The sequence below is a fragment of the Rhinolophus sinicus genome, chromosome 6 (assembly GCF_057876585.1).
Source record: "Rhinolophus sinicus isolate RSI-liver-muscle chromosome 6, RSI-T2T, whole genome shotgun sequence".
Lineage (NCBI taxonomy): Eukaryota > Metazoa > Chordata > Mammalia > Chiroptera > Rhinolophidae > Rhinolophus > Rhinolophus sinicus.
This window is the reverse complement of record NC_142506.1, coordinates 51,158,936-51,402,411: the sequence shown is the minus strand read 5'-3', so window position 1 is coordinate 51,402,411 and position 243,476 is coordinate 51,158,936. Positions and strand designations below refer to the sequence as shown.

At 37.7% G+C, this 243,476-nt stretch overlaps 5 protein-coding genes and 1 pseudogene across 7 annotated transcripts; 3 read left to right on the top strand and 3 right to left on the bottom strand.

Moving 5' to 3' along the window:
- Window positions 1-22,104: 22,104 nt before the first annotated feature.
- On the bottom strand, window positions 22,105-109,549 carry WDR64 (WD repeat domain 64). Its single transcript, XM_074316790.2, has 28 exons — window positions 109,405-109,549; window positions 104,226-104,356; window positions 100,884-100,986; window positions 98,236-98,339; window positions 95,426-95,455; window positions 94,184-94,294; window positions 92,280-92,494; window positions 89,498-89,632; window positions 82,301-82,380; window positions 77,085-77,224; window positions 71,471-71,597; window positions 68,620-68,768; window positions 66,095-66,218; window positions 63,956-64,128; window positions 60,293-60,469; window positions 56,782-56,912; window positions 54,077-54,178; window positions 52,971-53,040; window positions 51,991-52,027; window positions 51,285-51,424; window positions 49,875-49,980; window positions 45,855-45,913; window positions 42,749-42,858; window positions 38,939-39,127; window positions 36,283-36,388; window positions 33,094-33,174; window positions 32,163-32,270; window positions 22,105-27,060 (listed from the first exon to the last, which is right to left on the bottom strand). The coding sequence occupies exons 1-28, from the start codon at window positions 109,547-109,549 to the stop codon at window positions 26,977-26,979; spliced, it is 3,267 nt and encodes a 1,088-aa protein (XP_074172891.2). The 3' UTR covers window positions 22,105-26,976.
- A 6,348-nt stretch (window positions 109,550-115,897) lies between these two features.
- On the top strand, window positions 115,898-147,448 carry OPN3 (opsin 3). 2 transcript variants are annotated; one of them, XM_019746832.3, is made up of 4 exons: window positions 115,898-116,436; window positions 137,285-137,604; window positions 144,141-144,392; window positions 147,142-147,448. In XM_019746832.3, exons 1-4 carry the CDS (start codon window positions 116,064-116,066, stop codon window positions 147,406-147,408), a joined length of 1,212 nt encoding a protein of 403 aa, XP_019602391.3. In that variant the 5' UTR covers window positions 115,898-116,063; the 3' UTR covers window positions 147,409-147,448. The 2 variants fall into 2 exon arrangements, with proteins under 2 accessions (XP_019602391.3, XP_074172890.1); XM_074316789.2 differs by lacking the exons at window positions 137,285-137,604; window positions 144,141-144,392; window positions 147,142-147,448 and adding an exon at window positions 120,235-127,471 and having other exon boundaries at window positions 115,911-116,436.
- Window positions 120,579-127,471, top strand: CHML (CHM like Rab escort protein). Its single transcript, XM_074316788.2, has one exon. The coding sequence runs from the start codon at window positions 120,579-120,581 to the stop codon at window positions 122,499-122,501; it is 1,923 nt and encodes a 640-aa protein (XP_074172889.2). The 3' UTR covers window positions 122,502-127,471.
- Window positions 147,449-151,005: 3,557 nt separating the features above from the next.
- Window positions 151,006-192,346, bottom strand: KMO (kynurenine 3-monooxygenase). The gene is made up of 15 exons (XM_019746830.3): window positions 191,990-192,346; window positions 177,316-177,385; window positions 176,927-177,024; window positions 175,616-175,705; window positions 171,525-171,573; window positions 168,022-168,109; window positions 166,024-166,189; window positions 162,635-162,706; window positions 161,645-161,766; window positions 160,002-160,149; window positions 158,143-158,200; window positions 156,131-156,213; window positions 154,243-154,344; window positions 154,093-154,152; window positions 151,006-151,348 (listed from the first exon to the last, which is right to left on the bottom strand). Exons 1-15 carry the CDS (start codon window positions 192,041-192,043, stop codon window positions 151,175-151,177), a joined length of 1,434 nt encoding a protein of 477 aa, XP_019602389.2. The 5' UTR covers window positions 192,044-192,346; the 3' UTR covers window positions 151,006-151,174.
- Window positions 192,347-200,927: 8,581 nt separating this feature from the next.
- On the bottom strand, window positions 200,928-202,366 carry LOC141567809 (junctional adhesion molecule C pseudogene; annotated as a pseudogene).
- Window positions 202,367-202,642: 276 nt separating this feature from the next.
- On the top strand, window positions 202,643-233,853 carry FH (fumarate hydratase). 2 transcript variants are annotated; one of them, XM_019746844.3, is made up of 10 exons: window positions 202,643-202,812; window positions 208,140-208,274; window positions 212,413-212,523; window positions 214,026-214,202; window positions 216,504-216,686; window positions 218,864-219,029; window positions 227,147-227,350; window positions 228,884-229,011; window positions 231,179-231,332; window positions 233,634-233,853. In XM_019746844.3, exons 1-10 carry the CDS (start codon window positions 202,684-202,686, stop codon window positions 233,774-233,776), a joined length of 1,530 nt encoding a protein of 509 aa, XP_019602403.1. In that variant the 5' UTR covers window positions 202,643-202,683; the 3' UTR covers window positions 233,777-233,853. The 2 variants fall into 2 exon arrangements, with proteins under 2 accessions (XP_019602403.1, XP_088655228.1); XM_088799102.1 differs by lacking the exon at window positions 202,643-202,812 and adding an exon at window positions 202,935-203,300.
- The last annotated feature ends 9,623 nt before the right edge of the window (window positions 233,854-243,476 follow it).

Sequence of the window (243,476 nt, the reverse complement as noted above, 5' to 3'; positions counted from 1 at the left end):
GATGATTAGAAGAGCGGATGTTCAGTGATAATAAGTGTGTCTGGCCCCGTAGATAGGTTAAAGAGGTTAGCTCTGATCATCTCCTATTACGGGCAAGGCCCCTGATTCTAATTCATCTAGGTAGTTGGTAAGGGGGTGGGGCAATAGGAAGAATTCCCTCCTGATTTTGGTAATTTTTCACTTCCCTGACTCTACTGAGCCCCCATTTACCCCCTCCCCACCCCCTCGTTCTCCCTTTAAACCACCCAGCCATCTTTGCACAAATTAAGTTGAGTTCAGTCCACCCTGGACTCTTCCTGTTGCAATAGAATTACTGATTAAAATCTGTCCTCACCACTTTACCTAGTGTCCAGCTTTGTTCATCTTTGACATAAATCAGGGGAAACTTTACAACTAAACGATCATGAAAATGGTTCTTATGTGCATAGACTTTGAAGGCATTTTGGACTTTGGTGGCCACTTGGGACCACGCTTCCAGTCCTCATAACACTCTAGACCTGGTTGCTGTCCTCTTTTCTTAGGTGTATTGTGGTTTGAAAAAAAAAAAGAAATGAGAAGAAACTTAGGCCAAGATGAGCAGGAATAATTATTAAGACTCAATGTAAGGAGTTGAAAGGGATGAAATGAGCATATGTTTTTTTAAATGCTCCTCTTTTGAGTATCTTCTTTGCACATTTCTCTTATATTAAATCTTTCCACGATGGGTTTAACATCTGTCATGCCAACATATTACCTCAGAAATTGTTGAAAAGGTGCCACTTTGGAGGAATGTGCTCAGTGGGAGCAGGGCTGCCTCCTCCCCTGTTCTGGTCTTTAGAGCTGAGGCTGAGAGGAGTTTAGAAAAATCATCTTCCTTTGCACTTCCAACAACTATGGTAAATCTCACCCTGGACCAGCTTGAATCTGACTGTAGGGGAAGACAGGGGGCAGTTCCACACTGTAGTATGTTAAAGAGGAACTTAAATGTGAGTGGGGTGTGTTTGTAGAGAAGTGTTCTTACAGTCATTGGACTACCTAGCTATAGTAATTGCTTCAGTGCATTGGATCCAACCAAGAATATGCCACACATAGGGGTGTTAAGAAGGAACCAAACCATCAAAAAGGTGCCCGTTCCAGCCACACTGAATCCATCATGAAACTAATATCCCAGGGCTGCATTACAATTTGACTCCCAGGGTTCCAGACTGCATTACTCTTTGGGAGGACAAAACCATTCGAATCAATTCATGCAGTCATTTACTACATATCTTAACTACAGTGTCTGTCAGTACTAGGTGGTGTGGGGAACACAAAGAAATCGTCCCTGTCTTCAAGCAACTTAGGATCTAGTTCTGCAGACAAAACATGTATTCATCAAAAAGTTAAATCACAAATCATGACGGTGTGTTATTAAATGCTGAAATGAGTGGTACAGCCCATATATTGTCAGCTTACGACTCATTTCCGGAGTTATGGCCCCTGGAAGTCTTCCCTGACAAGTACCCAAGCATGCTGTGACGACCTTGGCCCTGACACTTCTCATATTCTCTATTTTAATTGACTTTGTCCATTATCATTAGCAAATAATAATACAGGCCCAGTTAAATTTGCATTGCAGATAAACAGATACATTTTAGTGTATGTCTAATGTGATATTTGGGAACTGAAAAAAAATTCATGTTTATCTGAAATTCAAATATAACTGGGCACTTTCAGTTGGCAGCATGGGAAGGCTTTTTTTTCAGAGACCAATTTTGGATGAACTCAAGTGCTGGGTCAGTCAGCATCCTTTTGTCATAGGGTGGTGAGGACTGTGTTCATTTAGTTCCTCTGTTGCACTCAATATGAACATATTAAAAATGGGATGCTTACAGTATAAAAGTGAAGATGATGATAGAAAGGTGAGCAGTAGTGGTGATTGTTATATAGACATGGAACAGAATGGTCTTTTTCTCTGACCATTGACAGTTTTCTCTCGTTTTCTCATTGAGGAACTTATTTTTAGGTATTCAGCTTTAGCTCAGTTAATTTTTATTTACATTTAATTTAAATTATTTTAATGGAATGACTTTTGTTTTCATTGTATTTTTACAGTTACTTCCGTTATGGCAAGCATTATCTATAGTATTAATATGAAATTTGCTTTTTAAATAAGTTAAAAAGGAGGCAATTTAAAGAAAACCTATTGAGGAAATAGTAGGACAGGTGTTTCTCCTTTATAGCAAATATGACTAAGTGAAGTTTCCCAGTCATTTCTCCCGTCTTTAAAATAACCTTTTGGCTATTGTCCTATTCCTCAGCAACTCCGATGGTAAAAGTTCTTGAATGAATTGTCTGTCCTTGCTATCTTAAATTCTCCCATTGACTGTTGTATATTTTTTTCTTTTTGAAAACTGATGTATAACATATGTACAGAAAGGTGCACAAATACTAAGTGAATTATCACAAAATAAATGCACCATATTACCTCCTCTTGGCTGTCCCACAAGACCTTGAACCCCCTTTCTAATAACAAATATCTCTTTCCTCCTCAAAGTAACTATAATCTGTCTTCTAACTGCAAAACTGTATTAGTTTTTGCCTTATTTGTAAAGTATATATAAATGGAATCTTGCAGTTTTTATTATTTAACTTTTGGCCTCTGTTACCTAACATTGTTTGTAAGATTCACGCATATTACTGAGAGAAGTTATGGTCTTTCTTCTTTTCTGTGTCTATGTAGAATTGTATATATATTATAATTTATCTGTTCTGCTACTGATAGATAAATTGTTGTTTTCGGGTTTTGGCTGTAGTTAATAATGCTTCTATGGAAGTGCTTGTGACTGCCTGTGCATGTTATTTCAAACTGCTTCTACTCTGCTCTTGTTTACTCCACTTTAGCCCCAGTGTCTTCCTTGAACAGTCCACGTACACGCCCACCCCGAGGCCTTTGCATGTGTGGTTCCTTCTTCCTAGAATGCTTTTCCACTCGATATGCACGACTCACTCCTCTCCTTCACTTCTCTCCGGCCTTTGCTGGTAAGTGTTGTTTCAGCGAGCTTTGAGTAATACAGCTATTTGCAAAGTTGTTTCGCAGTCAAATTAAATAAAAAGTTATCAACATGAGTATTATTTGAACAATCTAGGACATAGGTTGCAGAAAGAATAAATGTTGGGTCTCATTCCCTACTATAAAGGACATATAATTTTTAAAAAGCCTCTTTCTTTCCTTTGGGGGAAAAAAAACTATGTAATCCATTTACATAAAATTATAATTCCAAAAAATGATATAGCTAATCTCAGGATATACGTTTTAGAGAAATTGGCAAAGGTGTTTGGCAAAACTCTCTTTTACAGGATGCGTCTATGAGGATAAACTTTCACTCTCTATCTAAATAATAAATTTTACTATGAGAGCCCTGAGTTGTAACACTTACGAAGCACTTAGTATGTTTCAGGTTTGTCATATATGTTTTACCTACCTAACTTGTTTAACACTCATAACAACACTATGAGGTTGGTAAATTTATTATTTCCATTTTACATATGAGACAACTGTACTACAAAGGGATCTGAACCAAGTTAGTTTGGTTCTAGCGTCGGTGCTTTTAACCACCACCTTTGATGGCCACTGTATGTATTTATCCATAGAGAGATACCATGCTAACATTTTCAAAGTTATCAATTTACTGATCCCCTTTAGGGTTACTTGTTTCTTTTTTGACATGAATTGGGAAGAAGAAAGGAACAACTTTTATTTAGAATTATTGTGTTTTGCATGTGTTCTCATTTAATCCTCAAAATAGCTCTGGAAGATAACTATTATTGTCCCATTTACAGAAGAGAAAACTGAAGCACAGAGAAGTAGATAAGCTTATCATAGCCTAAGGCTACTTACTACATGATGTGAAACAAATGTGATTCAAACCTAAGACTTCCTCACTCCAAAAACACGAGTTTTCATGATGACACAGAAGGAGGAAAACTGGTGTTATCCAGTGAACAGTGGAGATCCAGGAGAGGAGGGGCGATACACAGTTCCAGCTGGGAGCAGGCTGTAATGGGGCTGTGGAATCAGGAAGGCAGTGGACACAATTCCAATGAGAATTTCTGGGCCCATGGATGTCTTTTTTTGACCCTGGCCCTCAAAGCTACACTCCCAGGAGAGTGCTAGGTGAATGAGTGGGACAGGCCCTCTGGGATCACAGCTGGGCTAACTCCTCACCCTCGTATGAGATCTTTAATACATCACACGTCCTGGGCCCAGGGGTTCAGACTGAGGAAGCCCCTCCTCCTCCTTTTGGATCAGCCATCGCCTTTCTAACGATTCTGTGTTACCACAATTTTTTTCAGGGCCCAAGATTGTTCCCCCATCTCAATACTTCAACTCTTTGGTTTTGTTTTGTTTTGAAAAAAAAAAAAAAAAGATAAAAAATACAGAAAGTTCACAGAGTGCTATCCACTTTCCTGGTGAGCGTGGGATGTCATACTATAGGCACAAAATGGATATTGCTTTTTTTTTACTTTAGTGGGAAGGTGTGACTTGCAGTAGGATATAAGAATAATAGTTCCAAGGTGGTAAGCAGGTAGAGGACATTCATTCACCAGATAGCTAGAAGGGACACTTCTATTGAAAACGTCAGTGAAATATAACCTGAAACAATGAAACAGACATCAATATATCAGTAGCGTGAGGAAAAACAACCAGTAACAGATTGCTTAGTGAGGAGAAACACGAGATGGAGAGACTCAGCTTGAAAAAGGAGTCACATTGATTAAAAGAGTGGTCCTTATGTGTGAGAGCCAGATTGTGCGTGGAGCAGCTGCTCTCACAATGAAAGAGTAATGAATTCCTGTCCACTTATTGGTCTTTCAGCCTCTAGGGGACTTACTCAGCCAGCAGTTCTATTTTCAGAAGCAGAGGACAAACACATGCTTTAATCTCACCACTTAAGATCTAATAAATATTTTTATCAAACATCTGCGACCGATTTTTTCATTGTTTTTTTGTAGATCTGTATGCATATCTACATCTCTGTAGAGGTCTCCTGTGCGCCCTGCATACTACCTCACTTAGTTAAGAGCTTAAGCTCTGCACATGCGTTACTTGGATTCAAATCCGGACTACAACTTATTAAGTGCTAATTAGCTGACTTTTGGAAAAAATTTTAGTGTCTTTATTTTTTAGTTTCTTTATCTGAAAACTGGGATGAATAATAGGTAGGTCTAACTGAATGGCTTCATGGGATTGTGAAGAGTAAATAAAATAGTGTATGTAAAGTGTGTACAGTATCTCAGTATCAGTTAAGTGGAGAGAAATCTACACTGTGTAGTTGTGTGTAGCGATCTATGGTTTGTGCATAGTGATCAAGAGCTTTCATGCACATTTCTCATTTGGTTTTCACAATACCTCCCAAAATGGTCTAGTTTGGGCCCTTTTATAAGGAAGGTGGCCTCCAGCTCTGTTCAGGAGGTCACCCAATATCACAGAGCAAGTGGTGAAGTCCGAATATTTTATCCAAAAAGATATTTTAATCCTTAGATTAATGTCCTTTTCACAGCTTCATGCGGTTTCCCTTTAAAATGAAATTGCTTTTCTTTTTGTAGTTGTTTTGGCCAATTTCATTCATAATAGAAGTTGAACCCAGTTCTCCTCCTGCCCTACCTCATCCCCAGCCTCTGGTTTCACGCTAGAACTGCGCTGATGCAGCTGAAATAGTTAAGTAAAAACTGTATGTATGTATATTTATCACCCGTTTCTGTAAACCTGCTGGTACTTAAAAGACTATTTAGTTACCTAAGGGCAAGACATTGAAATTTCCTGAGCAGAAGAAGTTTTTTGGTTGTAAATGACAGAAAGTCAACTCAAGTTAGCTCTTGTAAAAAGGGAATTTATTCCCTCTGTTATAGGTTGAATTATGTCCCCTTCAAAAAAGATATGTTGAAGCCTTAACCCTGTAGGACCCAGAATGTGACCTTATTGGGAGATAGAACTATTACGAAGTAATCAATCTACAACAAGGTCATTATGGTGCCCCAATCCAGTGTGACTGGTGTTCTTATGAAAAGGGGAAATTTGGACACAGATATGTAGAGGGAAGACCATGTGAAGAGAAACAGGGAGAGGTGGCCGTCAACAAGCCTGGGAGAGGGGCCTGGAACAGACCCTTCTCTCAGAGCCCTCAGGAGCAACCAACCCTGCCGACATCTTGATTTTGGACCTCTCTCCTTCAGAACTATGAGACAATAAATTTCTATTGTTTAGGCCACTTGATTTGTGGTACTTAGTTACAGCAGCCCTAGCAAAATAACACACCCTCTTGTACCTGAAAAGTTCAGGAGTAGCTTAAGGATTTGGGCAAGGCATCAAATGATATCATTAAGACTTGGTGTATCTTTTCCTCTCTTGTTCCTCAAATTGTTCCAGCAAATTCCCTAGGACAAATGTTCATTGGCTCTAATTGGCCTGACGTTGGTTATGACTAAGCCTAGAGAGCAGGGTTCAGGGAAGAGGCTGGTAGAGACAGCTCCACTGAAATAGCATGACCTGAGAGTAGTAAAGGGGTGATTTCCAGAGCGTTTGTTTATAATCTTGGGAGTTCCCCGGGTAAAACCCGACTGGCCCCCATCCGTGGAGAGCAAGAAGAGACCAAAGAAAGAGGCAGACCACTTCAGATTGGCAGGTGGCAGGTTTAATAAACAAGGGAACATATATATGTGGCTTGTCTTGGGACCAAAGTTGAGTAGACCTCTGAATCTACCCACCCAAAGTTTATGCAGATGCCTTTGCTGGGTTCAGTCACATATTCAGTCCAGATAGTCTCACCAACTCATCACTCTCCCAAGTCTGCACCCCTGAAACGGCTGCTAGTGTGGGAATTGTAGGTGGAACATATATTCCAAGGGCAGGAGAAGGGGTAGGAGCCTTTGATTGCCCTGGTCCAGTTTGTAGGTCAATCAGTGATCACTTCCTCTCAATTTCCCCCTCCAACAAAAGGGAAACTAAGTGCTGTTACCAGGAGAAAGACGGCTGAATGCTCAGAAGGCCTGTGTCACCATAAGTACTCCCGCATTACTCTTGCTTAATGGCCCTGCCCATTTCTCTAATCAGGAAACCGAGGCTCACCAAGTCATAGGCCTGTGTAAAGGTTTGGCTTCTAAGGAATGACAACTACAAAAATGCTCCTGGTAATTACTTTGACATCGGTGAGCCTCAGTTTGTTAAAATTTTCCTTTCTCTGTCTTGTCTTTTCTGATAGTGATCCTCAGCTATAGAGATTTGGGTTAGTGATACTTCTCTTCTCGTGAACATTATCAGCATTGCTCCCTTTTATCCTGATTCCGTTCCCATTTTACTGTCTCACATGCACAGGCAACCTTCGTGTTCAATCACTATCATTGATGGGAGTTGTAAAATGTGTATTATTTTAAGCACGTATTTTACATTTACATAAACCAAATGGTATCATGTATTACATTTAGTTCTGCCTCTTAGTTTTACTTAGCACCACTTTGAAAATCCACCTATGTTGCTCTGTATGTATCTAATACATTACTTCTAACTGCTGGGAAGTACCCCCTGGTGGGTGCTTTCACCACATTTTTCCCAGGAGCTTCTCCTGGGGGTCACCCTGATGCCTCCCAGATTTCCTCTCCTCCTGTGCCACTGTAAACAATGCTGCAATAAGCACCGTCCTACATATCCCTTTGAAGCTTGTGAGAAGTGTTTTGGACTACACACACACACACACACACACACAAACACACACACGAGTGGAATTACTAGGTTATACTTAATTTGACTAAGCTGCCAATTGCTCTTCAGATAGCTATTCCAGTATAAATCCCCCCTGGCAGTGCATAAGAGTTCCTAAATCCCTACATTTTCTGTACTTCCTGGCCACTATCTCATGTAGGAGTGATAAGTTATCATTGTTTTAATCTGTATTTCTCTGATTGCTAATGACTTTGAGTATTGCTTTTTTTTGTTTTGTTTTGTTTTTAAAGATTTTATTGGGGAACAGTGTGTACTTCCAGGCCTTTTTTTTCCAAGTCAAGTTGTTGTCCTTTCAATCTTAGTTGTGGAGGGTGCCATTCAGTTTCGAGTTGTTGTCCTTTCAGTCTTAGTTGTGGAGGGCGCAGCTCAGCTGCAGGTCCAGTTGCTGTTTTCTAGTTGCAGGGGGCACAGACCACCATCCCTTGCGGGAGTCGAACGGGCAACCTTGTGGTTGAGAGCCCACTGGCCCATGTGGGAATCGAACCTGCAGCCTTCGGAGTTAGGAGCATGGAGCTCTAACCGCCTGAGCCACCAGGCCGGCCCCTGAGTATTGCTTTTTAGGTTTTCTCATGTGTATATTGCCTAATCATAGCCTTTTCCCATTTTTCTATGTGTTTCTATTTTTTTCTTACAGACTTCCAAGTCTCTTGTACACGTTGCTCTATTTGTATGCCATGTTTGTTAGAAGTGTTTCTCCAGTTTATTTACTTCTAGTTTTATGATGTTTTATACGTTTCTAAATTTTAAATTTATTAGGTAGTCAATTCTACTAGTGTTATTATGTGATTTCATCCGAGCATTTATGATATTTGGTAAAATAAATTGTCTTTTTCTTTGTTTTCTTCTGCATTAGCAATCTATCTACTTTACTGCTTTCCTAGTTGTTCAAAAAGTGTGTTGTCACTTACGATCCACTAGAGGCCAACGCTTGCTTAAAAGAAGCTGCTGTCCCTTCCTAAAACTCATCCTTTTCTCGGAAAGGGAGGACACTGGCTGAAATAAGCCTTACAGAAAATAAGTAATTTCCATTTCAATTAAACAACCTGAAATTATTTAGAAGAGTCCAGACAAAATGGAAAGGCTATTTTTAAAGATAATAAGTTATATAATGATTCAAAGTTGTTTTTTCGTGAAAAAAAAAAAAAAAAAAAAAAGAGAGCAAAAGATACAAATAAAGCAGTTAAAATATTTTCTAATTGAATTATGAGAAAATTTTAGTTTTACAATAAAAATAAAAATGGTCCAGCTTCTACTCAAAATCTATATGAAGCATCAGCACATACGAGGTGGGATAATGGCTTTTCTCCTGTTTCTCCTTTTCTGCTCCGAAAGGCCAGGAGGTGGGGCTAACTTGCCTCCCACGCTCTGTAGGGCTCCCATACAGGTAACTGAGTGGAAAACAGTTCTCAAACTAAACACAAAACAAAATAAACAAAACCCCCCAAAACAGTTGTTTTAGTTCAAATGAGGCGATCTGTGAGAAAGCTCCATGCCGAAGGGGCATGCTGACCCAAAGCTGTCATTGAAATGACTTCCTCTGTGAGTCCCATTAATGTTCTTAAAATCATCTTTATCACAAAAAGCAGATAATTCCACAAAGGGAGGAAGAGAAGGAGGAAGGAAGGAAGCGAAGGAGGGAGGGAGGAAGAGAGGGAGGAAATGTCAAATTATAAGACTGAAATTATAGTCTATGAAAAGACAAAAGGACAGCTAAAAGCAGTTCATTACATACAGATAAGTGCTTATATTTACACCTGGATAAAACAATCAAGATCAAAAGATAACGCATGCAACACACTATAAAAAGCAAGGTACTGTTATCATTACAAAGATGTATATGCCAGTTTGGCACTTGTGTTGGCAAAGATGTGGAAAAACTAGAACCCTTATATACTGCTGGTGGAGATGTATAATAGTGTAGCCACTATGGAAAATGGTATGGAGGCTCCTCAAAAATTAAAAATTGAATTACCTATGACCCAGCAATCCCACTTCTAGATATATGTCCAAAAGAATGGAAATCAAGATCTCAAAGAGATACTTGCATCCCTATGTCTATTGTAACCTCATTCACAGTAGCCAACCAAGGTTGGGAAACAACCCAAATGTCCATCAGCAGATGAATGGATGAAGACACTGGCATATACATACAATGGAATATTATTCAGCCTTAAAAAAGAAGGGTGTCGTATCATTTGCAGCAACATGGATGAACGTTATGCTAAGTGAAATACGCTAGTCACAGAAGGACAAATACCGCGTGATTCCACTTATGTATGAGGCACCCAGAGTATTCAAATTCGTAGAAAAAGAAAGTCGAGTTGTGGTTGCCAGGGGCTGAGGGAAGAGGGAAATGGAGAATGATTTGTCAATGGGAATAGAGTTTCTGTTATATAAGATGAGTAAGTGCCAGAGATCTGCAACACAACGTAATACTTACAGTTCCCAAGGTGACATTGTGCACTTTAAAATGTATGATGAGCACAGATCTCATATTAAGTGTTCTTATATTAAAAATACCCTCAAAGAGCCAAAACCCCACAGAAGAACACAAGGAAACTTTGGGAGGTGATGAATAGCATTAGTATTTTGGTTGTGGTGATGGTATCACAGGTGTAGACATATGTCCAAACTTTTCAAGATGTATACATGAAGTGTGTGCAACTTTCAATATATCAATTATACTTCACAAAAGCTCAAAAAGTCTTGAAGGGCTAGTCTCCTCTTTTTTTAGAATTTTTTCCCCTGAAACATAAAGATCTTTATTTTCCTCTATGAATGTTGGAAGTTTGCTTTTAAGAAGTTTACTTTTATTCATCATTTAAAGTTTAACTAGTTTCGGGGAGATTTTCATCACTGTAATACTTAGACTTCTGAGCCATAACAAATTCTGTTCTATTTAAGTGTTTTATAATACCTGTTTAAAATTTAAAAAATTATAATACAAGGTTAAAATTGTTCACTACAGATCTTACATGTTTGTTGTTAAATTTATTCCTAAGCAGGTAACATTTTAGTTATCTTTTCTTCCTTTATGTCTATATCGGGAGTGCCAAAAAAAATGTGAATATGTGGACACTTTGGTCAATGTTGCTCAAGCAGTAGTTCGCCGTCATCAGAAGTGTCTGGACGCTGATGGGAACCACTTTGAGCCCCTCTTGTAATTGCAGAAGTCAAACGTGACTTGTATTCATCTTTTGTTATCGGTATATATTGAGTATTACAATTTTGATACAGTTTTCCTTTCTTAAAATGCGTATACATTTTTTTGGCACCCTCTGTATTTAATTGTTATTTGTATATTGGGGAGCTACCCATTTTTTTTGTTGTAATTCATACACAGCTAACTTACTGAATTTTCTTCTTGTTTTGAGTTAATTCTCTTAGGGTTTCCAGCTATACAGACGTATCATGTGAAAATAACACCATTTAAAACTTTTCTATCTTCATTTTTAAGGAGCAAAATAAGAATAAGTGGCATAACTTATAAAAAACATCTCGGACACAGAGTAAAGGTTAGTATATTTTAAAATAATCAGGGAGAAAGAGAGGTTTTTAAAAGATGGTGAGCTCTTGGCAGTCATTTAGAAAATTAGAAAACCTAGTCACTAGCCAAATACATATAACGAACAGAAACATTATGGACAGTAACATTTGTTAAATCTTTTATATTATGGCCCCTACATTGAACTTTAGGCTAAATTCTCTCTAAAATTGTGACTGACACAGCCAAGTTATGTGGCAAATCCTTTAAGCCCGTGGTGGCAGCAGGAAAGGACCTTTGTCCCTTTTTCTGCCAGCAAAAGATTACTACTGGTCCGTAAACCTGATCATCCCGACCTGCTTCTTATTTTTCCTCAGCCAGAGATGAAAGAATTCTTACTGACTCCTAATAAAAGGCAGGGAGAGAAAAGGGGTATTAGAGCAGCACTGGATTCAACTGACTATGACGCAGTAATGCACTGACTGTTAGCAGAAGGTGACAGCCCTTTTGCTATTGTCAGGACAGGGAGCTCTGAGTATCTATGTCATCATCAATCTCTAGAAGAGTCACCTCACCTCACAGGCCGGTGCCTGTGGTTTGCTTCACTCATTCAGAGGCGCTTCCTTGCTTGGCTGGCATTGTTGCCTTAGCAGGCGGACTGCTCCCTCCCTGCCAAAAAATTATTTTGGATTCAATTCACATTTTGCTTCCAAATTTATTTTTACATTGAAAAGAATTGGATACTAAATCTGTCTATTTGCGTGCTAAGTAAGTTTTATGTGCATTTAATCATTTCTTTTAGGCTGTCCAATGTATTCTCCAGACCTCTTTTTTTAAAGACATAAAGATAACCTACTAGATAGAAGGAAGAAAGACAGACAGATACTTCTTAGGGAGTTTTAGGCACATAAAGGGGCTCATATGTTCAGACTTGCCCTTTTCACTTTAATGATCCATTTTGTCTTTTGATGTCAGTACATGTAAATGTAACTCACTCTTTTAATGACTTACAATTACCCTGTGTGAATGTGCTCTACTTTAATTACTCGGTCCCTTATTGATGGAAATTTGGGTTCTAGGGGGAAAATCATTGCATTATATTTATTACATTAATCTATGGCAACTAGCATTGTGATTAGGACAGTAGGTGTTTGGATCTGACCACATCATTTCATCACAAAATATGTGCGGTGCCATATTTTCTACACTTTATCCCGAGAAGACAAGAAACCTGAGACAGAGCTGAGCCAAGCTATTGTGCTTGGGTCCTTCCAGCCTAAATCTCTCCAGGAAGGGTTAGAGAAGAAGTGAAAATAAACCATCCCATGGGAGAACAGTCTGTTTTTAAGAGAATGGATTTGGTCCTCTCAGGGTAAAAGGGGAAAACCTCACTAATCTAGAAACTTCGTGTTTTCTTCCCCTCTTCTCCCTACTTTTATTCTATGCCATTTTCCTTGGGATCTCTGCCTAACTCTCCACCCTCACCCTCAGCCCCACTCAAATTCCCTGAGAGACTTCTGGAAATTGATTGGGCCTAAACTGGCTCCGGGGGAAATGAAAAACTATAAGGAAAAATAAAATGCTCAGCCTCACTAGTAATTTAGGAAATTAGAATTAATACAACCCATGTTCTGAACAGGTTTTAAAAGGGAAGTGTGTCATCAGAATGCTTTCTGGTCAAGTCACCAGGGTGGGGTACCAAGCTGATAATTAGAAGAAACCCATGAAATGGGGTTGGGTAGCTTGGCTTAGTGGAAAAGGCCTGCATTTGAAGTCAGAAGACCTAGGCTCAGAGTCCTGACTCTTTCTTGTACATTTAAGGCTTATTAATAATCCTAAATCATTATTACTTATTAAGGCTGTCAGGTTTTGGACAAGTTCTTCTACCTCATTGGGCCTTAGTTTCTTTATCAATTAATACAATTTGCATAGTAGCACTGCTGTGCCTCTTCCACAGAGCTGCCTGTAAGGTAATAGAAATAAAATATTGGTAACAAAAGCTGCAAAAATAAGATCTGAGGCTCTAAGGGTAGAATTGTCCTTTGTTAAAAAATTTTGATGTTAAGAAAGAAACCACATCATTTCATCTTGTTCTGAAACTCTGCATGAAGGGGGCTCCTCTCCTGAATCCCTCTTTCTTCAATGTGCTCCTATACTTATCTAGATGTAAATTTAGAGGATGTTTTGAATTACAGGATGAGAAGCTTCCTTCCTCATTAACAGTATCGTCATTAACAATATCAGCAGGTACTTCTCATGAATATCATACCATGTGTAACTTTCAGGAATTGTCATCTCCATTCAGAAGAAAGTATCGTAAATGAAAAAAGATCTTTTTGTAACTGTACTATTTATATTTTAGGACCAGTTTTGTTTCATCTGTACACAGTGAATCCCCCTCCCATGATTTGGAAGCAAACCCCAGATCCAAAGGCCATTCAAATTAAACATCAAATACAGGCCCTTTGTACTTGATGTTTAATTTGAACGGCCTTTGATTCCTGGGTATCTGTGGGCTTCACATTTTGTGGCTGATCTATTCTTTAAGCTTCATTGGGCACAGAAATTTGGGTTGGTTTGTGGGGACAGAGCCAGGAGTGCAGTTTCCAGGCTCTCAGCCTCACGTGGAAAGGTGCTGGCTCAGGTAGTAAATGGCCATCAACTGTGACTGGATGGCCATCAGCTGTGGCTAGTTGGCCATCAGCTGTAACCAGTGAGCCATTGCCCACTAATAAAACTGCTGTGGCTACGCTAGCAGCAAATGGGGGCTAGCAAGAAGATGGTGGCTGAACTAGCAAGAGCGGATTGCAGCTAGCAAGTGAGGTCGGTTGGCAGAGAGAAGTGGATGGCAGGTTGCGGATAGTGTGGCTCCTGCTGCCTGTATCTCCAACCCAGCTGCCAGCGAGAATATAGTGGTATGACTCTCCTATCTATGGCTCCGTGGGTGTTCCTTTTTGGCCTTACCATGTCCTGTGTTCTTATGTGGGGTTCGGGACCAGAGACTCCGCATGCCACCCGGCATGACAGGGTTCCTTGGCATGGAAAGGGAGCTTGGCTACTTCCTGTCAATCACAGGTGATATGCCCTCATTGTTTGGTCCTACCTTGTTTCTGCTCTCTCACCCTATCTTTGAATTCTGGCTCCACTGGAGCTTTGCGCCCCTTGCTGGTATTTGTCTCCCCTAACTTGGGTTCTCACTTTCTTTATGAGACAGTGGCTTGGAATTTGCTTCCTCAGGTAGTTTACACCTTGGTTCCAGTCCCTCAAATCCCATCCCTGGCAGCACTGGTTCACTGCAGCCCCAGTAAGGAGGAGGAAAGGACATGCAAATGTGTGGCTGCTTTCTCTCATGTTGTGGCATTGCTTATCCTTCCCCTGGACCCTGGAAGTATCTTCTGATGGCACTCTTCCAGGCAGAATTAGCCAGTCCAGATTCTCATGTTCAAGTCATAATAATTGCTGGGAAGACGATGGTTAAGTATTTGTTACTGAACCAAACAAGGGTCTGCCCGCCCGATGTGCAGCAAAGCCAAACACTGAACATTGAGGTTTGCAATGGAGAAATTAAAGCTGTTTTATTAAAGCCAAGCAAGGAGAGTGGGAAGCTGTCACTTAAAACCCAAACTCCCTGATGGCTTAATCAAGGGTTTTTAAAGGCAAAGACTGAGGGTTAGGAGTTAAGGGGAATAGGCTGGTATGTTAAAGCACTGGCTGTGCAGGTTTTCATAAGAGAGCTTTGGAACTTGGCCACTTGTGGTAAGATATGGTAAGGGCCTTCAGCACTGAGCCTTCATGCACAGCAGACCCTTTGCTTCTGAAAGGTTTTGGTGTTCAAGTTCTGATCATGTCTCAGTTCTTTGGTTCCGAGTGGGGAGTGAAACTTTGGTTCTGGGTGCAGCTGGGGGGTCAAAGTTCTCTCCTCTGCATGTTTTGGCTGCATGACTAGTGGTTTTGGTTTGTTGACTCAGAAAGGCAAGTCAGTATCTTGTTAGAACCCAGTCATTGGAACACTGTTAATTTTGGGGGCCTTATATCCCAGTTTTCTATAGCATTTTTAGGTCAGCAGCTCTTTCTCTTGATTTATACGATTATGATTCTGATTCTAATTCGAGTATGTGAGTTTTCCAACACCACCAAGCAATTCTCTTACACCAGCTGGGTGTCTTACATTTCAACTCAATTCTGCCACTATCCACCTGAAGATATCGTCATATCCCACAGGTTAAGGGCTCAGTCCCACAAGACTTTCCCCCTCTTTCAGGTGCCAATCGCAGGTCCAGGTTGTTTCTCCTGCTTCTGACCAACTGGCTATAAATCAGAGGTGCCCACAAATTCCTCCTTGGGTTCCGTTATCTTGTTAGAGTGGCTCATAAGACTTAGAAACATTGTCTTTATTAGATTACTAGTTTATTATACAAATATATAATTCAGGAGCAGCTAAACAGAAAAGAGGCATAGGGCAAGGTATAGGGAAAGAACGCAGAGCTTCCCTGCCCTAAGTGTGCCACTCTCCCCAGATTTCCACGTGTTCACCAATTGAAGCTCTCTGAAACCCAGCCTTTTGGGTTTTCATGGAGGTTTTCTTACATACGTAGGTTGATTAAATCATTGGCCATTGGTGATTGATCTAAATCTCCAGTCCCTATTCCCTCTCCAGAGGTCAGGGATGGGACTGAGAATTTCAACCCTCTAATCAGGTTGGTCCCTCTCTGGTGACCAGTCCCATCTTTATGTGACCTAGGGGCTTTCCCAAATTCACTTCATTGACATAATAAAAGACACTTTTATGGCTCTCATCCTTTAAGAAATTCCAAGAGCTTTAGGACTTCAGTGTCAGGAACAGTGATGAAGACCAAATATGTATGTTTTAGAATCCATGCAGCCTCCTTTACCCAGCAACCCTAAGGAGGAACCCAGGGAACAAACTCCCTGGAGGTTGGTGGGAGGACAATGTGAGTAACACTGGCTGTGCAGCATTCACACCCATCCCTCATGAAAATTTCCGTCTGTTTCTAGAATGCCCTGGATCCTCTTCCATCTTGGTGAGTGTTTTCCTGATGTGTACACTATGCTGGCAGGATGATGGGCTCTTACTTCCCAACTGCCCTGAAGGCTATTTCTTGGTTTTTATCTAACAATTAGCCCCAAATATTCACTCTTCATCTTATCCTTGAGGAGAGGCCTATAGGGGGAAAAAAAGGCCAGCAGGCCCACCCCCTACTTAAAACACCACATTTTAGGTTCTGCCCTGATAGGGATCTTCATCTCTACTGTGGTCTTTGGTGATGCATGAAATGGTTACAGTGAAAATCAGGTAGACTGAACACAACAACGTTAGGCTGCCTTTTCTATGTTTCCATTCAGCTTAGTGACGATTGTTCTCATCTCTTCATCTCTGACACAGAAGTGTTGATTATTTCCTAGGGAGGTGTTGGAATATATACATGCATAAACTTTCTGTGTGTGACTCTTCCCCTTCCCTCTCCCAATCCCATGTTTACACACTCTTCTAAGGAACTTTCTAGCCTATTCTATTTTGGCTTAGAGTTATATTTGCCTTTGAACTAAATCAGTATTCATGGGAGTGAGGATTTTTCTCTCCAAGCAGACAGCTTTGTAGGTTTGTTTTTGTTTTATGAAAACACATCTGAGGCTGCTCCTACCAGATGACCTGGAGTCTCGGAATTCTAACTGGTGATGGGAAAAGCACATTATCAAAAGCCCAAGCTTTTTATTTTCCTTTTTGTTTTTATTGCAAGCAATGGGGGAAATGTCAGAAGAATTATAAAATGGAGAAAATATTGATGGTTGCTAGGATGTGAGGTTTGTTTTTCCCTCTTCTGGTTAGGTTACTTGTGTTTATTTGGCAAAGGGCAGCATAGAATGGAGAACAAGGATGGGGGAAATGTCAAAAAATATTTTGTATATAACATTTGCAAGATAAGAACAAAGTGGGGTGAATGCCTAGATGAAAAGCTAAAATAACAAATGCACACGTAAATACAGAGGGTGCCAAAAAATGTATACACATTTTAAGAAGGAAAAACTGTATTAAAATTATAATACTCAATATATACTGATAACCGAATACAGAAGTCACATTTGACTTCTGCAATTACAAGAGGGAATCTCACAGTGATTCCCATCAGCGTCCAGACACTTCTGGCGAACTACTGCTTGAGCAACATTGACCAAAGTGTCCACTCGTATACATTTTTTTGGCTCCCCCGGTATGTATACCTATACATCTATATATGCAGAGCATACATTAAATAAACATATATGTATAGTATATATTTTGCTAAGTAACTTTACATGCCTATTTAATCTTCATAATCACAATTTTCATTTTGTAGATGAATGGACTTGCACGTAGAGAACTTAAAGAACTTGCCCCAAACCATGTTTGTGTGGAGCCAGGATTTGAACTTAGGGAGGGTAATTCCAGAATCTATGTTCTTTACCACAAAGATAAATCTCATTTAGCTCTGTGAATTGTGAAGAGTGAGAGTTTAGGGAGTTTCTTTAAGGATTCACTACCACTCAGGATAACTGTAGGCAGCTAGTGTGATCTTCAAAGTAGAGTAGATCTAGATGGTCAGTTCCCTCTAAAAGAACCTCTGGAACAACCAGAGACAGTCCTGGAACCCGACATCTAGAACATATTCTGGGTCTGGACTGAATTGGCCTGGCAATTTGAAGAGAAGAAGAGGGATTCTATTTACTGGAATATTTTATAAACAGCACACGATTGTCACATGGTACAGGTGAATTTGAAGTGTTTTTTTCCTATTGATCTGACTTCTGATCCAGTTTTTCAAATAACTGCATGCAATATTGCTTACCATTCTGCTATTATCTTCAGAAGTACATAAATAGTAAAATTAACGAAATCCTTTATCTTCACTGTTTCAGCATATAATTTTCCCCATACACAGCCAGCTATCTATCTATAAGACTGTTGTAATAAAAAATCTTTTATTCTGTGTAGCAGAAACCTTTTATTTTTGTTCTCTTCTGAATATGTTAATCACTTTCTATCCATGAATGATTGTCAGAATGGCACACAATATTTCCAGACAGTGAACAGAAATGCTTTTAAAGGGATGTGCATTTCCTATAAAAATTGGAGAATGGTTTTCATTCAGCTCAAAAAATACGGTAAATATTTCTTCCTTTATGGGCCCTACAAAGATGATGCCTGGAAATGGCAAGAGATGGTGTTCATTTGTCAGAATTGAAGTTTCCCGTCTGTGTGGTATGACTGTCATCTTAGCACATCTAGCACGTTGGTGCCCGTATCTGATCCCGTGTTTCATTCAGCTCTTAGGTGATGAGTATCTTAAGGGCAGAAATAATTTCTATGTTTCCTGGGTATCTCTAGTTTTTTTCACACAATATTCGTTGAGCAAATTAATGTCCAGTTCCATCCTTTATCTAGTTACTTATACATCCATTAAATACTAGTGTTTCTAAGAAAAACATAAACATAGGCATCCCATAAATAGGTAAATTAACATTTGGGGCACCTACAGTATGATAATATCTGAACTAGGTATTTAATGGAGGAAGAGAGGAAGTACTAGATGTGGTCTCTTTCTTTAAACTACCTCTAGAGTAATGGAAGGAGAGGGTACAAAAACACACACAAAAATGTACAAGCATCTATTAGCAGAATGAATACAGTCATCCTGTACACATACAAATACTAGCTACATAAATACAGACCAATTAATTAGTGGTTGAGTATGCAGTACTTGTTTCATGCATTACCCTGGAGATATTTTGAATCCTAGCTACATTTCCCATTGCCATCTCTCATGCACCTGGCCATTTTCCCCAACTATCCAGCTGTAATATATATTTGTTGGATGGCAAATCTCTTCAGTGTTAACCTATCACATAATTCAGAAGATATGTCTGCTGCAAAAATATCGTAATATGAATTTCACTACAATCTCGACTCATTTGCTTCTCTACCCTCTTTCCCCTTTGCCTTGCTCAGTATCCTCCCCATCTCCCAGCCCCCAAACCAGTTGGCTGTGCTGTACTTGGTAATATTATAATACCTTTATAATACCTTATAATACATCCTTATCACTTGATGTATTATAATTATTTATTTATGCATCTGTTTCTTTGATCAGCTATTGAAAGAGCTTATCTTTAATGCTTATAATAGTTTCTTCCATTTTTAGCATAGTTTTTGGCTGAAAGTAGAGGCTTAGTCAATGTTGAGTAAATGACTAAGGCTGCAGATTGCTTTTACTAGCTCAGTTGAATCATTCTGCCACAAATCTGGAAGCACAATAATGAAAACCATCTTTACACCTCAATTTTCTGTGATTCGTACAGATAGCCTGAATTCCTGAGATGAAAATATGGGACATTTTTGTTGAATATTCTAAGTATGTCACTGAAGAACACTCCCCAGTTCTTGGCAAGAGTTAGTATCTCATCTCAGTGTAAAGAGTTACATAATCTTAGTTTTGACTACGACGACTTCATACCAAAACCCACCAGAACATGGTAGAACATTCTAATTCAGATCCATCAGTTCAGTCCCAGTGCCCAAATACACTGACCACCAGGCTGCACTGCAGAAGCATCAACTCCTGCCTTGCCACTCCTGCCACCTTCCTTTTCTCTTCTCAGCTTTCAGTACATGCTCATAATTATCCTCCATAGATTTGACCCAGTCTATATGGCATCCCTTTGGCAAATTAATAAGCTCTTAAGGCTTTAGGGGCAGCTCTAAAAAGTTATATAGACCAAATATTTCTTTAAAATCTTGTTTCTCAAATAAAAGTATAAAACTATTATAGAGATGTTTTTCTTAGTCTTATCCAGAATAAAACTGAATTGGGTAAGATATGATTGACTGTAGTCAATTAGCATTGATTAAGCTCTTTGAGTGAGGAAGGCATTGTATTAGAGTGGGTAATGAAGAAAAAAATGTGGTTCCTGTTTTTAAAGATGTCTGTATGTTGACTTGTTTAGAAATTGATCACAAGTATTATTTAATGACTTGAGTCAGTCTTAACAATTTAAACCTGTCTGTACATCACAATCACTTTGGTATCTTTAAAATAAGAAGGATGTCTCCATCCGATACCAAACACAGCTGAGTCAGTATTTTTAGAGGATTGAGCCTGGGAATCTGTGTTGTATTAAAGAAACTTCTGAGCAGATTCTGATGCTGCTATTAGACTAGCTTTTGGAAATCTCTAGTCTATATTTTACCTAAGTAAAACTCAATTGAGATGTTTGGATATGGAAATAACTATAAGAGTCATGTTAGTCTTGCTCTCCATTTTTAGTGACACAATTTTTAGAAATTAAGGAAAATTTTTAGTTTAATAATTTTTTAAAGTGAAAACTCAGGGAAAAGAAAACTGTAAGTACATTTCTTTTACCCAAAATGAAATGTCTGCATTTTTTTTCTTATGTGACTTATATAAAATTTACTTGTTATGCTGGAGTGGTTCATGATTTAGCTTTGCTAACGAGTGCTAATAGGAAGAACATCTGGCACATTGGAATAGAATTAGTTTTGGAAATCATGAAATTCAAATTAACCAGCAAATATTATCAAGTGCCTGCTACGTACCAGGCATAGTGTGCAAATAACCAAAAATATAAAAATGAAGAAATGAGCTACTAAGGAAAACCCGACTGTGGGAAAATAGTAAGTAATAGTGATTTATAAGTAGTAGCATAATATCAGGGGTGTTGTCACAATAATTCCTCTGAGTCAATCAAGGGCAAATTGAATTAAATCCTGTATTGTTAGAATTAACACCATTGAAGTTGGTGTTATCATTTTATATTTTTAATATTCATCAAAAAGGACTTCAAAGAGCTCATATTACATGCATTCAACAGGTTATTTATTACTTTCCAATACTCAGAAAAGGTCAATGTACTAATTTTTAAGGCAGCTAAAAGAATATAGAGGGTGGAACAGTAAAATAATTGGAAGAGAGTATCGCAGATATCCTGCTCCATGACAGTTAACCCAGAAGCAAAAATTAAATTACTCCTTTGGCAGAGGACGAGGTGTGGGAGAGGGGAAGAGAAAGAAGAGTAATAAATGAGGCTGGTTGTGGTAGAAGTCAGATTGTAGGAAAGTGGGGGAAGTCGTTAAAGGAAAGTAAAAGAAAGTGATATTTGGAATCCACGGTGGCACGGTGTACTGATGTTCTAGAATCTTGAGAGGATTGTACTCCTTGAAGTAGAGGGAGTGGGGGCGGGTGCACAGGGAGGGAGAGAAGGAGGGATTGGGAAGGGGTCAGCTCAATATCTGGTATTTGAAGGTAGTGTTTGAAGGCAGGTTTAACTTCCTTCCTCTTTAGTACTAATCAAGAGACAGTTTTGGAATTTCAACTGAGAACAATTTAAAAGTTAGGTAACCCTTCCTATATTCCTAAAGAGTAAATTAGTGTATGGTTAGATTTTCAACATAGTACCCTAATTCCTGAAAATTGTTATGTAATAGCAAATAAATCTAAAGGAAATTTTTACCTATGGACATAATGAAAATTTTTTTCTAATGCCATATTTCTTGTAGGTCACTTAAACAGCTTAGTGGTAACATATTCTCCATATTGATTACATATCTTTCAAAACAATTAAGAGGGATTGTATAGACAAAAATGGATGCTTCATCAGATATGACAAATGTAATTCATGCCTAGTTCTGTTTTTGGTGTTGTTTTTCTTATCGTGATTTTAGTAACAGAAAAAAAAGGGTTTTGAATTCTTACTCCATTTTCTCTTACCCTGCATGCCTACTTACGTTGAAAGATCTAAGTTTATTCTCTAAAACTCCAAAGGTTTCAATAGTTCCATCTTCAGTAGCAAATGTAAACATTTGTACTGAAATTTGGGTTTACAAACAGATTGCTTTATTTTGGTTGTGCTGTATGAAAAACAAGTCAGCTTTGAGAGAAGGAACTTATTACTCACCAGAGGAATGTCATAGAAACAAACAAGATCAGTCATGAAAGAGAACTGGAAACTTACAAGAACATTTGAAAACAAATTTTGTGCTTTTTTTATTCTTTAAAATGTGTATATATGTATGTAATCATCCATCCATACCAGACCCCATCCCACAAAAGGGCTAAATTAATGTACAAAAATACATACAAAACAAAGAGTAAAAATAAATTACTTGGGCAGTCTGAGCCAGAGGAATACTTGTGTGAGAATATAAGATGTGGTCATGTTCTGAAACAGTTGGTAAGGGAAGGATATGAATTTAGCTATAAACTTTCTAACCTATCGGATAAAAGAGAACAAACATCCACTTACAGGAATTATGGTGTCCACAAGATCAAAGCAGACTAGTTCTCCAGATAAAGCACAGCCCTTCCTAACCCTGAGCCCTGAGAGTGAGTTCTCTCTTGAGTCTTAGCAAAGGACCCTGTGTGATCTAGGAGTGATGCTGTCATCTCTGTGTCCCTGTAATAACCGCTACAGCGGCTTCTGTTTGGCTGTTTATTACAGTGTCCCTCAGTTTAGATCCAACAAAACCAAAGTACAATTCAGTAAAATCAATTCAGTGAGTTACCAAAATAAGGTAGTTCAAGTATGCAGCTTTGGAACAGAATATGTACAAGGGACAAACATGTATTGAATTGCCTCTCACATATACTGAATTGTTCTGTTAAGGAATAAAATGAGAAAAATCATGTTACATTAGGAAATTTTACAGAAGAAAAACTTAAGAAATGAAAGGAATAATTCTTTTATTCTGTACAAAATGATAGCTTTGTTTTAGTCCTCCTGGTACTGGGCTAATTAATACTTTCCTGAAGGAAAGCAGAAGCTTTTGAGGAGATAGGTTGGAGGGTGTTCTAAATAATAGGGAGCTAGCCATAGGCACCAAACTCCAAAGACCCTCACAAGAGGCCCCAGAATCTCAATACTTGGAGGTTGGCTTCAGGCCACAGCAGAGTACCACCTAATTAGCCCTACAAGTGGCACACCCAAAGGTGGTCTCAACAGGTACCAGAGCCCGCTGGGGCAAATCCCATTCAGTGGGTAAGCCCCCTGCACAGCAGCCTGTAAGCTGTGGGTTTGGCCAAACCCCACAAGTAGTCAGGCTAAGGGTCAATTCCACCCGCTGATGTGCCAATAGCAATCAAGGCTTAATATAACAGGAAGGCTCACACAACCCACACAAGGGACACTATTGGAGCACGCAGAACAGGTGACTAAGGAGACTGTGCCAGAGCCCCACAGGGCTCCTACTACATAAGGCCTCCTGGCCCAAGACTGGGAGACATAGATCTACCTAATACATAGAAACAAACAGAGAGGCAGCCAAAATGAGGAAACAGAGAAATACATCCCAAATGAAAGAATAGGAGAGAACTCCAAAAAAAGAATTAAATGAAATGGAGGCAAGCAACCTACCAGAGACAGAGTTTAAAACAATTGTTATGAGGATGCTCAAGGAATTTAGTGAGAACTTTAACACAGAGATAACAAGCATAAAAAAAGACATAGAAATCATAAAAAAGAGCCAGTCAGAAGTGAAGACTACAATAACTGAAATGAAGAATACACTAGAAGGAATCGCCAGCAGACTAGGTGAAGCAGAGGATCGAATCAGCAATTTGGAAAGCCAGGTAGCAGAAAACACCCAATTGGAACACTAAAAAGAAAAAAGAATCCAAAAAAATGAAAAATGAGGATAGTTTAAGAGACCTCTGGGACAACATCAAGTATTCCAACATTCTCACCATAGGTGTACCAGAAAGAGAAGAGAGAAAGCAAGGGATTGAGAACCTCTTTGAAGAAATAATGACTGAAATCTTTTAACCTGGCAAAGAAAACAGACATACAAGTTCAGGAAGCACAGAGAGCCCCAAACAAGATGAACCCAAACAGGCATGCATCAAGACACATTATAATTAAAATGGCAAAGGTTAAAGACAAAGAGAGAATCCTAAAAGCAGCAAGAGAAAGGCAACTAGTTACTTATAAGGGAGCTCCCATATGACTGTCAGCTGATTTCTCAATAGAAACTTTGCAGGCCAGAACGAAAGGATTGGCACAAAATATCCAATGTGATGAAAGGCAAGGACCTACAACCAAGGGTAATCTACCCAGCAAAGCTATCATTTAGAATCGAAGGAGAGATAAAGAACTTCCCAGACAAGAAAAAGCTGAAGAAGTTCATCACCACCAAACCAGTATTACAAGGAATCTTAGAGGACTTGTTTAAGACGGAAAGAAAAAACAAACAAACAAAAAAACAAGATAAAAATTATGAATAATAAAATGGCAATAGCTACATATCTGTCAACAGTTACTTTCCATGTAAATAGATTAAATGCTCCAACCAAAAGACATAGGTGGGCTGAATAGATAAGAAAAGAAAACGCTTACATATGCTGCCTACAAGAGACTCACTTCAGATTGAAAACACACACAGATGGAAAGTAAAGGGAAGGAAAATGATAATTCATGAAATGGAAACAAACAAACCAAAAAAGGCTGGGGCAGCAGTACTTATACCAGATGAAATAGACTTTAAAACAAAGGCTTTAACAAGAGACAAAGAAGGACCCAGTAATCCCACTTCTGGGTATTTATTTGAAGAAACCCAAAACACTACTTTAGGGGCCGTGTTCATCCATATGTTCATTGCAGCAATGTTTACAAAGGCCAAGATGTAGAGGAAGCCTGGGTGTCCGTCAATTGAAGAATGGATAAAGGGGAGGTGGTACAGATATACAGTGGAATATTTCTCAGCCATGGAAAGGAATGGGATCTTGCCATCTGCAGTGGCATGGATGTACCTGAAGGGTAGTGTACTGAGTGCGGTATGTCAGACAGAGAAAGACAGATGCAATGTGATTTTGCTTATGTGTGGAATCTAAAGAACAAAGTAAACAAACATAACAGAAACAAACTCTTAGATACAGGAAACATTTTGATGCTTGCCAGATGGTAGGAAATTTGAGGGTGTGGATGAGAAAAGGGGAAGGAATTACCAAGTACAAATTGATTGTTACAAAGTAGTTATGGGGATGTAGGTTATAGCATAAGGAATATAGTCAATAGTATTGTAATAACTATTATGGTTTCAGATGGGTACTAGATTTGTTGGGGTGATTGATGGGAGTGGTTGGGGGACAGGGTGAAAAAGGTGAAGGGATTAAGTACAAAGTAACAGTTACAAAATAGTTATGGGGATGTAAAAACATAGGGGATACAGTGAATGATATGGTAATAAATATGTATAGTGCCAGGTGGGTGCTAGACTAGTCAGGGGGATCACTCTTATATAAATGTCTAACCACTATGATGTACACCTGAAATTAATATAAAACAATATTGAATGACAACAGTAGTTGGAAAATTAAAAAGAGGTGGTGGTGAAAGGGAATAAGAGGTCTGAATTTCCAGGTATGAAACAAACATGTCATGGGGGTGTGCAGCGTAAGGAATATAGTCAGTAGTATTGTGATAGTGTGATACAGTGTGAGATGGTTGCTGGACTTGTGGTGATCACTTCTTTAAGTATATAAATGCTCAATAACTATGGTGTACCCCTGAAACTAATATAATTAGCTATATTTTTAATAACAATCTTGAAAAACAAAATACATGAAGAAAAAAGTTAAAAAGAAAGAAAATTAGTAGGAGAAATCACATTCCTGTGAGCAACAAAAATGAGTACATACATAGAAATAAACATAAAAAGAAATGTGTAATTAAAGTTTATATGAATAAAAAAATTTCCTTACTTTTTTAAAGTTGCTGGGATTGTAAGAATTACAGAAGCCTTCCCAGAATGGAAAGGTAGAATTAAATGCTAAGGGACCACAGTTTTTCTTACCAAGTGGCCTGGTTCTTTGGGGAAAGTGGACTGACCCTTGACATGTGAATGCTTTTTATTACTCAGATCTCTAAATCATTTCCCAAAGAGGCCTAGGTCAGGCAACCAGCAGGCTTGAATTATGATACTTTCTTCATACCTTTGACTTATTGAAAATCTCATTTATTATTGACCAAATTTACATGCTTTCATTTTTTACATGAGTTCCCATTGGTAAAATTAATCATTTGATCAAAGTACCGAAATCAAACAAGAAAAGAATGAATAAACAATAAACCCTAGAAAGTTCAGATTACCATCCAAGTTCTATTTATTTGGAGTCATTTCTAGGCTAAATGTAAATAACTTCGGACTTGAAGAAACTCTGAACATTTTCTTTCCTATGAAATTTCCCTAACTGAAGAATGCAAATAGCTAGAAGCTTGACTGGCACATTTTTCTTGTTAATAATAACATTCTTGTATACCACATAGCATGGTACACAAGTAATTTGCCTCTTATTGCATACATTCTGATAATAATTCTGGTTATGAATTAGAGTGAACAATGTGGGGAGGTGGAAAGCTAATCATTTATGACCATATTATTTTAGGTCTACTTATGCTTTTGCCATTTTGGTAACAGTAAACAAGAACATTGCATATTTCTTAAGTGGATTTCAACGTATGAAAGAAGATGGCCACCTGGCTGTTTGCTGCTTTTTGGTTTTCAGAGCTGAGGCCACCTAAGCTCCCCGAGCAATCTTCTCCATCAATAGGATGGCCTGAGGATACAGAGATGGGTGACATTGTCTGGTGGACCCTCATTTTCATCCGGATATAAAGACCGAAGTATCATTCACGTCTTGCCATTTCATGTGCAGCCCAGACCACAGCAGCCACTTCTGATTTTTCTCTCTTATTTGGGGATGACTGGGAAGAAGGAAGAAGCCAGATTTATTTGTGGGAGTAAATGTTTTTTAAGACTTCTCCTCTGTTGTGTCTGTGGAATAAAGGATGTCAGTTAAAAACTGGCATTACATGACAAACACAATTTTCTAGAGTCAAGATACACCATTAATTTTTGCAGAGATTTTAATTCTCCTAGAAAGAAAGTATAATTGTTTATTTAACTATCCTGTGTGCTTCTAGGGTAAAAATGTGTTAGAACAGGGGGTAGGACTCCAGAAGCTTATGGGTAGAAGAGCAGAAGCTATAGAACTACTTAACTGGGCAGTTTTTCATTCTGGGACTCAACTGCCCCATCTGTAAAGGATTTATGAAAACAAAACACAACACAACACAACAAAACAAAACAAAGACACTTGCTAGGTGGTTGTAAGGCACAGCGATATTTTATATTAGTATCATCAGAGTTTATTGATGATAAAATCAAGTGATAATTCTACAAATGAGAAATGAAAACTAGTTTTGAATTGGGTATTTTTGGAAGGCATACATATAAAATGTTAAACTTACTTGGGTTAAAAAGTCAGATTAAGAAGTATCTAATTTTGTCAGTAATGTTCAGCCAATATTTACAGTACATATCAATTTGATTTTTATGGTCTATAATGGGGAAGAAGAAAGAAGAAAAAAAGGAAGAGGAGATGTAAAGTTAAAAGGTAAAGGAAAAGACAGAGTGAAGCCCAAGGTCAAAATTCAACCACCTAAAGATCCCTTAGGTTGGACTCTCACAGGTCACGTGACTGCTCCTCTTTCTTCCTAAGACAAGGTAGGAGACTTAGTTCCCTAGATCCATCTGCTAAACAGCTGAGGCAACTTCCTAAGCTGCAGTGATCTTCCTTTCTTTAATATTGTTTCATTCTTTCCCTCCTCTTCCTTCTCCTCCTCCTTCTTCTAACTCATTCATTCTTTCGTTCAACAAATATTCTTTGAGCATCACGTATGTGTCAATCTGTTCTAAACACTAGAGTTCCAGCAGAGAATTAGTCAAAGTTCCTGACTTTGTGGATCTTATATTTTAGTGGGATAGAATCAATAAAAATAAATGAATTCTTACATAATGTAATCTCAGATAGTGACAGGAGCTATAAAGAAAAATAAACCAGGGTGAGGGGAGAGAGATTGATGGGGAAGGAAATTTCTTCAATGTTCACTACTTGTAAACTCTCATATGGTTATTCTGACCAGAGAGGCCCAGCAGCTTACCTACCTCTGAATTACACTGCATAATGTATTTAAGTGTCCGGTCCCTGAAATCAAACTCCAGCTCTATTATCTACTTCTTTTGGGATTTTAGATAAATTACTTATCCTCTGTATTCAGTTTTCTCAATTGTAAAAAGGGAATGATAATCATAACTACATCACAGTGTTGTGAAGATTAAGTGACAGAGTGCATATCAGATGTTCACTTTTGTCCCTCGTACACTAATTTAAAAATAAATGTTAGCTATTATCATTAGCAATATCACTCAGTTATAGTTTTGTTAACTTAAAAATAAAAGACCAAAATGAGAGCATTTATTTGATATCAAAGAGAATAGCTATTCTGGAAGTACTGATCCAGGCAGAAACCCAATAGTGTTCCAATTGGAAGGTGAGGGCAAGAGGGTATTTATGAGAAAGGAAAGGGGAATAATTACATGAATAGAAGAAAGGAATTTTTTCTGGTGCTAATAAGCCAAGGAAGGAATTTCTATAGGTACAAATAAACTATTCTTTAGCTGTACATTGTGATGCTAATTCTAAAGAATGTTTTCAGTTTTCAGTCCTGTAGTCAGGATTTCGGCTTCCCTGTTAGCTTTAAAAACAGTTGTTTGAAATACAGTGTTTGTTTGTCCCAGTCCAAAAGTGACTTTGCCCCGTTCAGCCATTCCGAAAATTCAAGGAATAAGATGTGCAAGGAAGTTCCTCTGGAATGGCTGCCCTGGCTCTGTTCTAAAGTGGCTGCACTCATATCAACTTTTCACAGTTTATATATTCTTTCCACCTAAAACACAATTGTGAGAGTTTTTCATGTATTTAAATATTCCTTGGAAAAACCATAGAGTATGCTGTCATGTATACTATCTTTCACTTTTGGATGAAAAAGGGCCCCAGTACAAGTTTAGTGACTGAAAGTAACCTCACAGGGTGATCTGATCAGAAATTTCTAACTAGGCAGGTCATGGTGGGTCGTCATACCCGAGGCCTATAACTTCTTTAGTAAAAGGTTTTTAAGCAACCCTGTCCATTGTTCTTATGCATATAGATGAACACACCTTTGAAATGCCAGAAGTAATCCTCTTTTCCAGACCCCTCAAGGAGTAACCACCCTCAAGAGAGCACATAATGCTGTGAACTGTCCTGTACTTTGTTTTTGCCCACCTTCACGTAATCTGCCCTAAGTTCCCTCCTTATTTCCAAATGTATAAAAGAAACTACAAAACTCATTCTCTGGAGCATTTGAGATCTTGCTTCCTGGCACTGTCATCAGTTTGGCTCAAGTAAAAATTCTCTGCAGGTCTAGATGTTCTGACATAGACAACTTAATCATTTTCTATTATTGGATATGTTTCTACAATTTTGAAAGTGCATTATATGTCACAAAGTTCACCTCGCTTTCCTCACATTTAAACTAAAAAGAAACTATAAACTTATGCTATGATTTATGTTTTCCTGTACTATGGTTAATATGTTGTAACTTGTTTAATTCTAAAAAAATTTACAAACAATTTAAATATATTAATACTTGGAATCAGCATTGTTATTATTTAAAAACAATAAGTCAAAGCGATTAAGGTACCTGTTCTTGGACTCTTTGCTCAGAGGAATTACTCCCCTCAATACTGTGAGTTTCTCGATGTAGTAACATTTCAAGGTATTTTGTAAATGTTTGTTTCACACAATTGGAATTTGAACACTAAACTTTCTGAGGTAATTTAATGCCCACCTTCCTGGAAGTGCTTTTTATGAAAATAGGCACGTGATGTGTATTTATTAATTTGATTTCATCCACTATTTTCCACCTTAGCTGTTTGGGGTCCTAAAATTGCAGATAATCAACATAGTGATGCTTTAATCTTTACCAGTTTCTACATATTATTGTCATCTTGCTAAGTGTACAATTTTTTGAAAAGGACTAATTTTATTTGGAAACTAATTTTAGCTCCCTGGCCACACTTAACTCTTTTCTTCATTAAACCAGAAAGAGAATGTTTAATCATGGTTTTGTGGCTCCTTTTCTGTAAGTAAATGGAGATATCTATTCCCTTTGACTTGTGTGATTAATGACCTATCGGAGCAATTAATAGAAAATAAAGCATCTATTAAAACAACAGATATATTAAATATTCTTTTGTTTTTGGACAAATACGTATTGTATTTCATGATCTCTGATAAAATTAATTGTAATACAATCAACTTCTGACTGTCTGAGAGAAGATTATTCATTACGTAGATTAACCATGACTAACATAATTCCATTTTTGTCCTCCTCCTGGTGTTTAAGACATATTTAGCCACTTCCTTTCAGTCCCTTAGTTTGTACTGTTAAGTAACAATATTCTACTGAATAAATTTAAAGATTTAATTGGCTTTACTGAATGATTCATGAATTGGGCAGCATGCCATCTAGTAAATAAAAAGGTGCTCTGAGTAGCTGTACAAAATAGAAGGTTTTTATAGGCAGAAGGAGGGTAAGGCAAGGAGGTTAAAAGAGTGGATTATTTTAGGCAAGTTCACCTCCCTGTCGAGGTAAAAAAGGGGGGGGGGCTCTTACCAGGCAGATTACCTCACTAGTGTTGATCAGGAAATTCCAGACTGACTGATTTAAAATTCCACTCCTGGGAGAGACTGAACTGAAATTAGATTAGTTGTTAAGTCTTGGTGGAACTTTGCACAAGTGACTCCATTTTGGGTCTGTTGTTTCTTTTACTTAGAAAATCTAAAGTATATTTGATATCCGATGAGGCAAAACAAATAATGCAAATATGGGGCATAAAATATATAAACTATAAAATCCAAAATAGATAGTCTTTTGATTACCTGTTAGTTTTGGATTATTTATACCACTGTGTTTTATCCATTACTCAAAAAAATTAAAAGTAAATGATATTATTTTTATAAAAAACTATTGCCAAAAATTCTTATTCAAATAATTGGTAGAATTGATGAACAAGAATCATTTATATTCTTATTAAGTGCACAAGCTAACAAAATTATGGTCAAGTTTTCTATATTAATTAAATAAAACAGCTTTTGTCATCATAGTTGTATTTGTTATGTTGTTCAATTTGGTGCAGACAGTAAGAACCATCTTTCTGTCTGAGTGAAGATTATTCATTATGTAGATTAACCATGACTAACATAATTCCATTTTTGTCTTCCATTTCTGACTTCGTGCAATGGCTTATAAAAGTTACCATATGTTAGATCTTCCTCTTAATGTTTGGTCTATTTTAATGACTAGATAAATGTCCAGAGGTTAAGTTAGGCCCATATAAGCTTTCTAGAACTAGTAGAAAAGTGATAGGGCTTGTATGTTTCAATAGAATAAACATGAAATTGAGAATCAGCTTATAACTTAATTCTTATTGTCATCTTTGGCAAGTCACTTAATTTCCCTTTAGGCTCCATTTTCCCCAGTTCTAAGATGATTATAATATTTTGTTTGGAATTATTGTGAAAATCAAAGGAATAGTTTATAAAAACACTATGTAAACTGTAAAATACTGTATATTTGTTATTTATATTAATACATGGGGGGAAATTCTTGACTTGTCTGGTGAGCCAGAAACTGACCGATGTCCTCGTCCCATTCTGTAGGTACAATAAGATTAAGAAGCGAGGATGATTACACCGCCCTCAGGTAAGTTACGTCATATCACCTGACCTTTAAAACTAATCAGTGAACAACCTAAGCCTTAAATCGGCTCTAGAAAAGTTTCATTTGTCAGGCTCAGAGGTCCTATTTGATTTTCCTCTCTGTCCAGTAAGTTCATGATTTGCAGCTCACTGAGCTAAAACACACGCATCCCAGAATATACATAAAAAGAGTATGAACTGAGATAATTTTAGGCCCAGAGTGTTTTTGGGAATAGAATGATGAAGAATCCAAGCAGAAATGGGATGTACCATGGAATTCTAAGTACCAGCTTACTTTTTCGTGTTGAACATGACCTTTCTTTCCTGGAATGCCATCTGAAGACTGTCTTTGTACCTCTGAACCGATGAGTGGGAGGTATCTTAGACTAGCGGGGCTTGGTACCTAGAAGAAATAAAGAGTTGGTAACACATACTAAACTGGTTACTTCTGTAATGTGAATTCAGGGGTAGGCGGTAGGGAGTGAGAAGTTCCAACTGCTTTAAAATACACTTCCCTTCTCAGTTGCCCGTTATTAATTCTTAATATTAATACTTCACCCTTAGCATCATCTGTAAGTTAAGTGTTTGATACCTATTACAATGAACATGTTTTTGGGAAGGAGAAGTAACATTTTAAGAAATAATAAGTTAACATTAAGTTGAAATATTTCATCTTCAGTTTATTATTCATGGTTAATTAATTAGTTCTTAAAACAGACGTTATCTGGAGTGGAGACTTGAAGGATAAGTAAGGATTTGGAAGGAAACGGGTGGGTGAATTCTGGGCAGATAATGCAGAACAAAGTCACAGAAGAGGGGAGAATAGTGATGCTTCAGGGATAGCAAGCAATTTGGCATAGCTGGAGTACATGGTAAAATGTGGTAGAAATGAGGTGACACAGTTCAGGCAGAGGCCAGATCATGCAAGGTTTGTATGCCAGGCTAAAAGCATTTGGATTTTATGCTGTAGGTGATGAGCAGCTAGGATGCAGGTGGAAGTAGTTTCCTGTGGTGCGGTTCAGTGTGGAATGTCAGAGACAGATGATCAAGGCCGTTGACACACACAACGGAGGACCTCTGTGATCGGACACAGCATGTTTATGGAAGCATCAGTCAGCTTCGTGTGTCATTTTCTCCAACCGTGCTTAGTAGCCCAGTGTCAGCAATGAGACGTCAGGTGCCCTATTGTTCTGTAACCACTCTGGTCCACGAAACATTCAACTCACCCTGTATATAGGCAGAGAACCAAAAACAATCCCTGCCTCTTTGTTTTCAGTCCTGAAACTTTCCAAGGCATGTCTTCGGATCTGTGAAACAGAGGAGTGAATATTTAATGAAAAGGACACATTTCATAAGTGGCAAAATTCCTGGGTTCAAATTTTGACTCTACACTTAGCTGCATGACTTTGGCAAATTTTTGCCCTGTTGACTATTCATAACAGTCAAATGAGATTATGTATACAGTAAAGTGCTACTCAAATGTAATTTACTACCTTTGTGTTATTACTGATAACCTGTCAAAAAGAAATTAGCAGAAGTGAGTAGAAAATATTACATAATTGAGAATGCAAAGGAATGGGCAAAACAAGATTGCTGGTAAAATCAGAGATTCCTAAGTGAAAGGTATTTTAACTCAATGTTAGTATAAACCTTTGTTATTTTACCAAGTAATTGAGAATTTGAAGGTGTGATAAGAAGAAGGCAAGTGTTTTAATATTTGCTGTATTCAGTTGTTTCAAGAGCTTTAAAACCTTTCTGGAGTTTTTCCCAAATTTATTTGTTTCAGTTAAATTACTTTAAAAAATATTCATCTTCAAATTGAAAGAGAATATTAAAAGTGAATACCAATTCTTACTTTTGGGTTTTGCTATTTCAATCGTATTAAACAAAACAAGATGCTATGCATGTATCTTTGCCCATGAGGAGTTTATGATTTCGTGGTGGCGGGTGGGATGTAAAGGTCAGTCTACAAATAATTCCAATTCAGTGTAGAGCATGGTAAGTGAATGTATTTGAGGCACAAAGCAGGGAGAGATTGGGGCCTTTGGAGAAAGTGGAATTAACATTTACATTTGGTATACATTTTCTCATTTACTTCTCACAACAACTCTTTGAGAAGGAAAGAGATAAAATAACTTATCTGGGCCAGTCTGGTGGCTCAGGTGGTTGGAGCACCGTGCTCCTAACACCCAGGTCACTGGTTTGATTCCCCCATGTGCCATGTGAACTGCACCCTGTACAGCTAAGATTGTGAATAACAGCTCTCCCTGGAGCTGGGCTGCTGTGAGAAGCTGGAGGTTGGTGTGAGCTGCCGTGAGCTGCTGTGAGCAGCCGACTGATGACCTGAGACCGACCGCCTCAGCCGGGGGAGCTCAAGGCTCCTAATACCAGCATGGGCCAGGGAGCTGCGTCCTACACAACTAGACTGAGAAACAACGGCTTGAACCGGAGTGGGGGGGGTGGGGGGTGGAAGAAGGGAAAAAAATAAATAAATAACTTATCTAAGATTAAACCTAATTCTGTTACATTCCACATCCACTGTCTCTCCTGCTTGTCACCCTGCTTCTGGGAGAAGCTATCTGAATTCCATTGGGACAGAAAGGTTTGGAAATTGCTTCATTTCAAAAGTGTTAAATATTTATTAAATATGAAGTTGACACAGTAAAAGAATTATGACATAATGAATATTCATGGACCTGCTGCTCTGCTTTATAAATTGGAACAGTACTCTCAACTTTGAGGTTCTCAGTGTACTATTCTCTGGCCTCAGTTTTTTTTCACCAGCCCTCAGATGTAATGACTATCCTGAATTTTGTGCTTTTATTTCTCTTGCTTTTAGCTATATAGTTTTGCTGTATATGCTTTTTGCCAAAACAATATTTTATTTAATTTTGGCCCTTCTTGACTTTTATATAAATGAAATCATTATATGTATTTTCTTATGCAAAACTTTTCTCATTCCATAATATGTTTCAAACATTCATTTATGTAGGTGAGTGTTATTCTAGTTCATGTATTTTCACCGTTCCATAGTATTCCAATTTATAAATGTGCCATAATTTATTTACCGGTTATAGTGTTGACAAGCGTTTAGGCTGCTTTCATGTTTTTACTATTACAAATGATACTGCCCTGAGCATTCTTGTACCTGCCTCCTAAGCACCTGTTCAAGAGCTTCTCAGGGTTTATACTTAGTAGGGCATGCCTATTTTCAACTTTACTGGATAATGCCACATTGTTTTCCAAAGTGGTTCTACCAACTTCCATGATTTCCACCAGCAGATTACTGTTCTGATTGTGCTAAATGCACACTGACCCTTGATATTGTCAGACTTTTTGATATTTGTCATTCAGGTGGGTATAAAGTGGTATTTTATAACATTATTGATGTGAATTTCCATGTTTACTAATACGGTTGAGGATGTTTTCATGTGTTTATTAGATTGTTTTCTTTTGTAAAGTATCTATTCAAGTATTGGACCTTTCTTAAAATTGGACTGTCTTTTAGTCTTACCTCTGTTTAGGATACTAATCCTTTGTCAGTTACAAAGGTAGGACGGATTTGGACAGATAGAGAAGAGTCATGGAGAGAACAAGGATAGCCCAGGTGAACTGTAGGGACAGAAGGCTGAGAGGAAGGCTTAGGGAAACATCTATTCTGATTTGTAGCGGGTAGTGCAAATGTAGGTTAGTGATGGGAGGTAAATTTAGAAAGGTAAGTTTGGTTTAGTTTGTGTAAAATCTGGAGGAAATCAATTTTAATTAATGTCAGACCTTAGCCTAAAGACTCATGCTATCCTCTTTCTTCGGAAGTGTTAGGAACAAAATGAATAACAGTATACTTTTCTCTCCTAATTCTGCACTGAAGAAAAGTGTGTCTGTCTGTGATGAGCGGAATAATGGCAACCAAAGATGTCCACACCCTATTCCCCTTACACCCAACATGTGAACATATTGCTTCACTTGGCAGAAGGGGCTTTGCAGATGTGATGAAGGTTAAGAACTTTGAGGTGGATTATCCAGGTGGGCCCAAGCTAATCGTAGGAATCCTTAAAAGCAGAGAACCTTTCCTGTTGTGTCCAAGTCATGTGACCACAGATGACCAGTCAGAGAGATGCAACATTTCTGGCTTTGAAGATGAAGGAAGTGGGGCATAAACTAAGGAATATGAGATTCTCCCCTGGAGGCTTCAGAAACAGAGCACAGCTCTGGCAGCACCTTAATTTTAGCTCAGTGAGACCCAGGTCAGATTTTCAACCTACAGAACAGTAAAATAATTGATTTGCATTGTTTAAGCCACTAAGTTTGTAGTAATTTGTAATAGCAACAATAGAAAACGAATACACGGTGCATATCTAAATTCAGGAAACAAAAACAAAATGTGTTTGCTTGTTTGTTTGTTTGTTTAAAGCTACCTTGGGAGAAGAAAGAGACTTGAAAAACTTAAAATCATGTTCCACTTCATAGGCTTTGGGAGGTACACGTTTGAAAAGCAAAGACATTGAGCTCATTTTCTTCCATCTGCATATAAAGGTACAAGAAAAACTGTTAAGTACACACGCACACACACACACATACACACTCGTACCCCTTTTATTCTCTTCCTACTAAATAAGTACCCATTACATCCTTTATTTTTTGGGTCCCCAAATTTTCTGGCTCCCATCGCACTAGCCCTGATGATACTACCTTTTCATTTAAGTCTTACTCCACTTGGCTTCCCAGATTTCCCTCTAGGGAAACCAAAGAAATTTCTACTAAGCCTGAACATTCCATGTGGTAAAATTCATTAATAGCCATTGGAAAAAACTGTATAGTAGGGACTGGGTACAAAACCAATGCCTGATATTTGTGGGACTCAGGGCATCTTCCACTGTAGTTAAAACTTATTTGTGCATGTATTTAAAAAGTCATAATTAAAGATTAAAAACATTTAAAAATAATAAATAGTATGTCCTGAGATGGAGTACTTCTATAGAAGAAGGCCCATTGTTCTACACACAAGACATAATTATTTATAATGTGAACACATCTGACATTTAAGCTATCCCAAATACATCATACTGTTCCATACTTCTGTATCTACTATTTACATCTGTTGCCTCTGTTTGTGATGTTCTCCACTAGTCATTTTTTATTTGTTTGGCAAATATATTTTGAGTGCCTACTGTGTGCTAAGCACTGAACTAAGAACTGGAGAAATAAAGATATGTGAAATGCATTCCTTGTACTCAGCAAACTCATAAAATAGTAAAGATGCAAATTAACAAATTATAATATATTATTTCAAGTATATGGATGTTCAAGATTCAGCAATTACCCAAAGGAGATTGATCAACTTTGCTTGGTGAATCTTAGCATATCTTGATGAGTTTCGGCTCTAGTGCACCCCCTCTTACGTTTTAGCCAGACTTCTCCAGTGCCCCTTACTCAATAGCCAGGGCAAGTCTTGAACTCTTCCGTGGGGTTTGGGCAGTCACCTGGAACCTCGAATTGCTTCTGTTTTGATATGAATTCTGTGTGGCTTCTGACGCAGCCTGGCAATTCCTGTTAACAACCATTCTATCGACTTTTGGACTAGATGATGGCATTGGGTCTCTCCAGCTTTGACTTACTTAGGATTTCCCTGAAAGGACTTTATCTTAGACAAACCTTTCTGTTTCTTCCCTCTTTGGACTTACTTAGTCAGCTCCCCCAGTTTTGGTCTGTTGGATGTTACCAGTCTATGCAGGTCTGGTCCCCTGAAGGCTAGACATTTAGACATCCATCATCTAGGGTTGAGCTTTGCGAATGTTGAGAGCTCAAATGAGCACCAATCTCTTTCATTATGACAAGGATCCGACCACAGTCAAAACCAGGACTGAGCTTTCCAAAAGCACAAAACAATGTTTCACCAACATTCTATTCCCCGTTGGGGGACTGTCCTTTCTCCCCTGAACCTTTAAGCATGCTCAGACCTCCCCCACAAACAAGTAAATCCATGAAACGAACTCTTCTTAAACCTCAGAGCTATTTGACTTCCTTAGAAAGTAATCTATACTATAATCACCTCAATCTCCTATTTATTTTTCAACCATTGCGATGATGGTTATCCATCACTCCATTGAAATCACTCTCTCTAAATTCGTCAATGACCCTTCAACTGACAAACTTGCCAAATCCAATGTTTACTTTTCTATTGTCCTATGAGGCTTCACTGCCATGTTTTACAAATGAGTCCTCTCTACCACTTTACTTACAACTCTCCTTCCTTGATTTCCATATACCACTTATTTGTGGTTTTCCTTTCAGTATCTTGGCTTTTCCTTCATAATATTTTTCATTTGTCTCTCTTCCTTGGTCTGCTCTTTAGAGGCTATTGTTTATTGTTTTTTTTTGCCCCCTTCATTTTCTGTTTTTCTCACTCTACACATAAGACCTAAGGGACTTATCCACAATGAGAATATCACTGTACTGATGACTTCAAAATCTTTATCTATAGCTTTGACCTCTTTGGAGAGCTCCAGACAGGTCTAGCTCAGTGCTCATTAAATATTCCCACAAGCATCTCAGACTTCAACCTGTCCAAAATCAAACTCACTGTCTTTTCCCTCAGACCTGCTTTTTCTCTTGTGTTATTGTGTCACAGTGATTTCAGTAAAGTTTAAGATCTTTATATTGGCCCCTAAAAAAAGCTTATTTTGCTTTAGCCCCTGTAGAATTTTCTTGCTTTATCTTCTCCATGTGCTCCCTACTTGCTCCCTGAATTCCAATCCTTGAAAGCTTATGTGATAGTCTTTATTTTGTGCCTTTGCTTAGGCAATTGCCTCTGTGGTATTGTTTGTTTGTTTGTTTGTTTGTTTGTTTGTTTGTTTAAATCCTGTTTGCCCCTCTGTGCTTATCTTAAGAATTGCTGTTCTTGGCAGTGCTATTATATCGAATTATAGATTTTTGTGCATCCTTCCACTGGATTGTGAACTTAATGAAAATTTTGGTCTTTTCACCTCTGAATTGTCCATGTCCAACATGGTGTTACAGCATCATTATAGTTTAATTATTGTCTGGCATTTAAAGTAATTCTAATGGTCTTACCTTTTCTGGTCAAATACCAGAGGATATTCATATTTTTGTTTCTTCTCTGTGAACTTGTTTTCTTCTTTTATTTCTATGGGATATTCATTAACATCACAAGGCAAAATGAAATCACCTATCTGTGATAAGTTGAAGAGCCTTCTCTGTCCAAAATATCCAAGGTAATGACCGTTGGCAGCATGCCAGAGCCTGAGGAAAGGCAGACGTAGGGGGAATAAAGTAACAGAAATTCAGTGGGAGTTCTATTATTGATCTAGATTTTCACTGGTCCATCAGGGATTTTAAACTTGAGTCCAGGACTCTTCCTTTTAAATATATGAGTCTAATCATAACATAAACATTTTTATCGTTAGAATTCTAATCTACAACAATTTTGGGAAATGTCAGTTTGAATCTGTGCTTATGAATCTGTACTTCCATTCATTAAAGCCAGAAAATAAGGAACAGATTTTTCTCCAACTAACACTGCTCATTCAAGCTAATCAGAACCCATGAGGACTGAATGTGGAACGGGCTATATCTCAGCTGTCTACTTTTTGCATCAATAGAACTTTTGGTAGGAGATACCTAGTGATTCTTTTACTATTACTAAAATCCTCTCGACATCCATCCATGATTCCTACTATTGTGGAAACATCATACTGATGTTTACAACTGAGGTCTGAAATAGGATGGCAAAAAGAAGTGGCTCCTCATCCGTATGTATTATTTCACCATCAGTTCATTCCAGGAGGCCACTCTAATTAGCCCACGTGGTTTAAAGTAATACAGAATGTAATTAGCAGGAGTGTGTCCCTATGTCTTATAGAAAGATAAAATAATATTTGGAAGATCTTCCTTTTATGTCTTGATTTCACCTTTAGGGTAACAAATGATGGAAACAATCATCATGTTTCTGCTGCAATGACCCAGGAGGAAGATAAGCTAAATGAACTCAGAGAAGATTCCACAAAGTCTAAGTGGTATTCCAGACCCAAGCGGTAGGCACTGAAGAGGAGGCAGAGCAGAGGTGTCCAGTCAGGACTCCTCACACCTGACAGTGTTCTGAGAACGTAGCATGATTATCCTACGTCCCTTACGTATTTACATTCCCCAACACTACATAAATGTCATGTCCTTGCCAAAGCCACTACCAAAGTGAAATGGACCAGCCCTGTCCACACAGAAGTTAGAGGGGTGAGGGGCTAACTTCAGGAGAACTCTAAATTCATTCTACTCTAAGTAAGTAACTTTTGGCTTCCTTGTTTTGTGGCATTTCCTGTTCCAGGTAGTCTGATCCCACCTCTTAGCCTGATATCCTGGGTCTCAGATATGAATCCTTAGTCCCTTTTGTTTTCTGCCCCAGAGCTAAGCTTTTATGTTTTTTCCTGTTATAAAGTTATTATCTTTTTGACAAATTTAGAGTATTAAAATTGCCTACCCCTTTAGAAAATGGCAGCTAGTATTAGCAAAAGGACGTGGCTTACGTATGAAGAAAAGGGTATTCTGAGATAGATATTAATAGAGCTAGAATTTTCTGAACTGAGCATCTGGGACTATCGTCACTTGAAGGAATCATGAAAGTAATTTCTTCAAGTCAAGGGTAACTGGTTTGAGCAGGGACTGCTTGTAACAACAGAGAATGTGCACACAGGTGATGTGTGTGTATGGTTTTGGCACAGTTGGTGCCAATACACAGTCTCTTTGAAGCACTGACCTGGGCCCAGCAGTTATTTCTCTTTTTTTTTTTTTTTTTTTTTTAAGATTTTATTGGGGAAGGGGAACAGGACTTTTATTGGGGAACAGTGTGTACTTCCAGGACTTTTTTCCAAGTCAAGTTGTTGTCCTTTCAATCTTAGTTGTGGAGGGCGCAGCTCAGCTCCAGGTCCAGTTGCCGTTGCTAGTTGCAGGGGGCACAGCCCACCATCCCTTACAGGAGTTGAACCGGCAACCTTGTGGTTGAGAGGACGCACTCCAACCAACTGAGCCATCCGGGAGGCAGCTCAGCTCAAGGTGCCCTGTTCAATTTTAGTTGCAGGGGGCGCTGCCCACCATCCCTTGCGGGACTCGAGGAATTGAACTGGCAACCTTGTGGTTGAGAGCCCACTGGCCCATGTGGGAATTGAACCAGCAGCCTTCGGAGTTAGGAGCACGGAGCTCCAACTGCCTGAGCCATGGGGCCGGCCTCTAATTATTTTTTGACATTTTATATTAATTTCAGATGTACAGCACAGTGGTTAGACATTTATATAATGTAAGAAGTGACCCAATTAACACTTCTGATGACAGGTAGCTGAAATAAGCTGGACAGAGACCCCAGAGACAGAGTAGTGAAAAACATCCATAATAATAAAATGTCATATTATTGATTTTTCCCACTCATAAAATAGCAGCTCCATTTGCCCCCAAATAGAACCTTATCACCACAGATTCACCTTGAACTCAACATTTCTAGAAGTTCTCCTTCATCCATCCACATGCTAAATATTTTTCTCTCTTAGTGCCTCCTCCTCAATGAATGACACCAATGTTCACCTAGTTGTATATGACAAGAGTCATTCTTTTTTAAAATAATTTTTTCTTTTTCAATTACACCTCACATACACTATTCTGTTAATTTCAGGTATACAACATAGTGAGTAACCCCAATAAATCTAGTACCCATCTGACACCACACATAGTCATTATAATATTAATGACTATATTCTCTATGCTGTACTTTACATCTCCATGACTGTTCTGTAACTACCAATTTGTACTTCTTAATCTCTTCACCTTTTTCACCCATCCTCTAACCCCCCTCCCGTCTGGCAACCATCAAAATGTTCTCCGTATCTATGAGTTTGTCTCTGTTTTATTTGCTGGTTTATTTTGTTTTCTAGATTCCACATATAAATGAGAACGTATGGTGTTTTTCTCTCTGAGTTGTTTCACCCTCAAGGTCCATCCAGGTTGTTGCAGATGGCAAGATTTCATTCTTTTTATGGCTGAGTAATATCTCATTGTATATATGTACCACTTATTCTTTATACATTCATTTATTGATGGACATTTAGGTTGCTTCCATATCTTGGCTATTGTAAATAATGCTGCAATGAACATGTGGATGTTCTTTTCAAAGTAGTGTTTTGGGTTTCTTTGGATAAATACCCAGAAGTGGATTTACTGGGTCCTTCTTTGTCTCTTGTTATATCCTTGGTTTTAACATCTATTTTGTCTGGTATAAGTATTGCTACCCCAGATTTTCTGTTTGTTTGTTTCCATTCTCTGTGGAGAATACAATCAACCACAGTCCTCATGTAAATCATGTCAGTTGGCTTCCATTGCAGTGCTATGCTAACCCCTCTGAATCAGGTGAGGCAGCCAAGGAATAAAGAAATAAAAAGTACATTTTACAAAAACAATCACAGTGTCATTGAAATAATTAGCTCACCCTAACTTTTCTCAATATTTTTCTTTTCTATGACTTTTTAATGATTTCTGATCTGGTGTTTCTTTCTGTGGTTTTCCCTGGGTTTGGGCCTATCTCTCTGAGCTGTCCATCCTGCTTAATTCTTTGGAATAAGTCTACAAAATCACTTTCATTGAAAGTATTTATTATACCATCTAACACAGATGCACATTGCATCTCATTTCCTTGTGCATGGAAAAGAATTCCAAATCACTGGCCATCTTCTCAAAGCAACTTTTGTGCTTCTTTTGTTTGTTTGTTTGTTTGTTTATTTTAATCAGCTAATCAACATCGCATTTAGTGTATAGACTTAAACTTGAGCTTAACGTTCTTTCCTCTCATACTCAAACACTGAATTCACAATATGAAAGGCCACGCACCTTACTGAGCCATCGATGGAGGCAGTAAGCACCACTTGTTTGTCTTCTGCATAGACAACTTGAATAATTTCTAAAGAATGAGCATGCCAGGCAAGCAGCTGCTTGAATTTCTAGATGGCAAAAATAAAGCATATACATTGGAGTAAGTTTGCGTGCTGGTCAAAATTCAATCTTGAGCAAAACCATAAATCATTAAAGGCCCCATATTATGAGTGAACATCTGTGGAAGATGATAAAGTCTCTACCCCAATTAGCACTGTTCTTGCTTCTTAAATTACCCAAAATTCCATTTTTGGATATTTGTTAATCTACATGTATCCCTGGGAGAGGACAAGACAAATCTTGCGTCTTTAGCAATTTATCATTTATTTGATGATTAGCAATTCATTTAGTTGAGATTACTAGATGACTAGATGAAAGACTAGCCTTAGGATAAAGGATGTGTGTGTGGGCGGGGACCAAGAGGGAATACAATCAGTAGTAGAAGGAAACAGACTTGAAAGGTGGAGACTAAAGGAGAGATTGGCAAAAAGACTTTTGCTATTTTCAAATTTTATCCAGATATAACCCTGGCTATTTTGGGGGATGGTAGGGGCAGTGGTATATGATAACTGTATACCACAAGGAATTAACAAAAGAAATGGGCCCAGCTAATTCTCTTTCAAAGGCATGATTGGTATGCTACTTCAGGATATGGCCTATTCTCATGTGTAGAGCCCCTAAATAGGCCTTAGAAGATATTTCTAAATTGTGTGAACTAGAGTTGTCAACCGGGGAGCTGGCTCTGCGGTCACATCCCCTGAGAGTATGTTCCCTCTCTTATTGATGGATACATACTATATGACCTTACTTCTTCCTGGGTCATCTACCTAGGAGCATTTGTGGCTAGATTTCTAGCAGCTTCGAGTTCTATGAAGCTCCTGTTTATTTACACTGTAACAAATATTAGGCATAATTCCTTCTAAATTCTTGGCCTTCTGGTTCAATTCCCTGTGATTCTTCTTAAAAGAGAGCCAGGGTGACATCTTCTGCATTCTCCTACTTCTTACTGTCTCTAAGCTGTTCTAGAACATCTGGTCATCCAAGGGCTCTTTCTCTGCCTTGGTGGGGATTCTTGAAAGTGAGTGTTTCTCTAACTTGAACCGTATCTATAGTAAAAAGTACATTTTACTTCATGACCCAGTACACACATACAATACCTGTACATGCACCTAAAATGAGCTTCAGTATCCTTCACAAAAGAACCTTAACCTTACTATATGCCAAGCACACTGATATTGTCTATTCTAGTCTTTTGCATTTAATTCCACTCCATTCTTTTCTACTTTTATGAAAATACTGCTTGCCACTCATTAAATTGATTTTGGAACCCCACAGTGGATTATAAACTGTAATTAGGAAAACAGTGTTCTAAGACTTTTTTTTTCCTGTATGCATGTGTACGCAATCATACGTATGACTTTTCTTTCTGTGGACAGGTTTTGACTATCCTATCTCTTAAAATATCTGTACTCCATGAAGTGCCTTCTTAACAGTAATGTTGCAAGAGAACCAAACTAACCTCTGATTTATAGACTGACATATTAGGTTTTCATCATAGTTGTAATTTATAATTGAATCTGGCTGAATACATGGTATATATTAGTCTATGTAATAATGAGATCTTATAACCAGATTCTGCTGTATATTTATAAACAGGCAGCCATGTACAAATTGGAAAATCACATTGTCCAAATACAGAAAAGGCTGAATGGGGAAAATTTAAATAAGTTATTAAAAAGGTTCTTTTCTTTTAAACTGGTGAAAATGCTTTAAAATCAATTCCACTATTATTCCATTTTAATATAATTACATAACTTTGTTTTAAATATTTTCTCTATTTTGAAAGGTCTTGGTTGCCAGTTTATAGAAAGTCCATTTGCAAAAAGTCATATTTTTATCTGTTAAAATTAATATAATATTGAGAATCATCCATCACAAGTAGGAGATAATCTAAAACAGTTAGATAATCCTCTACCTATACATGACTCAATTATATGATTGTTTTTGTTCACCTCACAGAATGCCTTAATTTTAGGACATTTATAGTTGTGGATAAATGTTGTGCTTCATAAGTTGAACCGTATTGTCTGCCATTTGATAGCAGTGCGTGTTATATATGGAAAGAGCACTAGAGGAGAGGACGAGAAATCTGGTTCTGATCCTGACTTCATCATAACTGTCTGTGTGATTGTAGGCAAGCCTGTGTCTGATTTCCCCTCTGTAAAGTGAAGAGAAGCATACTCAAGCTAAATAGCTGAACTTTATAAAAACTATAATGGATTCTGGGAAACAAAAAGAAAACTCCATAGATAAAATGAAATAATATCTGAAACAATAACCGTTCTAAAACACTCTGCAAGGAATCCAGTCCTAATCCATGTATCCATCTGTTAACACTTATAATCCAAATATAAGACATTACCATGTAAGCTAATATTTACCTTTGGGATTTGAAGTATTAATTTAAAAGGAAATAAGCCTATAATAAAATAGTGCTTTCCTGCTGTGCTCTTTAATTAGTATTGAGTCTTTATAATATATGTATATATTTGTATATCCACAAAACACAAGAAATATGGTTTATAACTATATTTAAATGGTTATAAAGTAAGGAGATTGTGACATTTACGTTGCATGTAAGGAGGATTTAGACTACATGGGAGAAAGGGTTTCTTGACAATAATAATGTTTGGGTACAAGGTTAGGCTTGCAAGGAAAGGTGATGGAATTTTCTTTTATGAAGATGTATAAGTTTAGAAACTGACTGTGGACTAGATGATGTGTGAACTCTTTTAAGCTCTGGGTTTTTGCACAGATTCTCTCAAATAAGTCAAAACATGAAGTAGGTGCAAAGGGACCAGGGCTGGCTCACCACTCACTCATTCATTCCCTCCTCCCACCAGTACACCATTTTTATTTGTCAGATAGCTTAAGTTTCAATAGTAGTACGTATGACTTGAGAGTAGGGAGTTTGGTATTTCTACCTTTTTGTGGTGTCTAGTACAGAGAAATGCTGGCTAAATATGTGCTGATTCACTAATTAAACTAAAACTAAAATTCATACCTTTTCATCATGAGGTGGATCCAGGAAGGAACCAATACTGAAAAGGATAACGTGTCCTTCTGTATAAAATTTAAACATTGGAATCTTTCATTAGATATTCTATTGTCTAAGTAAATACTATCCAGACTGCCAAGTTATTTTGGCTCAGGCATTTATATTGATAAATAAAACAGAATCTCAGAAACCAGAAATGAAAGAAGACATTTCATACCAATTTTTACATGTATCAATTCTTTTTTTGTTTCTGGCTTAATAAATCATGATGAGGTTGCCTTACACACTCAAAGTTCTTCTACATATCAGGGAAGGTGAAATAGAAATGAGCACACAGTGACCAAATGGAGCCCAAACTGTTAGGGAGATAATCATGTTATAATCCAAATGATAGTTACAAATACATTTTAAAAAGCAACAGTAACTACTTTGTAACTACCAATTTGCATTAGTCATGGGGATGGAAAGTACAGCATAGACAATATAATCAATAATGTTGCAACAACTATGTATAGTGCCAGGTGGGTACAAGACTAATCGGGGGATCACTGCCTAAATTATATAAATGTCTAATCACTATGCTGCACACCTGAAACTAATATAAAACAATATTGAATATCAACTTTAACTGAAAAAAAAATAATTTAAAAAGGCAACAATGACTACACCTCGGCATATTATATTCAAACTGCAGAAAATCAAAGATAAGCCACGGAGGGGGGGAAATCACCTTACATATAGAAGAGCAAAGATAAGAATTGCATTTGACATCTCCTCAGGAACCATGCAAGCAAGAAGAGAATGGAGTGAAATATTTAGTGTTGAGGGAAAAACCTACCAACCTAAAATTCTGTATCCTTAGAAATTATCCTCCAAAAGTGAATTAGAAATAAAGACTTTCTCAAACAAAATCTGAGAGAACTTGTTGCTAGTAGACCTACCTTGCAAGAAATGTTTTAAAAAGTTGTTAAGAAGGAAATGGTATAGGCCAGATACTCAGATTTACATAATGAAGGAAAGAGCATTAAGAGAAAGAATGAGTGAAAACAAAATAAAAATGAACAGATAATAGTTTATTCAAAATAATAACAGCAACAATGTATTTGATTATTATAATTTACGAACACTTGAAATGAATGACAACAATGACATAAAGGATGGGAGGGAGGTATTAGGAATACTTTGTTATTATAAGGTTTTTGAATTACCTGTGAAGTGGTGTAGTGTTATTTGAAAGTTGACATGAATTAGATGTAAATACATATAGCAAACTGGGGAAACCACTAAAAGAAGTTAATCAAAAAAGAAATATAATTGATATTCTAAGAAAGGAGAGAAAATGGAATCATATAAAATGCTCACTTAAAACCACAAAAGACAGAAAAAGGGTGGAAGACAAAAACAAACAAAAAACAAGGTCAACAAATAGAAAACAGTAAGAAATACGGTAGATATTAATTCAACTATCTCAGTAATCACCTTAGAGGTCAACAGTCTCAATAAACCAATTAAAAGACAGAGACTGTCGGAATGGATTAAAAAACAATACCCAACACTAGTGGATTTCTACAAGAAATCCACTTTCAATATAATGACACATACGGATTAAAAGTAAAGGGATAGAGAAAGATTTACATGTAAACACTAATCAAAAGAAAGCAAGAATAGCAATGTTAATTTCAAATAGAGAAGATTTCAGAGCAAGGAAAATTATCAGAGATCGGCTTTATAACATAATGTTACAGAGGTCAATTCTCCAAGTAGATGTAACAACCCTTAACATGTGTGTGCCTATCAGAGCCTCAAAATACTGGAGGAAAAAACTTCAAGGAGAAATAGATGAATCTACTTTTATACTTGGAGACTTCAATACCTACTGAGACTGTTAGAAATGGACAGATCCAGCAGGAAGAAAATCAGTAAGGACACAATTGAAATCAACAGTACCCCATCAATCAACAGAATATAATTGACATCTATAGACTACTTCATCCAACAACAGTGGAATACACAGTTTTTTCAAGTTCTCATGGAATGTTCACCAAGATAGACCACATTCTGGGCCATAAATCACACCTTAACAAATTTAAAATAATATAAATCATAAAATGTATGTTTTCAGTGAATAAAAAGGCCCAATGGAATTAAATTAGAAACCAGTAGCAAAAACTTAGCTTGAAAATCCCCAAATACTTGGAGATTAAGCAACATACTTCTAAATAACAGGTCAAAGAAAAAAATCTCAACAGAAATTTAAAATATTCTGAACTGAATGAAAATGAAAATACAATTTCTCAAAATTTGTGGGAAACAGTGAAAGCAATGCTTACAGGAAAATTTAAAAAAGAAGAAAAGATCTTAACTTAATAATCTAAGTTCCACCTTAGTAGACTAGAAAAAGAAGAGTAAATTAAATCTAAAGTAAGCAAAAGAGAAATCATAAAAAAATTAGAGCAGAAATCAATGAAAGAAGGAAATCAATATAGAAAATCAATGAAACCAAAAGTTGGTTCTTTGTAAAGATCAATAAAATTGATAAACAACTAGCCAAGCTAACTAAGAAAAAAGAGAGCAAATACAAATTACTAATATCATAAATTAAGAAAAGACATCACTTCAGGTTTCATGGGCACTAAAAGGATAATAAAGGAATATTATGAATTTTATGTGTATAAATTTAATAACCTAGGTAAAATGGACCGATTCCTTGACAGACACAGTCTGCCAAAACTCACATAAGAAGATAGACAATTTGCATAGGCCTATATAATTAAAGAAATTGAATCAGTAATTGAGAATCTTCCAAGCAGGAAGCATCAGGTTAAGATTGATTTAATTGTGAATTCTACCACAAAATTTGCCTGATCTCAGATTTCTCTGCTATTCTGCTATAAACAGAAACAATGTTAATAGAAACCATGGAGACTGACAGATCAATAAAAGAAAGAAGCTAAGAGTATCAATAGAAAAGGACTGGTGGTAGGTAGTAAAACCAGATAAAATAAAGATAACCTTAAATTAAATGTAAATCCAATGATAATACTGAACGCAAATAGAAATGATTATTTTTCTACCATCTTTGGAAGACTCAAATAATTGTTGGTGCAAAGTGGTTTGTTGTGACTTTTATAACAAACTTTTGAAATAAAAAAAGTTCCTAAAAGAGAAGATGTAAAATTTAAGTATTAATATAACAATATCCAGATGCAGATCTCAAGATTACTTTAGCAAACAATAAGTGAAGGGGTGGGTGTAGAAAAAAGAGAATGATAAAGTGGGCTAAGCTTTCTGTTTAATTGAAAAGATGCTGTTTCCATCTACCTTCTAACAAATTGGTTAATTTTTTTTTTTTGCAAAACAAAGGTAAACGCTAGTAAAATTAAAAACCACATTTCCACATACATGTTCATTCACACACACATAATCTTTCAAAGTATAAGAGAGATGGAAAGAGAGAAATTTAGGATTAATTCAAAAGATAGAAGAAAGGAGACATCAGAAAAAGAATAGTGTTATACGAAAGAATTAAGCCCAACTATATTAGTTATAACAATAAATATAAAATATTTTATATTTAAAATTTTAAATATAAATATGAATTTTAAATATAAATATATTTTTATATTTTAAATATAAAATATTAAATATAAATATAAAATAAGTCAAGAATAAATAATCCTTTTCCTCTCTATTTCATCCCACTACTCCTTATAATAATGAAGATTAATGTCACAACCCCTTCAAGATTGAAAACTTTACATTCTTCCCAATATATAAGGTAAGGGGATGGGTAGTCCTATACCCAATTTAAAGATGGAAGAAATAAAATGTCTTGCTCTAAGGAAAGAGCTAGGAATGAAATACGTTCTTCTGACATTCATTCATTGTTCTACTTATTCAGCAAGCTACTCATGAGCATCCCTCTTATTGTTTTGTATCAAATAAATGCCACATATTTTCCTGCTCCCTTTTTATATCATGTAGGTTAAGATACCTGTGGCTGACTACATAAGGGTAATGACTTACCCACATTTCCAGTCAGTAGTATCCTGGTACAGGAATCAACATACAGGGATGTCAGAGAGATGGCAGCATGTTTTGTAAAAGGTAGCATATTTTTCAGTAGTCTTCCCTGAATAAATTATGATAATAAATTCTATAAAATATTCATATTGGAGTTGAGTTTCTCTATAAATAATCTATGTAAAGAATTATCTCTACTACTAAAACATGATTCTCTGTAATGAAAATAATTTGAAACTATCAATAAGACTCATTTTCTTGAAATTAAATATTCATTAAGGTATAGACACTATTAATTATAAGCATCTAGACTCTGATTATTACAAATCATCTCTGCACTTTGGTTCATTTTTTTTTCCCCCCTTCTTTTCTCCCTCCTTTTTGGGGATTGTTTTTTTCTACTTCTCATGACCTTTTCATGCAATTCCCAGACCTCTTTTCCAGTTACACAGTCTCTTTTTAAACAAACATTCTTTTCAGGTTTGAGTGTATCTCACTTGTTTTAAACAATAACACTGTATTTGATTTTTGACTTTTTGGAAATACCTATTTTTAAATATTAGTGCAAGATTTAGAGATTAAAGAGATTCAACAGCAGATTGCTTTTCAGCACTTAATGTGTCAGCATTGGGAAGGATTTCCACATTCATTGCCTAGAGAATTAACATCCAAGCTTGAGAAGAAAGAATTTGAATCTGCTGCTCATTTCCTGAGATTTACTTCCATATAATCTTTTTCCCCTCGTATTTCTCTCACTCTTTTATTTCTCTATCAGAGAAAAGGCATTGCTCCAGTGCTATAAGATCATCTCAGGGAGAGTTATTGCTACAATATTTTATATTTTCAAACCAGGAGTTTCCCCTAACAAGCTAGGATTCTATGACAGACTTGGAGGTTTCGCCCAGCATACAGCCATGCTGTGTTATTGGATCCCACTATCTGCTGGTTTCTGGGTTTCCCTCTGGGAAGGTACCACCTCCCTTGCCTCTCTAAGGATTTGATTGCCATTGTCACCAGTCTACTCAAGATCCTTTCTTCCATCATCTTCTGTCCTCTCAATTCAAACTTGGCCCATCCTCCATCCCAACTCATTAAAAGTTATTTTTTCATTGTAAAATGTTTAAGGACACTCAATGCAATGTAATAACTTCTCCTAATAGTTTGACTCACTAAAAATTTATGTATACTCAACATTTCAGTGTTCTTATATTATTTTACTACAATGCATCATTAATACCCTTTAATATTTAAATAACCAATGAAATATTTAGTGTCAGGTACTCATAGCTCAATATAAAGAAAAGAAAAAAATGCTACAGTTGGATGCTAGATGGAACCTTAGAAAGCTAAGTTTCGTGTAATAACTCTTTTAATCTTCCTTTGCTATTCCAAGTAAATAACGGGGCTCATCACCTCTATAGTCCACAAGCGGAGGTGTCCGTCCTCGTGTGCCGTGACGAGGATAGGTGGCTGGGCATCTGCCACGTTGGTGTGTTCAGGATGTTTTTTGTCCACTAGCTGTTGCTCTCCCGCCATGACATCTATTTGCTCACCTACTGAAAAATTAATGAGCTACTGTGGTGTTTGCAATACTTGGAATTCAAAATTTTATAGAATGCAAAAGGGGAGGCAGGTAGGATAGTAGCAAAAACAGCCCATTGTTTTTTCCTAGAATTGTTTCTTTAACCCCAGAGAATTTCAGTAAGGGCAGAGAATAAAACAATCATTAACAATGGAATCCCAGATCATGAGAAAAACCTAAAGAACTTATTTTTGATCCCATTGCAAAACTGATGCACTGTACATAACAGCTAAAACTATATATACAGCCAGGTTAAGTCTTGTATGTACAGAATGGCTTATGAATCTAGTGTAAATTTTAGGAAAATGGACTGGAGAGTAAGAAGCTCAGTCATAGTTTGGATTTTTAAAATCTAGAATTAGTATTAAAAGGACATCATCATAATGGAAATTCTGCCTCTTCCACTACTGAATCCTAAAGCACCTCAACATTCAGTCACAAAAATAACGTATGTTCATTAAGAGTATTCTATTGCCTGAGCGCCTTATTGCAAAGGAATTGCTTTATTATTAAGAAGAGAGGGGATTTCATACTGACCTTTAGCCTCACTGTCATGTATGCTCTGTTTGCTTCCCTGAATTAAGGGAGAAAAAGAGAAAATAATTCTATGACATTGTAAGGAAATGAGATATACTGGGTCAGTAGATTCTTCAGATAGTTACATTTACATTTCTAAATTAGTTTTAAAGTTATTTTTGAATTAATTCTTTGAAAAATGTATTGCAGAGATTTTCACATGCATAGAGCATCTGTAATATGTTTTCCTAGTGGCTCAGGTGTCACACAATGAGAGTAATTAAATGCCTAATACATGCCATGTTCTTGGTGTACATTATTTTGAATTGTTAACAATCATGCATGTTAGGCTTATTATTTACTTTTTATTGATAAAGAAACAGAAACTCAGAGATTAAGCACTGTCCCTAAAGCTAATCAGATAATACGTAAATGGAACTGTTGGTCTCAAGTTCAAGTCTGAACCTTACATCTTTATAAGTTTATTCTTTTAATTAAACTAGTGGTTTTAGAATAATTTTTGCAGTGAAAATCTCCATTTAAACAAAATCCTAACTAGAAATGTAATGTGTAAAAATAAATAAAATTGGAACTGAGAACACAATTTGAAAATCATTGCATGACATTTGGTGTTGTCTCTTCCCCCGTGAAAAATGTGTAATACTTTTTAGCAAAAGAGGTAGTCTAAAATTACTAAAAAAAAAAAAAAAAAAATGCTTTCTTACTTTATGAATGTAAAAGCAGCATATGTAATTTATGTTATTTATGATTATGTATTGATTGTTTGCAGATGTGAAAACCTTCAAAAGCAGGGAAAAAGGGATGAAAACAGTTTAGACTTTGCATTTTAGGGAAAACAAAAGTGTTTCATACACACATACCCACAGAGGATTTTTTCACCATTACTTTTATCAAAGGAGGGGCTCAAATGCAACAAATCATTATTTCTGAACCAACATTGAGTGTAACAGGAAGACATACTCTCCCTATTTCTTGCTTACCTTGCTGCTCTGTGGACCCTTACTAGAATCACACTGGGATGAAGAACATATGGAATCCTGACTTGAGCGCCTATAAGAAGAGGGAGAAAGCGCAAAGAGGAAAAGTTAAGATATTGTATCAGACTCAAAGGGTAATTACTTCTTTTGTCATCTGTAGATACAGAACCATGCACTTATAAAACAAAGCACACCTTATATCTTGTGTAACAAATGTTTATCTGTCTGGTGTTGGAGTTGGAGACTGCTGGGGCACCTTAGGAATAAAGATTGATTGCTGCCTGGGTTTGGGAAATGATCTGCCTGTCCCACTGCTAAGACTAGACTTAGTCCCAGAGGCTCTCACACGGCAGTGGTGGGTGTGGGGGTCCTGAGTAGCCTGGCTCTCTTCTGCTCTGCATTTTCCAATTCTGTCCTGGTCCTGACTCTGGAGTGCGCTGCTGTAATGGGCTGAAAAGTACCTTAGGGTTCTGGAGCAAGCATATATGGAGTCCTCAAAATATTATCAGAATAAGGGAATTTCAAGTCAAGGGGTAGAGAAGGTGTTATATTCTGGCTTACCTCTGGGTGACCCAAAGCTAGCACAGACGCTTTCGATTTCTCTCTAGAGATGTATTTACCATGGCCTATTGACTGAAAATCAGAGCTCTCAAGCAAATACAAAGAGAAAAATAGTTTTTCTTAAATATTTAAACAACCATCTCCTGCTCTCTCAGAAATGGATGAAGACTCCTCAGTTTTGGTGGATGTTGTATGGAAACTGCTACCACGTGATCTTTCGTGTTAGCCCTGCAGAGCCTTTCCTCTGCTTCACATCAGTGCTCATAGGGATTGATTCTGTCTACAGGTGTGGTCAAGTGAGCATTTTTCATCTCTGCCTCTGTTGGAAAGGCAGCTGTGAGACTGACAGAGTAAGGGAAATTAGATCCCTGGGGACCACATACCTACAAATGACAGGGACAGGGTAAGGCTGAAGCCAAGGAGTCGACCCAACTTACGCCTTCCCTCAGTGGTACTTTTCTTCATGCTGGGGTGAGGAGAACTGTTTTTATATCACCCACGGTGATAAGTCCCGGACAGTATTTCTTGATCAATAAGTACTGAGTTACCTTGCACATTCAGGGGTACGAAAGAGGAACAGTATGTCATTAATTCTAAAACGCTTGGGATCCAAGTCAGGGTCTACAGTGAAGCAATCTTCAGGTCTGTACCTGGAAAGAAGCACACATTTCCAGGAGAAACATTTACAAATGAGGTGACTCACGTGACTTATGTATCCCATGCAGAGCTAATCAACTCCTACAAAGTTGGTATCATTGAACATGAAGAGAAAACCCAGAAGTATCGCGTTGGAGCACATCTTCCTTAATAAGGCTCACGTATTCCTTAAGGAGCACATCTGCCTTAATAAGGTATAACAACATGACCATTTCGTGTTTAAAAGTCTTTTTAATTCAACAAGCTGGTCTAGTTTTCCTACTGATAGGTCAGAGAATGGGTCATTTAGCCTCCTATAAGTTTCATACAGTTTAAAGAATAGAATTCTACTCCAAAAAGGAGTGGCAAATTTGAATAAAATATGGCTCCTGCCATTAAGGAACTTAGAATTGAGTGGAGAAGATAAGCAGGAAATTCAGTGATTACACTATTCCTGTTGTTCCAGTCTCCCACTGACCCGGATTCCAAAGTACCACACAGCTTCTAGGCAGTGTCCTGGGTGCACAGCGATAATGCCAGCTGCCTGCGCTGGCACTTCATGCTTGGCTCTTAAAGCCACACTTCACACTCCTCAGAGCACATAGACCGTGTAGCAAGATGTTCCTCTTCCTTTAGTGGAAATTTCCTCTGCTAATTTGGACTGATGAGCCATGAAGGAACCTCCTGGGAGTGGGGCTGGGGGTCAGGGTGGGGGGTGGTGAACCAAGCTCAAAAGAGGAGCCTGTGGGCCTGGTAACTTGTTGAGCTCAAACTTTTTAGATATTTCTGCCTGCAGATGAGCTGGATGGTGAAATGGATTATTCATTAGCAAGAATATTTTCTAGTTTGGGCCCAAAAAACTTTGAACAGAAACAGAAGGCCTATTTCTCATGACTGGTGAAGGGATCTGTGGCAAGTTTAAGGCAGATCTAGACACGGCCTCCACCATGAATATGGAAACCATCTTTCACATTAGAGACTTGAAATTGGGCCTAAATTACATTGGACTGTTCTGTGATGAATTACATGTTCTGCAAAATACTCCAGTGATTCTAAATCAATTGTTTTTATGTAATCATCTTATAAAAAGGGGACACTATGTATGATCCGCTATGGTCAGTTATTTCTCTCTGATGGGATGTTGAATTTGCATGCATTCCTTGGGCATGCAGCATGCCTAGCACTTCAACAGGGAGGATCTCCACCTTTACGTTAGAAATATTCTCAGGGTAGCTTCCTCCTGTTTAGGCTGTGGCATCAGGATGATGGTCTTTGACTTTTTCGTTTACCTGATTTCCCTTAGTAGTGAATCATGTACAAACTGTATGGTACATATAGATATAGGTATCAAATGACAAGTACATAGTCTGTGAGAAAAACCTAAGGGCAGGGTTAAAGAGAAGGAAGAGAAGGATGACAGGAATTCTAGGGCCAGGGACCAAGAAAACATGGGCTGACGTACAGAGGGAGGGGTCTGCAGAATAGCTTAGTTCAACTAGAGGTCCAAAGGAGACTAAATACAGGGCCTAAATAAGAAAGGGACATGTCCTCTGAAAAGTTGGTTAAAAGACAAGACTCAGACTTAGATTGGAAAGCGGCATGGAGTCCAGGTAGACCAGTAGTATGTAAGGCAGTGTAAAGAGAGAGGCAGTGATTTCTTTTGCATTTTCGTCTTCTTTTTCCTTGTTCTCTCCCACTCTCTTCTCCCCTCCTTTATATTTCTTCCCTTTCTCCAAATGCTTAGAGAGATTTGATTTGTTATCCATCAATCAAGGTTCTTAACCACCTTGTACTTCAAAATACAATATTACAAACTCCTTTGACATACGGTGTTCACACATGGCCCTTGCTTTCTAGCCCAGTTGTGCAACTGTGGAGAGCTCATTCTTTGCAACCCATCCATAGCAAACAATACAGTGTTACATTAGTTCCTTTACAACCAATGGTAAGAACATTTGAAAATGGATGGCAGGGGGAAGGTAACATTTTTGGCCACGGTGTGGAGAATATCTAACTGGCTGAGATTTAGAATTGCATATGCCATGCCCTTGCTAGCATCGACCTATAATAAATTAGGTGTGTTGTGGTGGTGAATGAGAAGGAAAACCCATTGGGACTGCCTCTAACCATTTGACTTTGGTAACTGAGTACATGGTGGTGTCACTGGGAATCCAGGAAGAGATTTGGGGGGAGGGGTGGGTTGGGACAAAGTTTTGGGCATGTGGGGTTTTAAGGGTCTCAGTGGCATTCCAGATAATAATTGCCAGATCTATATGTTTGAAGCTCTGGGGAGATTAGAGTTTTAAATTATGTATTTTAAGTATTTGTTGAGGTTATGAATTTGGATAAGATCACACATGAAAGCATGTGCTAGACTGAGAAGTGTAAAAGTCAAAGCACTTGAGAATACAAATACTTAAGGCTCACCTTACTCATATTATTCTGGGATTTAGACACTTAGAACACAGTCTTCTCGTGATCACAACGTTCAGGAAAGCCTTCCTTGAGAATTATTCCTGCTTTTATTTATTGCTTTTGTTTGTTTGTTTAACATTGAATATTACTTTGGCTTTTCTGCAATACAACTTATATTGTTTAAGGAAAAGATGCAACTTACACTTCTTTGACAGTAAATGTTACAAAATTCCATAGGATGATCACACCATGTAAGGTTCCAGCAGCTATCAAATTATATCCTTCTACTTGTAGTAAATCAATGCAGTTCACTTCTGTACTAATGGCAGGATTCTACGGAGGAAGGAGACAGACTCACTAACCATCATGAACACGGTGTCTTACCACAGTGCAAATGCTATGTGGACACTTTGTTCTTCTATCATTAACTTAAAATGTTTTATGATTTAAACAAAAATTATTAAAGTAGAGTTGGCTAACAATATTATATTTATTTCAGGTGTACAACATAGTGATTTGACATCCATATACCTTACGACGTGATTACCATAAGTCTGAAAACAAAATGTCACCATGCAAAAATAATTATGGTATTATTGACTATATTCCCTATGCTGTACATTTCATCCCTGTGACTTCTTTATTTTATAACTGGAAGTTTGTATCTCTCATTTCCCTTCACCTTTTTCACCCATTCCTCCACCCGCTCTCCTCCGGCAAACATCAGTTTGTTCTCTGCATCTATGACTCTGTTTCTGTTCTGTTTTGTTTGTTCATTTGTTTATTTTTTTTAGATTCCACATATAAGTGAAATCATGGGGCATTTGTCTTTCTCTGTCTGGCTTATTTCACTTAGTACTCCCATTTTACTCTGTTTGAAATAAGTCAGACAGGATGGACCTCTAGGTCCATCCATGTTGTTGCAAATTGCAAGATTTCATTCTTCTTTATGGCTTAGTAATATTTACTCATATATACACACATTTACATATATTTATATAATAGTTCCTCTTCTAGGAATCTATCCCAATGATAGATTAAAAAATTGAAATGACATATGCATAGCCTATTTGTTAAAGCACTATTTGTAATTGGAAAAGATTAAAAACCACCCAAATGTTCACCCACAGGAGACTAGTTGAATAAACTATAGTACAACTGTACAAATGAAATACGTACTATAGAACTTTGAGCAAGAAAGCTGGAATATCTGTAAATCCACATTCATGGCCACAATAGCCAAAAGGTAGAAGCAACCCAGTGACCATTGGCAAATAAACAATATGTGGTCTATACATACGATGAATATTATTCCTTAAAAAAGGACAGAAATTCTGACACATGCTACAACATAAATGAACCTTGAGACATTATGCTAAGTGAAACCAGCCAGTCACAAAAAGACAAATACCATCTAATTCTGCTTAAATGAGGTGTCTAGAGTGGTCAAATTCATAGAGATAGAAAGTAGAATGGTGGTGGCCAGGGGCTGGGAGAGGTTTTGCAAAGTGAAAAGAGTTCTGTGGGTGGTGAGGGTTGTAGTCACAATAATGTGAATATATTTAGTACCACTGAACTATATACCTGAAAATGGCTAACATGGTAAAATATGTTAGCTGTTTTTTTACCAAAATTTTAAAAAAGATGAAATATCTTACAGTGATCTCCAGAATGTATTATTAAAATAAGCAAGGAATATAAAAATGGGTGTATGTCCTTCCATTTGCTTAAGAAGGGGTGAGGGGATACAAATATGGAAAAGTATTTGAATATATATTTTAAAATATAACACTGGAAATATAAATCAAAAGTTGAAAACGAAAGGTTAACTATAGGTTAGGGAGGGAACAAGGTGGAAGGGACAAGAATAGACGTTAGAACAGACCTGTTTTTTATATTTGATTTTGGAACTATTTAAATGTTTTACATACTAATTAGACAAAATTAAAATTTTAAAAAAGCAATAAATTAAAAAATAAACTTAGCAGTGTATAGAGATGTTGGCACAAGGATTGCAAGTAGCTTTAAAGCATAGTAATTTGACTGCATGTTCCAAATGGTATATACTCTAAGGACAACAAGAACTGCAAAGAAAACAAGATGTTGAACTGCTTCAACGATTGTATTTCTAGTAATTTTAATGTTTTTCTGAAAATATAATGCTTCAGAATATACAATATAATATACAAATATACAATATAATATACAATATATAATATATAGACTATAATACATATACTACAATATGGCATCAAATCCTTTGTATTATATAGGATATATATATAATAGGATAAAGCAAATAAGTAATTATATTGGTCTGGTTTGGAACAAGGATTTTCTGTGAGAGAAAAAGATATAAAATAAAACTAGTAAAAGTCATGTTATCTTAAATTTGAATGGGAATATCAATATGAACTAACAAGGTATTTTGTCTTAAATTGTTTTCCTGGCTCTGTTCATTGTAAAGCTCTAACACGAAGGATCGTCCTAGTGGCTATGGGCATCTCTAAAACTCAGATTGCACTTTCTTAACACTATTTCCCACTAAAAGGGACTAGGGTTTCTTGGAGAAATGGTGGATACTAAATCTAGCACAAGAAATGTGCAAGGTGAGTCTGGAACACCTTGTCATACCTGGAAACTATTCAGGACCATTGGAGTCATGTCAAAGGAACTGAGGAGCCTGAGAAGGGTCCAACTAGCTTGAGATGGGACAATTTGAGCATCAATCAATATTAATAACAAATGCAGTTGACTTAAACACATCAAGAAAATTTAAATTTGTGAGCTCATAATGATACTAAAGAAAACAATAAAATTCACTGACCACCTTTGGAGGATGCTAAAGAATCTATTCCTTATTTTGAAAACTGATAAACTGATAGGGAAAGAATCAATCAGTTATTTCTCTATATGATCTATACTTCAGTGTAACCAAATAGTTGATAATAGTTTTTCCTTAAGGACACATTCCAGCTAATAAATGAATCAGAATGGTAGAATGATAACTCTGAATGAAATAATAGACATAGGTGGTAATCATTGATGATTCCAAAAAAGACAATCAGTCATTATGTGAATCTTGATGGAAGTACCTGACACCGTATACTATGGTGACCTCCAGGGACGATGGAGTCTTATTAAAAAAAATATGAAACATACATGCAATTAAGCCACCGGATATAACCACTAGATTAAAAGAAGTAAAGAAAAACTTAAATTACACCATGAGGGTGCAATCAGCAAAATCCAAAACATGGAAAAGTATGACAACTGTCTAGAATCTTCAATAAATAAATTGCAAGAGAAAAAAAGAGAGACAGAAATATATTTATAGATTTAAAAAGATTTAAGAGATTTATCAATCAAATGCAACAAATGAACCTTACTTGGATCCTGGTTGAAACAAACTGTAAAAAAAAATTAGGAGTAAATATGGAAAATTTGATTATTAAGGACTTGTTATAAATTATTTTAGGAAATATTTGAGAAAATAATGGTATCATTTTCATTTTTGAGTCATTATTGTTTAGAGATACATACCAAATTATTTAGGGATGAAATGACAAAATGTCTGGCATTTGCTCAAAATAATCTGTTGGTGGTTGAAGCTAAGTGATAGTACACTGAAGTTCAATGTATTATTTTCTCTACTTTTGTGTTTGTAACGTTCCATAATACAAAAGAAAAAAAAATCAAGGAATGAAACTTACATTAACAGGTTGAGGAACGTTTTTCTCAACTATCAACTTGACATCTGGGAACGGACTAGCCATGCTCCGATCTTTAGTAGACACCTTCAGATGCACAATATGATTCCTACCTTGTAGGACAGGTACAACATCAGGCAGTTCCCATATCACCACGAGACAGATATCGTCTTCCTTACCCTTTAAGAGAAATCCAGTGAGTATGTGAAAAACTCAATTAACTATTTTAAGTCCTATCTATCCGTCCCTAATATAATTCCTCTTTCTTCTTCCCTCTTCAGAAATAACTAGTAATCTGAATCTGGTTTTAGTTATATAAGTATTTGTTTTTAAAGATTTTATTGGGAAAGGGGAACAGGACTTTATTGGGGAACAGTGTGTACTTCTAGGAATTTTTTCCAAGTCAAGTTGTTGTCCCTTCAATCTTAGTTGTGGAGGTTGCCGTTCAGCTTCAAGTTGTTGTCCTTTCAGTCTTAGTTGTGGAGGGTGCAGCTCAGCTCCAGGTCCAGTTGCCGTTTTCTAGTTGCAGGGGGCACAACCCACCATCCCTTGTGGGAGTCGAACCGGCAACGTTGTGGTTGACAGGACGCATTCCAACCAATCTGGGAGCTCAGTGGCAGCTCAGCTCAAGGTGCTGTGTTCAATCTTAGTTGCAGGGGGCGCTGCCCACCATCCCTTGTGGGACTCGAGGAATTGAACTGGCAACCTTGTGGTTGAGAGCCCGTGCTCCAACCAACTGAGCCATCTGGGCCGGCCTAGTTATATAAGTTTTAAAACTTTCTACATAAACATATACATATATTCCAATACACATATATTATATATTATATGTACATATATACACGTACATATGTAGTGATACTGCTCTCAGGTTTTTAACCTATTTATAAATGTTATAAAACTATGTGGGTTCTTCTTCAACTTTATTGTTTTACTTAAAATTACATTTTTGAGATTTATACAAATTATTACATGGAGCTATAGTTCATTGTTTTTGACTTTATAGTATTGCATGAATATGCTACAATATATTTATCCATTCTCTTACTGATGGATATTCAGGTTGTTGTCCATTTTTTGCTGCTTGTTTTTATGGACGATTGCTATAGTTTCTAGAGCATATGCCTGGGGTAGAATTACCAAGTTGTAAGAAATGCACATTATCAACTTTACTAGATGTTGTCAAATGACTCTTCAAGGTAGTGTTATCCATTTATACTCCCACCAGGAGAGGATAAGATTCCTCCTTTCTTCACATTCTTGCCAAAAATTTTAGTTGATTAATTTTCTGGACCATCTGATGGGCTTGAAATTGGACATTTAAAAAATTAATTTAAAAATATATTAATTATATTAAGCACATTTTCCAAATTAGTCAGTTGGGAAAAGATATATAAATATATATGTTTGTGAGCCATTTGGCATTTGGTTTTCCTTATCTGTTCTTTGTCATTTTTCTCTTGGGTTGTTGGTTTTAATTCTGGATTTGTGGAATTTCTTTAATTATTCTGGTTTCCAATCTTTTCTCAGTTACCTGGGGTACAGCAGTCTTTTCACAGTATGTGATTTGTCTTTTCACTTTTTAAATACAAGTGTTTATTTTTAATTTGAATGTAGTAAAGATATCTGTGTTATCCCATCTGTGAAAATGTCCTATCTCCCCATATTTTCAGATTTTTTTAATGTCCTTAAATTATTTTTCCATAGAACTCCTGCATATTTTTTGTTGAATTTATTTTAGGTACTTTATATTTTTATTTGCTATTGTAATACGGTCATTTACTTTACTATCTCGTTGGTTAGTTTTGATGACATGCTGTTAATTTTGAATTTTCAATTTTTACATGGGAATAAAAGCCACATTTTTAAGGTCGATTATTTTGCTAGGAAAGCGGGGCTTTTTAAGGTTAAAAGCAACTGTGGTAAAGTGGAGAGGATATTGGTCTAAGTGTGAAGACAACACATTTCTAGTCTTAGTTCTGGTGAGAGATTGAACAAAGTATGTGTCATCTTTCCTCCTTATTTTCCTTACTTGTAAAATGAGGACTTTGGCTAGTTGATGGATAAAATTCCTTTCATTTTTTAAAGCTTTATGTTTCTAGACGATCTAAGGTCTCTGTTATCTCATATTTATGCCAATTTAAATGGGCCAATGGTACTCCTACTTACAGTTGATTTTTTGGTTAGAGTTTGTGCCATTATGGGACAAGGAGCAATCTCAGCTATGTCCCAACCGTGAGCAGGCGTTAATGTCTAACAGCTTAGTTAGATTACTGTGCCCCCTTGATGGTTTGAGTTGACTACAGGGGCTTTCATAGGTTTTGCTGAACCACTTAGGACAGTAACTCTCAGACTTCCTGAACTTCTTGAGCAGTCAAATTTGTAAAACATTTGGAATATTGACTTAAGAGTTACTAACATTGAATTTGACCAAGAGAGGACACAGGAAAGACGGGAACTGGAAATTCTATTATTATCATGTTATGAAAAGAAAGGCTATATTTTAATACAAAAAAAGTAGGAAAGATAGAATCTTGAATTTTAAAAAGTAAAATTAGCTTTATGAAAAAGCATCCGTGTTTTCTTCATTTCCCTCCTAATCGGTGAACCTTGTATATCTGACTGGTATTGGCAGATAAGCCTTTAGGAATTGGTGCGTTAGGAAAATAGCAGTGAGCATAATGCTAAAAGCATGTGTTGCATTAATTGTTATATTAATTGTTTTGCTTTAAGGGACTTACAAATAGGGCTTTAGGAGTAAGCTCGTAAGTAATGTAGCTAGAAGGAAGGGTAAATAAGGAGAAGTAAGTGGATGTTTTACAGTGTATTACCAAGAAATTCCTTTCTGCGGTGCTGACTTACTTAGATTGTTCAGACAGCATGGGAAGAGCACATTGAATCGGGGAAGTGTTTCTCTCCTGTTTTCTAGCAGTGGGGCTGTCAGTCATCTCTATCAGTGCTGGTACCCTAAGTCAAGATTTATTTTTCTGATCTTAGCTTTCAGAAGGGGGATAATATATTTCAGAAGGGGCATAATAATAATAATAGTAATAGTAATAATAATAAAATTCTTTGAGTTCTAGGCAGGGAAGGATCCACTCAGTAGGCAGGATAAATGACCCAGCCTTCATTTTAAATATAAGAAGGCATTAGCATTCTAATTACCTAGGTGGTAGTAGACTCACAGGAAAACCTCCCAACACAGCCCTGAGCAGACTGCATCATTAAAGCAAACAAAGCAATTTTGGTGACAGACTGAAAAAGTGAGTTGAGTATCCCTGAATGCATTTTGGGTTATAAGGGACAGAGAGTAATCATTGCTTCCTCTTACAGAGCCTGCTGGGGGGCAGCTCTGCCTGTGAACTATCCCCAGATGAGGGTATAACACTGTCAGAAGTGGCAGCGGTGTGTGAATTTAACCAGAGGACCTGACTCATCCTTCAGCAAATGAGGGGTGGGCGGGATGCTGTGGCTGAGCAGCCGTTCTGTTCTGCTCTTTGCTTGGACCTGGGCAAGGTGAATTAGGGCCATCCTAGAAAGGTGGGTGGACAGATACCATCCTCAGCTGGCTGGCAGGAGAGGAGTGAAATGGGAACTGTCCACAGACTCAGCTGAGGTTCCCGAGAAGAGCAGGTAGAGGGCAAATATAAAAATGGGATCGCAAACCTGGATCATTTTGATCTTCCCATTGCGCTCCAAGGCAAGGATCAGGTGCCGTTTCTCCTGCGCTTTCAGGAAAATCAGGCGTTTCAGCCAATGCTCCTCCTCCTTCCAGTCCTTCCCTTCCGGCAGCACTTTCATCTCCTGCCCGCTGCCAAAGTCCCAGATTTTAACTGTTCCTGTGCACACAGAGGAAAGTCTTTGTGGGTAAAAATAATCGCTAGAAAGCTTGGCTTTTGCCTCAGAGAAAATTGATCTAATTGAAAGCTTTCTGCCAACAAGGCATCCTATATTTATTTCCTACTGACATGTGAGTCGCCCTAGCCTTGAGGTGCACAAAATGTATTTCTGTTTACGTTGATTTGTCACAGGCTGATGCAAAACTGATGGAACAGGACTAGCCAACGTCTTGAAATTTGGGACAGTTTTCATTGAAACTCTCAGACTCTCTGACCTCAGCTTTCTGTCTTCAGTGGCTCTTTTCTGCCTTTATTTTCCCAATGCTTTGCTAAATAAGCCCCTATATCTGTCTCTATATCTAATATCATGCCACAGTTATTAATAGTAAAAGATCATTGTAATAATGTCACAGTTCTGAAGGTACTGACATGTTTTAGGACTTTAGCTCTCTGACACTGGGTAATAAAAAGTTTCAGAGAATCCCAGCAGATAGGAAACTATCAAGTTTTGAGGGGTTTTTTTGTTTTGTTTTGTTTTTGTTTGTTTGTTTATTTTTTTGGTTACATGAGGAAAAATACACAAGAAGTATTGACTTTCATTTTGCATTTGAAATCATAATTATTTTTAAATTAACTTCATTTAATTTAGAGGATGTTGATGAAAGGGCCAGGAGCAGTGATAAACAGTGTGGTTGTGGAATGCTTATTTCTAAGTAAAAACTCAGTGTAGAGAATTATCTTCCAACAGGGGTTCTTATGGAGGTCACCTCAAGGTCAGATCTAGTGGACTGCCCTGCACAGCACTTGGCCTTCCATCTCTTATCTGACAATATTTAAAAGAACTCTAGACTCTAGCACTTACAAAATAAAGTATCACTTGCTTGCATGGACATAATACCATCTCAGTCATACTGAACCTCTTCATGCTTATGTCTGATAATGGTTGTGTACATTGCTCAGAATTTCTATTATGACTAATTTTCACATTTGCAGGGAGTGCTTCTAGAGCAGTGGGATTGCTTTCTTAACAACTGTCCCATGTGAGGAGCAGCTGCATTTATTCACACACCATCAACTCAGCAGTTAACGATTTCATTTCAGGTGTATTATCTGCTCACACTTTCAAAAATCACACTTTTGCATCAGGATATTCACTCAATCCATCAATTTGGCCAGAGTTTATTTAGTAAACATGTCCCTAGAATAAATGTGCTCTGCTAGTGCATGCATGTTGCACTACAGTAAAGCAGTTCTTCCCTGGGAGTTCAGAACAAGATGAGGTGAGAGAGGAGGCAGGCTGAGCTCCCGAGTTCTAGGGATTTCCATGCAATGCTCCACAGCATGATGAGCATCGAACAACATGGCACAACCTGAGCCTGGTATCCTCTTGGGTGCACATGGCACATGCCCACAAAGAGCTCACACGTATAAACAAGTCCAATGGAGAATTCTAGGTGTTATACGACCAAGTTGGCTGGATATTTTGTCTGGCTCCCCAAATGTACTGTCAATAAAAATATCATCAGCAATCACTGAAAATCCAATGTCTATCTCTTAGCTGATAGTACCCAACGTAGAAAGATACAATGAGTCAGTGCAACACAGATCAGTCCCACCAAAGATGGAATGAGACTGTATATGCGAAACTTATGCAAACTGTATAAGTATTAGGTTGGTGCAAAAGTAATTGTGGTTTAAAAGGTTAAAATAACTGCAAAAACTTTTGCACCAACCTAATATAATGTAAGAAACTGATTACTTTGAACATCACTGTCAGGACATTAATGATAGTGATTAATTAGAGAAAAGTTTATCACTCTTCAGTCAGGCACTGCAGTCTCACTGGCATGGTTACATATCCCAGCCTGACTCATTCTCTCCCTGTAACCCAAACAACTAACGAGTTCCTAAAACAAGTTCTCAGAACACTAAAACAGGGAGGCTATATTCTGGATATTAGTCTGACCATTATATGCTCCTGTAGCAAAAAGAAATCCACTTTCATCAATAGCTGCTGAAGTCAATTCCACATTGAAGCCATGAGGGTCTAAAATCTGGTATATTTGGAGGCCAGTCTCAAGTTCCCACACCTATAGGTAAGAATAAAAAAATCAAATATGCATATGCCTTCATTGTGTAGTAACTCTCATGATCTCTAATAATGTTTATTATCTTAAATTTACTTATCTAATATTAGTAACTATTAGTCACCTTAATTTGTTTAGTTATTTTCTAATTATTCTCTGTGCTTGAATTTTAAGAGTGTTTCTTGTAAATAATATTTACTGGATTTTGTTTGTTTCTGTAATATGATAGTCTCTATCTTTTTTTTTTTTTTTCAAATTTATTATTTTTTTTAATTAGTTTCAGGTGCACAAGACAAAGCAAAACTTAGACGTTTATCATTTATATCCCTCACACTGTGTGAACCCCCCGCCCCCCATGATAGACTCTATCTTTTAACTCATAAAAAATTTTACAATATTTAAGACAGCATCAAAATTGATACTATGCACATCTAACACCTTTCCCAACATTCTGCCATGAATGTTGATTTGATCAAAGAAAGTTCTAGAAGATGCAGTGATACCTAATAGTTACTGTGCTGTCCTGGAGCATGTTTGTTGCATAGATAGGTGGCTGAGACAGGCACTGACTCTATTCCAGGAAACCCCTGGCTGTGGAGGAAGTAGTCAATTGCCACTGTAAGCATGAAGCAAGATAGAAATATAACAGCGATGAGTTCAGCAAAAAATCAAACTGCGTTTTTTTTCTCTGTTGACACTCATCCAAATTAACTAGGGGTCACTGGACGGGATCTGTGGTTAACAGCCTGGAATCTGAGAGAACCCTGAGGAAGGAGCTCACTAACTTTTCCAAGGAATATTCTGATTAGGGAAACGGGCCCAGCTCCTGAGACTGAGAGAGTGAGAGGGAGAGTTAGGGGGAGATGGGAGGAGCGGAGGCTGAGACTTCAGAGAAGCCCGTGTGTGTAATTAGGCTGAGTGTGACGAGAAAATCCAGAGCATGTCAAGGCTCATCATTATCTCGCTTTAGAAACACAGTAAGGACTTTAGTCATGCAGCCCCTCAGAGTCTGAATCTCTCCCTCTTCATGGAGCTGCCAAGTTCATATGTAAATGACACTGCCAGCGAGTAATAAAAGTAAAGTGGCAACACAGGATGACTTTGGTTTCACTCAAGTTATTTGGAGGCAGGGGCAGCATAAGCATAGGGCCCGACGTGGGAAGGTGCATGTTCTTCTGGGAACTGAAAAATGCTGTTGCAGCTGGGATGAAAGATGGAACTGATGAAATAGTAAGCTAGATAACAGAAGGCCACCCACTGGGAAGTGGTGGAGCCTATCTGAATAGAGCCAGTCTGGCCCCAGCGGCCATGCTCTTAACTTCTGTGCGCCCCTAGGTATAGGACAGAGTCCTTACGGGAGAAAGAGGAATGTGTGTCACTGCACAGATAGGTTTCAGAGGTCACTCATTTCCTGGCCTGATGTATGGTCCCTCTCCAACCAGTCAGGTATGGAAACTCACCTAGATGTCTTCCTCTCACCTTGCACTACGGGGAAGACGTTTTCCCCTTAAGAGGTCGTATTGCATGAAAGCAGGACAGGTTTGTTTTAAGTTCCCTCTACTAACTCTGTAGGCATTACCAAAAATAGTGACAACTGCGCTCAGGAGATTTGGCCTGAGAAAATCTCCAGCAGATATGCAGAGATCAACGATTAAAGGGGATTAGGGGGTTTGCAGAGGAGTGCTCTCTACTGCTCCCTGTCTCCTTTTGGAGGGCATGTGTAGAATAAAAGGACGGACACCAGAAGCAAACACCTTGAGCCATCACTGCTACATGACTGCAGTGGTCGTAATTACACATGCCCTTAGGACGGTCAAGTACCGTGGCCTCTGGGGAACAGTCATGGCAGGGCCAGAGGAATGCAGAGGGAAGGACGTGGGGATTCACATCAGACAAACCTGGGTTCATATCCCAGTCCTGACGCTTACTAGTTGTGTGAGCTGGGGCAAGTTGCTTGATCTTTCTGAGCCCTAGTTTGTTCACCTTCAGAATGGAACTCTGTCCACAGAGAACGATTGTGAGGATTAAATAAGGTCATGGGTGAAGGCACTTGGCAGATATCCCACACCTCTGGGGGTTATAGGAAACATCTATCAATTCCCTTCTTAACATACCCTCTTTCCATAGCTCAGTTAAAAAAAAACAACATACATGTATATGTACTAGTTCTCTTTCTTTGACATATTTTCTTAAAAATTCCTATTTTAATAGTAACAACTAGCTTTATTTATTTAATGAGCATGTGACTTAATACCAAGCAGTCAGAGCTGGCTTCAAATACTTGTTTTCATGTGTTCATGAAAGCTTAAAAATAGGGTCTCATCAGACTCAAAGACTTATCAGTAAGAAGAGAAAATTCTATCTGCTTTGCCTTTTTCTTTCTGAAGAGTCAATATGTACTTACCTTAATTATGGATTCAGAGCAGATAGTAAGTACTTGGTGAAAGTATTTGTTGTAAAGCATGACATTGATTTCTCGTTCATGAGTGTGAGGAACCTGTTTTGTGTCTTGTATGATTCGAGTCAAAGGATACATGTCGATAACATTAGATCCTGGAATAGAAATAACAATCTCATAAATACCCAATGTTAGAAGTTTTGAATCATAAAGAATTTTATCCAACCACTTGTGTTTAGAAACAGCCAACCAGTGAGATTAGTAATATCAATGCCTGGGAAGTCTAATGATGTGAAAATACATTCATTTACTCCAAAACAATTTTGATAAATAAAGCAAATGTGGTTCTGCCAGAGAAAAGCATTCATTTTGGGCTTCATTAATTTTCAAGTGCAGGCCATTTGGATTTTGTTGCTAACCTCTTTGCAGTGACCCCATTTTCCTATTTTTTTTATAGTCTACTTTTTTCCTCTTTAGCGTGCCTACCGCACACCTCTCCATCTGGTGAAGAGTAATAATGGAGACAGCTTTCTGCTGAAGGTAAACTGCCACTTAGTGATTGCAATTTATTGTTAGAAAGCCCTTTTCAACCAAAGCATGCTGAATCACACTGTAAACATGGTCTTATTAAATGTAACCAATGAGAATGATTGCAAGCCAGTTCTTGCAACATTAATATTAAATAAGATTATTTTCCAAATCATCATAGTAAAACAGATGGAGGGTAGGTATTCCTTACCTGCATTCTTCTAAGGTTTGGCTTTATAGTAATACAGCAATCTGTGAGTATGATTAAACTTTCAAAATCTTGGTTAATTGTAATGTCTGGAAATATAAATAAGAATTCCAGTGCATCCCGTAGTTCAAACAAAAATTAAATTTCTTCCCAATTTTTGATGTGGATAGTTTTTCCTTTGCATCGAGTTTCTCTAGTTTCTCCAAAGAAATCTCAGCTTTAGGAAAAGTTTCAGCAGGAGTTACTAAACACTTTCCTAAGGTGTTTAAATTTTAATATAAAACCTGTTCAAGTGTAGAGAAGGCCTACGATGCCTCTCTTGAGAATATTTTTCAGTTCCAATACCTCAATATGCAAATATGAGGAATATCATAACCAGCTAATCAAACAACACTTGCAGCTTCTTGGTCGACCCTCTAACGTTATATTGACTGTGACTAACTTTATACAGAACTGACATCAACAAATCTCAACGTGCTTATGAAAGATGGCAATCCTCTACATTTTTGGCACTTTGTATTACAGCTGTGGAAATAACGCAGTACCGAGAAAGAATGTGGAGTCAGGAATCAGAAGCTGTGGGACCGAATCCCAGCTCTACCTTTCAGCCTTGAGTGCTTCTACTAGTCAGTTGAACTGTTTGAGATTCAGTTTTGTCTTTTATAAAATAGGATAAATAATAATTCTTACCTCGCGTAGTGATGGTGGAGATCAAATAAAATGAAGTACATGAAAGCACTTCGTAAAACAACTATACAAATGGTCGCTGTCTTATTAAGAGCACTAACAGTAACAACACCAGTGACAGTGACACAGCACATTCTACAAGTATTTCCAGAATGTAGTGCTGCTGTCATTGGAGTTAAGAAGATCACTATGGCCGCTTCATTTGAATCAAAGCATGAATTAAAATCTGAGAGGGAAGCTTCATGTAATTCTGATGTCAAGTTGACAGCTGTAGTCAATATATGCGATTTTAGAGATGAAGCAATATGCAGAGCTCTGTATTTTTGTCAGCAAAATACTATCACAATTACATACAATTAGGAAGAAATCTTGATTTTTCTGTCCCCCCCCGCCCCTTTTTTTTTGTCTTGATGCTTGAGTCCTTAGTTACTGTGATGATAAATGGGATGGAAACGATGAGCCCAGTAATAAAACATGCAAGTTGGGGCACTGAGAGAGAAAATTTGCTTGCAGTCGCTAGTATGTGGTTTTTAGGGCCGCTTACAACTAGAATTAAGTTCTGTTTAACAAGATGTAAAATTATGTATCAAACATGAAGTGCTAATTCACTCCTAATCCAGAAGAAACGGAAAAGTTCAAAATAATTGTATTTTCCAACAGCAAAGATGGCACCAACCACTTCCCTGCCCTAATTTATCCCAGAGGAAGTCAGATCAGGTAGTCACTTAGGAGATGCGTTCTGGGTTGGTGTTCCAGAAGGAAGAGTATTATTAATATGGTCCTTCTTTCTTCTAAAGCCTGAGGGTATGCATATAAACAGTGTTCAACCTGAATGCGTAACAGGGTCCTTTGTCTCTTTAGTAAGCATGTGTTTCTAAGTAAGAGGCAGCAAGAAAGGGAGGCCACAAATCCATTGGCATCAGCACTGGGGATCTGTCATTCAGCGCTATCCTCTCTCTCCTCTGTTCTTTGTGTAGAAGCACCCTTCTTACTGAGTAATTACTGTCTCAGTATCAGAATGCCTGGGGCCAAATTGCCTCTCTCAAGAAAACAGGTGCAGCCGCTCCAAAGTAGACCATATTTCTGCACCCAAGAGTAAAAACAGACCTGAATTTGCCCTATATTAGCAACAGGTTACATCCCACTTTTCTGCTTAACCCACACCACATCTTCCTAGATTCAAGAACTTAGAGCACTGACATGGCATTTTCAGAGAAGTCCAGCTGCACATTTAACCCACCAGCCATGGAAATACGAGGAGGAGAGGAATTGAATTAAAATGTACTGTGATGAATCAAGGTTTATAAATTCCCCTTCTAGTTTTTTTGTTTTTCTCCAGGTTTGTACTCAAGGGCTAGTTAAAAAGAGGTGAAACGTCAAGAGATGAGCTTTTGCCATTAATCGAGTACACTTACCTGTGATAAGTACACTTACCTGTGATAAGCATGCTGTGATTGGAATCATATATCATGGAGTAAATCTGCATGTCTCCTGGTCTTCCCTGGCTGTCATGGAAGACTTGTAGTAGAGAAAGAGTCTGTATATCCCACACCCTGAAAACCTGGGGGAATAAAGCATACAGCTCACCTTTACCTTCTCCACTCAAAGCTATTTACCTGATGCATTTCCAGTCTGTAATATGCTCTTAAAAACTTGCAGCAAAGTATGATTTATATAATGAGCTCATATCTGTTAAACTCTAATTTGGTTCGTAGTTCAATTATTGTTCATTAATATCAGAGAAAATAGCAGCAGTGATTAAAAGTTTGCTTAAAACAACTGGAGTTTCTATCATTACAGAAGGGAAGGGAAAACATAGTATTTATTATTCTTTAACAATTTGGAGAAATAATAAAAGACCAATTACGATTTATAGTTCAATTGAAAGCACATTTCTCTTTACATTATGGATTAGAAAATAGAGGGAAGACATATTTTAGGTGGGGGGTTTCAAATTGCTTTTTCATGGCTTAAGAAGATGGGAACATCTTACTAAATGAGTTTTCTAGAAATGTAGATGAGGTTTCTAAGAACAACCCCCTCCTCCTGCCCAGGGATGTAAGAATTAAAGAAAGCAGTTTTGAGGGATATATAAATATAGTAATAGTATGAGGAAATAGGTTATTAAAGCTCTCCTTTGAGAAAGGGAACTATAATTACTCAGCTAGAACTTGGGATGATAAAAGAGAATAGAGAGAACAAATCCAGCAAAACTAGGTCAAGTTTACCCTTTGTCACTTGAAATTACTGGTCTTACTCTTCATTTTCTCTTTTTTTAACAAGTGATAGTGTGATTAAATTTCAGGAAAAAAGTGTGATTTCTTCAAGGATTATATTTCCTAGCATGCATCAGCCTTAAATAATATTTTCATATTAAAATAGTTATCATTAAACTATTAAATTAAAATATTTGTTGAATAATTGGAGAAGAATAGATGTTAAGTCTTCTTTGAATGTTTGGTAAAATTCACCTGTGAAGCCATCCGGTCCAGGACTTTTGTTTCTTGGGAATTTTTTGATTACTGATTCAATTTTGTTACTAGCAATTGGTCAGTTCAGATTATCTGTTTCTTCTTGATTCAGTCTTGGAAGATTGTATGTTTCTAGGAATTTCTCCATTTTTTCCAGATTGTCCAATTTGTTGGCATATAATTGCTCATAGTATTTTTTATAATCTTTTGTATTTCTGTGGCATCCATTATCACTTCTCCTATTTCATTTCTGACTTTATTTATTTGGGTGCTCTCTGTTTTTCTCTTTGTTAGTCTTGTTAAAGGTTTATCAATTTTGTTTATCTTTTCAAAGAACCAGCTCTTGGTTTCATTGATCTTTAGTATTTTTTTTTTTAGACTCTATTTCATTTATTTCCTCTCTGATCTTTATTATTTCCTTCCTTCTACTTTGGGCTTTGTTTGCTGTTCTTTTTCTAGTTCCTTTGATTGTATTAGATTGTTTACATGAGATTTTTCTTGTTTCTTGAGGTAGGCCTGTATTGCTATGATTTTCCCTTTTAGGGCCGCTTTCATTATATCCCATAGATTTTGGGTAGTTTTGTTTTCATTTTCGTTTATCTCAAGGTACCTGTTGATTTCTTCCTTGAACTCATTGTTAACCCCCTCATTGTTTCAAAGCATTTTATTTAGCCTCCATGTGTTTGTGTGTTTTTCAATTTTCTACTTGTAATTGATTTCTAGTTTCATACCATTATGATCTGAAAAGACACTTGACATCATTTCAATCTTCTTAAATTTATTGAGACTTGTTTTGTGGCCTAACATGTAGTCTATCTTGGAAAGCCCTCCCTGTGTACTTGAAAAAAATGTATATTCTGCTGCTCTGTTGTGGAATGCTCTAAAATAATCACTTAAATCCATCTGGGTTAGTGTGTCATTTAAGGCCACTGTTTCCTTGTAGGTTTTCTGTCTGATGGCTCTGTCCATTGGTGTCAATGTGGTGTTAAAGTCCCCTGTTATGACTGTGTTACTGTCCATCTCTCCTTTTATGTCACTCAATATTTGCTTTATATATTTAGGTGCTCCTATGTTGGGTGCATAGATGTTTACCAGGATTATATCCTCTTGTTGGATTGATCCCTTTATCATTAGGTAATGTCCTTTTTTGTCTCTTATTACAGTCTTTGTCTTAAAGTCTATTTTCTCTGATGTAAGTATTGCTATCCCAGCTTTTTTTTTTCATTTCCATCTGCATAAAATATATTTTTCCATCCTTTTACTTTCAGCCTGTGTGTGTTTTTCGATCTGAGGCAGGTCTCTTGTAGGCAGCATATGCATGGGTCTTGTTTTCTTATCCATCCAGCTACTCTATGTCTTTTGATTGGAACATTTAGTCTATTTACATTTAAAGTGATTATTGGTAGGTACATAGTTATTGCCATTCTATTATTTATATTTATGTTTTTCCTCCCTTCTTAAAGAAGTCCTTTTAGCAATTCTTGTAATACTGGCTTTGTGGTGATGAACTCCTTTAGCTTTTTCTTGTCTGGGAAGCTCTTTATCTCTTCTTCAATTGTAAATGATAGCCTTGCTGGGTAAAGTAGTTTCAGGTGTAGGTCCTTGCTTTACATCACTGTGAGTATTTTATGCCAATCCCTTCCTTCCTGCAAAGCTTCTGTTGAGAAACCAGAAATCGTATGGGAGCTCCATTGTAAGTAACTGGTTGCCTTTCTCTTGTTGCTCTTAGGATTCTCTTTTTGTCTTTAACCTTTTCCATTTTAATTATGTTGTGTCTTGTTGTGGGTCATCTTGTTTGGGACTCTGTGCTTCCTGGACTGTATGTCTATTTCCTTTATCAGTTTAAAGAAGTTTTCAGCTATTATTTCTTCAAATACGTTCTCGATCCTTTACTCTGTCTCTTCTCTTCCTGTTAGCTCTACATATGATGTTGTCCCAGGGGTTTCTTAAAATATTTTCATTTTTCAAAACTCTTTTTCTTTTTGTTGTTCCAATTGGGTGTTTTGTGCTACCTTGTCTTCCAAATCACTGATTCAATCCTCTGCTTCATCTACTCTGCTATTGATTCCTTCTTCATTACAGGTATTATATTTTTTATTTCTTACTGGTTCTTTTTATGGTTTTTATGTCTTTTAAAAAAATTTTAATGTTTATTATCTCTTTGTTGAAGTTCTCACTAAGTTCCTTGAGCATCCTTAAAACAAGTGTTTTGAACTCAATCTCTGGTTTATTGCTTGCCTCCTTTTCATTTACTTTTTCTGGAGTTTTCTCCTGTTCGTTCATTTGGGACATGTTTCTTTGTTTCCTCACTTTGGCTGCCTCTCTGTGTTCATTTCTATGTATTAAGTAGATATGCTATGTCTCTCAGTCTTCACCTAGTGGCCTTATGTAGAATGTGTCCTGTATGGCCGAGAGGTGCAGTCTCCCTGATCACCTGAGCTGTGAGCTCCCAGAGTGTACCTTGTAGGTGTTGTGTGTGCCCTCTTGTAGTTGAGACCTGATTGCTTTGGGCACATCAGTGGGTGGGAGTGAGTCTCAGGCTGACTGGCTGTGAGGATTTCCAAGCCCATAGTGTAGGAAGTGCAGTATGGCAGCAATAGTGCAAAGAACACTATTTTATATAGATCTTTGGCCACTTATCTGATTATTTTATTAGAATAAAGACCCAAAACTTTTTTCCAGCTTTATCCCCAACAGCACTGTATAAACATGTCCATGTTTTCTGCCCTCCCCTTCCCCCTTTTTTCCCCTACCAATTTGTTAAAAATTTTCATTTGTTGTTTTAAGAATATTATTTAAGATCAGGAGAATCACTTCTCGAGTTATATAAATATCTAACCATTTTACTGTACACCTAAAACTAATATAATATTAAACGTCAACTGTAATTGAAAAAATATTTTTTAAAAAAGATATTATTCTAGTTTCTGTCACTTTTGTTGCATTTTTGCCCCCCACTCCCCCCATGCTGTCTGTCTTTAACCTTTTTTATGTGTATAAGGAGGCTGTCTGGGGTGGGGACAGATAATGGGATCAGCTATAGTTAGCTACTAGGTAGCTATGTGACTTTGTACAAAATATTTAGGTCTCATTTTTCTTTACATGTGCAAGTATATATGATAAATACTTTATAGGGTTCTTATTAGCATCAAATGAGTTGTGTATGCAAAATACTAAGCATAGTGCCAGGCACTTAGTAAGCATTTGATAAATGATGGCTATTATTATAGTTTACAGTAAGTTTAAATGTTTATGTAGTCACATTAATTTTTCCTTTAGTCATAGGTGTTATGCTTAGAAATTGCGCTAAAGGCTATGTGCATATTTGCCTGTATTTTCGTCAGGAAAATTCTAGGACTTCTATGGTTTTGTGTTTTACATTTAACATCTTTAACCCATATGGAATGTATTTTACTCTTTATTATGATGATCTGATTACATATTTGCCCCTCAAATAGTTAATCAGTTTTCCCAACACTCAATGAACAAAACCACCCTTTGCTCACAGATTTGAAATGCTGCTTTTATCATCTATAGAATTCCCATACACACATGAACTAATTCTTGCATTTTCTATTTTGTTTCATAGATATATCTAACTATTCCTGCATTAACTACTGCCCCTGTTTTATTTATTGTGGCTTTATAATATGTTTTAACGAACATCTGACAGGGAAAGTGACATTTGATAATTATATTTTCCAATGTTTCTAGGATATTCTTGTATATCGATATTTTTACATTAACTTTAAACTTGGAAAACTGATATTTAAATAATCCTGAATTGCATTAAATATATAGCTTAATTTGATTGAGAACATCTTACAACAGAATGTTCCCATGTAGGAACATAGAATGTCCCTTTATTCATGTTCTTAAATGAAAATACCTCAGAAAAATTTCATAGTTATCTTATACACATAATGAATATTGCATCTTAAGGTTATTTTTTAGATATTTCATAATTTTTACCCTGGTATCCCTTTGACCATATTTTTCTTAACTGATTACTACTCTTACATAGAAATTTATTTTTATAAATTGCTATTATAACTGGCCACCTTATTAAACTGATCTATTCTAAAATTTTACGCTGATTTTATCAAAATTTTCAAGCAATCACAATAATTTAGCCTTCTCATTTCTAACATTCATAACTTTTATTACATTGGTTAGAATGTTTTGAATACTATTTAGTGACAGCAGCCTAATAGAAACCCTTAGTTTTTCTGTATTTAATAATGTTCCTGTCTGCAATGGGGAGACCTCTTGGATTTTACTAGTGAGGATAGCATTGGCTCTCTTCCCTATGTTGTATTCTTGTTATTCCTGTCTTTAAAAATGTCCTTTCTCAAAAAAAAAACAAAAACCTCAACAACAACAACAAAAAAGTCCTTTCTCACGCTGTAATCAACAGAAACAGAACAGTGGCTCATCATTTCCTTTTCCACTTTAATGTTTTTCTCAGTGACTATCAGCTATTTCAATCAAAAATTGTATGTATTCCAGATTTTTCAATAATTGATTTTAAGGGAAAAAAGAGTTTTGTTTCATTTTTGTTGTTTTCTTTTTGTTACCTTTGCAGAGGAAAGGCTGATGACGAGTTGATCTTTCTCATTTGTTACGATCTCGGTGATACTGAACATGTGCCCCACAAGTTTCCCCACTGGCTTGGTGCTGATATTGGGGTGCCACAACCGGAGCACTTTATCGTCTCCTGAAAAGGAGATGGAACAGTTACTCATTTTCTCAGGGATAGAGGTGGTCACAGTTTAAAGAGCCTGTCTCTTACGCAGTGATATCCTTATCTTTCTTCTAATAGCAAATCACAGTCTGTTTCTTCCAGGATGCAGTCTGATTGCTTTGCTAAGAGGCTAGCCTTCTTTGGGATCTGCTTCTTCTTGTCAAGGCTGTTTTGTTATAATTGTATTTACACATACAAATGTGAATTCTCATAAATGTTTCATGAGTCCTTTTCTTGATTTAATACTTTCCTACTCATTAGTGTATTATTTATACTTTATTTACTTCCCAAAAGTATTCAAGGCAGCTGTTCTTTGTTTTCATTCTTAAATTATGCAAATATTATAATAAAAAAGAAAGCAAAAGGAGGAAAGTTGCACGTAATCTATACCATTATAACAAATCAATTGTTTTTGTTTTCCATCTTCCTTTCTAGCATATATATATGCAAATATATATTTGCATATATATATTTGTATATATATATATATGTCTATATATATATATGCTTGTATATATCCATAAACATATAATTTATATGTAGTTACTATCATTGCATAGATACTATTGTTTAATTGTTAAAATCATGCAGGTACATGGTAAAAGTATTTATACAATATAGAAGGGTACAATTTTTATTTAAAAATTTTCTTTCCCCCATAATCTTTAGTCCACTTCCAATAGAAAATTATTGTTGAATTTTTTTTCTGTCTTACAAATATACTTTTTATTTTCAGAGTTTAGAATAACACTTTTCCATTCATATTTAAATACTTACATTATTTTCAGGAAGTACTGAGGAAGATTACTGTTTCTCAACAACTAAAAATCACTGTCACTAATTTTTATCTTTGATAAACACATAAAATGTTATAAATGTTGACAAAATACAAAAATCACTGTTTAACATGTATTTTTAACAGGAAATTACAACATGCAATATTGAATGCACAGAGAGACAGACCAAATTAAAATTTGTAGATTGGGTTTGCCATTTTGTTATTATATGTAGATTGAAAGGAAAGTTGCTTTCTTTTTCTTTCCATCTTTATTGAGATGTAACTCATATACAACATTGTGTAAGTTTATGGTGTGCAGTGTGATTATTTGATATTTGTATACTATATTGTGAGGTGATTACCATGATAAGGTTAGTTAACACATCCATCACTTACCATAGCTACCATTTTTTTGTGATGAGAACTTTTAAGATTTACTCTTTGCAACTTTTAATTACACAATACAGTGTTGTTAACTAATCACCATGTTGTATATTAGATCCTCAGAACTTATTCACCTTATAACTGAACAATGTGTGCCCTTTTAAAAATATAAATCTTATATATTTAACATAATTAAAATTAGAAAACATAATTAACATAATATATACCTACTATATTTTTTTACATTTATGGAAGTCCACAGATTCATGTCTTCGTAACTATCATTTTAGTTGCTACATTACAATGTCTTAACCATTTCCTATTGATAAATGGTTCTGCTAATTCTAGTTTTTCACTTTATTCGGCAACCCTGTAATAGTTATTTTATTTATGTGGTCTTTTTCTTCTTTTGGATTATTTACTGAGGATGAATTTCCAAGTGTGGGATCACTATGTGAAGGGCTATCAATATTTTTATGGCTTTAAAACATATTGTTAGCTTACTTTCCAAAATGGCTGTACTAAATTCCAAGGCCATAAACTATATATGAACATACCAGTTTCATCAAACCCTGGCTAGCACATGGATATTATCATGATTTAAAATATATGCAATTTTTATAGATTTAAAATGATAGTTTAATTAAATTATATAATAGCTAATGCTAAATATTTTCTCCCATGTGTATCTGCTAATTGTACCTCCTCCTGTGAATTATTTGACCATATCCTTTAACTTACCCATGATCTCTTAGAATTCTGATATTAATAATTGAAAGTTAATAAAAATTTAATTATTACACACACACACACACACACACACACACACACAGTTTTACCATAAAGACTGGCTAACTGCTCACCAAACTCATAGTCTCTTACTGGATACACAGCTAGACTACGTTTTCCAGATTCCCTTGCAGTTAGGTGTGGTCAGATTACTGACTTTAAGCCAGTGAACTATGAGAACTGACTTTAGATTTTACATGACTGAAAAGAAATACATTTCCATTGTATTTCATTCATTATACATTTGGGGCCTTCGTTGTCATGGCAGCTAGTGTTACCTGAACTAGTGCATAGTTGTTATTGAATTGTTTTTTGAAGTAATCTAAACCATGTATAATAGTTTACAAAATATTCTTAAAATAGAATATTCTTAAGATATGGTATATTTTATTTCACAAATAATTAAATGTCTTCTTGGAACTAGAGTCATAAAAATATCAAAAGATTTCAAGTTAGGACCCTAGAAGTTAAATAATCCAACTCTCATATCTCACAACAGACAGAAACTAACTCCTAAAGATTAAGTGATTTTAATTAAATGATTTAATTTAATGATTTAAATGTAATTTGTCTAGAATCACATATCAGAAAATGGTATCACATTAAGAATATTATGATGCATTCTTAAACACTTTATTTATTATGAAAGACCCTAGGAAAAAAAGATGTATAATAGCATTGTTACCTGTTACAATTTATATATAAGCTAAATTATAAAGAGTCACAATTTACATATAAAATACCTGAAATTCAGCATGGTCATTTTAGTTAATCAGGTAGCATATATTTTGCCACCCACAGGATGAATTTGCTGATGTATGTTGAATTTTTTTATGTAAATATATTTATCCAGAACCAGTCAGGTATGGAGGAGAATTAGGTGACTTGATAGTCAGATATTGAGAAGCCAGGCAAATGTGATAGACACAAATGCTTCCGTAATTCTGTGATTATTTTCTTGGGCCCATGTAAAAGGAATGTACTATTTTCTGTACCTTTTTCTTTTTCTCCTTTGAGTATTTCAATCTATCCTTAAAATCTCAGCATAGTTGTCCTTCCAAGAATATTTCAGAATAGACATTCTGAAATATTCATAGTCTTCAAAACATACAGTCTTTTTATTAATAGTCATTCTTCATAGTCTTCAAAACAGAGTGCCCTGCTTGTATGGCCCTACTCCTGTCATCTTTTGTAATTGAGTATTTATTTGTCTGGACCATTCTTGTTTATTCTGGTATCTCTAGTGTAGAAGCTACAGTAAGAGTTCAACAAGTATTTATTGAACCACTTCCATAACTTCAGCGTTGCGTTGATGTATCTTAGCTCAGAGGTTTAACTATCAGTTGGCAAAACAGTAGGAAAACATGTATCTGAACAAAAAATAAATTTGTGTTGAATGTTCACCTGACTTCTTTGATAAGGTCAGCTGTTTTATTTCAGAGGTTCTTAGGTCCTGGAGTGTTATTATAGGCAGGCTGAAAAAACTCAGGGCACAGGTGACTCTTAGTTTCTATTTCTCAGGCAATTGCTATGGATTGAATTACGCACCTCCCCTACCCCTCCAAATTAATATGTTGAATCCTTAACCCCCAGTGTGATGGTATTTGGAGATGGAGCCTTTGAGAGATAATTGGCTGAAATGAGGTCACGAGACGGAGGCCCTGATGATGAAATCAGTGCCCTTTATAAGAAGAGGCATCAAGGTCCTTGCTCTCTCTCTATCTGCCATGTGACACGATAGTGAGCAAACGGCCATGTGAAAGCCAGAAAGAGAGCCCTTACTAGAAATCGACCTTGCTGGCATCTTGATCTTGAACTTCTATTCTAGAACTTATTAAGCCCCAATATCATTCTGTCTCCAGGTTTTATGAATAATTTATTTCCCATGCCTTTGAGACTGGCTCTTTTCTTTTTTCAGGGCACCTCCAATAATTCAGACCCTCACCATCTCACTCCTGAGTTCTGTAGCAACCTCCTAAATGGAATCTCAGATTTCATTTTATTTCAACAATACCTCCAGATATCTGTCAAAGTAATTTTGCATATGTGTTATAAATGGATTGAATTAGTATTTATTGAGAACCTACTATGTACCAGGCATACATTATCTCAATCTAAACACAACCATAGGAGGTAGGTGTTTGTTTTTTTGTATTAGTACTATTATTAGCAGTTGTTTGTTGAGCACTTATTATGTGGAAGACACTGTGCTAAGTACTTTATTTGAATTTGTTTAATTCTTATAATAACCTTATAAGTAGGTATTATTATCAGCTCCACTTTACAGATGAGAGTGAGCTTAGAAGAGTTAAATAACCAGCCCAAGGTCATACAACTTGCTAGTAAGAGGGCCAGGATTTGTATCTAGATGGTATGACCCCAGAGCCCAGGCTCAAAGCCATCGTTCTGTAGTAGAACCCCAGTAGAACAAATGAGAAATCTGAGGCTCAAAGAATATTCCAGTCCTCCACTTTTCCCCAGCTTCTTATAGCATCATCTTCCCCTTACTCTCATCAGATGACCTGGTTTCCTATCTACTAGCCAACTTAGCCCTTAAATGTTGGTATTTTTCAAGGCTCTATCCTTGACCCTCTTCTCTATTAACTCTAAACCATGGGCTATTGACTTTTTCGGTCATGGACCCCTTCGACGATTTGATAGAATTTTGGACTTTGTCTCCAGAAAAGTGCACATAAACACACAAGTATCATTCAGCTTCAGGGAGGTATGTGACTCCTCTAAAGGCCGCGCATGGGTCCCAGGTGAGGAACACATGCCCTCACACATTGAAATGAGTTCTAGATAAAGATCTAAAGGTAAAATATAAAACAAAACCATAGAAAACAATAGTAAAATACAGAAGAATTTGTTTCACATATTCTTGGGCTAGGGAAGGCCTTTCTAAGTGTGCCATCAAATCCAGAAGTCACAAAGAAAAAGGCTGACAGATTTGACTTAATATAAGCTTTTAAATTCTCTAAAAGGTTTATCCAGTGGTGAAGTTCTATAACTTTATGAATATTCTATGACTATGTTAATTAAGGAGAGCACTGTTTGCGAAGTAGAAAATCTCTGTGCAACATAAACTGTTCTCTTACCTCCAGTGACAATCACATTTGCTTTTATACAGTAACAAAAAGTGTTTGCTCCTCGTGGCATGGAAAATTCTCTGACAGGCCTGGGAAACACAAATTTGAAGTAAACCTTATATATTTTTCTTTATGAAGCTAATTACAATTTATAAATACATTATATTCAATAGGCTCATTTCTCATTGGTTATAAATCCATTTACCCACAGAAAATATAAGTGATTATTAAATCCTCACTGACCTGCAGAATCCATATTATTTACTCCATATTGTGGTGATATTAGCACAGTACTTTGTATTGTTTCTACTTAAGAAAAAAATTCCAGGCTCCACCTTTGTTTTGCGCTTGTGCTGGGACTAAGGATGGGCGGAGATACATCATGTTTTAATCCAGAAAGGACACTGGGTGGCTAAGTGAGTCCATTTGGTAGCACATATGCCAGGAACACATTTGGACACTTCCTCCTCTCTCACCACCCACATCCAGCTTTCTATCAAGTCCTGTTGATTTTGCCTCTAAAAAATACCTGAACTCTCACTTCTTCCCATTCCCACCTCAGTATCTTGGTTCAACCCTCCATCCTCTCTCGCCAGAACAACTGTAATAAACTGCTAACTTCTCAGTTCCCACTATAGCCCATTCTTTCCCCTTTCCTACCCAAGTCATGCTACAGTCAGCGTGATCTGTGTAAAATGTGAGTTAGATCCTGTCACTCTCGCCAGTGGCTTCCCGAAGCTCTAAGATGAGCCAGGTTCCTCCATCTGGCTGACCTGACCCAGGCCATCCTTGTCACCTTGCTGGGCTCAGCGCTTTCCCCCCTCGTCCCCCACTTCATGATCCAGCCACGCTGCTCTCAGCAGCCTCCTCTCTGGCTGCACGTTGCTCTTTCCTCCTCAAGAGCTTCTGCAGGAGCCAAAGATGTTCTTCTCCCAGAGCCTAACCACATAAACACCCGTTTTCCTACAGCTGTCAGCTTAATATTACTCTCTCATTAAAAGGCCTTTGCTGAATTCCACCCCCCCACACACACAACAACTAAAAATGTCTTTTGTATTATTTTTATCTCCTAGTACCATGTTATTTTCTCTTAAGGAATAAAGCATATCTATTGTAAAATTTTAGTACATATGTTGGCCCATGTCGTCTATTCTGTAATAAAATGTAGATACCATGGGACTTTGACTATAGAAGGCTCCCAATAAATATTTGAACACCCTGAAGGGACAAATACCTAGTTGACAATACCATTTTCCAGAGTCACACAGATCAGAAATGTATTGATTCTTGGAAGTTACTTCTGGATTTCTTCCCTGGGACTCTTGATATAATAGCACTTTTGAAAAAGAAACATTTTAAAATAATTTCTTCAAACTATGAAAAAAAAACCCCAAACAAACAAACAAAAACACTTTACTGTCAAAAGACCCTGCCTGAAGTACAGCAGACTTCATCTCAGTTTTCTTTCCTGTTGTTAAACACGTGCAAGCTCTCATCCAGAGAGGGAAGCCGGGTCATCAGATGGAAGGTCAAGAGGGGACTCCATGGGGACACAAGTTACATGATTGGGGTTGTGAAGGCATTCCAGGGGGAACGTGTGCTTGCTAAAGAACAAGGGCCATTGAGCAAGCAGTGTGTCCTTGTGTCTTTTCTCCCCTTGGTCCTGGAGGGAGTTGTTGGGAGTGAGATCAGCGGACAAGGAAGAAAGCATTTTTAGTTTCTCCTTGATGATGTGAAGTAAGATATTTCAGGGTACCTCAGGTAAAGGCATCTTTTTCAAAGTGGTCCTCCCTCTGTATTATCAGGTGTCATTCCAAAAGAGCAATAGAGAATGCCATGGAAAACTCTAGGTTAGGAGTTGGCAAACCTTTGCTTTAAGGAACCAGATAATAAATATTTTAGACTTTCCCATCCAGTGTCTGTTGTCACAGTCACTCAGCTCTGTTGTTGTAGCATGAAAACAGCTGTAAATAATACATAAATGAGAAAGCATGGCTGTGTTCCCATACTACTTTATGAGCAAAAAATTGGAATTTCATATACTTTTTATAGGTCATGATATGTTATTTTTCTTTTGATTTTTTTCAACCATTTAAAAATGTAAAAGCTATTCTTAGTTTGCAGATGTTACAAAAACAGATGGCCTGCTGGATTTGGCTGCTGGGGTTTTCTGTCTCCTGTTCCAGATGCAGAAACACGAAGCCCAAAGCAATACAGGCCTATAGTTGCTCCACTGTTGTCCTCAATATTCAAATTGTATTTTTCTTTAAAATGCTTTTCAGTATCTTCATTAAGGAAACAAAAAGAGGCACTTACATTTATTGAGCACTCTGTGCCCGAAATTAAGTCAGGCACTTTCTGTGCATTAACTTAGGTCAATTTCAGAAGACTACAAGGTTCCCTCCCACTTAAAGACGATAAAATTGAGGCTGAGAAGCGCTAAATGCTAATATGTTCAATGGTCATAAAACTAGTGCTAGGACAAAACCCAGTTCTGTCTGGATCCAGAACAGCCCTACTGAGCGGCACTATACCCTTTCCGATATAATAATCTGCCTCTGAGTTGGGAAACCGATAAAAAGCAATGCCCAGTAGTTATCAGCTCATTTCTTCAAAATTGTCAAGCTCTCGAAGGGTTCAAGGTTCAAACAGGCCAACAGGCTTTACGTGGCATAATTAATTGCGGGTGCTCGTTTTCTTGCTGGTACAAAACTCTGTGTGTGCAATTATCATACAAAATGATAACCAGAATAATCATCATTTTTGAAATAGAAATTTTCAGAGATAAGTATTTTTTCCAGCCTTTTCAGGAGCTGTGCTGGCTCCCATTTTAACAGCTGGCTGGTTACATATTACTATAAACGAAGTTTCATCTGGTTCAGCTGCAGACTCATTCTAGGAAATGAACTAGGAATATGCTGAATCTAGGGATGGAGTGGACCCGACTCGCCTCCTACTCAGATAATTCTCCAATGGCACTGGTGGTTCAGGAAAACATGATCACACTGAATCACTGAGAACTCACTTTAGCTTCTAGATTTACAAGGACATTGGCCCAAGGAAGTGGTTGAAAAGCTTAGTCAGAATCTGACTGAATAGATCAATGACCACCCTTTGCTGAGGCGGCCTGAGTGTTTTTATTTTACAGTTTCCTGACTCCCTTGGACTGAATGTATCATCAGCCAAATTCCAGGAGATATGGAAGCTCAAAATTGGGCTCAAAGACAAACTCCTGACAATTGCAGAACCGATGCTTTTCAGAGCCAAGCAGAAAGTCCGGGCTAGTTGAAAAAATAAATCCTTCTAAATAATCGAAGTGTTCACAACTACTAAGTACCAAATCTATGGAACACTATGGAGAGTAGGAATTTAAATTCCCTGCATACTATTACATAAATTAAAAATACACACAAGCATATATTTTGAAGGAAACATATGAACAAAAGGATATATTAAACCCAATACAATGCTTGCCTGTAAGTGTGTGTGTGTGTGTGTGTGAAAATGGAATGGGATACAAGGGTTAAAAGGATTAAAATAAGAGTGTGAGAGAGTAACGAATGCATTCTGCTCCTGAAGTTACTCCACCAAAATACAAACAAACAAACAAACAAACAAAAACATTAGATTTGCCTAGAATCATGATAGTTGAAGGGCATATTTTCCCTGACAAAAAGGTTATCCAATCTGAATGAGATACAAAAGATTACTACCTCACTTAAAACCACTTAATTAGCAGATCCTAATGTTTGGAAAAAGGTATATTGGCCCTACAACTTGTTCCCAAAGGAAAAGATTCGTGCCTTTCCTTTTCTCCAGTATTGGAGTATTTATTATGACTATGAATTTTGACAGCATATGGAAATCAAAGTACTTTAAAAATCCATTCTTTATGAAAGAACTTAAATGTCTATAATAAATAATCATACTTTCAGTTGTTACAGCGTTCTACAATTTTCAAACACTTTCACCCATCTCAGCTGATTTGAGCAGCACAAAAATCCTGTGAGTTAAGAAAGTTGGTATTATATTATTTCCCATTCATAAATGAGATTATTTTGGTTCAGATAAGGAACTTGCCCAAAACCACTTGGATGATAAATAGGAGGCTGAAATGACTCATTTGCTCCCTCACACACTTATTCCTTCACTTATATTCCCTCTGTCTTCGTAAATAGCACAGCCATGCAAACGGGCCTCAACCAGAAACCAGGCACCTCGTCCTGCTCTAACGCTTCCCCTAGACATTTGCGTGATTTGTTCTTCACCTCATCAGACCTCAGCTCAAATGTTACCTCCTTAGAGCAGAATCTTGTGACTGTCCCATCAGAGCTACTGCCTCGCATCACTCTCCGTCCCATAACTTGACTGCACTTCCATGGCATACTTATATTGTGTGTTTGATTATTTGTTTATTATATGTCTCTCCTACTAGAATATGAGCTCCAGGAGAGGAGAGAGTTAATCTCTTTTATATATAACCTTGTAACACTTCTTAGAACACGTTTTGGTCTATAATAGGCACACAATAAATAGTGTTGAGAACGAAAAATGAAACTTAGATTCCTCTTTCCTTTATTGCTCTCATCCAGTAGGTCACCAGTTCTTCTAAATTATATAAGCATCTGTTCTCTCTCCATCCTTACTTCCACTGGTTAAGCTAAAACTTCCAACACTTCTTTTCTAAACGAGTACCATATATTCCCAAGTGGTCTCCCTCTCTTCAGTTTACCTTTTCCCTCTTCATTCGACACCTGGCTGCTAAGGTGATCTGTCAAAGCACATACTTTACCACTCTCCTATCTAAAGCATTCAAAGGCTTACTGTAGCTTGCAGCTGAAAATGTGAACGCTTTAGTGTGGCATGCAGGCCTTTGCATGTTCGGTGCATCCAGCCTCATCTTTCCCAGCTCTTCTCCCTTTCTGTACTCCAATCACATGGCCCCACTTACAGTTTCTAGTACTCACTATCTTCTTTTCCACTTCCTTCCCTTTGTAAATGCCATTTCTTTAATGTGACTATTTATCCACTCCACTCCCACTCAGTTACGTTTTTCCTATGCTGTAGTGTGATGGTACATGATTAACATTCAGCCGGGGCCAGGGAAGTGGGGGTGCGAAGTGTCACTGGCTTATAGCATTTGCTGTTTTCCATGGTGCATATAGTCCTACCATGGCTGATCTCAAACTAGCAATGTGACATCTCTGAACACGTAGTTGGGAAGAGACATACAGTTGCACATCTTTATATAGTATTTCTATGTTCTCGAGGACATAAAACCCTCAAACACATAGGTAATAGTAAAATGTAGTAAAATAAATAGGAAGTGACGAGTTTTAAGTATTTATTGCCTTTGTTTTTAATGTAATTGAATTGTGAGCTTATGTAATTTACTTTTTAATGATGGCAGTGTTTAAACAAGTTTGACAAATTCCTGAAATCTTAGCAGTCAGCTCTCATGAGCTGACAGGAGCTGGCTCCAGCATTCTACTGATTTTCTGTTTGTATTTCTTGTCTTCCACTTAGATCTTAAACACTTGAAGACAAGGGTCATAACTTAAACATATTTGTATCATCCCCAGTGCTTAACACATAGTGAGTTAGTAAGTATTTGTTGAATAATTGATACACTTCTGGATTAAAGGCTGAACTACATGACCTGTATAGCTTTCTGGTTGCCATATTGACTGTTAGAATTACCCTGGTAAGTGTACTGGAAATAGTTGTGCTGCTAAAAATATGATTGTACATTTTTGCATCCTGGAGATGACAATCCTTTTTCTGGCTGTTGAGTAGAATATATATCTTCTATAGGACCACAAGGGCATATTATATTTGCATATGCTTTCTCAGTGTTTCTTTATGGTTATAAATGTAATAAAAATATAAATCATGAATTGCCAACATCGTCTAAGATCAAATTAAAAGTAAAGTTGCATCTATTTCTTAGTTAAATATTTCAGAAATGCACTTTAAAGGGCCAGACTGTAATTACTAGCAGTTAATTATTTTACAGAAACTAAGTGAAACTGCAATTAATTATGCCATACAAATGATATTTGTGAAATCAGATCTGGTGTTAAGAAATGAAATTGTTTTTAAATTGCCATAAAAAAGTTTTTAATTCATTTCTTAGTGCAATTTGTTACACGCTAAGAGAAACGTTTTCATCTTTTTCTAAATAAGGGAAAAATATGTGTCCATTGTTAGGACTGAGTGCTGACTTCCAAATGCTTTACATGCCAAACTGGAAACTGGAAGTCTCAAGCATTTTTAAAAGACAGCTTTATTGAGGTATAATTTATAGACAATAAAATTCACTCATTTGCAAGTATGTAATTCGATTATTTTTAGTAAACTTACAGGGTTGGATAGCAATCACCCCAATTAGCTTTAGAACATTTTCATCACTCCAGAAAGTTCCCTTTGCCCACTGGGTCCCCTGCTCCCACCAGCACTCCTAGGCATCCACTGATCTACTTTCTGTCTCTATGAATTTGCCTTTTCTGGACTTTTTAGACAAATGGAATCATTCAATATGCAGTCTTTGGTGTCTGGCTTCTGCCACTTAGCATAAGGTTTTTGAGGTTTACCCACATCTGTGACATATATCTTAATGAATTTTTAAAACTGAAAATTAAAATATAATAGCTGTTTAATAGTTACTATATATTAATATACTATCACCACATAGTAAGATAACTATTAACATGTAGTTGCTATATATTAATAGTTATTAATTAATGTTTAACCATGCTATTCAAAGTCAGCTGTCTATAAGAAAGCCCAGCTTGTGTAGTTCTTACACATGGAACGTGATGAATGTACTGCAGACACTCAGCACAGTTGACCTGTAAGAATGGTTTTTAAAGTATATAGATTTAAAAAGTATATAGTTTTACCAACAGAACTATATTTGGAAAATATAGCTATAGATATACCTGTATTGATTTATTCCAATAGATTATATTATATAGCCACAAACAAATGAGCAAAATTGCCACTAGAAGGACCCATCATGCTAAGATTTGCACAAATAACTTCAAGTTCCTTCCGAAAATCTAATTAATTTGTCCAATAAATGGAATAATTAACATCTGATTTTTCTAAAAACCAGTTTGAATGCTTTGAGGCTGCCATGGGCTTATCAATTATAAAAAGCCTGAAAGTCACAGAATATTCATGGATATAAACTATTGTACTTACAAATTATCCTCAAGTCTCTTCAAAGAGTCCAAAACTAGTGAATGAACACTGTCTAAGGAGCAGGATCCAAAGCAATTTAGGGCTGAAATATATCTAATTTTCATAACCCAGTCATTATGTAGTTTCCTTTTAATACTAGGAATTAAAGAAAAAAGAGGGGGTTATATTAGACATACAAACACATCATGTTGAGTGTCAATTTGGCATTTCATTTTGACTTTAACAAATTGCAACCAAACTGGGGTAAAGCCTGCATATATAATACCATCCTATACATTATACCCAGTTTAACTGTGTAATTAACTCTTCATGACCTAGCTTATTTAGAAAAAATAAAAGATTGTCATCAAATTTTGAGCTATAATTTCAGAATTAAAGAATAATATCGAAGAATCTCAGTCCAATATTGGCACTGTTTTCCTCTCTTTACTGGAAAAAACTTCTGGTCATCCAAATGAAGGACCATTTCATATTGTTTTATATCTTTTACGATATTGTATTTTATTATGATATTATATTTCTGTGAATTCTTTCAAAATTGAAGGACCGGGAGATTTATAATCCCAGATCACTGTTGAAGCTGGATCTAGGACAGCTGTCATATTCCCTGTCACAGGCTTGTTCATCAGTAAACAGGACATTTGAGGGAGAGGCTTGGCTTTAGAGGCCAAAACTTCTGCTGTAAAAATTCCTGTGTTAACCTGGAAAAAACCGTCTTCATGATGTTATATCCTCATTGTGTGTTTGTATCCTCGTTAACAACCATTTATTGAGCACTTATTGTATCCCAGATACCAAGGAAATAAAGATGATTAAGGTAAAAATATTGTCTCAAAGTTCCTTAGAGTCTAGCTGAGGAATAGACATGTTTATTCTCAAGGCAGCAAAGTTTGACAATATGGTATTGAACACAGCAGAAAGGGAGATTTCTTTTTACATGCCAGCCTGTGTTACATTTTGAACTCTGGACGCCGGCTATGTCTTTCTTTCATTTGTACAGTGTTTTGCATACCAGTGTTTGCTACCCACACTCCCACCCCCGCCCATTCAATATGAATGAATTGTGTGGATATCAACTGCAGGAAAACTTTAATGATGGCTCCAGAATTTAATGATCGCTTTGGCCTTAATACTTTTCATTCTATTTGGCTTGAAGATCTCTTGGTGTAACAAAATGCCTCAACACTCTACCTATATATACGCTTCAATACTGAACAATTAAATCACATACATGGTCATCCACATGATTAAATCATGTACATGCAAAGAATCACCCAAAAGAACCAATGTGAATTAGTACTCATTTAACTGGACTCAGATTCCTCAAATTCCTCGGATCCTCCATCCTATTTCTAACATATTTAATCAAAACAGGGATGGAAAACAGGCCCTGACATTCTGACAGGTTTTCTGACATATCAGTAAAGAGAAGATTCATGTCTCAGAGTCTATTCTAAGAACCTATCATAACTGGAATGAAATGCTTGATAGTATATAGAGCAGTTCCCCACCAGAGTCTAATGCTATGGTGGAACTAAATAATAGTGCTCATGTATAAATGGTGGAAAATGGAGCCAGATACTTAATTACTGTGTTGTTCTTCGGGTTCCAGCGGTGGGCTGGTTCCATTGTAGTAACAGTTGTAATGAGCTTTTACTTGCATATTCTAACTCTGAGATGAAACATTTGCCACATTAATAACAAAGTATAATCCCGAATTTTGAAGCTTTTATTTTCTTACCTTTGGGATAGTATGTGTTATATTAATAACAAAGTACAATCCTATATATTTGTTTTTTCTTATCTTAAAATTTTCATTTTAAAAATTTAGAAAGTAGAAAAACATAAAGAAGAAAATAAAAATCATCTCTTTGATGTCCCATGGAGAATCATTGTTAATATTTTGGGATATATACATTTAATATTTTTCTAAGTAGAAATACACATACACACACGTATACATCTATGTGTTTTTCTACAAAAATGGATTCATACATACATAAAAAATTAAAAGTTGTTTTACTTAACACTATACATGAACATTGTCCATATTACTAAATATTTTCCAAAACATAATTTCATGGGGGTGCATGGCATTCTCTAATTCTATGGTTTATTGAATGCCTTTGATACCTTAAATATCTTTTAGCTATATTATAAAATATGTGTGTATGTTTTACATATAAATGTATTATACATATGGACATTTATAAAATACGTAAATATATATTTACATTACATTACATTTTATTATAGTCTACATTTATATAATATCTAAATTATTTAAATTATTAATCATTTAAATTAATAATTCCCCTATTATTGGACACTAGATATTAATATTTTACTCTTAGAAATAACCCCATGAGAGATTTCCGGTCAAGATGGCAAGGTAGGTAAATGCTGTGCTGGTCTCCTCTCGTGACCACATCAAAATCACAACTAAACTACAGAACAACCATCACTGAGAATCACCTGAAATCTAGCTGAGCCAAAGCCCTACAACTATGGACATAAAGCAGTCACCTCAAGACTAGTAGGAGGGGTGGGATGCGGAAAATAGATTTTTATTGTCAGCAGCACTTAAAATAGGAATTTCAGTTGCTAATTTTCCTGTCTGTCTTCCCTATTATATTGGAAGTTCCCTGATGTAAGAGATATTTCTTGTTCAGTTTTGTGTTTCAAATCTTTATCATGGGGTCTGGCACATTGTTTTCACTATATAAAAACTTGAAAAAATGTCTGTATTAAAACAATTGAACTGCCCATGTCATACTCTTACCTTTTGAAGTTCTTTGACTCTAAGACCTGACTTTGTGATTTTCTTTTGGATTTTGCCTGCCTCAGGCCAAAGTCATCACTATTTACTGTGTATTTGTTCACAAAACCGCCGTCATCCCCCAAGAGGATGTCATCTCGGCAGAACTGGTTGGACAGGGACACGACACACACACACAGGAGGCAGTGATCCATAGGCTTTATGACAAAATAGTTTTCCTAGAAATGGAACAATGCTTTTAGTACATTATTATTACATTGCTCTATTATTACATTGCTCTAAATGTGAAATTATATATGTTCCCTGTTACTTAATTAAAGTTTTACTTCTGATGTTTCTCATTTTAGAGACTCCCACAGTGTTAAAGGGGCTTGGAAAGAAAACAAAGTTAACCAAGTAAATGTTAGTGAACACTCACTGTGAGCCCAGCATTGTGTTTTGGGGTATTTTGTGGGGAAAAGGGTGAGGTCCCTCCCTCCCTCTGGCTCAGTAGTGATGCGATTTTCTGACATAATACTGTGAGTGTCTCCGTCTTGGATTTGTAAGGCAGTATTAACAGGAAGCAGAATTAAAAGAGGGCAAGCCTCAGAGACTCAGCTTTCTCAGGAAAATAGGGACAAGTTCATCAGCGGAAAAGGAAAGGGCCAGAAAGAATAATGGAATTTTGGAATACATGTCAGGAATGGGCAGTGAGTTGACAAGCATAAGAAAGAGATTGACAGAAGCCACTGAGCACTCAGGTCCGTCTGCAGACCTTGAATTTAGAGCAATGCCAAGCAGTGTGGCTTTGTGTGTTCCCCTCAGGGCTCAGCCTCTGTGCAGGAGCACAGAATGGGGCTATAGCATCGATCAGGATGAGAGTTTGGAAGGTAGAGATACAGGGTGAGGAAGATTTCTGCCCAGATGACCATCCTGAGTGGGTGCAGGTGGGAAAGGAAAGAGAGAAGAGGGATGGGGACTCAAGTGTGGAAGAGGATGCTTTCAAGGAACTAGAGGCTTCCATGGGATTGAAAGAAAGTGAAAACAGGAGAGAGCTGAAATAAGAAGAAATTGCAATCAAATGACAGGACATGAGACAGGGACACATCATATAATAAAGTACATTAAGCAACCAGCTGCCTTTTTAAAAATCATCGTGCCATCCCTACTTGGTTACAACATTGTGGATAAGCATTAGAAGCTGTTTTTCACCATGACTACGGGCAAGTGTGGCACGAAGGAAGGTTATAGTATTTCTTAATCCTCCGTGTCCTTCAAATCAGCCTGCTTCCTGCGGGCATTTTTTTTTTTATAACCTCCCCCCTCCTTGAGCCCCTATTGCACTTGTTCCATTTTACCGTATAATTTACTGCACTGTTACATTTTTTCATGAGATCCTTCAAGACTGAATGGTTTGCACGTAGGGAACATGTTCATTACTTCTATGTATCTGCAAATGCTCAGTAAATATTGTGAACCGGTTAAGTGGCAACATTTCAGCCACCAAAAGGGTTAACATTCACATCTGCCCCACTAGATTTCTTTTTACCAGAATTAGGCATTTGATTTTAGTAATTTTCTTACCAAAAGAAGGAGGAGTGGATAGAAAAGCTTTGAACGTGATAGCATGAGTGTAAGTAGAATGTTAATACTTGGATTTAGAGAAAACTATCAAAGAACGGAATTAGCCTCTCTCTCAAAAACAAAACAAAACAAAACAAAACCAAAACCTAAACAATACCCTCAAATTAAATACACAGCAAATGGAAAGAATGTTCCCTTTTTACTACACTCATAGAATGCTAATGCAGAACTTGATTATTTAAACACTCTCATTTCACCTGTAATAGAGAAAGGGCATTGCTAGTATCCTACCCGTATGGAAAAGACAATCTCACTTCTTTAAGTATTTCTCTTGGCACAGTTACCTGGCTGCTCCCTTGAGCTTTATAATCCCAGACAATAATGGTCCTTTCCGTAGTGGCAACAATTCGTTTCAGCTGTGAGAGGTAATCACATCCTGTAATCCAGGAGGTATCCTGATAGAAAAGCACAGAATTGGGGGCGGGGGACGGCATTTATTGTGTTTATTTCATCAATGGTGACCGAGGCTAAAGAGTAGGTTAGTTACATTAAAAGCCCCATTTGCCCCCTTGTTGGCAGAGGAGCCTGGCAATGTCTCTTCTTTTATGTCTTGTGGGGAGCCTCTTATCTTTGCCCCTTGCACCCTTACCCTGAGTTGCTGGGCACCATCAGTTGGAGAACAACACCACTAGAGCGTGGCACAGCTCTGGAAGCCGCAGCAGCTGGCACAGCAGCCAGGCATCTCTGTGCACTATTATTCACTCAAGTGAGAACACTTCTTCACAGGGACACACACGGAGATTAGATTCATCAAGTTCTCTGGCCCTGTCTCCATGCTTAAAATTTTTTAGCTAGAAAAGACCTCAGTGGTCATCTGGCCAATGATCAAGTTGAGGCCAACGGGTTTGTCTTATGTCACCCAGTTGGCACGGGGAGGATCCGCAATATCAAGGACAACACACTACTGATGAAGAACAACAGCTCGCCCTTCTGAGCGCCCACTGTGCTGGGGACTGCTTGAGTGTAAAACCCATTCAGAATGGCAGAGTGTGTGTTTGTGTATGTGTGTGTGTGTGTCAAGTGTTTCCCCGACTCTCAGAAAACCTCGCGGGATTTCACCATAGCTTTGCGTCTGCGGCAAGCTGCCTTTCCCAGTTAGCAATGTGGATTAAATAAATTGCAGAATTGCACTCGAATTTTATACTGTTTTCAAGTTTAAAGTAAAGTGTATTAATTTGTATTTTTCCATTGGCTATTTCCTTGTTGTTCTCACAACTTGGGATGTCCCCATTGTTTACATTCCTTGGCAGTGGGTGCTTGGAAGAATTTAGGTGAAGCTTTTAAATGGAAGCTTCCAGGAGTAATCAGTTTCCAAGCAATTCTCTGCCGTCAGTTTAATTCCAGAGAGCAAGATCTGGGTCCCCTTGGCTGTTGCTCAAAGTTTAAAGTCAATAAACCTAAATGTACAATCAATGAAAAGACCTTATTATCTGAGAACCTCATTGAGATTCTGATTAGTTATGGAGGAGCCATCATCATCCTAGCCCTAAATTTGACTTAGTTAGAAATTTTAAAAGTGGACTTACTGTAACATTGGTGCTGGTCTGCACTTTCATCTAAAAAAAAAAAAAAAAAAGGAACACAATAATGAAATCTAGTTGACGCTACAATTAAAGGTGAGAATGCTGACTCTTAAACAACACAGTGTCTCCTTAGTTTAATCTCACTTGTCATTCCACCTCTCATGAGTCTCCTCCGTTTCTCCTTCCTCTGAAGACCCTAGCTCTGTGGAATAAAGCTCTCTTTGCTTTGGGCAGGGTTTCTGCTTCTCTGGCTTGTCTTTAAGCTTGGTGACTGTACTCTTAAGAGTCCTATGCTTGACTATTTCTTTTATTTCTTCTATTTGCAAACTGCCTCACATTCTTTAGTTATTCAGAGCCACATTTGTTATCGAAACTTAGGAATGCAAAATAATACTGACAGCAATGGCAACAGTAGTTTAAAGAATGCTAAACAGCTCAACTTGAGTATGGAGTGATGTGGGGGGACAACAGTTCTTTATTTGAAAGTTATCTCTCAAGTTATTGAGAGAATTAATAACATTCAATCCAGTGGGCTCTTCTTTTATTCAGTAAGTGTCTGTTGAATGAATGTCATGCCCTGGGCACTATGGTGGTTGAGGATCGTAGATTTGTTCCCTGCAGAGTTAGTTGGGAGCAGCCTCTTATATCCTTAAGGCATGTTAATTGTTTAGTTGAAGGATCTTAATGACCTGATTTCTTTTTTTCAGAGGCCTAGGAAATGGCTGCCCAGAAGGAATGGATTATGTGAAAAAGAAAATCTGGGCGATTACTAAAAACTGTTAGTGGTGGTCATTGCAATCTGTCTTTCATCTGAAGAGTTCAAAAGGTTTTCCCACCAGGGACTTATTTCTAAATGGAAAAAAGAAAAAGTGTTGTAAGGAAATTGGTGAGCAGAGAACAGAACAGTGTGGTTACTCTTCAATTTCTTGACTTCCATCTTTAGTGGCAGTCACTAACGTTCTCTTATCTTTAAAAGTTTCGCAATCCTTATAGATATCTTTTGAATTTTTAAAATGTAGCCTTTTCTGCAGGAATTTTTATTAATGACATTTACACTCTGGATTACCACACCCGCCAGAGAACACCAAGAAAATTCTTAAATGTATTTATTCAACTTCAGATAGATCCTAAATTATGGATTAACCTGTTATAAGATATTTTGAATTATTAATGACTACCTTTTAATAAATTATTCCTGTGACCTACCCTACCAAATTACTTTTCCCATAAAATGTGTCATCCTATTTTTAAGGCATGCAAATTCAAAATACTGTTTATTCCTGGTGTATCCAATCTTAAAATAATTGTTCAAGCAATCTTTTCTCTCCAGTTACATCATCTTATAAGAAACAGATGTGAGTGCCTGTGTGCTTGTGCGTATACATGTGTTATCTGAAAACATGTGTAAGTGAGTTAGTGTGTTTGTATGTGTGTGAGAGAGACACAACTCTGGAAGTAGGATAATGCCACCTCACTTATTTCCCATAATCCTGAACCATTTCATTATAAGGATCGTTATTTTCCTTCTCACATTTTTCTTTAGATACCATCGTAATTCTATTTTTGAGAAAATAAAAGTAAAAAAAAAAATGAGAAGGGAAATAACGCACTGAAAAAAAGAGACTGAGGAAGACATTCTCATTTTGTTTTCACGTCATTTGCTCATAATCCCAACTGCCAACATTGTCTGAGCGTTCACAGTGATGCTACGCACTTTAAGTGTATTAATTCATTTAATCAGCACAAGTAAGTACCAAGGGCGGGAAATTCTCTGGCTCTGAATGAAGAGGCAATGAATAATATGGAGGTAAATAGCACATCTGGGCGGGGGCCCAGGCTCCACACCCACACCCAGAATCTCCCACCGCTCCACCGCCAGGGGCAGGCGGCCCTTCCCTGATAGAATCCAGCTGCCTGGAATGGAGACCACTGAAGGGCTGAAAACTATTGTTGAACTTTTAGTCATGTGATGATTATTTTCATATTTTACTTGTGCAAAGCTTGCCTCTCGTTGCGAACCAACTAAGAATTGGAATTACTTTTTGATATTTAGCACCAAACATTCGCCTTCGATTTTCGTAGTGAAATACAACGTAGACGTTATCATCATACATTCCATTAAACTCTCTCTTATTTAAAAAATAGAAGCCCAAAACTTATAAATCCAGAAAGAGATGACATGAATAAGAGCAATGCCTTCCATTTATATGGGAATTTATTGTTCACACGGTGCTTCTGCTTTCATGACCTCATTTGACCTTCACTGCAGTCCTGTGAGGGAGAGAGGACTGTCCTACTGTCCTCATTTTACAGATGTAAAAAAAGAAACGTGAAAAGATATCAGTTGGCTGATTCAGTTCCCTACTTAACATCATAGCTGGCAAAATAAAGGGGCTAGAATTTGAGCCCTTTTTTTACTCCAAGTCCAAAGTTCTTGTGTGGAACTTTTATTACTCGGGAGGATTATGACAAAATTGCTTGGCTTGTGAGTTTTTCTGATTTTATCTGAGAAATTGTCCAGGATTATCCTTTAATTGTGCTGATGTCACATGGGTCAATATGACACCCCGAGGAACAATGCCAAACGCAGCTACCAAAAGTCTCAAAAATTTCTCTGGGGCTCAGCAGTCTCCTCATTGTAGCCATATTTGGTTTTATTTTGTTAGAATAACTCCAAAGTATGGTTTATGGTTTCTGCTGCACCTGATACGTAATACATAATGTATAGACAAAACAAAAGAGAGGAAGAAAGGAGTTGGGAGGGAGGAAGGGAAGAAGTGGAGGAGAGGGAGGAATCCAAGATTTCAAATTACCTGGCTATTAAACACTGTTATTAATCCTTTCTGAGAAGCCGCTATTAGTAAATCCAACTGAGGAATCTTGACAATGCACTTTATCACGTCCCGTCTTCTACTACCTGTCAAAGGTATAATATTCAGTTCGGCTCCTAGCAGTAAAGATCCTAAAAGTCATTTGTCAGTTTTGTTTAAAAAAAAAAAAAAAAAGTAAAGAAAAAGAAAACAGCCAACTTTTGCTAGAAAACCCTAGTTGCTTAAAAATTAATGTAGACTAAAACCATAAAAATGAGTAAATGTTGCTTTTTAATTATCCCTAGAGATACTATAGCACTTTCCAACTAAATGTGGTGTATGAATTCCCATGAAAACACGAGATACACACCCTCCCCCACACACAGGTGCACGTTTCAGAGGATGAGTTTTCCAAACATCTTTTACAATCATTTTTTGAGATTCCCGCCCCCCCATCTCAGGAATCCTTTCTTTGAACTGTCACCATTATGGTTTACACAGAACAAAAACCTAATACTATTTCAGGCTTTCCAGTATAAAAGATGAGACTCCCTTAACACTGTTACTAAGCTTTTTTAGGTATTATTTTGTGCATTTTGGAAAAAGCACTAGACACTTTCATGTTTCTTTGCCTGTGTGCTGAATTATAAAGTCACACATATTGGTCCTCTTCACAGGGTGATTTGGTTTTTATCATTGTAAACTCTTAGAGAGGAACAGCAAGTGAATGATTTCATACTCTAGTTATATCACCCTAATCCATGCACCCTCAACAGAGAAAATGCTGCCCCCAAGAAGGTACAAATTGGTTCTTGGGAGTGTGTGAATGTCTCACTCTATTTGTCTATCATATATATGATGTCATATATATGATATATATGTATGTGTGTCTGTGTGTGTGTGTGTGTGTGTGTGTGTGTGTGTGTGGTACAAAACAGATACACAGTATATCAGAGGTAGTAAAATATCATGGGTTGGGGGAATGGGACTGGGAAGGGTTTTGGGATAAGAGGGGCCCAGAATTACAAAAAATATCTGAAAGGTTCCTTAGGGGATCAGTAATGAAAGCCAGGCCGAGAACACTATCCTGTTCCAAGCCACCTCCGTTCTCTCTGCCTCCACTCCTTCCCCACTTTAGACTGTTTCCAACACAGGATACAGAACAAACATTTAAAGTACAACTCAGACCATGCCTCCCCTCTGTCTGCAGCCTTCTTGTAGCTTTCTGTGTCACTCCAAAGTCTTTAGCATGGCCATGGCCCTGGATGTCTGCCCCCACACCCACTGGTGCCTCTGTAACCTCGTCTTCTACTGGTGTCCCCCACTCCACTCCTGTCCGAAGTGTGTGGTTTGCCCTCTCATCAACTCCTGGTCTTTTATCACCTCCCCAGTGTGGTTTTCTCTGCCCCCTGTGTGTAAAGTCTCAACACCATGTTCCCATCTCCAAACCAACTTCTTCTTCCACAACCTGCTTGCGTCATTTTTGTCTGTACCACTTAATACCATCTGACATCTTACATATTTCACTTGTTTGATGTTTTTCATTGTCTGTCTGCCTGTCCCTACTGGAATGTAAATTCCAAGAGGTCAGGGACCATTTGTTCACTGTTGTGTCCCTAGCACTTAGAAAGCTACCTCACCCACTTGGTAGACCTTAACCAATGTTTGTTGAGTGAATAAATGAATGACAGAACCCAACTGCTACCTAGAAAGATGCTTTCAAAGTTCTAACTCGGGATGCCAGCAACCTGTGTGCCCTGCTCACTGGTCTCTGCTCAGCTCAGTGGTGGTAGCAGCAGGGACAGCCCTCTTGCTTATGCTCTGTGATGAGTTCCCACGGCCAGAGGTTGGGCTCTGGTGAGGCCTAGGTTAGGCTAAGGAAGGGCTGAAGACAAAGGTGGGTTTGGTTCACAAATGACTGAAGTAAGTTCAGGTGCTTTTCTAAGGAAGACCAGGTTCAACCTAAGCTGGGCCCTTTACTTCTGGGAGGAGATGCGGGAGAACAGAGGAAGGTCCTAGGGCTGCCTTTCCTTTTCCTGGACCTCTCTCTTCCTAGAGGGAGACAAGGAAAGAAAAGTTGCAGTGTCAACAGTGGACAGGGATGGGGGTTCCTGGGTCCCAGGCTCAAATTTTAAAACAACTGACATGTAAACTGGAGACTTCCTAAACTGAGCTAACACTCCTATGTGATTGGCCCCAAATGCACAGTTTAACATATAGGGTTAAACCTCCATGAGATAATTGAAGATGAGCGTGTGGGAAGGTGGTCTAGTTAGTGAAAACTTGAAAATTCAATTCTAAGAATATTTTAAAAGAAATGTGATTCCATTTGGGATTAGAGCACGCATTATTGAGGTGACAATGCAGAGAGCTTTAACTCGCGAGCTGAATCTCCCCAGTGCAATGTGATATTTCCATCACGTTGCCTAGTGAATACCCTTCAGGGCAATGAGAATATTTCAAACTCAACTACAGGAACAGTTTTTTCCGATATTGCATATGAAACCGTCACTCCCTCCCTTCCCCTTACAACATATTTAGCAAGTACATAAAACAAGAAGTGATTCTATGGACATGTTATGTCCTCAATATTTATTTTTGAGAAAATATTAAAACCCATATTCATTTGGAAGGTAAATTAACAATATCACCTGAAATTACAACTCGCTGTTTTCTAGAAACGAGGAAAACCAAATTTTCTTCATCCATCTGGGCAGCAAGAGAATCCTCATCAGAGGTGAAATATCCAAAGATCTAAAATCCCAAACAATACACAAAAACATGTACAATATCTCAGAATTGACTGTGAAGTAACAGATTTGATGTTGGTTGGATTTAAAGTCTTGGGTTAATAATGGTCAACACCGGCAACTTATTTTTTAACCTACCCTGGAGCATTCCTTTAACATTTTTGAAGTTAGCAAATACAGTTTTAGATTTATAATAATTCACTTGAAATTCATTTTTGGGGCACACAGTTATAGGCATCCATATAGTGTTCTACAAGGTCTGACAATTAAGTCCAAGAAATTGTTGCAACGATGTTGCTAACCTTTTTTGCTATCAGAGGGATTATTTGTTATGAATTTCTACCAATTGGACAAACAGTTAACTAAGTTTACTATTTGGAAGTGCTGAAAAGGCTGCGTGAAAAAGTTAGATGAAATGAACTTTTTGCCAGTAATTCATGGCTCTTGCATCACAACAATGCACCAGCTCTCACAGCACTGTCTGTGAGGGAGTTTTTATCCAGTAAACAAATAACTGTATTGGAACACCCTCCCTACTCACCTGATCTGGCCCCCAATGACTTCTTTCTTTACCCGAAGAGAAAGGAAATATTGAAAGGAAGACATTTTGATGACATTCAGGACATCAAGGGTAATACGATGACAACTCTGATGGCCAGTCCAGAAAAAGAGTTCCAAAATAGCTTTGAAGGGTGGACTAGGTGCTAGCATCGGTACATAGCTTCCCAAGGGGAGTACTTTGAGGGTGACCATAGTGATATTCCCCAGTGAGGTATGTAGAATTTTTTTTTAGGATGAGTTCATGAATTTAATTGTCAGAACTCATATGCCTCTTCTTTGAATTCATTGAGTGTGGTTATGAATTTTCCACTGGAAACATAAACTAACATGGTACTGTAGGAAAAGTAGATTGTATCTGTACCAGAATCTTCCACTAACTAGCTTTATAAATTTAACACACTCACATTCTTTTTGGATGTCTTCACATCTAATTTTTCTCATTATAAATTTAAGGGGCAAGCCTAGATGATAATTTAGTTGAGTTTTAAGGTTTCATGAGTCTGTAAATGTCAATTTTCCCCAGTGCATTTGCATCCAAAACCTAAAAAAAGAAAGTGTACTTTTTTGTGGCATTGCTGCAATAATTTTTAGATTTATATTCAGATCCAGGTTTGTTCCTTTGTGGCTTTTAAAAGAGTAAACCTAGTTCTTATTACTGATAAGACTAACATTGGCTGATAAAAAGCAGGTAGTGTATACTGCAATGAAGTCAGTCTTCCAGCATTGCATTTCCGTTTTATAGATGATGGCTCTGAAGCCCAGAAAGGTTAGGTCACATGGATTGAAATAGAAATGCCTCTTAGGAGCATTGGCACAGATAGTTTGTGAGGAAAATGGCAGAACAATAAAAGAGAAATCTTCCTGCACCGTTTTTTTTTCAAAACTCAAGTTTTCTTCAAATGTATACAGTGTCTCAGATGCAGGTCACAAGTTTTTAAGTTTTTTTTTTTTTTTCTTTTACTAAACTTGCATATGATTTATAGGAACCCAAAGGACATAACAGGATAATGTCATGAAATTGCTGAATAGACAGGGAGAAAATCTCAGCTCCAATTTTCTGGGTGGTTTTCGGTAAGTCAGTTACCCTTTCTGTGCTTCACTTTCTTCATCTCTGTTACTGCAATAACATGATCTTCCCTAATCTATATTCTGGGGCTGCTGTAAAGATTAAATGAGAACATGAAAGGGGGTTATCTGGAAAAAAAAATGATTATGTCTTAACTGGAAAGTGAAAGAGAAGGAGAAAAAGAGAAAGTAGGTGAGGGAAAGAATGAGTCTCAATTTCCTAATCTATACAATAAAAACCTATTTATATTAGTATCTTTTTTTTTCTTTTTTGGCAAGGACAAGTGTGGGGACTATCCCAGAGAGCAGTTTCCAGGCTCTCGGCCTGACACGGAAAGGTGCTGGATCGGGTAGTAGATGGCCATCAGCTGTAACTAGTTGGCCATCAGCTGTAACCAGTTAGCCATTGGCCACTGATATAACTGCCATGGCTGAGCTAGCAAGCATGCATTGCAGCTAGCAAGTGAGGTGGGTTGGCAGAGAGAAGTGGACGGCAGGTTGCGGATCATGTGGCTCCTGCTTCCTGTGTCTCCAACCCAGCTGCCAGGGAGAATATAGTGGTATGACTCCCCTATCTATGGCTTCGTGGGTGTTCCTTTTTGGCCTCATCATATCCGGTTCTTATGCGGGAAGCGGGACCAGAGACCCCCATGGCACCCTGCATGACAACAGGGAAGTGTTTTCTTTACTTACAATAAAAACGTTTGTAACATAGTTCTCCCTCTTCAAAACAGACAACTCTATAAAAATCCACAGAGGCCCACTTCTCAGTTAACATAGAATTCCATGTAAATGGATTTATCACAGCGTAATAACAAGAAATAGTAATTGTGTGACATGATGAAAGTGTTAGCTACCCCTATGGTTGTAATCATTTTGACACATGTGTATCAAATCAATGTTGGATACCTCAAGTTGCTAAAAGTAGTAATTTATTACAGCAGGTGCAGAAAATGATCACAGTCCTTTTTATAGAGTTCAGGGAATTTTTTAATTATTTCTGTTCTGCTAAGATTTTTTTCTTTAAATTTGTATCAAATATTTTTATTTTATTTTATACAGAGTGTCACCTTCTGTGAGTTTAAACAAAGGTCAGAGGCATTTCTGATACTGTTTCCATAGTTTGTAGCTCACTTAACAACCAAACACACTCCTATGTGTTCTTACAAGAACCAAACTGTGCCAATCAGAAAGTGACTCAGGAAATGCAAGAGATGGTCAATCCTAGCCTTCTCTTCTCTTATACTAAGAATTTTTATACACTGGAATGTGTATACACTGACACCACTGAAAAGGAATATTTCATTTAGAATGTAAAGAAGGCCATGAAAATCTTGGTTGTTGTTAATGGCATGTATAGTTCTTCAAATCGACAACTTGGTCTGAAGTATTGAAAAGTTACTCATTGATAACACAGTTAAACATCAGTCTGGTTGACCTATTTTCAATTATGGGCAGTGGCACATCGTGTCTCCATGGGTGCAGGCATTTAAACATGCCACCACATTGTGGGTTTACCCGTGTCAGAATAACACTTTGATTTAAATATTTATTCAAAATGAAAATAATATTTGCATTTCATATTATAAACATGAAACATATTATAAACATGATTACCTCACACCAGTCTACAGGTGCATCTGGGTTGTTGCAGAGTTTCCTGTAAAAGCATTTCACATCTTGATTCTTCACTTCTGGACCAAAGAGCTCCTGTACTGCTGCATAAAACTTGTCATAATCAATTGTATCTGCATTGTAACAAAGTGCAAGAGCATTGTCATAAAATTCTAAGAACTATATCACCTTTTTCAGCTACTTTTTCTATTTGCTACTCTATTTCATTATTTCAGCATATAAAAAACAAATTCTTCTGCATTTTAAAGATCTTTTTCATTGGAAATATAACTAGGGACTTGGCTAAAATATTACTTAGTCAGAAGAAAATATTTCATTTTGGTGCTTAGTACCTTCTCCGTAGCTTTCATTGCAACTATTTTAGGAGTTTTGTTCAGGAATACAAAGATAAGAAAGTGAAGCACTTCTGTCCTAGTGTGAAAAGTCACCAATTAGGAGCCATTGCTAGAGTTCATCTTGAGTGAGCAAAGCACAATTCTCGATTGGTTCTTTGACACTATGTAAACACACACACACACACACACACACACACACACACACACACCACTTCTTGAATATTGATTTTGCCCAATTGGTGATTCACTGGCGTGTGACTAGTGAGCCTAAGGACAAGACACAAAAATATATTGGGCATCTGGTATGTGTCAGAATTGAGCTAGACACTGGACTTAGAATGGAAAATAGATCGAGAAGATCCCTCCTTCAAGGCATTTACCTTCTAGTGAGAAAAACAGAAAATTAACAAGGGAACAATCAAATAAATATGTACGGATTGTGACAGGATGACTAATTACTAGTGATAGACATTAGGTTAGTGGCTATCTGTTGACAAGGACATGAGGGAACTTTCTGGGATGCAAGAAATGTTCTTTGTCTTGATCTGATTTGTAGCTACAGGTTTGTTTACCAATGTCCACACTTTTTGACTAATATACTTCAGATTACTGCACTTTATGGGCTTCACTATACGTATGTCCTGCCTTAGTAACAAAGTAAAATCATTACGTATAGTGTGAGAGAAATGCTAGAAAGGACACCAGTAGGGATCTGTGATATATAGCCGTAGTGGGTGGGGTGGGCCTCAGGGAAGCCATCCCTAAGGACAGGGGGAAAAATTAAGCTAAGATCTGAGAAACAAAAAGGAGGCAGCCACGTGTAAAGCGAGACAAGAGCATTTAGGCAGAGGCTGACAAACACGAAGACACAGAAGCTGGGAAAGCCTGGCATGTTCCGGGAGGTCAGTGAGTATGGAGTATAGTGAACACAGGGGAGAGCGCCATAAGGTGAGATCAGAGAAGGAGGAGGCCAGAGCTTGAGTTAGAAGTTTGTCTTCTATTCTAAGTATGATGGTAAGCTATTGCTGCAGGGTTTTATTCAGGGAAGTGACATGACTTGACTCAAAAATTTTTCAAAGCACAATGGCTGCTGTGAGGAGATAATAGTGAAAGCTCTCAAATAAGCGAGGGGCTAGTTTATTAATTGGGGTTTCAGACGATGGAGGTTTGAGCCTGGGTGATACAGAGGGTGATGCTGCATCCTGGTCTGCCACGGAAAGTCTCATTTATGCCTATTGTCTCAACTTAATTATTAATAGCAACCCCTTCCACTCTTGAAAGTGCCCTGGATTGGATAAGTGATAAGACACCTAAGAGATGGCACAGCCAGTGGTGAGATGTGGTTGGTAATGGATTGGAAGTTGTTGGGAGCAGACATGGTGAGTAAAGGAAAGGCAGGAATCTGGAGCCATGGTCCTCATGCAGGGGAGATTTTGCCCTCCTTCTTCCACAGAGACATTTGGCAATGTCCACAGACATTTTTGATTGTTAAAACGAGGGATGGGGTATTACTGGCATCTAGGGGGTATAGGTGGCACTTTTAAATGTCTACACCATAAGGCAGAGATGCTGCTAAACATCCTACAATGCATGGGACAGTGCCCTCCCCACCCCACCCCCCACACATACCCATATACAGAACAAAGATACCCATATCCAGCTCCAAATGTCAGTAACGGTAAGGTTGACAAACCCTGTTCTAGAATGACACAGGTTTCTGGTTTTAAAACTCGGCAGATGCTGGTATGATTTACCAAAACAGAGGAAAGGCCATGGGTTTTGGGGCAAATAAACATTCCATCTTGATCATATTAAGTTTAAACTTCCTATGAGATATTCAGATCGCTTGCTGTTTTAAATTCACACCGACTATACAAGATATGTGTCTCATTATAAGTGCTACCATGTGAGGATGATGAGACTTTCCTTTCCTGGGATGATTTTAATTCTATCAAGACAAGGAGATTTAAGAGCAATATTGCTTGGATGAATTCCTGCAGTGTACTTGATATCATTTTTGAGGTAGACGTTGTTTCATTAAAATCATTCTCTACAGTTCTTAGCTTCTTGCCTGTAATGAGAGGCAGACCCTACATTCCAGTATTAAAAATGAATGTGAATGTATGCCAGTATTAGCAGTCTGCTGAAAGTTAAGATTACATTTCTCCCTTCCGAGTCTTTCAGATCAGTCTGTCTGTCACAGAAAGACATTTGTCTACAGTACTTAGTCTTTATCAAATCTATACTATATATAAAAAATATACTGTATACTACAATATGGTATAATACTGTATAAAATATATCTATGTATCTATAACATATTCTCTCTATGTATATATATATATACAATATATATGTATATATATATAATAAAGGAAGGAGATGTTTTCAGTGTGGCTTTGTGATCGCAAACTTCTAAATGAAAGCAAGGTTAACGTGTTCATTTAGCACACATTTAAGGAATACCGTATTTCCTGGACACCAGACTCCTGTCTAGCCCTGGGTTACAAAGACTTCAACGCACTCACAGTTCAGTGGTGAAGGAGAAGGGGCAGGAACACACACACATCCACTGTAGCAGTTAAGTGCAGCAGGTAAATTCCTTGAGGTGGCAGTAAAGTTTATTAAGTGCTAAAGATGGCTTCGCTTGGGCAAAGTTTGGAAGTTCTAAATAGAGATGATATTCGAATTAGGTCTCCAAAGATGAACAAGAGTTAGACGTACAAAAAAAGGAGGAAAGGTACTCCCTATGGGGGGAGTGACACATGCAAAATCAGAGTCATGAAGTGTATGACGTGCTTGGAGATGCTGAAAATGTCACGTTAGAGCAGAAGGTGCATGAAGAGAAGTGCCAGGAGCTGAGGCTGGAAAGGTAGATTGGGGCATGGCTGGATAGCCCTGGATGCCGCTTATTATAATGTACATGGATTTTAGAGGTGAGCTAGTACGCCAGGAATGGGGTCATTTAAAACAGTTTTTTAAAAGGAAATACTCTCAGCAGAAATATAGAGGAAGGAAGTAACTCTTGGCAAGCAGACTATTCTATGAAGAGGCTATTGTAATAACCCAAATGAGATACCATGAAATAGTCAAAGGTTTTACCAAGATACCTGATTTAGGAGACAAGGTAGTTGGTGTCTATGCTACGAGACAGAGAGAACACAGGCAAAGCGCAGAAAAAAGAGGCAAAGAAAGATGGAGAAAAGGGGCAAAATAAGAGAGTGGCATCTTGACACACACAGAAGGAGAAAGTTTCTGGAAGCAGAGGCAATTCACTGTTAATGCAGTGAAATAGCCAGTAAGGGGGAAAATGGAAACAATTTATGGAATTTGTCAGCCCTATTAGGGAATCAAATACTGTGGTAAGAGCATTTTTAGCAAACTGATAAGGGAAGCCAGACTTGAGTAGATGGAAAACTAAGTGGTGACACTGTGGGGAAATTGGTGGAGAAGCAAAGGAAAGACATACAGTGGAAGTCTAAAGGGAAGAGAAAGTCAAGGTCAGGACAGCTGGGTATATTTTTAGTTTGAGACGACAAAGCCAGTGAAAAAGGAGATTTTGACATCGTTGCAACAAAGTGATAGCCGTGCACAGGAGGAGGGGTGGAAGAAAGGACAGGCGCTGCTTTGGGTAGTTTGGAAGTGGAGGAAAGGGAGTTTGAGAGAATTCTCGTCTTTTGGCCTTGCTGTCTCTTATGATCTGGAAGCTTGGCTGAGAGGAGCTGAGATCCTGTGGAGGATTCAGGAAAAGTTGTAAGCGTTTGAAAGACCAATTACAGAGAGAGGTAAAACAAACTGACAAGGAAAATGAAAGTGTTGAACGGTTTAAAAAGTTCAGTCAAGTTCATAGTCATCTAAAGAGTATATTTAGAAGGCCAGAATCTTCATTCTAACACTTAGAATTGGGCAGATGATTTGTCTGTACCTCTCTTTTTTTTAAAACAAATAAAATTGGGATAATAGCAATAATGGTAATATTTGTCTATTAGAATTGTCACGAGAATCAATTATATTTATTAAAGTGACTTATACATTCTTCAAGATACTATTCAAATAATACCAGTGTTGGTTCAAACACCCAAAGTCAACCTTTTCACTCAGTTATGACTATACAGGTTGACACAATGAGGGGCCGGCCATGCTGACCCCTTCGCAGTCAGATGGGCCCTGCTCCTTTCCTGGCCATAGCAGGGTTTGTACTGTTAGTCTGGTTCTCGGCCACTAAATCTTCCTGTCCCTGCTTCCTCAGCGCCCTGAAGCTGCGCACAGCACCACTGCCCTGGAACCCTGACCATGGGACATGCTTCAGTTCTGTGTTGGTATCGCTGCTGCTATTAGTCCTGGCAGACCACGGTCCGCCACATTCCCCTTCTTTGGCACGCTCAAAATCATTCCAGCCTAGAGACATGGAGAGAGGCCCAGACAGTGAATCCAAGTTTCAAAGGAAACTTTGCCGTGCTTATGAAAATCTTTATGGTCTCATGTCACACACCCTTCAGTAAAGAGATGGCAGGGGCCTCACGTGTGCTCCTTCCTGGTTCCCAGATCAATCAGTGAGCCATCAAGTGGTAGATCCCACAGAAGAACCCTTAGATGTCATTTAATCCAACCCCTTAATTTTCTGTTTGAGACAATTAAGGTTCAGACAAGTGAAAAAAACCATCCCCAAGACCACGTAGTTATTCAGACACAGAGTCAGAACTATGACTCAGGCCCCCCATTCAGTGTCTTTGTTCTTAAGCTGTGTTGCTTCTCTCTGATGGCTTAAAACACTTCCTAGTTCTAATCAACCGACAACCGAGCTGCCCTGTAACCACTGATCTTACCTTCTTTTTGGATAAACAAGCCTGCTCTTTCATCTTTTTTCTGCGCTGCTACACGTTCAACCAATTTTTCAAACCCATTCAGGGCTGTCTTGAAATTTTCAATCTGAAGTGCGAGGCTGACATGCTTTTTGTTCCTGATATCCATAGGGACTCAGGGAATCTTTTAGTGTAGAAAAAAAATTTTCCAACTTGGGAAACCTTCCAGTTGTTACAATGCCTTCCTGCTGTCTCAATATTTGCCCTAGGTCTCATTCCTTTGACCTCAAAATCCCATTCTGGGGGCAGAAGAGCTGCCGCTAGGGTGTAGTGGAGTGAAGTGCTCACTTCGGTCTATTGCATTTCACATGGGCCAACATTTCAGTACAATCCTGACCTCACAATGCTACCAGTACGCTTCATGTGGCTCCCATTACATCATAATATCTCTGTAACATCTGCCTTCCTTCATACGGAGGAGCTTGAGTTTTATTTTCCCACAAGCGGTGTATGTATATGTGTGTGCACATATGTGTACACCGCCAGAGAGGGAAGAATGGTGGGTAAAGACCAAAAAAGGGAGCTGGGCATTACCTTCTCCCCCCCGCCACATCTCCTCTCACCTCAAACCTTTAGCTTTCTTCAAGACCCTGTGGAGAGTAACATTTACATTCATTGATGCAGCGATACTGGATATGAAAACCTGAACTTGTAAAGATGGAAATGTATTTCAGCATTTGTCATTTCTGTCCCAAATGAAGCTATTTTTAGAGGTCATAAAGAATAAAAATGCCTCTTATTCCCCTATGCATTGTCCTTCAGCTAAACTAGTAAAGTGAGCCAGGAATGGGGAAGGGTTAGTTCCTGAATGAGAGGTAAGTTCTTCAAGCTGTCGTTCATGGAAGGAGAAGAGACTTTTCTGCATATTTCTTTTCCTCTCATTGCAATTTCCAACACGCTAATACCATTTAGTCCAATTTCTATTGGATCAAGTTTCCCGATCTTTAACACTCTCCATTCTCTAAGGAAAGGTTGTCTAATGTTTTACCAATAATGAGTTCATATCCTATGGTTTGGGTGACATAGGTGAAGTCCATCTTTAAAAATACCTGCAAGACCTTGCACTCAGGGGTGAAGCAGATGGCATTGCTGGGTACCTCCGTTATACACATGTCCCTTGGTGCCCCCTTCTGACTACTATTAGGAGAGCCAAGTAAGATTTTTATATATATAGAAAAATCCCCTAACTTCTTTTGTTCCTTTTCTTTTCCCTTTAAAGCTTTCAAAGTACTGAGTACTGACATCTGAAGGACCATCTTTCCTATAATTCTAATGCGCACATTCTTATACTTACCCATTCATTCATTCAGCAAATATTTATTAAAAACCTGATTCATGTTAAGTGCTGTTTCAGGCACTGAGGTTACAAAGGGAACAAAATAACGTCTTGAGTTGGCAATCTAATGGGAAAAAACAAACAAATAGCAAATTATGTGTCGGACGGTAATAAGTGCATAAAGAAAAAGGAGTAACAGTGTGGGTTGGAGGATAAATAAAAGTAAAGGGGTTAGGGAGCTAAGAGAAGTTCTCATTAACACAGACATTTGGACACAAACCAGAGGGAAGGGAGGTAACAAGCCATGAGTGTAAATGGTAGAAGACTGTTCAGGGAACAACAGGTGTGTAAATCTGAGATCAAAGTGTGCTTGACCCATCTGAGAAGCAACAGAGGCTGCGTGACTGGGGAGAGGCAGGGAGATAAGGTCAGAGGTCAGGGGGGTGGGTCAGGTCCTGGAGAACCTTAGATGCAGTTGGAAGGACTTCGGCTTTTCCCCTGAGTAAGATGGGAAATTTTTGAATAGAACAGTGATACATTCTGACTTACATTTGGAAAGGACTGCTCCAGCTCCTTTGTGGAAAATCAACTGAAGGGGAGTAAGGGTAGGAGCAGGGACACCAACTAGATGGTAGCAGTTTAGATTCAGGTACTAGTGATGGAGGTAGGGCTAAGTGATCGGATTGTGTGAAGGTAGATGTGACAGGATTTGCTAACGGGGGATTAGATGGGAGTGTGCGAACAAGAGAAGGATCCAGGATAACCACGATTCCGGCCTCCAGAAACTGAAAGGCTAGAGTGGTCATTTACTTTGGGGGAGGAAGTCTGTTGGAGGAGCAGATTTTGAGGGGGAATGAAGAATTCAATTCGGGGTCTGTTAAGTTTGAGACGTCAGTTAGAGAAGCAGTTGTGGATGTTGAATAACCAGATGTAAGAGTGTAGAGTTCAGGAAGAGCCTGAGAATCACCAGCATTTAGGTGGTACTCGTATGTAAAGCTATTGGACTAGATGACATCACCTAGATGAAGAAGGAAAAAAGCTGAGGACCAAACCTGAACGTGCCAGCGCTAGGTCAGAGTGATGAGGAAGAACCACTGACAGAAACTAAGAGGAGTGGCCGTGAGGTAAGAGGAGAGCCACGAGAAAGGCATGTCTCAGCAGCTAAGAGAAGAAAGGGGTTTGAAAAGGAAGGTGATATTGGGTGAACAATTCAGCTGATTCAATAAAGAAATTGCATAGGAAGAAAAAAGAAAGAGGGGGACATATAGATTAAAAAGAGGTTTAAAAATGTGGTGTGTGGACAGTTAGATCCTGACTCAACCAAACTGAGAAATAATTACATTTATGAGACATTTGGAAATTGGAACACCAACGAGATATCTGCTGATATTGAGAAATTGCTGTTTATTATTTTGGATGTGATAATTATAATTTATGTTACATTGTTGTTTATGTAATGTTATATTTTGGAGCTACAAGCTGAAATATTTACAGATAAGCATTAAAATACAAAGGAGTGATAAACTGCGCAATACTGCTGAGCGACATGAGGTGAGGACTGAAGATTAGCCATTGGATTATGGTGACTGAGAAAAGCTCTCAGTGGAATGATGGACTAAAGAGGGAGTGGGAAGAGGGAATGTGGAGGCAGTAGGTATAAATGCATGTTAACTGAAAGTTACCAGAAAGCCTTTGAGGCCTGACAAAATGTTGTCCATGGACAGTACAGAACAAGTGGAAAGAAGACCTTTGAAATGAGTAGTGGGAGAGTAAAGTAACTTTTTGCTTGAATGTACTTTTCTTTATGGTGAAATACACATAATGTAAAATTTATCTTTATAAACCATTTTTCTGTGTACAATTCACTGACATTAAATACATTCACAATCCTGTGCAACCATCACCACTATTTATTTCCAGAACTTTTGCATCATCCCAAACTGAAGCTCTGTGCCTCATAAGCCACCATCTCTCATTCCTCCTTTCCCCTCAGCCCTTGGTAACTACTATCCTACTTTCTGGATCTCTGAATTTGCCTATTATAGGTAGCTCACATAAGTGGAATGATGCAATATTTATCCTTATGTGTTTGTTTTATTTCACATAACAGTGTTTTCAAGGTTCATTCATGATGTAGCATGTACTAGAATTTCGTTCCTTTCTAGGACTGAATAATATTCTATTGTATGTATATATACCACATTTTGTTTATCCACTTATCTGTTGGTGGATATTTGAGTTATTTGCTTCTTTTGGCTATTGTGAAAAATGCTGCTATGAACATTGGTGTACAAATATCTGTTTGAGTCTATGCTTTCAATTCTTTTGGTTATATACTCAGGAGCAGAATTGCTGGATCATATGAAAATTCCATGCTTAACTTTTTGAGAAACTGCTAAACTGTTTTCCAGCAGTACACCAGGGCTCTAATTTCTCCACCTCCTCGTCAACACTTGCTATTTTTCTTTTTTTGTTTTTGTTTGTAATTTTTTTGATAATAGCCATCCTAGTAGGTGTGAAGTAGTATTTAATTCTGGTTTTCATTTGCATTTCCCTAATGACTAAGATAGTGAATGTCTTTTAATTTGCTTATTGGCCATTTGTATATGTTTATAGAAATGTTTATTCAAGTCCTTTACCTATTTTTGAATTGGATTGTTTGTGTTGTTGTTGGGTTTTAGAAATGATTTATGTATTCTGGATATTAATGTCTTACCAGATATATGGTTTGAAAATATTTTCTCCCATTTTATGAGTTGTCTTTTCACTGTCTGATAGTGTCTTTTGGTGCACAAAAGTTTTTAATTTTTACGAAATTCAATTTATTTAGTTTTTTCTTCTGGTGTCTCTGTCTTTGGTGTCATATACAAGAAATCATTGCCAAATCCAATGCCATGAAGAATTTTCCTCTATGTTTAGAAAACATAGAGTTCTAGAGTTCTAGAGTTTAAGTTTAGCTCTTGGATCCTTTTGCAGTTAATTTGTGTATACGATGTAAGATAAAGGTCCAACTTTATTCTTTTGCATGTGGATATTCAGTTTTCTTGGCACCATTTGTTGAAAAGACTACCCTTCCCCATTGAATGGTCTTCACTTCCTTCTTGAAAATCAATTGACCATACCTGTGAAGGTTTATATCTTGACTCTCTGTTCAATTCCATTGGTCTATACGTCTGTCCTTATGCCAGGGCTGCACTTGCTTTTCAGGTTGTAGTATTTTATCATTGTCCTATCATTAATGTAATTCTGAAAATAAATAAAAATATGTCTCATTATTGACATGAAAAAATAAATCATATTTGTGGTAACATTGCCTATTTCTGTCAAGTATAATAAATATACTTAACAATTAATGGTATTGTAAAAGTGACTGTATCAAAATTTGTACATATTTGCCAAAAGCATCTTATTCCTCTTTTTCTTCACTGCTATTATTACTCTCATGTAGGTGTTGCCTTGGACTTTGAGTAAAAGTCTATTCCTTTTATTAAAATAGCAAGGCCCTGAATGATCTGGCCAATCACTAATCACCCACCTCTCTGACCTCATTTCTTAATTCTCACTCCACCTACGTTAGTTTCCTTGTTTTCCCTCCAACATGCTAAGTGCAGTCCCACCCCATGGTCCCACCCTGTGCCTGCCGGTACTCGTGACCACCTTGTACAAAATAACAACCTCTTCCCTCCCTCCCCTATACTGTTTCTCTGCTTTATTTTTCTTTGCAGAACATATCTGCATCTGACATACTACGTAAGTATTTATTTGGTTATTGGCTGCTCTCCCAACACCACCAGAATGTAAGCTTTAAGAGGGCAGGGCCTCAGCACCAAAGAATGAATGAATGAGTTAATGAACGAATACTTTAGGAAAAAATGTAGCATGTCTTCATTCATTCATTCAACTAGTATTTATTGTGAACTTACTGTAGACTAGGCACTATGTTGAAAAAGCAGTGGACATTAAACATACAGAGCTTATTGAATGGTTGCATAAACCTAATATATACAATTAAATGAGTTTTTTAAAGAGTGTGTGGTGTGCTAGTCTCATAAATGACAAGTCCACATTGGAAGGCTTAGAGACAAATCAAGGTTTTGAGGGCAGAGCTCACTGCTTCTCAGTTATTGTTCAAGGCACCAGGGTGGAGCGCTGACCCTGATCTGAAGACAAGATTCCATCACCAGGGGATGTGGAATGGATTGGGATTTGGATTTGGAATAGCTTCATTGAAGCTAGTCATTCTTTCCTGGTCTTCTAAACAGAGATGAGAGGGATAAACGCCCTCACGGAGGGCAATTCCTTTGCTCTTCCACCCACTGTGCTAGTCACCAGTGCCCAGGACAGCTTGCAGGTCTGGCTCAGGGCTGTGGTCCTTCTGCGGGGCCTTGTTTAGGGGCTGATTGTGCAGAGCCAGAGGTGCAGCTCTTGCAGAGAGTGATGACGTTCACAACCTATATTTGACTTGTACTATATTTTCATTGCTACTGGGGAAAAGCGTGCTGTTCTAAATATAGGATCTACCTCTGCTAGATTTAGGCTGAAGCTCTGAGGGCACCGCCTGGGCAGTCACTGCCAGCCGGGGCTGTGGCAGGCCTCGGTAACAGGATGTGTCTACAGCTACTTCAGAGCAGGACAGGAAGGACAACGTTGGCAGCCCTCGGGGTCCAGCCGGGGGCTTCCGCTGTGTGTGAGATGGGAGTGGCGTTGTGGGCTGGCTTCCTGGGAGGGAGAGAAGCCTATGGTGGGAGTCCCTTATCCAGTCACCACGTTAGCACAGGGCAGGCCCAGGCACTCATGAATGTGTATGAATGAGCCAATACATAAGTGAGTGAATGGACGTGATGCTTTCAACTTGGGTGAGGGAGAGACAGGGTGTGAGAAGCCGCTGCGGTTGATTCGCCTCCCGGCTTTGTCCGCCCGGGCGCACGCAGGGGCAGGAGCGGATGGGACCTGGCGACGTGAGGCGGGAAAAGCCGCGCAAGTACGCGACCACGTGGCTACGAGGGCGCGCTGGGGGGTGTGGCGGCGGGGGGCGGCGGGGGGCGCGGCTACGAGGGCGCGCTGGGGGGCATGGCTACGAGGGCGCGCTGGGGGGTGTGGCGACGAGGGGCGGCGGGGGGCGCGGCTACGAGGGCGCGCTGCGGGCCGGAGGGGGTGGAGCGGCGGGAACGCGCCCACGGGGAGGAGGCGTGGCTCCGAGGCCGCGCCGGGCGGAAGGGGTGGTGGCGAGGGCGGTCCCAGCGCGCACCGTGGCCAGAGCAGGCGGCAGAGCCCGCGCCCCACCCAGTGCACGGCACGCCCCGGGCCAAACCGAACGCTGAGCGCCTCCCGCCGAGCGCGCGGGGCCATGTTCTCGGGGAGCTGCGACGGCTGCCAGGGCTTGTGGGAGGGCGGCCGGCCCGCGGGCGCCGAGGGGCCAGCGCTGGCGGGGACGCTGAGCCCCGGCCCGCTATTCAGCCCGGGCACCTACGAGCGCCTGGCGCTGCTGCTCGGCTCCATCGGGCTGCTGGGCGTCGGCAACAACCTGCTGGTGCTCGTCCTCTACTACAAGTTCCAGCAGCTCCGCACTCCCACCCACCTCTTCCTGGTCAACATCAGTCTCAGCGACCTGCTGGTGTCCCTCTTCGGGGTCACCTTTACCTTCGTGTCCTGCCTGAGGAACGGCTGGGTCTGGGACTCCGTGGGCTGCGTGTGGGACGGGTTTAGCAGCAGCCTCTTCGGTGAGTTGAGACGGAAGAAGAAAGCACCCCTCTCCTCTGCCGATTTCCCATTCCCTGCATTGCCATCGTCTGTCTCTGTGCTTCCTCCTGCCACCCAGCCCAACCTCACCTCACCCCCGCTACCGCCCTGCACCGGCTGCGCCTCCCCTCCTGCTCCTAGACCCCAAGCTGCACGGCGTTGCTTCTTCCTTCAGTTCTAACTGCCCCACGCTGACCTCGACTCCGCCCCTATGGTCACTGATCCACACCCACGCGGACCCTACACCTCAGCCCACCTGTCATCAGCCCCAGCTCCTTCATAACTCTGTCCAGCCTCTGTCCCTCTTGTCTCATTTATGTTTTCATCCCTGTAATTCAACAGGGCTTTTACACTTTGGGGAATGAAACGAGGGACTATAGAGTCATAAATTCAAGAACAAAAGTGATGAACTCCTGAAAGTTGTAGAGGGTGATGAGAAGAGATATTATATGCTGTTTGTTTCCTAAAACGAGAGGGTAGAAACCTAACAGTAGCAGCGATGTGTAATTCGCTCATTAGCAGCTGTACACTTTTGAATACTTCCTAGGAATTGAGATCATTCGGGTCGTCTGTATGCAGATTGACATGAGCCTGATAAGCGGTTTTGCTGTATTTTCCTTCATACAGGTGCCAGCACAACAAAATCTAAGGTGAGATTACAAATAGCTCAGGGAATCTCAACTCAGATGAACAAAAAATTAGCTGTACAGCCAGTAGATTTCATTGAAGTAGAACTTGATTTTTAATTGAAGATTTATTTCAGCAGTATTCCTAATCCTTACCAAAGGTTTAAGTCTCACTGAGACTTGAAAGATGGATCCATCAGCATATCAATGAAGATGTGATTTTCTAAGCTTAGGAAAGAAATTATCTTTTTATGTGTGCTCCAGAATTTAATTTTTACAAAGATTTGAAATAGAAATGTGTGTTTCTCAGGTGTTAAAGCTTCCTTTTTTTAAAATCCTGAAATCCTGATACTTTTTTCACTGCTTTTGGCAGGTTTTTGAGAACAAAATCTTTGTAACGTTATCAAAATTTCCTTGTTTACCAACCTCATATGTTATGACAAACTGAAAGATTAAATTTATAATGATTCATTTTTTTATATTTTGAAGGAAACAAAAAAGTCATAGATACCATGATTTCATTTGTTTGATTTCCTCAATCATTCTAATACTACCTTTCCCCTCCCCAATAAGCATTAATCTGAGAATTTCATTTGTATGAAGATTTGAAACTTGGTAGAGGGCTGTAAGTATATGTAAGCAGTGATATAGATGGTTATGTGATTACACTGTATATTAATTTAAAATACCTATCAGGCAATTTTTTTTTAGGCAGGGCTGAGCTTTAAAGAGCGTGATTCAAGCTCAAGCCTAAAGTGTCATCAATAATGCTCCCCAGGATGAGCAAGAGGTGTTTGGTCACAGACGTGAAAGTTCTTATTTCTAAGAAGTGCTCTTTCTGTGCTGGGGAATTCTATTTCTATCCTAACTCTGCATGGGAGTTTGAAAACGAGGGTATATCTTGAGTTCTTTATTAGTAGCAACTTTCAGTCTCTTCCTCATCTCTTCCATCTGTGACCCCACTTTGTTGTGTCTTCTTGTCTCTTCCACACTTTTTCCTTCCATCATCCCTACTCAGATCTCATCCCAATCAGAAGGGATAATCTAAGACTACTAGAAATATTCACCACTTGGTATTTTCCCTGACAACTGCTCTGTTTATCTGGACATTTAGTTAATGTTTTCAACCATGACTATCTCTGCATTTTAATTAGAAATGGAAACGCTGGGGTATGAGATCAAGAGACTTGTTTAAACCCTGAGAGACAAGTCAATAGTGGGATTAGGATGGTTTAAAACATTCTCAGTGAAGATTAAGAATTTCTTTGAAGTTAATTCTAAGGATTGTGCTTTTAGAGAAAAGTTAAAGATGAAGAAAGAGGGGGTGCTTTCCCCTTTGTCATCCTTGAGCAAGATCTAATCAACCATGAGAGGAAATAAAAATGCCAAAAGTGGCTGCTTGCTCCAGAGGCCTCTGGAGAGGCTGCCCTATCACGTGGAAAGACCACTGGCCTGATGGCAGGAGAGTGGGTCCTACTCTTGATCTTGTGGCTAAAACCATTGTGTGGACTCCCCCATCACTTAAGCCCTTCAGCCATCATAATATCTCTATTATGGGATAATTGAGTAAATCATTTTTAAGGTTGCCTTGCCTACTTGCTGTGTATTTTGAGGATTTCTTTGATAGTTGTAGTTTAAAAGGTTCCTAGTTTTAGCGCTTATGGCTTGTATTCTCTTCTCTTACTCCCATCCCCAGCTCTATCCCTTTTGTAAGCCAAGAAAAAGCACATACTGTGGTTACACCTCATATTCCTTCATGGGTTCTGTCTTCCTCTGCACACCCTCCTGGAAGAAGGCAGAATAAGTAATTCAGACACACTTACATACGTACATGAGTAGGCCAGGCATCCACTTCATTCTGTTCAATTCCTGGTTTCCCAGGGAATGCTGAAAACAAGTGGAATCCCAGATATTCTTGAGGCAGAGGCTTTGACTAGATAGGACTGTTAAGATAGCCATGTCACTTAAATTGACCAGTCACTTCATTGAACTAGTCAATTTAATCTAAGTTTTGATGGAATGGCTTGTTTTACAAATGTCCAAGATAATTAGTCATCTTAGCCTAGGCAGGCCCAGTTTGTAATGGTCTAGATTTCAGTAAATTTAATAGTGGGGACAATCAGAGCTCAAAGAACTCTCTTACTTTGCAGTGATGGATAATAGCAGGAGGGCCCCCTAGCGTGTGGTGTGTGTAGTGCTTTAACCTACAGACTTCCAGGTGAGTGTGCCTTTCACCCCCTTATCTGTTCCACCTCTGGCCACACCTAGCACCACACAGATGTTCTGCACATGGAACATAAGCAGTGATAGGCCTTTCTTAAGTACCACCTCCTACCCCTTCAAAAACAAGAACAGCAAACATGTTAATCTTGGCAGAGGATGTTTAGACAGATCTTTATATTGGGACACAGAGATTTACGGTTGCAGAGTGAGTCTGGCAAAATGCAAGTCACCCTATTCAAATGTTAGGTGTTATTTATGTTAAGATATTTTAACATTTGAACTTAGAATTTTTATACCTAAAAATACACATCTGTGCGTATGTATACTCACGTAAAGATTTATTATAAATACATTTTCCCTTCAGTAGACTTATTCTTTTACTGAATTAATCCTTTTGTAATAAACTGAAGGTTAATTCAGTTGAAATAGCCCCATGTTGCCACCACGAGATCCTAATGGTGAGTGAGGTGTGGGAAAGTCTTCTATTCATCTGTTTTGCAGTCACTTACAGATGGTACTGGGCACAAAACATTCCTCATCATAACAGCATGCACATCGTACAAAGTCTGTTTCCATAAACACGGCAGAGCCACACATTTCTATAGTCTAAGCTCACGGTTGGGTATAGTTTTATTCACATATTAGTTTTCTTAAAAGCAAAAGTTATAGAATTGCATTATGTTCTTTGTTTTGGTGGGACATTATTATATCCTTCTTTATTGAATTGCCTGATTTTGGGGGAGATATCTCTATTGTTAATTTTGAAGAAATTAGAAAATATGTGAGAAAGCATTTAATGACTTGCTTTAGTAGTAGCTTATGTCCTAATAACAAGTCAGGCTTCAGTGGATTGTAAGGGCTGTTGCATGAAATTATGTTTCTCTTAATCTTGTTTACAACTGTATTATTTCTTGAATTTTCTTCTTTCAGAGAAGAGTTCCAGTCACAAATGCATATGTAATGCATTTTGACATTTACTGCTAAGATGAAATGCAGAAGTGAAAACCACACATCCGCTTTAGTATTCTCAAATGTGATTAGATGTACTTTATCATGTTTTTGTGCTACTGATCTATAAGGAATAAAACAAAAACAAAACACTAAAAAGGGTAACAGTACAGCTAGGACCTGCAACCTCGATACTTCTGGGATGAACTGGAACATCACAAAGAGAGATTTTATTCCAGCATATTCACACCTTTTCTGAGCCCTCAGCCTAGATTCATGCACATTTCTTTCATCGGCAGTCACCACGAGACATTTTACCTCTCAGGATGGCAGACAGTCTCCCTACAGAGTTTGATGTGGTTATTATAGGGACAGGTTTGCCTGAATCCATCCTTGCAGCTGCATGTTCAAGAAGTGGTCAGAGGGTTCTGCATATTGATTCAAGAAGTTATTATGGAGGAAACTGGGCTAGCTTCACCTTTTCAGGATTGCTCTCCTGGTTGAAGGAGTATCAGCAAAACAGCGACATTGGGGACAAAAGTACTACTACATGGCAAGACCTGATTCATGAAACAGAAGAAGCCATCGCTCTTCATAGGAAGGATGAAACCATTCAACACACAGAAGTGTTTTGTTATGCCAGTCAGGACATGGATGACAATATTGAAGAGTTTGATGGTCTGCAGAAAAATCCTTCCTTGGTAGCATCTGGTACCCTTACTAAACCTCTGGATTCTGCGTGCTTGTCTGAAGAAACACACTCATTATATGGTACAAGCTATGGAATGTCTGTCAAAGACACTCCAAAAACTGATGGAGAGATTTTACTAGAAGTAACTGGTATAGAGGAAACTCAGGTGAAAGAAAAATATTGTGGAGATAAAACTTGTATACACACCATTGCAGGTGGAGATAAAGATGAAAACAAACCTGTAGTGGAAGACAACACTGATCGACCAAAGAGAAATAGGATTACTTACTCTCAAATAGTTAAAGAAGGCAGAAAGTTTAATATTGACTTAGTATCAAAGCTGCTATATTCTCAAGGACTGTTAATTGATCTTTTAATCAAATCAAATGTTAGTCGTTATGCTGAATTTAAAAATGTCACTAGGATTCTTACATTTCGAGAAGGAAAAGTAGAACAGGTGCCTTGTTCCAGAGCAGATGTGTTTAATAGCAAAGAACTCACTATGGTTGAAAAGAGGATGCTAATGAAGTTTCTTACATTTTGTTTAGACTATGAACAGCATCCCGATGAATACCAAGATTTCATACAGTGTTCATTTTCAGAGTACTTAAAAACTAAAAAATTAACCCCCAACCTTCAGCATTTTGTACTACACTCAATTGCAATGACAGAGCCATCCTGTACTACAATAGATGGCCTTAGAGCAACAAAAAACTTTCTTCAGTGTCTTGGACGGTTTGGCAACACTCCATTTTTATTTCCATTGTATGGCCAAGGGGAAATTCCCCAGTGTTTCTGCAGGATGTGTGCAGTTTTTGGTGGAATCTATTGTCTTCGCCATAAAGTACAATGCCTTGTAGTTGACAAAGAATCTGGCAGATGCAAAGCAATTATAGATCACTTTGGTCAAAGAATAAATGCTAAGTATTTTATTGTGGAGGATAGTTACCTTTCTGAGGAAACATGCTCAAATGTGCAGTACAAGCAGATCTCCAGGGCAGTGCTCATTACAGATCAGTCTGTACTAAAGACAGATTCAGACCAGCAGATTTCCATTTTGATAGTGCCTCCAGTAGAACCCGGCATGTGTGCTGTTCGGGTCACTGAGTTATGTTCTTCAACCATGACGTGTATGAAAGACACCTATCTGATACATCTGACCTGTTCGTCTTCTAGAACAGCAAGAGAAGACTTAGAATCAGTGGTAAACAAATTATTCACCCCGTATGCTGAAACCGAAATAGATAAGGAAGAACTTACAAAGCCAAGAGTCTTGTGGGCTCTCTATTTTAATATGAGAGATTCCTCAGGAATCAGCAGAAGCTCATATAGTGGCTTACCTTCCAATGTGTATGTCTGCTCTGGGCCTGACTGTGGACTAGGAAATGAGCATGCAGTCAAGCAAGCTGAAACACTTTTCCAGGAGATCTTTCCAGGTGAAGATTTCTGCCCCCCACCTCCAAATCCAGAAGACATTGTCTTTGATGGTGATGATAAGCAACCAGAGGCTCCTGGAACCAATAATATAATAATGGCCAAACTAGAATCCGCTGAATGAAGCAAAAACCTAGAAAGCCCAGGGAAGCACCTTTAACATTAGAAAAAAGCAAATTGGAAATGCTACTTTGGGTCTCCATCCTAGAATCAGAATATTCTCATTGAAACGACAGTTTCTTATATGATTAATTAGAAGTGGTTATATGATGAGTGCTATGCAGATGTTGTTTTTAATTCTGTTTGAGACATTCAGTCATGGATGTCTTTGTTAACCTATCAGTAAGTGATTTATTGTTATTGGACTTTGTTTGTTTCAGAACGTACTCCATAATCCAGAATCTTAAACAGGTTAGCTTTATTTTAGTATTGATATATATGTGAGGATTCCACATTAGCAACTGTGCTTAAAGGAAGGTAATATTGTGTCTGCTAGTGACCTTCAGATTTTATTGTGACAATGACAATATCTAAGGAATATTTTACTTTGCAGTTGTTATAGTTGCTACCACCTCTGAGTAAAACACAGAGTAAATTATGTGGGCCTTTTTTATATAATATAAACATATATATGCTAGCAATAGCAATTAATGCAAATGCCAATACGATAAAATACATTTGTCTAATTAAAAGTTTAGCTTTACATGATCCTTTATTTGTGAAGGTCTGATGTTTACAATAAGTCTTGTGGTTTAATTCTCCTGCTTCACCTTTGTAACCGATGAGGCAATGTCACCACACAATCTTCAATTAGTTGTTGAAGAGCTCCTTCTTTGGAGGTTCAGTCCAAAAAAAGTCTAGGGAATAACATTAGTTCTGATTTAATACTTCAGAAAATTTTTACAGAACCCAGCTCTGTCACCTGAAAGAAAAGAATTTCCTACAAGTAACTCAGGACAAGAGAAAAAAATAACTTGCTCCAGGAAACAGATACTTCAGACTGACTCTTCTGAAATTTCAAGGAGAAACTAAGTGAGTCGTTTTTAACCTGGGATTGTTTGCCCGAGGTTTCTCAGTGAGAATGAACATTCCACCTTGAGAATGAACATTCCACTTGTTGGCTCTACCTGTGTAATTAGCAGCACTAACTACAATTGATGGGAATGAATCAGAGGAGGCTTTATCATGTCCCTTCGGTTGTGTCCCGCCCCACAAATAGTGAGGTAACCACCTCCATAATTTCTTCTGCCTCTTGGCTGTTACCTAGAGGATAGAAATACTTGTTTTTCACAAAACCACCAGAAGTCATAAAGCTGTTGTTAGTTACTCCAGTGTTGAAAGCCTGTGGAGCTGTCAGAGGGGGCAAACTCCCTTCCCTTTCAGTCCCCTGTTTCCATTTCTCAAAGAATAGTAATCTTGTAGGAAAAGAGCCCTTCAGTGACAGTGTTTGTTCTGGAACAGAGCATTTACTTACTACATGCGAGGCACTCACTGTGCTGTCTCATTACAGATTCTCAACAACCCTATGAGGCAGATGTTGTTGAACACATTTTCAAAGAGGTAATAAAGACAGTAATTTGCTCAGAGTCTGATATGTGGAAGGGACAACATTGGAATCCAGGCTTTCATGATTTCAAAATCTTTCCACTAACATTAACTGTTAGAAGAGTGTAGGTACTAGAGGAGGAAAAATGCTCGTGAAAACCAGTCTAGTGTTGAAGGTGAAGAAAAGTATACAGAAATCGGTCTCTCACTTTATTGAATCAGAGATATGTTAAGATTAAGAGTAATTGAAAATAAATAATAGCTATTAGGTCTTAGATCTCATGCAGCAGAATTTGGCTAACTTCTCACAAAATAATGCTTTTTAGCAATGTAGCCTTTGATGTGAACATCGTGTTATAAAAATACAGATGTTACTAGAGCAAAATATACTTTGAATAATCTTTTATTGCTCTTCCATATGTGAGGAAAAGGAAACAAGAAAGATTTAAGTAATTTACACCTTACTAAAAATAGAGAAGCCGTGAATTGGGGTGTGTGTTTGTGTGTGTGTATTTGGTACATATACTGTATAATTTTTTTCAATATAGCAAAGTGGTATTGAGTAGATACTAAGGTTTAAATCCAGCAAAAATGCCTGAAATAGACCTGAAAATTAGTCATTAAAATGAAAAAGGATTTAAGATGATAAAGAAAGTGGAGGTGAAAGTAATCCAGACCTATTGAAAAAACTTCAATTTCAATACACTAGTCATAAGAATTTAAGAAAAGGAACAAAGAGTAGTTGCAAAAGATGGGAGAGACAAACATAATGGAAACAGGAAAAATATGTTAAACTTAGCCAAATATAAGGGTGGTTTTAAAAACTAACCAAATGAATATATTACTTTCTTAACTTGAATGCAAAATAAATTGGAAATGAGAAAAGTGATAACCAATAAAAAGCACTAAGAATATTATGGGAGAAGCTTCCTGTGAGAATGGCAGAGGAGGTGAATGCTGTTCTCGCCTCCTCCATGACCACATCACAGTCACAACTAAACTACAGAACAACCATCACAGAATCTCCTGAAGTCTAGCTGAACCAAAGCCCTACAACTAAGGACATACAGAAGAAGCCACGTGGAGACTCGTAGGAGGAGCATAAGCACGGAATAGGCTCGTCCCACATCTACATGTGGCAGTTAAGAATGGGGTGGGATATCTCAGCTGTGGAGGTCCGCTCTGGGGAGGGAGGCATCACAGCCCCACACCAGGGTTCCAGTGCCAGGGAGAAAATTCCGCATAACTTCTGACTGTGAAACCCAGTGGAGATTGTGGCTGAGTGAGATGGAGGGCAGCTGGTGTCCCAGGAGTTCCTCTTAAAGGGCCCACACATGGACTTACTGCTGATGGACTTTTTCCTCTCTGAGCTTCAGTGCTGGGGCAGCAGCTCAAAAGGCTCCAGGGACATATGAGGTGGAACTGAATTGTCTGGCGAGGGCTGGAGGGGCAGCTCCTTCCAGACAAAAATGCTGGCAGAAGCCATTGTTCCTTGGTTGTGACCTCTCCCCAACTAGCCTGGAGGCAAAGGTGGGCACCATATCTGAGTCTCCATCAACCTGGCTAACACCATTTGCCCCACCCTGGTGATTCCCTGCGACCCCTTGCCCCAACTTGTGGGGCCACCCAGGCCACTTCCAGTTGCTTTTCCATACAAACGTCCTGTCTTGGCTCATGCTTCAGATTTTCCTAAAATCTCTCAAAAGTTCACAAACTCCAAACAAGCAGCATCTGACCTTGGCATGCTTTGTACTTCTTTATAAGCAGCCCTAAGCCCAGCACTAGCAGCATCCAGCCTCAGTTTGCAATTTAGCCTCTTCCAGGTACTGCTAAGCACAGCACAAGCAGCAACCACGTGCAGATCCCGTTATAGCTCATACCAAGTGGCCCTGGGCAGGGCACAGACCGTGGATGACCTTGGCCTGTATGCACTGACAATAAAAGGTTAATTCAGGAAGTTGCAGGATATACAATTTTTAAAATCAGTCTTATTTCTAGATTCCAATGGTGACAATTTAAAAAGTGTTTGAGTATTAATATATATGAGCATTCAAAGAAACTTATGCAACTATATTGGGATAAATTAAGAAAGATATGGGAGCAGACTGAAGGAACTACATCCTAGTGTAATGGGAAAAAAGTAAATAGGGAATCTGAAAACCAAAATTATAGTTCTTCATTACTTACCAGTTGTATAATCTTGGGAAAGCTCCTAGCTTTTATTTCATCATCTATAAAATAGAAATAACACTTCACTGAATTATTCTGAGGATTAAATTAATGTATATGAAAGCATGTCCAAAAGAATATCAATAGGTGATGTATGTAGATTTACTATACTTCCACTTAACATTGCAGCTGGATGCTTTAGATGTTTTGACAGAATTGTGATAAATTATTTAGGAAAATAAGCAAGCAAAACTGTCTTTTTAACTTAGGGGAAAAAATGGTAGTCTTGCACTTCACATCCTTAAAACATTGCTATTAAGCAGCCTTTCTAAATATACTATGGTACTGAGTAAGAACTGTAGTTAAGACTAATAAGCCTGTTGCAAAGAAATAAGTATATAATTGTCGATGGAAAGACCAGCTGGAGGTCAGTACGAAAAGAGAAATTAGATCTACCTTATATGTGATACAGTTTATTCCAGATCAGTTAAAATGTTAAGTATAAAGGTAAAAATTAAAACTACAATTCCAATAATGGTACAAAAGAAACTTTATGGCAGTGAAAAACTGACAAGGTAGATGAGATTAACAAAAAGAAAAATGAAAAGAATATACTGAATAGGAAGAACACAAAAGAAGAAGAGATGGGATTTTAAAAACTACTTTACACCTGGATAAAATGCTTACTGTTTTTTTAAAAGGTAGATGCAAGTCCATAAAATTTTCTATTCTTTGCTAGGCAAATTTATAAAGGATTGGTATAAATGAGAAAATACAAATGAAAGCAAATTCTTACAATGATACTTAGATTTCCTAATGTTAAAAATGCCAATTGTAACAACTTTGACCTAGTCCATGCTATTAGCAAAAATGTTTCAATTGTATGTGTCCTCATAACCAGTAGCATTGCTATATTAGTAGTTTTTTAAAGAATTATTTAGAAAAATATAGTAAGAACTATAACCAATCTATCGTTTGATAGATTTAATTCACTTTGAGTAGTATATGCCCAGGAAAATATTGAAAAGAAAACTACTTGTACAAAGATATTTCTAATAGTTCCTTCTATTCAAGTTAAAAAATAAAACGCCCAATAATAGGGAAATGGATAAGTAAATTTTGTATATTGCTATTGCTATCGTAGACTTATGTAGGCATTGAATAATACTTATATGTGTAAAATTGTATGGAAAATGTATAAATGTGATTCAAAGTGGAACATAAATTATTGTATTTGCTGATTATATTTATGTACACTGAAAAGGTCAGAAGAAAATGTAATTAATTGGAGTTTAACATTAAGGCATTCTTTATTTTTTTTCTGTAAAATACTGATGTGCAATGAAAAATAAAAGATTAATGGTATAATGGTTTGCCGAATTGGTGAGAAAATTATTGATTCCTTGGAAACTTGTAAAATTCTCCTTTAAATTAAAATATATATACATATATATTTAAATGTTAAATTCAAAAGCTAATCTCCAAAAATGTTGCTAGAAAGTTTTACAGTTTTTGGTGGGAGACATTCTTGGTCAGAATGGATTTTGTGTCTTTTCTCAATTACCCAGCATTAAGAAATAAGGTATATTGTGAAGCCTTTTTTTTTTTTTTTTTTTAATATAGAAACCTCAGAGCCAGAGGTGGGAATGATAGACATAGTATTAATGCATTCCAGGACATTAGCATGAAGACATTGCATACTAGTTAAACATGGCCCCAAATTCAAGAATACACTTCATTTGTGAGTCTTGGATGCAGGTTGGATTTGGATTCCTAGAAGTGGCCAAGCTTGGGTCTGAGGAGCGTTTTCAGGGAGGACCCATGCTGAGGACAGTTCTCAGGGAACTGAGGATGCTGCTGACCTTTCTTCTTGTCAGCCTGAGAGATCCAAATCAAGGTGATTGAATTCAACAAACATCAGGTGAACATCAACTGTGCACAGGTTATGAACTGGCATTGTTTTATGGATTAAATAGAAAAACGAGTAAGACAGGTCCTCTGTACCTGAGAACCGTCCTGTTGGATGACATACATACCTTTTACCTTAATGAGAATTAAGACATTTTCTATTCACCATGCTCCCCATTGTAACTACCACCACCTCCCCTCAAAAGAAAAACAGAATCTGATTTGTGATGCATGGCATTCCTTTAAAGGGGTGCCAAAACCTTTTATGCCACAGTTGGAAACAAGTGGCTTAAATGTTAAATGGTAGATCAGTTAATACTTTCTGAAATTTATTTCAGCTAACATTCAGTTAATTAAGAAGTTTCTGTCATTAACCAGAACCTCTCTGCCTTGCCTGGGGGAAGGAATGAAGAGAGTATACAAGAGACTGGGTCCCAGAAACCCCAGGCAGTGAGAGCTGGGGAGTAGAAAGTAGAAAGAAATCCTAAGGAGAAATGCAAGTTTCAAGACCAAGACATTATGGTTACAATTACTTTTATTTACCTTCCTCTTGGCCGGACAAACAGAAGTCATGCTCTTACCTCATTGAGGTAGTTGCTTCCTCTGAAGAATAAAAAAAAACTTTTGGTATTTTTACCTTCATTAGAATGAGGCATTGTTTCCAGTATCCTCCTTACCCTTTTAACAACACCCAAATGTATTCACATTTCAACAGCAGGAGACACAATACCTCCAGCTTTCTGTAAGGCATGAACAAGGAAGCTGAATGATTCAGTGGAAAGAATCTGACTCCAACATGAATATTATGACAGCAATTCTGCTACAGCATTTGTAGGAATACCGCTTTTTCTCCTTACAACTATATGAACCTCAGGACAACTGTGTAAGGTAAGAAAGGGCAGGTATTTACATATATCCATTTTATAGATAAGGCTTGGAATAATTAAGTGACTTGCTTGGCCTGTCCGAGTAAGCATTCAGATCCATTAATTAGACTTGAAAGATAACAGCTCGGCCTTGCCTCCATCTCGATAGTTACTTATTGCATATAAGACTGCATAACACATAAATCACTATTTTAAAAGTGGTGGCTTCTAGAATTTTAGAGTGCATTTATTTTTCAACAACAAAAAAAAAAAACAAAAAAAGTCCTGTAAATTAAAATTTGTATAAAGTGGGCCAACTTATGTTGGAAGAGAGTAAAAGCAGTTGATTACTTAAACTCATACCTAAATTCAAAGCAAACTTTCTTTATCCCGGTTTTTATGTCAAGAGCTTCATTTCTTTGTATATAGTATCTTTATTCCTGCTGATGTCCTATAATTTTGGCATTTGCTTGTTGATATATATATATATATATATATATATATATATATATATACACACACACACACACACATATATATATATATATATTCCTTAATACACTCGATATGAATAACTAATACACTCTACACAACTAATATGAATAAATGGCTTCACACTGAGGAAAGGAATGACTTTGGGATTCAGCGCTGCAGGGTGGACAAAGTGTATTAGGAAGATAAATACCCGATTGTAGTCCAGTCAGCAGGAAATACATCCTTAGGCATTTTATAGTTTTAAAGAAATAGGAATCCTTGGGGGCAGTGCAGTGAGTGGGGTTTATGCCAGTTCTTTTTATTGCACGTCATATAACTAAAGCCCCAGAGCACCCCATTTCTGTTGTATGAGACTTATTCCTGTATTTATTCATCCCTATTCTTAAAAATAAGAACAGAAATGTTACTAATCTAGTATAGGGAAGTATTTTTACATCATAGGTTAATTTCATTATATGTGTAAGTTTAATTTCTGTTCAAGTTTTTGTATTAATGTCAGTATTTTTATTGCCCATTATAAAGAAGAAATTTGGGGGAATGTATTGCTGAGGAAGAGCAGAGAATCTTGTTTTTCAGCAAGTAATTTAGTTGTTAATTGCCTAAAGTAATTTATGTGAAACAGGATAGAGAAGTGAGCTGTGTGTCCTGTTCCCTTAGCAGTCCCGTTTTACGACAGCATAACATTATTTGTAACGCCCCCTGTTGTTGAAACATAAATAACAACCAGGTGTTTATCAACAGGAAAAAGCAAAAGATAAGAAGTGCACCGGAAACCTTGTCATGAGACTGCAGCCTCCTTGCACAAGTGTGTGCTGCAGCTCCGTCCTGCGCTGCCAGCCACTTCCCGGCATCTCTTCTCTTCCTTGTTGTCCCTGTACCTCCATCTCCTCCTAGGTTCCAACCTGGGCCAGTCCCAGAGAAAATGTATCAGAACCTTAGTCCTGGGTCCTCATATTATTAGTGGATAAGCCTGGGCGAGTCAATAACACTACTTAAAAATAGGGAACGTTTCAGTAATCTATGAGATGGTCCATCTAATAATTTTACTAACTTTCTTCCATCAAGGCAGTGATTCTCAAACCAGGGTGATTTTGCCCTGCAGGGGACATTTGACAATGTTTGGAGGCATCTTTCGTTGTCAAAACTGGGAAGGGGAGCTACTGGTATCTAGTGGGTAGAGGGCAGGAGTTCAGCTAATTCCTACAATGCACAAGACAGCCTCCCCACAAGAAAGAATTATCCCATCCAGAATGTCAATAGTGCCAAGTTTGAGGAAATTACATTAGAGAAAAAGTTCTGAATATTTCTGATGAATCTTCTTTCTTTTATGCTCCCCATTTTTACCTTTTCTCCTCAACACCTCTGACTCCCTAAGTGTTTCTTCAGCAGCGTCATTATTGGTAGAACTGCTATCTGCTGCTCCCTTGTAATCCGCACCCCCCATCTTCCTTGGTATAGGATTGAAATGGAAGGAGGCAGACCCAGCCCTCCTGGTTTCTTGTGTTTCTCCTTGGGTGATGGAGCCTGTGGAGGAAAACCTGGGAAATGAGCAAATGGCCACAGAGATGAAGGAGATGTGATTTTAATCTAGACCAACCTTTCCTAAAGTTGGTGGGAATCGTCAGGGTAGCCTGTTGACCATACAGGTTCTCAGGTGACGTCCAGGCCTTCAAGGGCCGAGCTTGGAATGGACACTAAGCAAACTCCCCAGGAGATTCATCATTTTTAGCTATTTCAAGAGCTGACATTTCTAATCACTGTTCCTACCAAGGGAGAGAGCCTTGCTGCTCAGGTCTAGAGGGTTTTAGCTTGAACATCAAGGGTGAGAGTTAAATCTATAGGAAACCCAATTAGACAATGTGGGGGAGGAGCTTGAAAGAGTGGACTGTGAATGGATCTGGCAACCAGCCTGCTTTAATACCAACTAGCTTTGCTTTGTGTTAGACAAAATACTTCCTATTTGTAAACTTTCCCTTCCCCACCTCCAATTTTTCCTTAGCTCTTCTTAGTTTGACATTCTTGGCTCTGGATAACTAAGACTTTCGAGGAAATGATATTTTCATGCCAATCTGAACTGCCCCACACTAGTCACTGAGATGGGGTTTATATGCTGCCACCTCACAAATGTGTATTTTAAACTTAAGCATTTTGTCCCATTATGCACTGCCCAGGATATAGCAATTACCTTTTTCCTTAACACAGTCTAACATGCTGCTTCTCTTCTTTCTTAATTCTCCTTTTGTTGTCCTGAGGTATCTCATGTCATAGTTTTTAGCGGACTAGTTACTTACAGACACACACAATTACAGCTGAATGTGTTGTATGTATTCTTGCAAGAAAAGTGACTGGTCCTCTGGCTGTGTTTCAAAACTCTGCTTTAGTCAACAGCATGGTAATAGAATGGAACTTGAAATGGAACCAATGTTACCACCTGCTGTAAAACCTAAAGTCTGAGCTCCTTTGAGAGCTTTATAAATGATAAATGACTATATTCAGATTTAATTCGGTCCCTTGAGATTCCCTCATATTTTTAATTTGCTCTTCTCGGCTGTCTCAACTTTTCTTTACTCGGGGTCAGGTTAGTAATCCAGGAAAGAACACTGAGGAACTAGAATTGTTATTGCAGGTGTGGAGTCACATGGCTATCCCATAATTTATTCATGTATTGAATTTTTTCATAGAATTAAAAAGACCTCAAGCTTCTCCATCAATCACAACCAACTCACTTTATTGGATGTTTCTAGAGAGAATCCACAGAGAGTTCTAGACAAGCAGAAGATCTGGGTTCTCCTCAAAGCAAAACCTCACTAATCTTGTGACTTTAGGTTAGTCGTGAATCTCAGCCCCTTGTACCACACTCTTAAATGGAGATAAGGAGCCTTTCTTGCCTCACATGTCTGCGAAGATCTGAGAAAAATACATGGGACAGGACTTTGAAAATTATAAACTACCATATGAAATACTAAGGTTTTCAATTTATTATTGTGATTGGAGAACAAGAGACGACAAATCTAATAGGAATACTATTAGACTTGCTATCACCCATAAAATGAACACTTTATAGGGTTTATTTAATAGTCAAAAATTATTAAGTGATGACTGTCAAGTAATGTTTTAAGTTGAAAAAGGAATCCCTTAGAAAAAAGTGCAGGAAGTTGGTCTTGCTTTATGTTCTTCTAAACTATATTTGCTACTTTCCATTAGGGACATTTTTTCTTTTTATTGAAATCTGACTGGGACAATTTCTAAGCATCATTTCACCTTAGTGTTTGGTTAATTACAGGGGTGACCATGTTTACTCCAAGATTTTTATTCTTTATTTGAGAAGAAATATGGTCACGTGTACATAGCATTATAATCAAAAACATTTCAATTGGCTCCTCAAAGTCCTTGAGATACATTCCAAGCTCTTTGCCTGGCAGGTAAGGGCCTTCTTGGGAGAGTCCCTAGCCTTTTACTTTCCTCTTACTAGAACTCTCTGCTTCTACCATATTGAATTATTTGCAGGAATCCAAATGGTGCACGCTCTGTCAGGTCTCCATGTGTTTACATAAGCTGTTTCCTCTCCGGAACAGAGCTGACAGCCCTTTCTCCCTACCCCTCTTTATTTGCCTGGTTAAAATGTGCGTAAGATTCAAGAGTGATCAGGTGGTGCCTGCTTCCCAGAGAGTCTTTTCCCAATTGGATATTCTTTCTCCTACAGTCAGACTTGGACTTTCTCCTTATACCCCTTCTCTGGGGTGTGAGCTCCTTGAGGGCATGGACCTTGTGATATTAACTGTTAAATCTAACGCTAGGGATTAACAGATCGGGGGCATGATCCAAGCAGTACCGGTTCTAAGCACTTGTTCCGTTTGCTGTAAACTTAGCCAGTTTAGACCATTGAACTGTAAGTTAGCTATTCAATGCGGACATCTAGTGGCCAAAGGGGGAAAATGACTTTGTTCTGGAGCATTTGTACCTATTAATAGACTCAGACATTCAAGCTCCGGAGCTCAACCCCCTCCTGTGCCTTCTGCCAACTTTCCACCACTTACAGGAATGTTGCTCCCAGATACTTAACTATTCAATAATAATAATAATACCGTCTATATTACCATTTTACTAAATACATTCATATGACCCTTTTACCTAATACAGTCACTTAACACACACACACACACACAGCATTTTGGTACAATTATTCCTGTTTTACTGGTGGGAAAATTGAGGTTCAGAAATGTTCATTAATTTTTCCAGAGTTGTGGTAATTATGTGTAGAAATTGGAATTGAATCCAAGATTTTGGCCCCCCCAAACAACCCTCTATTATAAAATTAATCACTTTGTTTCATAATTATTTATTTCTTTGTTTATAATTCATCTGATGAGTTGTTCTTCTGGGGCGTTTTTAGTGAACACTTTTCTTATTTAGGTACCCTTTTTATTTTAACAATTCAGCAGGTTGATGATTAGAGGTTTTTCTTTTGTTTTCCAGTAGATGGTGCTATAGTGAAAGTTTTTGTTTTCTCTTGCGGTACTTATGCCTCCAGGGTGGCTGTGGGGAGGTGTCACCCCCTGGGTGGTGGGTGCCCTTGCTGTGTCCAAGTCACCAGGGTCTCAGGGCACCACCGCCGTGGCGGGGGATGTGGTGGGCGGGTGGGAGCCGGGTTCATAAGCCTCCGATGCTGCTGCCTGGTTCCCGATGGCCGCTGGTGCCACTGGAGGCGGGAGATGCATCTCCACTGCTGCTGCCTGGGTCTGCTGCAGTTGGGGGAGGGAGCCGGACTCTCCTGTGCTGACACGTCCACTGTCCCTCTGACCCTCCGCCAGATGTGGAAGCCTCACCGGGACTCCTTCAATACTATTGCATTATCTGCAGCCTTGGGCTCAGCGTCAGCAGCTAGGTAACCATGTCTGCAGGCACCGCCCCGTCCATCGCCCCTACCATTCTGATATGCCCACCTTCAGATATACTGATGTGCAGATCTTTCAGGCAGAGCAGAGGAAACTTCGTAGGGTTCTAGATGTCCGACTAGCTGTGGAGTTCTGGGGAGATACATGATGCTCTGTGTTTAATTAGAAGTATTTCTGCTGCCCACTGCACTGTACGTTCCATGAGGCACTTGTTTCACTCACCTCTTTATACCTCTTTTCTAGCATAGTGATCGACACATGTAGATAAGCAATAAATATTGAATGAATGAATGAAAGTTAAAATTATATCAGCTTATTGCTTTAATCATAAGAACTCATTTATTCATCAGTAAGGTACACTGAAATTTGCTAACCTACAACATAGTGCAATTATTTGCAGCAAGTTTTCTTACCTTTGAAGGACCAAATCATATTCAAGGTAAATTAACTAAAAGTTGAGGGCCAAACTGTATTTCAACATTTAAAGGCAACTATATATCATTAAATATTATATTTAATAAGAAAGTTTGTAAACTATACAAAACAGTATTTTGTTAGAGTGAACTTACTATGTCACTATCTTTAGCTTTCTAGATTTTCTTCTAGAAATATACTCAGTTAAAAGATGATAAATAACGTTTAGGGAAAAATTTAATAAGGTGGAAATAGATTCTTATTTTTGAAGACAACACATCAAACTTGATATTTCTCTTGTCCCCAGAATTACCTATGAATTTAAGTTTATTCTTTGCTATTTTATCACTGCTTTCTGGAGTATTTCCTATATCATATTCCAAAACCCAGTCTTTTCTTTCAGTCACTTAAGTATTTACTGAACATTCACTCCTTTATTCAATGAGCACTTATTGATAGCCACATGTAACAGACACTGGGAATAATACTGCCCTTCCCCCCAAAAAAAACCCCAAACCTGTCGTGGTATAAATGAATATTAACTATGTTCTGTCAACTGCTTTCTAGGTGTAGGATCTCTTCATTTGATACTTTTATAATTGTAAAATCACAAAATTTTGTAATGTGAAGGGATTTGCAATTTTATGAAAACAAAAATAAAACTAAAGTTTGAAGAGACTGCATGAATTGCCAAAGTCACAGAACCACCTAGTGGGGAGCTAGGACCCACTCCCAGGCCTCTTGAAAACCTGCTCTCCACACCCCTACTCTACTTCTCATGATACCAGTCTTGTTTTCATTCTCCATTAGAACAATTTTTCTACAACCTGTTTTGACCCACTCATTTTATGCTGATGTATTCTAGGGAACTCACAGTTTCATTTTCTCCTCTGTAGTTTTATCATATACCTTGTGGTTTTACCTCTATTAATGTAATCACTCTGCTCTCATCATATAGGTTGGAAATCTCCAAGTTATTCCTTTAAAAAATTTTATTAAAAAAAATTTTGTTTTTAGTTTTCAATTATAGTCGACACATAATCTTGTATTAGCTTCAGGTGTACAACACAGTGTTTAGGTATTCATATAACTTATGAAGTGGTCACCCCAACAAGTCTAGTACACATCTGATACCATACATAGTTGTCACAATATTATTGACTATATTCCCTATCATGTATTTTAAAGTTATTCTCAACTTTTCTCCTTCCCTCAACTCTTCACATTCCATAAACCGATGGATTCTGTTGATACTAATTGCTCAATGTCTCTAGAATCCAGACTTCGTTCATACCTTTAAAGGTACCCGGCTTCAGACCCCATAATGTCTTGCCAGGACTATTGCAACTGCCTGCAAGCTGGTCTCCACGCATGGGGCAGTGTTTCAAGTTCTGTACTACTGCTAGAATGAGTATCCTTTCAGAGAAAAATGGGGGAAGAAGAATGGAGAACTTAACCATTGTCACTTTCATGCTTAAAAACATGACAGGAACAGACTCATAATTTACTCTTGTATATAGGAAAAGTTGTGGGGTTTTTTTTGTTTTCCCAAAGATCAAAAAGAAACAAAAAACCTTAGCAAGAAATTAAAAGTCTTTCTCGGTATAGCCTCATCTGCTCTTTCTAAGTTTATCTCCCTGTCATGTCCTCTGAACCCTGGCATCTGAATTCTCTCGTCGTTTTAGACTCGGTAATGGCCTTGATGCTCCGGTACATAATTCTTCATTCTTCCCGGAATGTGCTTCTCCTGCCTTGTTCACAAAGGCCCCATTTTCTTTGATTCCCACAATGCATTGTATCAGAAATGAATGAGATACAATGTATCAGGATTGTATAGTATTTACACCTTGTACAGTATTACAGGTGTTTACACATGCATTCCCTCCAGTCAGCTAGAGCTCTGAGTTTCTGTTATTATGGAACCTCCAGTGTCAGCACAGTACCCGGCACACATAGGTGGTCACTAGGAGCTTGTGAAGTGACTGAATCATTCTGGGGAGAGGCAGGGAAATAAACAAGTAGTATTGTTAAGGTGTATTTACTGTAAAATAGAGGTATAAATGAAGACTGTGGGAGTGCAGAAGACTTCACTCCCTTGCCAGCAATCCTTGCATGTGAACTGTCCATCAGCTGCCGTCTGCTAGCAGGTAGGTTACGGCAGCTCCCTGTGTAATTTTTCCATTTCTTTGGTCGGTTCACATTTGTGGAACCCATTTTGACTTTATCTCTAATAGCTGAGTCAGACACAGCTGTAAGAAGGAAAAAGCAAAGAGACGCTCACTTTACTGTTTCTCCCTGATTTGCTCGAGTTTCTCTCTACAGAAAACATAACACAACAGCTGCATCATGGGGGCAGGTGGGTTTTAAGGCTTTTATTTTTGTCCTGCTGCAACCCACACACCATTTTCTATTCCACATTTTCTTTTATGGGTAAATATATTTCCATTCGAATTTCCTGGGGACTGTGAGGCATGATTCCTCTCAGATATTTCAGCTTTTAGAGCACTATGTTGGTTCCAGACACACTGTCAGGAGTCTCCAGTGGAGAACGTAGCCTCTGTGACATCTGTGTTCCCTGGTGCCATGCTACACTGTCACACTCTCTCTTCCCGCAGGCACTGTTTCCATGACCACCCTCACTGTGCTGGCCTATGAACGTTACATTCGCGTGGTCCGTGCCAGAGTGATCGATTTCTCCTGGGCCTGGAGGGCCATTACCTATATCTGGCTGTACTCACTGGCGTGGTCAGGGGCCCCTCTCCTAGGCTGGAACAGGTATATCCTGGATGCACATGGACTAGGCTGCACTGTGGACTGGAAATCCAAGGATGCCAACGATTCCTCCTTCGTGCTTCTCTTATTCCTTGGCTGCCTGGTGGTGCCGGTGGGTGTCACAGCCCATTGCTATGGCCATATTCTGTATTCCATTCGAATGGTGAGTTGAAGACTACAAATGCCCCTCCCCCAAACCGTGTCCAGGGTAGAAAATTTTGTGTAGAGGAGAATCAAACTTCCTCCATGATGAGTATTTGCCCACAGCTGGAGCAGCTGGAGGGGACTTCCCGTTTTATAGAATTTTGCACTATGAGTCACTCTCTGGAAAGACCAATGAGGAATAACAGTTTTTCTCTCTACACCATCATTCTCTAACAGAATAGGGAAGGAAAGGCATTCTAGACAGAAAAAAAAAAAAAAACCAAAAAAAAAAAAAAAAAAAAACCAAAAAAAAACACCTCACACACAGAAAAACCTATGTCTCCAGCACTCTTAGAATTTAAGAACTCTAACAAAAGGAACTCCACAGGTCCCATAATCTTATTCATTCAAAGGTCACATAAAACCATTAAATAATAATACAGATATTTTGTTGGCAAATCATTTTTGAGTCATAAAGGCCAGCACTGACCACTAACAGGTTTCCTGTTGGGTGCAGCAAGAAGGACATCTGATGTAACAGAATGTGGGGCACACTCCATATTCCAGTGTTTAACTTCAACCGTATATGTTTTTTTGCTCACTTGATGCTTCTTCCTACTCTTCTTTCACTTCTTTCATCAAACCTCTTGCCCACTCTGCCAAACCCCTCTAGCTTTCACCTCTATCTCTTTTTAAATCAAAGTTAGTCACATGTATCATTTAAAATCATGACCCACTGTCCTGAACTTCCATGATCCAACTTTCTTCACACACATCTATTTTGTTAAAAAAAGAAATCTTTGGGTCAATGCAATTACCTGTTTTCCGCATGCTTGTAGTCAAATTAGAGAGGAGCTGGAGAAAAACGACACCAGATTTCCAGTGTCCATACTCAGATGTCCTCTCAGCAGTGTCTAGCAATCCTTTCATAATAAGATGCTCCACTCTTTCTACACAATTGCTACTACAAATTCTCAATTCTCATTTTAATTTCTTGCTCTACTTCCCCCCATTCTATCAAATAATCATGCTTCTTATTAATCGGGTAAAATAAAGATATCATCAAGAAACTCCTCAACTCCCTGCCTCCCTTTATACAAACCTCTATGTTTATATTTATTCTTAGACCCCTCCCTTTAGTTACAGGGCAATGGGAAAGAGGTCTATTAGGACCAAACTGATCCTGTATTCTGGTTATTCCCCCTACGCCATTCTCTGTCCCAGGGACCTCTGTCAAGTAATAATTTCTCTTTCACTTATACCTTCTATCTCTCCCTTCTACTGGCTCTTTTTAATACAAAAGCAAAATATACTCTTATCTCCCTCTAGTTATCACTTTATTTCTCTCCTCATCACTGCTAACTCAAAGAGTCATTGGTGGCTTTTGGTGATACATCATCACTCAATAAGCATTCATTTGACCAATATTTACTCAGCATCCAAAATGAAACAATTACGGACTGAATGTCTGTGTCCTCTCCCAAAATTCACGTGGAAGCCTTAACCCCCAGTGTGATGGTATTGAGACATGTGGTCTTTGGGGCTCTTACAATAGGATTAGTGCCCTTATAACAGGAAGCAAGACCAGATCTCTCTCTCTCTCTCTCTCTCTCTCTCCCCCCCCCCCCCCCCCATATAAGAACACAGAGAGAAGGTGGTCATCTCCAAGTCAAGAAAAGTGGCTTCAGAATGAAACCTGCCTTGCTGGCACCTTCATCTGAGACTTCTCAGCCTCCAGATCTGTGAGAAATAAATTTCATCCAATCAGTCTATGGTACTTTGTTATGGAAACACAAGACATTTTCTAAGCTTTGAGGATACAATGAATAAGGTATAGTCCCTGCCTCAAAGAGTTTGTGGTTTAGTAAATTCACCTAGAATTTATTTCTCAACCCGTTGCAGATCAGCACCTTCTTCCTCTAGCACACTGTCCTAGAAACCGCTCTCATTAAGGTCACGGATGGCCTCCCAAATGTTACATCCAGTGGACACATTTCTATTTTTTCTGGCATCTGTGGTATTTGAGACTTCTGGAATTATTGACAACTTCCACTTTGCATTTCTTCTCCCATTTTTCTAGGACCCCATTCTCTCCTGTCTTTATTGCTGATTCACTGGCCCATCTTCTTAAGTCTCTTTCAAGGGCTTCTTTTGCATGGGACTTGCCAGCAGTCTGTTCTTGGCTCTCATCTCATGTCACACACTAGCCTTGGACAATCTCATATACTGCCAGGGTTTCTCCTTCTAACAATAGCTTGGCGGCTTTGAAATCTCTGTTGCTGATCAGGTTGTTCTTCTGACCTGTATCAGATGCTCACAGTCACTTGCCTATTAAGTACTTCTAGTTGGATGGTCCATAGACTCGTCAAATTCAACATATGTGAAGATGAATTGGTCACCTTTCACCACAAATCTGCTACTGCTCTATTCGCTTTCTCAGTGAACGGTCACCACTCCTAGCTACCTAACCCAGAAATTAGGGACTAGTCTTTGACTACTCTCCATCCTTCTTTCCCCCCTACCCAACTAATGGTCACTTTTTAATCTATTCAACCTCAAGCATTTTTCCATATGCCCTTTCCCCTCTCTCCCACGGCCACACACTCAATTCAAAAACACCTTAGTTTTTTTTTTCTTTTATTCTTGCTTTCCTCTAGTCCATTTTCTCCACATTGCCACCAGAGGCATTGTTCTCAAATGTAGATATTCTCATGCCACTGCCTAGCTTAAAATTTTTTAGGGGTTCCATTGCCTTCATGATTAAAAACAAAGTCCCTGAGTGTGACGTCCAGGTCCTGAATGACCATCTCTTGTCTGCCTGTCCAGCATCACTTCTTAACATTCCCTCCTCTCTTGCCACCTCAGGATCCAGCCAACTGCAGTATTTCTTGTTCCCAGTATTTGACATGTGCTCTTCTACCTTTTTGTGTTAACATGCTGCCTTTCCCTGGAACATTCTTCTGTCTTTTCTCCTTTCGTGGCTAACTCCCACTCACCTCAGAAGGCTAAGTTCAGGATCTTTCTGCTCTGACCCACCTCTGGATTGATTACCCATCCTGTGTACTCCCTTCGCCTCCCTGCCTCCTCATGGCATGTATCACTCATGGAAGCAGTCTGTATGTGTGCTTGTCACCCTCACCCAATAGTGAGTTAATTCCTCAAGACAAGTGACACAGTCTTATTTATTTTTTTCACTTACAGCTGGAATAATACCTGCATATAATAGGTAATCAGTGACTATTTTTGGAGTGAGAAACAGAGCATAGGAAAGGGAAGTGGTGAAAGAACAAAGAGACTTGACTAGACTGTGCAATGAGTAAAACACAGACCCTGTGCAAGCAATTGACTCTATTTCCTTATCCAGAGGGGTGTCTCATAGCAGCAATGGAGACACTGGTACGCACGTGAGAATGAGGACACGTGAAGTAGGAAAACCTACAGACGTGTGAATCAACAAGCACTGGGCACCTGCCGTTTATGTCGGCACAGGACACCTAGAGGGGCTTGCGGGAAATTTGTCTCAAGTGGTTCATCCTTAGAACAAATCTGACAGCGGTGCCTATGCTCTTGCTCCATCCACAGCAATTTTAAAAAATACCCTCAAATGATTGAATACAGAGGGTGAGACATGACATAGAGCTCTTTATTCAGAAAATGTTGAATGAGCAAAGTGAAAGAATAGACAGGGATGAAATAAAGAGGACAAGAGATAAATGAAAACTCATCACGGAAACTTCACATATACCAGCCCCCATAATCTGAAACATTAGTCAGGACCTTCTCCTTACACCAGAGAGGAACTGGGGAAGTATAGACCAGTATTTTCTTAAGTTAACTTCTCCAGCATGCACGCAATTCCAAAGCGAGAAATGAGCACTTTGCTTTGATAAATGGTGAGAGATGAGGACTGACTGTCCCAGTACAGATAAAAATGTTGGGCCCTTGACAGTGGGGACTTGGGGGACAGATCACTGGGATGTGGTTATGTCAGTAGTTAACTGAAACGCTGAGGAATCATGATTCCAAATATCCCATAGTGTTATAAAAGTACATAGGACTATTACTCGGCCATAAAAAGAATGGAGCCTTACGTTTGCGACAACATGGACGGACCTACCGGGTGTTATGCTAAGTAAAATGAGTCAGACAGAGAACGACAAATGCCATATGATCTCACTTATAGGTGGAATCTACAAACAAAATAAACGAACAAAACAGAAACAGATTCATAGATACAGGGAAAAAACTGATGGTTGCCAGATGGGTGGGGGGTTGGGGGATAGGATGAAAAGGTGAAGGGATTTATAAGTACAAACTGGTAGTTATAAAATAGTCATGGGGATGTAAAGTACAGCATGGGGAATATAGTCAGTAATATGGTAATAACTATGTATAACTATAATATGGTAATAAATAGACTTACCGAGGGATCACCTTATAAATTATATAAATGTCTAACCACTATGCTGTGCACCCGAAATTGATATAATATTGACTGTCAAGTGTCATTGAAAAAAACTATATACATATATAAGTATACTTGTTTCTAATATAATTCAAATATAAATAAATAATCTTGAAAACAATCCCACAAAGTCATACATGTGGAACTGAGACCCAACTTCTGTTAACACTAATAAGTTATTTGTTTTAACCTCCTTTAGTCTTTATTCTTAGAGAAGGTAATAGAGTAAAACATCACACAGGGAACAAAAGTGGTGAATCTGGGATATGAACCCAGATCTAATTCTAAATCTAGAGCTTTTACTAGAACTCTACAAGCTTCTTAAAAACTCTTGGGAAAAATATCCACCGTCCAGAAAAGTTCGTTTCTGAAAGTAAAATAATTTTACATTTAAAAAATAATTTCTTTTCAAATAGAATTGCACACACAGATAATATTAGTACCAGAAATTTAGCACTGACTTGCACACACACACATTCTCTCTACTCTAAAAAAAATCAAACATTTTAATTATCCATGTTTTCTTCTATTCTTTGTCAATATGTATACATGATTCCAGTAAGAATATAATTTCTTAAATATAATTTTAGATATCAGTAATTTAGATATATCAATTCGAATATACTTAAAATACAATAAGCACATGTTCTAACTGATTTATTTGAAAATTTCCTTAATTTTTTTGATGATAGAAATAAAATGAATATATAGTTTGTTGAAATGCAACAAATTTCCCAGTTAAAAATTATATACTAAGTATCAGCAATATGCTGATACATACTTTTTAAAAATCTATAAAGCATTTTTTTTTTATAGCACAACAGTTGTGGGAACAGAGCCAGGAGTGCAGTTTCCGGGCTCTCGGCCTCACATGGAAAGGTGCTGGCTCAGGTAGTAAATGGCCATCAACTGTGACTGGATGGCCATCAGCTGTGGCTAGTTGGCCGTCAGCTGTAACCAGTGAGCCATTGGCCACTAATATAACTGCCGTGGCTACGCTTGCAGCAACTGGGCACTGGCAAGGGTAGAGAGTGGATTGCGGATTGCAGAGAGGCGATTGCATTTTGCAAGTGACGTCGTTTGGCAGAGAAAAGTGGATGGCGGTTTGCGGATTGTGTGGCTCCTGCTTCCTGTGTCTCCAACCCAGCCGCCAGCGAAACTATAGTGGTATGACCCCCTATCTATGGCTCCATGGGTGTTCTTATGCGGGGAGCGGCACTAGAGACCTCGCCTGACACCCTGCATGACAATGGTCTTAGTATTGTCAGAAATAACCATTTTATTTAAGAACATACTGTTGGTGTAAAGAAATATTTTCCCTCTCATTTTAATAACACATACTAAAAATAGGAGGAACTTCCAAAGAAACTTTCATCTGAGAAACTCAAAGAACTTTACAACTGTAGACCATTACTCCTTAATAACTTTAATGGGGACAAAAGAGGAGTAGATATGCTGATTTTAAAGAAATGGAGGTACCTAGGTTTTACTAAGTGCTCTCTTCTGCAACCAAGGCCCTGATGAAACTAGTAACAAACAAATTACTCATCAAATCCCTTATAGTCATTAGCTGTGAATTGGAAGTCACAGTAGCTTCTAGCAAGAATTCATTTGGGAACTAAGTTCCTCTCAAGACTAGCTGTAGGCTTATCCATGGAGAACTCCTGACATCACAAGCTTGCTTCCTGGTTTGAGAATCTGAGGCTTATGCTCTGGATAAAAGAGTTTCCAGGATCATGAAGAAATTGTTTCCAGTTTATCACGACTCATTCAGGCTGTCTTTTAGTGACATGAAGATCTAGGCAAAATAATCCATTTTATTCTTTAACTCAATTAGAACACATTAAAAATCCACTAAATGATGTAAGAGGCTATGTAGTTCAATGTACTATGTTAAAGGTGAGAAGGCTGAGGCCCAGAGAGATTAAAGGCTGGGCTCAGATGCGGAACCAGCAGTCAGCCTTCCAAGGCCCTGTTCAGTTCCCTCTCCATTAAGGTGGGGCCAAGAACAGTGTCTGAATATCTTTTAGGAAAACCACCAACAAAAGTGATTCTTTCGTTTTTCAGCCCTTTCTTTCTTCTTCCTGCAGCTTCATTGTGTTGAAGATCTTCAGACAATTCAAGTGATCAAGATTTTAAGATATGAAAAGAAAGTAGCCAAAATGTGCTTTTTCATGATAGTCACCTTCCTGACTTTTTGGATGCCTTATATTGTGATCTGTTTCTTGGTGGTTAATGGTTATGGACATGTGGTCACTCCAACAGTGTCTATTGTCTCGTATCTCTTTGCTAAATCGAGCACTGTATATAATCCAGTTATTTATATCTTCATGATCAGAAAGGTAAGCTTTATAATTAACTGATTATTTTCACTCTGGGACATATGATGCTTTTACAGAAATAATTCAGAGTAGCTTCAATGATAAAAGCCAAACTTAAGAATTTTACACTAAAGTAAAGGCTTCAAGAAAAAAAATAGGATATTCCCAAAGAAAATGATAATTTCGAGAACTACCATTGGGAGTCCATGCTTGTTAAGTAAAGTTTTATTAAAATTAATGTTCGAATCATCAGAAAACATTTTATGTTTAGTAACAATAACAGCCACAACGAAACTTAACAATAGAGACATGACTTGGAGATTGTGTGTCTGTTCCAGACCATGGCAAATAAAGCAAGTATGTACATTTAAAATTCTAACTGTACCATGTGGCTTACACCTATTATCTTTACAAAAGTCCATGAAGTAGGCACTAATAGCATTCCTTATTTTATTTCTAGATTATGAAATATGTTTTGAGAAGTTAAATAACTTGCCTGATCCAGGAAGTGTTGGTGCCTGAACTTGAACCTTGTTTTCTTGAATCCCAGAAGCCATGCTTATCCCTCCTCACTTGGGGTTACAGGAACCACTAGCAGTTAGTTGGGTTATTATTCACATGTGTAGCCAATGTGTAGCTTAATTTGGCTACACATATTAAGATTAATTTGGCTCAGGAAACTGCCTCCAGATCTGTTAGGAAGTCTATCATTTATTTCTGTAGTAGAAAGGTTTTGACGTGATGGCTGTCCGTCATGTCTGCTAGAGCCCTCGTTTTGATTGATGTGAAGCTGGCTGAGCCTCTAAGTTACAAAGATTAAAGATCAGAGAATTTAAGTTATGAATAGTGGTTAATTACAATATTGGAATTTTAAAGTAGCAGGTCATATTAATCACACAAAATAACTACTCTGACTTCTAATGCCTAAGGGTTTGGAAGAAGAGGGCACTTGTATATCAACCTGATAATGTTCACCACTAAATCTTCCTCTTTCTTCTTAGACCTTTCCTTTCCCTTGAATGTGGGTTTACTCTCTCCTGAGCTTACTTTCATATGGCTTCAATCTCCTTTCACTGATGCTCTTTCCCTCCTTTTCATGTTGCCTTGAACCTGAAATGTTTAACCTGGAGTTTTTAAGAACCAAAGAATTTCTTAACTCTTAGTAATTGGCTGCAAGAGAGCCTTTGAAACCCCTGAAATTGTTAATAAAACTTTTTGAATATTTGCACATGTGGATTTTTCTAGTGAGATGAATTATAACTTTAATTTATTAAGGAAGTATAAGGCCTCCTTATTTTATGGACTACCACCTCAACAGGCAAGCAAGTACATTTTAAACACGTTAACAAATATTTTTTGTGCCCTTTCTGGGCTAACGGACTGTAAATCATTGCTTTTGGAACTTCAAGGTGCAGAAACCACATCTGGAGATCTTTTAAAAAATGCATAAAAATGTTTGTTCAAAATTCTACATTTTTAGCAAAAGCTCCCACGTGATCCTGATGTTTCTGGTTCCCAAAAACACACTTTGAAAGGAAGTCTAAAAGATGCAATAAACAAATAAACAAAAACAACTAAATAAATAAGTGAAAGACTGATCTTTATCCTCAAGGAGCTTACCATTTATATGGGAAAGCACTTTTCTGGTATACATACCCTACTTAACACTTACAATAATATATCTTTAGCACTTAATCTGACATACCAAACAATAGTTTGGTGAATCCATAAAGTCTCTAACAAGTAAATTTTTTTTCAAATAAATATTTTTAATGTGAGTATAAGTTAATTGTTAAGTTGCCTATCAATGGTCTTCAAAGAAGATAGAAATTAATGTAGCTATTATATTTTTAATTGATATTTTCTGATCTGGGAAAGTCCATGTATGACACTTTTATTTTGCTCTAAACAAAGGAGATAAAAATTAAGTAACTTTTTATGTATATGTTTTATTGGCCATGATAGACTACCTATTGTAACAAAAAAACCCCAACGTGTCCGTAGATTAACAAGGAAAAGCATATTGCTCGCTGAAATCAGAGTCCACGGTCCACTATACATGGTGGAAAGATGGGGTCTGTTCCACACAGTCATTTAGAAATGAGAGTTCCTTCCATGTTGTGATGTGACCATCTTCCGACCTTGACCCCCGAGGTTGTTACAGACAGGGAAGAGCAAGGAAGAGCCCCTGAAAGGGGGCTGAGAAATCGTGTTACACCCAGGACAGAGACAAGAAACATGGGTGTTGGTGAACGTTAGCACTCTCTGTTGCGGTGTTTTTTTTCTCCAACTGATTCGTAATCTTGACAGAAAAAAAAAAATCTTCACCTAACTGAAGGAATATTCATGAGTGTATCAGTCTGTTTTCTCTGCCTTATCTGACCTTGCAGCCCATAATCTCCCCAGATTGTAGCACAGACGCTGTCACGTAGTAGGATGCACAGTGCTCACTGAAGATTTGTGGGGTGAATTTCATTCAAAATCCCTTAGAAAAACAGATCTAGCTGCCCTTATAGAAGGTTCATGCAGCTTGAAGAGTATGAGGTACTGAAATAGTTCTAGGTGGTCTAGTAAATAAGAATTAAAATAAATAAAAGACAAAGCTCCAGAGTTACTTGGGCAGATCTGAGTAACACCTAATCCCACACTCCCATCAGGTAATAGATAGAAGAGAACAACCCAAATTAAATGTAACTAATTTTCTTGAATGTTAATCCAGATTAAGGGCCAAACTTTTCTTACTATTCAGCTTTATTTTCTCTCTGCCCAGTTTCGAAGATTCCTGTTGCAGCTCCTATGTTTCCGACTGCTGAGGTGCCAGAGGCCTGCTACAAACCGACAGGCAGACGGGAGTGAAATACGGCTCAGACCCATTGTGATGTCACAGAAAGACAGGGACAGGCCAAAGAAAAAAGTGACTTTTAACTCTTCTTCCATCATTTTTATCATTACCAGTGATGAATCATTATCAGTTGACGACGGTGACAAAACGAAAAATGGATCTAAAGCTGATGTAATCCAAATACGACCTTTATAAGAATAAATAATTATAATGAAAGATGGGTACTTAAATTGAACACTACTTTTAGACTTCCATTATGAGGTCTGTTTTGAAGTCCCCATTCTATGTAATATCAAAAGAACTTCGGTGAGCCAGCAGGAAATCCGAATTGCCCATGTGCTCTCTAATCTCTGGAAGCAATTGAGCAAAGAAATTATTTTAATTCAATGGGTGCTTTACATAGTGAAAAACCACTGTGGTGTACGAGGAGCATATGGCACCATCAACTTCTAACATGTTGGAAATTTTTCATTTCAAATGTATTTTTTAAATGACTATATATTTCCAAGGCACACAATACATTTTTCTCAAAAATAAGTAGTTATAAAAATAACTGTCTCATACACAGGTGTGAAATAGCTAGAAAAATCTTGAATTTTCTGTAGTGTTGGATTCTATTCACTGTCGTGTCAAATGTTTGACCCATCAAATTTATTACAGACAATTCTAGGGTGAAAAAGAAAATTGATTCCCTAACTTTACTTGAAACAAAAGACTGTTGCTATATGTTAATATGATAAAGAGGCATTTCAGACAAATGTCCTGCTAAGCAAGCTCTAGAAGATACTATCAAAGAGCCACACAGCAAAGAAAATAGGATGGCTAATTTCAAGGTAATCATGGGTATAGGCAATCATACGTTAGTAGAGGGTGTTCATGCTAAAGATTGTGTTGATGGCAGATGGGTATCTCCATCTACATCATTTCAAACATGAATATGGCAGGATGATCTTCTAATAATTTCCCACAATTTTGCCAAGAGTTCAGGATTTGGAAAAGGAGTTCCTACATTTGAAGGGTGATAAAAGTAAATATAGAACTATACTCATAAAATGTATTATTTAATCTTGATTACTCTTCAATCAATCCACTGGATAATTTAATAGTGTTAGTGTAGAGGCCATTTTACCATTGGTCATTGTTTAGACTAAACATGGATTATTAGAACTCAAGGATTTCTTTGACAATATGGAAAAGAAACTGAATTATTTCATTTGGTTGTCTAATTTTTATGTCTTAGAAGACAGTCCTACTAATGTTGCATCTTCATAATGAATCATGTTTAAAGACTTCTAAATGATTCAGTCAGCCTATTGAAGGAGGAACCAAAGAAAACTTTTTTTTAAGTAGGAAACACTTTTATTTTTTAAAAGCAATTAAGAAAAAGAAGTCAAAACTGTACTTGTTGGTAATCACACTGACCATTATCAGAATACCACATGTTATTAGGAAAAAGCAATTTCTTTTTCTCTGAGATGCTCCTCACTGGGTGATCTGAAATGAACATTTAAAGTCAAGTTTATTTCTGGTTCTGCCACAGCATGAAGTTCAAGAATAAGTGAGTAAATTGCTTCTAAGAGTTGGAAATGAAAAAAACATGGCTTCATAGTTCTATGAAAACTGTCTCCCTTTGTTTCCTTTCTACTCTCTTATATATGTAGATATTTAATTTGTAAATGCAGCCCTTCCTTAGTATGGCATTAACAGCCTTTTAAGAAATCTTTGGAAGGTAATACTGGCATTTGAAGAGTAGGAAAAACAATGGATTCATTTTGAACTCTCTAGAAAGCCCTCAAATTTCTCATTTATACTTCTAGTTTTGTCAAGTGAATCTGAGCCCTGTGCTTAGTTATGTTCCATCATCCAGGTGATGAAAAGTGTAGTGAACATGTCAGGCAAATTGTAATATTTAGTCCCACATGTTGAGTCAATCGTATGGTGACCTCTATTTTGTCTTTTAAAGAAAAAGGTGTGTCAGTGTCTTCCTGGAGGACTCTAGGGCCTAACTTTTTCCAAAGTGAGTGAGGTGTTAGTTATTGCACTTCCTTCTATGTTTAGAATGACCTCACTTAACTGCAGTGTTGTGGGGGATGTTGCAACTTAAAGTGATTTTTTTTAAATTATTTTATTTTTATTTTTTATTCCCCTTCACCTCCCCTTTTAATTTTTCAATTACAGTTGACATTCAATATTATTTTGTATTAATTTCAGGTGTACAGTGTAGTGGTTAGACATTTATCTAATTTAAGCATTGGTTCCCCTGACTAGTCTAGTACCTACCTGGCATAATAGTTATTACCATATTAGGTATTATATAATTGATTATATTCCCTATGCCTTATTTTACATCCCCATGACTATTTTGCAACTACCAATTTGTACCCCTAAATCCATTCACCTTTTTCACTATGTCAGCCCAAGCCTCCTCCGATCTATCACCCCAATAAATCTAGTACCCATCTGACACCATACTTAGTTATTACAACATTATTGACTATATTCCTTATGCTATACCCTATATCCCCATGACTACTTCATAACACGAATTTGTACTTCGTAATCCCTTCCCGTTTTTCACCCGTTCCCAACCTCCCTCCCATCTGGCAATCATCGAAATGTTCTCGGTATCTATGGGTTTGTTTCTGTTTTGTTTGTTTTGTTCTTTAAATTCCACATATAAGCAAAATCACATTGCGTCTGTCTTTCTCTGTCTGACATACTTCACTCAATACAATACCCTTCAGGTCCATCCATGTTGCCACAGTTTGCAATAACCAATTCCCTTCCATGGCCAAACAATATTCCATATGAAGGTGCCTTGAGAGGCCAAGTTGCCAACCTAGGCCAGCAGTCACTAGCCAGGCTTAGGGCTGCTCAGCCAGAGGTACAGGACATGCTGAAGCCAGATACTGTTTGTTTAGGTTTTGTGAACCTTTGAGAGATTTTAGGAAAGTCCCCACCATGAGCCAAGGCAGGACGTTTATATAGAAAAGCCACTGGAAGCAGCTTGGATGTGTTGGAAAGTTGGGTAGGGCGGGGTCTCAGAGAATCACTAGGGTGGGCCAGGTGAAAGGTGTTAGTCAGTTTGATGAAGACTCACATATGTCGTCTGCCTGCGTCTTCACGCAGGGAGGGGGAGAGCTCAACAAAAAACAGAAGCAGGAGCTTCTGCCAGCTCCTCCATCCAGGAGCAAACTGCCCCTACAGTCCTCACCCTGAAAGCCAAATAATTCAGTCTCACCCCCACCTGAACCCGTCTGTCCCTGGCACCTTTCAATCTGCTGCCCCAGCCCTGGAGCTCAGCGTGAGTGAGTCTGTCGGTGAGTAAGTTCTTGCACGGGCCCTTTAAGAGGAGCACCTGGGAGTGTGGCCGCATCTGTCTTACTCAGCTACAATCTCCACTGGTTTTCACAGCCAAAAGTTATGGGGACTTCTCTCCTGGGCACTGAAAACCTGGGCTAGGGAGGGGCTGAGACACCTCACTCCTCAGGGTGGGGGGGATCCTCTGCAGCTCTGATATCCCTCCTGATTTTTAACGGTCACATGTGGGTGTAGGACCAGCCTGTTCTGCGTCTCTGCCCCTCCTACCAGTCTCCAGGTGGCTTCTTTTGTATGTCCATAGTTGTAGGGCTTCAGTTCAGCTAGACTTCAGGTGATTCTCAATAATGGTTGTTCTGTGGTTTAGTTGTGATTGACAGTCCTGAGAAAAAGTGAGAACTGTGTTTACCTACTCTGCCATCTTGACTGGAAATCCTCCCCCCCTTTTTAAATAATTACAGTGAACACACAGATAAATTCTACATTTAATTTAATTATTAAGCTGACGAACGTCTTCCATTAGTGAAATAAATATTATGATGTGAAACATGGTTTTGATCCTTTGTTTTGGTTACAGAGAAATCAAGTATATTTGCTACTTCAGGATCTTTCTATCGCTTGCTGATGACATTGAAGATTTATTCTAGTGACTCCATGGAGTTTGCAGGGAAACATATCCTGTATTTTGGAAGTTAGTGACCCAATCCCATGGTCTTCTCAAGTAGTCCAAGGGTCTCAGTGACATGGAGCGTATTAGTAGGTAGGCACTACCGATGGCTATCAGTGTTCCAAAGAAAAAGACTCCTTTGTTTATCACCTGTAAAGACAGCAAAACTCTCTCTCTTATTTGTCCAAAGATTAAAATATTGAAATAGACTTCATTCTTAGATCAAGGGGTATACAATTTCCTTTGTTCTTTAACCTGAAACAGCAATTTAATTTCATGACCCCTAACTAGTCTTGCAATGGCTTGTAGGTGAATAGTTTGGAGCTTCCCTTCTCCTTTTCTCCTTTCTCTCTTTCCAGAAACATCTGAATCCTTGTGTTCTGTATAAGAAATTCTTAGCAGTCAACCTTTGTACAGCCATTAACAAAAATAACCCACAGTGTAGAAAAAGACCTACTAACTCTGTCTTAGAAGAGCATTGTGTTAAAGCCACATACAATTCAGTCACTGCTCAGACCCTGCACAAAATGTCCATGAGAAGAGTGATGGACCTGGTGACCTCTGTGACTCAGGAGCCATATATACCTGAAGGGTTTGAACACAGTGTCTCTGCCACTTGCAGTGTATCAACAACACAAGGCTCATTCTAGACTGGGTTACGTACACTCCCATATCATCCTGGTCTTTTTTACTGCACTTATTGTCCTGCACTCTAACTACCTGTCACTGTCTCTTTCTCCTATTAGACTTTTAACTCCTTGGGGGCAAGGACCCTATTTTATTCATTTTTGAATGAGTAAATCTTGATTCCTTCATTCTCCACACAGCAAAGGAATCTTTCTGAAATCCACACCTGAGTTTATTAGGCTCCTTTAGTTTCACTGTTTCCCTTAAGCTAATATTCAGGTTGTTTATAATTCTAACAGGTGTGAGGTGACATCTTGTTGTGGTTTTGATTTGCATTTCCCTGATGATGAGTGATGTTGAGCACATTTTCATGTACCTGTTGGCCATCTCTATGTCTTCTTTGGAAAAATATCTAAAATATCTATTCAGTCCCTCTGACAATTTTTTAATTGGATTTTTTTTTTTGTTGCTATTGAGTTGAATGAATCTTTTATATATCTTGGATATTAACCCCTTATCAGGTATATGATTTAAAAATATTTTCTTCCATTTCATGGGTTGCCTTTTTGTATTGTTGATGGTTTCCTTTGCTGTGCAGCTTTCTGGTTTGATGTAGTCCTACTTCTTTCCTTTTGCTTTTGGTGTCAAGTCAAAAAAAAAAAATATCACCACCTAAGTGTCCATCAATAGATAAATGAATAAAGAAAATGTGTGTGTGTGTGTGTGTGTGTTCCACACACACACTGGAATATTATTTAGTCATAAAAAGAAGGAAATCATGGATGGACCTTGAGTTTATTCTAAGTGAAATAAGTCTGACAGAGAAAGACAAATACTGTATGATCTCGCTTAGACGTGGAATTAAAAAACAAACAAACAAACATATAGACACAGAGAACAGATTGGTGGTTACCAGAGGCAGGCGGTAGGGTGGGCAAAACAGATGAAGGGGGTCAAAATGTACAAACTTTCAGTTATAAGATAAATAAGTCCTGGGGACGTAATATACAGCATGGTGACTATAGTTAATAACACTGTATTGCATATTTGAAAGTTGCTAAGAGAGTAGATCTCATTAGAAGAAAAAATAATTTTGTAACTATGTATGGTGACGGATGTTAACTAAAGTTATTGTGGTGATCATTTTGCAGTATATACAAATATTGAATCATTTTGTTGTATACCTGAAACTAATATGTTATATGTCAATTATATTTCAATAATTAAAAAAAAGATGTTTAAGGCCCTGCTTACCAGTCCAGCACCACCTCTAGCCATTCTCATATGCATGTGCTATCGTCCAGCTCCACTGAAATAGTTGCCATTCCCATCCTGGACATGTAAGAGGTTCCTTCAGTTTCCAGGCGTCTTGGCCCAGCCCTCCAGGGGCACTCTGTGCCTTTCCACTGCAATTGTCCATCTTCACCCCCACCCTTATCCCACCCCCATTTCTGAAATATGTGAAGGGTAGGGACTACTTCTTATTCATCACTAAATACAGCTATTTGTTGAATTAATGAATTGTAAAATTTCCAATGAGAAAGATCAGGAATCAGAATGTGCATTTCCTGTCTTCTCTGGTTCAACTGCCCAAAATGAATGTGACATAGCATTACATTGGAATTAGATTATGTTTTATAAGTGATTCAATTATGTCCAGTTTCACAAATTAAACCCATAAGAGTACTGCATAAGGCAAAAGCCAATTGCTAAATAAAAGTAAACAGTCACATTGCTGAAATGAAGTAAAAAATTTAGAAACATTAACATCAATTTTTTTAAATAACTTTTCTTCAAAAGCCCTCACTCTCTTTGCCTCTTCTTTATAATTTTCTTCATTAGGCACTCTGCCTTCTGTGTACCCAGGATGTTTTTTATTTGGAAGACAAATATTTCGTATCTGTCACATCATTTCTGTGCTTGCCTGCAGTAAAAAACCATTACACAATAGTGAGAATGCGTTTGCTCAGATGTCACTATGGGAACTCCATTGCACCAAAGGGTTTGTTCAACTGCATCTACAGGTCCTGTGTTAGTCCAAAGTTTTGACTAATTTCTCTCACTTCCTGGTTGGTTTGGAATATTGGTTATAGCAGGAAGGGATCTGTTTAAAGCCATATTTGTCTTGACCTACTCCATATTCAGGACAAATATTGGGTTATAACTGTCTTACTTTTAAAGACACAGGAAAGATATATCAATGAGCCTTTCAATATCTTATAGAACTTTAATATATCCGATTAAAAAAAAAATTTAGTTGTCCTAACCTTTCGTTGCCGATGCCAGCGCAGCACTGCTTCATGGTATCTTATTCTGGAAAATGTGACCTGTAAGAAAGTTTAAAGAGTGTTCTGTGTGTTCCTTAATGGCTAAACAGAAGATTAAAATGAAGAAACATCTTAAATTCAGACCCTTACCATGGTATAGAGAGGGATAAAGGTAGATGGCATAATAGCATGAAGAAATCTCTCTATGTTCTTTTGGAAGATGAACAATGGTGAGTTGACGTGTGATCGCATCTGTAATAATGGAAGAATTTTTAGGAATACCTTGAACAAAGGACCTTTATTTCTTTACCACAACTTACTAATACTCTTTATTCTGATTCATTACCAAGTAATAAAAAAATTCTTATTTCCGTAGTCATTCCCAATCCCTGTTAATAAATGTCAATAGTATAGGACATTACCTTTTCAAGAGCAATTACACAAAACCTTTTCAAGAACGCTATTTGCTCAGGCGTCACTATGGGAACTCTATTGTAGCAAAGGGATTGTTCAGCTGCATCTTCAGGTCCTTTGTTAGTCCAAAGATTTGACTAATTTCTGTCACTTCCTGGTTGGCTTGGAATATTGTTTATGACGGGAAGGAATCTGTTTAAAGCCATGTTGACCTTGACCTACTCCATATGCAGGACAAATATTGGGTTATAGCTGTCTTATTTTTAAAGACACAGGGAAGATACATGAATGAGCTTTTCAGTATCTTATAGAACTTCTTTCACCATATATGAAACCATTCTGCTCAAGTTGAAGTCCACTTTACTACTTTCTGTCTTCCAAAGAGATGGAAAACAGCTACACTCTTTTTAAAATTTATCTTATAAAATATTTTTTCATTTTGGTTGTTTTAAAACTAAAACAACAGCTATTTATGGTGAGACTATTTTTCCTTTTTTAAAATTTTCTTCTCTCTCAAATTTATTATTATTTTCTTTTTTTTATTAGTTTCAGGTGCACATGACAAAGCAATACTTAGACGTTTATCATTTATATCCCTCACACTGAGTGAACTCCCCTACCCCCATCCACTATCCCTTTGACATCGTACAGAGCCATTACATTTCCACTGTCTCTATTCCTAATGCTGTACTCTGCTTCTTGTATGTATATACAACATATATATATATATATATATAAAATTACAGTTGGCATTCATTATTGTTCAGCTTCAGCTTCAGGTGTACAGTGCAGTGATCAGGCATCTACATCATCCCTGAGGTGGTCTCCCAAATGGGACAAGTGTCCATCGGATACCCTACAAAATCTTTACAACATTATTGATTACATTCCCCAAATTAATTTTCAAAACCCTGTGGCCATCTTGTGGTTACTGACTGTTTTCTGATCCCCTCACCTTCCCCCTTACCCCCACCCGCCCTCCCATCTAGCAACCCTCAGTTTTTCCTCTATGTTATGGTGAGATTTTTTCATGTGACTGGCTCAAAATGGAATTGTGTTTTTTTTCAGATTATTAATCTTGTTACCATGAATTTCTTCAGTATTGCATATTTTTTGCAGTGCGTAACGCCCCAAAGGATATTCAATGCTACTCTCTAAGTTTGCAGCTTATAACATTAAGAGTGGAAATGCCATTTAACATTTGTTAGATTTTCCAAATATGTTAACACATATCAAAGTTATATTTTCATTAAAACAGTGTATTACTAATTCTAAATTACTAACTGCCTAAGGTTTGAGCCTGTGAATTATCAGAGATTGAAACCAGATATTCTGTCATCTTTGTTACCTCTAAATGTCACAGCAATGTAGATGGGGATGATGTGTATGGGTCATTGTCACTGTCTACATAGTAACAATCCAGCTACGTGTAAGGAATGCTGTGTGTGTGTGTGTGTGTGTGTGCGTGTGCGCGTGTGTGTGTGCGTGTGTGTGTGTTCTTTTGGCATCTATTCTTTGCAGCATGCATGAGATGGGCCTAGAGCAAAGAAAAATTTTTAAAAAGAACGTTTGTTAGAGTATCAGTAAATGATCTCTTGAAATAGAACCAAACCCTCTCACTCACCTCTATGTAATTGTACATGGATAGGTCTGAAATCGCGTGGTCATCGGGAATTCTAAATCTTGAGAATTCAGGAAGACACATACCTAGAAACCAAGTTAAATAATACATATTTTCCAAAACAGTTGATAAAAATGTGCTTGGCTCTACACAGGTAAAATTAAATAGTATATTCTCTACCAGTGATCTCTCTAACCTTTTAAAACTATAGGTAACCAGGTTGGATGACCAGAAAACTATGAATCCTCAGCAATAACATATAGGTATTTACTATTGTGATTAAATAACAATATGATAAAATGAATATAATATACAGTGGTCAAATATAACATAATATAATATAACATAATAATATAATATAATACAATATTACACTGGTTGTTTCCTTATTTCACAAATGGAAAGCAGTTCATATGTATGACTCCCCTCCAGTCCTGCTTAGAATTTGTTATTCTCCTTCATGTTCTCCCTTGGTACCCCATGCACAGTTATTTCATTGCATCCATCACACCTTATTAGCTTAAACAATAGCTCCCCCACTATTCTGTGATCTCCTGGAGGCAGGGCCCATGTTTTATTCATGTTTGAAATCTTAACCTGGTATGTGGTAAATACAGAATAAATACTGATAAATTAGTTACAAACATAGCTTTCATGTGACTAAACAACTCTAGTTATTAAGGAAGCCATTTCTAAAGGCAAAGAACCTGGGTGAAAGTCCCGGTCTCACCACTGTTTAGCTACATGACTTTGGGGAGGTTCCTTACTCTTATCTAAGCTTCAATTTCCTCAGTTGTAAAATATGGACAAGAATCGTACCTATGCCTCGTGTATTTCATGAGGACCAAATGAGATAATGCATTAAAATCACGAAGATAGGCAACACATATGAAATGTGCAGCGATATTAGTTATGATTATTATTGCCATATTATTATTGTTTTATCTTTGTTCCCTAGTAAACAAAACCAGTACTGACAGTATATTCTGATACACAAACCCTCCATCCACCTCCATCATCATTATCACATGAAACCAATCACACGAGGGCTACGAAGGGAAGAAGCAAAATGCCTCTGGATCTTGAGCTCCTGAGTGAGATGACTGGGGAAAAAAAGGGAGAAAACCAGAAGCAATTTGCCCAGGAATCTGTACTCTCTTCCAATCCAGACACCGATGCTTGAGTCCAGTGACTTCCTATAACATCATCACAAACATTTGCTGTGAACTTACTGTGGGATAGACTTTTTTTTTTTTTTTTAAGGTGTCACACGAATCAGTTTATTTAACCTTCACAACAACTTTCTGAATTGGTATTATTTCCACTTTACAGATGGAAAAAACAAAACAAAACTTGAGACTTGAAAAAACCAGTTCTCTAACTCTGTCCCTTACCTGAAACAGGTTTAAATTCAGAGGTAGGCTTTGAGATCATGTGATGCTGAGAAGCAGTAAGAGTTATCCAGTTCTTAGGCTATTGTTTGCCATTTCTTTTACAGATGAGCCTAACATTTATACACTTATGTATAAACATTTAGTTTACTATAATTTCAGAATTACATATAAAAGTTTAAACTTCAAGATTTATGAAATTAATATATCGGCAGAATCAATTTTAACCAAAAGGCAAATGGAAGTATCAGATGCAATCTTTGATAAGGCAAAAAGCAAGAACGCACTGGGGCTTTTAACAGGGTTTCAGAGGGCAAAGTGCAGGGGATTCAGGCCGGGTGCCTGAAGGGGAGACAAAGGAGCGTATCTTTGGTCTCAGAACTTTTATCTTCGTGTGGATCGCTACATAGACTTCCATGTACAAACCTTAAAAGAAACTATGTTTCCCTCTCTGGGTGCTCCTTGTCTGATATGGGAGACAACAGTGGCAGAGACTCTTAACAGAAATATTTATAATCCTGAACAGGAAGTCTGGACCATGGGTTTGTGGTCATCCAGGATCAGAAGTGGGCCTACATTTCATCAGCAGGGCTAGGCCATATCCGTTCGAGAAATTTTACTTACTAAGATCATTATGGAACTTATCCATTAACTCGTCAAATACCAAGCAGTCTTCAAAGCCCTGAAATAAGAAAAAATGGGGGGAAAAAATTGGAAATAATAAAAGCTTCTTAGAAATTTTGAACAGACCTTCCATTAGTGAGTATAATTCATAGGATGTGTACTCTTAGTCTGAACACAACTGAGTAGTCGCACCTGGCATTGCATTATGACTGTAAAAGGCCATCAATTGCATGCTTGATAGTTTCTCTTTGTCCAATTTATATGTATATATTAAGTATAATGATTTGGAATATTATCAAAATTTTAAGTTACTCGTCATTTTGATGGATTCCATTGCTTCTTCAAGAACTTTGCTCTACCATGAGTATTAGAATTATATTTTAACTATTCAGGTCTTTAAGATTCCTATTTAGAGACATTTAATGACAGGTTAGAACTCTCATGTTAATTTAGTTCCTATAAGCCAAGATTAAAGCAAGTTTTCAATATTAAGAACTCCACAAAATTAGTAAGGTACTACTAAATGTAGTACCTTACTAAATGCAGTGGGAAAGAAGAAAATCAAAAGCTGTGTTTCCTGCTTTCTAGGATTTCAAATCACAGTTTTAGAGACAATATAAAAATATGTAAAAGTTAAAAAATAAAATAATTTTCACATCAGTTATGAAGATTACATCTGAAGCAAATAAATGCAAATTATATAGGCTGTTAATGCTATAGGAATTTAGAGATGAGAGTTGTGTAAGAACATATCCTGGAGTAAGGATTTGAACCCTGGCCTTCTGATGCCAGAGACTGGGCACTTATCTACTATGCTAAAATTAATGTTCTTATGTTTTTATAAAACAAAATGGTTACCACTACTTTGTGGAAAATACAATTGATTAGATTCACAACCTATTTATACTTGGGCAACTATATTCTAACAATCAAAACACAGAAAAATATGATAATAAAGTTGTTAGTTAGTCATTAAACACACACACAATATTTGAACGCTACTTCTTTTCTGAAATATTTTTCTAGCCAGAACGGTAAAATTTCCATGAAAGCAACAGTATTCAACATCTAACCTGTTTTATTTAATGCTGTCAATTGTGTTTTCTTTTCCTTTGGGGAAAAAAAAAATGAAGAAAAATAAAATACAACTTAGGATTTTTTTTCTTTTTTTGAGCCTAACATTTATACACTTACGTATAACCTCTAGAAAAAATATTTTAAGATTTAAGTCTTGAATTACTGATAATTGTTTCCAAATTTCAAGCTATCAACAAATACATTTTCTAACTGCACAGAAAACTCTCTATGATTAATGCTTTTCTCTGAATTAAATTACTGGATCAAGTAATCCAAGACTTGACCCTACTTAGTGATCAATCTAGTTAAACAGCTGGTATGTTGCTGAATTGATTTTCTCAGAGATTATGTGAGGATAGTTTTAGACTTTTTTTTTTTAAATTAGTTTCAGGCGTACAAAACAACAGTGACTAGACATTGATATACCGCACAAAGTGATCATCTCAGTAAGTCTATTACCCATGTACTACCACACAGTTATTGCAATATTATTGACTATATGCCTCTTGCTGTACTTGACATCCCCATGACTATTTTGTAATGACCAATTGGTATTAATCCCTTCACCTTTCTCACTCAGCCCTCCTGCCCACCTCCCATCTAGTAAGTATTCAGTTTGTTTCTGTATCTTTGAATCTGTTTCTGTTTTGTTTATTTTGTTTTTTATATTCCACATATAAATGAGATCATGTAGTATTTGTCTTTCTCAGTCTTGTTTGAGATGTTTTAGTTGAGACTCAGCCAGAAAAATTTCAGTGACTTTCTAAGGTAAAAGAACTTACCGCGTTCATTCCTTGCCCAAAAAAGGGCACAATGGCATGAGCTGCATCTCCCATCAGCACACAGTGTGATTTCAAGTGAAAAGAAGAGCATTTTACAGATATCATGGCCTGGGCAGGCAACAGAAAGAAATCTTGTGCCAGGGCTTGCCTTCAGAGGAAAATAATCAGAATGTAAAGATATTAAGTTGGGTATTAAATATTGCATAATTCTTTCACATTTACTGCTTTTATTACCACAGGATTTTATTGAGAAATACATAAGAATGCCAGGAAGAAAACAGGAAAGGGAAAAATTGAAGTTTCTGCTATCCCCAAATTCCATTGTTCTAATTACCTTCTTGGTTTGCAACAATATTAATCACATCCCAAAAGAACAGATTTGGCAGTATTTCAATAACTCGAAATATGTCTGCATTATATGACATGAAAATTTCATTATCATCCACATGGGTCATGCAATTTTCAACTATGTTGGTGTGTTTTAGATTTCTGTGGAAAAATTGAGATGCTACTATGTATCTGATTAAACTACAACAGATCAAAATAAAAATTAACGTGAATGTATATGTATTTGAAAATAGACAGTTGTAATCAAGTTAGTATTTGTCAAGCATCTACAGAAGTTTTGTGAAAGCTGTAAATAGAGAAATAGTACATATACTCCAGGATCTTAAATATAGTTGGAGAGGCAAAAAAAACAGCCATAGAACATAAGGGCTAAATTTTGGTGTACAGAGCTTTCCTTCAGTGTCAAGTGAAGCAGAGATCAATACAGACTGAATTTGTCCGCAGTAAAGAATGAAAACTGACAATTTTAAAATATCTGTCATAGGCTGCTATCCCTTTTACATGGTTAGTTCATCTTTGTTCATCTAAGTTCAACTACCCTAATAGTTAGGTATCTAGATTGATACCTATTTTAAGGATGAAATATCTGAGATTCAAGGAAGTAAGGGGCAGAAGCAGTATTAAAAATCTTATGCTTTCTGCAGCATTGTGCTGCCTCCACGAAGACATCATTAAAGGTAGAAAATGAGCTGGCTTCCAGGAGGGAGAGACAGTGAGAGCAGAAGCACCGAGTGAGACCAGATGACGAGGCCCACATTGTGGGTGATGCTGACATGGGCCAGGGCAGTCACGGGTCACAAACCAGAAAGCAAACACAATTAGCTGTCAATCTGGGGGAACTTTGTATGTGCCAGGCTCTGTGCTGAATGATTTATAGGTATGGTGTCCTTTAGTCATCACAATAACCCTTTGGGGCAGTACTATTATTACCACCTTTTTAATGTGAGGCTAGCTTACACAGCTAGTACGAGGGAGACTTGAGACTTGAGGCTACAGGCGGTACCTGCCATGCCACAGATTTGCATATCCACCAGGGTTCTGCACAGGATACAGAAAAGCCTCAGGACATTGGGTGACTTTTCTTTCCTAGAGAAACTGGCCATGCTGGGGTTGTTTAGCTTCTGGCTCACAGCCCAGCTTTCCCTCAGACTTTTGCTAACATCGTCTTCTTGTCGAGGTCACTGCACAATCGGTCACATTTAAGCAAAACTGAAATACGGGCATAACTTTTATTTGAATTTCGAATAACTCAAACCAATGAAGCAAAAGGCACAATTGCACATCTTGAAACTTACTCGCCAATTAGAGGAACAGAATCTGGAAAGTACTTATGGAAGAAATCCAGTACATCTCTACTTGTTAGGAGCTTTTCAAACTCTTCAAAGGGCATGAACAAAGTACACGTGAAAGATTTGTTCTGTGAGAAGAGGAAGAACAGTGTGAGAGAGAATTGAGGCCTGTGCTGCCAGCACACAGGTATATCCCTAAATTACAGGCTTCTCGTTGTGGCCGAGGGTCACATGGGGGGACTGTCCAAGCAGACAGAAAAGTTACCCTTGCCTTTCCCCTCATTCCCAAAGAAAAGCTCTGCCAAGTCCCAGGGCTACTCCCCAGCTTCTCGGTTATTAGGAGAATCTCTACACTGTAAATTCCAGGTATTTTCACCAAGAAAACAACACACGGCTTAGATTACTACTAGGTTGGTTGGGTTTAATTTCTCCTTTCTTCTCTATTGTTCCTTTTAAGACAGTAAGAATAGGCATTGGACCCTAGGACTGATAACAAGAGAAAGAAAAAGAAAAAGGCCAACCAGAGAAATACCTATAGCTATATAATAATAATAATAATAATAATAATAATAATAATAAATGTATTTTGTATATTTACACATTTTTTAAAAGTCTCTAGGGTCTAATGAAAGAACAGCTATACTCTTTTTTAGTAACCTATATACCAATGTTCTATAAACCTTAAAGGCTGAAAGTACTTTCTAGTATATAACCTAAATCTCGCTGGCTTTATTTTGGGGCCATCTTTTCCTACATTGTTTTGGGGGAGATAAGCCCCCATTAGTCATCTATGTATGTTAAATCTCCTTTCCAAAGTAAATAATTGGCATTACTACAGGTTTTCCTTCAATAATCTCACAGTCTCAAAGATGTAATCACCAAATAGACTAAATAAGGACAAGATTAATTAGGTATACATATACTCAGCACAAAAGTAAATCATGAACAATATTAATTATGATGCAAAATTATAGTTGACAAAAAATTCTATACTACCGTGTTAGGAAGTGCAATCATCATAAAGGTATTTCTAGGCCAAATGTGCAGATAATTAGGTTCCATGGCATACTGCAGAAAAAAAGTATATATATATATGTTTGATTAGTAATTAAGGCAGCACATCTATAAAACAGACTCTGCTTATGTTATAATTGTGTCCACAGCAATTCAAATCAGCATCATATGCATGGTGCAATGCACATCTATCGTTACATAAAGTAGAATTAGTCTTAGAAAATACTTTGTTCTGTCTTTATAAACTCAACCTTAGGTGGGTTTTTGATATAAGGTATCCAAGATGTGAGAACATGCTATAAGGAGATGTTTTCTTTCTTTCTTTATTTCCATGCACACACACACACACACACACACACACACACACACACATACACACACACACACACACACACACACACACACACACACACAAGGGGGCGCCAAAAAAATGTATACGAGTGGACACTTTGGTCAACATTGCTCAAGCAGTAGTTTGCCGTCATCAGAAGTGTCTGGACGCTGATGGTAACCACTTTGAGTATCTCTTGTAATTGCAGAAGTCAAATGTGACTTGTAGTCATTTTTTGTTATCGGTATATATTGAGTATTACAATTTTAATACAATTTTCCTTTCTTAAAATGTGTATACATTTTTTGGCACCCTCTGTATATACTTATATAAAATATATATACATGCATGAACTATATATGTATGTGTATATATGTGTGTGTAATATATATGTGTGTGTAATTAACTATATATGTATGTGTATATATGTGTGTAACATATATGTTTGTGTAATATTTTCATACTTTATTTTTCATCTTATTTGGGGACTTATTTGTACAGATTTTAAAGTCCTAATTTAAATTTTATGGTCCAAACAAAATTTTACAAACAAAATCCTCTTGTCACTTGTTTCCTACAACATAAATAATAGAGAGTTCTTGTCTCTTTAATGACCCCTCTACAACACAATAGCACCCTGAGTAAGTATTGATTACTTTGGTAGATCAATTGACCCAAAGACCCAATTAACCTAAACCCTTAAGGTTCCCAGGGATAATATATATATATATACATATATATCTATGAATCAATTTTCCAAATATTTCAATTTTGTGTTACTTTTCATAAGTGTTTAGGAAGCACCTACCATGTATATATCTTACATAGTAAGAAGAACACATGAATCAGAGTAGCCTCCTAGCAAACATTTTCACTCTGTAATAGTTATTTGTGTCTTAGGAGAAGAGACTGTTGCTTCCTGGCATTTTTTTTATCCCCAGAGCCTCTAAGAAAGCCCAATACACAGACACAGAAATGAATAAATGCATAACCCTTTGACCTCAAACATCTTACAATGCAGTTGAATAGGCAAGATGTATCCATATGGAAAGCCAAGTAACTTCCCTTTATCGACAATTAAGTGGTAGAGAGACAGTAAGTGATTTGCTGCCAAATTAGAAGGATAGGAGATAAAAACGGCAGGTAAGAAATTTGTGGGGCTGAAGTGGTTAAAAGAAGGGATTTGTAGATTAGATAAGAATTGAAGGACAACGGCTTCTGGGTAGGGGTGAACCTTCTGAGTAAAGCAGTGTTTTAGAGGGGTGATAACGAGACCAGCGTGCGTGAGGCAAACGTCCTTGCTTTTCCCTTTTGCTTTCTTTCAACCACGTCTACAACCTTTTAGAACTCCAAAAGATAAAGAAGAATGGATAAATGGCAGCTGACCAATTTATCATTTATTGCTATAGTAGATGTTTAAACTGCTGATTAAAAGCTGGAAGATAATACATACCTCCTATCTTCATCATAGGAGATTATGGCATAGATTATGGTTTATACATTGTTCTGACGACAAATATGATACCAAGAAAATTTTGGTGTCCATAAGTATTCAAGGACCCTACAAAACAACCCTTTCAACTTTTTAATTACCAATTTATACTCCAATAGCTATCCTTATCCAATAGCAGTCCCAAGGTCAGGCTTGCAGTAATTACCATTGGTCCTCTCACCACAAGTCCCTCTAAACATAATTTCTAAGCAAAAACATTTTGCTTGCTCTCAAAAGCATCTTTAAGATGAGTCTCCCATACATTTCTCCAAAACACCCCTCTTTATTAACTCAATCTCATCACCCACCCAATCTCATCCCCACTCCAATCATCAGAAATTGAGTAAAAGTATCTGCTACATTAAAGAAAGAGAGAGGAGGAAAGGAAGGAAGGAAGGAAGGAAGGAAGGAAGGAAGGAAGGAAGGAAGGAAGGAAGGAAGGAAAAAGGAAGGAAAGAAAGAAGGGAGAGTAATTTTCACGGGATTGTTTTTAGTCCATGTCAAAATATTCCCTTGTCTGGGTAACATGTCAAAACAGTGGAGACTTTTTGTAAACCACGAATTATTACTATTAAATATGAATACCTAGAAAATAAATTACTGTCTTAAATCTACATTAAGAGGCATGATTCTACTCAAATCTGGGACAAATTTTCAACAGAATCCTAATATCCTACAATTCAGAATTATCAGATCCTGGGCCATGAGAATAGGACCTACCAGAAAACCATAAAATAAGCATTGAAGAATTAGTATACACATTTTTGAGAAGAAAGAAATAGACAATGTAATGTTAAAATATGGATCTGACTGGTGGATACAGTTTGGTATACAACTGGTATATAATACCACTATTCCAAATTGACATTTTATAGATATCTGAATTTCAAACAAATAGATTAAATAATTACCTTAAAAGCACAATGTTTTATAAGCAAATCAAGTATTTAACTAATACTCTTTACTTATCCCTACTTATAAGCCAAGATCCTTATTCTTTCTGTTGGTATTTTAATTTTCCTTAGTAAGTTTCTACATTTATTTGCTAGTGACAATTTAAATATAGTTACCACATATCTGCCTCAGGCCACATATGGAACCAGGGAATGAGAAAAACTCAATGGAAATCTCTTTGCAACAACTTGCAGTTCACTTTATTTACTAATTATGACCAATTAAAACATGAGTGTAAGAAGTCAGGATTGTCAGTATACAGAACTGATTCCCGACCCATTTTTTTCTCCCAAGAGAAAATAGAAAAATGATATTATTATATAAGACACATTCCGTGTGTATTTCCCATAAGGTAGTGGTAATTCCTTTCTTTTTTACCAGTCAGGAAAATATATCAAAAGGTAAGGGAAAGTAATATTATTGAAAGGATACCTGTAATCCCCATTTATTATTAATTGCAAAGTACTTGTGACAAACTTCAAAACTGACCAAGACACATGACTGAGAACAACTGCACTAGAATATACTTCTACACTAGTGTGGGGAGGAGGGTTACCGTGTGTGGAAAAGGGATAAGAAAGGGAAGGGACTTACACCACCATTCTTAGGTGGAATAGTCAATTCCATGTACCCATGAGGAATGTATTGCTGACTATAATCAAAGCGTGGTTTCTTCATGAGGTGACTTCTGACAGTTGAATAGGCTCCATCACATCCTACAATGAGGTCACAAGTGACGTCTTTGGGAACTTTGTCAGATCTGGAAAATAAACCATCCAAAAAAAGAAATGGTCTAATGGTGAAAATAATGATGTACCTCTATCTGGGTATAAAAATTAGCGACTCATCGGGGCCACTACTCCCTTTTACATATCTGACTTAGAGCGTTGAGTTGATAGGTATAAAATGTACATACCTGTTATCCCTATCAGGGGTTTTTTTGGGGGGAATGAGAACAGCACACAACCATACTGATTCATAAACACATGGTAAGCCACGGCAGTGTGACCAAGAGTTGAGTTGCCTGCATGAAGGAAGAGAATCTTGAAAAGAAGGTAAAATGTTCCAAGTAGAGGAAATGTATGGAGAACTGCAGGGATGTGACCAGGATTTTTTAGGAGCAAGATGTTTGGCTTGAGCAGAGGGTAGCAGAAGATAAGCTTAAGAAAAGAATACAGTGTGGAGAGGGAAAGGAGGGAGGAGAAGAAGAATATTCTGAATGTTGAGACAAAAGTTTTAAATACATTATCCTGGCAACAAGGAGAAAATTTTTTCCATGGGGGCAATGACGTATGAGAAGCGGCAATTTGAGAAATCTCACTTGCAGTGGACATACTGAAGTGGAGGCAGAAGAGAAGGGAAATGAGAGCAAGGTGACTGCAGCAGCCTCCATGCAGGGATGACAGCTGAGGGCTGTGACACTCAGGAAGAAGGAGACATACTCTGAGGCCCGCAGAACAGTTAGGAGAAAACAGGGAAAGGGGCACAGGAAAAAGGATTCTCATTATCTGGGTAATAGTACGAGGGAAGTCAAGAGTGGGACAGGCTTGGAGAAAAACAGATGGTCAACGTTTTCTATATGTTTGAGATTATGGTAAGAGGTACCTCTGAATGTGTTTCATGAGAAATTCACATGGATTAGGATTGGAATAAGGACGGGGAATGAAGGTAGAGGCCTGGGCTAGTGGTTCATTTTAGAGATGTGAATTTACAAGCAGCTGTTGAATGGACTATGAATCCATGGCATACCCCAAGAGTGGGACATGAGGCTTGGAACTTCGAGGAAATAGAGTCAGCTAAGGAGAAGCAGACAAATAGCCTCCAGAAAGAGGAGAGAAGAAGCAGAACTGTGGAGGGTCCTATGTTAGAAGGGTGGAGAGAAGTTGAAGCAGAGTGTGGTCACCAGTGTGGAATACCATGGGAGTGTGAGCGAGCACGAGGATTGAAACGAGTGGCATTTGTATTCAGAGGACATCTGAGGCCTATTTTCAATCTAAAACTCATTGAAGAGTGCCAGGTGGGTACTAGACTAGTCAGGGGGATCACTTCGTAAATTATATAAATGTCTAACCGCCATGCTGTACACCTGAAATGAATATAAAGTGATATTGATTGTCAACTGTAATTGAAAAATTGAAAAAGAGGGGAAGACAAAGGGGACTAAGAGGTCCAAATTTCCAGGTATAAAACAAATAAGGCATGGGGATGTAATAATGTACAGCATAGGAAATACAGTCAATAATATTGTGACCGTGTGGTACGGTGTCAGATGGTTGCTCGACTTATGGTGATCACCTCTTTAGCATAGGGAATATAATCAATCATGTGGTCATAACTTTGTATAGTGCCACGTGGGGACTGTCGAATAACTATGATGTCTACCTGAAACTAATATAATATTGTATGTTAGCTTTATTTTAATAAAAATATTTTTAAAAATAATAAAATTCATTGACTCTAGAACATAGTTGAATTACCCTTCTGGTAATTACTTAACTCTTTCAAGAGCCAAAGAACAAAGTTTACAGATACAGTTCTCCATCCCAACCCTTCACTGTTCACTGGGAAGTTAACAGGTTGGCTGGTAATTACCCAAGCACTGTGATCACGCCTTCCTCAGGACTGCATTTCAACAGCCTGTGGCCAAAGTGCACCTTCACGTTGGGATATTTCTCAACAGCTGGAAAAACAAAGAAAGAAAGCAAACACAAATAAAATCCCAATTCACTTACTCAAATTGCTATACTAATCCTTTTCTGACAACAGTATGATAGCGCTAGGTATTTCTGCTTAACGTAAAAATGATTAGTTAAAATGATAATATGACAGCTCTTTGGTAAGTGTTCCAGGATAATTTGGTAGTGGAAGACATGAATAAAAATCAACGATCCTCATCTCAAAAAAAAAAAAAAAAAAATTAACTAATTTCAATTTCCATTATTCAAATTCTTACATTGCTGTAATTATTGGCACCGTGGGAAAGAAGCAGGCATTATGTACTTTAAAAGTTGCCTCTATCTTGAGACTTTATTTGTGATTGGAAATATTCAGCCAAACTCCTTTTTTCTATGCCTACTGTAAGTCCTCTAGACTTCTGATTCCAGTTGTCACAAATGTAGATTATTGATACTAATTGTTTTTGTAATCCAACCATGGAACACTTAGAGGGAAAACATGAGTAAAAAGATTTGAAATGCCTCAATAAATAGAATCAGATTATTTTAGTGCTTTTTGTTTGTTTGTTTTTTTGCCTGCTATGAATCTTTGGAATTTAGTGAATCTCATTCTCTTAGCTATTAATCGTGTTCCTGTTATAGTAGTAAAATATGATTTCTTTGTCCCTCAAAATTTTTTCATGGACAGGAGAGCTGTAATTATAGGCTATTTATTGATTTTAAAGCTACAAATTAGGATGTATGTGTTAGTTCAAAACCCTTCAGCTTATTGGAGTAACTGAGATCCTGGAAGGAATGGTAAGATGACAGATGACAGAAAGTACAAAAAAAAATATAGGGACAATATGCCTGTCTGTCCTTAACTCTTTTTTTTTGCCTCAGGTTTTACATTCTTTTGTTCTGTTTTGATTGAGTTTGATTTAGGGTTTGAAGATTTTAAGATTCTTGGATATGGGATTGGAAGTTTTAGAATACCGAAAACTGAGTGACCTTAAATCAAGACTTATTTATGTATAGGAAATCTTTTGGCAAATAATTTTAGAGAAACCAGAGTTTACCTGAACTAGTAAGGGAATGTTTTGGAATCAACTTTATATTTATTTATTCATTCATTCATTCTTAAATGTATTCTAATGCACCCCAAAGAATTTTCTATAGAACAACAGTCCTGGGATATGCTCCCAATAAATGAATGAATGAATGAATGAATGAATGAATAAATAAATAAATAAATAAATAAATAAATCTTCTGTGGTCAAATCCTTTGGAGAAATGCTAACACCCTGACCCTCCTGGCTATACTGTCCTGGTCTCCAGCCACATGTGGCTCTTGAGTGTTTGAAAAATGGCCGGTTTGAATAGAGATGTGTGGCATGCATTGGATTTTCACACCCTGGTACAAAAAGTAAAAAAAAACAAAAAACGTAGAACAAAATTGTCTCACGAATAACTGTCATATTGCTTACACATTGAAATAATAATATTTGGATATATTCAGTTAAAATACATTTTTAAAATTAATTTCATCTGTTTCTTTTTATTTTTTTAATGTGGTTAATATACAATTTAAAATTACACATATGGCTGGCACTTGAGGCTACATATTGGATGGACAGTGCTCTAGAAGCTCTGCAATGCAGACTGGGAGAACAGAGGCTCTGGGAAGTACTGCTAGAGAAAAAACTTTTAAAACTTGTATAATGCAGGACTTGTCAAACAAACTTGACCATATGTCCTCTATTCTGTTTGTTTTGCTTAGCAATTATTAACATCAAACAGAATAGTGAACAGTGAAACAGTCCCACATGAAATGCTGATGCTGGAAAATGTTTGCGTTAAAATGTTTCAGAGGGGAAGCTGTTCAGTTAGGAAGAAATAAGCATTTATAACTGAGTGAATATGTGGAATAGGCAGCTCACACATTTGATGCTGTGTAAAGGAATAAAGAACTTTACATTCCAATCAAAGTTTGGGAGTCAAGAGATTCAGCATTTATTTTATTAATGTATTTATAGCATTAATGAAATTTCATGCTGTGCAGCACAATTCTAATGAAAAAACAGTGAGAGGAGCTTCTGATGTATACAATAAGATTGGATCTTCTCCATATGTTAGCTCCTAAGTGTTAGCAGTTGTTTCAAAAATTATATTGGTCCTTCACCATGTGTACAACTGTGATACAAATAATTCCCACCTCACATAGTTTTCAGGAGGGTTATACAAATCAAAGCATAAAAAGCACTTAACATAGTGCTTGGTGCCTCATGAATGTTTGCTATTATTTTTATCTTAATAAATTGAGACAATACTAGTATCTTTTTAAAAAGTTATTTTGTGAATATTTACTTTCTTAAGGTCAACATGAATATATCTAGCTGTTTAGCCCCACCCCACCCATCTACCCATCCAAAAGACAGTCTTACAAATAAATGAAAAGTTGAAGTAAGCATACCAAATCCTATTTCTTAAGTCCCTGGTGAATCAACTGGAGTGACTTTCCCCATTACTTCTCCTCCCAGTTCAATTGAATTCAATTCAAAACACACATTGCAAATTTGCATTGGGTATGGAAATGTGGAGAAACACAGATAAGTCACGGGGAAACTGCTCTCAAAAGGTCAGCGATTGTTGAACTGCATGAAGACCGTTTGATTTAGAACATAGGAGAAATACTTTAGTGGCATGCTTTGCAGGGAGTGAAATCTGTTTAGTACAAATGCTGAAGAAGAGAAAAAACTGTTATGATCAAGGGCTGCGTGGAATGCGATTGCATTGATTAGCCAAGTTACAAATTTAGTTGGCAAGTCGGGATTTTCCACTAATGTGTAGGCCTTTTAGTTACTCGAATTAGAAACATCAGGGTTATATTTTACACCTTCCTCTTTCCCAACCTCCTCCACCCTCTAGTTATTTGGTCTCCTAAAAATATCATGAATCTATATCCTTCCCTCCAACCACTTTTCTATAGCTTTAGGCCAGGGCCTTGTTTTTGCACCCAAGGATTACGCCAATACTCTAGAGATTGTGGTTCTCTATCAGCCTCCACACTACAGCTTTCTGCTTTTCTGAAATACAAATCTGATCATGTCACTTTGCAAATCATTAGCATATATATGTTGTCCCATTAGACTGAATCTTTCACGGGGAGTGAGTCCTCATTCATTCCAGAGCCTAGAAGACAAGAGGAATTCAATACACGTTGAACAAGTGATTTTCACTTAGGTCGTTGAAAAGATGAAAAAGAGATGCCAGAGGATGTATCACTACTACTTTTCAAGAAGGAATTGGTATTGTACACAGTCTTGCTCTTAAAAACCCATTAAAAGGAATAGTAAACAAGTCTCAGTAAATCCAGTGACAATATTAGTCTCATGTGCTTTATTCAAAATCACAACTGGTAAAATAAAGCATTTGACTTACCATTTAATAGATCCTTGTTTAGATTTTCTCTGCTTATAGAAAGAATATACTGTAAGAAAAATATAGTAGGTACTGTTTTTTTTTTCTGGAGAATAGACAAATATAATTCTATGTTATTCACTGAAAAATATCTATTATTTAGCAGAAAATTACAAGCTTAGTTTTATGACCACTTTGCTAAGTAGTCTTTTAAAAAATAAACACTTTAACCAAACACATACAACGCAATGCTTAAGTTTAAACTTAGGCTTTTTCAAATGTTGATACTATGAAAACCAAACCCTTCTCTTACAGGAAAACCTTATTTTCACTATGATAGTTTCGTTTCAACAACAAATCGTAAATCTTATTTTTATCTCAGATCTCCAAGTTGAGATGTTCAAAAAACTTCAGAAATGATAGGATCTAGTATAAATGTACTTTTTCTCAAAGAGACTGCTTTGAAGGCCTTCGTTTCAATGTGAAAGGTTGTGTGTGTGTGTGTGTGTGTGTGTGTGTGTGTGTGTATGTACGTGTGCATAAGTGGTGGTGGTGGGAGGGTGTTGGTAGGAATAGGATTAACCCTCCCTGACACATGTGTTGGTCATTTCTAACTTTATAGAACAATTCAGTGGGGCCGACTATTCCATGAGAAACGACAGGCACAGTACCTACGGCCCAGCATACTTTTAGGGGTATATGAAAATGGTTTAATTTTAGTTTATTTCAAAATCAGAAAAAAAAAGTAAATATAATGAATATATAAGAATGAATTCAGCCTGGATTATATTAATATCTACACCAATGCTCTCATAAAATCTAACTTTTAATATTTATTCTTTTAGAAAAATGGGCCCACAAAGGCAAGAATGACTACCTAGGCCCATGAAAATCATAATTCAGCCTTGCAATTCAGGGTGAGTCTAGTGCTTTACAAGTTTTAAGCATATAATTTAGAAAATTATGGCATATCACAACATTGAACACAAGTACGCTAAAATGTATAAATCTTCACCTCATCCAAATGCAGACATTTAAAATTAACAACTACATCTATATTTGGTATAAAAATAACTTAGTCATGCTACAGAGGCAATGACTGAGGAAGAGTTTCCTGTGTTTGCTATAAATTAAAACTAACAGGGACTTCTTAATTCTCTGCCTCCTATTTCTGTTTTCTGGTCTTCTAGGTCATTAGTCCCCTCGTTTCAATGGAAACCACACTTGTTATTCAAAGTATATTAGGAAACATTCTAATTATGAAGGTTCATTTACATGGGGAAAATATTCTTTCCATATCAGTAATTAGGCTTGGTTGACATTTGAAAACTGATAGACACATGGGTCTTGCAGGATGACCAGGGAGTGTCCCTGTCTCGTCTACTTAATATCTTTGGGTGATATTGTATCATAACCAAAAGTTAGTCACTCTTGTCAAGTCTCACCTCCAATACCTATTCTCAAAGGTTGATTTTATAAAGAATAAATATACATAAACAAGTCAAGAGCTATAAAGTGTTCCTTGTAACCAAAATAATCATCATCATCATCATCATCTGAAAAACGTTGGATTATCTCCTTGGAGATTTGTAAGACAATAGTTGCAGTGTTGACTTTTTCAAATATATTAGAAAAAAATGTTTACATCCTACACCCTGAATGCCTTCAAACGAGAATGTTTCCTAGTAGGGGGTACCATTTTTCTAGTTTGGGCATGGGAGATTAGAAGTAAGAATTGGAGAGCTCTTACCTGCTCTGTATATTAGAGAATGATTTGATAGTTGCCCAGGCAATTTGGGAGGGAGATGGGAGGAAAAAGTGAGACAGAAAGAGCCTGTACAAAGCAAGGGAGAAAGGGCAGAGAAAACAATAGTCGGAGGAGGGAGGCTCAGAGAAGAGATTCAGAAAGGATTGTGGAGACCCGATTGTGCACATTAGGGATTTCTACGTTGTTTGCTGTTCTGTGCACAGTGTGAGCCCCCCAGGTCCCCCAGGTCTTCAGGGTATTCCTGTGCCTTTTGAGTGAGTGTTGTTTGTAGAAATTGGTGAAAGGGGTGAACTTCATGTCGGGACCATCATGGTACAAAGCCAATAATACTAGGTGAGAGGGAGGGAGTGGACATGGAGAGGCAGTAGAATCCGATAGAAGGTAGGCTCCCTGGGGATCCATAGAAATCCTGGGGTGAGGAGGGAGGGCTTTGGACTTCTACAGGCTGTGGAATTAAGGGATTCAAAACAGTTTTCTGTGGTTCTTAAAGGAGAAGGAGGCCCCATGTTTGACTCAGATATCAAAGTAATGATGCAAACCAAAGAAAGAGCAGTGGCTGTAAATTTAGCATTAACTCAGTTCTTAGGAACTCAGAAACTGCAGAATTGGTGGGGGAGGGGTCATTTCCTCCCTTTTCTAATGTATTGAAGGCCCCCAAATGGAAATTCCTACCAACAGTTCCATCTCCTTGGGGAATCATTGGTGAGGAAGCTGCTTCTCTACCCCTCTGATGGTGTGGGTAGGGAAGCCAATTTTGGTTGCAGGTCCAAGTGAGGAGAGTTCCTCATCTAGCTTTCCTCATATTTTGAATCATATCTTATTCCTTGATCTATTTGTACTTCATTGACTCACTGTCTGTTGAGGGGATGGGTTTTTCAACACACTCCATGTTAATCCAAGAAAAAGGTGGGACGATTATTGAGTCAATCTAATTTTGCAGAAGAAATAGTGTAACTAAGCAGTAGTGCCCAGCACTCCTGTGAGGGCCTTCTGCACTACCTCTACCTGCCATTGTCTGAGAGGAAACCTGCCTCATTTCTCTCTTGATGTTGAGCTCATGAAATCATACAGCCTCTTTCTTCATCTATAAAGCAAGGAGGTTGGAGTCAATGAATCCAAGGTTGCTGATTGCTGTTAAAATTCTGTTATGAGAAAGTGCATTTACAAGTTTTCTCATCCAATACGCACTTGGGTATTTTTTAGAAACCTAATCTCGCCCGACTTCCTCCCATAGATAGACCCTCACTTGATTGGGATGACACTATCTCACCACCAATGTAAGATTTCAACAAAATGTCTATCTCAGATCTCACTTTGTCTGTGAAGTCTTCTCTGAACACTAAAGCTTTCCCCTCTCTCAAACCACACAGCTGAGCACTCCTGCCACCCACCAAGTCCTTGTTCCCATGAGCACGTGTGCTTCGTCTCTTGCTTCTCGAAGTGTGGTCCACGGACCAGCAGTGTGGACACCACCTGGGTGTGTTTGGGTTGCAAAAGCTCAGCCTCCACTCCAGCCTTGCAGAATCACATTGCATTTTAACAAGATACCAGGTGAGTCTAGAACGTTGTTCTACCTGCAATGGGAGCTCTCTTGAGGGTCAAAGACTCAGAAGAATATCAACCTCACTTGGGTTTTGCACTTAAGAAAATGAGGCACCGCTGGATGAAGCAAGTCAGAGTTTTTTCTCTTGTTGATAGATGTTTGGTACATTTATTCTCTCAAAGAAACAAACTTAGAAGGTGTACTTAGATAAAAATTTATACTTTGCCCAACTCTGTATGTTACTATGTAAAATATTAGAAGAAAACACAAAACCAGATAATGGATTTTCTTTGATAAACTACATCACCATCTGGAGTCCTGTTTTACAGATTATACGATACTGAAAGCATTTCTCGTTCAATTCTGTAAATTCTATTGTAATTAAATTTTGGGTGAGTAAGTCAGGGGAAGCAACCTCATAAAACCCTCTAGAGTTGTTCTTGCATATCATGCTTGACAATAAATACATGCTAATTTTCTCTACGTAATTGAAAGGAGATGGGAGGGAAGAGGTGTTCAGTATGAGCAAAGCATAGAGGGAAGACACACGACAACAATAACTATGACAGTAATAGCCACGATAATAGCTAACTTTTATTGGATATTTATTAGGGACTGGACTGTATCTCAAGTATCTCCTATGAATTAACTTGGTATGTCCCCACATTCTAGACCAAGGCAGGCAATGTCAAAGGCAGGGCTAGAGAGGAAGGAAAGGAAGGGCCAAAAAACAAGCAGCACGTTCCAGACATTAGACTCCAGGCATAACCAAACAAGTATCTATTTCCAGGGTTAACATACTTGTGACTTTGTCCCATAGGGAATTGCAGTCTTTTTTCCTGAAAGAGAGTGAATCATTCTTGCTCTCATGGGAATACCTTGGGATACAATCTGAAATAAAACCAGAAATACCAATTTCAATTTCTATCACGTGGAATAATGCAAATCACATAGATATTGATTTTAAAGTGTGATTTTAAATATTTTCAAAAAAAATTAAAAATAATGTAAAAGACAATGGAAGCACAATATGGTGGAAACTTAATCAGTCATGACTGTGTTTCTGAAAATGTTAGGTTTTCCTTTTTTTTAACCTTTAGACTTTGGAATTGACTTCAAGTTTATCGAGTCTAAAGCAAACATTGCACTTGAGGAAAGTGGTTCATTGTCAGAGAGGTTAAAAGTGATTTTTCTCATGATCACAAATGAGAGCAACACGTGGGAAGTAAATCCCAGGACTCCTGAAACCCAGGGACCGTGCGTTCCTATAACATAGACATAAGAAAACTATAAAAATGCAAATGGCACTTACATTGACTTACAATATTATTTCAAGACACATTGTCAGCAAAAACCCTATTAAGAAAAATACATTGCTTCTGTTCACATTTTCTAACTGCATGATCGTCAGTGACCTTGAGGCTGTGTAAGGTTAATCTACTACAGGCCCACAATCCTTTTCCAAAAACCTGGGGCTGATTAGTTTCAGAACTCAGAAGTTTTCACATTTTAGAGAGGTAGGGTAGTGCAAATGTGGATATCACATAGTGCCCAGCAGAGTCTGGGCCACCCCCTCATAATCAAACACAATATTTCTGTAGCAAAACATAGTTGCACCAAATGAGATTTTTTTTTTTTAAGGCCACAAAAAGTCCTGCATCAGGCCAAATTTGCTGCTGAATGGCTAATGAAAAGCTTTCTATTTTCAGAGCTTTTCTGGAGATAGAATTGTGGATAAGAGACTATGGACACATGTAGTCAAAAGAATGGAGTTTGCCTGCCTCCTGTCATCCTAATGCCATCTCAGATCACACCTTCTGAGGTAGAGACCTACCATCCTGTTGAGAGCCCACCTCAGAAGCAGCCATCAGGTGGGGGTGCAGCATCCCCCTGCCCCGTGTCATGCCTCTTGTTCTCGATCCCCCAGGGGCCTCCAATGTCAAATGTCCACCCTTTTGCCAAATTTAGAAATTTGAAAACCTTGCAGAATGAGTCTTCAAACAGAGTTCTTGGCATTCAATAGTGCCTTGAATCGGGATGAAATCAGGACCATGCAATTGTTGAAAAACAGCAGGTATTATTTTCTGTAAGGAAAATGCAAGAACAAAGTACCTGATCTTCTAGGCCAATGGCTTTCAAGGCTTGTCTCCCTCTATAAGAAAGAGCCAAGTTAATGCTTCTTCCCCGTGCAGATTTAGCCACTCGGATATCTAAGACATTGGAAATAGACATCGTGTTACACGCATCTCCTCACGTCCCAGGACAGAATGAGCATATAACACCTCATCAGCTGGTGCAGTCAGGACCAAATTAAAAGTCCTTGCTCACTCTTTTAAAGAAAATACAAACAGTGATACATTTGTATTAAATGAATTTAGATAGTTGAGGTTTAAACAATTATAACAGTTCCTCTTATTTTTTTTAAATGTTTTTTAAAAAATCTAAAGAGAAATATGTCAGAGAATGAGAACCACGTCTCACAGTTTTCAGTATTGTCTTACCTTCCCTAGCTTCATATACGTCAACTTGGAAATTTCTCTTTGCAAGGAAGCATGCGTTTAATGATCCGACCTAGGAATCAAAGCAATTTTTTTCATATTTTTATCTGATTCCACCAGTATAGGGAATTTTCAATTAAACTTGTTGGAGTGACATTGGTTAATAAAATTATATAGATTTCAAGTGTACAATTCTGTAATACATCATCTATACGTTGCATTGTGTGTTTGCCACGCAAAGTGAAATCTTTCATCACCATATATTTGACCCCCTTTATAAGAATTTTTACTGACAAAATGCTGTGTGTGGCTGTACTTTTTTACTAGTCTTGGTTATCACAGTGAGCTAACTCAGTCACTACTAGAAAGCATTATTTGCAAAAATAATGGGATACTTCAAGATTAAATGGTATAGATCACTTTATAAATTATATGTCTAACCACTACACTGTACACCTGAAACTAATATAAAAGTAATATTGAATATTGAAAAAGATTAAATGGTATAATTTTAGAGGCAGAGTTTTTTTTTAAACTTTTTTTATAGTGAGCTATAACTTTCATACAGAAAGATCATAAAACATGTGTACAGTTTACAGACTAATTAGAAAGCAAACACCCACATAACCACCTCTCTGGTCAAAAAGTAGAACAATGTCACCCTCCTAAAGCTGCTCCAATGACAATCCCCAACCTTTTACCAAGAGGTAAACATTATGATGACTTGTTATAACCAATCTTTGCTTCTTTATAGTTTTACCACTTAGGTATATTTCCCCAGGCAATATAGTTTAATTTTGGCTGTTTTTGAATCACACAATTAGAATCGCACTTGTGTATTTTTTTTGCATCTTGCTTCTTTAACGCAACAATATGCTTATGAGATTCATCCATATGGTTGCACATTAACTCCAGGTCACCCATTTTCATTACTGTATGATTTTTCATTGTATGAAACCTCACAGATTATTTAGCCATCCTACTATTGAAGGACATTTGAGTTTTTTTCTGGTTGGGGTATATTATTGACAATGCTGCAAATAATATTTTTGTATATGAATCCTAGTACATATGTGCATGATTTGTCTAGAATTTTATACTTGGGGACCAGAATCCCTGCCCAAAGCTTTATGTTTCTTCACCTTTTTTATGCCAAGTATTTCAAAATTTTGTATTAATGGGTTTCTCAACCAGCAGCTTCTGGGAGTTTATCTTCGCTAACAGTTGATGTTCTCAAACTTTTAAGCATTTTGGTTGGAGGGTAAGATGGGGAGGAGTGTGTTTTAATTTGCATATGACTGGTTACTACGAGGTTGAACACTTTTTCATATATTGATTAACTGTTTAGAGCTCTTCTTTTATAAAGTGTTTATAAAGTCTCTTGCTTATTTCCTATTGGGTTGTCTGTCTTTTTTTTTCCTATTGATCCTTTGAGTTATTTATAGATCTGAGTACAGAGTCTGCCATATTTAAATGGTGCAAATATTTTCTTCCATTTTGTGGCTTCCTTTTTAAACTCCGTAGTATGTTTTAAGGTTGAGAAGCTCTTTGTTTTAATGTAGTCACATTTATCAATATTTTACATTATTGTTAATGCATTTGGTATCTTGTTTAAGAAGTCTTTTCCTACTCTGAGATTAGGAACAGTTTTTTTTTGTCTATTTTCCTCTCAAAGCTTAAAGGGTTGCCCTCCTAATAGCTTTATGTAGGTTGCAGTGCTTTATCTGTTGCCTCATCAGCATAATAAGCATGCATGTGTGGGGACAGAGCCCCAGAAAGCAGTTTCCAGGCTCTCGGCCTCACATAGAAAGGTGCTGGCTCAGGTAGTAAATGGCCGTCAACTGTGATTGGATGGCCATCAGCTGTGGCTAGTTGGCTGTCAGCTGTAACCAGTGAGCCATTGGCCACTAATATAACTGCCGTGGCTACACTAGCAAAAAAATGGGGGCTAGGAAGAAGATGGTGGCTGAGCTAGCAAGAGCAGATTGCAGTTAGTATGGTGGATTGCAGCTAGCAAGTGAGGTTGGTTGGCAGAGAGAAGTAGTTGTGGATAGTGTGGCTCCTGCCTCCTGTGTCTCCAACCCAGCCGCCAGCAAGAATATAGTGGTATGACTGTCCCATCTATGGCTTCGTGGGTGTTCCTGTTTGGCCTCACCATGTCCTGTGTTCTTATGTGGGAAGTGGGACCAGAGACCCCGAATGACACCCCGCATTACACATGTCATACATTGTCCAAACCCATAGAATGTACAACACCAGGAGTGAACCTTAACATAAACTGTGGACTTTGGGTGATATGATGTGTCCATGTAGATTTATCAATTGTAACAAATGCTCCCCTCTGGTGTGGGAGGTTGATAATAAGGCAGGGAGGATATAGGAAATCTCTATACCTTCCCCTCAATTTTACTATGAACCTTAAACTGTTCTAAAAACTAAAGTTGTGATAAACAAACAAGCAAACCATTTTTTCCTATGAGTATGTAGCCAATACTGAAATTATGAATACATTACTCATCAACGTTTGGTGCGTCTGAAGACATCATTTTAAATTGCTTCCCTTTCAATCCCTCAACTGAAATGACTTTAGCTTCTATTGCTGTCATCATTTGCCCAACAGCAATCAAGCTGCTTTAGCTCATAGTATAACTTGGTGCCTGGCGTAGAAAACTGTGTGTTTAGACATTTTTTCCATCACTTTCTTCGCTTCTTTCCAGCGAGGCTCTGGACTCCTTTATGTCTCACTAATTACAGCTCTTGATTTAATTGCAGGGGATTTCCTTCTGTTAAACATAAACCTCTTCTTAAATCTCTTTCTGCCTTCTGTGCTTTCTTCCAATTTATAAAAAGTTGCCTATCTTCCTTTCACTTGTGTGTTACAGAATATCTAGCAAGGGCAATTGTAGTGAATACGATGGTATCAAGGAAAAGAAAACCTATAAGCTTACACTGAAGTTCATACAATAAAATAAATGTCTTCCAAAAGGTGAATTGTTTTATAGCATTTAGAGGGAAAAAAGGATTAAAGGCTAAACAGAGTGGTCTCACTGAGCACTGAGGTGGAAAAGAGAAAGGTTTGTGAATCTCCTCTTTCTTTCAGAGTGTTATAATCACCACTGCCTCCTTTATGGTGGTGGAAAATGGGAAGCGAACAGGATATCAATCAGGAACCAACAGCATCAGGAAAGTTGGAATGAGGCTGGAGGAAGTAATTTAGGAAGGTGTCTTTCCTATTGGGCAAATAGGCTGGGCAGAAATAAGAGTACGGCATACAAGCCACAATCTAAATGGCAAATGATCAGTGAAAACCTAATGTAGGGAAATGATCTACGAGTACAGAGACTGAGGTTCCAAAGCAAGAAGAAGTCTATGTGTCCGTGTCCCGGGAATTCCACGACAGTGGAGTAAAAGAGCTACAACAAGTGACATGCAAACAAGAGTCTCAGTGAATGTGTTCAGGACGGGCTCAGTACTAAGCCAATGGTGGGCTGATGGTTTACTTTTCATGGCTTTGTTATGTTTCTTTTCTTTGACCAAAATTGATCCCAGGTTCTGGGGAGAGGAGGATGCCTCAGGTGGAGATTCTGATTCAGTCCTTTCCAAGGTTCGCAGGTGTTGATCCCTACCTCTCCAACACATAGGTGTTTGCCAATTGAACCTGTATAAATGGTTCCTCATTGAGGGCAGGAAAGAAGGAAGCTCAGGTGGCATGAACACAATAGGAGTAAATATAATCTGGGTTCATGAAAACACCAACGTGCTGGGGAGCATGAGGACCAGTGGGGTCTTATGAGTTGCTTGCAATTATCTTGTCAAGCTGAATATTCATTCACACATCCGATAAACCCCTTTAAGGAATCTACCCAAGAGATACTCCAAGAAACATGTGCCAGAATGCTCAGAGTGGCACTTTTTATAACTAAACAAATAAGCAAAAATACTGGAAACAGCCCAAACAGCCATCACAGACGAATGGACACTAGATTATGTCATATGCACATAATGAAATGCAACAATATGAATATATTAGTAATGCTATATGTGAAAAGAATGAGTCCCAGGTGATTTGGTACTGTATGATACTCTTATAAAATAAAGGCAACTAAAACAGATCCACAGATATATGTATATACATAATTTTTAGAGTATGTGTGTTATTTATGTGTACATTTGTGGTACATATATCATATGTATATAAAACTTTTATATATGTATGTATATGCAAGGGAATGATACACATGAGATTCAGGGCAATGCTTATAATGGGTGGAGGAGAAGTACAGAGGTTGATGTAAGTCTTTAGTAATGCATTAATTCTCGTCTTGGGTGGTGAGTTCAAAGGTACTGCTTCTGTTTGTTAATAAACAAACAAGCCAAAAAGTGAATAAGAATGTCTTCTCCAACACCAGTCATAATAACATGTCCTGAAACAAAGGTTATGGTAATTCCAATTCTGTGTAACTGAGATTCGCGTAAAACCAAAAGAAAAACTGTATATTGGTAGATGTTATAGCTCAGCTAGAAGGATTATTTATGGGGTTAATCAAGTACTTTTTAGACTCTAACTTTCTTTCCCCTTCTCAGTTTCTGTAAAATGTGCAGGAATAACTGTCAGTACTTTCTTTAGTTGTTACACTGGCAAAAAAGCTACTAAGAAATAAAGATATAAATGGAAAGGAAAATGTGTGTACAGTATTCTGAGCCCACCACAAACTCTTGGTGAAGGCACAGCTGGTTTCTGAGAATAAATCGGGGAGAGCATGTTGAGAGAAGTGAAAAAATGGGGCGGGGTTAGACACCTGGATTCAGTCAGTTTTCATGATGCCAGTTCTTGGAGTTAAGCCTTGATAGAGATAGAACAGTTTTATGAAGGACATGGACAATTATGAAAAGTCTCTATATTTTTATTTTGGAGCATCAAAAATCCAGAAGAGAAAACTCTTTTGATCATAAAGTAATTTGTCAAATCGAAGTTTTGTTAACAACTAAACTAGCCTGTTTGTGTGCAAGCAGAGCTCCGAGAAGGTTCCTTGTTTATATAATCATGGATTTACCCAATCTACTGTTCCATTTCTCCACATTTTTTCTGTCTCTTCTTCCTTCTGTACAGGTCATGCGCTATGACCCCACCCTGCCCGTTATGATAATGCCTAAGTTACCAATGAAAAACATTATTTGTAAACTTCTTTCGCAAAAAGGCTGAGATATGCTTCCTGGGTGTTCAAGTGGGTGTGTTTTTATGTAATAGGGTCACTAAGTTTCTGCTGACTCCCATGTGACCTCTCTAGCAATGATTATCCAACTGTCCAATGACCATGAGCAATCAGTAAATTTAAAGTTATAAATGGCGACTCAAATAGGAAATGGCATCGTTATTATTAAAATTCCTTACATTTATACCTCTTTATTGTAATGTGTTTGAAATTAATCTGAAAATGTAATGCTAAACATATGTAAATTACTTTTGACTTAATGAAGCATATAAAACTCTCCCTAAGAATCAAAAGTGTTTCTGAGTTTGTCACCAAAGGGCTTTTAAAAAGCCTGTTTCTATCACCTATTCATGTAACTATAGTCTGGTCTCAAGAATTTGATCTTTGAACGTGTCAGTGTAATGAGAAGAACTAGATTGTCAACTGAACTTTCTATGAAATAAGCCCATAAAAATATCTCCATTCTTTGCTAACAAGTATTACATCTGCTAGAATTGAATATCTTATGCCAAATATTATTTTATTATTTAAACCTTACCCTGAACTCTGACTTGTATCATCTGGATTTGGTCTCTAAGTCCAAGCAGTCGTCTTTCTTGTTTTTCCCCTCCTTTGACGATGATAAGGCAAATATCCCACAAGCTTTCCTGATTCAATCAGGTTAGGAAACCTGATTCGTGATTTTTTTCTCTCTCCTTGATCCTTCTGAGGACCATCTCTGATTACTGACCCCTCTACCTGGGTTCCTTACAGACATCTCCATCTTAACATACCTCAAATTAATCGTATTCTCGTCCCCCAACCTTCAAAACCTTCTCCTTTTATGTTCCATATCTTAGAGAATGGCAACCGTGCCTACTATTTCATCCAGCCAACATACCTTGGGGAACATTTAACACCTCTCTCTACCACCAATACACATTTCATTAGGCAACAAGTTTTATTGATTGTTTCTCATGAATCTTTCTCAACGTAGGTCGCCTACCCATATCCTCCTTATATGGGGCCCTCGTTACCTTTCACCTGGACTACTGCAACAATTTTCTGTAACCCTCCCTTCCCTCAGTCTCTACCCATTGAAGCTAAACTTCTCCCTAGAGCTAGGCGTCTTCCAAAACAGAAATTGGATGATGAAGTTTCTGTTTGAAAGTCCTTTATTAGCTACTCATAAGTCTTCAGGAGAAAGTGCTAAATTTTCAATATGACAAAAGATTTACACACGTGACCCCAGCCCCTCTGTCCAGTCATTTCTTGCTATTCCCATGCGCTATCTGTAAGAAGTGTACCAAAATTATTACTGTATATTTCCTGAATATGCCATGCATTTTTATACTTAACATGCATTTGACTAGAATGTTTCCTTTGTGCAAACCATCCTTTCCTGCCTTGTGTATTTGAAAAATGTTTAGGCTTCCTTCAGGGCTCACGTCCTTAGAGCAATTTTTCTTTCTCTTTTTTCCTTTCTTTTTCTCTCCTCTTCCTTCCTTCCTTCCTTCCTTCTTTCCTCTTTCTTTCCTTCTCTCTCTCTCTCTCTCTCTCTCTCTCTCTCTCTCTCTCTCTCTCTCTCTCTGTCTCTTTCTTAGTGTGTGTGTGTGTGTGTGTGTGTGTGTGTGCATTTGTTTGTTTTTCAATTTCCTTCATTAATTAATGTGTTCTAGTTTTCAATGCACAGGTCTTTTACCTTTTTGATTAAATTTATTCTTACTCATTTTATTCTTTTTGATGCAATTTTAAATGGGATTATTTTCTTAATTTCTTTTTCTGATCATTTGTTATTAGTATATAGAAATGCAACAGATTTTTGGTTATTGATTTCATATCCTGTAACTTTACTGGATTTGTTTATTAGTTCTAACAGTTTTTGATGGAATCTTTAGGGTTTTCTATAGATAATATCATTTCATGTGCAACTAGTAACAGTTTTACTTCTTCCAGTGCAGAATACTTCTTACCTCTCTCCTTAAAAGACTTATTTGCCTTTTCTTCTGTAATTCCATGGATGGATGGATATATATATATATATATATATATATATATATATATATATATATTTATGCTTTAACATCTCTCACAACGAATTGAATTATTTATTTACATTCCTTTCTGACTTCTCCACCAGGCTGTGAGTGCCCAGAGAGTAATGTTAATATTATTTGTATGACTTGTATTTTATCAGTCTTTCTATTTGTGATACAAACCACAATACCTGATACTTAGTAAGAACTCAAGGCTTTTAAATAAAAAATTAGAAAAGACAGATGAGCACAAAGGGAAAAAGTAACCCCCATAATCTCACTACCAGAGAGAACCAATGTTAACATTTTCTATGTATATAAAACACATGATATTTGTTTAAAAAGGGTAGCAGGCTGGATATTTTATTTTATGATTTCCTTAAAAATGAATAGTATACTGTGAGTATATTTCTATGTCAAAAATATTTTAAGTCAAAATATTTAATAGTTGCATTACATTTCATTGTATGCAATGCCTTTATATATGGACATTTATTATTATTATTATTATTATTATTATTATTATTATTTAGTTTTTTAGGATTATAAACAATTGTATGGCACACACTCATTTCTTTGGATAAAATCACAGTAATGAAATGGTCCGCCAATTGGTAAGTTTTAATGAAATGGACCAAATCTGCAGAAACCCCTAAGATCCACACTCTCCTTCTACCTGACCCATTGGCTCTTGGGCCTTAGTATCAGGGAGCACTGGTGTAAAGATGAAAGGGAAATGAGAAAGGAGAGAGAAGAGACAAGGAAGAAAAAGTCTGAAATGACTTGGGGAGAGGATTTTGACTGCTTAGAATGTAGGAGAAGTCTAGCTGCAAAGCACACGAAAGAGATTGAGAGTGAATGGAGCAAGATTATTTTCAGAAGGTTTTGAATATAGCCTAGGTCTGACTTTTTTGAAAGACTCCATTTAATATCTCTTAGGTTGAAGGACAATTGTTTCTCTAAATGTAATGCCATGCTGAGGCCGACTTCAGGTGAGAAATAGCTGGTGCTGCTTTCTGCAATCTCCCCATGTTATTACAAATTATTTTTTTAGTTACAGTTGACATTCAATATTATTTTATATTAGTTTCAGGTGTAATTTCAGGTGTAAAAGATACATGCACCCCTATGTTCATAGCAGCACTATTTGCAAGGGCCAAGATATGGAAGCAACCCAAGTTCCCATCAATAGATGATTGGATAAAGAAGATGTAGTACATACATACAATGAAATTCCCTCATATTTTTAAGACTATCAATATATAATATATATATTTTTCAAATTATCTTCCAGAAAAAAGTACCGTTTTAAATTACCATCAACAGTGTGTGCTCTTTTCTCTTTGAGTGGACAAAAATATATGCAGGTGGATGGATGGATATATATGGACAGACGGACAAACCATCAGAGAGTATTTAGGATAAGTGAAAAGGAAAGAAAAACACATTCTTTGCAGGCAGGTAAAGCTTCCAGCAGTCTAAAGTTAGCAGTTCCATTTCAGATACTGCTCACCAGGCACTAAATAAAGTAAATTCTGAAGGGGATGAATTCTTTGTATTGTGTCATTAGAGCAGGATTCAGGGGGCACCTTAGGAGTCCATCAGGGTAGCGAGAAAAATCTCAAAATGTTAGTCAAGGATGTTAGAGAAATATAGATACATAAGCAAGACAGCTAAAAGAAAACTTGTTTGATGAGAAGAATTGGGGCACAAGCAAAGTGCAAAAGAAACTGAGGAAAGCTAATAGAGTGAGATTAGCATTTGTTCCCAGACGTTGAGCGAATTCAAGATGACTTTTACATCTACTTCTGTTTGAGAAGGTGCTAGATATCAGGGGAGTAATGAAGGGTTTTCATATTTAAGAAGGTTCAGTGCCTGGAGAGTAGAACACAAGAATGAAGTGAAGAAAGTTGTGGGTTTTTTTTAACTTTAGTATTAATAAAATAAGTATAATAATAAAGGCCAATAGTAATTAAGTTCTTTACATGGTTTATAGTATTAATATTTACATAAAATACAAAGTATTAGGTTGGTGCAAAAATTGTGGTTTAAAAGGTTAAAAATAATTGCAAAAAAACACAATTACTTTTACACCAACCTAATATTTACTTGAACCAACCTATGTATAGACCAAGATTATAAGACAGTTTGAATGTGTCTAGAACACTTACTTTGGGGAAAGTAAAAATTCTGGGTGATTTCTGATTTTACAAAGATTAGATTTAGAACAAAACTAGAAAGCTGTGAATGAGGGAGTATGAAAAAGGAGCAGCAGAATTTTAGAATTAAAAGACTTAGTGACTTAGTTTTAGCCCACGAAGAAGAAACCGAGACACAGGAAACTGAGACACCTCGGCTTCTAGCTGATTGCAGACCTTCCTCTGCTCACTCTGTAGAATTTTAGTTAAAAGACTTAGTGACTTAGTTTTAGCCCACGAAGAAGAAACCGAGACACAGGAAACCGAGACACCTCGGCTTCTAGCTGATTGCAGACCTTCCTCTGCTCAGTCTGTAGAATTTTAGTTAAAAGACTTAGTGACTTAGTTTTAGCCCATGAAGAAGAAACCGAGACACAGGAAACCGAGACACCTGGGCTTCTGGCTGATTGCAGACCATCCTCTGCTCAATCGGCTCACTGTCTAACGCTGCTTCTGTCCCGTGAAGCTGCATGAAAAGTGGGTGGTGAAATGTAAAGAACCAAAGGAGATGGCAGAAACACTGTCTAGGGCCAATTTGAACACCGTCTAGGGCCAATTTGGTATCAAGACTATTGCGAGTGTATAAATCCATGATGAAATTTAACATCAATAACTGTGAGACACAAGCTCTCAGTATCAAGGTCAAGCTGCTTCCAAGGCAATTTCATCCGCAGGGGCCACTAACTTGACTACCAGGGACAGGGCATGGTTATCAGTAGTAAGTCACAAAAGACACGAGTCTCCTCCCCCTGAAGGTGAACGACTTTACCCTCTAAATATATTGTAAAGGAGAATATTGATGGGTCAAGTATAGGAAGAATGACTCACACAACACTCTGTAGATGGATTGCTTGTCGGCAGGGGAGACAGAAGAAATGCTTCAACAATACTCTAAAATACACTTGCAGAGTGTGTGACAGAATAGTGGTCACACACCGCAGCAGCGGGCAGCAGCTAAGCCTGGAGTGCTTAATAGAACTTTTAGCCAAAGTTCTATGCTTTGACCAGAAAATAAAGACTTGAGAAGCTGTAGCTGTCACTAAAAGAGTGTTCTTTGGCTCTGATCATGTCCACCATACCTGGAAACACTGAAAATATTCATTAGAAGCAGCATTTCTGAATATGTTCCAAGGACCCGCATAGAGACATAGCTTAAGGATATATGTACAGGTTAGATAGCCTTTCTTTTGATTTGTCTGGTTTGTCACTTTGTAAAGAAAAGAAATATATCACTTGAACACAAAGTAAGGCAGCTTGTATGTCACGATTTTTTTTCCACCTTAGATTGACTTGTTAGAATTGGAAAACTACCTCAACCCCTTCCAGCCTGAAAAGTAGAGATGCTTTTTTCAAATCCTTTTTCATGTTAGTCTTTCAAAGGATTATGTTCCTTATGACACCATTCTGATGAAAAGCATTGTCTTTCTTCTAATGCCCGTAACTTCTAAGAGCATGATTCCCACTTTGTTCTGAAAGCAAACTCGTGCACACAAAATATTTTAGTGTGTTTGACTGTATAAGACATTGGGCTAACCTTTATAAAAGGGAAGGGAGCAAGACCCAAAGACAAGACAATCTTTAGAATCATGAAGCTAAAAACTTTCTATGCGGAATAAACTATGCATAGCCATATTTTTAATAGAATGTAACCTGTGAGAAAGGCAAACAAAGCCATGTGGGCATTTATAGGAAGGAAGAAGGATTTACAGGCTCAACCTCTAGCTTCCAGGAGGTAATATCACTGGCAGGGGCCATCGCTGGGGAGCTACGTTTCACACAAGAAGGAAAAATCAATACAGTGATTTTACTAAACATTCAGAATAATGTCCTTGAAATATTGTTTTAACGTCTTTTACCACTCTTTAATAGTTAAACTTTCACCAGTTTATAATGATGGTTTACTGTTTCTTTCACCTTTAGTTTTTCAGTAAGATTTCCTTCATTGATCTGTTGATGACTTCTGATTTCTTTGACCTGACATGTCTTCAAAGAACAGAAATCAATTGGTTTGTCCTAGGATCAGATGGTCACTACATTCTTAGGGTAACTTTTCACTAGACAAGGCTACCACTGAAAAAACATAAGGATGTTCACGGTAGTCTTTGGATGGCTAAGTAAAGGTTTCAACTCAGTTGCAATTATTTTCCCAGGAGACAGTGAGAGTTTTTAATGTATTGTTAGACAGTGTAAGGTCCTAGGATATGGCCCATGGGGAGGAAGGGAATGGGAGGGGTGAAACAAATACACAAGGAAGAAGATGGGCAAGAAAATAATTTTGTCCTCTATCGATTGAACTTAACCTTCTTGAATTGCTTTATTCTATATTTTTTTTCCTAATTCCTTCAATATTCAAACTTTCATCTGTTACGAAATTTCCTTCACCTTCATATCCTTAAGAAGTGTTTTTTTTATTCCTCTCAGTCATTCATTCATCAACCACTAACTAAATAATACCATTAAGTAATACTCAGCATGGTTCCAGCCACTAGAACACATTGGTAAATAAAAGTTTATATCGTAGTTGGAGTATATATTTAAAAAACAGGCAAAAACACAAAAATAAACAAAGTGCGTAATTTCAGATACTGATGGATAATATAAAAACCATAAAACAGGAAAAGGGTGAGGCCTGACAGATAGACAGGCTCGGTTCAGGTATAGCCTTTGGTAAAGAGTTTGGATTTTATTTTCTGTGTAATGGGAAACCATTGGAAGTTTTAATGCAAGGAATGATAATTATCAGACTTATGTTTTAAAAGGAGGATTCCGGCTGCTGTGTGGAGAACGGACTGTATGTGGATAAGAGTTGGAGCTGGGAGGCCACTTAGGAGGCGGTTGCAGGAAAGTGGATGAGGGATGATGATGGCCTGGACCAGAATTGAAATATATTTTGGGTGTACAGCCACCAAGGCTTACTGGTACAGTAACAGAGGAATGGAGGTTTGCATAAAATGAAAAAAGGAATTAAACGTGATTCCCGCCATGGGCGTGGGCAATAAGGTAGATAGAATTCCTTTGCAGAGGAATTTTTGTTTTTTCTTAATACCTGTGTATTGATTTGTCTTCCGTTTTCTAGCACATGTATGTGTGCCCAGATAATGAAGTTCAAGAGTTATTCAGGGAGAAATCGGTGGCTGGTACCCACATTTGTACACCTTCCAAAAATCATATATCCAATGACATGTTTATTATCTTCCCTTGGATTTCTAAGAGACATTTTAAGGGACATCACTGCTGCCAGCCTTGTCCAACTCCTCTACAAACACAATAGCCTCTGAACTGGTCTATCTCGTCCTCTTCCAATTTTCCCAGTCCTTCCCACAGCCGCCTGAGGAGTCTTTTAAAATCATGACTTCCTTTCCTACCTGAAGTCCTCCAGTGGCTTTCCACTGTGCCTGGAATGAAATTCAGTCATCTTGCCTTGCTTTCTGAGATCCGAGGACCTCTGGCTATCTCATTCTGTCGCTCCAGCCCCAGCAGCTACTCTTCTCCAGCCTCATTCTTTTTGCCTTTCTGTCTGCGCCTTGAACATGTGCAGCTCAATACTGCTTCAGGGTTTCTCTTCTGTTCCCTCTCCCTGGAATGCGCTTTCTGTAGCTCTTCACATGGTTGCTTCTTTCTCATTATTTGGGTCTCTTGTCCTATATCCCATCCTCAGAGAGGCTGTCCGGGACCACACACTAAGCAGACACCCGCCATGACACGCTACAGCAGTACCTTGTTTGCATTTCTTTCCTAGTGCTCTCAGTGAAATGATTTATTTCACCACTGAATCCACAGTATCCAAAACAATGTTGGCACATAGCAGGCACTCAAAAAGATTTTGTTGAATACATAAATTTTCACTGTATGCAAAATGTTGACATCAAAGGCTTGGACTGAAGCCCGGGACAAAGAAATGACAACACGTGCCGCATGCATTGACCAACAAATACAACACGTAATAGTATTACTTAGCATTTTGAAATTTAGAACCAGAAATGTTAGAGGAACTGCCATAATAATTTGGGGAAAAGACAATAAGAAAGACAGAAGAAAAGACAAAATTAGCATATACTATATAAACATATGGGTGGTATTAAATGGACTAATCTATCTATTGCCCAGAACAGTGTCTGGCACATATTAAACCATCAATAAATTTTTGTTGAGTAAATGAATGAATAACTATGATCCAGCAGCCTGCAAATTGTTAGACCAAAGGTGAAAATGAAATGCTTAAATTTTTACTAACGGGGATATTCTGTTGAGAGGGGAAAATATACAGTTTACTTGAGGTAGCCCCATGTTAAACAGAATTGGCTTTGATACGATAGCAATGGAAGTAGAGAGACCCCCTCCTACATCTTGTTACCTGTGGGCCATGTCCCTTTTTAGTCATCCGACCTGCTCAGTCAGAGGGAGGCAACTCATTCCTGCACCCGAGTTGCTCCATTAGACCAGCCAAATACTTCAGACTACCAAATACATACCTTTCCTAATTACTCAGATAACTAACGAACACCCAACATAATTTTACACTAGCTTCATGTTTCTTGACTCTTTTATTTTTATTAGACAGTATAAACTGAGTTATTAACTCAGTTGGCAATTATTATGATACGTGAGGCAATTATTATGATTGAAATGACTATTTGCACTAATAATTGTTTTTTAAAAAACAGCGGATTTAAGGATAAATAAATTAAATTTTCTTTAATTTTCCGTTTTTATTTTTGTTTCTTTTTTAAATTAAAATACAGCTTATGTACAATATTACATTAGTTTCAGGTGCACGTCATAGTTATTCAATAGTACCCACCTAGCTCTATACAGTATTATGACCACATTATTGATTTTATTTCCTATGCTAAAGAAGTGATCACCATGATAAGTCCAGCAACCATCTGACACTGTACCATGCTATCACAATATTACTGATCTTTTTCCCCCTCTTTTTAAATTTTATCCTTGATTATATTCTCTATGCTATACTTTACATCCCCATGACTATTTTGTATTTTATATTTTTAAGAAGTGCTAAATCAAAATGACAAGGGAAAACAGACATCTTTGTGTCTAATGGAAATCAACTACTTTTCATAGAAAAGAGCAAATTAAAAACTAATACCATATTAAAATAGTATTTAAATATCAGAAAAGCTTTCACGAGAAAAGGAACAATTCATACAAGTGACTAATACTAATCATTAAAAGTAATGCTAATTAACATAATACCACTAACAGGAATAATATATAAATAGAAGCTTACCAAGCCACCTCCAATGACAGCTACTCTTTTCCTTTGAATGTCAGATGAATCCATACCCGCAGAGTGTTTTTCTCAGTTGTAGCTCCTGCAGTGCAGAACTCTGTCTCTCCCACAGAAACTTGCCCCAGTCTTTATACTGACCAAGGCCCAGCATTTGTGAGCCAACAGCATTGTTTGAACAGGGCTAATTTCCCTTGAGCTCAGAGGTAGCATTTAACCTGTTAGTAGCCCAAAGTACTATCAGCTCCGCTTTAAGAAAACAAGAAAATTCATTCCATTAACCACAGTTGGAAAAATCCAGCCAAGTGAAGACACTCTCTGTCTTACGTGTAGACACAGAATTTTTTTCAAGCACAGTCTTAGGGCTTTTCTTCTTCTTTTTCTACCACACGTATTCTTACTTTCATTTTCAGTCACGATTAACCATGAATGAAATTCCCCTCCCCTGCTTCATGTGTAAACGGTGGAGCTCAGGGAGATGGTGACTTGTTCTAGGGTTAATAACTTGTGACCTACCAGTCAAATAACGGTTTTAGGAAAACTATAGATAACATCTCAATTCAATGTTTCTGCTTCTTCATAGAAAGGAGTGGTCACAGGACAGTAATTTATAAGTTTACTATGCAGAAAACAATGGAGATGCAAGACCATCCCTGATGTATGTGACCCTCCAATAAGTCTCAGAATCTACTTCTTGAGACCCTACAAAGAGACCTAAGACCACCGGAATTTATCCTAACTTCCCCCTCCTACTCCCCTTTTTCAGTCTAAAAATCCTTAACCTAGTCCAGAGGGTAAGGCGGGTTTGAGGCACTGTTAGGTCTCTCATCTTCTTGGTTGGTGCCTTCTCAATCAATAAACTTTTTCTTACTCCAAACTTTGATGTTTTAAGCTTTGGCCTTTTAAAGTGTTCGACTCATGAACTTGGGTTCTGTAAGAAGTGTGATAAGTTGTAGAGAGAATGAGAGGTGACGAAGTGAAGGTAATAAGCAAATATGTCCTAGAAATGGGGAGGTAGTTGAAGTGGGATGCAAAGTTTGTTTTTAAACATGGCAGACAATACAGCAAGGTTGCAGTACTGCTTCATGGCAATGGTCCAATAAAGAGAAATAAACTGATGATGGAAGAAAAGCGTAGAAAATTAAAGGGGTAATGTCCTTGAGAGGGTATGGTATCCAACAGATTAGTAGAAGGTTGGAGTTTTTTTCTTTATTTTTCTTGGGGAATGGATAGTGAGTTGGCTAGCTTTCTTGTTGCTGTTAATTTTAGTGTTTTTCAAAGGTATTGTACATGCACATAGTTTTAAGAATCAAAAAGTTCTACAAGACATTCAACATAAACAGTAATTGCCCTCTCTACCCCTCTGCCATTTGTCCCTGTACAGAACCATCACTTCCAACTCCAGGGTATATATGTCCATAATCTCTAAATAATATGCCAATATTGTTACTTCTCGATTTTTTTTTTTGGTTTTATTTTATTTTATTTTTTTTAGTTTATGGTTTTAAGTCATGACTTCCTACTATTGAAGATGAGGATAACATTTTTTCATTTCTCCATTCTTTTAATATCATTATATCATAATATTGGTTAGATCAGAATTCAACATTTGGATTATTATAACTATGGCCATTCAAATTTAATGATTTTTCCCTTTCCTGCAAACCACAACTGTTTCTATTTTTCAATGTAATAATTGTCGTTTTTTTATTGCTGAATTTTCTAAGACATCATAAATTCAATCCCCAAACTCTCCCTGTTTCCTAAATCTTTGATGAATACATTCAAAGATTTAGATATTTTGTATTTTTAAAGAAATATTTCCTGGAAGCTCTGATTTGCTTTACACTGGGATGGTTGCTCTGTGTACTAAGTACAAGCTTTCATATCCTCATCTAGGACCATGTCTACGAGTATTGCCTATGGTGGAGACCTTATTTTCTAAAGCCCATGCCTTCCTCTTTCTTGGTTTACTCCCTAGTTTTGGTGAAGCAATTTCTCCAGCGTTTTTTGGGAAAAGGGTAAAAAGAAAATAGAATTTTTAAGACCTTGCCCATGTTAATATATTTCAATTCTATCCTCACACTTGATTTGGACGGGCATAGAATATTAAGTTGGAAATAATTTTCCTTCAACTTGGAACACATCCATCAATTCTGTCCTCCAGTTGGGAAGTCATGAAAATTCCTCATCTTTTGTATGTGACCTACTTATTTTTCTCTCCAGAAGCTCTTCTGTTTGCTGTCAGTGTTCTTTTTTTAAAAAAAAAACAAAAACATTTTTCCCCCTTTCTGCTCCCCCCACCCCCCCAGTTCAAGCCCTTGTTTCTCAGTCTGGTTGTGCTCTCCCCCCTGCTGAGGCAGTGGGTCCTCTGTGGGCGGCTCACAGCAGCACACAGCAGCCCAGGACAGCTCATGACAGCCTAGCTCCAGGAAGAACCATTGTTCACAATCTTAGCTGTAGAGGGCGCAGCTCACCGGCCCACGTGGGAATCGAACTGCGACCTCTGTGTGAGGAGAACAGTGCTCCAGCCACCTGAGCTACCGGGGCGGTCCTCCTCTCAGTGTTCTAACATGTCTTGATGACATGATTTGTTCTGGCTTTTGTTTCCCATTTTTCTGGCACTGTGTGAGCTTTGTTAAATTAATTAAACAAGGAGACCATTAGACTGAGGTGGCACTAATACTTTAGTGACTTAGTAAGCAAACCAAACCCTAAACTTATAAATGCCTCAAGGTGAAGATATAGAAGCCTAAGGACAGCCAATCACGAATATCCAGCGAGGCTTTAAGCCAATCAAATAATTTCCTCTCTTTGTTTCTGCACTTTCTCTGTTAAGGGTTTCTCCTAGCTCCTGACTGCAGAGTGCGCCTAACCACTTCCTGTTTGACATACCTGATTCAAATCAACTTTTGCTCATTCAAATGAACTCTTATAATATTAAGTATGCCTCAGTTTATCTCTTAACAGCTTTTATTCTAAAAAAAAACAACCATATGTGCTAGTTCTAAGATAGTTTCTTGAATTTATTTTAGTGGTTTCTTCTACTTTATTTTCCATCATTATTCAGTTATTGGACATAGTGGACTGTTTCTCTAATTTTAGTAACGTACCTCTTTTTTTTCCTTCTCTTTGAATATTTGCTCTACTTTTTGGGAGACTTTTTCAGCAATCTTCCTAACTTTCTCTTGTGTTTCCTCTAAGAAATCCCCTATCAATCTCCCACACTGGGAAGTATCCTAAATTTGAATCTTCAAAGACTTTATTTAGAGTAATGAGGATATGTGGACTGATAAGAATTGAAATGCACTGTGAGTGTTGTCAACAGGCATTGAGGTTTGGAACAGAGGAAAGAGAAAACCATTGCATTGTTCATGTGGCCCTCATGGCAGGACATCAAGTCCCAGAATGTAAACAGAAAGCAAAGTAAGAGAGAAACATGAACAAACGACACAAAAATCAACAAGAAGAAAGCAGATCAATATGGTTATCAAAGTTCAAGGTAAAAAAATAAAATAAACCCACAAAATAAAAACACTATTTTACACAGATAAAAGGTTGCATGTTAAAGTGAAGATGTATAGTGTCAACTATTAATTTAAAAGCATTTACATTACATTTTTATTATTAAATTAAAAATGATTAGTGAAGACAATTTAGGTGATACAAACAAACCTTGTTTACCACTTCATGAAGTGGACTGTCTCTTTCTGGAGAATTGCAAAATGGAGGAGAAGGCTAGAAGCCGTTGTAGGATAAAGAGTACAGAACAAGGAAGAGAAAAATAGAAAATATCTGATTAACTGGGACCACAGTCAACCTTGTTTGGTGTGAGAAGGTCCCGAGTTGACTTGGAATTTAGAGACTGGATGACTTGAATATATTGCATTTCTGGTCAACTGGAGTGTTTCCTAGGACACAAAAGTTATCTAAGTTTTGGTTTGCTGATGTTACATAACACCCCAGCCAGGAATGGCTTCGTCTTGGGCCTAGAAATTTATGTCAATGTTAATTATTTCATTATTAAGACATTTACATTACATTTTCATTATCAAGTAATGAAAATAAATTAAGTAAGCCGATGTTGCCCAAATTTCAATCATTTGTATAGCTCCTTTACAACTTAGTGTATTGTTTCAAACTGATGTACATTTTATGTAAATAAAAATGGAAACTTATATTGCTGCTGCAGATGGAAAATCAGCTTATTTGAAAAATTAGAAGGGAAGTGTACAAATAAATACTAAATTGTAGCTCAATTCTATACATGTAGATGAAATTTAGCCAAGGTTTTCCCTCTCTTTTTGCAAAAGGATATTAACAGTGTTAGAGAAGGAAAAAACTCTTTTTTACTAAATGGAAAGGACTGGAAGAGAATTGAAAGTGGGATAATGGTCAATATTATTTAATATTGCGTTCCTGAGCCACTTACCAATATTGAGTCATATTGCACCGTTGAAGAGACTCTGAATTAGATTTCAAGTTGGGAATTTGGAAAAAAATACAAAAGAAGCCAAAAGAAAAAAGGAAGAAATTAATAACCAAAAAAGCACGTTCAAAAAACAGAAAGGAGTTGATACATTGAGCCATAATTTGATTTCTAGAAAATACAAATTGTCATAGGCAGATGTGAAATGAATTGGGGTCCTCTCCTGACAAACACTTAGAAATGGCTGTCTTTTCTCTACTTTGAGAAATAGGCTCAACAAAAGTCCCAGGAAATTAAAAAGGCAAGAAAGTCAAGTACAACAGGGCTAGAGCAACGAGTTTCAACTTTTAAAAAATTAATTTTATAAGTTCTGTAAAGCCAGTATGCAATATTCCCAAGGAATGAAGGAAAACAGTAAACAAGGCAGAGATGGTTCATGGGTCTTGGAGACACAGAACGAGGTGGGCTACACAGGAAACAAAGCTGAGTGCCAACATTGTAAGAAGCCATCAGATAGCCCTGGAATAAACTGTGCATAGGGTACCAATTAATAGGGATTTACACGCATCACTCCTTGTGTAAAGAGTAAAGGTAAATTTATCTTGATCTTCCTGATGTAGATGACTTTGAATGGAAATGAAAATGAAGAATAGATTTAAAAGGCTTCTCTCTTAGTGACACAGTACAACTCTAGACCACTTCAGCAACCTTCATTCCAGCCTGAAACTACACTCAGAAAGTCCCCTAAGAGTGGCAAACTCAGCTGAAATTCGAAAAATAGGGCACAAAGCTATGAATGCTGAGGAAAAGATGTAATTTATAATCTAAGTTTTACATCATTCAATATTTCTGTTGCAAAAAGCTAAAAAGGAATACTGAAGAAAAGTACAAGCGCTATCAAAAAGTAGGAAAGCAAGAACTTTTAAACATAATTTGAATATGTATTTGTAACTATGTCCATATAAGTTATATCTACTCTTTAAAAATTTCAGTGAACAACACTGTCAAATTAGAAGCAAATGAAGAATTTTATATGAAAGAAATTTCTTAAAAAGTTGAATTACTATGTTATGTTCAGTACATGCAATATATCTCTAATTTTTAAAAATAATTTTTCAAAGAGAAAATGTTTAAATATAATTAATATTTTAAATATCATTAATAGTACATGGCATTTTAATATTTTATTTAGGTTATCCCATCCCCCTTTGCCAATGATTGGTTTGGGAGGGTCACATGTCTCGATTTGGATCAATGAGACTTTAAGAGAAGTTTGCTAAAGGCTGGGAAAGCTTTCTCATTTTTCTGGGAGAGTGTCTGGAGAGAACTCTTTTCCTTTCTCTTATAGTTATTATGTGCAGATGTGAAGTCTGCCATTGCTGCAGCCATCTTGTCACAAGTGAAGATGAAGCTTTCACAAAGAAAGGGGCAAGACCAAGAGAACAGAAGAGAAATAAAACTACAACAATGAGATTGCCTAGTTTGGAACCCATCCTATCTGTTGGTTTCCAGTTATGTGTTTGTTTCTGTACTTTCCTGTCAAACCAATGACAATACTAACAATACTATCTTCACATTAAACTTTAATGTTTTGTGTGTGTGTGTGTGTGTGTGTGTGTGTGTGTGTTTGTGTGTGTACCTTAAATGGTGGAAAGTGTAAACATGGGATTGGTGGTTCATTGTTTCCTAAAACCATTGCATTATCTTTCACTTCTTAATTTTTTCTCTTTTATTCTGAACATCTAACTTCTAAATAATCCTTGGTTTCACTTCTTCATCAAATATTTTAGTAGTTTCCGAATCATTAGTTAACAAAGGGAGGAGATACTGAGATATAAAGAATTCAGGTGGTTTTCTGGAGTGTTTTGGTTGTAGTTCAGCTATTATGCTCTATCATTTAAATTTTCGTATTTTAAATATAAATGAGCCAAATTCACAAGCGACAAAATAACGAACAGTGTTACTGAGAATTTTGACAGAGACCAATGGTTAAAAGCTTGGCTTTGCAGGTCCTGGACTTTTGACTTTCGGACGTCATCTGATGGTTCTTTTTCTTTATTAACTGTCATCTGGTTCCAAGCAATAGAAGGGAGAAGAGACAAAATGAAATAAAATTGTGGCTCAGATGCAATTTTATATCAGTTCCTGCATTTTTATCACCTATTACATTCAAACATTGTGCTTTTAGTTTGAAAACATATATATTATCAATGCAAAACACCTGGAAAACCTAAATGGAAAATACTAAAAATTCCAAAATCACCTATAACTATGAACATCTTCCACATTACATTTTACTTTATTTTTGATTTTTAAAAGGCTTTCATAATAAGGTTGAACAAACACCAGCTTGTAGGTGTGTTAGTACAAGTCTGTAACATCTATGAATAGCAACAGCCGCACCAACAGCCACAACAGCTTTGTACATGTCTCAGGTTTGGCCACATTCACATCTGAAAACAGGAACATTCCTTTTTCTGTCTACATTTTTATAGCAATAGGGAACTACTTCCCGGACTCCACATTTCACTTGTCTCTCCCCGTTGGACCCAGTTCACGTGGCACTAGGGTAGGAGGATTTAGGGCATAAGAAGGGAGGCAATAAGGCCACTCTAACACTGTGACAACCAAGATGGAGGCTAGAGTGTTGACTTCCAACAATTAGAGAAAGGGGAAGGCACCCCTTTCTACTAAGAGGAGGTGAAGGTGAAGGGATAGTCCTAATTCTAAGCGTTCAAGACACAAATGCAACGGAAGATAGGAGCCATTAAGAAATCATGAAGAGTTGCCAATTACCTCTGCCAAGTACCCCATGGCAAAATATTTCATATAACTTAAAAAAGAAAAGTCAACAGAGGTCTCAAGTTTTTAACTAAAAACCTTGAAGTATAAAAAATTAAGACACTGAAAATTTAATCCCAACTGACCCCGTTCTTCTACACAAAAACCATCCTCTAAGCACACAATGGAATTCAAGGCATTCTTTTGAGATACTCATTGCTTCAAACCACTTCAGGTCTTGAGTTGACACAGCAACATGTCTGCGGCTAAGAACATCTGCTCCTGAACAACAAGGCTTTTGATGATGTTTCCAATGTCCCCCATAAGGGAGCAGTGTCTTGGGTAAATAAAAACTTTAAAGTCAAAATTAGAAAACTGTCTCTGATTCAGGCACTTTCCTCACCATCAGGCTTTTGCCCTAACTGGTAAAGTACTACCTGGTAGTCTTCAAAAGCCTGACCCAGCTGCCATCACATAAGGTTTATTGTGAAGTCAGAGCGAACCTGCAGTGTCCCAGTGTTTTCTTCATGGCAAAGAGGAATAGTGGTATTCATTTGCTTTAAAAAATACTATAGTTGACAGACTTGATTTCAAAACTGCTTTTGGCCATGGACAGTCTTACAAAATACTCAAATAAGAAAAATGAATTGAAAAACCAGTAGCAGTAGCTGCTATGTTTCATGAGCCATCCACAACCCAAAAGAGCTGTGTCCCAAGGAACTCAAAGCCTGGGATGGCCAAACGGAGAAGATCCCCCTTTTCTGAAGTGTCTACCTTACAAGTGCCCTGGGTTGAGCCAAGGACCTGTGGTCCGTGAACAACATATTAAAGCTCACGAGAACACAAAGCCATAGTCAGAGCATTAAAGGTGAAGGTGGACATGCTGGCTAACCTTAGTTAGTAGCTGGTACCCATTCAGACTGGGGAACATGTCTCAATCCTGGGAGTTAACTAATATGGTTTGCACGTGTATGTCTAAGAGCTTCTGGGTGGCCTTTGGTCATAGGAAGTTTTAGTAATTTAAGGAAGAGGAAGTGTTAACCTAAAAGCTCCTTATATTTCTTTTCTGAGAGATGCACATAGATTTTGACATTACTAAACTGGAATTTTTAAAGGTTTCCTAAGCAACAATGGTCTGATGTATAGATGGCATAAGCAAAAATATAGAATGTAAAATTTTATAAAATAAACACCCATAAAAAAGCAGAATGTTATTTTAGTACCATTTCAGATACAGGTTTTCCTTAAAGACTGAAACCCTCCATGGACAAGCAGGTAAGAAGGCCCCTTCTTCCAACAAGCAATTGCTGACTTTGGCTGTTTTTATAAAATGCTGATCCAAAAAGATTCTCCAAGATAAACAGTACAACCCTGACTGACAAAGCTTTTAAGAATAAATGGTACAGGGCTATCTGTAGGCCACTGTGAGACAAGGTCATTGCATGAAACATCTCTTTTCCGGATTCATTGATTCAAACCCTGCAGCTGCAGGGTTTCATGCTGGGATTCATGTTTCCAAGCCCTGCACTACTAGTGTGACACAGCTACCTGGTCACCCCTCACATGGGGCTCACCCTGGCTGATGACAGCAAGTGGCAAATAAACTGTCTTCCCAGGCCCACGGTGCCCAGCCCAGCAGAGTCTGTGAGCAAGAGCTTTAAAATCCCCTTAACACTCAGGTGGGAGGCAGGCCAGAGACGGGGGGGATCAGCCTCAACGAACTCATTCAGTTTCTTTTCCTTGTCGTGACTGTGCCCATCTTGAGGAAAATTCTTTTATTCATGTGGCTTGTTAAAAAGTAAGAAAGGACTAGCTTTCAACTTTGGCCAAAACAAAAAGCTTTTGCACGAGTGTCTAGCTCTGTCCACGTGCACTTTACTCAGGGCTGCTTTTGATAAGTTTATAGTAGAGGCATTCAGCCACATCTTCATGTTTCATCACAAATGATGACTTATGTCTGAAGTCACCCTCCTCATCTGTCCTGACCTAGCTGACGCCATCTGGCTTCCCTGGATTCTTGTAACTTTCCCCATTCTGTTTATTGTTGATGAAGAAACCACGTCTGCATGCACAGCGCATGCCCCCTGTTATCAGGGCCAGTACAGCAAGGACAGCCAGAACCCCGCCAATGATTCCACCTGATATTCAGGTCAAACGTCCATCTCTTGCTCCACACACCTGGCAGAGCCTGGTCGTTGGGAGCGATGCCGTAATACCGCCCAGCGTCCTTCTTGTGAACAGTGCTGAAAACCAGAGTGCCTGTTTCAGAGTTTAAGAAAAAAGAGGAATTTCGAAACCTGGGAATGGCTCTGGAATCTGTTGGCAGCGGCACATCATTAAGACACCAGCGTAATGAGGAAGGTGGGGAGAGGGGCGGGGTGGAGGGGAGCCCTCCTTCCGGCAGAGCACGGTTGCCGTCTTGCCTACAACGCAGCCTTTGGTTCTCTGCACACACAGGTACTGGCTTCACTTGCACAGTTAACTCAAAGACAGTCTCGTCCATTTCTTTGTGGTCTTTTCAAGCAACCACCTCACAGCGATAAAGAGCTGAGTCTGTCCAGGTTACATTCCAGATCGTTAGAGAGATTTCCCCCACTACTTCTGCACGACCTGCCGAACCTCCCTGTATTTTGTTGTCGAAAAACACACATGTGGGTTGGGCTTCTTGAAGTTTCTTCCATTCAATCCTGGGGTCATTTGTTTGTGAATCTGTAATGATGCAAGACAGCTCCACACGTTCAAATTCCTGTACCACCGGGTTTCGGATGCTGGATTTGAGATTCACCGTCCCTGACCCAGCAGGTAAGGCCCCGGAAAGCAGCGGAAGAGCTGGAGTCCTCGCTGCGGCGTAAGCGCCAGGTGAGTTAGTGCTGTTACACTACGTCTTAAAAGAGTCCTGAGAGCGCACATTGAGAAAGGAAACTGACAAGTTAAAAGAAATGAGTATTATCTTAAGTGTTGGCATCATGGGTTATTAATATTTCATTCTCTATATTTTGCTGTTTCCCAAAATTTCTATACGGAAGATGTAATCTGAAAGAACCTCCCCCCCAAAAAAAAAAATCAATAGAAAGAACATGCAATGAGTGATTTCCTGAAAAATACATGAACAAATAAATATTTCTTTCTAGGATATCCTACCCACCAAATACTAACTGACGACTCATCAGCTAATACTCTTGCTGTCTAACAGTCACACACAGCAATCAAACCGGCTCAAAGAATAACCTGAACCTCCTTTCCCACAATTCCTTTCTCACTAGTTTCCGGTGAATCCCAGGACTTCAAACATCCTCTCTGCAAGGAAGTTAAGCCCGCCCCCTCACTCTTTACTGGCCATTCATGATTGGTTCCGCCCCACGCAATCAATTTGAGGCTGTTGATTGGATAATAGCGAGTCTGGTGGGCTGGACCGGTTCTGACAGCAGGCGCGGAGGCGTGGCTACCGCCGCTCAAAAAATTCTACCCTGGCTCCTGCTGCACCATGTATCACCGTGCACTCCGACTCCTCGCGCGCTCGCGTCTGCTCGTGCGGGCTCCATCCTCAGCCTCGGCTCCGGGCCTAGGTGGCGAGGTCGCCCTCCCATTCCGGCTTTCGACCGCCGCTCGAATGGTGAGCGCGAGCCTCCCGTCCCCCACCCTCCCCGCGGTGACCTTCAGCCTTCGGCTCGCCGGCCCAGGCGCCCGCGGGCGTCCTGGCCGAGCCCTGCCGTGGGCTGCGCGCGTGCGCGGCGTGGCGGCCTCCTTGGCCCCTGCCACCCTCTCTAGAGCGGGGAAGAAGCTTCTGCCGGGGTTGAGCGCTTGTGCAAGGGAGGCAGGGGCCGGCGTGGGTCCTGCTCCTGGCCCCTCCGGGAGCCCCACGACCGGGATGAGCCTAGGCGCAGGTTTCAGCCGCGCTTCCTGCTGTGTTGCTGCGATGCGCAGGCCCCCCGCCCTGGGTGCTGTCTTCAGGACAAGGAGGAGAGTGGGGACACGGGCAGCTCCCGCCCCTGCCCCTTAGCACGGCCTAGCTGGCCCATCACTGGCGGAGTGTTAATCTAGTCGCCTCTGAACTCTGGCTTCTTGGGTCACCACGCTACAGTGAACTGCTTTCAGGTCCAGGTGGGGTTGAAGGTTCTGAGGAACCTAAAAGAGTTTACTTCTCATGGAATTGCCTATTTAGTTTGTTAGGCTGCATGTGGTTTACCCCACTGAACTTTTGTAAAACCCTGAAGTTTGTAAACGTGGCCCGAGTATCCTGAAGCATGTTAGAGGAGATTGGATAGGACCTAACTATAGCTGAATTAGTATTTTATTCAGAAAGACCACAAAGGAACCTAAAGGCCCCAGTTCAGGTTCTGAGATACTGACTTAAATAGGTCTCTGCTCTGTAGAGTGTCACCTTCTGTATTTCAGGCTTTAACAAGCAATACGTACGTACGTACACATGTATATTGCTGGGGAAAAATGATAGTTTATGAAGAGTTCCAGTTCTTCACTATTCACTGTGCTGTGCTATGAGCTTTGTAATCAAAGCTGTGATTTCTAACCCTACTCTGCTACTCAAGGTTGGGATTTTGGGCCGGTTGTCTCCGTGCCTCAGTTTCTGCATGTAAAATGAAAATCATTACAGCCACTGAACAACACTGCACCTGTGAAAGTACTTTGACCAAGTTTGGCATGTGCTAAGGGCTCATTAAATAAATGCTCCCATCTAGGATATTTCAAAGGCCAAGACATTTTCTAGACTATGAACTTTAAGATAATTTGATGCCATCACTATACCTGAAACTACAAAATCAGGAATGCTTTATACTCTTGGGACACCCCGCTCTAATAATTTTAGTGTACTTTAGAGGTTTTAAATTAATTAATTAATTAATTGTGTTTTTAAAGGGAATAGGAGACTGAAGAACTGAATCTATCCCATTGATGCAAGTATCAAAAAAAAGCACTGCCTTGCCTTTAAGGTTGTAATGTTAGCTAACATCAGATGTGGATTTTTTTTCTCATTATTCTGAATACATCTTTGCCCTCTAATCTCAGCTCCAAAAATCTCTGTGTTGATTTTGATTACAAATTTTTCTTGTTGCTAGTGTTGAGAAATTCACATAACCCTAGATGCCCTAAGTTACCTTTTATCTGAAAGAACACATGAAGGTCATCCAATAGGAAGAAAACATTTGTGAATGCTGCTGTGTATTGGGCCCTGGGAATGAGACAGTTGCTGTGGGCATAGAGTTTAGACTGCTGGGGCAGATTAAAGAAGCAAAGCAGTTAAAGAAGCAAAAAAGTCACACAAAAGTAATTACAGCATGGTAAATGCTACTGAGGAAAAAAAGTACAGTGGAGTGGACTATATAATGGAGACAAGCCATGATATTACCTTGGTAGCATGTGGATACGGAGAACTTCCATTTTTTAGAGTCACTTTTCTTTATTTCTTGAATGATCTTCAGTATGGTCATAAGGTCTGGAAACATAATGTTTTATATTGCAGTGTAATATCAATAAACTATTTATTGTATATTATATATTTGTCAGTATTTCAAGACTTAATGGTCATCCGATATTTTAAGACCAGAAAGACTTTTTTAGAAAGAAACTGAAAACCCAAACACAAGTGAAATTTTGGGGTTTTATCTGGAGAGCCTTTTTGCGTGAGAAATGATTTGGATTTCTTTTGAGCACTGAAATATTCTGCTAAACCACCTTAGACTGAGAATCTGAAAAGCATTTTTCCTTTTCTTTAGGAGATGCTATGGTATAAAAGTTATCTTACACATGTACATGCATGGGGACATCTAATAGGCCCGAGGCCTATATTTTTTTGCTGACTTTTCCAGTTTAAATTGGCATGCAAGTTTTGAGACCATCTCATCAATTACTGAGGTTCCTGGGGTTAGTGGCTGCTAATAGTATTTAGTATTTCTAGGGCTTAATCGTGATCAAACTGCAGTGAACACTGGACACGTTATCCATTCATGCTTCTCCAGGACGGGAAGTGATTGTGAGTGAACACGCAGAGCCCAGGAACCACTGGGAAATCATGCCTCTGGGCCTTCCCCATGCCTAGCTGGTTAAACTTTTTAAGTCATAGTGTTAATCCCAAAAGTGTAAACCACCTTCCCCCAGAAATTCTGCTCTTTGAAGTATGGGGAATGAAGACATGGTTTTAAAAAAAAATAGTGTTTATTTTTTAAACAATGGAATATACTATATGAATGAAAATTTGTATTTAAGAGATGCCATTCATTACTTCAGTTTTCATTAAAAGCACTGCTAATTTTTTTATTAACTTAGGTGAGCATCCCTCTTTTTGCCCAAGCCAATGGGAAAAAGTAATATACAGGATAATGAGGGAAGATTCTGAAAACCACTCAAGTGCTTTCCAAACCTCAGGTGGACTCATTAGTGGATGGTGAGATTTTTTTTGGACAGCATAGACTAGCATAGAATAGGAAATATCAGTGCCTAACACATATTGTTTCATAAAATTTTTGCTTCAGGTTTGTATGTGTATGCACATGTGTTTATGTATGTGCAGAATCACGATATAAAGTTGTTTTCTGTGGGTCATTGTATAGAGCGTTTTGAAGAGATTTGGCTAAGTTACCTGGTTCATCATTCCTCTGTCCATATATACTCGTATATGTTCATCTAATGGATGCCAACCTCACATAGGCATAGCCTGCTGTGACAGTTTTTCTCTAATTCCTGGTGATGTCCAGAGTGTTTTATAGCATTGCTTCATTTTCTGTTCTACAAATTGTGATTTCAGCCACAATTGACTTCTATACTTTTTAAAATGATCGTTGTCAAGATTTTAGAATTTGTTTGAGGCTGTTGTTTCTTGATTTAGAATTAAATTTTTTTTTAAGGTTTAAGCTGAAGAAAATAGCTAAAATTTATTCATCAAGATCTTTCCAAGTAACTTTGAATGAATCTGAGTTTTATCATAGCAACCTGTTATTTAGGGGACAAAGTTATTGCTGTTTTATGGTGAAATTTTAATAATTTTGAACACACAAAGCATAACATAAATTTAAGGAATGGAACCTGATTGCACAAATGGCTTAGGGAAACCAGTCTCCCTCCTTTGTTGCCAGCATCTTGTTGCTGTCTCATAACAAAGTGGTGGGGAAGAAGAGCCTAGTTCATTGTCCCGTGCCACCGCTGTCGTTGCTAGTGTTGGACCAAGTATATTTTGACATACAAGGATATTTACTTAGAACATCTAAAAGAAAGATCATAATGCAAAATATTTTTATTTGTGCATTTGGAAGTTAGAACCCAGCTGCTTTTGGTTTACAGAGTAGGAGGCAGGTTGGTATACAATGGTGTCAGTGTAACCAAGCTCTGTTAGAGAAAAATCTGTACTTTAGCTCTTTTTATCTACAAGGTAGGGGTACAATTCAAGGGCTTGTTGTGGGCTGATTTGGAGTGACTCCCTCTGTTTCTTGGCTTACGGAAGTGATGGTAAAAAAGTGGATCCAAGCAGGTGTGGAATCCAACAGTCCAGTTATGAGTGTTTCAGTCCCCCTTTCTATCTGGGTGATCTGCTGAGATTGTTTAATCGCTCCGAGCCTCAGTGTCTCTTTCTTTAAAATGGGATGGTAATAGTAAAATCTCCTAGGGTGGTTGTGAATGTCAAATAAAGTAATGCTTGTAAAGTGTTGGCCACCTAGCACAGTAAATTCCAGGATATGATTATTTTTATTAGCTTCTCCTTATTGGCTTAGGCCAGCCCTCAGCAGACTTTTAGGCATGGAAAAAAATATGTCTCACCGGTTATATTTCTATATTTCTGCCTAGTTACAATGATATTTTTCTTTTCATGGAATCTAAAAGTCTTTGTAACATATAAAGGGTTTTGTAAATCAAGTCCCATAACTACAGATTAAGTTTTTCCTTGTCAAAGGACTGTTTCCTTAAAAAAGATTACTTGGCCTGGATTTTTAAATCTTTTGAATCATTGACCATGTTTAATTCATAATTAATGTAAGATGAACATTAATTAGAGCTCTGAGTATTTCCCTGAAGTGCATTTGCATTGTATGCTTGTAGTGTAGGCTTAATATAAAGTATCATGTGTAAATTCCAAATTTCTAGTGTTTTACAATAAAAAGTTTTGCAGTGTTATAAAATATTTTTTGAGCAGTTATTGACTTTTTTTTTATTAGTGTTAGTTGATGTTCTTGGTAGAATCCTAGGTTCTGCATAAAAGGGACTTTGGGTTCTTATTCTGGGTGATGGATTGGCTTCAAGATATAAACTCCCTAAAATCATATGTAAGATTTTGCATATGTGTATTTACATTCATGTTTATAGAGAGAGGATCCATAGCTTTCTTCATGTTCCCAAAGGGTTCCATCACCCCAAAAAGGTTAAGAACTGACCTAACCCCCCGCCCCTTATCTGTACATTTACTTTAATTTGTAAATGAGAAAAGCTGACTTGGGGAAGGTGTGACACAGCAAAGTCTGGATATCCATACTGCACTAAGTTAGCTCTCATGCATAGCATTTGTAGACCACAGCTAAGCTTTGTTTAAATATGTAATATTTTTAAATTTTAAAGTATCATTCTTAGGCCATTTTTTAAAGTTCCCAGTAAAATAAGCATTAAGCTAAGTACATTGACTTGGCCAAAGCTTGACCAATAATAGGCAAACTCCTGAATTGGAAAAGATTATTTTTGCTTCAAAGGCTTTCTTTGTATTTACTATCTGTGTAGTGTATGAATTCTGTAATCTGCCTTTAACATCTATATTAATAAATTTGTGACTAAAATTTCTCAAGAAAAGAGCTGGAGGAGGGGAGCAGAATGAGAATCAAAATGGAAGATTTTGTCTTTGTGGGACTTATGAAGGTTTCTTTTCCCTTACAGCTGATAGGATGTTATTGCTTTTGATACTTGATTTCTTTTCAAGCTGTAACAGTGTCTTGTCTTTATCTTTAGGCTAGCCAAAATTCCTTTCGGATAGAATATGATACCTTTGGTGAACTCAAGGTCCCAAACGAAAAGTATTATGGCGCCCAGACTGTGAGATCCACCATGAACTTTAAGATTGGAGGTGTGACGGAACGCATGCCAGTAAGTGGATTTTGTGGGAATATTGGCTTATCTGGATGAACTAGTCTTTGTTTAAATGAGTCACTTCATTTTATAAATAAATACTGGATAGAGTTAAAAGGTAGTTATTAGAGAACTTTGTGAGTAATAAGATGTTTCTCTTTCATTAAAATATCGAAGTTTTTGAAGTTTAGTATACCGTTTTGAGCTGTGCCTTTGAATGTTTTGGGATTTTTATTTGATAGAACTAACTGGTTTGTCTTTTTATTCTTGCTGGGATTTTTCAGCTTTTCACTAGGATTTTACTGTGTGTAAATATTTTTCATTTCAATACTTACATTTTATTTATTTATTTATTTATGTTTTACTGATTTACACTGGTTTTTAAAAATTGATTGAAAAGAAAACAGGTTTTTTTTTATATTATACTTTCTATCTACTTTGGTATCAATTTCCAGAAAAGTATACACAAATACCTAAAACTATTATTCTTTACCATGCCTGGATATAATAGTGTGTGAGTATTTGTTCAATGCTACATGAATAATGTAATGACGAGAATTTTTTCTGTCGTATTTCTTTAAATCTAAGATGACATCAATTAGAGGATGCACCGATATGTACCACTAAGAAAGAAAAGGGCTGCCAGTCGTGAGATGTCATTGTTCGTAAGACGCATCTTGATTTCAGAGATGTTAAAGTGTGAAAAGAATTAATGAAATACATTACATGTCCTACTGGAGCCCAGCTAGAATATGAGAAATAGTCAGTGCAGGACTGCAGGACAGGCTAGGAAACCTAGAAGTAGCCAGGCTTCATCCGGTGAGATATTGTTTAACAGTTACCTTCTAAATACACTTGTTATTTTGCAGTAATGTTGGCTTTCATAGTTTAGCTCATTCCTAAGCCTTCAAGACTGAATCTTGACATGTTCATACAATTTTACAGTTGGCAACTGTATCTTCTTTGAAGAAAATCTCTTTGTTATTGCTACCTTTAGCCAGCTTGGTGGTCAGGTAAACGAACACAGGTTCAGATGACATGGTTGGGTGACAAAGGGTAGCAACTGATCCAAGAACATTCTCATCTAGTTCAACTTGTGGGATTAGGGGGGTCAGTCCTACCCCATATTGGTGCATGTTTTGATTTTTCTGCTTGAACCAGCAAAGTATGTGAGTCTGGGGCTGCGTGATTGCTGCTGCTCCAGGGACAGGAGAGCTGTTCTTTGTCTGAGAAAGATGGGCACGTGGGGTATCAGTATTGTCACATTTGCCTTCATCTGGATTAATTTCCTGAACTTCATTCAATGCTAAACAGGCTATGTGTGCCCGCAGCTGAGTAGTATGAGTATACCCAACCCTTTGTACCTGAGGTTCAAGGGAAAACAAAATTAAAAATGATTATGAACTTCTAATGGGAGTAAATTAAGAAGAATGAGACTTTTTTTTTTTCTCCAGTGATACATTTTACCATTTTATTTTAATAGTGTTCAGTGGAACTCTCTGCTGTGATCTCTTTTCATTTGTAGGAGTCCACAGACGTGGGTCAGTCACTCCCTTCAGGTGGCCAGGGCTGATTGGCATTTGCTTATGACTTTGGCAGTGGTTTAACCCACCACTGCAGTGTTCTGTGAAATTTAAATTCCCATTTGTTTTCATGTTTAAAGTTTTTAAGTTTCTAATCCTATGTGCCATTTGTCTCCATTTCATTTGGGTAAAACACTTACAATGTTTTACTTTTCATTTTTTTAAATGAAAAAAAAAATACATGTTCTGTTTTTATTTCCTTTTCTGTTTGTGCGTTGGTTTATCGTCTCTTTGGCCTAGATTTAATGTCCTATTCCTTACTCTTTTTTGTGTTTCCATTTCATTTCCCTATGAGAACTGCAGCATCTCTTATAAATTCATTACCCTCTTCCTCACCCTTCTCTTCCTCTGCTCTTTTCCCATTCAAACCAGGTATGGGATCTATACCACAATCTGTATTATTCATTTTGACAGGAACACATTATTTAGCTTACAAAAAGTGTGTATCATTTCATTGAAACCTCATCATAAGCTACTCAATTTATCCTTTCAAATTTGGTAAGGAGATTTGGGGTAGGAAGTGAAAAGATCTGCAAACTGAAAGCATTTGAAATCTGGTTATGTATATCAGAAGCTATCATCTTTAGAACTCTAGGTTTAAAAAAAAATTCTTCTGAGAGAAATTTCCAGTGACTTACTGAATATCAAGACTTCACTAACTAGAAAATTGTTTTTTGGCATGATACCCATTCAGTAACTTTATTTCATACTAATTGTCAGATATTTATTTATTTATTTATTTATTTATTTATTTATTTATTGTATAATTGCGATATAACATATTAGTTTAACATGTACAACATAATGATTCAATATTTGTATACATTGTAGAATGATCACCACTATAAGTCTAGTTAATATTCATCACCATACATAATTACAAAAATGTTTTTTTCTGTTTTTGATGACTTAATATCTCAGCAACTTTGAAATGTGCAATACAGTATTATTAACTATAGTCACTATGCTGTACATTACGTCCCCTGATTGTTTATTTTGTAACTGGAAGTTTGTGCATTTGACCCCTTCGTCCATTTTACCCAACTTCCACTCCTTCCCTCAGCAACCACCAATCTGTCTTCTATATCTATGAGCTTGGTTTTTTGTTTGTTACGTGTTTTAGGTTCCCCACGTAAGTGAGATTATACGATGTTTGTCTTTCTCTGTCTGACTTACTTCACTCAGCATAATGCTCTAAGGTGTATCATGTGGCAAATGGCAATATTTCATTCCTTTTTATAGCTGAGTAGTGTTCCATTGTATGTATACACCACATCTTTTTTTATCCATTCATCCATTGATGGACACTTAGGTTGTTTCCATATCTTGGCTATTGTAAATAATGCTACAGTGAACACAGGGTTGTATATATCTTTTCGAATTAATGCTTTTATTTTTTCAGATACCCAGAAGTGGAATTACTGGATTATATGGTTGTTCTATTTTTAATTTTTTGAGGATCCTCCAAACTGTTCTCCGTGGTGGCCACACTAATTTATGCTCCCACCAACAGTGCACAAGGGTTCCCTTTTCTCCACATCCTCGCCAGCACTTGTTATTTCTTGTGTTTTTGATAATAGCCATTCTAACAACTGTGAGGTGTATCTCGTGGTTTTGATTTGTATTTCTCTGATGATTAGTGATGCTGAGTATCTTTATGTGCCTTTTGGCCATTTGTTTGTCTTTTTTGGGAAAATGTCTATTCAGATCATCTCCCCCTTTTTTGGTCAGATTGTTTGTTTTTTGCTCTTGAGTTGTATAAGTTTTTTATTTTTGGATATTAACTCCTTATCAGATACGTGATTTGCAAATTTTTTTTTTTCCATTCAATAGTTTGCTTATTTATTTTGTTGAAGATTTCCTTTCCTGTGTGGAAGCTTTTTTAGTTTGATGGTCTTGCTTGTTTACTTTTGCTTTCGTTGCCTGTGCTTTTGGAGGCCGATCCAAAGAAAAGCATCACCAAGACTGATGTCAAGGAGCTTACCACATACGTTTTCTCCTAGGAGTTTTATGGTTTTAGGTCTTACACTCAAGTTTAATCCATTTTGAGTTAATTTTTGTGTATAGTGTAATATTTTGTGTGTGGCTGTCCAGTTTTCCCAATAGCATTTTGCTACTTTTCTTTTTTGTGTGTGCTATTTTTATTTTTTTAAAGAGAAGGAAAAATTATAATGTAGCATGGGATCCAATGAGGAAAAATAATTGTGATTGCTAGTAAAATGATTGAGCACCATTTGTTTTTGCATATATGAAATAAGCACATATACATTATAATGTATAAAAATAGGATGAGTGGTACATTGTATATGTGTGAATATTTTTGTGTGGCATACACATGTATACATGAAGAATCAATGTGTTTGCTTTTGTTTGGCTTCCTAAACAGATACATGATGAGCCTTGGTTTATTATATACCTATCTATAAATTTTATATCCTAATCATTTTAGGGTTATAGTGTTACTTATATTATTGTTTTATGTATAATTTTTGCGCTAGCATAAAATAGTGATCTTAAACTTTCTTGCTTAACTAAAATTGCAAATCTGAGGTGTTTTTTCTGATTGATTTTAGATCCCAGTTATCAAAGCTTTTGGCATCTTGAAGCGAGCAGCTGCTGAAGTAAACCAGGATTATGGTCTCGATCCAAAGATTGCTAATGCAATAATGAAGGCAGCAGATGAGGTAGGAGGAGGTGATAAGTTTGTTTACTTAATGTCATCAGACCCATGTCATCCACCTGATGATAAGCTCTGGCAGGAGGAAGGGACACCATGAATTCTTGAGTTAATAAATTAAAAGGTAGGGTGGCAGCATTATTGTTTGGGAAGGGTATTAATATGGTACTTACCATATTGTGGCAAAATTTGTGAATGATCTTATTTTTGATTCTCTTCACTTTTATATAGTTTAAAGAAAACTTTTTGAAGAGAGACTGTTTAAATTTATATATTTGATTTATTCTGTGTATAAATGATTCATTTAAAAACTAGTTGGTTATTTCATAATAGGTTGGAGAATGTAATTTCACTAATGCACTAATAACAATCTAAAAGAGGAATTCAGATATAACAGTATAAAAAGTCTATACAAAATGTTGTTCATTGCAGTACTATGATAACAAATTAGGCAGTATCCATAGCACTTGCTTATATGTTATATTATGATGCCATAGAAATTAGTTTTATAAAGAATGTCATAGAACAAGCTTGCCATGTAAGAAGTAGGGTGGGGGAAAGGTAGCAACATATATGTGTTTTATGATCCTAATTTTGTTTAGGAAAAAAATGAACAGAAAATGTGTCTTTTTATATATACATATACACTTCCATTGCTTGGCGTGGAGACTGGAAGGAGATGCCAAAATGCTGGTAGTCATTATTTCTGAGGGACGGAACTGTGATGACTATACTTTACTGAGTTCTCAAAAATTTCTACACTGATCACCTATGTTTAGATAACTAGGAAAAAAGTTTGACTTCAAAGTGAACTAGTTGTTTAAGGCCATAGATTTCTAAAGTGCATGCTGATTTTTTTATAGCTGAAATCATTCCAGAAGATGAAGTTAAGCACCCACTCTTTTAGATAGTTGACAATCCAAAACTAACACATTAACTGAAAGTATAAAAATATGACAAAAATAGGAACAAATCTGGACTGTGTTTGTCTCTGCCTGGCAGTCACTCCTCATTGGACTTCTGTGCATCGAAGTAGCGATTAGTGTACTCACACTTTCAAGTCAGCGGTTCGTTATCATGCTGACTCCAGCTATAACATCTGGTGGACGTTCCTGCTGAACAATAGTAAATGTATCTAAAGACTAAACAGTTTGCCAGCCTTAACAGGTGCCCTATCTGGATGATATTAGAGGAGGCAGTGGGAGAAACAGAACAAAGGTGGCTTTGATTCCGTTTCCATTTGGAATCAGTGACATTGTTATGCCACACACAATGATCTTTCCCTTTTTAATGTAGCGGGTGGAATGAGCGATGCGGCAGAAGCTTAGACTTGCTGGATGGACAACCACGAACTGTGTGGCACCATCACTGTCATTTAGCATATGAAAAAAGTGGACATCTTTAAAACAGTGCTATAAATGAGGCCAGCTCAATCGGAGTTGATTAAAATAGCTAAATGAAAATATTCTTATTTTAAAATTTTCCTTTTTTTAACATTTTGTTCTGCAGGTAGCTGAAGGTAAATTAAACGATCATTTCCCTCTTGTGGTGTGGCAGACTGGATCAGGAACCCAGACAAATATGAATGTAAATGAAGTCATTAGCAATAGAGCAATTGAAATGCTAGGAGGTGAACTTGGTAGCAAGAAACCTGTGCATCCCAACGATCATGTTAATAAAAGCCAGGTCAGTGTTTTATCTCCACTTTTCTTTGTTGTAAATTGAAAAGAACACCTGAGATTTCTCTTGTCAAACAGGTGTTAGCTTTTTGGCAAGGAGGGTTCATTCTGCTTATATTCCTTAATGGAAAGGACTTATATGTTCTTCTTATCTCTTTCAGGAGTCTTGCTTGGGTCTAATGTCTTAAACTTCATATCACTTTTAGGGAAAAAAATCACTTTTAGCACACCTGAACTTAGTACATATGTATATTTTTATTGTTTTATTTTTTTTAACTCTTGGTTTTTAAATAGTTTAAATTTCTTAAAGAATTGCAAGGATACTTTAAAGAGTTCCTGTCCATCCTCCACCCAGCTTCCCTTAATCTTAAACATTTTATGTAACTCTGGGACATTTATCACACTAAGAAATTGACATTGGTACAATATTCATAACTAAATAGACTTTACTAGGATTTCTCTAGTTTTGTACCAAAGTCCTTTTCTCTTCCAGGATCCAGTCGAGACTTCACATTGCATTTAGTCATATCCCTTTAGTCTCCTCCAGTTTGAGACAGTCTGTCTTTTGTCACTTTTGAAGGTAGTGGTCAGGTATTTTGTAGAATGTCCCTCAGTTTGGGTTTGTCTGATTCTTCCTCATGATTAGACTGAAAGTATGGAGTTTTGAGATGACGATTAGAGAAGTGAAGAGCTCTTCTCATTGCATCACATCACGGGTACGTGATTACAACATACGAGTAACTACCAGTACTGGTGACGTTAACTTTAGTCACGTGGTGAAGACGGTGTCTGCCAGGTCTCTCCACCTCCCATTCTCTGTTAGAAGTGAGTCACCAAGACCTGCCTGTACGCCAGGCTCTACACTTAAGCGTCACTTCCTACAGGGAGGAATGTCAAGAAACTTTTGGACATGTGTTAAAATCACCACAGAATTAATAGATAACTTTGAGGTTATACAAATGTCCTCTTTCTCCTTAAACTTTTACCCATGAATTTTAGCATTCGTCAGTGGATCTTGCCTATAAGCAATTCCAATTGTGTTGTAGTAGTGATTTCCTAATTCTCTCATTTCTCCTACATTAATTAAATATTTTCTATAAAGGAGATTTGTCCTCTCCCAACATTTATTCATTCAAGCATTTATATCAGTATGGATTCATGAATATTTTATTCTTGGGATTATAATCCAATACTTTTGTTATTTATGTTGCTGCTCAGAGTTTTCCAGTTTGGGGCGCTCTCTCTTTTGGCTCCTGTGTACTGTGGACATGCTACCATCCTTTTAAAAAAAAGAAAAACAATGTATTTACTTTCTTACACTACATGATACTCCAGGCTCATCGTGTTGTATTTTCTCTGCCCTTGACACCATAATCACCCATTTTTCCAAGGAACTCTTAGAGAATCTTATTAGAAAAATGACATTTAGAAACTAAGATCGGGGTACTAAGTGTAATTTAATATATTTTTAAGTATTAAGGAGGTTTTTTCCCACATAAATTCGTTGTGTGAAGGATTTTTCAAACCCAATGAGCGCTTTTAAAAATGAATTTATCTTTTATACCTACTGAAATCTGTTCAGAGTAATTCAGTGTATGTGGTCGGGTGGAGGAATGAGGTGTATTTATAGATGAAACAAGATTGACTATATGCTGACAATTATTTGAATTTAGGTGAAAGGTAGGCAAATGTTCATTGTATCATTCATCCTACTTTTGTAAGCAGTTTGCCATTTTTCATAATGAAAAGTTGGAAAAACAAATAATGAATATGTGTTTTTAAATAACATTATAATTTAAAAGTACAGAGTTACAACTGGAGTGTAGACTACCTGGTGAGGTCCCAGTTCTGCTAGCCCTGAATATTTTGGCAATTCATATAATTTCTTTGACAGCTTGGTTTTCCTATTTTGAAAGTGGTGACTTACCTCATAGAATTTTCCTCAAGTTTAATAAATCAAGAAATGTTTATGAAAGACTATGCACTGTATAACTGTAAGATGTTTTATTGTTATCCTTACAGGCACTGTTAATTGTACTTCTCTATTTCTTGCTGGATATAGTAATATATATTCGTTGTAGGTGGCATATATATAATATAGTCCTAAGTACATTCCGTAAAGGAAACCAGGTTGCTCTTTCTTTGATGCTAAGTGACCTGTGACTTGCCACACACAAATGTAATTGAGAACTAACCATGCTGATTTGTAAGTAGTCATTTAGTGAGATTTTTAGCTGAGACGTTTCAAGTTTGGTTTTTGTTGCCTCTGATTTAACATTTTATATTTCTTTTGAAAAATTTCCGACAGAGCTCAAATGATACTTTCCCAACCGCAATGCACATTGCCGCTGCCCTGGAAGTTCACAAAGTACTGCTACCTGGACTCCAGAAGCTCCATGATGCTCTCGAGGCAAAATCCAGGGAGTTTGCCCAGATCATCAAAATCGGGCGCACTCACACACAGGACGCTGTGCCACTCACTCTTGGGCAGGTATAGGCGTGGGGTCGGATTTGCCTCAGTCAGGGGCTGGGACAAATGGCCAGTGGATCACCTGCTAAATCATACTAGTTTAAAAGGCCAAGTTTATCCCAGTTAAGTTCAGTGACAGATTGTTCTGCAATAACCAGCCAGTGGTTTGTATTGACATCACGTAGGGAAAGGTCAGAGCATGAGTCTGTGAGCCACAATCCAATCAGCCTGCTCAGGGTCAGGTCTTTGCTTTGCTCCGTACCAGCTGTTGGACCTTAGGAAAACTATTTAGCCTTTCTGTGCCTCAGTTTTCTGAGCTCTCAAATGAGGAACATAATACCTCTTTCATAGGATAGTAGTGAGGTTCAAATAAGGGGATGAATGTAGAGTGCCTGGAACTCCACCTGACACATGGAAGCACATACTGGTGTTAGCTGTCCTCACCATCATCACCGTCATCATCATCTCTTACTCTAAATTAGGAGGTGCTTCAAACATTAATTTGAAAGTGCTTAAACGAAGCGTATCTTACTCTTTAAAGTTGTTTTGGCCACATATGAAAGAGGTGTTACTGTCTTCATAATACCAGAAAGTATTTTAATGTGTTATCAGTCCTTAAAGAATGTCTAATAGTGTGTATCACAGAGGAAAGGTAATGAAATACAAGGAACAGTTTTTGTCTTAGTAAGCTCACTCCAGTTTGAGAGCTAGGACACAGACAAATTATATATCAAGACGTGGTTATATATGCCAAGTATGAATGATAGTTACCAAATGATAGTTTTGTAGTAATTGAGGTGAAGATGAGAGTCTAGCTAATTCTGATTTACTGCCATTTGTAGTCTTGTTCAAATGATAGCAAACACTGAAGAGCTTGATTTAGTTTAATTTTATCACAGAAGGAATGAAGAAAACTTGAAATGATTAAGTGAAATACAGATAATCTGACTAAATTGAGCCCACTAAATTAGGTTACCTCTTTACATTGTGTCTTATTTCTCTTTGTGTCATTGGTTCTTAGTAACATGCATAATTTCTAAGGTGGTGCAGTATATGTCTTTGAAACTGTTCGGTATCCTTCTGGCTTCTAATTATTTTCCTTTTTTTTGTGTGTCACACGTTGGAAAACTGCTATGCTGAAGTCCATTTGGGCCATGACTCTGCCTCCTATGTGAAATCATCATTCTTCCTATTATAACAAAAAGTGATGTTTTTCAGTTTGACTTTATCTTATCAGGAACATTTATATTTGTTTTTATTAGAATTGTCTTTTGAGTTTGTGCAGTTTTTTCCCCCAATGAAAATACACTTATTGAGTGAATCCAGCTGGTATATGTATCAGATGGGTCAGGTCTACCTGAAAGAAGTTGTGTCTTCTAAAATGTTTTCTTTAGAGCAGTATCAAATCCTAATAAGTAATAAAAAATATTCATAGATTTTCAGTGTTTTGAGACAGGAAAAAAGATAGATTGAGTGTAACCACATATCCTGGTCTGCTTAGTTGAGTTTCAGTTTATGTCTTTTGTCCCTGCATAATTCTTAATAGATTATGCCCTTGCTATGTTCAAAACACAATAAATTCTGTGGTTACCTTGTTTAAAGTATGTCATTTTGGGAACCAGTGTGACATTAACAGCAGAATTACAGTGTATCTTGAAGCTGTTGTCTTATTCTACCCCGGTAGCTTCTTGTGCTGTTCAGTGAGTCATTTAGCTTCTTGAATCCCTATAAAATATCCTGAGATTCCCTATCAGGATTTTAAACTGAAATTGGAGAATATGTCTATGTTTGCATTTTTCTTGAGAGGATTCAGGTTTTTTTCTTTCCCAAAGTTGTCTGGGATACACCAAAAAATAAGAAATAACTTGCAAATAAACCAGTAAGTTAATGTAGTAAAGTCATTCTTTTTTGAAGTTTATTTCCTATGTTGTTTTTCTTTGCTTTCTATTAAAAGACTAGATTATAAACAAGCCTGCATGTTATCATCAGTGGCATCGTCCTACCTCATAGGTTTATAAAAACTCATTCTTTCCTACACTTTGCTCATCATATGAACTAAAATAGTGTGAATACCACATGAGTAACATAATTTAGTGCCTGAAATGTATTTTAGGAAAACTTCTACTTAATGCAGTTGGAGTAACTTGTAAGTCATTAGTAAATTATATATTCTCACTTTAATTTCTTTCTCTTTTCAGGAATTTAGTGGTTATGTTCAACAACTGAAATATGCAATGACGAGAATAAAAGCTGCCATGCCAAGAATCTATGAGCTGGCAGCTGGAGGCACTGCTGTCGGAACTGGCTTAAATACTAGAATTGGCTTTGCAGAAAAGGTTGCTGCAAAGGTGGCTACACTCACAGGTCAGTGATAATATGAATTATTATTCATTTTTATCAGTTTATATATTTTCTGGATGTTTCTGCTTTAAATTTTTGCAAATTTAAAGTTACAAATAATATTTTCCCATCAAACATGTTTTATTTTAGGAGTGTTTTTTCTACTTCACGCCATTGTGGTTAGAAAAGATACTTGGTATGATTTCAGTCTTCTTGAGTTTGCTAAGACTTGTTTTGTTGCCTTAAAATAGGGTCTATCAGAAAATATTGCATGTTTACTTGAAAAGAATGTGTATTCTGCTGTTGTTGGATAGAATGTTCTGTATATGTCTGTTAGAGCTATTTGCTCTGCAGTGTTGTTCAAATCTACTGTTCCCTTGTTGATTCTGTCTGGATAATCCATCCATTGTTGAGAGTGGGATATTAAAGTCCTGAAGTATTATAGTAGTGCTGTTTATTTATCTTTTTAGATGTGTTAGATTTTGCTTTATATATTTTGGTACTCCAATGTTGTGTGCATAAGTATTTACAATTGTTATATCTTCTTGATGTATTGGTGCCTATATCATTATATAATGACCTTCTTTGTCTTTTTTTTTCTTAAAATCTATTTTGTCTGATTTAAGTATTGCTTCTTTTGCTTTTTTTCTGATTGTCATTTGAATGAAATGTCTTTTTACATCTCTTCACTCTCAGCCTATTGTGTGTCTTTAAGTCTAAAGTGAGTCTCTTGTAGATACCGTGTTTCCCAGAAAATGAGACCTACCCGGACAATCAGCTCTACTGCGTCTTTTGGAGCAAAAATTAACATGAGACCTGGTATTATATTATATTATATTATATTATATTATATTATATTATATTATATTATATTATATTACATTATATTAGACCCAGTCTTATATTATAGTAAAATAAGACCAAGACATATTAATTTTTGCTCCAAAAGATACATTAGAGCTGATTGCCAGCTAGGTCTTATTCTCGGGGTAACATGGTAGCATATTATTGGATCTTGTTTTTTTTTTTTGTTTTTTTTAAATCCATTCATCCATTCTATGTCTTTAATTGGAGAATTTAATCCATTTACATTTAAAATAATTGTTATAGGTAAGGACTTTATTGTTAATTTTCTGGTTATTTTGTAGATCCATTGTTCCTTACCCTGTTGTCTTTTTTTAATGTTTTGATATCTTTTGTTATCAGTAGCTTTGACTTCTTTATCATGTTCTTTTGTATAATTATTACAGGATTTTTGCTTGTAGTTACCATGAAGCTTACATAAAATATCTTAAACTTATAACACCTCATTTTAAACTGGTAACAACTTAACTTCAATAGAATTTGTAAGCTTTACACTTTTACTTCTCCACCCCCTAACATTTTTATGTTATTTTGTTAAAATTTACATTTTTTAAATATTGTGTAACTAATAACAGAGTATTCTAATTATGCTTATTTTTAAGCACAGTTCATAGATCTCCATTTCTTTATGGTCAGTAATTGGAGCTTTATTAGTTTCCTTTGGCTGTGTCATATTTACCTGATTTTTCATGAATCTTGACTCCTTTCACTGGTATCTGTTCATGGTTTTCCATGCATTTTTAAAAATTACGTTGACATTCAATATTATATTAGTTTCATATGCACAGCTTAGTGCTTAGACATTTATGTAATTTATGAAGTGATTCTCCCTGATAATTCTAGTACCCATTTGGCACCATACATAGTTATTACAATATTATTGACTATATTCCCTATGCTGTACTTTACATCCCCTTGACTATTTTGTAAATACCAATTTGTACTTCCTAATCCCTTCATTTTTCTCACCCAACACCCCAACCCCACTCCCATCTGGCAACCATCAGTTTGTTCTCTGTATTTAAGATTCTGTTTCTCTTTTGTTTGTTCATTTATTTTGTTCTTTAGATAACATATATAAATGAGATCATATGGTATTTGTCTTTCTCTGTCTGACTCATTTTACTTAGCATAATACCCTCTAGGCCCATCCATGTTGTCGCAAATGGTAAGATTTCATTTTTTTAATGTCCAAGTAATATTCTATTGTACATATGTACCACATCTTTATCGAATCATCTATTGATGGGCAGTTTTATGTTGTTTCCACATCTTGGCTATTGTACATAATGCTGCAGTGAACATAAGAATGCATATATCTTTTGGATTAGTGTTTTGGATTTCTTCAGATAAGTAACCAGTAGTTCTATTTTTAAATTTTTGAGTAACTTCCATACTGTTTTCCATAGTAGCTGCACCAATTTGTAATCCCGCCAACAGTGCACCAGAGTTCCCTTTTCTCCACATCCTCACCAATGCTTGTTGTTGGTTGACTTATTGATGATGGCCATTCTGACAGGTGTAAGGTGATATCTCATTGTGGTTTTGGTTTGCATTTCTCTGATGATTAGTGACCTTGAGCATCTTATCATATGTCTGTTGACCATCTCTATGTCCTCTTTGGTGAAATGTCTATTCAGGTCCTCTGCCCATTTTTCAATTGGATTGTTTGGGTTTTTTTGATGTTGAGTTGTATAAATTTTGGATATTAACCCCTTATCAGATGTATCATTGGCGAATATCTTCTCCCATTCAGTAAGTTGTCCTTTAGATTTGTTGATGGTTTCCTTTGCTGAGCAAAAATGTTTCAGTTTGATGTAGTCCCATCATTTTCTTTTTTCTTTTTTTTCTATTACCCACAGAGGTAAATCAGAAAAAAATATTACTAAGAGCAGTGTCAGAGAGTTTACTGCCTATGTTATCATCTAGGAGTTTTGTGGTTTCTGGTCTTACATTTTCTTTAATCCATTTTGAGTTTATTCTTGTATATGGTGTAAGACTGTGGTCTGGTTTCGTTTTTTTTGTATGTGCCTGTCCAATTTTCCCAGCACCATTTATTGAAGAAACAGTCTTTACCCCATTGTTTATTCTTGCCTCCTTTGTCATAACTTAATTGACCATAGGGGTGTGGGTTTATTTCTGGGCTTTCTGTCCCGTTCCATTTATCTATGTATCTGTTTTTAAACCAGTACCATGTTGTTTTGATTACTGTAGCCTTGTAGTATAGTTTGGTATCAGGTCGTGTGATATCTCAGTTTTGTTCTTCTTTCTCAAGATTGCTGTGGTTATTCAGAGTCTTTTGTGGTTCCAAATACATTTTAGGATTTTGTTCTAGTTCTGTGAAAAAGGCCATTGGTATTTTGATAGGAATTACATTGAGACTGTGGATTACTTTGGGTAGTATAGCCATTTTAACAGTGTAAATAATTCCTATCCATGAGCATGTTATATGATTCCATTTATTTGCATCTTCTTCAGTTTCTTCAATGTCTTATAATTTTCTGAGTACAGGTCTTTTACTACCTTGGCTAATTTATTCCTATATATTTTTTTCCATACAATTGTAAATAGGATTGTTCTTTTAATTTCTCTTTCTGATAGTTTATTATTGGTGTATAAAAATGCAACTAATTTCTGAATATTAATTTTCTATCCTGCTGCTATACTGAATTCATTTATCAGTTGTAATAGTTTTTTGTTGCAGTCTTATAATTCTCTGTGTATAGTATCGTGTTATCTGCAAATAATGATGGTTTTACTTCTTCCTTTCCAGTTTGGATGCCTTTTATTTCTTTTTCTTATCTGATTGCTGTGTCTAGGACTTCTACTAATATGTTGAATACAAGTGATGAAAGTGTACATCCTTGTCCTGTTCCATCTTAAGCAAAACACTTTTAGCTTTTCCTTGTTAAGTATGACATTAGCTGTGGGTTTGTTGCATATGGCCTTTATTATACTGAGATATGTTCCCTCTATCACCACTTTTCTGAGAATTTTTATCATAAATGGATGCTGGATTTTGTCAAACACTTTTCTGCATCTATTGATATGATCATATGGTTTATATCCTTCATTTTGTTTATGTGCTATATTATGTTAATTGATCTATGGATATGGAACCAATCTTGCATCCCAGGAATAAATCTTACTTGATCAGGGCATATGATCTTTTTAACATATTGTTGAGTTTGGCTTGCTAACATTTTGTTGAGGATTTTTGCATCTATGTTCATTAAAGCTATTGGTCTTTAATTTTTTTTTTTTAAAATAGTGTCTTTGTCTGGTTTTTGAGTCAGGGTAATGCTGGCCTTGTAAAATGAACTGGGGAACCTTCCCACCTTTTGCATTTTTTGGAATAGTTTGAGAGGAAAGGTGTTAATTCCTGTTTGATGTTTGGTGAAATTCACCTGTGAAGCCAGCCAATCCAGCACTTTTGTTTGCTGGGAGCTTTTTGATTACTGATTCAAAATTTGTTGGTACTAATCAGTATGTTCATATTTTCTGTTTCTTCTTGACTCTGTCTTGGAAGATTGTATGGTTCTAGGAATTTATCCATTTCTTTCATATTGCCCAATTTGTTGGCATGTAATTGTTGGAATTATTTTCTTATGATCCTTTGTATTTCTCTAGTGTCAGTTGTCACTTATCCACTTTCATTTCTGATTTTATTTATTTGGGTTCTCTTTTTTCTTGCTGAGTTTGGTTAAAGTTTTATCAATTTCATATTTTCAAAGAAACAGCTCCTGGTTTCATTGATCTTTTGTATTTTTTTAGACTCTATTTTATTTACTTCCTCTCTGATTTTGATTATTTTCTTCCTTCTGCTCACTTTGGGCTTGGTTTGTTGTTCTTCTTATAGTTCCTTTAGCTATAAGGATAGATGGTTTATTTGAGATTTTTCTTGTTTCTTGTGGTGTTAGGCCTATATTGTTATGAATTTTCCACTTAGGACTACTTTTGCTGTGTACCATAGATTTCGACTTGGATATGTTTTCATTTTTATTTGTTTCAAGGTGTCTTTTTTCTTTGATCTCATTGTCAGCCCATTCATTGTTTAGTAGCATGTTATTTAACCTCCATATGTTTGTGTGTTTTTCAGTTTTGTCCTTGTATTTGATCTCTAGTTTCATACCATTGTCACAGGAGAAGATGCTTGGTATGATTTCAGTCTTTTTATATTTATTGAGACTTGTTTTGTGGCCTGACATATGGTCTGCCCAGGAAAATATGCCATGTGCCTTTGAAAAGTAGGTGTATTCTGTTGCTTTGGGGTGAAGTGTTCTAAAAATATCAATTAAATCCTCTTTTCTACTGTGTCATTTGAGACCTCTGTTTGCTTGTTGATTTTTGTCTGGAAGGTCTATCCATTGATATCAATGGGGTGTTAAAGTCCCCTGCTATGACTATTATGTTCAGACTCTTTCTTTACATCCATCAATATTAGTTTTGAGTGCATAACTTTTGTCTGATATAAGTATTGCTACTCTAGCTTTTTAAAACATTTCTATTTGCATGAAATATCTTTTCCTATCCCTTTACTTTCAGTCTGTGTGTGTCTTTCAATCTGAAGTGTGTCTCTTGTAGACAGCATATGTATGAGTCTTGGTTTTTTTATCCATTCAGCTATTCTTATGTCTTTTGATTGGAGCATTTAATCCATTTTTATATTTTCCCCCCTTGCTTCCACCTCACCCCCACCCACTCCAGTTCAAGCCATTGTTTCTCAGTCTAATTGTGTAGGACACAGCTCCTGGCCCATACTGGTATTATGAGTCTTGCGCTCCCCCCTGGCTGAGGCAGTTGGTCACAAGTCGTGGGTCGGCTGCTCACAGCAGCTCACCGTAGCACTCACCGGCTGCCGGCCACTCATGCTGGCCATCGGCCACTCGTGGCAGTAGTCAGTAGCCCATGGCAGCACACAGCAGCTCATGCTGGCTGCGGGCCACTGACACTGGCTGCTGGCCACTCACGCTGGCTGCTGGCCACTCACCCTGGCCACTGGCCGCTCATGGCGGCACACAGCAGCCTGCAGCAGCACACAGCGGCCCACGGCAGCTCACACCAACCTCCGGCTGCTCACAGCAGCCCAGCTCCAGGGCGAGCTGTTGTTCACAATCTTAGCTGTAGAGGGCGCAGCTCAGTGGCCCATGTGGGAATCAAACCGTTGACCTGGACGTTAGGAGCATGGCGCTCCAATCACCTGAACCACCCGGCCAGCCCTCCATTTGTATTTTTAGTGATTATCAATAGGTACATAGTTATTGCCATTTTGTTATTCATATTTCTGTCCTCCCCACCCCCCCACCCTCCTTTTTCTTCTTAAAGAAGTCCCTTTAACATTCCTTGTAATACTGGTTTGGTGGTGATAAACTCCTTTAGCTTTTTGTGGTCTGGGAAGCTCTTTATTTGTCCTTGGATTCTAAATGATAGCTTACTGGGTAGAGGAATCTTGGTTGTAGGTCCTGACTTTTCCTCACTTTGAATATTTCATGCCTGTCCCTTGTAGCCTGCAAAGTTTCTGTTGTGAAACCAGCTGACAGTTTATGGGAGCTCCTTTGTAGGTAAGGAACTGCTTTTCTCTTGCTGCTTTTAAGATTCTCTCTTTGTTTTTAACCTTTGACATTTTAATTTTGATGTGTCTTGGTGTGGGCCTGCTTGGGTTCATCTTGTTTGGGACTGTCTCTGCTTCCTGAGCTTGTATGTCTACATCCTTCACTAGGGTAAGGAAGTTTTCTGTCATTATTTTTTCAAATTGTTTCTGAATTCCTTGCTCTCTCTTCTCCTCCGGTACCCCAATGATGGGAATGTTGCTACACTTGATGTTATCTCAGAGGTGCCTTAAACTATCCCTATTTTAAAAAATTCTTTCTGCTGTTCCGATTGGGTGTTATTTGCTACCTTTTCTTCAGAATTTCAGGTGTGAACTCAGCCTGCCAAGATCCATGCTGATTGTTGGAAGCCCTTCCCCCCTTCTGCATCACAGATTCCCAGTGGTTGAGCTCCACAGATTCCTCTGCAATCTGCATGGTGGGGCTCCCGCAGAGTGACCCACATGCTTGGGAGGAGGGGCTGGTTGTCCTGTCTGGGTTCTCTTTTCCCGCTGGAAGAACTGGGTGCTCAGGGGAGATCTCACCATGTGGGGAAGATCTCACTATCCAGGGGAAGGGACAGTGTGGCCAATGTGTAGCTACTTGTCTTACCTTTCTAGTGCGGTCTGTCTTGGTCTTCAACCTTCCCCAAGTACTATGATTCTCTTGGTGGTGTCTTGATTTTGAATAGTTGTCAATCCCCCTCTTGTGAGGGGGAGCTAAGTTGGGAATAGCCTATGTCACCATCATGGTGACGTCACTCTCTCTAGCATGCAGTTAAAATCGATCCATGCTAGTGGTGTTACTATCTATTGGTATTTAATTATTTCTCTTTAAAACTGTTTTGAATACTTATTTTCAAAATAGTCAAAACCAACACATGGTTTAGAAAATTCATTTGAATGATAAATATGTTGTAAATATTGACGGACTTAATTTCTTTTTTTTCTATGGCATGCTGTGATATTTCTATGAATTAATGACCTTTTTGAATCCTGTCTTTCCTTTAGTAGAGTCCTATACTCTCGATGATGATAACAATTGTTAGACCCAAGTTATCATGTCCAGAAAACTTACTAAGATGTAGATGTTACCAGAGGATTAGCGTAGAGATAATTATACAATGCTCATTATTGCTTACTCAGAGAGATTTGCTTTTTAATCAAGAAGAATGGTATTATAGGGTTTAGAATATGTAGATCTTTAAAATTTTGAACATAGGAGAGATTGACTGAGATTGTCTAACGCATTTTGGCTCCCTAATCTCTCAGAGGATTTTGTGGGCCCTTGGAGAGAGGAAAGAATAGAATGGCGATGTGGGGGTAGAATTGTATTAGGAAAGGAGTTTGGAATAAAGCAGAGTGAATTTTACCTACTTTTCATCTTTACTCAAGAGTAGGCATCATACACATGTTTGCAGTAGGATAGTGTGTTTTTCTTTCGATGTATTTACAGTACTTGATTTTTCATCCTAAGTGTGCTAGTATTACCAGATTCTTTCTACTTCTTCAGGACTTTTTAAAGAAATGTAGACAAAGGTTTTGTCTTAAACAATTTTTTTCTGAAGTAAAATTTTTATTGTTCTATTTCTGGTTTTCATATACTGCACTTTCTGTTTAACTTGCTGATATTAGAAAATCATTTAATTTTACCTGTTGACTCATACAGGTTATTATTTTTTTTCTTCAGGCTTGCCTTTTGTTACAGCTCCAAATAAATTTGAAGCTCTGGCTGCTCATGACGCTTTGGTAGAGCTCAGTGGAGCCATGAACACTACCGCTTGCAGTCTGATGAAGATCGCAAATGATATTCGTTTTCTGGGTTCTGGTCCTCGCTCTGGTCTGGGGGAACTGATTTTACCTGAAAATGAACCAGGAAGCAGTATCATGCCAGGTAATCACATAGCTGGTAAATGTTGGAGCTGGGACTCGACTAGAACCCAGGGACTCGTATCTACAGAGCGTGTCTCCGTTTTGGGATCCCATGATCCCAAAGATGGGTGGAGACATGTGCGGCACACTAGTTTCAGAAGGTCTTTTTGGGTCCACTTTGATCACGACTTCAGAGAACATCACCCAACAATATAGGAAAAAAAGAATTTTTATGAGTAGCATGCATTTTGATTCCCACATTGGAAAATGTATAATAGGTCTGTCTTTCCCAATCCGCAGCCAAGAGAGTTCTAGAACAGGCTATTAAAGTGATCAGCATGGACTGAATACAAATAAATTCTACTAAACGCTTCTTATTTAATTTTTGGCTTTGGGGAAGTGACACAGACGTTGGATGTCTGGATTCTAGCAAGTCATTTGACAGACGCACATGATGTTCATTGAACCCAGTGAAGTGTGGGCAGTACTGTGAGATGGGTGTCGCTGGGTGCACAGTGACACTGAAGTAGTGACTAATGAGTTGACTTCAGACTGGACGAATATCTTGGTGTCGAGCTGAAGGACTCTGCCCCTTCACCACCTTGCTGGTGACTGAGGGTGACTGTAGAGAATACATGCTAATCAGGTTAGAAGATAACGGAGCTGAGATAGCACTGCGTCAAATAACAGAATTGAGATTCATAAAGGCCTCTGTAGGTTGGACTAAAACTGACAAAGTGACTTCTAATAATGAAAAAGAAAGACCTGAGTAGATTATTTTAAATCTATGCATGTATAGAATGAGGAGATTTGATTTTAAAGTATTTCATGCTGAAAAATGACATGAGTTTAGTTGATTGCAAATTCAAGGTGATTACCTGAGAAAAGAGAAATGCAGAGTTACAGAAAAGGAAATAATCTCCCCCAATGTGTTGCTTTGTATTGGTCAGAGGAGTCTGGGGTGTTTGGTCAAACTTGAGCTTGTCAGAGGAGTGTTACCAGGGGTGGGGTCCTGGAGAGTCATATGATGAATAGGAAAATTCTGGCTTACTGTCGTCCTCTGAGAAGCCTCCCAAGTGCGGGTGAGGGGCCTCTTATAACTGTTCCCACAGTGGCCCGCACTTGTCTCTCTTTGCCCCTGATGTGTTGTAATCGCCAGCACTCTCTCCCTAGCCTCCAAGTTCTGCCAGGGTAGGGGCTGCACCTTTCTTACTTATCATTGTGTATTCAATGCCTGGCTTTATAAACATTTCTAGAATGAATGAAAGCCATGAAGGTAGAACTGCATTTTATGTGTAGTTGCAGGTACTCATTACTTATTACTCAGTAAACTTTGAATGATTCAGTTTGTGGCTACCCATCATCCCCCTTTCTTTGGTTGGTTTGTTTCATGAAATCAGCACTGATTGTTGGGGCCTTGCTTTATTATATGTCTTTATTTAATAAAGTTAGATTTCCTGCTTTTCTTGATTATTTGACATAAGACCTAATCTTAGCTGACACATAAGCCCTGAGTGTGTTTGACATGCAGTCTTTCCCTGTGATTTTCTCGAAGGCAAGGTGAACCCTACCCAGTGTGAAGCGATGACCATGGTTGCAGCCCAAGTCATGGGGAATCACGTCGCTGTCACCGTCGGAGGCAGCAATGGACATTTTGAGTTGAATGTTTTCAAGCCAATGATGGTAAGCTTTACATTTAATTTTTCATGTTTTTGACTGAAGGCTAATTGTCTTGGATTTTGTATTTCATAAAGGTTTCCATAGATTGCACATTAGGTACTTAGATGATATAAGTAGCAGTTGGAAGTCAAGCGTATATTAATGTTAGAGGATTAATCCTGGATATTTAATTAGGTGACTTTTAGTACATGTAATTTGATGGTTTGCTTTTCTTAATAGGAAGAAAAATTCTGGAAGGTAAGGTACAGGTTTCTTCCTTGTCCCTCACCAGTGGGAGTACCAGTGGCTAGAAATAAGTTCATGCCTCCTCAGTTTATTAAAAACAAACAAACAAAAATACCCTGCCTCAGTCCTGTCCCTCATGCTGCTTCTTCTTCCCTCCAAATTCAGTCTTCTAAAACGTGTAACCCACACACTCACTTTAATTCACAGCACAGGTACTACAGTCCGGCGTCAGCCCTACTTGTACTTAAATTGTTCTCGCAGTTGCTTGTGACCTCAGTCCAACAGACATGCCGCAGCTCTCTAACATCTGACCTTGACTCTTCCCTTCTTGAAACCCTCTTTGCCCTTGGTTTCTTCAGCACTTTTTCTCCAGTTTTCTTCCCTTTCTCTTTCAGACTTTCATTGGTTTTACCTCTTCCACATAACTTGAAAAGGTTATTGTGTCCACTAAAACTGTTCTTTTTCCTTCATCTTTATGAAGCTAGAACAAGATGGCATCATCTTTCATCCACTTTTCCAGATTCAGATAACGGAGTTGTCATCATTAAGAGTCCTTTATTTGTGTAAAATGTTATTTCTAAAATATATCAGAGGCTTATTTCCAGTTTGTATTTGGTGTAAAGTCTGATTTTAATTTGATGATAATATGCAAATGACAAAATTAAGTATATTCATTCAGTATATTCATCAAGTATTTATTGAGTACTAGTCTATATCAGGCACTGTATGGGTTGCTAGTAATAGAACAATGGATAAGAGAGATTTTTTTGCCCTTATGGAATGTACATTCTGGTGGAAAATAGGAAGAAGACAGGCCAAAGCAGAACTCAGACCTATAAGCTTTTGCTTTCAGGTCACATTCCAAAAATCAATACCAGCTGCCTGGCAAATATAGGTGCATAACAATAAAATGTCTTGCTAATTTTTAAAACAAAAAATCAGTTTTGTCTATAATAGAAAATAAATCAAGATAGTTAACGTTTGACATCAAATGAATGAATCTTGAAGTCCTGTGACTTCTACTGGAGCCCATTGTTGGGAACATAGTTTTCAGATGTTGGGGTTTTAGACCAAAAGAGATTAGATGTGGATACCGTGTTTCCCTGAAAATAAGACCTAGCCGGACAATCAGCACTAATGCGTCTTTTGGAGTAAAACTTAATATAAGACCTGGTCTTATAGTAAAATAAGACCGGGTCTATAATAATATAATGTAATGTAATGTAATATAATATATGTAATATTAATTTTTGCTCCAAAAGACACATTAGACCTGATTGTCCGACTAGGTCTTATTTTCAGGGAAACAGGGTGTATAACTTAATATATATTGGAAATCTTACCAAAAAAGAAAGAAAATGCTAAAAGAAACTGATTTTATACTGTTTGTAAATATTGTGTGAGAGGTTAATTTAAATTGTCCATGGAATATTTGTTTTGTTAAACATAAAAAATGTGGTGATTGTTAAGAGCTGGGAAGCCCCGACTTCACTGATTTACTCAAACACATGCTGAGCTTTCTAACTGCATCTTTGCTCCTCTTCCTCCTGCACGGAAGATTCTTTCTCCATCTCTGGCTAAATCCTCTCCATGAGATCCTCTCCATCTTTACCAATTCTTTCAACTGGGATGAATTTCTCTTTCTCTGTACTCTCTAACATTTTATACCTGTGCTGTGTAATATCACCTACTATCCTGTATTTTAGTTATATGTACTTACTATTTATTCCTTTTTGCCTCTTAGATTTCTGTGCCCTCAAATGATTACAATATTTGTTTTGCCTTAAAGCTATAGGAGTGCTGTGTGTGTATTGAATTATATATTCACTTATGAACCCGCAAATAATACTGTATGTTACTGGAAAAAAGACAGTTAAGCTTAATAAGTCTCTCTCTCTCTCTCTCTCTCTCTCTCTCTCTCTCTCTCTCTCTCTCTCTTTCTTAGATTAAAAACGTGTTGCACTCAGCCCGACTGCTGGGGGATGCGTCGGTTTCTTTCACTGAGAACTGCGTGGTGGGAATCCAGGCCAACACAGAAAGGATCAACAAGCTAATGAATGAGTCTCTAATGTTGGTGACAGCCCTTAATCCTCATATAGGTAAGGGTTTAAGGAATAATAACGTACATTTGAATACAAAAGAACAAAGCTGCAAATTTTAAAGAGAATACTGGATCAGTGTTTGTAGACAACAGTTTCTTTTCAGTAAAGTTTTATAAAGTATTTGAAATTGTGTTGTAAGACATTATATATAAATTTTATGGTGTCATGGTTCTTTCAGAAACTTAGGCTTCATTTTGTTTGAAGTGTGGTAAATTCAGACTTATTTAATCTTAGTGGAATTCAGATGCTTTATATTCATTCTGTAGACACTGGGGAAGAGCCTCTCAGTTGGTGATCACTAGGTGGCGCTGGCTGCTTAGCAACATGGAATGAATTCTTTTTCTACCTTCTCTAGATGCTCCGCTATGCTTCGTTTTTTATTCTGCTCAATTAAGAAATGGAAAGTTTCCAATTAAAAGAAAAAGGGTTATGTATTCATTGCTTACAGGCAAAAGGGAGAAATGCAAATATGTGTCTAAAACCATAGCTTTTGTATTGCAAGCCTTTTCCAGAATCATAAATATTTAATTTTGTAGATTCAAATGTACAGACTTAGATTGTACACTGATCACAGTGATTCCCATTGAACTGTTTGACTCGTAGGTTTTGCGTCATCATTGCGTTGTGTTATGATGTGTTCAAAGCTTTTTCCCACCTTCTCCTACGGCTGAGCTGAGATTATTAACATATTCTTTGATTCTGTATTTTAGAACAAGTTATGCAGTCATTTGGCCTGTTATGGTTACTGCTTCAATGCATTCTTCTATAATCCTGAAATTTCAGGGCTGATTTTCTATAATTAGCTTCACATCAAGCCAGTAATTTTAGTCTTATAAAGTTAGAGCTCATTTAACTGCTTCTGGAAGCTCTGAGCCCAGTGTGATATCTGTTCTTTGGTGTGGTATTGAGATTGGTAATGATATTTTGATCCTTTTAAAATTATTGCACCTCAGCATTCAACTGGAGAGATACTCAGGGGAACTCAAAGGCTCATGTGAGAAATGTTTTATTGCATCTCTCCTTCAGAACTTGTTCCAAAACACTGAAATTAGAGGTACTCCTAAAGCTGAATGAGTGATAAGTCTTCCTTGGAATCAATCACTGTGAGGTAAAGACCATACAAGGATAGCAAGCAAGCCACACCTCACTGGTGCCCGCACGAGCCTCACAGCCACACTGTGGAGTCTCTTTGTGCTCGTTATGTAACAGGCCGATTGGTAATGGTGTTTTGTGAGACTCGAAGAAGAGAACTGAAAGTGGTCAGCATAATGCTTAGACTTTAATGTCATTATTACCATAAAAGTACAGGGTATCTAATATTGACCCCAAAGGTTTACCGTGAGAATTCTTTCTCAGAGCGATCTGATCGGTAGGTGTTTAGCTTTCACAAATTCAGGTAGCTAGTAAAATTAACTACGCCTGTAATTTGTTGTATAGATGGTTAGTAATTGCGTACTGACACTTACTGCCTTGTGTGGTTGATGAGCAGATGCCTCAGCAGGCTTCTTCTCTTTGGTCATAATCCTCTCACCTTGTTTTTTTTTTTTTTTTCTCCTTTATTGGTTTCATTTTCATTTTTTCTTTTCTTTCTTAGTTTGGCCTTTTCACTTTTGAAAAATTACATTAAGTCACTGTGGAACTGTCGTGCCCCTACTTTCATTCCTTTTAAAAGCAAGTAACTGCTGTAAACAGGACACCTGTGATCTGTTATACATATTTTTGTATATAGTTAAGCCAGAACTTCCCCACTGTATCCTGAATGTCTGGGAAGAGGCCAGGTGTGGAATGCGGAGCAGAGAAGAGCTGCTGGGAGCCGCCCTGAAGGCGTCTCCTGAGCCCTGGCTGCTTCTGTGCCCGTGGCCTCCAGCCTGCTCTGTCCTCACCCAGCAGCGCTATAGCACCTGGCTCGTCAGTGCTTTGTTAGAAAGATAATTATTTTCAGTTAAACATGTTTGAAACACCACTTTTATACTGCTCTGATGTATACTGTTATGTCTTGGTGCGCTATATTTTTCCCCTGTGAAAATATCTGAGTTATTGGGCAATTTCAATTTAGGAACAAATCTCTTGTAGAAATTGAGGTATGTTTATCCGTATTACATAAGAAAGGTAAAGGTTTAATTCTGTAGAAGAAATGACAACTATTAAGGTAATCACTGTTAAATATTTTTAAGGTTAAAAAATGTTACTTAAGAGATGAGTAGCATCAATAGTAACTAAATAATAATGGTTAGGTTTTGCTTTAGAAAACCAAATTTCACTACTAACTGCTATATTGCCTTTTTATTTTTTCTTCAGGGTATGACAAGGCAGCAAAGATTGCTAAGACAGCACACAAAAATGGATCAACCTTAAAGGCAACTGCCATTGAACTCGGCTACCTCACAGCAGAGCAGTTTGATGAGTGGGTGAAGCCTAAGGACATGCTGGGTCCAAAGTGAATTTAAAAAGTCTAAAGTAAAATAATTAAATCGTATAAAATAAAAAAGAAAATAGACTCTTTTCTTATGTAAACTGACTTGTGTATTATAGTTGAGTCTCTCATTTGTGTGTGTGTGTGTTTATCACTTCGTATGTTTTATAAAAAAGCCATATCGATTTTTAAAAATTTAATTTTATTATTACTTTCAGGTGTACAAAACAGCATAATAATTAGACATTTACATCCCTCATAAAGTGATAACCTCAACAAGTCGACTACCCCTCTGACACTGTAGGCAGCTATTACAATACCTTTGACTATATTCCCTATACTGTATTTTACATCATAGCTGACATTCAATATTATTTTATATTAGCTTCAGGTGTACAGCTCAGTGGTTAGGCATTTATATAATCTATGAAGTGATTCCCTTGATAAGTCCAATACCCATCTGATACCCTATAGAGTCTTTACATTATTGGTTATATTTCCCATACTGTAATTCACATCCCCGTGACGGTATTGTGACTACACATTTGTATTTTCTAATCCCTTCACCTCTTTACTTATCCCCCAACCCCCCCTCATCTAGCAACTATCAGGTTGTTCTCTGTATCTATTACCCTATTTCTGTTTTGTTTGCTTGTTTATTCTGTTCTTTAGATTCCACATATAAGTGAGATCATACGGTATTTGTCTTTCTCAGTCTGACTTATTTCACTCAGCATAATACCCTCTAGGTCCATCCATGTTGTTGCAAATCGTAAGATTCCATTTTTTTTATGGCTGAATAATACTCCATTGTATAAATGTACCACAGTTTCTTTATCCAATTGTATATTAATGGGCATTTTGGTTTCCATGTCTTGGCTATTGTGAATAGCACTGCAGTGAACATAGGGGTGCATATATTTTTTCAAATTAGTGTTTTGGATTTCTTTGGATAAATAGGAGTGGAATTGCTGGGTCATAAGGTAGCTCCATTTTTAATTTTTTGAAGAAGCTCCCTACTGTTTTCCATAGTGGCTATACCAATTTGCAATCCCACCACCAGTGTATGAGGGATCCCTTTTCTTCATCTCACCAGCACTTGTTGTTTGTTGATGTATTTATGACAGCCATTCTACCAGGAGTGAGGTGGTATCTCATTGTGGTTTTTATTTGCATTTCTCTGATGATTAGTGGTGAGCATCTTTTCATATGTCTATTGGCCACGTGTATGTTCTCTTTGGAGAAATAGCTATTCCTGTCCTCTGCCCATTTTTCAATTGGATTGTTTGGTTTTTTGGTGTTGAATTGTATGAGTCCTTTATAAATTTTGGATATTAACCCCTTATCAGATGTATCATTGGCAACTATCTTCCCCAGTTCAGTAGGATGTCTTTTTGTTTTGTTGACGGTTTCCTTTGCTGTGAAAAAACTTTTTAGTTTGATGTAGTCCCATTTATTTATTTTTTATTTTGTTTCCCTTGCCCCAGGAGATAGATCAGTGAAAATATTACTAAGGGTAATGTCTGAGAGTTTACTTCCTGTATTTTCTTCTAAGAGTTTTATGGCTTGGGGTCTTACATTTAAGTCTAGACACCAAGAGTGCCCCTGGCAATGCAGCTCTAGGTGGGCTGGTTTCCAGGTAGCTAAGGGATATGTTTGGTGGTTTTTACAAAGTCAGTGCAGTCTCAGCCCCTGCACTGGTGCCGGGCCTATGAACACACCCTCCAAAAAGACCCCAAGAACACCAAGTCCAGCCACTGCTCGTCTCAGGCCCACAAGTTCCTGAGAGCTGCCCAAGAGATGCTGTGGCACAGGTGTTGGGTTAGTGCTCACCAGGCTGTGTGCCCACTGCAAACAGGCTTCCACAGCCTGTGGGACGGGGCCAGCAGCGCAGCATTCAGGAGTCTCCTGGGTGATGTCGCACCAGCTATGCGGGGAGCCGGGTTCCATGCCATCACCAAGGCAGTGCATATGCACAGATTCCACGAGACCAATGCAGTCCCAGATTTGGCCCTTTGGTGAGATCTTAACACTGAAAAGATGGCACCCTCTTTTAGTCTCCACATAGGGACAACAATGGCTCCTGTCCCTCCTGCTCCTGCGCCAAAGCCACACCACTCAGTCCTTCCCCGCCTGTCCCTGGACTTCCGGAGCTGCTACCCTCCACCAGAGACCAGGTAAGTGCCCACAAATGAGTACGTCCACGTGTGGGCTCTATGAGAGGGTGTCTGGGTTTCCAGCTGACCTTTGCCCCACCGGGAAGGGCAAAGTCCTCGCTGGATGCTGTCGGGGCTCCTCTTCCCGGCACAGGCCCCTGGCCTGGGGAGCAGGGCTTGGGGCTGGGACTCCTCCCTGTTCAAAGGGGACCTCTGCCACCGAGGTGTCGTTCTCAGTGTTCAACCACTATCGATGGTTTTGAGGTTAGCTTGTTTCACATGTCTGCCCCTCCTACCAGTCTTGACATGGCCTCTTCTTTATATCCTTAGTTATAGGGGTTCTGTTCAACTAGGCTTCAGATGATTCTGGAGATTGATTGTTTTACAATTTATTTGAATATTGGTGTGATCCTGGGATGCAGTAGGTAGGCATAGTGTTAACCTAATCCTGCCATCTTGGACTTCTCTCCAGCCATATTGATTTTTAAAGAGTTCTACTTTTTTTGGTTAGTGGTGTTTTTAAAAAATTCCCCTAGTACTGAAAAAGTACTTGTCATCTCATCCTCAGACATCTTTTATTTTCCTGCCATTTGGGAGCATAAGCGAACCAAGCATTTGCCCTTCTGAGCGTGGATGTGAGTATGTGTATACGTGTCCATGCGTGGGCATGTGCATGTGTATGATAGATTTTAAAATTTGAGAAATGCAGTGGTACATCAGTTTCCGAATGTCTCTGTTGACAAACATTTTGGTTTATGAATGCCGTAAGTTTTATGGCATTATGGTATCATTAAATAGTAAAATGCATGCTAAATTTGCAGTTTTAGGGGTTGATTTTAAAGGTCTGGAACAGATTAATCAATTTTGCATTACTTTCTATGGGAAAACCATGCCTCAGTTTTCGAACGTTTCAGAACTTGAACGTCTTCCGGAATTACATTCGAAAACGGAGATACCACTGTATGTGCTAATTATAGACACACGCACACCCTCCTTGCCTTATTTAAATTGTCTTGGAAAGACGGTGAGTCAAGAATTATAGGACATGGCTTAGCAAGGATCAGGGAAGGAGGCTCTCGCGTGAAAGAGGGAAGGGTGCCATGGGAGTGAGTCTTGCTCATTCTGTCTCTGCTCCAGTGCCAGTATTTTCCAGCAGTAATTTAATTGAAATAACCTTGGGGTTTTGAATCAGTCCTCACGAGATCCAAGCTAGGCTGATCTAAAGGCCTTATTTAAAATAGATCTAACCTCAATTCCATAGGGAGATGGAACACACAGCCACACCTTGGAGCTATGGCAGGTTCAGTTCCAGACCACCTTAATGTAAGCAAGTATCGCCATAAAGCAAGTTGTGATCTTGCTGGTGGAAGGTTCTACCTTCAGTTTGTAAATATGTGTAACACGTGAAGCTCAATAAAGTGAAGCGCAGTGAAACAAGGTGTATCCTTTCCCCTTCCACATATGTAATAACAGCATCATGAAGAGAGGATTCCCACCAGCTAAAGCATCTCATCCATAAGTAGGGCTCTAGCACGTATATTTTGAAAAAAGGATAGGTATCCATGATATTTATTATTGGAAAATTAGTCATATTAACACCAAATCCCCTGTGATATCGAGAAGGTAGCACGTACAGCATTTAAAAACATAATTAAAAGTCTTTATATAGTATTATATCTCAGTTTAAAAAGTTCTAGAAACATTGTGATGAAAATGTGTTCTTATAACTGATCTCTTAAGCCTGAGTGGGCACCTTTTATTTATTTATTTATTTATTTATTTATTTATTTATTTATTTATTTTTTACTGTTAAAAAGGGGTTCAGTCCTTTTTTATGGAACTGTAGAGCCTATAGTGTCTACTTTTCAACCCATGCAATATTGTTTTTGCTAGTGTTTTCCACATGGTGATGATGTGATGCTTATGCAATTTACTTTAAAACCAAGCATGCTTTCCCTTAGCCTGTTTTATTTTCTAAAAATTCTTTATTGCAAAAATATCATAAAACAATTCAATAGCTTATCAGTGCCTGGAACTCAACAACCTACTGGCAACTGTTCTGTAGTGTAGCTGTGGAACTTAATGAGGTTGGCTGTTTTGCCTTAGCAGACATCCTCAGTCTAAACAGGCTGTCATTTGAGCGCTCAACTAGAGACAACTATTTCTGTAAAAAACATAGCAGGAGTCCCAGTTCCCAGCCTCAGCCTGTACTGCTGTCTACTATATCCTAGCATAGGTAAGCCATCGTTGAATCCTCTTACCCGACAGTCATCTTTGTGTGATGGTAGTAAAGTTAGTCTTTGTACATTGAGAGCAATTTTGTCTCCCAGGGGACATTGATCCCTGCCTAGAGACATGCTTGGCTATGCTAACTGGGGAAGGGGTGCTACTGGCATCTAATGGAGGCCAGAGATGCTGCTGAACATCTTATAATGCACAGGACAGCTTCCAACAACAAAGAATTTTCCAGCTCAAGATGTCAATAGTGCCGAGACTGAGAAACAAACTCAAAAGGTATTCACTCTGGAAATGCTCACCAGTTAGTTAGGCTTTACTACTTGCTTGAGTATATGTGTGCCCTGGAATTGCAGTGGCTTTATTGATGGATACCATGAGGTGCCTTAGCGGTGAGCATGAGCAGGAAAGTGTTAATGAAACATTAACCAACCACAATGCTCATGACTTAGAGTGACCTACTCCCAGCAATGTGTCCAAAGGTTTGTGACTGGTAAACACGATGAGAGTCAAGGACTTGCAAATATGTCAGGTAAACATGTTTAGGATGGAGACAGAAACAATCCATTCATCCTGGTGAGCAAACACGAAGAATGACAAGGGGCCTTTTTGAACAAACAGATTTCAGAAAAGGAACATCATTAGACTGATGAACTGGTAAGTCTGGAATTACCCCCAACTTGACGCACAGAAGCAGCAGCGAAGTTGATGGAAAGCCATGGGCCACATTTATTCATTAAACTGGTTGGTTGATGGAAAAAATACATTCACAAAAACTTATGATGATATTTCATACTCAAACATTTTTAAAATCATGCTTTGAATACGGCAATATTATATCTGTTTCTCTTGCTCTTCAACCATCCGTTTGTTCTATTGCTAAAGCAGCAAGAAATTTTAGACAAATTGAATATTTTCAAAAAAATGTATGATAAAGATAAGATTAAAGCTGGTAAACTGAAATGAATCAGTTGGTTTTTTAAAGCAGATTAATTAGATTGACCATTTAGCAACTGGCTTTTGAGCAACTGACCTAGAGCTGCTTCTAATGCGATCTGGGAAGGAGAGAGAAGCTGCTGGCTGTTGTCCACCGTTTGTGATGTCAAGAAGCAGAGCACTGAGATCACAGAACACCATGTGAAGCCAGGAAGATGAGCCCATTCTGTTGGTTCATCCTGGAAACACCTGCTGACACTTCACCCTGCTCTTCAGGGCTTTTCTCCGAAGACTAACTGTGGGTGCCCAGGCATAGGCCAGGATGCTACGATGAGTACCGAAGGAGTGCTTTCTATCCCATCTGCTGTCTTTGCATTCAAACATATCCATTCATAAGCCTATGGAACCTGAGAATAAGAAGCCCTCTCTCCCTAGACTTAAGGGATGGGACAGAATGAAATATGTTTCCTGTATCAAATATTACATTCTCACAGATGAGCTGCCTCTTTAAGAACCTGTGGTCAAGTGTGCTTGTTTGTGCTTAAGTCAGATGAGACAGGAATCTGGAGTTCTTGATGAAAGCTACATGGTTTCATCAGTAACTCAGGACTATTCATCTTATCAAGACATTTAAACAGAGGTGAGATTTGAAGCTGTAAAAGAGATGGCCAAGGAAGAGGCAGAAGGAAAATGAGAGAGAACCACTGAAGGAGACAGACACGGTTATGGAAGTCAAATTGGAGTGGCTCGTACTCTGGACACTAGGGAGGAGAATGAGAAAGCTGGTAGACCCAGTGGCATTAAATTCCACCTGTACTTCCTGCAAGTCAAACATTTTACACCACTATTTTATGTCTATAAGCCCATTTCCTTACCTTTAAAATGGAGCTATTGATACATAGTTCATATTTATATTCTTAAATTCATATGTGTGTATAACGTACCCAGCACAATGCCTGCCTCAATTAGCTTTCTCACTTTCATTCCCTGAAGATAAGATAATGGGCAGAATTGCCAATTACTGAATAGATTTTAAAAAGATGAGACAGGTAAATTTGGATTAGGCCATTTTTTTCCTTCAAGAAGAATGTTAAGCCATATAATGTATCATCCAACTAGAACACTTTGTAGAATGGAAGGAGGTGCTAAAATAATTAAAATTGTATAATTTTAAAAAATTTTATTGACCAAAAAATTGTTTTTATCATCTCAGTGGACCTATATATAGTGCTACACAAAAGATAATTTCAAAAATAGAATTTTTTCCAAAATAATAAAATATATGTATGAGTATGTGTGTGTACATTAAAAAGCAAAAATTTAAGAACTCCATTGATTATCTGAACATTAAAAATAACAGGAGCAGAACAATTACTCTTGGTACATAGTCACATAATTTGATCAGTTTCTTATTATCTAATACAGCATCACTTGTATTTTTCTAAAGAATGTGTTTTTTTCCTAATAGGGTTTTTTTTTCAGTTTCAATTTTTCCATGAAATTGCTTATAATCTTCCTTAAAATTGTAAATGTGAAATTTTGACATTTTCAATTGATTCCTTGTAGAGTGTAATATTTTTAATTGAGCAATTAGTTTCTCTACAGCTGCTGATGTACCTGATAAGCTCAGAGCAAATTCTACTAAATGGAAGTTACTTTCAACACTAGTTTTCTTTGTGTGTGTTCACATGTGTGAATATGTTAAACCAGTATTCTGTTCTTTTGCCTTTGCTCAGACTAACTTAATTTGACAAATTTTTTTAAGAACCTTTTTAGATAAGTTGTTTTAAATTATGATTTGTTTGCTATATTTAGATGCTGAAAAACTGTAGGATTTCTCAATTCCTTTTATTCCAATACAAAATAAAAATTTGCTCAATTATGAGTAGAAACATCATCAAAAGATTTTTCTCAAAAGTTGAGATACTCCAAATTAAATCATGCAGATTTGAACTCTGGTCAATTAATTTGCTTAGTTATTCTCTTGTTTTTGTTGGGAGACATTTCAATGTCTTCTTGTTTACAAGCTTTGTTTTCCATCATAATTCAAGTTACAAAGTTAAACAACCTGAAGGTTGTTGGTGTTTCATTAATCAAATATCTTGAGCAAAGATTTCCCACTGTATTTGTTTCCTGTGGCAACTGTAATAAATTACTGCAAATTTGGTGGCTTAGAACACTGAAATTTATTCTCATAGTTCTGGAGGCTAAAAGTCTGAAGTTTGTTTCACTGGATCAGCATCAAAGTGTCTGCAGAGCCATGCCCCCTCCAGAGACTCTAGGGGAGAAAGAAGGATTCCTTGCCTCTTTCAGCCATAGGCCAAGGACGCATAACACCAATCTTTGATCCCAAGGTCACATTGCCTTTTCCTCCTCACCCTGTGTCAAATTTCCCTCTGGTTCTCATAACAAAAAGATTCGTGTGACTTCATCTAGAGTCCACCTGGATAATCTAGGACAAGTGACCATCTCAAGATACTTAATCACATCTGCAAAGTCCAAAATTGTTTGCCATATTAAGTAATTCTATGGGTTTGGACAAATGTATAATGACATGTATTGTGGCTTCACCTTTTGTATGGACTCAAGAAAATTTGCAAGCAGAAACAAATTAAATTCATTGAGTAGAATATTCATGGGACCTAAATAAAAAAGCCACGCTCCACAGAGTGATATGTAAATGCATTTTTCTGCAGCTGCATATTTTAAACTGTCATCTTCAAGCACTGTCTCAAAGCAACTTAGCTTTTGAAATAGTTGCTGAAGTTTCTTCAGCATATTTGTGTCTTCTGGTTTTCACATGGTGAGTGATACTCCCAGATGTAGATGTGGATAAACATTTTGAGCAAGTTGCATGTTCATTTTTAACTTCTTTGATAAATGAAAGTCAGTACTTAATTTTTTTTTAAATTAAAAATTCACATTTTGGATTTATTACTTCTAAAGAGGCTTATTTAAAAAAATAATTTAAAGCAGTTTCCAAACAACAATTTACATATACTTGTAGATGTATGCCACACAACAAACTTCAAAACCGGTGTGGCAAGAGCGCTCAAATATTTACCATAGTCTTTTCTATAGCAACATTACTCAACCTCTATTTTATGCACATGCGTAATATAGGCCTGTATTAATTCCCTATTGCTGCTGTAACAAATTATTAGTGACTTAAAACCGTAATTTTTCTCCTATAATTTTGAAGGTCAGAAGTTGAAATCAGTCTCATTTGTCTTCAGGGCCTGTTCCTTCTAGAGGGTCCAGGGGAGATCACTGCCTTATAAAGAGTCTTTCAGGGTTAGGATCCTGCAGGCCTCTGGTCAACACATTTTCGTCAACTGATCAATATGTAACCTTGTTTTTCTTTGTGTTTTAAAATGCCTTATTTAATGTATATCATTGATGCATTAACAGTGAACTTATGGCAACAGCATTATAACTCATCCCTAAACGAAGGTCGTCTAACACGTACTTTCTCCGCATAGCATGGGGAAGCCTTACAATTAGGAACGCTAGAGAGCACTGCAGCTCCATGCTTGGGGCCATTTTAAACAGCAAAGTCATCAACAAAAGGCACAAAAATGAGAAAAATGTGGCACTCACTAGACCACTCATTCGACAAGGATACTTGTTTTCAGGATGAGAGCTAAAACAAGAACGCAGAGCGTGCCTTATTTGACAAGGAATCCTAGTTTTTCCTCATCTGTATGTGTCCAAAAATTACTGCAAAAAGACCCTGAAGATTGATTTTGGGCTTACAAATACATTTTAGTGAGTAGGTGAATTAGCAAATATGGAATCCATAAATAATGATGATTGGCTGTGTTACAACCCTGTTCCATAAAAGTACAATTTTTTACAACCAGTAGCAGCTGTGTGACGGTAGTCTTTCAGCAAACAGTGAGCTTTGTCATTTCAAATAATTGCTTAACTAACAGGTTTTTGTTTTCTTTTAAGATATCTCATTGTTTTAGTTTGAATTTCTGTTATTACTACTGTAGTTCGTTTTTTTATACATTTATTAGTCATTTGTCTTCTATAAATTTCTGTTTCTAAATTTTATTGGCCATTTGATTTGATTTAATGTAAGTATTTCCCCCACTTTTTGTTTGTTTGTTTGTTTGTTGCCTTATAGCTGAATTTGCAGAAAGCTTGACGTGCAGGGGTTTTGCGTTTTTTATGGAATTCTCAAATCTATCAACTTTTCCCTTGGGCTCTTCAAGATATTTGAAAATAAACGAAAGAGACAAGGCTATTGTTTGAGAGACAGGGAAAGTCCAGGGAAGTTTTATTTCAATTTATATTTACATCTTCCTTCTCTCCTTCCCTCTTTTCCTCCCCTCATCCCTCCCTCCCTTTCCTTCTTTTCTTCCTCTCTTCTTCCTTCCTCCCATTTCAAAAGAT

Bases quoted from the DNA above. Each gene is read 5' to 3' on its own strand.
- WDR64 (XM_074316790.2), bottom strand. From the start codon at position 109,549: ATGGATATCAGGAACAAAAAGCATGTCAGCCTCGCACTTCAGATTGAA. The intron at 89,633-92,279 runs GTAAGAGTATGA...TTTAATTCCTAG, and splicing joins GAGTCAAAGAACTTCAAAAG to TATTAAAAGGAAACTACATA. The intron at 42,859-45,854 runs GTATGAATTTTA...TTTGCCATCTAG, and splicing joins ATCCACCTCATGATGAAAAG to AAATTCAAGCAGCTGCTTGC.
- OPN3 (XM_019746832.3), top strand. From the start codon at position 116,064: ATGTTCTCGGGGAGCTGCGACGGCTGCCAGGGCTTGTGGGAGGGCGGC. The intron at 116,437-137,284 runs GTGAGTTGAGAC...CTCTTCCCGCAG, and splicing joins GTTTAGCAGCAGCCTCTTCG to GCACTGTTTCCATGACCACC. The intron at 137,605-144,140 runs GTGAGTTGAAGA...TTCTTCCTGCAG, and splicing joins TTCTGTATTCCATTCGAATG to CTTCATTGTGTTGAAGATCT.
- CHML (XM_074316788.2), top strand. From the start codon at position 120,579: ATGGCAGACAGTCTCCCTACAGAGTTTGATGTGGTTATTATAGGGACA.
- KMO (XM_019746830.3), bottom strand. From the start codon at position 192,043: ATGGATTCATCTGACATTCAAAGGAAAAGAGTAGCTGTCATTGGAGGT. The intron at 177,386-191,989 runs GTAAGCTTCTAT...TTTGATTCCTAG, and splicing joins CTGTCATTGGAGGTGGCTTG to GTCGGATCATTAAACGCATG. The intron at 175,706-176,926 runs GTACTTTGTTCT...GTTTTATTTCAG, and splicing joins CCATTGGCCTAGAAGATCAG to ATTGTATCCCAAGGTATTCC.
- FH (XM_019746844.3), top strand. From the start codon at position 202,684: ATGTATCACCGTGCACTCCGACTCCTCGCGCGCTCGCGTCTGCTCGTG. The intron at 216,687-218,863 runs GTATAGGCGTGG...TTCTCTTTTCAG, and splicing joins TGCCACTCACTCTTGGGCAG to GAATTTAGTGGTTATGTTCA. The intron at 229,012-231,178 runs GTAAGCTTTACA...TCTCTTTCTTAG, and splicing joins ATGTTTTCAAGCCAATGATG to ATTAAAAACGTGTTGCACTC.